Raw genomic sequence first — 270,717 nt, forward strand, 5'->3', positions numbered from 1 at the left:
TATTTATTTTAACACCCACCCGAGGATATTTTTTCCATTGATTTTTCAGAGAGAGTGGAAGCGGGACGGGGAGAGAGAGACAGACAGTCAGACATTGATTGGTTGCCTCCTGCTCATGCAACCGAGGTACATGCCCTTGGCCCTAATCGAACCCAGGACCCTTCTATCTGCATGGGCTGGCACTCTAACCATTGAGCCAAACCAGGTAGGGACATTTATGTTGTCTTAAGCCACTACGTTTGTGGTACTTTGTTACAGCCCCAATAGAAAATGAATACACTCAGATCCAGCTTTGGCCTGGAGAGAGGTCAGGCTCAGTGACCGACCGCTTTGTCCGGGGTCTTCTTTACCCCTCTCTCTCTGTCACTAAACCTGAAAGCCAGAGAAGGACAGACTCTTAACTTTCCATGTCCTGTTCCATCATAGAGCAGGACTTACTACTCTTTCCTTTTCATTTAGGCATTAAAGTTAAAAGATAAGCACAATAAACACTCATACACGCTTCACCCAGATTCACTATTTGTTATGTTGTCATATTTACTTTCCCTTTCTGTGTATGTTCATATATATGTATATATATTTGAACCATTTGACGGTAAGTTGCATTCATCTTGACACTTTATCCTTAAATACTTCAGCATATCCTAGAATAAGCAAATTCTCCTAACCACAATTCTTTTCTCACACCTAATATGAACAACAGTCCCATGACACCATCTAATATCCAGTGCACAACGCAGATTTGCCTAGTTCCCCCCAAAATATTCTATGCCTATTTTATACCAACTCTCCCTCCTTCTGCAGTCACATCTCATCAGATTACGTGCTTTGGAATTGGTTGTCTTTAGTCTTTTAGAGTCTGTAACAGCACACCTTTCAATTTCATGATATTTACTTTTTGATGAGTTCAGACCAGTTCTCTTGTAGAATATTCTGTATTCTCTATTTGGCTGATTATTTTCTCATTGATATAACTTGTTTCTCCAACCCCTGCCCTTTTTTAAAAACACACACACACACAAAAGACATCTAGAGAGGTTTGGTTAGATTCAGGTTAAACATTTTTAGAAAGAATATCAGTAATATTGGATAGGTCACATTGCTTCATATTAGGCACAAAATTTCAGGTTATCCCACTATTAGTGATGTTAAATTTGATCACATGGTTACGATCCCCCCCTTCCAGCTTCACCATTGAAGGATACATTTCCCTTTGCAGTTTGTAAATCTACAAACAACCTGTTCTTGACAGCTTGTCATCTGATGTTTTGAATACCCTTGTGGTCTTTGCCCAAATCACTCATTTCATTAGAGGCTGCAAAAATGGCATTCTAATTATTGTATTCTACATTCATTAGCTGACATACTTCTGTAAAGGAGAGCTTTCTTCTAAAAAAACTATTTTAATGAGTCAGTGAACAATTGGACAGTGGTTTACTTCTAGTTTTGTTTAAACCAATTGGAAAGATCCTGACTTTTTAAGGATTTGTTACCAATTGTTGGAACCATTCACCAGTATCTCAGTAGCATCCCCAATATTTCCAGTTGTTCCTTTGCTTGGTTCCCAGGAGCCTTTTAAATCCATGCAATACACATTGTAGGATTTGAGCTAAAGTGGGTGAGAGGTTCACCATTTTATGGCAAAATAGAAGAAAAACTAGTAGGTGGGAACCGAGAACCAGCATGACATCTCGACTGGCACCGTTTCTCAGGAAGATCAGTTTTGGGAGGCATGCTTGTGGAAATTGAGGATCGAGAAACTAGTTCCCATAAAACTGCATGCTCTGGGACCCCTTGGAAAGCTTTTACCTGCCCCAGTCTGAAGACTTTGCTCTATAGGACCGAACACTCTGAGCAACCCATGACAAGGGAAAGCAGAAATAAAGGAATTTCAGGGATGGCTTTCAAAACAGTGGCCTGGATTTAAAGTCTATTGTCTATTTTTTTAATTTTTTTTTTAGATTTTATTGATTTTTAGAGAGAGGGAGGGAGGGAAACACATCTATCTGCTGCCTCCTGCGTGCCCCATATGGAGGATTGAGCCCATAACCTGGGCGTGTGCCCTGATGGGGGATCTAACCTGTAACCTTTTGGTGCACAGGCTGATGCCCAACCAGCTGAGCCACACCAGCCAGAGCCAAAGCCTGTTGTCTTGATGCTCACTCCTATTTTGAATTTCAGAAGCTGAGTATTCGTTCTTTCCATTTGTTTTGTAAGTTCTAAATGGTGCCATACTTCCTATCCCTAGGGCAAGTCGATTCTGTAGGGAGAGGAATAAAAATCACACAGACCATGTTCAAGATACTACTCCAGCTGTGCAAGTATGATAGGGTTTTATGGGCGTGGCCAGGAGACAGCTGTCTCTCTTCTTCCAAATGCCTAGGAATACATTTGATGATTACAAACATAATATTTTTAACAGAATTTGTATTTATAGAACATGCATTCTAGTGATTTTTAATAATCTGATTCCTTGTAAAGTTGTTTTAATTATTTTATCATTAATCCATAACGTACGCATGCAGTCACCCTAAAAGGAATGAATAATTTGATCCTTTGTTGTCTCAAATAATTTAAAGCAATCTTGTTTTACTTATTCTGTCAAAGGGCCATAGTAGTGAATCCCATCACATTAAACTGACATGTTATTTCAGTCTAGTCTATGATGCAGACTAGTGTGGTATAGTCTGCCCGCCCTGGAGTCAAGGTTAGTTTCAAATCCCAGCTCCCACACTTAACTAGCTGTGCAGTTTGGTGCATTTCTTATCCTCTCTAAGCCCTCGTTTACTCATCTGTCTCATGGTTTGATAGGAAGATTAAATGACATATACTAAATACCTGGCATGTGATAAATATGAGCCTGTTTTTAGTGTTTTTGTTGTTATTGACTAAGAGATGATATCTAAGTCACCAGCGTGCTGGTTTTCTAACAGTTTCTTCGAACACATATGAGCTTTCCTGATAAGTGAGTTTTCTGAAAGTGGCAAGATTAGAATGAACACAGTTGAGTTTCTCTATGAGTCTTATATAGAAGAACTAGAGTTAACCAGACTCTTCTAAAATAAAAGGAGTAAATATGTCTTAAGCTCTGGATGTTGAGCTAGGAAGAAACTTCCATTTCTTCACTTGATCTTAGTCAAAAGGCAGACCTTCAGCTTCCTAAGTCATACTCCATGTGCTGCCTCTTTTCTCACAATTTACGTTTCTGCACACTGCAAGTCAGAACTTCTCTCCTTGTAAACATAAACATTCAGAATTGCCATAGTTAGGACTCTGAGTTAAAAATAATCAGTTACATGCCAGCCTTAGGAGACATATAATATATAGCTAGTTTAAATTTCTGATTTGGGGTAGTCCGAATGTTATCCAAGGAATTAACCTTATTAATCAAATTTATTTTTTTCGAAAATAATTTAGCAACTCAATTAAAAAATGTTTTTCTTTTCTCCTGTAAAATTGTGAAGCATTTTTCAATTGTTCCTAGTGTCAACCATCAGGTGTGGATCTAGAGCATCTCCCAGTAAAGGCTGTCGGACCTCGATCAATGGCTTCACACAAGTCAGAAGTCCCAGCCTGAGGAGAAGTACATTTCTCATGTTCTTTCCATGGCTTTCCACGGTCATTCCATGAAGCTGGCATTTTCCTCCAGTTGCACCTAAACAGACTTTAAAAAAAAAAGATTTTTAAAATTGATTTTCAGAGACAGAGGAAGGGAGAGAGAGACAGATATAAGAACAGAACATCCATCAGCTGCCTCCTGCATGCCCCCTACTGGAGGTGGAGCTGGTACCCAGACCAGGAATCAAGCCGGCCAACCTTCAGTTCACAGGACGATGCCCACCTACAGGGCCACACCGGCCAAGGCAGATCTAAACAGACTTTTAAGGAAAGAAGCTGTGGAGGATGGATGGAGTTACCATCGCAGTGTCCATATTAATTCCTAGAATCCTTTCAAGATTTAGAGTCAGCAACAATTCAGTAAGGGAAGGGCCCATTAAGTAAATTTGGCTCTGAAAATGCTGATTGAAAGACCTCCTCAGCGACTCAGCCCTTTCCCCTCTGCTTTTCTGTAGCCAGCTGGGTCCCATGGTGACTGGTTCTGAAAGAAATCATCCCCTTCAGTAGTTACCTAGCACCATGGCAACCGAGACGTCAGCAAAGCAAGATAGACCCCGGAACAAAACAGCTCCTGGAACAAAACGGCTCCTACCAGGCTGCCTCCCTGCCACTCATTCAGCCCTGCCTGAGGCCTAGGGATGGGGCTAAAGACACGCAGACATCCACCCTCAGAACAGGCTGTGTTTCTGTGTGTTTTCCATGAGCATAGAAATATGGGCATATAGTAAATTGTGTTATGAGAATTCCTCCAAAACTTAGAGCATATTTAAAGGATAGGGATGGGTGGTGGGTTGAGGACAGGGAGGTAGATATGGGATGCCCTCTGGGTTTTTAATGTTATATAAAAATTATATTTGTATTTATAAGGTATCAATAAATTGATAGACAAGGAAATTGGACCCCTAAATATATGGCTGGCCTGATTTCTGTTTAGACAAAAGAACTCAGGGAAATATTTTTTAAATGTTCTTATTTACCTGAGAGTTAAATGGACCAAAAAAATAAAAAATGGCTTTATTGAACACAGAAGAGGTTGTAATGCTGTCCGTGGTGCTGAATACTCCATTGTCCCAGATGTGCCAAGGGGGCTCCGGAGGCTGGTTAGGGAACAACTCGTCATGTGAGGGTGTTGAAGGAAAGGGGCTGGGGAGGGAGCATTACTCCCAACCCTACCAAGCAACTCTGAATGCCCAGGATAAAACATTCAGGTGAAAAATAAAACAAAAAATAAAGTGGAGAAGTCGAGGTCTGGAGGGTTGAATCTTCCCTTTCATATGGAGATTTTTGGTCATAGCCAATCAGGTCGGAGATTTCTGCTGCTTTGCTCCTGAAAAGAAAAGTGGGGGAAGGGAGAGAGAAGATGGCCACACTCTCCCCTTGAGCCACATGATCCATTTCCCATGTGACACATTCCAGAGCCTTGGAAAGGAGAAGGGAGGGGCACCAGGAGAGTGGGGCTGGGGGCGGGAAGATGGTTTAACAGTCAACCCTGCACAGCGTCATCTTGTCTCCTACCAGGAAGCGGGCTGTGAGCCAAGGGAGAGGCAGAGGACAGATATGAATGTGTTCCCAAGCTTTCCTGGTGGTCTGTGGCATTCTCTAAACTCCTATGCAAGGGCTATTCCTGACCAAGAAGACCCAAGGAGACTGGCTCTGAAATCAAGTCCGGATGGAGGTATGTGCTACAATTCCTGCGGTATTGTGGCTGAAATTTGGCTTAGAGAACATAATACCTTCTTTTTTTTCCGGGCAATTTGGAGATTTTGTCTTGGTGTATTGGCTGATTGATCAGGGGCTTTAGTTTTGTTATACGTCCCAAAAAGATGCCTAGGTAGTTCTGCAAAATGAATAATTCTCCAGAGTAAGTGCCTGTTGAAGAAAAATTATATGGAAATTCTGTATAGTGATAATTAATAAAACAAAGCAGTCATTGATGAAAATGATTTTTTTCTTTGACTCCTGGAAAGAGGAAAAAAAATATTACTGGAACCAACTAGATTTCATTGTCACTGCTAAAACCCTATTTTATCCCTTTGCAGCCGCTTGTTCTGTGCTCATGTTCCCAGAGGTTACTGGCAGTGGCTTGGGGAGCCTGACTGGGCAGGCGTGCTGTTTCTTTGTGCTGTGCAATCCTCTCCCTTCTGATGGTCCTGATACGAGCAGTGCTTGCGACTGTTTCCAGCTCTGGTTCAGGACAGTAGACTGCCACTGCATTTCAAACCTTACAGAATAGCTACCAAGAGGGCCCCCAGGAAGTTCTCAAAGGAATCTTCTAAAGTTACAGGCTAAAATGATCTGCCATGCACTCAAATCTTGGTATCTTTGACCATTTCTACCCAGCATAGAGAAGGAAGCTAGAAAATTTAAATTTTATTTTGTCTTTCTTTTACAAATACTTATAAAGTATTTGCTATATGTAAGGTGTCGGTCTAAGCACAAATAATCAGTCACTTAATCCTTATAATAACCCTCTGAAGGAGGTATTATTAGTACCCACATTTTGGTGATGAAGAAAATAAGGCACAGAGAGGTTAGGGAACTCTCTCATGGTCACACAGCTAGTAAATGGTAGGAACAGGATTTGGACACAAGAAACTTGACCCCGGGGTTCATGACCTTAACCACCGAACCATGCTGCTTCTCTGCTTGTGTTATTTCAAATGATGTCAACAGTTGATTTGGTTATAAATTTTGTTCAGCTCATGCTACTAGAAGATTGAATCAGCTTGCCTGGCTAAAACAGATCCCCAGTGAAATCTATATTTAATCTTGAATTACCCCAATAGTCACATTGTGTACCCCCAAATAACCCAATAAGTAATTGTCTGTTCCCTTCCCCTTGTGCTGTATAGCTATCTGGTAGTAAAACACTGTGTTACTATGGCGACCAAATGATGTCTGAAGGAAAAAAAGAAATCTAGAATTACATCATGGTTGATTTAAAAAAAAAAATCAAACCTAGAAACATTCTTCCATCCTTAGAACCTAGTAATAAGAACAGCCTAAGCATGTTCTCTTTAAAAGCACTTGGCTGGTTTTCAAAATAACAAATAGATTTAAAACTTCTAAAATTATGAACATAAACTGTGATATCAAACTGACTAGATATATTGCTTTAAAATAATATTATACTTTAAAACAAGGGAATAGATCTCTCTGTAAATTATTTTAGGTTTTTAAAGGGAAAAATGGAAGTTTGGTTTTTTTTTTAACTTACGGAAATTTCTGAGATATAAAGGATTTTCTTCCTTTGGTCTGTGTAGTTTCCCCCCGGTCCTTGACAATAATAAATGACTGATCTTACTCTTATATGCTGTGGGAAAACTAAGAGAATCTACAAGGTCAAAGATACAAAGAAGAAGATATGGGATGTGAGTCCAAAATTTGTGAAATTCTTTACTAAGTGAGGTGCTTCCCTTTAGAGTTTTGTTGAAGGACGCTTCGAAGAGTAATTGTGTCCCCCATAGTGTGGAACTTTAGTCCTTTAGATTAAGCCTTTCATCCCTGCTGAAACCTACGTTTCCCTGGGACCAGTAACGTGCACACTAATCCAGTCATTCGAAGGGCGCTTCTTGTGCCCTTCTGCCTTTGGATGGCTAGTGCTTGGCAGGCCTGGTTTGTGGCAAGCTCTCAGTGTATATTTGCTGATGAAGAATGGGAAGACTCAAGACCGACAGCCTTCTTGTGGAGCCAGTTTGGGGGCCCATGCCTGTGGTGTCTGCATGTGTTTATAGGGAGGACAGTGAGATCAATGGGAAGTAGGAGAAAACTTGGCAACAGTCACAGTCATGCCTGAAGTTTCTGTATGTTAGTCAGACTGACCCTGGAACTGTGGCAACTAGTGTTCAAGATGGAGCCATAAATTCTTTCTTGGGGGTTACCAACCCCCCTGGCATTTTATTTATATTTAGAATGAAGTTCTTGTAATATTTTATTTTAAATGTATTGGGATGACATTGGTTAATAAGATTATATAGGTTTCAAGTGTTCATTTCTGTGATACATGACCTGTATATTGCATTGTAGGCCCACCACCCAGTCAAATCATCTTCTATCACCATATATTTGGCCCCCTTTACCATTTACTATCCCCCACTCCCCTTCCCTCTGGCAACCACTATACTGTTGTCTGTGTCTGTGTCTTCTATTTTTATTTACATCTAGATGGAGGCACCATTTCCAAACATTGAAATAGTTCACTTTGGGCTGAGAGTTAATGTCTTGAGAAGGGCAGTTCCTTCCCGGGTAGTCCTGTCCTAATCCTCTGTGGCTCCCAGTGCCCAGAACACTGCCCCAAGAGCTCACAGAACTACAGGATTCCTCCCAGGAGAACCCTGGGATCCTCAGTGTCACAGTGGGCTGGAGCCAGACTGCCTTTCCCAAACTGTGGCAGTTAGGACCTGAGTCCAAAAGATTGTCTCTGAGCATTCAAAAGGTTGTTTAGGATTTTAATTCAAGTTAACAGACTAGTTAGGGTTAAAATAGCCACCCCTCTTGGTAATGTACAGAAATATAACCTATTATTTTTTCATCTAAATTCACTAAGGAGGGCAAGAGTGGGGTTTGTGAATAAGGTATGCGCCCCTGAACCCTCTTCATTCATCCGCCTCCCCTCCAGCGTTTACCTGCCGAGTGAGCTGCGCAAAAGAAACAGCCCTGCTGGAAGCAAGTACAGCACCCCCACCGCACTCACGCAGGACCTCAGATAAGCAGGAGGGCTAGTGCACACCAGAGGCTTCCACTGGAAGCCCAGCTGGGCTTCATACTCATCCCTCTCCAATCTGAAAGGGGGCTGTCTTTTCAACCAGGAGAGAGAGAGAAAGTGCAGAGGCTTCCCCTTGAGGGGGGGCTTTGCCAAGTACGCTTTCAGCTTGGAGTCTAGGAATGAAAGAGGAAATAAGAGGGTGAAGGATATGAGAAAGTGATGCCTCTGTCCTGCCTTTTGGTCACAGTCACCTGCCCACCACTGGTAAACCCTGCCCCATGAGTTATGCCCTGCCAGCCAGATTATCCAGTCTTTTCCTGAGGTAGATACATAGGGAGGAGGAAGGACCAGAGTGGTTCCGGATTGTCCTCTATGAACCAAAGCAAACATGGGATATGGATGAGAAGTAGACTCTCCAAGAGGATGGTTTTAAAAGCAAAAGGGGAATTACTGTCATGAATATCTATTCCTGCCCGGCCGGGCGTGGCTCAGCAGTTGAGCATCGATCTACGATCCAGGTGATCGGGGTTCGATTCCCAGTCAGGGCACATGCCCGGATTGCGGGCTCCATCCCCAGTCGGGGGCGTGCAGGAGGCAGCTGATCAATGACTCTCTCATCATTGATGTTTCTATCTCCCTCTCCTTTTCTCTCTCTAAAATCAACAAAGATATATTTTTAAATATATATATATATTTCTGTTTGTAGAGTCACTTTCCCTTGGCTAGACTTTTAAAGCATTCATCTCTGGAGCCTTTCGTTCAGCAGACCTTCCTAGGCACTGGGTGTCTCTTGTTTCTTCCTGATGGAAACTATGATGTGCATTCTTAGCCCCAATTTCTGGTCAGGAAGCTGAAGCTCTGAGAGATGAACTCATCTGCTCTAAGTGACACACAGCAAAGGGCCAGGACCTGAATGCAGGTTGTGCTAATTGTGTGCTCTTTCCCCTATAACACAAGTGAAGCTCTTTCTTCTACATTCTTTTAAAAAATATATGTTTTTGGATGTTAGATTAACACAAATACAGTTCTGGAAAAATTGGAAAAAATTGAGAAGTATAAAAGTATAACGAAAATAAAAATCAGTCATGAATCTCACCACCTAGAAACAACCACTATTAAAAACTTTTGGTGTATTTCTTCTCAGTTTTTTCCAACACATATAATGATAACAGAAGTAAATGTTTTCTTAGCACTTGCTTTGTTCCAGATGTGGTTCTTAGCTCCTTTCTCGTGTCGTTTCTTTTATTCTCACAACAGATCAATAAGGTAGGTACTGGTATTATCTTAATTTTACTGGTGAAGATGCTCAATGAGTACAAAGATGTAAAGTCACTTGCCAAGGCTACATAGGTAGTAAGTGATGTGAAGCCCAGGCGGCTGGCTCTAGGGCAGGGCTTCTCAAAACTCAACACTTTTGGCGTTTGGACTACATAATTCTTTGTTGGAGATGGGGGTGTTCTCTTTATTATCTATTGTTTAGCAGCATCCCTGACCTCTGCCTAGCAGATGTTAGTAACACCTTCCTCCCCCAGTTGTGATGACCAAGAATATGTCCAGACATTGCCCAATATCCTCCAGGAGGCACAATTACCTGTGAACCACTGCTCTAGAGCCAGTGCTCTCAAACAGTACAGTGTACAGCCTTTTTATATTTAAAATGTGCATGGAGTTATTTTCTCTACATCTAAAGGAAATACACCTTCAGATTTGGGTGCAGGCTATGAAACCTTCCTTGACTGTCAGTGGCTTTATAGATCATAGATAGGAGATTAGTTACATACAGAAAAATGCTCATTAGTAGACTCTTATAACAGGCTTACAGAATCAAACCATTGCCCATGATGAGGAGAATACCATGTTTCTCTTTTTTTTTTTTTCCTGGTTCTCTGTGCCAGGCACCCTTCAGCCTTCAAGGATTCAGATTTTAGGTGTACACCTGGAGTATAGCAGGGTGGTGCTTATCAACCAGAGTATCAACATAGGGAGCTGTGTCCCAGACAAAAGATGCCTGTTGCACATAATTGCTTGCTAATAAGTAAAGTACAAAAGTTTACCAGTAATTTATTTTAAAAAATTAATTATAAAATTAAGGATGTCTACATAATTATTTCCTTTTCAACGTGATTTCTTAGGTTGAAGATTAAGTGTTGGAGTTATAGGTTGAGCTTCTAGAGTTGCAGGTAAATCTGGACGTATCTGTGGGGGCGTGTCACACATATGAACATATTTGTCATACCTGTCTCTGAAGAAGAAAGGTTGAAAATTGTTGGTGTAGGTGATTAGGGGATAGACAGAGGATGAAAGTAAGCATTGAGAAATGACAGCAGTAGACTTAACCTATAAAATGTCTAAAAGTAGATGGCACTAAAATATACATTAACTGAAACTTATGCAAATATACATTCAAACATATTTTCCGTGATATACATATATATGCATAATTTGTCCATGGAAAATATACGTTAATGCAAATTTAAATCTAACTTTTGCGCCATGGACTTGAAGGTTGCTTTCTTGGAAAACCCTGATTGCAGACAGTGGTGCAGATCAAAATCTGCCCAGAGTATTGATGGGAATTTGATGTGAGGCAAATGTAAATGTTTCTGAAAAATAAGAGTTCTTAGTAACTCTCTGGTCAATGCTTACAATTGGTTCTTAACAAATCTTTCAGTTTGTTTTCCAATAGCTGTAAATCACATTTCTTGGTGCAGCTCTTTGCTTTGAGTGTAATGAGTCCGGTCTTTGCCTCCCCCACTTCTTTGCTATTTAAGTCCCACTGCTAGAGATGTGATACTGAAACCGGAGCTTGGAAATGAAACTGAACATTTACCTTCAAAACAACTGCTTGCCTCTACTTTAACTCAGTGAGCATGCAGCAGGTATTCAAAAAATGTTTGTTGTAGTGGGGGGGAGGTTCTAGTCAGTGTTTCTCCCCTCTAAAAATTCAGGTGTTAGATAGAATGGAAAGTAAACACAGGTGGCAAGGCTGACCAGACCACTTCCTGCAAAGAATCTGCAATAAGAGATTGTTGGCACAACCAGGATAATTATTGAGGAGGGCTTTGCTGGCCCCTGGTTAAAACTTGGCCCCTAGGTCTCTTTTGGAGACCCACCCTACTCTTCTTGGATGTCAAAGGCTCACAATGCTGGGCCCCAGCAGTCCCAAACAACTTTCCTCTCTTTCTATCAATATGCACTCTCAGTATTAAGCTCTCTGCTAGGTGAAGGCAGTGGGTTACAAGGCAAATGAATGTGTGTTGCTCATCACAATGTCTACCTATCAGTTTTAAGAGTTAAAATGACCTTAGAAACCATCCAGACCAACTCATTCATATGTAGACATGGAAACAGAGATTTGAAGAGATTGATTTACTTATGGTCCTTACACTGAAAAAGAGAGAGAGAAAGAAAGATAGACAGATTTGGATCTCTCAACTTGCTGTTCAGTGCTTATAATTGGAATCAAAACCCAGGTTTCTTGGCCCTCAGTCCAACATTTAAGGTAGAAAAGCACTCCACTCTTTAAGTCGTTCAGGATTTCTAATATTCTCATGCTGGTGGGGTAGTAGAAAGTGATAGTGTGGCTTCACACTCAATTATATAAGAAATGCTATATCGAATTAGTTTCTATGGCCACTATAACAAGCTATCCCAGATTTAGTGGCTTAAGAGAACAGTCACCTATTGTGTCACAGTTCTGCAGGTCCCAAGTCTGGGCTAGTTTCTCTGCTTGGTCTCACAGGCTGAAATCGAAGGGTTGGCAGAATGCAGCACCTCGTGGCTGTAGGACTAAGGGCATAACTTCTAGAGGCCTCTCCCTAGCTCTTGCATGTGGGCCCCTGCATCTCAGAGCCAGAAAAACCTGTCCATTCCTTCTCATGCTTGGACTCTGACTTCTGCTACATCTGCCTGCTACCAACCAGGGGAAGGGGTTTATTAGTTTGGGCTCACCTGGGTAATCCAAGATAATCTTCCCATTTTAAGTTCCATAACCTTAATTATATATGCAGTGTCCCTTTTGCTACATAACATATTAACAGGTCCTAGGGATTAGGGTGTGGACATCTTTCGAGAGCCGTTCTGCCTACTTCACACATTATTTCCTTTAAGTAATGTCCAGGCTCCATGTGGTCAATAATATTGTAAGAACTGTGTATGGTGCCCGGCCAGACATGGCTCAGTGGTTGAGCATCGACCTAGGATCCAGGCGATCGGGGTTCGATTCCCGGTCAGGGCACATGCCCAGGTTGCGGGCTCGATCAATGACTCTCTCATCGTTGATGTTTCTATCTCTCTCCCTCCCTCTCCTTTCCTCTCTCTGAAATCAATAAAGATATATTTAAAAAAAACAAAACAAAAAAAACAAAAAACTGTGTATGGTGCCAGATGTGGGTACTAGACTTATCAGGAGGATCACTTCATAAGGTATATAAATGTCTATGTTTTATGTTGTGCGCATAAAACTAATATAATATTGTATTTCAACTATAATTGAAAAATAAATTAAAAAAAGAGAAGACAAGCTGTTAAAAAAAAAAAGAAAAGAAAAAAAAAGGCAAGCCTTCATCCTACCAGGCTAATGGGAAAGTCATGACAAACACTGGTGCTCTTCCTGGTCCTGGTCCTGGGTTCTTATACAAAGCAAAATATGCGTGATGGTTCCTCTAGCCTTGGATCCCCTCTGATTATAGCAGAAATGTAATTACGGTCTGATCTGGTGTGGCTCCTTGCAGGCTGGTGGATCTGCTGCTTTGGGACCACACCTGGGGCTGTGCGTTCTCCCTAGCTGGGGAACTCTGTGCCTTGGACCGCTTCCCTAGCCGCCCTCCTGCGTTACCACCTGTCACTTACCTGGAGAACAGTGAGGAAGTGAGGCAGAGGTCCCAGAACTACCTTAAAAAATAGCATTATTGATTATTAATTATATACCATAGAAATACAGGGCACCATGTATGGAATATTGCATTGGAATACTTATGCTAAAAAATAATTTGTTATTTCTCTGAAATTCACATTTAACTGAGCATCCTGTATTTCATCTGGTGGACCTCTCTGGGTAGCACATGGTGAGAACATGTCTTACCCTCTCTGGCTTTGCTGTTCCCCCACCACAGTCATGCTGGTGCCTAGCTGGGCCTGATGTAGTTCTATAAAGCACTTAGCTCAGTGCCTGCACCAGAGCCACAGCTCAGGGCCAAAAAGTAAGACAGCCACTCAGGAAGCTTCCAAAGAGCCTGTGTGGCCTCTTTATCCATTTAGCATAAATTCAGGAATGTGTGTAAGTTCAGGGCTTCCAGATAGGTTGCCCAGTAAACCCTGCACTCCTGGAGGTGGTGGGCTGGTGAATGTTTAACTGCCTCTGCAGGAAGAAAAGCCCGATTTGCAGTGTTTGCCCATTTCTGTGGTGTGACTATTCCTACCGTGGCTGATTTGTGATACCAATGTGATGGCATTGAACTTGGGGCTGGGAAGAAATGTGCACAACTGGCTCTGGGGAGCCTGTGCAAGCCAGCCCGAGCCCACCACTGCTCCAGGCAGTTCTCAGTCTCATATATAGGCAGATCAAGCCTACATAACAATGAAAAATTTAAGAGAAGATGTCTTACCACTACGGTATTTTCTATAGTAAAACTATTACAATAAACACCAATTTCCTCTTCTAGTAATAGCAATTGATAAAAACTTTTTCCTCACTTCAATTCAGACTGATATATAGAGTTCTACTTTCATTCTGCGTTTAAAAGGCAACAGTTAATCATTTTTCATAAAGAAGTTCTAAAACTCCTATTTTTATTCTGAAGAAAGGCTCTATTTCCAGACCAATGTATCAACTGCACTTTTGATGCTGAGCCTCCGTCCAGTATATGGGGGCAGTGATTTCCCCCCAAATGTTCACTATTTCACATTTTCCTGAGCTAGCATGTTGAACAGATGTATCTGTGGGTAGTCAAGAGGCTGTGGGGGGAATAACTTTATATTCCTGTGTCTGATTGAGGAGTCAGGAAAGACCTATCCATGTATAGCTGATTCGACCTGAATTCAGATCCAGCCCTTTGTGGCCTCCCGGGGCATGAAGCCCCGGGGGTGGTTAAGAGTACGGGCTTTGGAGTGAGGCAGTCCTAGGGTGACCACTTTCCAACTGTATGTCCTTTGGGAACAACTTCAGGTTTTTTTCACTTGTAAAACAGGGCTAATAGTATTACCTACCTCCAAGGGCTACACATATAAAATATCTGATACATAGTAAGCACAAAATAAGTATCAACTCTTGGTAGTAGTGATGTATAACTACTGTCATCATTGTAATTCATCTTACTGCTCATTAGTAAAAACTTATGTATCTGTTTAGGTCTAGCAGATACTTTCCATTCTATAGAAAATGTTTCCCCCCTCAATCAAATCATTCAAAAATTCAATATTATACAAATTCTAGTTTGACATTAAATTTTTGAACAAATCTCAGAAATAAAAATGGTCTTCCTACATTGTGAGAATGTCTGTGAATCCTTATAATTTCAGGAGGGGAAAAAAAGAACAACTCATTAGGATTTTTTTAGTCTTAAGAAACCTAAGCAGCAGTTGATAAGTTTAGCCAGGAATAGCCCCTGGTAGAACTGCAGAGCGAACAAAGTTTGTCATCTCTGCCCCTCTGTTTCTCATTGTGGTCCTCTCATTCATCTATAGTCATCCATCTCCATCCATCCATCCACCCATCAATCAAAGTATGATTTCAGAAAGTTAAAATCATGACTCGTCTAAATATAGAATGAACACGTCAAAGATTTATTAACTTATTACCAAAGGAACCAATAGGCTGACTCCAAAAGCATTTGAAGAAATGGGTATTTATAGGGCTTTGTGTTTTTTGGATTTTTTTTTTTTAAAGAATGTCAGGATAAGATTGCTAAGTAGTCACAAAACTGATTAATGTCCTACAGGGCAATAAATCCATAACCTTTAGGATTATTTTCCCTGCTAGGCAGAAATCTGCATGTTCACATGTAACTTCACAGTAGCCATATAGTAAGTAGCAAAGTCAAGCACGGATATGTTCTCCCAGAGAAGTAGTCCTTGGAGAAGCCCATCTAACAGTGTCCTGGCATGACTTTAAAAAGATCTGCTATTCTCTTGTTTACTTGCTTTGAAGCATTGTATCATTTTCATTAACACATCTATCCATTTATTTGTTCAATAAACCTATATGTGCCAGGGATATACAGATAAAAACACAGTCTTTGTCCTCAAGGAATTTATAACCTAACGGGGAGACAAACATTCAAAAAAAAATTACAATATAAAGTAATAGGCATATTCCCCTCCCAAACTCCCCAGGATCCCATCATTACAGAGGTCCACCCAAACTGCAGTTCTATACAATGTCAACCTAGCTGCCATTTCCCCACTTATCTCTTAAAATACATAGTAGAGCCTGATGAGTGATTCCTCTCTTAGATAACATATAAAGATATTTTTTAATGGATTTTTAAAAAATATTTTTTCATTGATTTTTAGAGAAAGAGGGAGTGAGAGAAACATCAATCACCTGCCTCCCACACACACGCCCTGACTGGGACTCCAACTGGTGACCTTTTAGTGCGTGGGACAATGCTCAACCAGCTGAGCCCCACTGGCCAGGGCTATAGAGATATATTTAAACCCAGCGGAGTGTGCCACATGGCAGTCTTAGGACTGGTCGGGAAGAGAGAGGTTGAGGAGGAAAGGGGTGAAGAAGTCTTTCCTGTCACTCCTAAAATTATTGCATACAGATGACTTGGACATAATGACGAATTAAGCAGTCCTTGTATTTCCAAAACACTCCCTTGAAAATGTATTTATTTCAGAATTAATGGAGCAGGGGAAACCTTTCTGAAATTTGGTTTTGGGACCCTAGAATTTAGTTATAACATGGCAGACTCTTTTTCCCAGGGGTGGTGGTGCAGGAGCCTAACTGAGGACACCTCAACCATCTTCTCTCTCCCTCAAATGAGAGTTCTGTTTCATGTAGCAGTTGACCTGGGTGACTTCAGTTTCACTGGCCTTGCTCTTATGTTTTCCCCTATCTCCATGGTCACCAGTGTGTCAGCTCCCCGAGAATACACAATGATTTTCTCTCTCTGCTTGTAATTCTCTCCTCGCAGAGCCACCTAGAGTAGGAGTCATGTATTTCAGTTCTCTGTCCTTAGGGATTCGACTAAGTAAATATTTAATAAGCAATTATTAATGTAGAGAACTTCAGTGGAGGCTGTGAGGCATGGAGAAAGAATAACACCCTCCTTTCAGGAGCCACAGTTTAGCGGGGAGACAGAAACATGGACGTAATTCTAAAGCAGTGCTTAATCCTGGCTGCGTGTCAGGATCACCTGGGGAACTTCGAAACATCCCGATGCCCAGGCAGCGCTCCAGAGCAATTAGATTAGAGTCCCTGGGGTAGGACCCAGGCGTCAATATTTTTTTAAAGCTCCCTGGGAAAGTCCAATGTGTTGCTAAGTTAAAGAACCATGGGTCTAAAGCAAAAGAAATGGAAATGCTGTAGTAAACGACTAACAACGTGCTGTGTGGACAAGGGTACCTCAGCCATTCTGGATATGCTAATACTCCTATCCACGGTCTCACCACATTTCAGCCCACAAATGTGGAAAATAGAGCCTCTCATTGTAACCATGGGGGAAAATGTAGGTCAGTTTGCTTGTAGGGCATTTAGAAACTATACACTCCGGGAGGTACGGTCTGCAGGAATCTATGTCTCTAAGGGAAAAAGGGCCCCAAAAAGATCAACCCAGAAAGATGACCCCCAAATTCATTCCACACGCTCACTCTCTCCCTTGGAAATTTTTTGTTTTTTGTGTTTTTTACTCTTTTGTCTTCCCGAAGAAGTCCTAGTCATTCTCAAAGCCCCCACTTCAAACCTCACATCCTTTGTGAAGCTGTTCCTTTCCTTCCTCCTATCCCAAGCAAAATTGGGGCCCTATTTTTCTCTGGCACTTAGCTCCTAGTCTGCTTTTAGCAGTTAATTATAATTATTATAGAATTCAGTTATAATATGGCCGACAGTTTATTTATACATGACTCTTTTATGGGTCTCACTCATCTTTCCTTAGCATCCAGCACAGTTTCTTGTGTTTGTTTTGGCTGAATGGACGCACATTGCCCTCAGCTGTAGCAATTTTAGGTCGAGTCAGAAAGGCATGCCATCATCGGGGGTGACCTAGACTCAGGAATTCCCCAGGTTCCCTTGTCCCACTTCTGAGCATCCAGGTGGTAGGGCTGCAAAATTCGGCAGACATACTTAAAGTAGCTGGAGGAAATATGAAAGAAGGCCTGGCAGAACTGGAATTGTTAGGGGTGAGCTAGAGTTTCATCTCTCATAGCAGAGCTTTGCTTTGAGAGAAACAAAAGGGAGTCCACAGGTTTCTAAGTGAGTGTATTGACTGCAGAGAAGTGCCTATGCCACCGACTCCTGTTTTATTTAGGCCACAGGCATCCCCAGAACAGCTCTTTCTGTCTGAAAAAGTGCTTGTCTGTTTTATTTTTAAACTTGAAATATTTTTCAAAAATTGTTTTTCTTTCTTCCTTTTTGGCATCTTATAGGTCTTACATATATAAAGGTAAAAAGATTAGTTACATTTTATAAGTAGGAGGGCCATGCATTCTAGATTTTCCAGGACAGTGCTAATTTTAGATCTTATGTTCTGTTTTTAGACTGCGTATCCTGATTTTTTTATATGGAAAGAATGGTTGCTATTCTTACAACTGACTATCAACTGCCCAGCCGTGCTTAAAGGCCTTTTAGTAGTCAAAATGTCTAACTATGTAACATTTCTCTATGAGAAATTAAGTAGGGCTGCCTCATGGACAAAAATTTAAAAAGCCTGCAGGTAGCATGGAACAGGCACTTAGCACACTGCCTGAGCTTCACATTTTCGTTGAATGTGGTTTCTTGGTGAGGACAATATATATGAATGAACACTTCTCTCCCCCACCACAAATTAGTGCAAAAATCCTTTGAGGAAAAATGGTCATTAAGGACTGTTTTTAATCCCACCTCTAGAATCTGAGAAACGTTTCTTTGCGAGGTGTAGTCACAGGGGCCCACCAGGAGGGGCACTGGGCCAGTCGCTGGAGCCTGCTGCTGGAGCGCCTCCCTCCCCTGTGCCTCAGGCCGATGGAGTTGCTCTGGTTGTTATGGATTCAGCTGCTATGCTTTCTCTTTCCATTTAATAGATCCAGACCAAATTAAACATGAATGATCCCACTGTCACCAACGTCACCTCAATTTTAATCCAATGGCCCACAATTACACAATCTTTTTTACCTATTAAAAAGTATAACTTTTTTTCTCACTGAATAGTACAAAAAATAGTGCTAAACTTTATAATATTCTTTTATATCTAAGGATCATAAGCTTTTAAGAAGTTTCTGAGTAACAGTTATATTTGGTTGTTTTTAATCATCTGAATGCCGTAAGGTTTCTAGTAACCCAGTTATATTCTTTAGAAGACATCTTGTATGCTCTTCTTCAGTCTGTGTGTCATTTTATGAACCAATAACCAGAGAATGGCATCCACAAATGTCATCGATAGGGGTGACAAGCTATTAGTACGTGAGCCGCTTCATCTTTTGGAAAAGCAGGCTATTTTCGGATGTCACTGAATTAGGAGCTACTTCTGGCTCTCACAGAAGTGTGATGATTGCTCCACAGGCTTCCTAATGCTTCTGTAATGGAAATTCTGCAACGAGGACAGGATCCTTCCCAGTAGCTGGCCAGTCTGTATCCATAGATCCCTCTTAGCTGTTTCCATAGCTGACATCGGAGTGTTTCCATCAGCCTGAGTTGTCCGCTCTTGCAGCCTCGTTACTTTAGTGTTACAACATTCAGGAACTTCTCAGTTGCCCAGAATTCCAGCAGCTCTTCAGTTGGGGGTGACACCCTTACTGTTTGCTCCCTGACCCCCCGTTATCTCCGATGAGTGAAGGGAACAAGGCTATGTTGAGGAGTGGGTGAGCTCTACCACATTTGACTAAGGACCCAGAGAGGGTAAGGCCAAGGAGAGCCTGCGCTGGGATCTGCTAAAACAGCTCCTAAAATGAAAGATAAATGGGGCCAAAGGTGTTTTTTTTCTGGGCAGCAGTCATGTTTTCCTGCCAATGTACGAGTCCTACTCATTGACAAACGACCACCAACCTAAGTGTCAAATAAGACTGTTAGCCTTAGGAATCAATCCCTGTAACACCATTTTAACAGAAGGCTTCATTCTTCTCTTCTTATCCAGCACTAAGAGAAAAAAAATGAATCTGGTTTTTGCTCACAGAATGGAGAACAGCAAGCTGCCCTTGGTGACCCCGACACTCCTGGTGCCCCTCCAAAACCACAGCCGCCCCGACCCAGCCACACCTCTGCCGAGCCACGGCCTGGCCGACTCGTATGAGGAGCGTGGCTGGGTGAGCAACAGAACAGACCTGCAGTACGGACTGAGGCCCGGGGAAGTGGCCACGGCCAGCGTTTTCTTCGGGACCCTGTGGTTGTTTTCGGTCTTCGGCAATTCCCTGGTGTGTCTGGTCATCCACCGGAGCAGGAGGGCTCAGTCCACCACCAACTACTTCGTGGTCTCCATGGCGTGTGCCGACCTGCTCATCAGCGTCGCCAGCTCGCCCTTCGTCCTGCTGCAGTTCGCCGCGGGAAGGTGGACGCTGGGCAGCGCCATGTGCAAGGTCGTGCGGTACTTCCAGTATCTCACCCCCGGCGTCCAGATCTATGTTCTTCTCTCCATCTGCATAGACCGGTTCTACACCATCGTCTACCCTCTGAGCTTCAAGGTGTCCAGAGAAAAGGCCAAGAAGATGATCGCAGCGTCGTGGATCTTCGACGCAGCCTTTGTGACCCCGGTGTTGTTCTTCTACGGCTCCACCTGGGACAATCACTGTAACTATTTCCTCCCGCCCTCTTGGCAGGGAACCGCCTATACTGTCATCCATTTCTTGGTCGGCTTTGTGATTCCATCCGTCCTCATCATCTTATTTTACCAGAAGGTCGTGAAGTATATTTGGAGAATAGGCACCGATGGCCGGACTGTGAGGAGGACAATGAACATTGTGCCAAGGACAAAAGTGAAAACCGTCAAGATGTTCCTCATTTTGAACCTATTGTTCTTGCTCTCCTGGCTGCCTTTTCACGTAGCTCAGCTGTGGCACCCCCACGAACGGGACTATAAGAAAAGCTCCCTTGTGTTCACAGCCATCACATGGATCTCCTTTAGTTCCTCGGCCTCTAAACCTACTCTGTATTCAATTTATAATGCCAGTTTCAGGAGAGGAATGAAAGAGACCTTCTGCATGTCCTCGATGAAGTGTTACCGAAGCAATGCCTATACCATCACAACCAGTTCGAGGATGGCCAAAAAAAACTACGTGGGCATTTCAGAAATCCCTCCCGTGGCCAAAACGATAACCAAAGACTCCATCTACGATTCATTTGACAGAGAAGCCAAGGAAAAAAAGCTTGCCTGGCCCATTAACTCAAATCCACCAAACACTTTTGTCTAAAATCTCAGAATTCTTTCGATTATTGTTATGCGCCAGAGATTAAAAAGCTTTAACTATAAAAACAGAAGCTATTTATGTATTTTTTTCCAATCAACTTTCTGAGGGAAATGTTTCCTTTTGTAAAGTGTGTTCCTTTATCGATTATAGTGTTAATTTTAGCTACTTTTGGTTTTAGGGGAAGCATGCACCTTGAGGTCCTTTTACTATATCAGTGACACACAAAAAAGAGAATGGGCTCCTACTTTTAATTTCCCATTAGGTTCATAAAGGGTAAACCATACACGCAGTCTTTGATGAATGAATCAACCTAGTTTTATTGTTTCCTTTTTCTCTTTCCCACTGAAATGCTGTAACTGGGGGCTTCTGCTTTAAGTGGAATCCTCTCTGTCACACATTTCAGAGGCTTGTATTTCTTTTATTAAGGAACAATTAGGAAGTGTTAACAGTGTATGTTTTTACATTACCTTCTTCTAAGTAATCAATGTCCAGAAAGCACTCCATGTACAGTATTGGAAATATACTGGAACTGCTGGGCAGCCTTCTGTGATGGAATTTAATCAGGATTCTTAGGGGGAAAAAGCTTATAGAGTTGCCTAATCTCTCTGTCTCTCATTCATTTCCACTTTCCCTTCACTTAAGCAGCTGGTGATGCCTTAAGAAATGTGAAGTCAATGGGATGTTTCTCTCACACTTCTGTCCTATCCAGGCTGTGTCTAGGACACTTACTTTCCTTCTTTGAATTAAATTCAAGCACATGGGCAGGTGCCCTTGCTAGGCAACCCCATAAAATGCCAAAGGGAAAAATGACAGATGGCACTTCTCTGTGCTCTGCCCTTTGGCTGCCCAGCCCTAACTCTGTCCACTAGGGTAGCAAGGCCGAGGAGCACTTTCTTTCTCCTAGAGACCCAGATATGAAACCATTTCTCCAGCCAGCGCCCCCTCCCCTCATCTCTCGCCAGGACACACCCTCGTACCCTCCCAGACTCAACACTTCTTTGCCTGTGATAACTTGGGATTTTCTTCTCTGGTTGCCAGCTCTCCATTATTTCAAATCTAGGACCAGCACAATTTTAAACTGTTCTTATTAAAACAATAAAGGGCTTACAGACAAGACTAGCATGCATATTCACATCATTACCGAGGGCTGCAAATGATAATTCCAGTTTTTCAGTGATTTACCCACATTACCTCATTGGATCCTCTCAAGAATTCTCTGATGTACTTACCATCTCTGTCTTAACACTGAGGATACTGGAATTCAAAGTTATGTGACGTGTCCAAGTTGGAGCATGACAGAGCTGGTGTTCACACTCGGGTCCTCTAACTGCAGGTCTGTTGCTCTTTCCTTGACACTGCAGAAGTGCCTCTAGAGAACTCCTGAGTGGCCAAACCCATCCAGGCCTCCACAGGCTCCCTGGTGCTGCTTTGGTGGAAGTCTAAGGTCTAAGAACCTGGCCATTCTTTTTTTTTTCCTTTTTTTTTCTTCAAATTTTTCTTTATTGTTGAAAGTATTACAGATGTCCCTTTTTTCCCCATTGACCCCTTCCACCCCGCACCCAGGCTCCCGCCCCAGGCCTTCACCCTGTGTCCGTGGGTTATGCGTATATGCACATAAGTTCTTTGGTTAATCTCCTCCCACCCACCCACCCAGACCCTGCCTTCCCTCTGAGATTCCTCAGTCTGTTCCATGCTTCTGTCACTGGATCTATTTTGTTCATCAGTTTATTAAGTTCTTTAGATTCCACATATAAGTGAGATCATGTGATATTTGTCTTTCTCTGCCTGGCTTATTTTGCTTAGCATAATATTCTCCAGAACCTGGCCATTCTTAAAAAGAAAGTCTGGATGAAATTTAATGAGCTGGCCCTCACCTGTTGTGGTCCTCGCCTGCCCCTTGGCCATGGATAGGTTCTTGGACTTGTGGTGTTGAATTTCTGAGATACAGAAAGAACCCTGTACATCCCACCTCACAGACACGGGGAAACAAGACAAGATTGGGTTTGATATTTGGGGCAAGGAACAACAATAAGGCAATTCATCTTCAAACATCTACAGAGCTGGTGCTTTTAAGTGGCAGTGATTCCTTCAATCAGCACATTCAAAAGATAGAAATAATAGCTCATATTTTTCTTCCTTTTCTTTCTCCTCATGTTCTTACTTATCCCATGAGCAAATGGCACTCTAAAGTGACAAAATGAGCCCAGTGTTTATCTCACTTGACCCCTGAATTTTATGGTTCAAACTTGTTAAAAGAATCGAAGTGATTTTTATTTTCTGCCCTTTTAAATTGAATATTATTTTTTAAAGTTAGATTGTAAAACGTTAGACTTAATTCATTTTAAGTTATTTTTATGTATATTTTAGGTCTCAGTTGAAACTAAGAGACCAGAAGATTATTAAGCTCTAGCCTGTCTTTAATGTTCTATGAGTTTACCCCAGTTAGTAGAAATTCAGTGAGACCATCTCATAAAAACTCTTGTTATAGAGAGTACTAGTTTTTTTTAAATTCCCCCAAATAATGACATAGGGTTAGTCAAGTTACCATCAAGAGAGCCCCCAAACCTCATGACCCATGAAAATTCAGGTCTACTCTCTCAGCATGTTGATAATTCACTGTTTTCCTTTAGTTTAATATGGAGCATTCCTATTGCCTCACTCCATCCTGAAACTGGAGAAAATCAGATATAATGCCCACATTAATGAATATTTGCATAAGTCTCAGCAACACAAGAACATTAACCAGACCTCACATTGATCCAGCAAGAACTAGAATTAAGTCATGGGAGGCAGGCTTCTGGAGAGAAGGAGATTACTCCAGTCTCCTCGCCGGTACCCGATGGTGTGCACCACGCCCCCTGATTCACGGAGCCTCCCAACGGGAGTCCAAGAAAGGAACAGCGGGGGGCAGGTAAGGTTCAGAGTGGGGGCAGTTCTCCTACCTGGCTCCAGGTTTCCGAAGACTGGGAGGGGGGGACAGGGATGCTTCCTCTGAGGTGGAATTTGAGCTTCTCCCTTCCAGTCTTCAGAGAAAGCATGAGTGTAACCAGCCTGCACGCCCTGCTCAGATGCGCTTCCCTGTGGACCTGTCACAGGTTCACCCAGGACGCTGGAGCCGACCCCCTGGGCCAGAGTTCTTAGGAAGGACAATTTTACCACCCAGGCTTGGGAGCTGTCACTTGCCAGATAAGGTTGGCAGGTCTGCCTTTCCTGGTGGGCACAGTCCCTCCCTTTACCTCTCCAGCCTGGCTGCTACCTGCTGAGTTCCCTGTTTCAGAGCAACGTCACCAAGACCTGATGGAGTTACTTGACCACAGTCAGCTTTGAGGTTCCACCCCTCCGTCAGAACCACATGGAAAAGCAGCAAAGAATTAGAGATTTTTAGAATAGAAGGCATGTTGGCAGACCCTGGCACAAGCCCCTCGTTGTTTAGAAGAGGAAATTAGGACCAAGAGAGGTCAAATTAGGGGTAAAGTGCCTTCTACTACCAGCCCAATGCCCTCTTCACCATTCTGCTTGCCGTGGCCTGATTCATGTACTGGAGGGAAAATCCTCGCTGTGTGGAAGAATAGGAGGAGTACAAACAATTCCCCACCCTTCCGTTCACCTGCTAATTCACCTGGAGCAGAGGCCACTTGACGGTGCTGCGGTTAGTGGACATGCGAACGGGCTTTGTCGAACTGTTGTGCAGAATGACCGCTGGATGGCACTGTGGCCCGTAGGCAGGGCCCGCCACCTCCTCAGATGCCCGTCCCCGGCGATTCCAGCGAAGTCTTGTCTCCTAGCAACAAGCCAGGGAAAACTGAGCACCCGCAGCAGCTGGACATCAACGAAGCAATCAGTGTGTTCAAAACACAAAGCCTCTAAACATCGGAGGAAATTCCAAAATAATTAATACCTTTTACAGACTCGTGAAGTCACTAGTCAAAATATTATTTTAAACTCATTTTACAAATGGTATCATTTAAAAAACAAAAACATCAGACCACCAAACTGGTGGTAGTTTCACGGACACTTAAAGGGCCTCTCTCTCTTTTCTGCTCTTTTTTATCATTTGATTATGAGAATTCATGCTCCTTTTTATAGCAATGTAATCTAGGCTTTCCCTAAAAATTAATGCTCCTATGCTCCTGGTAAGTAGGCACTTAAATTTATTTTAGGCCCATTGCATTTCTTCAGGCCCTCTTTAACCTTTTGAGCCCCTACAATTTGGGCCACTCTAAACTTTTTGCTCAGCTGAGCACTTCTGTTCAAAAGCTCTATATTCTTTCTCAAAAAGGAGCCTCTTTAAAAATGTGTTGCTTCAAAAACTATCAGCCCTATACAGTTAGGGTTCACCTATCATTTGTAGAAAGTATGATTTTAGTTCTGCAGGAATATGACCCCCACACGCGCCGGGCTCTGCAGTGACGAGCCATGTGTGTCTGGTTTCAGGATCACGATGCAGGTCTGGAAGTTTGAAAACAATCTGGTTTTCAGCAGGCAGTCAATAAGGCAGTTCCAGCTGTTTGCCCATAACGGCTGGATAGAGATCAAAACTCCTTTAGGGGATTTCGAATGGATCTTCTCTATTCTGCTTGCCTTCTCTATCAGCAAAAGAACGACCTCTTTGAGAAGACTGTGTGTGTTCTGTTAGACAAGGCCATCGCACAGATACCGAGACAGCATAAAAGTAGATGTGGACAGCGCCGGCAGAGGCTGGGCGGCACAGCGCTGAAAAGAGTGGGCTTATACTCTGTGCCGCAGTCGATTCATTTAAACTTCTGGGCTGTCTGATGGACCCTTTTAGTAAAAATTGGGCACAAAGCTCCAATGATATATCCAGCCAGCAAAGTTTTTCTTTGTCCCAAATAGTATGATGGTTGCTTTCAAACCCCAGCTTCTTCATTTTTATAATGGGGGGAAGAACAGTGCCCACCTGTATGAGGGTTCTCCAGCAAAGCAGAACCAATGGGACATAGTTAGATGGCAGAAAGATGATAATACTTTCAGAAACTGGCTCATGCAATGGAGGGAGTTGGTTAGCTTAAAATCTATGGGGCAGGCCAGCAGTTTCTTCTTCTCTGGGTAACATCATTTTTGCTCTTATATTATCAAAACTAATCTCTTTAATACTTAAAGTCAACTGATTGTAGATGTTAACCACATCTATAAAATACCTTAATAGCAACACCTATATTAGTGTTTGATTAAATAACTAGGTACTGTAGCCTAGTTGACATGTAAGACTAGTTCCTGACACCAGTTCATAGGATTGTTGCAGTCATTAAATGAGCCCAGATCCATATAAATCATTTAGAGCATTACCAAATACCTGGGAAACCCTCACTAAAGGTTATCTATTGTTATTTTAATATAGTGCTAACCCAACAAATGTGTCACTGTCTTCCATCTTTAGCTTTTTTTTTCTTTTTTTTTAGTTTTGCTAAGATTTTGCAGACTCAAGGTGGAAGGAACAATTGGGAGCAGGAACTTGAATGGAAGGGAGGTAGGTGGCAGAGCAACTTCTATTCACTATTCACCCCAAAGGGAACTTCCCCCCACTTGAAATATTTCTTTAGAAGGAATGGTCTAAAATCAGGATACACAAAATACTTGAGAATTTACTTTTATTATCATTCTTCTGTTGGGATTTCCACTCATGCAATAGAGAGAACTGATGGGGGAAAACCAGTTTTGACTAACTGTTCATTCTAGAAGAACACAAGAACCAGCGCCATGGGACTTAAGTTGCTGCTCTTGGTCATAGTTCATTGTAGGCAACTATGTAGCTTAAACATATAATAATTGTATATTTTCAGTTAAACTATAAGTGAATTATACTAACTAGAAACAAATCTAAGTGAAATCAAGGGAAACTGAAGTCAAGATGTTAAAAGAAAAAGCTATTTGATAATTGGAGTAGAAGTGGAAAGAAACACAGTCAAAACCCAGACTCAAATTTATGAACACAAATATTGTAAGGAACTTTTAAATTTATTTTGAAGAAAAATTTAAACTACTAGAATGGTTTATGGCCTTTTTTTTTTTTTAAGAGAAAATATGAGTATACTGTTTAGAAGACAAAGGGAGGAATATACTTATATTTAGAAATTATTAGTTTTGTGGTTTAAAAAACCTGCAGCTGAAAAAGCCGCACATTGAAACTCAGTGTAATTTAAGGACTTAGGTAGAGATCTAGAACAGCACCTGTTTCCGTTTTGTTTGTTTGTTTCTATAAGCTATTACAGCTGTGGAAGGTGAAAGTGAGACCCTGTCCCATGGCAACTAAGGTTGCCAGCGGGATGGATGGGCAGGCATTCATCAGCCAACCTTGGGTGTACATTACAATTTGACGTTTGTGTACAAAAGTCTAGTTTCCTTCCATTAACCTATATTTCACTTAGCATAATACCCTCAAGATCCATTCATGTTGTCGCAAATGGCAATATTTCATCTTTTTATGGCTGAATATTCCGTTGTATATAATGTAGCACATATTCTTTATCCATTCATCCATCGATGGACACTTAGGTTGTTTCCAAATCTTGGCTATTGTAAATAATGCTGCAAATGAACACAGGGGTGCATGTATCTTTACGAATTAGTGTTTTCATATTCTTCAGATAAATACCCAGAAGAGGAATTGCCAGGTCATAAGGCAGTTCCATCCTTAAATTTTTAAAGGAATCCCCATACTATTTTCATTGTGGCTGCACCAATTTACAATCCCACCAACAGTGTACAAAGGTTCCCCTTTCTCCACATCCTCTCCAACATGTGTTATTTCTCATCTTTTTTTATAATAGTGGCTATTATATTATGTGGCATAATATTCTTTTTAATGGCTGCATAGTATTTCGTTATAAGGATGTACAATAATTTATTTAGTGAGTCATTTGTTTCCAGTGGCCATTTGTTTCCAGTCTCTTTCGACTTGTCTATGGTTTGCTCTGGTTTGCTTGTCCGGAACTGCAATTCCTCTGCCATTCCCTACTGTACTCATGTTGGCTAGCTGACCTTGTTACTTCAGGGTTGACAACCAGTGCAGTCATCCCTCTTTATCCGAGGGGGGTGCGTTCCAAGACACCTAGTGGATGCTTGAATTCATGGACAGTGCTGAACCCTATCCATTCTATGTTTTCTCTATACATACATACCTGTGATAAAGTTTAATTTATAAATTAGGTAATACAAGATTAACAATATCTAATAATAAAATAGAACAATTATAACAATATACTGTAATAAGAGTTATGTGAATGTGGTCACCTGTTTTAGGGGATCCCATGCTGTAGTCTTCGTATAGGCTCAGTGCTTTCTGGTGCAACACCTTGCTGTCGATCAGAGCACGTTTTAGGTTCCTATCCTTCACCCACAAATTTAATGCTTTTCCTGTCTTCACTATCACGCATCGTGGCTGTAACTTTTGATGAGATTCGACAGCAAAACTAGCATGATGATTTTTTCCTTTTTCACTATTTCACGGATAGATTTGTTTTCACTCAGCACACGGACTTTTTTCCTCTCCTTATCAAGCGGAGACCTTTCATCGTTCACTTAACGGAGGCGCTTCTCGTTGGCATTTCTGAACTGCCAGCCTCATTACTCTTGTGCTTGGAGGTCAGTATTAAAGGTTACTTGAACACAAGCACTGAGATACTCCAACAGTCCATCCGATAACTTTGATGCTACTAAAGTAACAGGCAGGGGGCATATACAGGTGGAAATGCTGCTAAAGGGACAATTCACTAAGGGAGCAGGATAGCATGGATATCAAGCTTCTCAGACTGGCAGGCAATTGAAAACTTATTATTTCTGCAATTCTCCATTTAATATTTTCAGGCTGTGGTTGACCAAGGGTAACTGAAACCTCGGAAAGTGAAAACACGGGTGAGGGGGACTACTGTATTACTAAAAAGAGCCTCCAACTATGTACCATTCTAGGGGTAGACATGATATAGCTAAAAGGTCTTCAGAAATATGATATCTACAACACTACATATTTAGATTTCAACTCATTAAATGTTAGTGATTAAATTACAGTGATTTAAAAGCTAACAATAGTCAAACCCAGACATATGTGAATATTTTAAATTTAATGTAATTCTCTACTATGTAAGAAACGGTTTCTCATAACTCGTATTCAGCTTACCACTTACTTACTCTATGAAAGTTACCCTCCCACTTTTTTTTATAGATGAGGAAACAGGCTGAAGATTAAATAATTCAAGGTAACTCAGAAAATGGATGCAAGAACCAGTTTCCTGCCTAAATCTCACTCTTTTTTACTACTCTGTTCTTACAGAGAGATAAGTCAGTGTCGTAAACAGACAATTTCAGATATTCCTGGTGAAGATATTTTATTTTTCATAAAAATATAATTGTACAATGCTCTTCAGAGAAAGAAAATCCCTTCAATGCCCCAAAATAACATGTGGTTTAACAGTAACCTTCCTCTCCCTTAAAACTAAGTATGTAATTGATAATAAGCAACCGATTTCTTGTGAAATACAGCATTTATATTTCCCTTTATTTTAACTAAAGGCAAGTCCAGTTTAAACCTACACTTTTTGTAATAAGCCAGATCAAGTCTATCATAATTCAAAGATGATAAGAGAAAATGCTAAATGGTGAAGCTGATAAATACTGTCAATTAGCTGGTAAACTGCTACATGAATTTACTGCAATAAGATAGATTCTGATTTAAATACAATAAAAAGATTTTAGGTAAAATAGAAAAAAAATTTAAGAACTTCAACCATATCCTAAAACTTGACCTGGTCAAACTTATTCCATATTATATTCAGTCGCTCTAATATATGGCAGGTCTATGCTAAATTAGTGACAGATTATGATTGGTCTAACTGTACAAACACATTTCCCCCCTTACCTTCCTTTCTTTGGGTTAAAAAGAAAAAAAACAACAACTCTGTGACTCAGAGAGCAAGGAGAACACCACTGCTCCAGAGGGACTGAGTTCACTGTCTCACCCTCTTCTGTGTCCTCTCGGCCAGCATTATAGGTAGGGGAGAGAGGCTAGATTTAAGTATGCTGCTCCCTAACTGAAATGGGGAAAGATATGCTCCAGCTGTTTTAATCAGTGACATTTATTAATGTGCTTCAAGTGGCCAAAGCATGCAGTGAGCTCAATACCCAAAGCAATCAAAACCTTCCTTTTCAAAACCAAGGAACAGTTCCTTGGTTTTGATCTACTCCAAAATACCGATAAGGTTTAGGAATAAACTCAAATAAATTGTAATTTACAGATAAGGTTTAGGAATAAACTCAAATAAATTATAATTTACTTTCCCCCAACGTTATACATCTTCTACCTGACCTGAGGACAAAGTCACTGCTCTTGTAAAGATACTGGGGTTGGAGGTGTATCTCAGATACCTGACCCTGTAATTTAAAATGATAGCCAGAGAAGAAATACTTCAAGCACAATGGAGACATTCCACTGAAGAGCCACATTCATTTTGGAATGTTTGCTTTGAAAACAACTCTTCCGGGGAATTCAAAAGGTACTGAACAAAGTAACATAGAGTACATCTTGGGTTGTTTTGCAAAATAAAAAATATACATTTGAGTAGGCTAGATGGCAAAACAGACCCATTACAACCTGAACACTATATTTGAAACACTTAAATTCTGAAGGCCTGAATATTAACAATCCTTTATCTATATTTATGATCCTAAAAAAAATTAAATACTCTTAACCATCCCCCCACCCCACCCCGTCCACCAAAACACAGAGAGACCCAGCAGTCTGGGCTAGTGGTTTATCAGTAGTCACACAGGACTGGACTAGAGATCCGAGTTTACAACCTAAGCACAAGAGACCTTTAGGAACTCAGGCTGAGGGGAGGCACTTTATTCAAATGCATAGCCTAAGAGAAGGGGTGGGGGAAGTACCTTGTTATCTGAAACTATGTGGTCCATCTCATGTTCCACCTCACAGACAAAGTAGAATATGATGCCTCCTCTTCAACTACCATTTCATAACAAAACATATTTTGTTTAGAAGCCAAATATTTGCTTCATTAGAGCCAAGGACAATTATAATTTAGCAGCAACAGGGAACATAACTCCTCATTTAACTAGGAGAAAGAGAAGAGAGAGGGTCTCAATGGGAAAATCAAAAGATTCCTAGGTCTATCTGAGTGTATGAGCTGGATTCCTCAACCATCCCTCCATTTGGTGGTCAGGAAGACAGTGTCACAGAGATGGGAACTGGAAAGGACTACTCTGCCCTTGGGCACCTCCTAGGTGTGGTGCTGTGCATAACTCTAGCTCCAGTGTTTCACTCCCGAGTGGAGGCATAGCAGGGGCTGAACCAGATGCACACCTACTGTGTTTCTTTCTGGCTCAGAACACATTCATAAGGAAACTCATATCAGGGAATAAACTAAGTGTTCTAGTTATGGCTATAGCAATTGATCTACCAGCAATTTTCCCCTCATTTTGTTCCAGATCTCTTGAGGCAGAAACTCAATCTCAGCAGCTAATTTTAGTCTATTCTCTTTAGGAAAACTTTCCAAGTTAGTTGTCTACACAAGGAAATGTGTGTGAACATTCACTCCTGCCTTCCCCACATACACATATACACATACAACAGAAACACATAAATACATATACACTCTGGGTTGTCAAGATGTTGTATACTGCTGAAATGCCTAAAAGGTTATTTCTTGTTCAAAAATAAAATTTGACTGATTACTCTCCAAGTATGGATTAGGCGCTAGCAAACTGTTATAAATACAGTTTGAGACGACAGCAACGAAAGTTTTAAATAGAGGCTGTCTTGAGGGCTTTCCTGATAGATGTTGTTAACATGTACACTATTTAAAACAGGCATATCATTATGGATTATAAAAATAGAAATGTATATATTGGTTAATATATATTCACAGCTTATGCTGGAATGGCTCACAGGAGAATTAATGGTTCATGCAGAAAACAGACGTTACTCAAGTACATATAAAGAGAAAAATTAGGTCCATAAAGGCTAAGAACTTAGTCAGTAATCAGCCTATTTGGTTTCTGTTTGCAGGGCAATCAAAAACATGAAAGGAAGTGACACCTAAACACACATACACATACAATTACAATGGAAAGAATATAAATTAACCAATAAAGCAATGTGGAGTTAAGGTGCAAAAATACAATCTTTACCCATTTTCTCTACTCCTGTGTTTTCAAGCATTGCAACATGTTAAATGCCATGGGTGGCAATACCAACCAGAACAGGTCTGAATGTTTGTAAATTTTCTAAGTGTTAAAAGTTAAAGCAAAATCCTTTGAGATCTATGATCACACATTTGGTAGAAACTGCAGATCTACAGAGATGACTATGGAGCAGTAGGTAGTAAATGGAGCCAAGTACAATCTTGCCCATTCATCCTTCATGGGAATCAGGATATTGACTCCAATCACTGACTCATCATTTTACATGATCTTCACCCTGAAAAATAAATCAAAGTTACCAATGTAAGAATGTTTTTAAGGTCAATGAAATTTAGTTAATCTGTTTTAAAATGCATGAAAAAATTTTTTTTAAAGTTTAGTATCTAGCCCTAGCTAGTGGTGTGGCTCAGTTGGTTGGAGCATAGTGCCATGCACTGGAAGGTCATAGGTTCAGTTCCCCACCAGGCAACATGCCTGAGTTGTGGGTTCGATCCCCGGTCAGGGTGTGTACGGCAGGCAACTGATCAATGTGTCTTTCTCAAACCAATGTTTGTTTGTTTGTTTGTTTGTTTCTCTCTCTCTCTCTCTCTCTCTCTTTCTTTCTTTCTCTCTCTCTGTCTCTCTCTCCTTTCTCTCTCTCCCCCCAAAAAAAAAATCAAAACAAATTTTTTTTAAAGTTTGGTATCTATAAGAAGGCTATTTTAAAATACAGATTGAAAGAAAACTGAGCTGATTTGCCTTTTTTCCCTCTTAATTCAATTTAGATTAAGCAAATGTTACCTCATCTAATAAAAGTTACCAACAAGCTAATCCTTCAATTTTGTAAAATTTTCTCAAAAGGTAAAAAGTTCATAACATTTCCTTATAACACTTTCAAGTGCTCCCAAAGCAATCACAATAATGAAGAAATCAATGACATGACACCTTCATTCTAAAATCTGAACAGTCTCCTTAACAAATGGTGCTGGGACAACTGGATATTCACATGCAAAAGAATTAATTTGGACCCCTACCTCATACCGTACAGAAAAATTCGCTCAAAATGGATCAATGACCTAAATATAAGAGCTAAAACTAAAAAACCCTTAGAAAAAAACATAACGGTAAATCTTCATGACCTTGGATTTAGCAATGAATTGTCAGATATGACATATAAGGCACGAACAACAAAAGGAAAATAGATAAACTGGACTTCCTTCAAGTTAAAACCTTTTGTGCACCCAAGACATTATCAAGAAAGAGAAAAGACAACCTACAGAATGGGAGCAACATCTGAAAATCATATGTTTGATAAAGGTATAGAATCCAGAATATATAACAAACTCTTACAACTGAACAACAAAATGAAAAAGAACTCAATTAAAACACAGGAAAGGGACTTAAAGAGACTTTTTTTTCCAAAGAACATATACAACTGGCCAACAAGCACATGGAAAGATGCTCGACATCATTAGTCAGAAGGGAAATGCAAATCAAAACCACAATCAGACACCACTTCACACCCATCAGGAAGGCTGTAGTTTTTTAAAATGGAAAATAAAAAGTGTTGACAAGATGCAGAGAAATGGGAAGATTCATATATTGCTGGTGGGAGTGTAAAATATTTCAGCCACTGTAGAAAACAGTTTGTGGTTCCTGTAAAAGTTAAATTAAAAGTTAAATATAGAATTACCATATGTCCCAGCAATCCCACTTCTAGGTATATACCCAAAAGAATTGAAAACAGTTACTCAAATGCATATTTGTACATGCATGTTCATAGCAGCACTGCTCACAACAGCCAAAAGGCAGAAGAAAACCCATCAATGAGTGAATGGATAAACAAGCTGTGGAATCCATATACAATGGTATGTTATGCAGCCATAAAACGGAATGAAGTACTGGTACATGCTACAATGTGGATAAACCTTGAAAACATTATGCTAACTGAAAGAAGCCAGACACAAAAAGTCACATACTGTAGATCCACTTATATGAAATATCCAGATTAGGTCAATCCATAGAGACACAAAGCAGATTCACAGTTGTCAGGGGCGGGAGGAAGGGGTAGTAGTGAGCAGCTGCTTAATGATGAGTTTAGGGTTTTCTTTTGGGGTGATGAAATGTTTTGCAACTAGAAAGAGGTTGTGGTTGTACAACATTTAAATGTAGTAAATACCTCTGAATTGTTACTTTAGAATGGTTAATTTTATGTTATGTGAATTTCACCTTAACAAGCAAATTCTTTAGTGATGGGCGACTATACAAGACAGAGCCTGGACTGGATGAGGGCCTGGCATACCTTACTTACCCCTCAGCCGGGGGTAAGTAAGGTATGCCTTACTTCGTCTACAAAATGAAGAGTGTAATTCCTTCACACAATTACTGGAGGAAATACTTAAGACACTTAATTTAAGTGAAAATACTTTGTAAGCTGTAAATCAAAATACGAATAAAAGGTATTATTATTAACAATAACTAGAATGGTACACTCCCATTTATGGACTAGGTAAACTTAATAAAAAAATTTTCCATTAGTTTATCAGTTGTTCTTTATAGACCCCATGTAAAATGCATTTCAATATTTAGAATCTAACCATTTCAATTGCCTATTAGTGTATTACAAACAACATCACCATTTTATTTATTTAAAGACATACAGAGGGAAAAAAGTCATAGAGAGGAAAGTGGTCAATAAAAATCCTACCTTAAGACACTCTTCTACATTTATATAAACTCTGCAAGTATTGTACTCACAGGAATTGCTGTTAGCGTCTGTTTTCCCAGCCTTCGCGTGCCTGCTTGAGTTCTGCTGAGATTTGCTCTGGTCTTCTCCAGTGAGTAGGGCCTTTATTTCAGAAGGGATTTTTCCTTGGTCCATTGCCATGCACCACTGCTTGTACTGAAATATAGAAAATATGTTTAAGTAAAATTTTACTAGTCAGAGTTCAGGAACCACTGGTAGAAATGCTTGATATAAGAACCCCTACACCGAGAGGTCAAATTGGCTGCTGGGAATCCCAGCCTCCATTGTATTTCCTATTTCTAACCCAGGACATGGATGAGCCTGCCATCTTTCACAAGAGGGTGCAAAACTGCTGCTGAATCTTCTGGTGATATACTGGAGTACTGCTCAGATTAAAAAGGCCCCTCTGGTTAAAAGAACATCTTCCCACAGTATGCCACTAATTAGAATTCATCTCTTTTGGCTAATGGTCACATTATTATTTCTACTGCTAAAATAAATACTTTTGTAATTCCTTTCTCTCTTTCATAAACATTCACTAAACATCTACTTTCTACCAGAGTGTTGAGTGTGTACTACAAGCTTTGGGGTATACAAAGATTACGCCTTAAAGTGGCTTATATTGTAGAGATGAGAAATAATTTATAGCATAAGTCAAATTCAATATACTAAAAAAAAAAATCTACTGACTAGTATATGTCTGAACTCTCTTTATGCTCCAACCTTATTTTCTTACCTTCTAAAAAGCAGAGGTAGCCTGCCCTAGTTTTGTAATTATCATGGTAGTATTATCTCTCTCTTCTCCAACCTGTCGCCTCCTCCCTTGAGCTCACACTAATGGGGTTTCAATTCTCTCTTACCTATTCTCTTTTACATTTCTATAGCCACCACCCAAAATCTGAATGAATAAGTGAAAGAATGAAATATGCTAAATAAATAAATGTTTAAAAAAATAGTATTATGTTACATACTGTCATATTGCTTTTTCCACTTACCAATATATTGTAAATGTTTTTCTACATCAATAAATATATAGGTGCACTGTGATTTTTACTGGGTGCAAAGTAGTCCAATATATGAATGTAGTATAATGTAGTATTTAACCAGTCCCCTATTGTTGTACATTTGGGTTATTTTCCATTTTTTTTCTATCATAAACAATCCCTCAGTGAAATAGTCATGTATATTCTCCTCCTACCAGTAGTGTATGAAAATGCTTATTTGCCTACATCCTGGCTGACCAATGAATATTCTTTCCCATGTTTGTCAACTAGATAGATAGGTGAAAACTGGTTTCTGCATGTTTTAATGTATATTTATTTGACTGCGAAGCTTAGGCTGATTTTTTTCATGCATTTATTGAAAGACTTTCTTACCATTTCCAGTTCCTCTCTGAGGGCACATATGGCTCTTTCCCGACTGGATACCAACTCTTCCAAGTACTGATACCTCAGTTTCTTTCTGGCCCGGCACTCTCTTGCACTCTGCCGGCTTCTCTCAAGTTTTGCCTTCAAGTCAATTTTAGCTGGCTTCCGACCACGTTTGCCAGGCTTCTTTACTTTGCCCCCAACCACCTTCAGCCAGAGAGAGAAGAAATAATTTTTTTCTCTTAGTTCTGTGTCTAGGAAAGTGACTATGACTGCATACTAGCAAAGAAAACACTTATAAATAATAAATTAATGAAGCCTATGGAACTAAAAAAGCATAATCCCATCAAATGCCTTACAAGGCTTTGCTGTGTAATTTTTTTCTGGTACTTTTGATACCATGAATGTGAGAGAAGAAATAATATAAGTTTTCATTATTTCTTCAATAATAAACTTTAAATAGTTTAACAGTAAACTTTATAAACCATATGTAGCTGGATAATAAAAACTAAAAGACTGCCGCATTTTTATTGACTTGAGGAAATAATAAGTAAAGAAAATCACTATTCAATATTGTAAGTTCAGCATGATCTCAATGTTATAAAACAACACAGAGGAAAGGATGTCAACAAAAGGTCAACGAGGATTTCTCTGATAGGTGTATTATAAACAGCTTTTTCTCACCTGTATTTTTTTATGATTTTTAAATGTTTCTTTTAGAAAAGATATAAAATTTATATGTAAAATTATGTGTATGTAAAAACAAATATGTATCCTAAGCAATTTGGCTGTAAATTCCCTCTCCAAATTTGTTGAGCTGAAAGGAACACACAGGAAGTCCCTGAAATCTTCAGGATACTGCTCTCCTGCCTTTAGAAGCCTATAATTATAACTCCAGGCTGTCTCAAGAGATTTCTCCTTGCATTCATTCACCTGCATACGCATAATTTTTTGGTGACTGGCAAAGTAACTTAATCTTCTTCATTGTTTAGCTTTAAAACCTCCCCAAGTTCTTAAACAAGATGTAACTATGAGGTAAAGATGATGAATCTTTACATACATGAACTTGAACTTACACATCAAATAAATTTTCTTTAAAGCAGTCCCCCTGAAAGGGGGGTACACTTATTCCAATGAACAAGTTTTTTTTGGAAAGTGCTTTAGGAGTCACTTTCTCACAAGCCACAATACATTATGCCTTTAGAGGCTATGTTATTTTAGAGCAACACATTTTTCTTTAGATTCCCAAACAACTGGGTTATCTGCTTTGTTTATCTGACGAGGTTCTGAATGACATTCAGTTCTTTCTGAAAGTTGCCCTCAGAGAATAAAAGTGTAGCTTCAGTACACTGAAAGGAATATTGCAGAGGCTTTAAAGACATTCTAAAAGAGAAGATGCAGATCAAACACTGGCAGATCATTAGAATACATGTAGAAACCTTTCCAGATAACAAAACTTAAAGGATCAATATTCATTTGGATATAAAAACTCTGATTTGTTTGTTTGTATGTTTGAAATCACTACTAATATCATATATCAACAATATCCAGTACCCTATAAAGATCAGATCATTACTAAGTGTAATGGTTAGGTTAAGCAAACCACACTTTAAATGTGGACCGGCCACATTTACCAGACCCTGTATCACAACATAATGTCCAACCAATGCATCTAGCATTTCATAGGATGGCTCTGAAATGAAATTGAATACTCCAAGGGGAAAAAATCTTTCCTTTCCAGCACCATTTTTAAAACTAGCTGCTTCAGTTCTACTCCCAAATTCAACTTCTCAAGAACTGGTCTTTTAAAGCTTTTCTATTCTGCATCAGCACGTTCTTATTCCAGTATAACAATATACGTCTCAGGAAATTTTCCCTCAGGGTCAAATATTTGATTAGCAATTCCAGGATGACTAGTTGATCCAAATATTACCATGGGCTAAATTTTAAATTATGCTCATATCACATCAATTGCACAATTTTAATAAAATATTCTGAAATCGTCCTACATTAAAGCAAACTGTATTTGCTTTGCTACAGTTATTTAAAAGCAATATATTTACAGCATAAACTCATATCTATAGTGAAATAAATGGTAATCACATCTATTGTTTATGTCATAAAATGAGTTATCAGACAGCACTATCTATATTGCTGTTTTTTTAAATTAATGCAGGAGTAGCCACCAAGAGAAGCCACCAAGAGAACACAGAGTACTTCACAGACGTCATTGATTTTTTGAAGCAAACCTAGCACAGTCATAAAAATCAAACAAAAGTTATAACCCTTTGTTTAGTTTTCATGGTAGTAAAATATTTAAATTGGAACTATTTTATTCCTTCTTTTTTTAATTAGAAAGGGTTCCTGTATTTTATGTCACCTCCTGTAAAATTACATTTAAAGCCACATAATACCACCTCTCTAGTTTAACTTTTCCTCAGGAATAGACCAACTCTTTGGCTTTGGGTGCCCGCTAAAATCTGACTAGTGTATCAGTTTTCAAGAAGGTCAAGTGCACCACAGGATTATTGTAAATTTTAAATATAATAATGTGTGGCAGCACTTTGTAAAGAAAAAGGTATTATACAAATGTAGGTCACTATACTAGTTGCCAACTACAGTATTTATATATTTCAGGAACTTAATATATTTCATAAGCCATAAAGATTGGGGGATGAATAGGGGAAGTTAATTAGAATCTAGGAACCAGAAACTAAAACTGAAATCAACTTCACAAATTCCTTAAATATGCTGGGCCAAAAATCATTCTTATCTATGTTTCACAAACTCAGTGATAACCACAATGTCCCCTCCCTCTCTCCTATTTCTTCTGTGAGGAAGTTTTTCTTCTCATCTGCATTTTTTATGATTTTTAAATGTTTCTAATTTATGTGTTCAAAAGGCTGGGAACTAAGATAAAACTACTGGATTCAGTTAAGAGAGAGTTCTGATAATTCTGAATGTAACCATTCTAGAGAGACAGAACAGTCTGCAAAGGCCAGAGTGTGGAGGGCACAGGCTTCCCAGTCAACAGGTTTAACTTCCGCAGGAGGAGGAGACATGATTGTGGCTGCATGCTCTTTAGGGGCTTATGAAAATGAGGAAGCCTGCAGGGTCCAGATTAAATCCTATTCCAAAGGTGCGTGAATCAGTTTAGAGAACAACAACATAAATTTAGGGCTAAGTCAGGGTGTGCAGGGAGGGAGCACTCACAGTGGACAAGGCCTTGAGTTATTTCACACCATTTCAGGTGAGGTAAACTATTATCCTCAGCTTTGTCAGATAAAGCAGGAAAATTAACTCCATTATTCAACAACCATTCATTGAACATCCACTATGCCCCAAACACTGTAAAACTCTAGAAATATTAATATAAGACAGGGTCCTTACTTTTAAAGTATTTAGACTTGTGAAACACAGCAGACATGACATAAACAATAACATTATAAAGGGAAAGATAATTATATATACAGGAGTGCTGGTAGTGGACACACACACACAGATATGCACAGCAATCTCTTTATTTCACAGATGACAAAATTTTAGTCCAGAGATTTTCCATGTCAGAGAAGGGTCTAGACTCAAGGGTTTGCATTATAGCAACGTGTCACAGGGTAACTCACTATCATCAAGCACGACTATTCCCCTCCAGGTTCTCAGGTAATACTCTTTAACTTGATCATACAATCCCCTTAAAGGGCTCTACCTAAAACCGACAGGCGTTTCATATGCATTGCTATATTAATGCTATGTAGTCATTCATTTAATCCAGCTCACTGTGGCATTAGCACTTGGGGAGGCAGTGGTGAGGTTAAGTAACAAACCTTTTCATTTTATGCTTCCTTGAAATTTTCTACCATTGTGACTCTCCGCACCCACCCACTGAAGTCATGCCAATTTACTCCTTTATAAAATCTCTGATTTAGCTCCTCCTTTCTATTCCTACCACCTACATTAGTCAGGGCCCCACTCACAGATTATTACAATAGGTTCCCAATGGGTCTCCCTACCATCTCTCCTTTTCTACTCCCACTTCCCTAGGTAATCCATCTTGCAAAAAGCTGCCAAATGAACCTTCTTTTCAGTTTATAACTACTGTATTTTTACTTAATTGTATTTTTTTCATTGTAAAAAAGTAGTACCTGATCATTATAGAAAGGATGAACTGTAATGGCCCTTTGGCCATGTCACTCTCCAACTCAAGAGAAGACTCAGTACTGCTTAGTAGGTCACCATATCCAGTATATGAGTTTCCTGTGGCTGTCGTAACAATTACCACAAACTTGGTGGCTTAAAACAACAAAATTTTGTTCTTTCTGTTCTGGAGGCCAGAAGTTTGGCAGGGCTGCACTCCCTCTGGAGGCTCCAGGGGAGAGAGAATCCATCCTTTACTTCTTCCAGGTTCTGGGGCTGTGAGCATTCCCTAATTTGTGACCACATTACTGAATCTCTGCCTCTGTGGTCATGCTGCCTCCACATCTGTCTGTCAGATCTCCCTCTGCTTCACTCTTATGATGACATTTGTCATTGGATTTAGGACCTGCCCAGATAATCCAGGATAAATTCTTCCTCTCAAAACCCTTATCACAGTATTTTGCCATATAAGGTAATGTTCACTTTTACCATATAGAGTGATAGTCACAGGTTCCTGCGATTAATATGGATATACACTTTTAGGAGCCACCATTCATCCTGTAACATCCAAGTTCCCTCTCACCAACCCAATCTTCTCTTTCTTTATTCCCAACAGGCAGCCTCCATATCAAGTCAAGCCAGTCTCCTTAGGGACCCCATCCCGTGCATTTCTACTTATTTCTCAACATTTCTCTAAATGTTCCTTCTCCATCCCCCCACCATCCCAAATGGCAAATATAATACCTTCTTTGGTTAGGATCAGCACTAGCCTTCTTTCTTTGAGGCCACCCCTGCCCATTATTTTTCTTTTCCAAATTTCTGTAACATATAGTTAATAACACGCTGAGTTTATGTTGTATTGTTTTTTAGTGGCTTCACAGATTTAAGTTCTATCTCTTCCAGTACTGAGAGCTCCTCAGGCACAGAAGCTATGTTTTCTAATACTTCTATAACCTCCACTGTATCCAGCCCAGAACCAGGCACTTATTAAAACATTGATAATTGCATAAGTAAATACAAAGAAAAATTAGCAATATTTAAAAATTGATTTAAATTGATATAACTACCAACAACTTATAGAAGTAGTTTTTTAAAAATCTCTCTCATAAGGGATACACAATCTAAAAACCAATTAAGGACTCTTATTATTTTACCATGCTTTTTATATTTATATACATCCTAAAGCTCTAATTCTTAAGACAACTCGCACAAGTTTCAAGTTGTTAAGTCTAAGAGAATTAGGGTATTTACATCAAGTGGTAGCATCAGCTCCAGCTGAAAAGGAAAACAGCAGGAGGGCTTGTTTCACTTTTCTTTTAAAAACATAAAGTGAAAAGTTATCTCCAGTTGATTAAAGAAAAATAAGATAGATATGAATGTGCCCCAACCACTGCTCTTTCCCACTTTAAAGAAAAAAAACAAGCAGCTGCGTTTTCATTTGGTGTTACCTATAACTTCCTCTCCAGCTGTGGGTTAGGCTTTTTATCAGATGTTTATCAGATCTTCAGAAAGAGAGAAAGTTTAATATCTTCCTGCTGCTAAGCTTTCTACCAGTTTTTCTAGTCCACAGAGAAACAATGAAGTAGGCATCTCTGAACTGAGAGTTAACTCCTGCCTCTCCCAATCCCTATACCCCTTCCCACTTCCAGCTATCACTGTTTGAAGCTAAATATACTAGTACATATATTGAGCAATGCCTGAAACTGCTAAGAACCGACTCCGTAAGAGTGGTCTATACTTAACTGCCTTTGCTTCTTTCCCATCCATCTTTTTCTCCACCACATTTCAGCTTCTGCCCTATTCACTTCATTGAAACTTCTCTTGCTAGGTTCATAAACAATCTATTTTCCAAGTCCTATGGTTACTGTTTCACTGCTTACGTGAACATTTTGGAGCATCTCATATTGTAGACTAAGTCCCCTCTTTAAAATTCTCTTTTCCCATAGATAGATGGCATAACAGCCCCTTTTTTTCTGGTTCTTCTGTATCACTAACCTCTCCTTTTCAGTTTACTTTGTGAGGCCCTATTCCTCAGCTTCTTCTGATGATTTTAGAACTTTCCAGGATTCTGTCCCTCTCTCCTGTCCACATTCTTCACACTTGAAGGGTTTTATGCATGCTGCCCAACCACAGCCTCCATTATAACAGGCTCTAATGTGGTCTTCAGTTCCAGACTTTCTTCTGAGCAATCTAACCAAGCTAGTAAAGAGTCAGAGAGCACTAGCATTTACAGAGAACCCATTATGTACTAAGTTCTTTTGATATGGGCTCACATATATAGTACATTTAATTTTCACAATAACTCAATAAGGTTTTTTTAACACACTCTATTTATAGATGAAAAAATTTCAGTTCTAAAGAGATGAAATAACCTGTCCAAAATCATAGCTTGAAAGTGGTAAAAATGAGATCTGAACTCTGGTTATACGTTCTTTCCTAATTGGACCATCTGCCTCTAGTCTTATCCCAGTTCCTACATCTTTACCCTCCTTAATCCATTCTCCATATAGCCATTAGCATTTTTCTTTGAAAACGCAAATCTGATACTGTCACCTGTGCTTTGAAATCCTTCAGTGGCTCCCCAATATCTATGGCCTCTGTTTTCAAACTTTAGTAAGCATATGAGCCACTCAGCTGTGGAGCCTATTAAAATTAAAATTCTCAGTCCCCAGTCCCAAAGAGTCTGATTCAGCCAGTGTCTTCTTTATTCCACTTTAAAAAATACTAACCCAAATTTCCTAGCTTAACTTGCCAGGCATATCACGATCCAGCCCGATTATCTTCCATCCATATTTCTGCCCACACCTCTACTTGTGCCTTATGCTCAGAAGTCAGCAAACTATAGCCTTGCTGGCAAGCCAAAACCAGCTTGTTGCTTGTTCTGGTAAATAAAGTTTTATTGAAACACATCCACATCCATTCATACATTCTGACTACGGTTGCTTTCGTGCTCTAATGGTAGAGTTGAGTAATTGCAACGGAGATCACATGGTCAACAAATATTTACTGTCTGGCCTTTTATAGAAGATGTTGTCAATTCCTGCTCTAGCTTGTAGCAAAAATACTTATTTGCCAGTGCAATATGCTTTAGTACAGGATATTCCCCCTTCCCCATTTCCTGGGGGACTCCTATTCTTCCTTACAGATTCATTCCTACTGTGTGAACCCATATCTGACATACCCAGACAGCGATCCATTCTAGTACCCCCAAAATCACTTTTGCCTCTAGTGCCCTCATTTCTTACCTCACTATATCGTAATTATTTTTCTATGTGTCTGCCTAGCCCACTGAAAGGTAAGTTCCTGAGAATAGTTATAAATTCTTACTGATCTTTGTACCTATACTATCTAGTACAATGCCTGGCACATATTAGGTGTCTAACAAATATCTGATGAATTAATGAATAAATAAACTTTTCTGAAAAGAAAGCAAAACATTATTTAAATTTCAATTGGTTTGTGTAGTATTAAAATTACCCCCTAGGGTTAAACTATCTGTAGAGGGACCCTAGTTAAAATGTGCATGTACCCTAGATGAGAAAGGAAGGCATATTAAAATATTAATATTTACTGTTGGATTTATTTAGTAGATGAGCTGGCTCTTTGTCTTAGTCTTGTGGAAAGTACCGGCAGGATAGAAAAAGCAGAAAATGTCTGAGCTTTGTGGTACTGTCCAAGGAGGGTAGCTCCAACTGCAGCAGAAGACAGCTAAGGGGCCAATAGAAGGGACTTCAGAGGCCAAAGGACAGGTCTGGGAATGCCAAAGAGATATTTTTGGCCAACTTAAAATTTTTGCGAGAACCAGCACTACTCAGAACAACTGAATAGAACAGAAGAACTTTCTTATTACCTAAGGAAGGTGTGAGAAATCTCATTTACAGATAACCATATGTCATATAGGTAAAAAGGAAGTACAATATGGAGAACAACAGCCCATAGAAGCATACTGTGACCAGCAGCTGGCCCACTCTTTCATCAGTCCCTCAGTTGGAACTTGATGCCCCAAACTGCCAGACTGGGCAATAAAGTATGGTGGCCTTTTACTAGTTCATAGTCTGTGGCAGGAACACATCTGGTCTAGGATATTTCAATTTACTCATTCATTCATTTCAATAAACATAAAAGTCAAATATAAAACAAGAACCTTCTGTCTATGATCAAAGCCTCTGAAAATAACACATTTCAATTATCTTTGTAACTGAATGCTGCCAATCCAGGAAAAAAGACTTTCATAAGAACAAGCACTTTTCCCTAGAAGTGAACATGCAGGTGGGCTTAGGAGACTACCTTTCTCACATAATCTGATAGTTAGGGCACAGTTTAAGTTCATTTCATGTCCCATCCCATTGCCCCTGCCCATTTGGGAGCACAGTTAGGAACAAAGGGTAGTAGTGCAGGAGTAAAGAACTGCAAATGTTACACAACAGTGCACACTTAAGAATTAGTAAAATGAACATGTTAGGTGCCTACTACACTGTGCTAAGGACCAAGGAAGTCACTGCTAATAATAACATTTTTTGAGTACCTACAATGTGTTAGACTCTGTACTCGAAGCATTTTATCTAATCTTTAACAAAGCCTGTGAAGAAGGCATAGACCACATAACAGATAGGATGGAAGTTCAGAAAGGTTAAATAACTTAGCCAAGATTGGTTCCTTCCCAACTAACCTAGTAGAGATCTACTGTTAGTATTTGGACTCTGCTACTTAGCACTTTCCCAAGCCCTCACTTTTAGATATCCCATATAGCTCTTGCTTTATTTTTCCCATTTGCTATCATCTGTATACTCTGGCTGGTTGGCTCAATGAAGCAGATTGACTAATAAAGCCCAAGTACATCGGGGCATTCTCCGTAATGCCACTCTGTTCCAATTCAATTTAGTCACTATTAACAACTAGTACTCGCCCAACTGGCATGGCTCAATGTTGAGCATCGACCTATCATCCAGGAGATCCCAGTTCGATTCCCGTCAGGGCACATGCCTGGGTTGCAGGCTCAATACCCAGCAGGAGGTGTGCAGCCGATCAATGATTCTCTCTCATCACTGATGTTTCTCTCTCTCTCCATCTCCCTTCCTCTCTCTGAAATCAACAAAAATATATTAAAAAACACACACACAAAAAAACAACTAGTACTCTATGCTGCACCAGGCACAATCCTAGACACTAGGGAGGCAAATCGTTCCTGCTCTTACTCCAGGAAACGAGATGGCAGAATGTGGAGAGCTCTTGGCAAACTCATTCATTGCCAGGATAAAGAATCTTTATAAAGGGAGGTCCTCACATTATCATCACCTGTTTCTTGACTGTTCATTCAAATACTGCCTATCACTGCTGCTCCTGCTCACTCCACCCTCTTCCTGCTGCCCTGGTCTGGCTGTCAGTGTTTGTCATCCTTTGTGCTCTCACCTGCACAGCTGCCATACTTCCAAGCCCCAACCCTCACCTTCCCTTATACAGGGGAAAGTGGAACCTGAGACTCCATCACCCATACATAATGTGAGGGAGAAGTGTGTTTTGCATGAGTATGTATGTATGTATGTACTAGGAAGTCAATACAATTTTGTAGGACTGTAACAACTGGAGCACAGAAAAAGGCAGGACTGGGAGCTGCCGAAGTCTTATTTAAGGGCTGTTTGACACTGCCTGACTGCTGAAAGCAGCCCAGTCTTTTTTTACATGGCATTTAAATATTACTCGCCCAAAACTATGACATGTAGTCCAAGTGAAAGTAGTGTATTCGCAGAGGCACTATTCATCCATAGACATTTGAAATGGGTTTTGCTTTCCACAATCATTAAAAGATTTAAGAAACTGCTGGTTTCCAAATTCTTTCATAAAAACAATGAATTAATAAAGAATGAAAACTGAATTTATTTTGAGTAACTATGGACCCTACAGGAAGTAAGCAATGAATAGTCTACCCCCAATTTTAAATTCACTCTTTTAGGCAAAACAATAAAATTGTATAACCCCCCATACAGTTTGCTAGCTCTAGAAATAACTCCTATGTGACTTTATAGGTAAGTAAAATAACTCAAAAGCCTATGTATTTTTCTTGGACTGTTTGAGATTATTGAAGACTTTGAGAGTGATTGTTTCAAAGGTGTGAAAAGGAAACAACTGAAAATTATGTAGACTATTCTGCGAGAGTCTCAAATTTTAAAAAAATTAAAGAACAATGTTATTTTGGCATTCTTAAACAGCCATAACATTATTTTCTGGGAAAGATAATGGATAAGTATGCAGATTTAAGTTCAAAATTAACAGAAAGATCAAGCTAGCAAAGGCTTTTTTGAAAAGTTATTTTCTGTTTTTTCTGGAAAACTTTCAGAACTCCCCCTTTCTGTCTTGGAAATACCACTCCCTATTACAAGGGGTTCGCTACTTCAGAAGCAGACTGTTTCTCTAGGTGAGCCTCAATTCCAGAATACTGCGCTGGGCTTTCCCTTCTGTCTATCGCTTTCTTCAGAGCCTTCTGCAGGAACAGGAAGAGGAGATAATGCAGACTAACACAAAGCAGTACAGAGAAGCTGGAAATCTTTTCAATCTCTCTGATGATAGGTGAAACAAAAGCTGGACAGCAGCAAAATGTTACTGGTTACCTGGAGGGGGGAAAGGGCACCCAAACAAAGAAAAAAGCTATCTCCAGCAGCATACTGGAGATTATGGAAAGTGAGACCTCTGGATAGCATAGGGAAGGAGCAATTTCCACTTCAAAAATTGGCAAATTCCGGAAAGTCTGATGATCAATAAGCTGACCGTCCCTATCTTCATGAAATAAAGCTAGAGAGCACTAATGTGGAAAGACATAAAGTAAAAAAGAGTAAGTTATACATACGAATTACCAATAACGAGCATTGTCTGAGATCTTATCATCATAAGGATAAGTGATTTAGAGAGAGAAAGGGCGTGGTGATGGGTTATTCAGATTAACAAGAAAGACTTCACTGCTTTTCTTAGAGAAGGCTTTCCAGAGGAGGTTAGATTCCAGACTCTGGACGAATAGCAACAGGAGCTTAGCAGAGTGTTCCAACCAACCACAGGAAAATAGCTCAGAGGGGGAGTGAACTGATTATATGAATGGGGCATTGAGTAAGGTAGCAGGAGAGAAGAAAGGGGAACAGTCAAGGGAAACAGGGCTGGTTCAGGGTATCCTACTTAAGATCTCCAAACTAAAGAGAGGCTGGGAGGGGGCAAGGGAAGGCAAAAAGGGAAAGCAAAGTAATTCCTTCAATTATCTCGGTAGGCAAGGCAAGGACTAGGGCTGGCACTACCTGGTAAAGCTGACAAACAGGCTTGCCCTGGGAGTGAAAATTTCCCAGAGGAGAGGGCCCGTTTTGGAACAACACAGCCCGCTGCTCCCTGAATTCCGGGCTGGGTACCCTGGGGTAATAACTGAAGGCGCGGGGATGTCTACGGCAGGTGTTTCTTGGTGGTGGCACGGACTACAGAGCTGAGGTTCAGCGGCGGGACCAGCACTTAGCGACAAGCAGGCGGCAGCTGCGCGTGCAAACCACAGGACTTACCTTACTGTCATCCATCTCGGCAGGCAGGCCAGCCTGGCCAGGCGCTCCCTCCCCCTGCCCTCCCCGGCTCCGCCGGCCTGGCCCGGCCCGGCCCCCGCCCCGGGGGAAGAAGGGGCTATGGTTCTGACTGCCTCCTCTCGCCTAACAGTTCTCTTCCCTGATGCCACAGTCACGGGGACGAGGGACCAGTTCAGGAATGGCAGAGCGGACCCTGGAGGAGGTCCAAAACGCCTCCTTTCGCAGCCACCGCCCCCTCCTCCCCCTCCATGACAGTCTGGGTGTGTTTACAGACGCCCTGGAGAGCTGCCCGGACGAGAGGGCGGGCGGGAGTGCTGCGCGTGGAATGGCCCCTTCGGCCGCGGTAGCGCCGCGGCATTCTGGGAATTGTAGTTTTCCTTACCGCAGTCTGTACGTGTATGACTGGGAAGAAAACTACAATGTCCACAGAGCCTCAGCCCAGCGGCTGTTTTCCTCCGGCCGCCATCGCTGCGAGGGCGGGGCCAGGCGGGAGGCCAAAACCGCGTTTCCCACACAGCGCTCCCTGGGAGGTTTTTGTCCCTGGATTCCAGCGGCTTAGGCTGCGGGAGTCAGGCGTTTGGGGCCCGGCGGAGGCAGCCCTGAGGTAGGGACCCTGGGAGCAGGCCCTCCTCAGGGACACCGAGAGTATCCTAAAGGTTTCTTATTGAAAAGGCGCAGCTTCTTCGGGAAGCAGTTTGGCGGTCCCTCCCGATATTAATTACCATATGGCCCGCCATTCCACGAGACATGGGAACATGTGTCCACATGAAAACTTGCACACGACTGTTCTGTCCTAAAAGCTTTATTCGTAATAGTCAGAAAGTGGAAACAGCCCAAATGTCCATCAATGGATGAATAAATAGGCCAGTTGTGGAATATTATTAGACCATAAAAAGGAATGAAGCACTAATACATGCTGCAAGGTGGATAAGCCTGGAAAACATGCTGAAAGAAAGAAGCCAGACAGGAAAGCCACATATTGTAGATTACATTTATAAAGAAATGTCCAAAAGAGGTAAGTTTGAAGAAACAAAAAGTGGATGAGTGTTTGGAGGGGGAGGGGATGCGAGGGTTGGGGAACAACAGGGAGGGAGGGGAGCTGGGAATGGGGAGTGATTGTTATTGGGTACTGGGTTTGTACTGGGTTTCTTTTCGAGGCGATGAAATGCTGTCAAGTTGATTTGATGATGGCTGCACAGCTCTGTGAATATACTAAAACCCGCGTAATTGTACATTTTAAATAAGTTTTATGGTATGTGAATTATATGTCAATAAAGCCATTAAAAAAATAACTATCTTTGTGTCCTGATTTAATGAAGTCAGTGAACTTGTTGTTTTAGCCTATATTAGGCCAATGAGAACGTGACAAAGGTTGTGTGTTCATTAATGTAATTCTAGAGAGCCTTTTAACTCCTTTCAAACCTTTCTAAAATTCAATAGAGGTAGCCCAGCCGGGCGTAGCTCTGTGGTTGAGCCTCGACCTAGGATCCAGGTGATCGAGGTTCAATTCCGGGTCAGGGCACATGCCCGGGTTGCGGGCTGCAGCCTATCAATGACTCTCTCATCACTGATGTTTCTCTCTCTCTCTCTCCTTCTCCCTTCCTCTCACTGAAATCAATAAAGATATATTTAAAAATTTTTTTTTAAAAATTCAACAGAGGTAGAGTTCCCAAATTCAGCAATAAGCATACAGGACATTCACTTACAGTTGAATTTCAGATAAATACCTTTTGTAGTATAAGTATGTCCCATGCAATGTTTGAGACACACTCTTACTGAAAAAAGCATTCATTCTTTATCTGAAAATGAAAATTAACTGGGTGTCTTCTATTTGGCAACTCTAAATTGAGGGAGAGTAGTAATAGGCAAGTTGAGTCATCTCTGTCTGATCTATATAAGCCTTCAGAGGCACTATAAAGAAGGTCACTTCTTCCAAGTAAATGCAGCCTAGGCAGGTCAATGGGTTGCTAAATAGGTCTGGTATGCTGGGTTTGTGGCTGTTGGATCCAGCCAGGGGCGCACTCTTAGCCCCCAAAACTACATACCTGGCAATCAGAGTTGCCTAGCCACCTCCTTTCTGAGGATCAAGGGGGCAAAAGTCTGTGCTAGTGCAGACTCTCTTCCTCTTCTTCATCTAATACCCCTTTTGTTCAATGCCTCCATGAGTCCCTTTCCACTTCCTAGCCTCCTCATTCTGTGCCCAGCCTGCCCTCAGTTTGCCTCCTCAGGTATGCCTTTGCCGGTGCTAAGCTCTGTTCTTCAGGGTGGAACTGTTTTTCTCCTGGGTTAGTTCTCTGGCACTTTTTCTTACTGTGACAAAAGTGCACTCACATGGATGGACCTGGAGAGCATTATGCTAAGTGAAATAAGTCAGAGAAAGAGAAGTATCATATAATTTCACTTGTGAAATCTAATGAACAAAATAAAAACAAACTCATAGATAGAGAAGAGACTGACAGCTCTCAGGGGGCATTGTGGGGCTGGGTGAAAAAGGTGACCGGATTAAGAAAAAAGAACACTTTCATAGACACATAACAGTATAGTGATTACCAGAGAGAAAGGGGGGTGGGAGGAGGTAAAAGGGTATAGTGGGGGTAAATGGTGATGGAAGGAGACGACTTGGGGTGGTGAACACGCAATACAATATACAGATGATGTATTATAGAATTGTACATCTGAAACCTATGTAATTTTATTAACGTCACTCCAATAAATTCAGTTAAAAAAATAAGTGTACCCAGCCCTCTGTGATGGTGCTTGTCCACTTTGCCCTTCCATGGATGGCCATGCATGTCAGCAGCTCACAGTCCCAATTGCCAGCCCCTCGGGAGGAGGGCTAAGATCGTTGGAATCATGTAGTGGAAATCTAAAAACTTGCAGGGGCAGTATGTACACCAGCTTCAGGAGAGTGGTTTCTGTAGGGAGAGAGGGGGGACTGGGATGGGGAAGGTCTTGGGTGGCTGGTTGTATGTTTAACTTTTAAAGAGATGAAGCAAATATGTTAAATCTGGTGGTGGAATGTATGTTGTATTGTTCTCTTTGTATTTCTGTACATTTGAAACATTACACAACTAAAATAGGAATTAAATTTAAAAAACTAAAAACACTTTAGAAAGTGTAGAAATTCTTTTTTAAAAAGTTTAATTTATAAAAGTAAACCTTAATCATAGCATAAAATAAGACATTGTAAGTGGAAGAAAATCTTATGAACTATTGTGTAGTCATCCGTTCAACATTTGCAGAGAAATACCCAGAACTGGTAACAAATAGCTGAGGAAGAACAAGAGGGAGTAATAGCTTCTATAAGTATAAATCCTCAAGAACTTTATAGTCCAGGAAGGAGAAATTCACATATACAGGAGACTATGAACAATCACTAAACAAGGCACCCAATGAAAAAATGATACAGATCAAGTTTAATATCTACGTGCTATGTGGGTAGGGAGAGCCAAGCATCAGACTGATTCCTACAAAAGGAAAAGTGAACACAGCAAATATATTTCCTTTTTTTTTTCTTTTTTCTTAATTTTATTTTTGTTTAAAATATTACAGACGTCCCTTTTTCTCCCTAATGATCCATTCCACCCGTCCCCTCCCCCTCCCCAGTCCCTCTCCCCACCATTGTCCGTGTCCTTGGGTTGTGCATATATGCGCAAATGTATTTTCTTTAAAGAGTGGGAGGCAGTTTCGATGACAAATATGTTCTAGTCCTAGGCATACTTTATATTCACGTTTTTAAATCTTTTCCCCTATATCGCCTTCTCAAAAAGAACCTCCGAGGCATGCAGTTCCTTTTAAAAATGCACATAATTTTCTCCTCTCCCACTCCTCCCTCCCCAACATACACACAAACACATTTCATGTACTCTCAGACACCCCACACAGAGGCACTGTTGGCCTATGATGCTTCAAGCCTCTGCTGCTGCTGTGGGGTTTCTTATAGTGAATTCCTAAGCAGCATGGCACACACCCACACCCACTAGGCCTGCATGCCTTCCATGCCCTCATCCCTCTCTCTTCTGTTCTTACCACTAGGCTAAAAGAGCACAGGTGTCTAAACAGAGCCAAGATGATCATGTTACTCCCTGAGCCACATGGGTCCTCTTGGCACATATCCCTTGGGGAACATCAGAGAAAAAGGAAGCTCATTAAAATAGTTCGGCTCCAGCTGGTTTTTCATTAAATTTGACACATAAGAGTATACAAATTTAAAAATTATCTAGCCTTTTCCAAACTTTCATTGGAAATGAAAATTGCTTGATTCAATTCTGGCATGGAAGTTTTTGCCAGACCCATCTCCAATCTAGAAATAATTAAAAACAAAGCCTACCAAGAAAGAAACAAAAGTGGCCATGAAATCTACCATGGTAGCTTCTGACCCACCTTAACATGCACCATACATTTGGGGAAGAAGGTATCCCAGAGTCATCCCAGAAGCAACCAGCTGTTACTTCTCTGACCCTGGCTTGTCTTTTCAAAGAGTTGATCATCTGTGACTGAGTAATAAAAATTTTGAAATCAGGACGGTTGTACAGTGAATTTGTGGATAGTTCAAATTTTAACAGAGACTGAGAAAGGAAAAGAGGAAAACTATTCAAAGAAAAAAACAAACCTCTGATTGAAGAGAGGTAGGGGGTGGCATGAGATTAAGTGAGGAGGGTAAGGGAACAAAAATTAACCTTCTTATAGAAACCACAAACAAGGGGAACAGTACAATATTCTACATTCAGGAATGCCATGGCTACGTTGATATGTAAATCTGGCACGCAAACAACAGAGTATTATTGCTGCTGATATGGTAATCTTGAGAGGTACAGAGAAAAAGTGGGTGGGTCATGTGAAATTCATGAAATGCTTGAGGTGAGCTCACTGCTGAAGTATTAGTCATGTCTTGCTTCGTGTGTGGTTTTTCTCCAATTTATTGTATAGATAAGTATTTCTCTGTACTTTTTGTTCCCGAAAAGTTTAGTTTATTTCCATGAGGCTATAACATATTTCATCTCAAAAGTTTGTTTCTGTTCGAAAGGCATTTTGCAAAATGCCTCCCTTCCTTTGGCCTACTCAGACAAATATGCCTACATTTGCATACAGCACAGTACCTATTTACTCTGCAGTGGCTAGAAAATTCAGAGGCAAGAGCCTAAAGGAACATTTTCAGACTGAGCACATAATTCAACCTCCAGCTTGTCAGCAGGAGCAAAAGAAATAATTCCAAGAAGGTCTGAAACCGTCTGTTGACAAGGAAGGAAAAAAGAGACATAATCAGCATAAAAATAAGGAAGAGAAAATGAAGCTCAAGGAACCAAAACCTTCCATGTTCAAACTTTGCCTTACTTCTTCCCCTTCACCGATATACTGAAGCCTCCTCAACCTCAATGGCTTTTCTTAATATTGTCCTAACTACCATAGCTCACCCAGTAGAAAAGAATAAAGTGTGCCCTTATTTGAGGAAATAATAGGAAATTTATTTATTTGGCCTGTGAGCAACTGTTTAAAACCGAGCTACCCTTTGTAAGAGATGGGTTGCTAAGCACCATATTAGTCATTCACACTTCAGTATGAATGCGCGTCTCCCCCCACTTACTTGTTACCAAGAGATTAGTTTAATATGGGACTTAGGTGTAAAAGGAAAGAGAATTCTATGGTTCTGAAGAACAGGTATTATAAAAAGGGGGATAGAGTTGGGTAGACATGATTGCTGTGGTGGAACTTTGAGCATTTAAAGAACAGCAAGTAGACACTAGATACCCACAGGGTTAGGGTGGGGAAGATAGGAGATGAAGAACCAACAAGTAGCCAGGCATCTTCTTTCACAATTCTCCTGGGAGTTTACCCAACAGAAACACATTAGACTAGAACATCTTATTCTATTGACTCAGAACTGAAGAAGGTTAACTTACTATGGTGTCAGAGAGTAAGTAAAACAACAGCCTGTATTTATTGCTCAGAAAACTTTTTATAAAAGTACCTTCCTTCCATCAAAGTTCACTTTTGAGGTTGTTTCCAGTGTAAGATTTGATAAACCCAGAGTTTTTTTGCTGAATAAAAATCTGATAGTGCTCCTCTTCCGGAGCTTGCATTTTTAAGAAGCAAAAGACTAGAATCCTAGGTTATCCAGGAGGATGTGTGGTTTTGGTACCTGGAGACTTCAGGAAAGCAGCAGGGGAACCGTTTCTTATATTGTGAATAACCTTAACTGCTTCAAATTCAGTCTTCCCTGTTTCTAAGGGGGGGGGGGATCAACCTAAAATTTACTATTGGGATCTTATCAGATGTACTTATGACCCTAAAGATATTTTCAAACAGCCACAAATAATATTTATGAGAATTTAAGTGTTAATATTTCCTGCCTCTTGTTAGGTGCTATGAATTGCTAGATGAAAATAACTTCAACTCTCTTTCTGGCATTAATTTTTAATATTATGGATATTCTGATTTTTCTTTTTGGTAACACATATCTCCATTTATTTTTGACTCATTTACAAATTTAGGTTAAGAATTCTTTTAAAGCATATTTTCAAGTCCTTTGACTTTAAAGGCTTCCTGCAACTACTTAAGAAGACTTCCATTCCAGGATATATCTTTAAACCTTTTTGCTTATACATAGAGCTGTTTCCAGAAACCTTTAAGTCTGAAGGTGGTTAATGTCAGTCTTCTTTGGTTAATAAAATGTACTTGGATGGTGCAGCACCTAACATTCTGTGTGATAAAATATAATATTAGTAGTAGTAGTACCACTTGACAGTTTCTAAAAAATGTTTGCATAAATATTAGCTAATAGGAATGAAGGTATTGCTACATGGAAGCTCACAGTACAGGGTGTGGCAAAAGTAGGTTTACTGTTGTGAGTATGCAAAACACAGAGTTTATTCTTGTATTGTTATTTATTCATTATTGTTTTATTTTCCACACAAACAACTACAAACCTACTTTTTCCCTGCCCTGTATTTCTGTCACCAACAAGCAGTCTCTGGTACAATGGCATGGTTGTTCTAGCTAACATTATCCTTAAGAGTTAGATAGCATGGTTCTGCTGAGCAGCCATCTCTGTCTCTGCCATTCATAAATGTGTCCAAATCATTGCGTGCTATGTGAAACAGTCCTAAAACTATCTATTCCAAGTTTATCTCAAACAGGTTTCAAAGGACACCCTTCCTTTGATTCCTATTTTGTAAACAAAACCTATGTTGCTTCTGCCCTCACTGTTTATGATTTTTATAGATTCACACCATGCTATTTCTCAGCCTTTACCCAAGATGAAATGTACTGTTTTAAAAAGTCTTTCTCCACACTTGACCCCTGTGAAGTTCTGAGTGGCCTTTGCTGAGCAGTTTCTGACACTGACACCTCTCTTTCCAGAGGCCAGTCATCAGAACTGCCTCAGTAACACCTCCCATTGTGTGTGGATGTGTGTGGAAGAATCATACTTCTGCTCACTTCTCTTTTAATCGGAATGAAATCATTATTCTGTTTCCATTTCCGTTCTGGACTTGGTGCTGCCGGACATTTCCTGGTACCTTCTGCTAGAACTTACGGGGCATGTAACCACAGTGACCCACAGGAACCTTGTATAGGCATATACATGTTTTTCACGCAAATACTAAGCTCTTTGTTCATTTTTTCTTTTTAAATTAGATCAGCCACCTTGTTTTCCCCAAAAGACAGTATTATCAGAACTTACAGTTTATACAGCTAGTCATTACAGGACTCATTTTATAATGATCGTAGGAATGTAAAAGTCTTAAGAGTCTGTTGCCACATCCTCTCCTGACGCTCCTGCTGCCCTCACGATGATAAGATTCAACACACAAAAGATTCAACACCCTCCTTCCACTTTTATCAGGAGTACAAATTTCCCATTGGACATTTTATAGATTGACTTTACCTTTAAGCTCTGGCCTCTAGATATTTTCTAAAGTAGAATAGAAAGTAATTTTATCTTAAGTCATGCTGCCTTGCTCAAAGAAGCTACTTGTGTTGGTGCCAGTTCAAGATAGCCTCTCTGCTGGCTGGCGCACGGAGTCAGGGATTGTGCAAGAAATGCTGATCTTTTGCTGGAGTGTTTGGCACCTTGGTCATCAGCCTGGACTCTTTTTTACCTGCTCCTCACACTTCACCCTTTCCCTTTTTTCCATGTGGTTCTTGTGTTGTGCTCTGTTGTTTTTGTTGTTTTGTGTTATCAGATAGCAGGTCCTGGGGGGAGGGGGGTTCTTTCCCTAATCTTGTAAGATTTTGTCGTTTGGTTTCTCTTGGAAAGCTTCAGGCCTTCTGGTGAGTTTCCATTAGACAGCCTCCTTTCCCACTTGGCACGGAACTTGTCTGTTGATCTGCTCTGTTCTGACTGTTGCAGGTGAGGCCCAAATACATGCTTGCTCCCTTCCAGCCTAGATATAGCTTCCAGAGAAAAATATCATACCTCCTCTTCATGGTAATCCCCATCCTCCTGACCCCCTTACCCCACACACACTGTAGGATCTCTGATGTAAGTAGTACCAGCTACACTTGCTCAGTTTCCTGCTCTCCGGTTGTGTTTCCTCACAACTTCCCTTATCTCATTCAGGCTTCTTTTCTCCCTTGTTTCTACTCCTAAATCAAGATCTACTTCTCTCCTTGCCACTGATGCAGCTCTTGATAGCTGCCTGGGCTTTGCCCTCCTTTAGGCTTGGGAAGAGCTACTTCTGCAGTTTCTCCAGGTGCCTGCAGGGCAGCTCAGTCCCCAGCCAACCAAAGTGCTAAGGTACCCAGCACAGCTGTTCCCTGTTTCCACAGGTGCTACTGCTAAGTTTGGAGGGGACAGTTTGTTTTGGGGAGGCTGGCAGTGGAATCAGACCCCCTTCAGCATTCTTCAAGGGAGCTGCCTCCCCAGATTTCTCTCTTTAACGTTTCCAGCAAACAGGTGGTCACTCCACTGGTAATAAATTCCTGGATATTTTTACCCAACACCCCAGAAACAAAATGACAATGTTATTGGACATGTCATACAACCAGGCATATGAGTAATGTCCTCATTAATCAATTTGCCAAAGAAAATAGGTTGCTATCTGAGCTTCTTTGGAGAGAAGCTAGCTATGTGAAGGAAGAAAAACTCAGCCATCTGCTTAAAAGTACACTGTCAAGATTAAAATGATATATACTTGGTGACTTGGTGTGTTTTCAAGTTAATTTTTCCCTGTGCAAGACTGCACAAACTGTACAGTTGACACTCAAGTAACTGTTACAAGAACCTCACTGTAATGCCTTAGGTAGTGCCTGTTGCGTGGGGACTGAGGTAGAGATAAGATGGAATCCAAGAGAGATGCAAGTTTTACCAGATTTGTCACTCTGTTAAGAAATGTCATACTACAAAGAAAACCTTCTGCTGTAGTATGATTGATTAATTTTTTTATCCATCCATTCATTTATAAGATGGATTGAGTGCTCCTTCTCACCAGGCATGTGCTATACACTAGGCACACAAAGATTAATGAGACAGGGTCTCTGCTTACATACTAATGGGGGATTCATTTGCATACTTTTCTAAGTACTTAAATAACCAAAGGACAAATAAATTTTGGGGAAGTCAAAGGTTATACACAGATTTCTGACTGTACCCTTAACCCTCACTTTGTTCAAGGGTCAACTATAATTATATTTATAAATCTTTATGACTTCTGGATTTTATGTCATACTTAGGAAAAGCCTTCTCCATGACAAGATTATACAAAAATTCATTATTTTATTCTAGTACTTTATGATCTCATAACCACTTATCCCAACACCATTTATTGAATATTTTCCCTATTGATTTGGAATGCTCCTTTTATCTAAACTTAGTTTGCACCTGGGTCCATATCTGGACTATCTACCTTTCTCCATCAAGCTACCTGTCTATTTCAACACTACACCAACTGTTTTAATTAGTGTAGCTTTGGGATATATTTAAAAATATATTGGCTTTAGATTTTTATCATACCATGACAATATTCCTAATGATATTACAATGGTGGGTACATGTCATTATACCTTTGTCCAAACTCAGAACATGCACCACCAAGAGTGAATGCTAAGGTAAAGTATGGAGGTGGAGCGATTATGATGTGTCAATGTAGGTTCATCCTTGGTAAAAAAATGTACCATTCTGGATAGTGATGTTGATAATGGGGAAACTATGCCTAAGTGGGGGTGGGAATATATGGGAAATCCTTGTATTTCCCTATCAATTTTATTATAAATCTAAAACCACTCTAGAAAAATAAAGTCTTTAAAAAATAAAATTTAAATTTAAAAAATCTAATGGAACTAATTCTTTCATCACTCTATTCTCATGTTTATATTTCCAGATGATCCAAACTCAAGTGCCAATAAAAAATGTAATTGTGTGCTTTGTTTGCACAGAGTAACAATGGATGGGAAGATAAGTTAATGATCCTTAATAGCCAGTATGATTTTTATTGTTTTCATTTCCAATATTGTGGTATAAATGACATTGATTCATAACTATTTTTCATGTAAACTTTTGGCTGCGCACTGCTTGACAGTGTCCTGGTGCTTAGCCACCTTACTGAACCTTCTGAAATGCAAAAACCAGGCAGAGTCTATTAAAAACTGGAAGCACTACATCTGTTAAGAAAGAATACTGATGTTCCTCATGCTTCTCATCCAGAATGAGGTTAAATGTAGAGTCCCAGAATCAGAATACACTATCTTTTTCTCCGTACTAGGTATCTCCCATTTATGTATTTAGTTAGAGATGCAACTTTTCAGTCTTGGGAAAAAAGACATTTACCAAAAAGTGCTAAGGAAACCTTTGGAATCTTAGTAACTGTAGTCACTGTGGCCAAATTCTAACCCTTATGTGGTTTACCATAGGCTATGTTCTCCCTCTACCCATGCCTTCTGCTTCTTGAAGTTCACAGACATTCTGAAGGCCTCTTTATCTGTGAGTCACAGGTAGGGAGTTCAGAAATTACAACCAGAGGGAAATAATCAATGGCTTGTTGGTAATCTCTGTCCTTCCTCATCATCATTTCCACCACCATCCTGCCCACCCCAAAAGCCCCCAAGATCTGAAAGTTCAAAGCTAAGACATCACCACTCTAGGACCTGCCAAGGGAATTTCTCAGTGAGGCTCCCAACTTCTAACTCTCCATTCATCTTGAAGCTTTAGATAGGTACTATTTTAACCACCATCCACAGAAAATCTGGGGAAACAGGAAGCGATAGACTCAAAATAAGAAGTGGCTTTGACTGGTGTACGTGACCCTGAGCACAGTCCAAAGCCAGTTGCCTTGTGAAACCATGAGCTCTTCCCTTGATGACTTTCTGCCTGGGTGCCTTAGATAGACTCCCTGACTTGGGCTAGAGTTTGGATGAAGTGATCTTTGAATTGGGGTGTGTATGAGTCATGGAAAGCTTCTTCAAGGAGGTGGCAGCCAAGCCAATCTAGAATGGGCTTCAAATAGACAAAAGGGAGAGGAGGAAAAGAGAAAATTATATTCCAAATAGAGGGAAGAGTAGAAACAAAGACATGGAGATGTGATACAGCATAGCAAGAGCTACAAATAATTCAGTGCTGTATTTTCAGAGTATTAATTGCCAGGTAAGGAGTAGTAGGGATGGTGTTGGAGAAGTAGGGAGTGGCTGGGACCTGATATACCATGATTAAAAGCTTTGGTTTTACCTTATAAATGTTTGAAAGGTTTTTTAAGCAAATGAATGACATATAGTCACTGAAATAGCCCCATATATACATATCATAATGATGACCTCACCAAAAAGAATATAAGGCAATTTTGAAATTAACCTGATTAATGGAAGCTGGTGAAATTCTTGTCATTTATATGACAAGAGGATCATTATACCTTTTCTAAGATTGACAAAATGAAGTCTCCACCTAGCTTCTTACACTGGGTTAACACATAGCTGGATTTATTTATTTATTTATTTATTTATTTATTTATTTATTTATTTATTTATTATTTTTATTGAATTTATTGGGGTGACATTGGTTAATAAAATGATATAGGTTTTAGGTGTACAATTCTATAATACATCATCTGTATATTGTATTGTGTGTTCACCAACCCAAGTCAAATCTCCTTCCATGACCATTTATCTCCCCTTTACCTTCTCCTACCTGCCCCCATCCCTCTTTCCCTCTGGTAGTCACCATACTCTTATCTGTCTGTGAGTTTTGTTTTTTTCCCCCTTAACCCCCTCACCTTTTCCACCAATCCCCCCAATCTTCTCCTCTCTGACAGCTGTATCCATGAATCTGTTCTTGTTTTTTAGTTTAATTCGTTCATTAGATTCCACATATAATATGTGAAATCATGGTATTTGTCTTTCTCTGACTGGCTTATTTCACTTAGCATAATACTCTCCAGGTCCATCCATGCTGTCACAAAAGGAAAGATTTCTTTCTTTTTTACAGCTGAGTGGTACTCCATTGTGTAAATGCACCACAGCCTTTTTATCCACTTATCTGCTGATGGGCACTTGGGCTGCTTCCAAATCTTGGCTATTGTAAATAACACTGCAATGAACATAGGGGTGTAGATATTCTTTTGAATTAGTGTTTTGGGCTTCTTCGAATACATTCATAGCTGGATTTATATATTGGAAAGATTATCCTGGTGGTGTTGCAGGAAATTGTTTTAAGGGTATTGAGACTGGAAATAGGGAAGTAAGTTAAAGCATTATTGGAACTGTCTAGGTGAGCAGTGACAGAGGCTTGAACTAGGACAGTAAGTAGAGATATCTGTTGAAGAAAATAATCAGCAGATTTGTTTGAAGAGATGGTGTAGCATATGTGCCAGCCATGAAAATGTACCTCTCAGAAAGGATCACAACTGACTGCTAATGCATCGCTGCTTCTTGCTAAGGTCATATTTCCTGCAGGCTGTTTCATGACTGAGTGTGGAAAGGATACTAAGGCAAGCCCATCCCTGGGAAATGTGAGACTTCTCTGATGGGCAAATTTAGTTCTAAGATGTTTCATCAGCTTTGTGAACTTTCTTAGAACTGTACTATAGTCTAAGACTCTTCCATTCAACCTCCCTCCCTCCCTCCCTCCCTCCTTCCTTCCTTCCTTCCTTCCTTCCTTCCTTCCTTCCTTCCTTCCTTCCTTCCTTCCTTCCTTCCTTCCTTCCTTCCTTCCTTCCTTCCTTCCTTCCTTCCTTCCTTCCGTGATTCATAAGGGTCTGAGGGCTCTCCCAGAGAACCTGGACTAAACTTATGGTAGGTAAGCTTGTGGGCTCTGGGGTCATAATAACCTGGGTGTGGATCTGGCCCCACCATTCCTAGATACATGAGTTCAAGTAAGTAATAATTTAATCTCTTAAAAGTACCAGTCTTCTCATCTGTTAAAATCATGACAATTCTTGAGAGTATTAAATTAGGCTTATAAAGTTCACAGCACAGTGTCTGGTACATAATAGGTACCTGATAAATGTTAGCCATTCTCATTATTAGATCTGGGAAATAAAGGAGATGAAGAAGTCAGGGGTAATGCCCAGGTTTCTGGCTATTTACAATATATAAAGTCATCACAAATATTATTCAAGCTGATTCTCCTTTTGCACATAGTATATATCCTTTTGAATACAAAGAGATTAGGAAATCCTTCCCTTTTTTCCTCCCCACTCTTAAAATGTTCAGCTCCTCCAGCTCTCATGGCTAATGGAAGATAAACTTTTTTAAAAAATTTAAGTAAAGTTAGTATACAATCTTAAATTGTTTATATGTTTCAGGTGTACAATATGGTGATTCAACATTTTTATACCTTACAATGTGATCACCCTGCTAATCCTAGAATCATCTGTCATCATGTAAACTTATCATGATGTTATTGACTATATTCCCTTTCCCCTTTTCATCCATTGCTCCACCCCCTCCCTTTTGGTAACCATCCCTTTGGTCTCTGTTTCTATGAGTCTATTTTTGTTTTATTTAGATTGCACATGTAAGTGAAACCATATAGTATTTGTCTTTCTCTCCTTGACTTATTTCACTTAGCGTAATACCCTCTAGATCCATCCATGTTGTTGCAAATGGCAATATGAGAATATTCTTTTGCCCTGTGGAGGGAAAGCTCATTCCAGAGCTCCTTCATGTAACAAGGGAGAAAAGTTATCCACCTTCATTGAGGATCTGAAAAACTAGGTGGGGGAGTTCCAAATTAAATGCTTTTTATAGTTTTATTTAGAACAGTTTAGCTATTAAATGAGCTAGGAAGCATACTGCAAAGTGCAAATTAGCAAATGATCTTCCCCTTTTCCAAACACACTAAAAAGCTTCACACAGAACAAAATTTAAATTGTAGACTGGAATATGGAGTTAAAGCTAGCAAAATGGAATGGAAAGGGAAAATGTAAATGCCTAAAAAATTTTAGGAAATTAATGGTATAAACCTAGTAGGGGGAAAAATCTAGCTGAGCAGTGGTTTACATGAAAAATACCATGGGTTTTAGGTTAACCGCCAGCTCCATGGAGCCAACAGTACCATTTTGGCTTGTAAAGAAATGAGTATAATCTTTGGCTGGATAGTAGAAGTATAATATCTGAATAATGGGAAACTTCAGTTTCCTCATCTGCAAGATTAGGGGCTGGATTAGATGATTTCCAAGTCCCATACAGCTCTACGATTCCCTAAGTACATGTCTCTATGACTTTAAAGTTCTAAACCTGAATTGCTACATTTTCAGGAAATTACCATAGAAAAGATATATAGGCTTGATGAAAACAGGTAATTCATTTTAATCTGGTTGATTTTATAGCTTGACTGATCTCGGGGGGCTGGGTGTGTGTATCTTTCTGTGTGCTGAAGTGACCCACAGATAACTCCGAAAACAAGTGTGGCAATGAGACAAACTTGTGTACATCTCTTTCACACCATATCAAGCTTTACACAAAACTCTTTTTCTTGAGGTGGCAAGCTTGAGCAACCAGTTTTTCCTGAAGTTTGCCTGATACATATGTTTATGGTGAGCTGTACTGTCATTCCTCTATCTTGCCTTGGAGGGCCCCTCCCAAGCCAACTAACTGCCTGTTGACAATGGTAATCAAGGATTTCAGAGGCAGAAATCAAGGTCAACATGAGGCAATGATAGAAAGCACTGGAGAGCCCTAGTTCACAGGGCCCCCTTACGCAGCTCTGCTGTATACGGGCTGAGGGAGGGCATGGATCCAAGTTTTAGCCACAGTGTAATAGGCAGTCTGTGATGGTTTTGTGGGTAACCAGTGAGCTTCCTCCCTCCATCAGTGCTGTTACCATTCTCTTCTGGACCCCTAACCTGGCATTTTCAGGCATTTTAAACATCTTTTGAGAAAAATGCAGCAAAAGAGACCAATCATGGGGAAAGAAAAGCTTTAATAAAAATAGAATTCCAAATATTTCCACTGGAATCTGTTTGTCTAGCTAAGAGATTTAGAGAGTGGATTGGAGAGCCTGTATTTCCTTCTTGTCCTGCAATTAACCAGGTGTATGCCCTTGGGCAAGCCATGCAACAACCCTGGGTGCCATTTCCTCACTTGTAAAATGAGGAGGAACCCCATCTAGCTACTTCCAAGAGTGTCGGAGTCCCTTTAGGCTGCCCTGGTTTATGGAGGACCCTTGATGTAGGAACATTATATACTGAGCAGAAAAGGAATTATATATAGACTTGTAGGTGATCTCTGTGAAACCAGTTAGAAGAAGGACCCTAGAACCTTAAAAGGATGGTTATGAAGGGCAATAAGCAAGAACTGAAATTACAGGACTCCCAGGTTCCTGCCCCAGGTAAGTCCCTCCCAGGTACTGACTGAGTTCTATGTCTCACTTTCTTAACTCAGTCAGGCAGAAGAGGTCATAGAGGGTGGGGCTATGACCAATGGATACCATTCTCAAAGTTCTGGAAAGAGGACAGAAGTAGCAGAAAGGCCAGAAGAGGAGTTTCCACTACACATTAGCCTTAATTGACTGTCCCATTCTCTTTCCAGATTGGAAGGGACATGGGAGCCAGGTAGCTTCTTAAATATCTTCATCACCTCAACAGCAGTCACCAGCTTAGGCAAGGAAATCAAGATCTTGAACCAAAAGAGGTAAGTCCAGGAGACATTAAATTAGATGGGCTTTTAGAGATTTTTGTGGGATCAATAGGGGAGAGGTTTTTCTTTTGTTTATTGTGGTATAATATACATAACATGAATTTTACTAAGCATTTTAAAATATACAATTCAGTGGAGAGGCCTTTTCTGATTAGTAAGTTCTCTCCCTATGTTGATGTAGATTTTGTGCTCCCTTCTAGCAAAGTCCTTGATTATTCTGCAAGGCCAGACTGCAGGGCCCCATCAGTTAAGCTGGGCTTCATTCCTGCTGTAGGGGAACACCCCAAAATACCAGAAACAGGACAGGAACTTATTCAGTGGTCATTTCTCCTTGATACAGGGTGAGATTGTATTTGCTGCCGTGTCCCTTTAATTTTTATCTCTGCCTTGGCCCTAACCACTTGTCCAGACCTGTAGCTTGCCCTTGGGCCTGCTTTCTTTTATTACACTGCATTTTTGTTCTCTGACTCCTGGCTTATTCTAACAATGAAAAACCTATTTTTCCTGGGATCAAACTTGTCTTCCCCTTCAGTGTTCCTGCAGAGCTTATTTGTCAGATATGATTGACAGTGCTTCTCTCTATCTGAGCTCCAGTCCCACATCCCTGACTGCATACTGGTCATTTCCTCCAGAATGTGCCAGTCATGGTCCTGCCAAGCATATGGCAACATGTCCAAAAACAACCTTAATTTTGTGCTACAAAGCAGCAGTTCTTATAACCTCTGAGTCCCTGTCAATAGTTCATTAAGTCACTTAGACAAGAAGGAAAGTCCTCTTTGATTTAATCTCCTTTCATTGCCATTCAGTCCCTAAGAACAATCAGTTTTTCCTTCAAATACCAACCATTGTATTTGTCCTGCCCTCCCTACCTTGCATGCCCATTTCTAGATCCTTACCACCTCTAATATCATCTAGTGCTGTGTCCACTCTTGCTCCGATTGCATTTCCAGTGTCAGGCTGATGCCAGACCTAGACCTATCTTCATTAATCAAGTCATGTCTGTTCAAAACCCTGAAGTTCTTCCCTGGTCCTATCATGTAGGTTTTTCACCCTTATCAGGCTGTTCAAGTAAGTTCCTCTAATTTGATCCCATTCTGGCAAATCCTTCTGCCAGGCAGTTATATTGTAATGGAAAGTTTAATGGACTTGGAATTAGTGTACCTGCTTTCAGATCCGAGCTTTGTACTCATCAGAACCACCTTGGCCTGTTCACCCTCTCTTAGAGTCTTGGATCCCTATTTGCAAAATGGGGATAATAATACATACATCATAGGGTATTTTATGAGGATTCAATGAAATAAATACATGTGGAGGCAGGTTAGCACTGTGCTCAGAACCCACATTTGAGCTGACTCTCTTGGTTCAAATCCAGGCTTTTCTACTCAGTAACCATGTGACCTGGAACAAGTTCCTTAACCTCTCTTGGCTTCGTGTTTTTCATCTGTAAAATAGAGATACAGCAGTGCTTACCTCCTAGGTCTCTACAGACAATCAAATGAGATAATATATGTAAAGTACTTAATCCATGCCTGGCACACTGTAAGCTGTAATAGACATAAGCTATTACTACTATTATGTGCAAGAGTTGGTCGACACCTAATCAGCACTTAATAAATGTTTGCTAAGTTTGTTGATGAATTCATCTTATCCATATGATCTCATTTCCCACTAATTGTTGCTATGCACATTCCTGTGCCACCCTTCCTCCAGATAGGCTGTCCACCTTGACTTTCCACCTTAAAACATCTTCCACTTTCCTTGCCTTTGGTCATGGTACTTCTCTTTTCCAGAATGTCATAATTTCTCTTCCCTGCCTATCCAAATTCTTCCCATTCTTTAAGGTCTGTCCTAAACCCTGCCTCCATGAAACTTTCCCTCATTATTTCTGTACTTACTGATTTCTCATTTTTCCAAACCAGTTACCCTTGTTTCAGCACGTGGTACACGCAGATACTGTTTCCTGTGTGTTCGTTTTATGTTTTCATCTAGTTTAGAAGATGCTCCCCAGTCTAGCACTGTTTCAGAATACATAGTAAACACGGTGCCTATTTAATCTACTAGCCTATCTTATCAACCTAGACTATCTCTTGGGATCACATTCCCTGATTATATTTAGGGTGGAATTTGGAAAAAGGGAAACACTTCTTTTGATGCTTGAGAGTGAGGAAGGATCCAGAATTCTGAAACGTTTTTTCAGAACTAGAGTCTCTTATCAATAGAGTGGCACCTGCAGGTGGGCAGATGAGGGGGTGGGGGATAAGGAGTTCCTGCTCCATGGGAGAGGATCCTATGGCCTCTGGGCCAAAGTGTTGGAGAAATGCTTAAGGGTGGGGTCTCTACAGTTGAGGGGCTGGAGGCAGACCATAGCTGACACGGATAGAAAAGTGTCCCCATTCAAATCTGGTTCTTGCTGTGACAGGCTTTGCCTTTAACTAGTTTCTCAAGCTTCTTGCACCTTTACACAACATTTGCCCTATTGAGAAACTGGTTTTGCATGAAACTCCCCATGGCTTGAAGCAAGTATCCATGACGGCGTTTGCATACCATTGGGGTTTTACCCCTCCCAAATGTACCAATAAAGATGAAGTGGCATTCAGATGACGTGATATGAAGGGCATCACTGCAGCCTCCAAAACTGAAAATGTCATAACTATGTGAAAGGTTCATACCAAGATTTCGCAATTACAGTGATGGCCAAGAAAGACCAGTCCAGATGCAAGGTAAGGAATGCTGTCTTTGCCCCAGTTCTCACAAAGCTTCCTTTGAGTGAGCACTATAGCCTACATTGAACTCCCATCTCTGAACTCCTGTAGTACCTATTGTCTAGGCTACACAGTTCAGTCCTGCATTAGACAGTGTCTTCTAAAAATTCTCTCTGTGTTAGTTGTGTACCCCTAGCCAGCTGTAAATTCCTGAGAAGACAGGCTATCTCTCATATGCCTTTGCTGTCTCCCATGGAGCTTCTCAATACAGTTTAGCTCAGTGTTGGGCACAATAATATTCTCAATAATAAGTGTTGATGATTTGTTTTTGGAAATGTAAATTCATAAAAAGTGGCCCCACAAAGGAGAAATGGAAGACCTGTTTCTTGGTTAAAGTGGTGGGCATTGGGAGTCCCATCATCATTTATGGTGCTGTCAGCAGCACTAGCCTCCTTTCATAAGTCAGGGAGTCAAGATAGTACAGACAGGACCCTAAAGCGCTTTCCCACTTAGGAGAGAATGACATTTGCCCTAGTGCCTGAGATCCCTTCCCAGTTCCCCTATCTCCCCCCAGCCACAAAGGTCATACTGTAAGAGCTTTAAGCAGCATCAAAGATTGTCTGACTTAACTCCTTTATTTTGTAGATAAGGAAACCTGGGGTTCAGGAAAGAGAGCAGGTAAGGGTGGTGGAGGGAGGACCTGAGGGAGGATCTGAAGTCAGGTAGAACTGAGCCCTCATCCCAGTGCTGCCACTTTTTAGCTGGGTGATTGGAGGAGTCTCTTCACATCTTAGAGCCTCAGTTTCTTCCTATTTAAAGTGGGGTAACAATGCCTACCTATTGGGGTTGTAGTGAGAATTAAGTGAGATAATGGTGTGCAAACACAGTGCTTGGCAATGAGGGAGGCTGTTGTTTCTCTCTCCTTTCCTTTTCTTGAGTATCCTGCCCAAAGTTATAAAAAAATTAAGTGCTAGCCTCTCTTGTTTTTTCAAGCTACATAGTCTTTCAATTGCATACTAAAGCTAGCCTTTTACCCATTAGAAAACTAGAATGAACCATTAAAATTTGAAAAAATTACCTTCACTGGGGATTTGGACCAATTTATTTTGAGCACATTTATATGCCTTAGAGATAAAAGAAATTAAAAGACAGGAAAACTGAATTTCAGAGTGAAATTCAGAGGTATTGAGGTTTACCCATTTCCAACTACAGTGTTTGAACTCCTGGTACTCCTAAAATAGTACTGATGGCCTTTTACCCCTTAAAAAAAATCCAGTCTCTGATATATTTACATGCCTTGCCTTTCAACCTGATATTTTTCACCTGTTTTTCTTAAGACATACTCTTCTGCCCATTAATCATCAATTGGAACTAAAGACTGCTGTTGAGGTTCTGTTAAAGAAGTAAGAAATATGTATTGCTAATGATCACTGTGGATTGGAGGGGTGGTTTAGTCTCAGAAATGAAATGGACATTCATATCATTCGTAAAAATTAATGCTTGATAGTAAACCTTTCTTTCCCATACTGGAGAAGATTTGCTGGGATCATAGTTTTTTCTAAAAATTTTTAACTAGGTAATATTCATTGTGTTTGTCTGTGAATATATCTTTAAGCATGGAGCAGAGCCAGGATTAGACCAGAAGAACAATCTCAGCATGAAATACCTCCGAATTGTGACTATTACAATGATCAGATTGTTGCTGATGGTTCATCATTTGGTGAATCTGGTCGGTCTTACAAGGAAGAGGGATAAAGCAGGAACAAACCTCCCTGAAGTTTTCTTTGTAGGTGTGGCAGACAGAATAATGGTCCCTCAAAGCCCTTGTCCTAATCCTCAGGACCCGTGAATGTCCGGCTATATGGCAAGGGAGCATTAAAAGTGCAAAGGCAATTAAAAGTTGCTAATTAGCAGATCACAATGGGGGATTATTCTGGATTATCCAGGTGGGCACAATGTCATCTCAAGGGTCCTTTATAGGGGGAGAGGTGGGCAGAGGAGAACCAGAGAGAGGGTTAGTGCTGTGAGAAGAACTCTATCTACTGTTGCTAGCTTTGAAGATGGAAGAAGAGGCCATGAGCCAAGGAATGTGGCAGCCTCTAGAAGCTAGAAAGGGCCAGAAAATGGATTTTCCCCTAGAGCTTCCAGAGAGGAACAGAGCCCTGCTGACACCTTGACTTTACCCCAGCAAGACCCATTTTAGATGTCTGAATTCCAGAACTATAAGATAATAAATCTGTGTTGTTTCAGCCACTAAGTTTGTGGTAATTTATTTACATCAGCAATAGAAAACTAACACAAAGGGTTTCTCCAAACAAAGGCTGTCAGGCCATTTTGCCCATAAGATACTGTCTGACATTCTAGGATTTCACACAATCATGGGCAACCTTTGAAGTTCCCAAAGGAACTGAGACAGAAAGAGGCTGAAGGTCAATGCCAAGGGGGCAAAGTGGTCGGCAGTTAGTAGAGAGTGCTTCTCATGTCTACCCCAGACAGGGTGGAAAAGAAATATAGCTATAACTCATAACCTCCAGGAGAGACAGGATTAAGAGCCATACTTGGTGTTTGTATTACATCCTTTATTTCATAAATAAAAGATGTGATATACTTAAAGGATGTCACTTAAATAGTCTCATTTAATCATCCCATCCACCCTGTAAGTTGGCAATTTTTACTATTCCATTTTGTAAACAAGAAAACTGAAGCTTAGTTGATTTTCCTGAAATCAGATAATAGTAAGAAGAGTTGGGATTCAAGCAGATCTGGTTCCAAAACCTAGGTGCTTCATTGCCTGGATATCTGTCCTGTCTGGAGAGCCACTCAGCCAGGAAGTCAGTACATGGGGAGACTGCTCATCAATCAGGGTGATTTCTACTAATAAATGGAGGCTGCGGGGAGAGGTGTACATAATACTTTGTGGTGGATATCCACTCTCCATATGTCTGCTTCTTATGAACCTGGAGTCTTCTTAGAATGTACCTATTGTCAAAAGCCTCACTGGCCAGTGGTGGCTTCCTGAAGAATGTTTTTAATTCAGTATCTACCATAACCTTAAATTTGACATAAAGCTAAAATATAAGTCAATCCCATCTCCCTCACCTCAATCAGACCCCCATCCTGCTTCCTACTTCTTTTAAGAATTTTGTTGCTAATCAAGTCATCTAGACTCAATGGCTCTAAAAACGACAACAGCTAACACACTTACTAAGAATACATTCCAGTTATTGTGTGAAGCATTTTAGGCATCATGAGTTTAATCCTTCCAACAACGCTATGAGGAAGGTGCAATTATTATTATTATTATTTTTTAATTTTATTATTGTTTAAAATATTACAGATGTCCCTTTTTCTCCCCAATGACCCGTTCCACCCCGTTCAGGAAGGTGCAATTATTAACCCCACTTTATAAATGAGGAAATTGAAGCTTATATAAACGGCCAAAGGCGACACCTTAGCATCATCTTCCGTTACTCAACTTCTTCACCCTCCATAGCTCATGAATAACCACGTCCTCTCAGTTCTCCCTCTGCGCTATTTCTTGCATCTGTTGCTTTCTTTCCATGTTCATTGCCATTGTACCAGTCTTGGTCCTTTCTGACTTATGCCTGAATTGTTGCCATAACCCAGTATGTTTTATCTTACTCCATGATCCCCTTTCTTAGATCTTTCTAGTATGCTTTGGTCAGACTAAGCCACCTAAAGTCTCACTTTTATCCAATTCATTTCTAAGTCCAAAACTTTAAACTGGAGAAGGTACAACCAAATGTCCCCAGAGGTTTATCCTTGGACAGTGTGATGGTAGCAATTTTTTTTGAAAAATTAGATAATTTCATTATATTAAAATTAAAAGGAAAAAAATGTTACAACTATAGGTTGAAATTATAGGACAAGATACATAATAAAGACAAGCAAACACTGGCTCTGGCTGCATGGCTCAGTTTGTTGGAGCATCGCCCCCTACACCAAAATGTTGGGGGTTTGATCCCTGGTCAGGGTGCTTATGGGAGGCAACCAATTGATGTCTCTCACATCGATGTTTTTCTCTCTCTCCTCCTTCCTCTCGTTCTAAAAAAAAAAAAAAATCAATAAAAACATATCCTTGGGTGAGGATTAAAAAAAAGAAGCACCCGGCTGGGCGTGGCTCAGTGGTAGAGCATCGACCTAGGATCCAGGCAATCGGGGTTCGATTCCCAGTCAGGGCACATGCCCGGGTTGCAGGCTCGATCCCCAGTCGGGGGCATGCAGGAGGCAGCCAATCAATGACTCTCATCATTGATGTTTCTATCTCTCTCTCCCTCTCCTTTCCTCTCTCTGTAATCAATAAAGACATATTTAAAAAAAAAAAAAAAGAAGCAAACACTGTACTGTATAAATGTGAAGCTCAAACTTCATTTGTTCTGGCATTGGGGAGGTCTCACTGGTCATTTGACCAACGCAAATATGCAAATTTAGAGGCAAACCTTTGCATAAAAAAACAGTTATGTAAATGTGCTTAGTGTTTCCTATGTATTTATAAACTTCATTATTAGTATTAAAATAAATGTACACGGTAAAAGAAAAATGGAATCAAAATACCACCGAAGGATTTAGCAATAAAAAAATTTTCTCTCTCTCCCAAGAGTAACCATTGAATAAGGTGATTTGTATTTTCTTCTTTACGCTTTTCTGTAATTTAGAGACTTTTAGCAATGTACATGTGTTTTATAATAGAAATTAAGGTCAATAAATAATAATTTTTAAAAGAAACCACATTTTCCACCATTCTCTGCTACTTATAATATAAAAGCTAAATTCTTTGGCTAAGGCCCTATGTAATCTGGCCCCAAGCTGCTTTCCAGGCTTATTATATACTATTCAATACAAATGTTCTGCTTCAGTTAAACTATTTTAAACACTCTTTCCCTGCTGTGTCTCCGACTGTGTTTTCTCTTCCAGGACTGAACTTCCCCATTCTCTCTTAATATCCCAATTGAATCTATTGTTCAAGATCTAAGTCAGCTCTGCGTAGAGCCTTCCTAAAGATGAAGGAATCAGTATGTAGTGTACAGTGTGGGCTATATACTCTAGTTGGTGCTTTACTTGGTATTTATTTGAATCTCACAACAGCTCTGGATAGACTGTGTTAATTACCTCCATTTTACAGATGAGAAACTAAGTGTACCTCAAGTCACACAGCCAGTGTGTGGCAGAGCTGGAATTTGTCCCTGGCTGACTGTCCTGTCTCAGTTCAGTGAGCTCTCATTTTTTTTCCAGCTTTTGTAGCACATATCTGAGTAAGTTGGACCAATAATCACAGAACTGCATCCTAAGATTGCTTATAATGTTATTTTGAATGCCTTATATTTTGTATTTTTGTTTACCTTAACAAAACCTCCGGTGGGAAAACCAATGTTTGAGTTCTAACTTGCTATTTCCTAGCTATGTGACTTTGAGGTAACTCTTTAACCTATCTTAGCCTCAACTTCCTCCACTGTAAATTAGGAAGATACTAATAATACCTAATTTTTAGGGTTGTTATGAGAGTTAAAAACCCAGTGTGTACCTTGTACAAAAGAGCTGATTGTTGTGTATTGGATTTAATATGGCAATTGTTAGTTTATTTTCAAATTCTGTTTAATTTCTAGTTTTTTATATAGTAGTGTTTTAAGATATTCCTAAAACTCAGTGACCTAAGGAAGACTAGACCTTTATCTTCAATACATTAAAAAACTGATTTGCCTGGCTGGGCATGGCTCAGTGGTTGAGCATCGACATAGGATCCAGGAGATCGCTGTTGGATTCCCAGTCAGGGTACCTTCCTGGGTTGTGGGCTTGATCCCCAGTAGGAGGCGTGAAGGAGGCAGCTAATCAATGACTCTCTCTCATCATTGAGGTTTCTATCTCTCTCTCTCTTTCTCCCTTCCTCTCTCTGAAATCAATAAAGATATATTTAAAAAGCAAAACAGAACTGATTTTACACAAAATTAAACTACTTTTTTTTGCTATTTGGTCACAATATCCTATCTTACTGCTTAACCAACATTGAACAAAAGGTTCAGTTACTTGTAAAAGACTGTTCCTAAAGGCAAATGTTTACTTACATTTATAAACATGAATGTTGTAATTGAATGTTGTCATTGTTAGCCCAGAAAGCCTCTGTGGATTTTAAAACGGAGCACATTGAAACTTATATTTACTTGGAAAATGGAAAAATTACTTAAAAATCCCTGACCTTCAAAAACAGACATCATTTTTTTCACATCCTTTTATCAGAGAAAAAAGGAATCATTGTGTTCATTCCAATTATTTTCCTTTAGGATCAGATGAAAAGAAGCAAAATTCACAAAAATTTTTTAGCCTTTCATTTGTTTACTTTCCCTCCTACTACCACTATCATTTTTTTCTGATTATAAAAGAATTTTTTAGCCTTTTGAAAGATGAATACAACTGATGTTAGAAATGATCATTCTTTTATCCTTAATAATTTATTTCACAGTTATTAAAAGACTTGTCAAAACAACCTTGACATAAACCCCAAATGTGTGTTCTACATAATATTGAAAATAAAGTTGGGGCTGTAGATAGCAAATGTCCATCTGCAACGTTCCTGAGATTTCTACTGAGAAATTCTCACTTCTCAGGGTACTTCTCTAATACATGTCTGTTATGAATTGTTTGATTAAAACAAACAGTCTGGTTATCAGGACATTAGGATCCCTGTAGGGTTTAAACGTCCCACATCTGCCTGTAGCTAGGCATGATCCTTTTTTTCTCCCAACAGTCAAGCTTCTTGAAAGATTAGTTTCTATTCTACTGTTTCCATTTTCTTCATTCTTATTCCCTTTCCAACTTACTGAAATCTTGCAGAAGCAAGATTGCTTTCGGTTAAACTATTCACTCCACAGTCACTATTGCCAAATCAAAGAAAGTCTTTTTAGACCTATCTAGCAGGGCTTCTCTGAGCATTAACTCACTGGAAATACACTCTTTCCTGCTTGAAACTCTCTTTGCTTGGCTTTCTGTAACAGCCATGTCCACTGCTTTACTTTTTGCTTTTCTAGTTTCTCCTTCTCAGCCTCCCTATAAACTTCTGCTGGATTGCCTCTTCCTGAAACATCAGTATTCCCCTGATTCCCAACACCTTTCTTCTCTTACTCTCCCTGCATGATCTCATCCCCTGACCAGGACTGCAACTAAATATGCCAAACGGATCCCAAATCTTTATCTCCTGCCCAGATACGGCCTGTGAGCTTCAGACCCATAGATGCAACAGTCTACTCCTCCAGAGGTTCCATAGGCACCTTGCTTAACATTCACCTTCCCCCCTTTCCACAGTAAGTAGCACCATTATTCACCTGTTTGCTCAAGTGAGAAGCCTAGGAGTCATCCTTGACACTGCCTTCCCCCTTAGCTCAGATCTAACTGGTCACTAGGTCCTATTGAGTATAGTATTTTAATATCTCTTGAATCTGTCTACATTTGTATTTAATTCTCTAACTTTTACATATGTCTCTTATCTTGCTTTATGCCCTCCCCACCAAATGATTTTTTTTTTTTTTAAATCTTCATCTGAGGAGTGAGGACATTTTTTCCGTTGATTTTTACAGAAAGTGGAAGGGAAGGGGGTGGTGGGGAGAGACAGAGAAACATCGATGTGAAAGAGACACATTGATTGGTTGCCTCCCATAGGGATCTAACCTGCAACCCAGGTACATGCCATTGACCTGGAATTGAACCCAAGACCCTCCAGTGCGCAGGCCCATGCTCTAACTACTGAACCACGCTGGCCAGGGCCAAACCATTCTTTATATAGCAAAATGCAGATCCGATCCTGTCATTTCTCCTGCTTAAAATCTCTTACCTGAGTCTTACCTGAATGGCTCCCCCATCGCTTACCTGAGTCTTTAAAGCCTGAACCCTTTGGCATAGCTTATAAGGCCTCTATGATCTTGATTTTGCTTATGTGTCATACAGGATACTCAGATCCCAGCTCTTCAATTTACTGTGTGACCTTGAGTATGTTAACTGTAAAATGGAGGTAATAATAGTTGTGAGGGTTGATATAATTTTCAATAAATGTTAGCTACTATTTTAAATTATGATTGTCATTTTTTATGTCTTTGAAAAATAGTACTGTTACTTCCTTAAGATGAATTCTCAAAGCAGGAATGCTGAGTATACATTTTTAAATACTTTTGAAAACATATTGCCAAACTGCCCTGCAGAATAGTTACACCAATTCATACTCTCACCTGTGGCATTAAGAAGGCCCATTTCTCCACACTCTTGACCCAGTCCTGGGATTAACCATTTAATCAATTTTTGCCAAATTGATAAGTTATTGTGTTTATAACATCGTGTTTATAACTTATTGTGTCTATTTACATATTTGCCACAGAAAGATCAGATATACGCGAACAGAAAGTGTTATTGTTATTTACTCTTTCTTGGTTGTATGTCTTAATTTGACACTGAGGTTTTTTCGTTTTTCTGAGCTGGGATTTCATGTATTTGAACCCCTTTACGTCTCTCTTTCCTTCCATTTCCTTAGAAATGAGCATGTCTTTATTTGAACTGAATGAATTGAATACTTAGTTCCTATTAGAATTTTAGCACTATATCTGGTCCAGTTTCTTTGTAACCTTTAGATGAGCACAAATGAGAGTTGGGAGACCTGTTTCTAATCCCAGTTTAGTCTTTAACTAGCTGTGCATCCTTGGGCAAGCCACTTAACCTCTCTGGACCTTCACTTTTGTACATGTAAAGTGAATGAGATGGTACCAGGTAATGTCTTAGGGGTCACATTACATAAGTAAAATTTTTCTTCCATGAAGTTCCTGTGGAGGCAAGCTCTTGGAATATTTCCTCCTACTCTGCTGCAAATATGTACTGCTCTCCTCCAACACAGTATCACCTCTTTGAGGCAGAACTTGCCTCTTTCCAGAAGTGTGATTCGTTTGTATGGCGCCATGAGCACTAGGACAATACAATAGCAGCAACTACCATCAAAAAGCACAGCTAAGACTTAAATGTGACGTGGCTCATAATTACCTTGTGTGTAACAAAACCCTTTGAAAATTTATTAAAAGCCAGGGATCTACTTACAGAAAAACACACATAAGCATATATGCACAAAATTTTAGGGAGTCCCTAGACCCTCTGAAGCCTATTATGTATTCCCTAGGGGTTCATGAATCCTAGGCTAAGAACACTTGATTTGGGGATATTAAAGGGATCCCTGGAGATAAACTAAATTATCAAAAATGCTTCTAAATTAAATAAATATTTATGGAATATTAAAACTCTTTTTTAAACTACAATAATTGTGCTTACATGCTTAAATCTTAGAATAGAATGCAAACTCCTTACCATGCATTATGAGGTCCTACATAATCTGGTTCTTGCCCACCCTCATTTTATACTTGTGAGCTCCACTGGTTTCTCTTTTGCTCTGGGAACACACCAACTCTGTCCAAGTCACTTTCTGCTGAAGAGTCCAGAGTCACCTGTTTCCTCTACCCAGATCACTTCCCTGGTTGCTGTCCTTCAGGCCTCAGTTCAAATATACCCTCCTCATGAATGTGTTCCCCAACCACTTTTGCACCTATCCTCAGTCATCTGCTAGCACATCGACCAGTTTTCCCCCTGGATAGTCAGTCTTGTCACAGAAATGCCCATGGTTTTTGTTTATTTGCTCATTGTTTTCTCTCCCCAGTAGGATGTTAGTTCCATGAGGGAAGGGGCCTTGCCTCTCTTACTTATAATGGTATTTCCAGAGCCAGGCACAGTGCCTGCACATACGGGGCATGGGTACTCAATTATCAATTGTTGAATAAATGATTAAACTTCAGCTAGGGATGGATTAAAACCCTTAGAAGGTCTGAGCACAAAAGATTATGGTGCTCCTCTTACACTTAATTCTAATAAAAATTTTGGTGCCCCTCTCCCATATTTAACTCTAAGTAAAAACAATACTAACTCAACCATACACTTACATGTTCTGAAGTGAAAATAGCTTCTTTGTAGATTAATTATCTGATTTAAGACTTGGAGCCCCTGCTCTGCTGATGCCCTAAGTACATGAACTTTGTCTACCTTTGGAGAATCTAGCACTCACTCCTCCCTTTAAACATGCTGGAAACAGTTTTAGATTAAGCAAGCTTGTCTATGCCTAGAAAAAAACCTTGCTGGGATTTTGATAGGGATCATGTTGGTCTGTAGATCAGTTTGGGAAGAATTGACATTATTTACTATATTGCTTCTTCCAATCCATGAAAATAGTAAGTTGCTTCAGTTATTTAGGTCTTGTTTAATTTCTTTCATCAGCATTTCATAATTTTCAGCATATAGATCTTGTACATGGCCTGTTAGATTTATACCCACGTACTTAATATTCTTTGGAGCAATTATAAATGGTATTGTGTTTTTAATTTGTTTCCACATGTTTGTAGTTAGCATATATAGGAGCTCTTTTAGCAGAACCAGAAAAAATGTCCTCTTTAGTGAATTGAACTTGTTCATTGTTAACCTGGGGACTAGTAACAATCTATCCTAACATTCAAGGACCTCCATAATGTGCCCCTAAATCTCTTAAATTTAACCCAATTCTTAATTGCTACACACAAATCTCTACTGCTTTGAGAAGGGTCTACTTGTCCCTCATCTGAATACACCTTATTCAGTCCACCTCATGTCTTTGCTCTGCCATTTCCCCTCTAGAACAGTCCCTCCACTGAGCCCTTTCACCCCAAGTTAAATCTTAACTATACTTCAGGTATGAGGTCAAAACGTTCTTCAGCAGCTGCCTTCCCTGGCAAGCCCTACATTGCTTCTTTTCCTCGTTGGATTCTTTTAACCAATATTGTATGTCACTCATTCATTTAGTTTTATATTAGTTTTAATACATATCTAGTTTCCCTAATTAGATGATATACATCAGGAAGCCTCCCATAATAGCTATTGTGGCATCGCAGTACAAGGAAAGCACTCCAATTTAATTGTTTTATAGATGTAGAAAGGGGAGAGAGGTTTCAACATGTGTCAGGTAGAGCAAGGCTTCTGAAGCTGCAGCATGTTAAGTGTACTCCATAAATTCCCACAGAGGCTTTCACCCAGGCGAGGTCCATGCTCTCTACCTCTAGGACAAGGATTCCCTCCCTTTTCCTTCCTTCCTTCCCTCCCCCAAATCCCAGCTCCTACAACTAAGCCGACTTGAGATGCAGATTCTTTTCAACTACCCCCTCAAAGCTGTTCTAAAACCAGCGGGTCTATGGTTAAATTTTCAGAGGCTTACTTGAGCTCAGATAATCCCACGGAAGCTGCAGTAACATCTCCTGGCCACCAGAGGACAGGGGGCCGCGGAGAGATCGCTTCCCCTCAGCAGGAGTCTTAGAGGTCAAAGGCAGCAGAACCTGGGCTCTCCATCCACAGCCTTCATTCGGGCTTTTTTACTGTGTGAAGTGCTCAGCGGCCTCCCACCTCCAGGTGGGCTCCTTTTCTTCTTCTCGAAGATGAGCCGGAAGCTCCCAGAGGCTTACCCCAACACTAACCTTAAACGATTATCAATCATAGCCAGTGCACTTTAGTTGCAGGGTTTAAAGGCAGAAAAGAAATATGGAGATGTTTTATCTTTCTAACGCATCCCAAACCTGCTTCTCTGTTCTTGAGCCAACTAAAAAAAAAAAAAGTCCCTTAGGCAATGTCCAAATGGACATTCCACAAGAAAGATGCCTTTAGGGACCAATGTCCCAAATGTAGTACATTGCAAATGGAATATTTTAGGAACTAGATTATTCCTCCACATAAATTCTGGCTCCGGCAGTCCATTCGCAGTGTGCTTTTCCGTCATTAATCACATCTTTGTTATGTGATATCCACGTGAGTACTTCTCAGTAGAAGCAGCTTCATGCTCAAATGCTCAAAGAACACTAGAATAAAGCTCCAATTGTCCTATTCAGTGATTCCAGGTCCTGGTTTGTCACCACCTCAGGTCTCTAGTTTTTCAAAGTGCGTAATGTGTCTCAAAACAAAGCTATTGTAATTAATCCAAATTTTAAAACGCACAGACTGTATAGAGTTAAATCACAGGGTCCGGCACCTCTCAAGAGGCAGGGAACCTCGAGTCGGATTTAAAGACGATTCTGCACTGTTCGATGTAGAAAACATTTTTAAAGAGAACTTTTGGCTGCTCATACTCATTAAATTTGTAAATATAAATAAGTATAAGAAAATGTAAGCCAAGTAAAATAATGAATGTTAGGAACATTCATGTGGGGGCTTTCAACGACAAACATAACAGACGGCTGAAAGCCTGACAACCCTAGCATGATTTTTCCGAAAGTACCTGCAACTTCTTTTTCATAACAGAGGGCAGTGCCCTGCATTTTGGATTCGTCAGACTTTTTAAAAGAGTGACTGTAATTCTCTCAAATCATTGTTTGCGTTTCTTCACGCTGGTGAGGCCTCTGGAAACAGCCCAAGGAGAAGAAAAAGGCTCCGGGTGTTCGTGCGGGGGAAACCCTTAAAATACCTGCTGGGGCGCAGCGCTGGAGGCGCGCGGCCCGGGCGCGGACCCGGGGGTCGCGGGCCGGGAGCTCGGGGCCGCGGGCACGCGGGCGCGGAAGGAGGAGGCCGCGCGGCCGCCTCCTCGGGCTGCCCGGCTCCTCCCAGCGGCGCCAGCGGAACCTGCCTCGGAGTCGCCGAACTCGGGAGCGGAACGTGACCCGACCCCTCCCCGCGCTGCCGGAACGAGGCGCGGAACCGCGCTCGGGGCTCGGGCGGCCGCGGGATGGATGGGCGGGCGGGCGCGCGGCTCCGCCCGGCGCCCACCGCCCTGCCCTCGCCTGTCTCCTCCTTTCCCCGGGGCTCCGCTGAGTTCATTCACTGGGATTGGTTTCAAGTGACGCCATCTCTTTATTTTTAAACCAATGACCTCATCCGCGCTTGAAGTTTCCTGACCAGCGACTCTTTCTCTTTTCCCCCAACCCCCCACCCCACCCCCCGCCTTTCCCCCTCTTTTCTGTGTATCACTGTTTGGGGGGCTTTAGACAGTTTTTAAACGATTATTATCACCTCTCCCTCCCCCCTCCCTCCACGTTCCCCACGCGGCCCCCCACCTTCACCTCCCCAACTTCTTCACCCCTTTCAACATTGTTTTTTCAAGGCTGACTTGGGGGGGGGGGGTGAAGAAAATTTGCAAACGTCTCCTTTCTTCCTAAGCCTCTCGCCCCCGCCCACCCCTCAGAGAAGAAGATAATATAGTGAAAAGAAGACGAGGAGAGCGCGACGGGACGGACGCGAGCCGGAGCGCTGCCGCCCTCCCGGCTCCGCGCCGGCGCCTCGCAGGTCCGGGAGGCGAGGGGGGACCGAGGGGAGACGCCGTGACAACTTTCGTTTCCCTCAGAGGGAGTCGGGAGGTCGGCGGCCCCAAAAGTAAGTGGCCTCGGGCCGGCCGCGCGGACTGTGCGGGCGGGAGGGTGCGGGGCTCGGGGCGCCCTCCGCGCGGGCAGCGTGGACGCTCCGCAGCCCGCCCGACTCCGGGCGCCGGGCGCCGCGCTCTCGCCGCGCTCTCGCCGCGCCGGCTCTGCCCGCCCGGGCGTCCGGGCCACCTTCTTCGGAAGGCAGGGAGGGAGCGACCGCGGCCCGGAGCCACGAGCGTTTGAAGCGGGGGTGTAGGCCTGGCTGGGGGCCGGCCGGAGCGGGAGGGGGCGGGCGGCCGGGCGCGGGGTCTCGCTCGGTGCTGGCCCGGCGGCCGCGTCCCGCCGCGAGGAGCCGCCGCCGCGGGACGCGGGACTTTCGCGGGCGAAGCTGCTCACTTCCAGGCGCGTCTGTTACACAACACGCCTGCCAAGTGGGGCCCCGGCCTGACTGTTCCCATTATCCCAAATTCGCCTTTGGTGTAAGCAGCGAGGCCACCTGGGTGGTGACGGCGCTGCTTTCTTAAACCAAACCTACCAACAACTCAACTTCTCCTACTGGGGCCCGAGTCGTGATGTTGGGGGGACCCATCGCGCCAGCGACTTCTTTAATCACGTTAGTTGTAAAACGTGAGGAAAAAAAAAAAAAAAAGCCCGGGGAGACAACCGAGGATCTGTTTATCATGTGTGGTTCCATGTAATAAAACACCAGGGAGGAAAATAGGCAAAACTGGGGTTTATTTCCTAAACACACACACTCCCACACACCCCGGTAATTAACTTGGAAATATAAGTAGATCTTAAAATGAATGGAATTGTAAAAAAGATTATTAATCGTTAGCTGCAAAGATCCTCAAGTCATGGGCGTCACAAACGGTTCGGCGAAAGCACACCGCTCCCCAGCCTGTGATGAATGAAGTGGAGAGGAAAAACCTGTTGCATAATCTCGTTTGCCGTGGGGTTTGCTGCGCCGGCCCCCTTGAACGAAGGGGAAGTGAGTTAAGATGCAGGGTTTTAAAAACTCTCTCAAGTTTTTATTTACCCAGTGCTCTGGCTGCCACTTCTGCTTTAAAAGACTATAAGTAAACACTCAGCTCCTACAAGTGAACCAAACCTATCAAACCTGTTTAGAAAATGACCAGGTATGTTTCTTTTCTTTCGTGTGTGAGTGTGTGTGTGTGTGTGTGTGTGTGTGTGTGTGTGTGAAATTTACCATCCAGGAAAGACCTTATGACTACTGTTTGGGAACTTAGACTGTCAGAAAAATACCTCTTGATGTCCCTCATTTTATGGGGCTACTCGAGAGTGCACATAGGTGACAACTGTTTCTTCAAAGGATTTATACTATTTTGAACTGCATCAAGAAAAGAGATGTTTTAAGCTAAGGTAAATTTTTAAAAGAAGACAGTAATTCTTACCCGTTGAGTTACTTTTTAATTTACTCTTCCTTGAGAATCATTTACATCCGTAGACACAGCTTGGGAGACCGTAATTAATTAATTGAGACTTGTGGAGTTCTGTGTTTGGTGAAGGCAGCAACCTGGAGAAGTAAATTGAAAAAACTGAGATCTTATGGTTCTGTGTAGGTATTTCAGTCAAAATGTGACTAGGCACTATGAAGAAGGAAAAAAAAGCTGTAGAATTGACTGAATTTGAGGACTGTGTGGAAGATTGCTGTTAAAAATTGGGGAGGAGAGAGGGTGTTATTATTTAACATCTTATATAAAAATGTGGGCTAAATTACACCAGCCAAAAGTTGGTTTTAGGTAAAATAATTTTTACTTATCAAGGTTCCACATGAAGGAAAATTAAAAATGAGTTAATTCTGCTGGTAATGTGGTGGCTAGTATATGAAAAAAATCAGTTCAAGCACTATAAACCTATATTCAGATATAAAATAATCGAGTACCTATAAAGTAAAAATAGTCATGTAAAATTTGAGGATTAGGGGTCTCTGGCCAAAAGCTTAATGGAAGTAACTGAAAGGGGGCAAAATAGAAGATCCTGTTAACCCAGGTCTTTTTCTTATACATTTAAAATTTATTTGTGGAAGCGCAGCAGTGATAAGGTCTGAGGTGAGTGCAGAGTTTAGGCTGGGATCAGAAGGGCTAGGGGTTGATTTGTGAGTTTGTTTTGATGTTATTTTCTGTAAGTGTCTGTATTGGGAATTTAATTCCATAGAGCTTTTGGTGTATGGAATTATGTATTGATGAAGCTGATTTACATAGCTGCCCAATATTCATTTTTTTGACCAATCATATCCTACTAAATATAATTTGTAGTCACCAGTGTAATTTATCCTAGAAACCCAACGTTTCCTGGAATTTAAAAAAAAAAAGTGGTGTTTTCTATCTTAAAAAAAAAGTGACATTTTCTATCCTATGTTATTTGGAATAAAAATTTCCCTGGATGTTTAATGTTTTTAAAAAGCTTTTCATTTTCAAGCAAATAGTACTTTAAATTGAAGAAGTAAATTAATATAGGAAAGCTGATTTGGATCAGAATCCCAAGAAAAGGGAAAAATAAATCAGGGAAACAGAAACCAGATTTTATGACAGATTTTAACAGACTGAAAAAACTAGTTAAAAGGGCTTCATTGAAAAAAATCACAGTTGATGGCTTGATGGGCTTTTTTTTTTTAACTACATCAAAATTTAAAACCAAAACAGATATCCACCATCATAAAAGAAAATGTTACTAATGTTGGCTTAAGTAAAAACATAATTAAGAAATTAAATCTTGCCCAAAGCCACATATGATATATTCCAAAGCCAGATGTCATTTTTTTCTTGATTTTCTTATGTTGTAGGTAATCTGATATTTTTGTACATTTCATTAGCCCTGGTGATCAAGGGTTGGCCATGTGAAGGGATGAGGTTCATAGAAGGTTGCCAGATTTAAAGAAGCAGGCTCAGGCTTTAAAAAGAGGCCATTCTCATGCACAGACTAAGAGGGACTTTGAAATTTAATCAAATAAATGATTGGAGGAAGTAGGAGTGGCTCAAAAAGAAGTATCTAAGGCAGATTACCCAAGACAGGTACAAAGGAAAAAAACTTGCCAGGGGTAGGGCCAGGAAAGAAGGAAGTGGAATATATCTTGGCATGAAAGGAAAAAGATATAAAGGGAAAAAATACCCTCTTTTACCTCAGCTACAAGAAGAGGGTAATGAAACTTCACCTCTTTCTTAACTGAGGTTAGATAGGTATCACCAAAAAGTCACAAATAAAAATTTTAATCTTGGGGGAGGGAGGATGGATAAAATTATGAGTATAAGTTATAATTATATGAGTATGTAAAACTTGAAATTGCCAAACACAAATTTAAAATAGACAGGGGCCCACTGCAATTTTAATTGAGTTATTGGAAAGGGAGGGATAGGTTATAAAAAGATGAAACTATTAATTTATTTCTAAGTTAACTATGGATATAAATCGATCAAGCAAAACACTTATTAATGGTGTACTATTTACATGAACTGAGGTGAATACCAGAAGTTGGGGACATGGTTCCATGCCTTTAATAAGGAGAGGATTATAAGAATTTTAAGGGAGGTATGTTCATATGCAAAGATAAAACAATTATCAGACAACAGGGAAGTGCCAGATTCACGTATAAAGAAGGAGCTTGGAGGATTAGGGGAGGAAATCTTCATAGAGAGAATAGAATTTGACCCTGGCTTTACAGGATCTTTAACATGTGTATGGAGGAAAGGAAGTGGGGAGGTCAAAGAAGGAGGCCATTCATTCATCTCTTCATTCAGCAGATTTGGATTCTCCCTAATGTGCCAGACACTGTTCTAGGAACTGGGCATAGAGTAGAAAATAATTTTTTTTGCCCTTATGGAACTTAACATTCTGGTAGGAGAAGATGGAAGGAGAGTAAACAAGTAAACATTACATGGAGATCCTGATGTCAAGTGGTGAAGTTTTGTGAAGATCATGACCAGGGTCAGGAAATTATAGAGGGCTAGTTGCAGTCCCACTTACTCTGCAAATAACCTATTTGTCCACGATATCCTGATAAATAATGATATAACTTAATATTTATTGCAGTCCAAACCAATTTGAAAAAAAGTCTACACATTAACTTTAACCAATTTTAAAAAAAGAAACCTACATAATGTCTATTTTAGATTGAAGCATGTAAGCTTTGAGTTTTTAACCCCTCATCAACAATTTATCTACTTTTTTGCCCCTGCCATTTGCTACAGATCTCATGTTTTTGCAGTGAAGTTACTGCCATTATAGTTTACTTAGGGTTGTGATGTCTTGGGCTGTATACTTAGGTTAGATTCTCTATTAGGAGCAATGTTGCAATAGTGCCACAAAGTAAAGCTAAATTCCAAGGACAGGTTGTTTTGATGGTACCTTGTATGAGAGCACAGGAAACAAAAGATGTACAGACAGTATAAAAGGTATTCGGTTTTATTACCGGATGGGTAAAATAGATTAAAGGATGACCCCTCTGTGGGTCCTTACCACATGGTATAGGAATGGAAAAGTAAATTTGGACTGTGTTGTGTTTCGTGTGCTTAATTAGGTCTCCTCAAAGATTTGTAGGAGAGTTAGTGGCCTCACTGGAAATACTGTCTTAAACTTGGGATTTTTACTCTCTTTCTACAAATAGTAGAAACCTAAAGCAGTGTCAGTTTTGAAATGGGGAAGTCTGGATTCTTACTGCAGGTATCTTACTGCCAGGTTTTGTTGTTGAGAAGACGTCCTTTACAGTGCCAACTAAAAATTTCTTGATTACTATTTCTTGTTTTTGGATACTTGTATGAAGTACTTCTCAAGCATTCTTGAAGAAATATGTTCCCTCCGTTCTCCACTCTTTCTGCAATTTTAAACATAAAAAAATTATAGGTGAAACTGAAGTAAAGGGTTCATATTAAGTGTGTGTATCTATAGAACCAAATCTTTTGAAAAATTTTCTATATGCACCTTAACCAATTTTCATTCTGACACCCTTAGGTAAGCCTATGGAAAAGAAAATTTTCAGAGGAGGTAGGAAATTCTTCAGCATTCCTCTGATTTTCTTCTAAAGTAAATACTCCATTTAGAGAAGGATTGGAGATAATCAGTGCTGGGGGTCTGCGGTGTGTGTGATAAAAGCTAATGTGACAGCTACTCTTCAAAAATATTTGGAAAGGACAGCAAAACTCAGATTTGTTTCAGTGTCTGGTGAGAAGTAGGGCAAACTGATTTTCAGAAGAAAAGATGCACTATAATTATAATGGTATATGGCAAGGTAATTAATATTAAATATCTTCATTCTTCCCCTTAAAATTAATGTGGAAGGACATATAGAGAAGTATATGCTGTTTATTGTTTGCATTGTATAAATGAGAAAAAAAAACAGCCCTGACCTGGTGGCTCGGTTGGAGCGCCATCCTGTACACCAAAAGGTTGCAGGTTCAATCCCCGGTCAGGGCACATATGGGAGGCAACCAATCGATGTTTCTCTCTCATATCTATGTTTCTCTCTCTCTCTTCCTCTCTAAGATCAGTAAACATATCCTGGGTGAAGATTTTTTAAAAACCCAGTTCATTCTAGGATAATCTGGTAGAGTCAGCTTTTGATGAATGTTTGCTGAATAAATAAAATTAATACAACTGTTACTTTTGATTGTGGTCCCATTACAACTCTAGCTTAAAGCATTGGCTTTTGAGTTTTGAGTTGAAACCTGAAGGGGGTTGGTTGCCTTACAGCCTCAGGCACCTACCTGACTTGTTAGAGCAGTATGCTTGCTCTGGAACATGGACCCTGACCTCCAGCTTGCCTGACCTTGTGGCTGACCTGACCTCATCTTTTCCGAGATGGCAGGTGGTTGTTTCCTATCAACGACTTCTCTTCCTGAGCAGCTGCGCTGTGTTCTCTTCTTGTTACTTCTCAGAATGCTGAAGTGTCACCAGTCTGGCCTATTTTGTAGTGGGTTTCTTTTGTTATTACTGTCTGTTGTTTGGTTGAGGGAGAAGCACATTCTTCAGGAAGATAGTTCTTGACTTCGTTTTGTAAACTGCGCATGGCATATTAAGCATGGAGTTGTTTCTTCTTTCTTCCTAGCTTCTACTAAAAATCTTGTGTTTCTTGAAAATGAACTGGTAAGAATCGTATTTTGATGATACAAACCAACTAAAAACTAACAAAGACTTTTTTGGGGAGACAGTCAGGAACTTAGAACATGGAGTGTGTATTAGGTAGTATTTACAAATTATAACCATAAAGTTTTTGTCTGTATTAATATTTTAGTGATGTTAAAAAATTCTCATACGTTAAAGGTACATATGGAAGTATGTATAGGTAAAATGAAATAATAACTAATACTTGTTTTAAGAAACTTCAGGATAGGCACAGACACAGAAATGGGAAATAAAACATTGACAAGTTTTTGATTATTGTTGAAGCTGGGTAATGGGTACATTGGGTTTTGTTACTATTTTCTGTACTTTGTGTATATTTGGAAATAATCATAATTAGTTACACCATATACTTAAACTATATATTGCCAATTATAATTATAGGGGAAGAAATTTAATACAGTAAAATTACGTGGTTGGACATTTGAGCTAATTGGCTAATCAAAAATCTGCATTTTTTCTATGTTATGCTTTTAGTAATACTTTTTTAAGAAGGGTGAATTTTGTAAAAATGTGGTCAGAAGAAGCGTTTAAAACTCTTTAACTTTGAGACCCTATAATAATATATACCTGTACTTTATTAATTGCTTTTTCATATTTTGTCTGTATTCATTTTACAGATGAGGAAACTAAGACCTTAGAGAGACTAAGTGATTTATCCAAATCTCAAAGCAAGTAAGAAGTGCTAGAACTGGAGCCAAGATCTTCTGATTCATTTTCAGGTACCCATTCTCTAATATACACTTATTTATAAGTGCTCTTCTTTAACCAATGGTTTTCAAACATTTTGGTACTCTTGAAAATTATTGAGGACCCCAAAGATGTTTTGTTTATGTGGACTGTGTCTATCAATATATGACACACTGAGAAATGTTTAAAATGTTTATTCATTTAAAAAGAATAAACTCATTAAAGGTTAACATAAAGAACATACTTTTATGAAAAGTGGATTTCAAAACAAAAAATACAATGAGAAGTGTGACATTGTTTTACATTTTGCCTCTCTCTTTAATGTATAGCTTAATAGAACACAGATGGATTTTCAGTACTGCTTTTATATTCAATCTGTTGTGATATGTTGCTTGTTAACGAACATAAAGAAAACCCAGCTATACACAGATACATAGTTGAAAAGGGGTGGATGGAATATTTCAATGTCTTTTCATGTAATTGTAAATATTCTTTATTACATCAAAATTCAAAAAGTGATAGATTCTTAAAGGTTAGTTGCAGTGTTAACTTTGAAACCATATCAGTGACTTTTTTGTGATCTGTAACATAAAGAATCTATTGATCCATCTTGCAGTTTGAACGGATCTTTGATGTGTTTGTGATTCTATAGCATCCATCATACATTGGTCATTTGAAAACATAATGGTTTAGTGAATTGTGTAAAATCTTTCAAATGTTGACATATTTGCTTATATAATATTTAACAAATCACATTCATTAATATGACCATTAACCTCATCAAAAATGTCTTTAAGAATTGGGAAGCAGTCAAGATTTTGGTGTTGAGTTCAAGTTTTCCAAAACACTATTTTTTGCTCAAGAGCTCAAATTTTATCATGGGCAACAGGTATTGTCAGTTTTTCCTTGAAGTATCAGGCTTACTTTATTCATTTTAGAGAAAATGTTTGCCAGATACCTGAGTTTGAATAAACTATAAGTTGTCTGCCAGTCATTCTTTTAAACAAAAATTGTATTGTATGAAAAAAGTGTGTAGTTTAGCTCAAACAATTTGCATACATGCTTTTCCTTAAAATTGTATTAGGTATGTAGCAGAGGAGATTTTTATGTGTACCTTCCATTTCATTACACAGAATGTTAAAAAGACCAGGTTTTCAAGAGTGAGATTTAATAAAACTAATTGCTTTTATTGAAAACATTAAGAGAAACTGGCTTTTAAAAAATGATTGATAGCGAGAAATCAAATTATTACCGGTGCAGTTTTGTACCCCTGCCTTGATTCACACTAAAGCACCTACATTTTGTCCATCATTGCTTTTGTACCATCAGAGCAGATAGCAACATGGTTGTTTCAGGGTAAGTCATAAGATTCAAAAAGTTATTTAATACTTTGAGTAATTCAGCAGCACTTGTATTTGTTGCCAAGCATTCACATAAAAGAAGACCTTCTTCAATGGTTAGTTGGCTTGGATACTGGAATAATGAAAACAAAACAGTAAGTCCACTCACATCTACAGATTTGTCCACTTATAAAGTAAAAGTACCATCCTTAAGGCGAGATACTAACTTGTCGTTTATGTTAGCAGTAAAATATTTAATTTGATGCGATACTGCATCATTGATAAGTGGCATTGCCATGATTTCTTTTACTGACTTTTCATCCAGCAGACATTCAGCAATGTCAGCCATATAAAGCTTTATTAGTTTCTCAGCTGTTGTGTGTACTGCTCCAACCAATTTAGTCTGATCATTTACCCTGTATGATGATTCAGTGACTTTATCATTTCTAATTTGAAAACAACCTTTTGCTTTTAAAGAGCTCATCATGTCAATGTTTAAAACATTCAATTTCTTTATTTTTATTTTCTTTAATCCTTACCTGAGGACATGCTTATTGGTTTTAGAGAGAAGGGAAGGAGGGGGTAGGGGGAAAAGAACATTTATCAGTTGACTTCCTGTATGTGCCCCGACGGGGGATCGAACACAAAACCTAGGTATGTGCCCTGACCGGGAATCAAACCAGCAACCTTTTGGTGTACGGAGTGCCTCTCCAATCAACTGAGCCACACTGGCCAGAGCTCAATTTCTTTTTCTTTAATCTCAGTGAATTCATTTGATGATAATGAGTAATGAAGGTATAGCAGATATAATCAAAGAAGTACCCAGAACACACTGAGTTAATGTCTTTAAAAAATGCATATTTATACCTTAAATTTGCTACCTTGGGAAATTCTAAAAAAACACAAAACTATATAAGCATATGTTTCATTAACTGCCAGAGGGCTACATTATCATCACACACCATGTATCCTCTGGAGTCACTGTTGTACCTTCAGGAGAGACTGAGAGTGAAAAAGGCAAATAACATCTTGTATTATTAAAACTAATTTTGACATTGTGGATTCCCTGAAATGGTCTCAGGGGCCTCCCACCAGGGGTGTCTGGATAACACTGAAAATGATGATATAAACTAGTGTGGTGTTCTAATATATTTTTAGAGCAGTCTAATACAGACATCTATATCAATACAGTAATGTTTCCATTTTAACTGATTAATTTGCAAGGAAAATGGGAATATGCGAGTGTGTGGGTGGAGCCATGTGACCCAGAGACCATAATGGGTGGAAGGTCATATAGCATCAGTGGGTGGTGGGGATAAAGCGTAGACAGGAGGAGTCGGTAAAAGCACTTTATACTACAACTTAACAAAAAAAATGAGCATTTGCTGTCCCTCTGTTTTTCTTTTTAAACTGAAAAAGCACTGAGCCTACATATATGTACAAAATACAGTGTTCATTATATCAGGATTACACAGCTATTTATTTTCCTTGAATGACAACAGGGGAGAGATGCTAACATACTTGAGAGGAGAACAGATGCTCATTGCAGTTGTTTGTTCTAACTAGGGAGGCTGTTGACCTTTTTCCCTGAGGAAGCTGAGGGGTGACAAGACACATGAGGTTAGAAAGAAGAAATTGTGAAAGGGGAAAATGGAGTACACTAGTGGTCATGGGAACAGCTATAGGCAGAACGGGGTTGTGGACAGATGTAGATAAGCATTGAGGGCAGAGAGGAAGACGAGTGAACTGGGCTGTCCTGTGCACTAGACATAGGAAGAATGGAGCCCGGGGAAGTTCAGAGATGGGTGTAGCAGGAGTCATGGAGATGAACATTATTTGAAAGATTTCCATCAAAATATGGTTAAGATAACTATTTTAATAATGGTACTGGATAACCTGACTTTCAATGTCTTACCAGTATTCAAATTGTTATTCTAACCAATGGGAGAAGATAGCAGTGCCATGAGTTTGGTGTAGTGCTGATAAATCTCTAAGCTTTGTTTATAAGCATCAATATAGAAAAATATTGACTGGGCCAGGTTTAGGGATATAAATTCAAGAATGAAATTTTAACACCTTATTTTTTACTAACACATAGTTATGATTAAAGGAGACAGAAGAGTTTAGTTCAAAAAGACATCATTTATCAATTTGTTATTTATGTACTACTTAATTCCAAAAAGGAATTGAGATGGCAGAAGGAATGATCAAAGTCAATAATCAAAAACAAACATGATTGTAAATGATGTTTTTTCCCTAATGTTTTCCCTACTGATGACATTTATGTTAATAGGGTCATATAGTTGAGGTACTGTAACTATAAAGCATTGAAACTGGTCTCTGTCAGCTATGCAGGAGGACTATAATCCTGTAACTCTTTAGTTGCATGTTGTATAAACAGTGTATGTGTGTAATGGGAGTGAGATTGGGCAGGACAATCATAGCATGCCACAGACAATTTTTTTTTGAAATTCAGGACTGCTTTCAACTGTAGTCAACAGAAAACCAACAGCAGGGCCTTAAACTATGAACTATTTGTTTATGCAGTTCAGAGACGGTTAGGGGTAGGTGGTCTCATGGTTGGCCCAGTTGCTCGGCAGTCCCCCCAGGTTCTCTCCAGCCTTTGATTCTGCCGTCCTTTGTGTGTCTACTTATTGCCACCAGGTCCCAAAATGGCTGTCTTAGCCTTAGGTATCACATCCCTTTTCAAGGCAAGGGGGAGGTAGAGGACAGACAGGTCAAGCAATCCTTCCTCCTGTGCTTGCCTAAAAGAGAACAGTCTTTCTCCAAAGTGTCCATTCAATTTCTCTTCAGTATCATTTGCTTGAATTGTCTCACAGGGCTGCCCCCACCCACAGGAGAGACCAGGGAAGCGAGTGTGTGGCCAAGGGGACTGGGGTTACCGTGGTTGGTGTAACGCTCATCACGTATCATTTCCTGGGCTTGCATTGCTTGTTGCCCAGGAAAAACCGATTCTGTTAGCAAGTTAGAAGTTTCTTCAAACGTCTGTTGGGATAGCTGGCTAAGTGTGTGCCTGTCACAAATACGCAGAAAGGGAAGCACAAAGGGTACTAAGTAATTGGCTAAAACAACTTTTCTTTAGCCTGGAGACTGTTTTAAGTGTTCCCCCACAAACAAGGCCATAGCCATTTTCTTTCTTATTTTGGTGGAAGATTATACAGCCCTGTATCCCAGTTGGTTGTAGAGCTAATTTAGAGACAGTTAGATCTCAGTTTTCTCAACTGTGAAATAATATTATGTTAGATGATCTCTGAGGTAACTTCCAGTTCTAAAACTCTTGTCTCTTTTTTTTCCCGTCTATTGACCATTTTGCATTTTACTAGAGAGAGGATATGAAAATGTATGGTGTTTTTAGTCCTATTTTTAATTTTTTTTAAATTTTATGTGCCCCAGGCGTGAAACAGCTCTGGCCACCAACACAGGTGTCAAGCCAGGATGAACTAAGGACTTGTTTTTTAGTCATCTTGATAGCTGGGTAGTATCTTTAATAAAGATCTTGGTGGTATAGAAGGTTAAAGCTAGAATTAGGTTTTGGCTTTTTGGCAGTTACTCATATTCTGCCCCAAATTTCCATTGAAAATGGAAAACTAATTGCATTTTTATTTTAATAGGGGATCATATACATATAAGCGTATAATGAAAATACCCATAGTACCCATTGATCTCCTGAGAAAATGCCTCCTGTCCCAACAGAGGAGACATTTTAAGCACTGTTGTTAAAAACCTGGCCAAACTTTCCCTTTTGGCATTTGTTCTTATTTGTTAATAGTGTTCATACTGCATATTTGCTTGAGATAAAGTTAAAGGACAGCTAAAGGAAAATGATTCCCTTCGTGCATTGTAGCAACTAAACTTTACTTGAATGAGGCAGTACCTTAATATGGGATTCTCCTTGTGTTACAGAGAGAGCAATGATCTGGTTCCTCATACAGAATCCTGTCAAGATTATATGAATTTAGATATACAGTGAGTTGAAAATTGTATTTCCACTTTAACAAATTACAAAGCAATTACACTGCTTATAAAAGAGATTGTGAAAACATTAACCTAAAAAGTGCTACCTTCTCTTCAACAAAAATCTTATAGAAGGATCACACTGCATTTTATTTGTGGTTTATCAGTATTGGGAGGTCCAATAGTTAAACATTATTAACTATGGCTCTTAAGGGGCCAAAGGGCATCTGCAATTTGGGGTATATTTTTAAGAATAAAATGTGTGTATGTATATGTATTTAACGGGCAGTGTCTAATTTCATTACCAAAGAATATCCAAATATCAGTTAGAAAGTTTCCTTCTACTGAAACCCTTTTAAGTATGTAACTAAAACAATTGTTTTCATTTTTCATTATGTGAATGACTAAGAGTCTTGTTAATGTAAATATTCAGGAAGCTTGATTTTATAGCTTTTGGGTTTATAGCCAACAGTAAAAATCATGTATGGTGGAAAACCCCTTCTTCTCTTGTCTATAGCTCTTACCTTTAGTCCCAACTGAAAGACAGACTCAAGTGGTTTTTTCTGGCAAATGAATGACCTGTGTGTCAGGATTTCAGATGCTGTCAGTGGGCTATCTCATTATAGAATGTAATTAATGTGATGTTAGTTTAAAGAGATACAGTATTTGGGGGAGAGGGGGATTTCCAAGTACCAACCATTTGACAGGAAAATGTAGTTTTATATAAGTTTTAAATAAAAGTTATTGTGAAATCAGTAGAGATTTTTCATTATAGAAATGACCTTAATTCAGTCATTAAAGTAAGCACTTTGGCTTCTGTGTCTTGTAAGCTTTTTTCTGGGCCAAAGATTCATTCTTTTTGCCAGTGGTCATCAGCGTGTCATTGTAATCAGCACGAGCAAGTATTTACTGAGTGACTTCTAAGAGTGAGGTATTAGCAGGGTTGCAAAGAAGTAAAGCATGGCACCTTGGTCATGAGGAGTTTATTGTTGCCTGCATCTCCTTATTGGTTTAAGCAAATTACCACAAAAGACTCCTTATTCTTTACCCTCAGGGTTCTTCAACCGGTGGTCCAGTATACCATTCTCTGCTCTCCTAGGCTGAGGGTCAAGCCCTCTCTTGCCATTTCACCTTCTCTCCTGTGATTGCAGGCCTGCGTTGCTTATTCTCAGCAGTGTGCTAGCTGGCTGCTTCCGTAGGGTAGTTTGGGAGAAGGAAGACAGTGTCCTGGAGCAGTTAAATGGTATGAAAGGTTGGGAGGGACACAGCAAGAAAAACTAAGAGACCTGTTGCTGTTTTCTTTAATTTTTTTCCAAAAAATTTTATTGTGGTAAAAACAAATAACATAAAATTTACCATTTTAATAATTTTTAAGTGTACAGTTCTTTAACTATATTCTCATTGTGAAACAGGTTTTTCAAGTCTTTTCATCTTGTAAATCTGAAGCTCGGAACGTATTAAACAACAAAATCCCCTTTTCTCCCTCCCCCCAGCCCGTTAACCACCATTCTACGTTCTGTTTCTATGAATTTGACTGTTTCAGATACCTTATGTAAGTGGAATCATGTAAGTGTCTTTTTGTCATCTATTTTACTTAGTATAATGTCCTCAAGATTCATCCATGTTGTATCATGTGACAGGAATTTTTTCCTTTTTAGCTGAATAATACTGTATTATAGTTGTATGTGTAATCACATTTTGTTTGTTCATCTATCAGTGAACATTTGGGTTGCTTTTGGCTGTTGTGAATAATGCTGCTGTGAACATTGGTGTACAGATATCTCTTGGAGACCCTGCTCTCAATTCTTTTGGGTGTATACCCAGAAGTGGGATAGCTGGGTCATATGGTAGTTCTATTTTTAATTTTTTGAGGAACCAACATACTGTTTTGCATAGTGGTTGCACCATTTTATATTCCCACCAATAGTACACAAAGGTTCCAATTTCCCCACATCCTTGCCAACATTTGTTATTGTCTAGGTTGTGTTTTATTTGTTTGTTTATAGTAATAACCATTCTAACAGGTATGAGGTGATACCTCATTGTGGTTTTGATTTGCATTTCTCTGATGATTAGTGATGATGAGCATCTTTTCATATACTTGTTGGCCATTTGTATATGATCTTTGGAGAAATGTCCCGTTAAGCCTTTTGCCCATTTTTTTAACCGGCTTATTTGATTTTTTGTTGTTGAGTTATAAGATGCCTTTTTTTTTTTAATGTGAATGACAACTTAGAACTAGTCACAGATCAGGTGTAATATAGTGCAGGGATAAAAAATGGAGTGACTGGATCTACTACCTGCAGAGTAGCCACTCCCATCTCGTCATGGCCAGTGCAGCTTGCTTCATTGAGGGCTTTGTACTCCAAAGAGGATTTGAGACCTCAGATCCATCCTCCTCTTCCTCTTTCTTCTCCTCCTCATTACCTATAAAACCAGGAGGGGTGGACAAGATGATAACCAAGCTGTCTTTCAGCCCAAAAATTCTGAATTTTGAGAGTATTACCTTTTACCAACTGACTTCTAGCATCTAGAATTTCTTTGGAACTGTGGTAATATCTGGCCCCTAGACTGAGAAATCTTTGTGTGGCTAGTAAGAAGCAGTCCACGAAAGCTCTGATGGACCATTGGTTTTATAACTTTTAATTTTACTTATTTTTCTCTTGATATCACCTTCGGACCCTGGGCTGAAAGGCTAATTCTGTTACTGCTGCTATACACAAGTCCTTCAGTGGGTATGTCATGGAGTAGTAGAGCTTGTACTTTGCTCTGGAGATACACTGCAGTGTTTTGTTTTTAACCTACTTACGGTCATGAGGAATAGAAGCCAAAGTTCATTGGACAGTGTATTTGTTGTTTTAAATACATAGAGCAAACTGAACAGCCAGTTTAAATTCAGTGCATTTTTATTTCTGAAAAACCAGCTATATTTTTGTGTTAAATGCCAGCTTTAAAGAAATATTACCCTGAAACAGACTCATAGATACAGAGAACAAACTGATGGTTGCCAGATACGAGGGGGATTGGTGAGGGTGGCGAGGGGGGGAGGGCTGGGTGAAAAAGGTGAAGGTATTGAGAAATACAAATTGGTAGTTACAAAATAGTCATGGGGATATAAAGTACAACATAGGGAATATAGTAAATAATATTGTAATAACTATGTATGGTGCCATATGGGTACTAGACTTATGGGAGGGATGACTTTGTATAAATGTCTAACCACCATGCTATATACCTGACACTAATATAAAATAATATTGAATGGTGCCCTAGCTGGGTGGCTCCGTCGGTTGCAGTGTTGTCCATACACCAATAAAGGTTGCTGGTTCGATTCCCAGGCAGGGCACTTACCCAGGTTTTGGCTTGGACCCGCAGTTGGGGTGTGCACAGGAAGCAACCAGTTGATGTTTTGCTCTCACATTGATATTTCTCTTTCTCTCTCTTCCTCTCTTTCTCAAATTAATAAAAACAGACCCTAGAGTGAGGATTAAAACAATAATAATAATTGACAACTGTAATTGACAAGAAAATAAAAGAAATATTGTTCATCTGATGTGTTTATTCCTTTTCCATGGCTTTCATAGTGATGTGTGTTGTAGTAATTAAAGGAAAACAGTAATGTGATTGTGGTGGTTGAGGCTGAAGGATACTGTGGACTCTGCTATGGTATGCTTAGAATTACGTTTAAGTTTCATGTATTTAATGTTCTAAAATTTTTTGCAGCTTATAGATACTGTTTGACAGGTAACAATCTTTCTGGAGCTTGTCTTAATTACGGAGTTTTATGTTACCGCCACAGGTGCTGTGACTTAAAATGCTCTAACGCTAACAGCACTCTATGAGACAATAAGGTAAACAAAGAAAAATCTGGTAAACTAAGTAGGAATGGGTGAGGAATATGCATGGTGACTCAGAAAATGAGCTATTGGTAGTTCTTGCAACAGAGCCCAATATGTCTAGTCGAGTTTTGTCTTTGTGCTTGGCCACCTGTGGCATCTACATTGCTTTCTGGCCTATTGCCAGTTCTCAGTGGAACATTACCAAATACTAAATACTTTTGCCAAAATATTAAATGTAGCTGGGTGTGTGTGAACAGGGGAGGTAATGCAGGGAACTAAGGCAGCTTTAGGAAGCTACATTGTGGGAAGGTGCCATAATGTTAAGAGCCACCCTAGGTCATTCTTAACCTAGAGTATACAGTCAGGTCAAGGATTGAAATGCTTTTAGTGACACTATGATGATTTCATTGCAAAAGGTTATCCAGGCCCTGAGGGGGCTCCTCATCACTATCCATCTGATCATAGGTTTGTAATTTAATTGTGAAAAAAAAAAACACAGCCGCCAGAACACTGGGAAAGCGAAAAAATAAAACTAACGTGTGGTCGATAAGTACAGGCCATAATTCATTAATGTCATCCTTCTTAAGTGGGTGTTAAGATTCCCCTCCAAATATAGCATTGCAGAAATTTATGATATATAAAACAATCAGATGTTTTCATTATTTATCCATTTATTTATGGTACATGGGAAATATAACTTGTTTCAATACTCTAATTTCACTTGTGGTTTCTAAAAGTATCTAATGTTACTGTGATGACAACATCAATATCATTTGTAATAGAAGTTATTTTTCCTTTTGGATGCTTCAGAATCCACATATTAAACATTAGAGTAGCACATATGGCTCTAGGACCGTGGTTTGATCACCATTTCTCAGATCTGCTTTGTATCTGGTGGAGAAAGATTTGTTAGGAAATGTGACCGAAGTGATCATAGAATTCTGGCTTAATGGTAGCTTTTAGAATATCATTAGACTTGATTTATCCATGTACCTTCTTATCTATTGTTAGAGTAACTTAAGATTTGATCATAATTTGTGTAATAAGTAAATAAGCTTTGCTGATTAAGTAGAGCATATATGTATAAAAATGTGATAGTATTCAGAAATCAATTAATATAATTCACTGTAGAAAAGTAGGAAAACCATATGACTATCTCAGTGGATTCAGATAAAGATTTGTTAAAATCTAATATCTGTTTATGATAAATAGCTCCTAACAAACTAGGGGCCTCCCAAATATGATACCAATATCTGGTGAGGAAGCAGAGCAAGTGGAACTTCCATATGGTGTTGGCAGGAATGCAAAATGGTACAACTACTTTGGAAAACAGTTTGACAGTTTCTCATAAAGATAAATGTACACTCACACATGACTCATTATTCCTGCTCCTCTTAAGGTACTTACTTAAGAAAAATGGAAACTAAAGTTCACACAGAAACCTGTACTCAAATGTTTATGCAGTTTTATACATAATCACCAAAAAACAAAACCCAAATGTCCCACAGTGATGAATATACAAACTGTGGTACATCTCCATAAACTATTGATGCATGCAACAACATGGAGGAATCCTAAAGGCATTATGTTGAATGAAAGAAGCCACTCTCAAAAGGTTGTGCACTGTGTGATTCAATTTAAGTCCTATTCTAGAGAGGCAAACTATTGGTATGGAGAACAGGTCAGTGCTTGTCAGGGTTTGAGGGTGGGGAGAACGTGTTGATTACAAAGGAGTGGCATGAGGGAATTTTTTGGCATGATGGGGAACTTTACATCAAAAAAACATTAATTTTACTTTATGTAAATTAAAAATAATTTTTAAAAAGTAAGCTTAGTAATATTTCTAGATACCAGGTCAATATAAAAAAATCTGTACTTCTGTATAAAAGTAATAACCAGGAAATGAAATTTTAAGATGACATTTATAATAGCATCAAAAAACATCAATACCTAAGACTAAATCTAATGAAAGATATCCAGAATCATTACAGGAGCTGATTCCAAAATTTATATGGAAATACTAATGGCAAGAATATACAAGGTAGTAATATGTGGACTTTTGTGTCTGGCTTCCTTTCTTAGCATAATGTTTTCAAAGTTTACGGATGCCGTAGCAGGTATTAGTATTTATTCCTTTTTATGGCTGAATAATATTCCATTTCATGGATCTATACCACATTTTGCATATCCATTCATCAGTTGATGGTCTTTTTGACCATTATAAATAGTGCTGCTACAAACATTCTTATTCAGGCTTTTGTGTGTCCATGGTTCCAGCACTCTTGTATCTAAATCGATCTCACTGTCTTACTGCAGCACTCTGCAGAACTTTTCTTGGCCATTGCTTCCTCCAAGGTTTGTAGTGGATCATTAATAGTAGTCAGAGGAATAATTGTTAGGAACAAGTGGACCAGTTTTATCACTGAAGTGGTCTGTAGACTAAAAAGCTTGAGGACCATGGGTCTAGACACCCAACTTCTGTCTACAACTGTTATAGATTGTCCATCTCCTGAGAGCTCATACCTTTTGCCTACCTTCCTGGGCTTTCCAGTAAAATGGACTAATTTTAATAAAGCTTCCTCTCATTTTTCTTGCTTACACTTTGTGGGAGATGCTCTCGGGCAGAAATGATGTCAGTGTAGTCTTGTCAGATAACTGTCAGACTTGTAAAGCAGGTGCCTCCCTTTTATTCTCTTTCTTCTGTTTGTGTTTGTTTTGGGGAGAGGGGACTGTATGTACCTGGGGTCTGAAGGAAGATGAACTATCTTCCCCCTCCCTGCTTTCTTCTGCTAAATCAGTGCCTCCAGGAGAATCAGCAATCTATCTGCCTCCTGAAGATGAATCTACTGTTTCCTGGCAGGAGGCAGCCAACCTTCGGGGACTGGCTGTAAAGATGTTGACTTCAGAATCAGTAGAGTTTGCTGGCTAATGATGTCCCCATTCCTTCCAAACTTCCCTTGCCAGAGGTTATTTGTGAACACAAAGGGATTGTATAGCAGCACCCTAAGGAGTTACGGTAGCAGAGCATTCAGAGTAAATATGTGTTGGTGAGATTTCTCACTTCTTCCTTGTTGACTTCCAGACATCACCCCTAGAAATTCTTTCCCTTTCCCACTCTTAAGAGCACTCACATACTGAGCCTTGCAGATGTCTGTGTACAAATTTTATTTCTATGGTATTATCTTAAATTGTGTCCTCCAAAGGTGTCTGAGCAAAAAGGCTTACACAACAGAATAGATGTTCAAAAACTGTTGTATAAGTGAATGAGTCACAAGTTAGACACACTATTCAGGGAGACAGCCAAATGAGCATTTTCTAGTCTCGTTTTTCTTTTGTTGTATGTTAATAAGGTATATTATGAGTGAAAACTCTTGACTCTGGTTGAATGCCACCTTTTTAAAAAAAAAAAAGTAATTGCAGATACAACCTTGAGAAGGGTGAGGGTGTCCTTTATTTAAGGTAATGTAGAATGTTTGGCTGGAAGCCCGAATCTTGGTTTCCATCAGCATTTTATTAAATGAAATTTTACAGGACTGGATTAGAGGGAGGGATTACAAAAGATTGTCTGCCCTTGTACTGGTGATTTGCCCTTAGTAATGGGAAATTCCTGGGTGGAGATGTTTAACTTGCACTCATACACAGGTGAACACTGAGTTCTATCTTGTCTCCTGCCAACCTTTAAAGATCTTTTCTTGATACATCTACATCTTAAAAACAGTGAAGAAAGATTACAAACTAGATTGTTTCAACTATAAACTGTTTTATTGAGCTGGAATGAGGTTCCCTGCCCCAGCATATCCTTGTGGTCTTTGTTGGGTGTCATAAGCAAATTGTTGTGCACCTCCATTATTACTGGAATTAAAGAAACTGTGACATTGAGAATGTGGTCTATTACCCGACCATGTATTCAGAACCCCAGACTTCCAGCAGACTATATAAAACACACATCAGAATATAGGTCAGATGAATCACAGTATTGTGTGTGTCGCCAAATTTCTCCTTTCCTTCCTCTTAAACTTTGCCTTCCAAGTGGCCTGTCCTTTGTGACCCTTCCTTGGGAGGAGAGAAAGAATCCATCTCTGCCTGTTTGTGTAAAAAGATACTGATGCCTGGGCCCCACTTCCCAGAGAGTCCGATTTATTGGTCTGAGGGTACATCAGGATATTTAAGAGTTCCCCAGGTGATTTTAATGTGCAGTTAAGGTCCAGAACTACTGCATTAGCCAACATACTCCTCGATTAGCCCTGTATCGAGTTATTTTCTTTTTAGTGAATGTTACAGCTTCACAGAGTACTCTTCTGCACACTGTTCTCAGTGACCCAGTGAAGCAAACAAGCTTCTGCTTCCAGGGTTCCTGATTCTTCACAAGTGTCCTGGGAGGGCTTGTCTCAGCATTTTGCCCTCCACTTCACACATGGCTGTTCACCTCTGACTTCGTGGCAGGCTGGCGTTTCGGCGAGGGCACCTCTCCATAGCCACTCACATCGAGTGCTTAAAGGGTGCATTTTTCCTCACTTTTTGAAATCTTTTGCTTTCTGTGCCTTTCATGAGCCTATTAAAATTTGCAGAATGTTTGGTAAGCCCTTTACGGTTGTGGACAGCACTGTTCTGTAGAAGCTTTGGTTTCTGTTCCACCAGTGACAAGTTGTGTAACTGGGCAAACACCAAACATTTTGTAAGGGGGGTCTTATTAACCTGCCAGAAGGCATGCACTAGACCAAATGGGAAGTCCTCCTGCTCAGTGAGGAGATTTCAGTTGCTCATGGCTGACTTCCCATTTCTCTCATGATTGGTAGTAGCCATGGTCATTACTTTTAGTTCAAACATAAAACTTTTGCACCTTTTGTCCCCCAAAGTGAGAGAGACTGAAGAATCAGTAGGTCTTGAGGACTGATCGGTTGTAAGCATTGAGAAAAACAAATGTGTTCTTCAAACTTGTCTGATCCTAAGACCTCCTGGGATATTGGTTAAAAATGCAGATTCACAGTCTACACTCAAGACCCTAAGTATCAGTCTCGAAGGGTGGGGTCTGGATGATCATTTTTATCATTTAAAATTTTTTTTAAATTAAATTAAAAATTGTCTTCAACAGAAGGAAGTTTGCATTGAGTGTCAGAAATAACCCAGACTGGAGTAAGTGCCTTATTGCCTAACCACTTTGAAGTTTGTTACTCAAATGTCACTTCTCGATGGGGCTTTTACTGGTTATCCTATTTAAATTTATAAACCCCCCTTCCCTACATACATCTGTTTACTGCTGCCTTCTCTTTATTCTTTACATGTTTCTTTCATTTGAATCTTTTAAACAGAATGTATTTACAAATTACTTTACTGAAAATTCTAAGATATAAAATAAAATTAGGACATTAAATGATATATTAAATTCTAAGTAAAAAGAATAGAGAATAGAAAATTTAAAAATTAAACTTGGGGCGACATTGGTTAATTGCATTATGTAAGTTTCAAATGTACAGTCTATAGTATATCATCTGTATATTGCATTGTGTGCTCATCACCCCAAATCTGGTCTCCTTCTGTCACCATATATTTGATCCCTTTTACCCTCTTCGTCCTCCCTTGTGCTCTGGTACCCGCCATACTGTTATCTGTGTCTGTGAGCTTCTTTATTTTGTTTGTTCATTTGTTGCTTTCTGTTACATGTCCCCAATATGAGTGAAATCATATGGTTCTTGCCCTTTTCTGTCTGACTTCTTTTGCTTGGCATGATGCTCTCAAGATCCATGCATGTTGTAGCAAATGACTGTATTCCATCCTTTTTTATGGCTGAGTAGTATTCCATTTTATCACATTTGTTTATCAAGTTCTTGAACGATTCTTGTGATTAGACAAAAGTGGGAAGTTGCTCATAGGAAACTGAATATAGTAGGTTCTCAATAAGTGAACACATGTGTATTCCACTACTCCATTTAATTTTTCTTCCTAGAGTTTTACAGATTAGCTAAGGTCCACAACCCCAGAATTCAGAGAACAAACACTATTCACAGGAGAGAGAATTGAACATTTACTGCATTATACTTAGAGGACCTTTTAGTCTCTGATACTTAGTGCTGTGTGATGCTTAAATGTGTTAATAGCAAATGTTAATAGGTTTCTTTTGAACCTATTTGAGAATCTATGCAGTGGGATAAAACAGTAGAATTTTGTGAACGTTATTCTTAGGGTCTGTGCCATGGACTACATTTTAGATGAGATGGTGAAATTAGATATTTTGATATTTCAGTCATTGAGTTTCTTAATACTCCACTATGCCGTGGCCTGCTTTATACTGAATTTCATTTGTGGCAAGCGTATTGTATTTGTAATGATTTTGCTTTGAATTTTAATTTGGAATATTTGGTCTTTGTTACTGAAGGTTACATTTGGAAAAGAAACATTGCCTCGTATTAGACCATATAAACTTATACTGCTTTGTACGGGATACATGTAAAATGTTTTGGAGCTTGGCTGTCATAGGGATATGTAATTACATTTTTTAAATCTCTTTAATTTTCTCACTACAATACTGAGTCACTGTTGGATGAATGATTCTGTATTAAAGCTTATTTTGGTTAATGATTCATAGAAAATAGCTTTTACTTAGCTCATGCAGAGAATAGGCCTGAGCAAATTGACTTCCAAATCTTTCTTCCTCTGAACAACATGAGCATGACTTGAGTTGTGACTGATTAAAACACTATATGTGTGTGTATTTTTTTTCTGTTGCAAGTGTTTTGTGTATATAATGGAAAATGTGGAACTTACTGGAAAATATATGGGAGAAAGTCACCCGTAATGCCAACATTCAGAGTTCACCTCTGTTTACTTTCTGCTTTCCTTTATTTTGGCCTTTTAATATGCCTAATTCTTCTGGTTTATAAACAATGACCTGACTGGTAAAACTTTTACCTGTGCATATTGCTCATTTTGCTCTGTACTGGTTCATTTTAAGCAGGGACAGAATAGGATACTGAGATATTTTCTGATGTTTTATGGTAGATTGACTTAATAATTAATCGAATAGCCATTTCCATGGGCACGTTCAGTCAGGAGGTCACTTATTTGATAAGGGCATATTTTGTGCCAGGCACACTACTTTGGATTTTAACCATCACCAGTCTCTTGTGTCTTTCCTTTCCTGTCTGATTTATAGTTGCCATTCTAGGCAGAGCCCATCCTGAGGGTACTAAAACTGTATGGTTGTAACTAGTCAGCCTCCTTACTTCCGTTTTCTCCTCATTTCAATCTATAGAAAGTTGCCAGAGTGAAACTCTTGCAGTCGTGTTGCATGCTTTGTTCATAAAGCTCACAGTGGCCTAGCGGCTTTTGGCTTTCAGGAAACCTCACCAATGTATTGTTTCTCGCTGATAGAATCTGTGCTTTAGCCAGGAAAATTTGCACAACCTATTCTTCTACCTTAGCTCACACGTTTTCCTCATCTGGAATTTTGTTCCCTCTTTTCTCTGGCAGTTCATGTCCTTAAAACCCTAGGATGCCTTCCTCTTTGATTTGCTGTACATCTGCTAGCACGTTATCTTTTTATATTTTTTCCAAATGTCATTTTTTTCAACTAATTAATACCAGGGACCTGCCATCCATTCTGTTTTTCCCACAGGGCCCTGTGTTGGTTTAGAAACCTGCATTAATTTAACTTACACCAGTACAGACATGGGCATTTTTCAGGGTGGGAAACAGACTGACATCACATTGGAATTTATAGAGGGAGCAAAGTGTGATACCATCCAAAGCGACAGAATAGCCTCTTTAAAAAGAAAAACAACAACAACAAACAACCAAACCAAACAAACAACAAATAGAAACACCATTCTCACAAACTTTCTTTGCAGAGCAAGTGCTTTGTGGTAAATTGTTTTGTGGGTTTTTTTTACTCATGGGTATTTATTTTATTCTGTGGGTTATAAGCCATTATTATTTATTTTGTTATTCAAATTGTGTGGGAAATCCTTTTTAAAAAATTAGCCAATAGAGCTACTGGGAGCTGAGATAAATGGCCTGTGATTATTTAGTATTCCACTATGCCTTTTCTTATTTCTCGTTGAAGACCGTCTGGGTGGGGTGTGTGCTCAAACGAGAAGAGAACCGATGGCTCACCTGAAGTTGGTGGTGGGGGGAGAAGAGCAGGGCAGGCAGGGCAGCTGCTGGCACCAGTGTCAGTCAGACTCTAGATGAAGACAGTTTTGTCCACACGTGCAGAGGTTACTTTCTGTTCTAAGAACTTGAGCAATAGATTATAAAATAATTCAGACCTTGTTAGTTTTCTTAGTATCTACTGTGAAAACATTGAAGATTTGTGTCTTCTTAGAGTTTAGATAGGGGTTTAACCTTTGGTGTCTAGATTATCAGGACATTTGAGGGCTAATACAAATGTAAGATACTGAGTTAATCATCTCTACTCAGCGTAACCATGGATGAAATACCAAACTGGGGAAATTTTGCCTCTCTCCTCTGAAATAAAAATTTTTGTTTTACACTAACAAGCAATCAGAAGATTTTCAAGGTTGATAAGACACCTGAATCCATGGATGACTGTCACAAAACAGTCTGGAGCAGTTAGGATTGCTCATCATAATAGTGACACATCAAGGGCCTCAGCAGCCCCCTCCCCCCCCAAAACACACACACCAAAAATGGATTAATGATGAGGGCTTAATCTTAGAAAGGAAGAGACTTCATTATAATCATGAAGAGAGAAATGAAGATGAACATGAAGAGGAGAGGAAGAGAGAGGGAAACAGCAGAACCTTTAGGAACAAATAAGGGCACGGAAACTGCAGTTAGATGATGTGATGGAGCTAAATTAGGGGGAAAGACAGAAAGTGGAAAGGACAAGGTGGAAAAGTATGGGCTGAGGACCGGGAACATTCCGATTGCCCATGTTGGGCTGCTCTGTGGACCTTGGTCTCCTTGCTGTCCTGTGCTGCGGTGGTGGTTCTGCTCAGGTCCTGGCCCTGTGACCTACTTTGCCCTGTGGTGCAGCTTCCTGATGTCATTAACTCCCAGGGCCCCAGAAGGGGGACAGATGTAGTGACTTAAATTAGCACAACCTAGGAAGGAGCCTGGAGTGAACATAGATACTGCCGACCCCAGCCTCCCTCCCTTTCTTCCTTACCTGGTAGAGTAACAAGTTCTGGTGGAGTTTCCTGCAGAGAAGTGGAAGTCATTGGCTCCAAGCAAACCTTGGAAATCCTCCACAAAAGAAAGTACCTGAAGCAGGTGCCATGCTGTTTGTGGAGCCGTTGCTGAGGAGTCATCCGTTTTGTGTGCTGTTGGATATAAACTCGAACTCCTCAATGTGACTGCTTAATAATCAAATCTGCCCTGCTACTCTGACCCTGTTAGGCACCCTTACTAAGGAAGACCTGAGATGCACTGACAGCGACATCATATTCCCTGGGAAGTCATCCTTAGGTATTAAGTGATTGCAGGATTCCTCCTCCCACAAGAGAAAAAACAGGCTTAGGGATGTCATGTGACTCTTGATACACATTTTAGCTCTTTGTAGAGGAACTTAAATTAGGAACAAGGTTGCTTGAGTCCGGGTCCCGTTTGTTGTTTTTTTAAAACAATGCACCATAAAACCTCACTGTTTCTAAGATCCTGGGATTAGTTTTGGTGTCAAGGGGCAAAGAAACTGAGTAGGCCTAGGATGGAGGTACAAAGAGATAGAGAAGCCTGTGAAGTTTTTGTGACTGTAGAGTTTTGTAGCCCCTGCTTTTACTGTTAGTGGAGCTGAGCACTGGCTCTGCAGCTACCCTTGGGCCTGGCTGGTGTCCCGTTTTTTGAGGCCCCAGAGTTATTTTTAGCTCAGGGCCTTGGAAGCAGGTGTGGTCCAGGCTTGAAGGCCATGCCTGGAATGTGTTCAAGTCTTGTTGTGCATGTCTGTTTGGGAGCTGAGAATAGTGACCAGGCCACTCTATATACAGGGTTGGGCAAAAGTAGGTTCACAGTTGTTGGTATGGAAAATAATACAATAATTAATAAATAACACAAGAATAAACTCTTCTGCATACTCACAACTGTAAACCTACCTTTGCTCCACCCTTTACTTCGTCAAAAGAATTTGTGCTTTTGCAGTGAGAGGAATGAAAGTCGTACTATGTTTCATTTGCAATGCTTTAAGCAGGTTTATTTTTGAAACTTTATCAAATGGAATACATTTTAAGAGTGTTAGGGAGTATATTGATTTTTAAAAAGAAAACTATCTGTAAGTTTTTTGTGTACAGAAGAAACCTTTTGTATTATGAGTTATATCCGAGCTGACCTGTTTTAAAAGCCCAGGTGTATAGTCACAAATATGTGATTTAAAATTTAATTTTTCTTGTTTTCCTTCCCCTCTCAAATGTTATTGTTATTGAAAGTAATTCTTTTTAAGTCGTTTTGTGAAGCAGAAATTCAACTTTTACCTTGAGGGTAAACATAAATTTTCCTATGTTGTATTTTTTCATCTTCTTACCTCGCCTGAACCCACACTTTTCTTAACAGTACTGATGGGCAGGACTGCTACAGACACTAAGACCTGGCTCTAGGTGTATGTCATGCCCTTTTTCTAATTTTTTCCCCCCACTTTCCATGATTACGGAAAAGAATATATTATTACCTTTAATTACCCAAGCAGAGCTATTAAGTATTTGTATCTGGGTGTTTTGAGGTCCTACTTTACCTCTGTAACTTGATTTTATTCTCTTAACATATCATGACCATCTTTCAGTGTTAAAAATTATACTTTTATCCCAGCCAAGCGTGGCTCAGCAGTTGAGCGTCGACCTAGGATCCAGGCGATCAGGGTTCAATTCCCAGTCGGGGCACATGCCCAGGTTACGGGCTCGATCCCCAGTCGGGGGCGTGCAGGAGGCAGCCGATCAATGACTCTCATCATTGATGTTTCTATCTCTCTCTCTCTCTTTCTCTCCTCCTCCCTCTCCTTTCCTCTCTCTGAAATCAATAAAGATATTAAAAAAAAAAAAATTATGCTTTTACACCATCCGTTTAAAATGTTTCATGATGCTGTGCTGTAGGATTTTCCATAATTTGTAAGTTACTTAGCCAGTCCCCTTCTGTTGCCCATGTAGGCCTTTTCTAATATTTTTTACATGTGTTAAACCTGAAAGGTGAGACAGATTCTTGTGAGTCACTTTGAAAATATTCTTGTAAGCCATTTTTATATTGTCTTCAGGAGAATGTAGTTTGGTGTCCTAGAATATTACTGTCATAAACTTGGGCTCCAGGGAGGTGGTGGAGGTTTGGTGTTGATGATTTTTGATTGTTTTTCTTGCTTGTTCCTAGAGCCTTCTGATCTTTGGAAAAATTAAATTGGAACCCCTCTCCCATTAGACTGTGTTCTAAAATGTTCAGGTGTTTACTGTGGTCATAATATCTTTAGTAATTTAGCTCTTTGTCAGGAAAGTATACTTTACCCTTCATGCTGTGGGATTTTGTTGTTTTGGGGGTGGGTTGGGCTGAAGGTGGTGCATCGATTAAGATTATAAACTTATATTAGTGTTACCAACCCCTCAAATACAGTACTCTAACTTATAAAGTCCTGTAGTATTTAATACACCTTCTGACAGGGAGAGCTCCTTGAAAGCATTTTTCTTTATTTTAATGGATTGATTCTCTAAACTGCTTCTTTTATAGGAATTACTTTCTTGTTTAACATGTCCTTGATATTTTACTATATTCTATGCTATAAAACCAAGAGTCTCTTTATTAGGTACAAAATGTTCGTGGAGTTGGAATAATTGTATTAACATTAATCTTTTTTATTATAGTATTTCTTTTCATTTCTTTGGCAAATAATGCACTGATATAGGAATGAGTTTCTCCTTGTGAGTTTTATGGAAGAAATTGTACTAAACTTTCTTGTATATATATTTATTTTATTATTTTTTTAATCATCACCCAAGGATATTTTTTTCCATTGCTTTTCAGAGAGAATGGAAGGGAGAGAGAGAGAGAGACATTGATGTGAGAGATACATTGATTAGTTGCCTCCCGTATGTGCCCCTACCACCGGGGCTGGGGATCGAGCCTGCAACCAAGGCACGTGCCCCTTGGCTGGAATCAAACCTGGGACACTTTAGCCTGTGGGCTGATGTTCTAAGCACGGAGCAGAATCGGCTAGGGCTGTATATATATTTTAAAAGTTCAAGTATCTAGAGATGCTTTAAAGATAAAACCATAGTTCTGAAGAAAAACTAAACACCTGCCACATCTTTTATTGGCATTTGCCCAATTCGACATTACCTTGGCCAATATAGTGGCCAGTATCCTCACTGGCCTCAAGCCTTTGACACAGATGGAAAGCTGGAGTCTCCCAGGTATCCACATAGCTCACTCTCTCACCTCTCTTATGCTTTTGACTTAACCATTAGAGTAAGGCTTTCTCTGACTACTCTATTTAACATTTTAACCACCCACCCCAGCTCCCCTTCTTCCATAGCACTTAGCACCATCTGTCACACAACGCTTTGCTTTTGTTGTTGCTGTTTGTTATGTGTCTCCCATCACTAAATTAGGAACTCCAAGAGGACAGGAATTTTTGCGCAGTTCGTTTTTGCTGCATTCCCCACAGCAGTGACTGGCCTTTCTTAGGCGCCCAATAACTATTTGTTAGTTGGCTGAGTGAGTTACAGTAGGCCTGGCAGGTGCTCAAGAAAACCAAGATGCACAAATTAGCCCCCGTCTGACCTCTGTTTGGTTTGTTCTGAATCTCTCCTCTTCGGCCTCAAACCCATCTTTATTGTAAATATCCATCCAAAACATTTACTCCTCAACTCTTAGATTAAACCAATCCCCTGGCCACATTTTCTCTTGCCCAGTGACTCCATCCAGGGATCCTTCCATTCGCACTCCCTCAGGACCACCTCATCTCCAGGCCCCTGTTCTAGTGGGGGAGAATCCTTAGTTCTCAGGCAGGATGCCAGGAGGAAGCATTAAATGGAGAGGGAGCCATGGAGGGTAAGAGCTGTGTCTAGGATAGATACATGGTCTCGTAGAAGGAAGAGGAGAGCTCAGGTGGATTAGGGAAGGAGAAGCCGGTCAAATAGGTGAGCATAAATAGGAGGCATTGCTAAGAAGGAAAGATGGGGGCTCCACCTGAGCCAGTTCCAAGAGTGCGGTGCTCTCACTTCTCTCAGACCTGGCCTCTGCCTGGGCTGGCCTGTGTCTGCGGCAAAGGCATTATATTTAGTCTTTGCTGGATGGCAGCTCTTCCAGCCTTTATCTGTGGATTCTTGAGATGTACATAAACAGCCTGAGCCTCTGATAGGAGTGGTTCTTTCAACAGTGCTGTTGGGTTAGTGCGAGGTGGCTGGATATTACTGAGCTAACAGGTGTTGTTGCCATGTCTAGTGCTATATAGCAGTTGTGCTTCAAAGCAGTCTGTCCCATTGTTGCCACCACTTGTCAGAATATGTGTCCTCTATTTGGGGGTAAGAAAATACAGTCAAGACATTATTAAGCACCTGAAAAGCATATGAAGCTCATATAGCCTTCTTGGCTTTGGTGAATATGGTGGAGTTTTTTAAAATTTGAATATCTTTTACCAAATATCAGACCTCAGAATTTCTGCCAGGGTTAACCCTCAGCCTATGAGGCAGAGTTGCTTTAGTCGATGTAGAACGAAGACAGTCAACGTGCAGGCTGTTCTTGCTTCCAGACATTGTAGCCTGCTTTGTCCCCTTGTGATTTGTTCAGTTTTTCTGTAATTGGAAGTCTATGCTTAAGGCTCTGCTGAAAAGCTGTTTGGTGTATCTTGTTGCCTATTTCTTCAGTTTTATTGAAGGGAAAAAAATTTAAGACTAGCGTGTAGTTTAATAAAAGTAAACTTCTCACCTGATTATATCCTTCCCATAAATTTTCTGAGAATTTGAACTTGAGCTTGAGCCCAACCAAATAAGGCTCAGTTGCTCTCCTCACTGAACAGGCCTTTTAAGCACCCCATAACCATAGGATCCTTTTCCTTCTCCTGAGAATTTCTTTGTAAAAGGAAGTGCTTAAAATGGAAATGTGCCTCTGGGAGGAGTAACCCTTGCCTTCTCACAGGTCCCACTTTTCAGACCAGTGGGCATGTTCATGGAGCTTTACCCTGACCCTCCCTGCTGTGGGCCTTATGTGGAACGTGGGGTGGGTATGTTAGGGCAGCAGTGCCTGGTGACAGAAGAACTCCCGGCTGTTGACAGAAAATAACCTGATGGGGAAACAGAATGTGAGAAAGGTGCTCTCGCGCGCGCGCGCGCGCGCGTGTGTGTGTGTGTGTGTGTGTGTGTGTGTCTGTGTGTCTGTTATACCTAGTGTCAGTATGCCTGACCTAGTGTGTGTGTGTGTGTGTGTGTCTGTGTGTCTGTGTGTCTGTTATACCTAGTGTCAGTATGCCTGACCTAGTGTGTGTGTGTGTGTGTGTGTCTGTGTGTCTGTTATACCTAGTGTCAGTATGCCTGACCTAGAAGCCAGGACTGGGTCTGGTAAGTTGAAAAGACTGATGCCCCATCTGCAAAGACTAGAGAGATACTTAATAGAATCATTTAAAAGAACCTTAGTCTTTTTAAAATTTTCTGGTTGGCACCAGCTTTAAAGGTGCAAGTATTGAAGAAAATCAAAATAAAACATTTTTCCTCTTAGCTAATTAATAGCAAATATTGGTTTTTATACTTTTGGACTTTATATTGTTCCTTCCACAAGTTTACCTTATCATCAAAATAGTCCTGACTTGTGATTCTCTGACATAACTAATTCAGTAGTGTACTTTATTTCACTGATATTTCTGCAAAGTAGGAGGCAGAATGAATTTCAATAAATACAACTACTGATTTCCATTATAAAATCAAGGATACATTTCTATATGTCACCAAGTGAAATCTAAAACATAAAATAAGTGACACAGAAAAACTTTAACAATTATATATTAAAGGGGGAGGTTCTTATGCAACTCATGTTAATATTAAATGTTATAAAATATGAAACATAAATTGTTTGCTGGAATGTAAGTTGTACCCAAATTGGCATTGTTTTAGGGGATTTGCCCATTTTGTTCCCTGATTTGTATAGTCATTTTGTTATACTAAAATGTTGCCTCAGCCTATCTCTAAACCTTTGTAAATAGTCTTTTGGAACCTTTATTTATGAGATACTTTGCAAATATTTGTTTAGTGGCCTTGGTTAAGGCTACTGGTCTTCAGTATGATAAATACTAGTTTATTGACTTTTTTATTTTAGAGAAATAGAAAGCTTTATTGTATGTATAGAAAAGGATTATGTAGTTTTCTTTTGAAGGAAGATGACAGCTAACATGCCTCTCACATAATCGATTTGGGAAAAATTAGATGTTGGGCATAAAGGCATAAGAGGTGGGCTCCAGCTGGCAAGGATCCTCATTGCACTTCCACTTCTTTGCTTCACTTTCTCATATTAGGGACACTATGATCAGACTGTTGCTTGGTCAGGAAAGGGTGTTTTTGTATCTGGAACTACTGGCTCTGATTCTCTGGGTAAGAATGACCATTTTCTGCCCAGTAAAACTGTTTGCGGTAGCCTATCTTTGGTTTCATTGATTTGGGCTTATGAGATTTGGCTGAAGAGAAGCAAAGACTAGAACTTTCTAATTCAGCTTTTGCATGTTTGCTGTCATCTCCCTCCTTTTGTCCTTCGATCTGCTAACCCAGATAACTGCTTTGTCCCAACTGGATTTTATCATTTCGAGGAGCCAATCAGACTCGGAGACTCAGTGCCATTGTTGGAGTCGCCTTGCTCTTGTTCTCGGATTTCCATTTTCTGTGCCACCCGGGCATCCTCATGGACAAGTCGCGTCATTCTTTCTCAGTTCAGTTTCATTATGGGACGGGTACTTAGGGAAAACAGGGTAACCCAGTAGTAGGAGCCCTGGTTTGGGAATCAGACTATCTGAGTACAGGACCTTACATCGCTGTGAACTGAGTCGCTGAGCAGTCAGGACTTGATTCAGTGCTATATCCTTGGCAGGTACTTTGCAAATGCATTAGTTGATTGGCTAGGACAAATTCTCCACTCTAGTTTCTTCATTTGAAAATACAGATGACTTTTGTACCTCATTGCCATTAAGCTATACTAAAAATAAGTACCTTAATATAATGAAGACAAGAAATGGACAAACAATGTAGTCTGTGGAGCTGATGTGTAAAATGTGGGGGTGGGTGAGATGATGTCTCAGATGCCTTCTGTGTGTCTGGCTCTGTATGAAGTATACAGCTTGGTTGAAGCTGGACTGTGGGAAGATGGAATTGCTTCTGGTTTTATCCGCCTAGTGGTCTCTTCTAGATTCCAGATGCAGGTCAGCTCTGTTCACCACTTCCCCTCCTTTCTCTGTATGATGTGCAGTTGCTTTTTCACTAACTCACTTTTAGAGAACTTAGATAATTTTGCCCTCAAAACAGACTTTGTGGACTTTGTGAGGAGACAAGGCCAATATTACATCCACATGTTCTAGCTGAGGAAACTGTGGTTCGGAGAGATTACATGATTTGTCCAGAGTCATGTAACATGTAAATAGCAAGGCCACTTCTCTCTGTGTTCTGCTACCTCTTCTCCATGCCTCAGCTTCTAATTTGTAAGTTTAAAATTAGGAAGTGGGACCCAGTGATCTTTGAGGGCTCTTCCATCCTGATCTGAAATCAGGTAATCAGATATTCATTCACTATCTTAAACTGTTTTTGGAGCAAGGAGGATTTTACTTACAACAGTGCAAATTATCTTAAGTGTAAAACACTGTGGCGGTAAGAAAGGCATTACAAAACCTCTGCCTTCAAGTGGTTTATCCCTAGAAGTTGAATGCCCATAGACATCTGGTTTCATGGAGTAGAGAATTTCATATAAGCAGAGATGGACCAGGGGAGATAGGAATCTGAGAATATTGAAGGTTGGGGGTGAGGTCCAAGCTATGGACACAAAACTCCAACTAGTGTTAATTAGGAAATGGTGGATTATAGGAGTTTGGCAAGAGCAGAGAAGCACTGGGTCTAGTATGAAGGGCTCTGTATGTGTAGGTTGCTGTCCTGGAGTCCCAGGCTAAGGTGTGAGATATTCTAAGGTAGGAGTCAGGGATTCTCTCAAGAATGAGGCACAGGAAAGTGAGGGGTGAGTCTGTGAAGGGTCAGGGAACTCCAGAGTAGAGGAGGTTTGGGGGGACTGGCTGGGGTTATAGCTGAGACTGTCTTGGATGGAGCTGGGTCCATCACAGGCCCTGGGTACATCACAGGCCCTGGGTACATCACAGTTAGCTCAGCAGTTGGGATGGCAAGGATATCAGCCATTTTCATCCCTCTTCCTTAAAAGGCAGCTGAAATTTATAGAACCTCCTGTTTTTGCTGCCTCTCCTCTCCTCCCTGAGGGCAATTTAAAGGGGTGTGTGCTATTTGCGCCTTGGTGTGTTTGCGTGTGTATGCTTAAATGCGTGCACGCTCATACTATTACAGTAATTCTCAAGCCACCAGAAAAGGGTTTTTTTGTTGTTCTGAAAATAAGGGATGGCTCCCTGGCTTTTGGCTATTGTTCTTTGTGTTATTTTTAAAGAAATAAGCAAGGAAAATGGAGAATACCCATTTGGAATAATAATACTTCAGGCAGCTTTATATAGCTCTTACAGTGTCATGCTGTCACTCATTTAGTTCCAGGCCCCCAGGGATTATAACTCAAGAATATGTCTTGTTTTGTCTTCTCTGCATTTTTATATGTTGAGGTGAAACTGAATGATCATTAGTATGCTTTTCTGAAGCCATACCCAATTGTCCTTTGTTTGTTCAAATGAAACAGTGCATCAAGTACCGAATTAGATTAATGGAGTAAATATTGTGAATCATACACTCTCTCTGATCCGATGCTCTTTCCCTTTTTGACCCCTTGTTTTGTTTTCTGTCTGTCTCTCTCTCTTCGTGTAGGCTTTTCAGTCCAGTGTGTCAGGCTGTTGGAGCGAGGGAGCAAAGGTAAAGAATGATGTAATGCACCGGCTGCCCCAAAGCATCTTTTGTTGTGGGATGGTTATTTCAGTCATCTCTTTATGAATCAAATGTAAGGGGCTGCTTTGTGGAAGGAGTCCCTTGCAAGAGCACATCAACGGGAAAGAGAAAGAGACATTCACTTGGAGGACTCTTGCTGAAAATGGGTTTAACTCTCCTTTTGCCAGTCACCACCAGCCTGACCTCATACGTGTTAGTACAATGGAGTGGCTGAGCCGTTGAGCACACCGTTACATCATCGTGGCAAATTAAAGGAGGAGGTGGGAAAAGAAGACTTACTGTTGTCATGGCCCATGAGATGATTGGGACTCAGATTGTTACTGAGAGGTTGGTGGCTCTGCTGGAAAGTGGAACAGAAAAAGTGCTGCTAATTGATAGCCGGCCATTTGTGGAATATAATACATCCCACATTTTGGAAGCCATTAATATCAACTGCTCCAAGCTTATGAAGCGAAGGTTGCAACAGGACAAAGTGTTGATTACAGAACTCATCCAGCATTCAGCGAAACATAAGGTAAATGCTCTTTTTTCCCTTTTTACAATAAATGGACACGCTTGAGTGGGGAATAATTTTAAATGAAGCCTCCTTTTATAAGGGGAGAAAATAATTTGAATAAGTTTGGTTGCTTTTTAAACTTTGGTACCTTATGATACCTCAAAAGAATTTGTTAGCCATATTGTCACATTTAAGAATATTTCTAAACTATACAGAGAGGTTAGCTTATTTTAATTTGGTCAGGTGCTGTTTTTCCATTAATGGCTTGCTAAAATTGTTTTATTAATTTAAACACTAATACAAAGTTACGGTTAATAATTATATTATTGATAATTACTTTGATAATTGTGTATTAATATATAATAGTATATGTATTGATAATATGTTAATACATTATTTTGTATTATCTGCAAATTTACTGAAAGGAAATCATCCTTTTCAATTGCCTTGAAAGTACACTAGAAAAAATTATATTAGAAAGTGCTTTTGATTTGCAGGAAGGTAAAGTAACATCGGTCAAGACTTATGGATATTATTTTCAGGGAATTATTCCTAGGATACAAAATGTCATCTTTGTGATAGATAAGGTGATTTCTTCAGGAATAAAAATGAGTTCATGTTTTAATTTTATTAAACAACTGATTTCTTTGTTGTTGTATAGAAAACATTTTTTAAAATTTTTTTGTTTATTTCAAGGATTGTTATGCTTTACCCTTTTGTAGTGTTAAGGATTTAAAACCAAGTAGTTTTGAGCACATCTACACAGAAATAGTATCAAGTCGACTTTTAAAAGTTGATTTTTTTTTCCAAGCATTTAAGCCATATGTATGCTAGGTTTATCCAGTAAGTTGACTGTATCTCATTTTTATTCAAATTATTAATTGGAAACAGAAAGCACTATTTGCTTCAGCATCAGTAGTTTATGGGATTGTTTTTCTCACCTTCCTTCCTAACAGCTTCACATTTGTATTTTAGGTCGACATTGATTGCAGTCAGAAGGTTGTAGTTTACGATCAGAGCTCCCAGGATGTTGACTCTCTGTCTTCAGACTGTTTTCTCACTGTACTTCTGGGTAAACTGGAGAAGAGCTTCAGCTCCGTTCACCTGCTTGCAGGTAAGGCCTGTGGTAGAAATGAAAGGACTTGGAACCTCGTTGAGCTCTGATAGTAGGCAGTCTGTCACTGAGCTCAAAGTACAGCAGATCGTCACAACTTAGAGGTTATTGTGTACAGTGATTGGTTTTATGGCTGTAACTATTCTGATGGATTCGAATACTGTCATACTTCCACAATGGCCAATGAATTTTTGACTTAGTTCAAATGCCTCTTCACTTGGTATTTATTAACTAGAAATGCCACATGGATAGATCTTTGTGCCTACGTAGATAGCTCAAAGCCAGCTGCTTCTGTCTGGGGATTTTTCCATTCACCTGTGATCTAAGAACACCAGGTGCTCTACATCTCAGCTCCTGCTCTGGTATTAGTTGCAACCCCCTGTAACAAGAACCATGCCAGTATTCTTATTAAACATTTATAGTTAAAGCAGACTCCAGCAATCAGATCACAATTCTTGAGCATTGTGAACAATGAGGAAGGGAGAGAATGTTTGTAGACTATTTCTTCTGATAATTAAGGGGAATATTTTAAAACTTACTTATTTGCTTTGTTTTTACAACTGAAAGGAAGTCTCTTGCAAATGCTAAACCTCCAGATGATTTTATAAAGTGCATGGGAAGACTAAATATTTCATATCTGCCCTAAAGGAAGGTGGTGTGGGAGTTCTGTCTCGTAGAATTCCAAAGCAGAATGTTCATCTTTTGCTTCCCTGATAAAGCCCTTTCACTCACACTGGCTGGCAGAACTGGTGATACAGTTTGACAATGCACAGTAACCTTTAACACAAAGTTGCTGTGTCTGGCAGATTCTGCCACAGTGATAGGCAAGCGCTCTTTTAAAAATGTGATCTAAGAAAAACAAAGTGTTGATACCATCATTTTCACACCTTTAGTCTTTTGTCGCAAGGAGGGTAAAGTGAACTTGATGTTATTGGCAATTTGTTGTTAGAAGTATAAACATTTCAGTTATAGGAGAGTAAGAGTAATCAGTTGTTGGTATGTGAACACTGTTAAACTCTGTGCAGGTCTAGATAAGATTTCTGTTTCTCCAGTTCTCTCTCATCAGCCTTTGCTTCAGTTCCCAAAGAACAAAGGTAGTTTCTTGTCTCTTTCAGATCATCTATTGCCACACCTTTTGTTTATGCTGTGATTCTGTCTCATCTCTCTGTTAGTTCCTTTAAGTAAAGACAGTTTTCCTTAGAATGTAGTTTTCAGAATTTTGTGACTGAGAATTACAGTATTAGGTTTGGGCTCTTGTTGATAGGTGCATTCTTTTACTGGGGGGGTATTACTATGTTAAATAGGATGACTTTCAGTAGAATTCCACCAAACCAGGTTGGTGAGTTTGAGAACTCATTTCATGTTTCTTGTAGCCACTGTGAAGGACTTTGCTTTGGAATCCTGTTATTGTGACCAGAGTTTTTCCCAAAGACGGTACACCAAGATGTACTTCATGGCAAAGTGATTATCTCTGTCGTCCCCCCCCCCCCTTCTTTGAGACAGTTTTCCTTTTGTGTGGTGGTGCTCTGGCTTGACCCTTGGCCAAGCAGACACTCCCATGGAGGAATGAGCTCATGTTGAATTTATAGTTTAGGTGTTTTAGTCACCTATATACCTGTTTTCCCCTTTACCAAAGAGCACACCTTTATTACCTGGGAAGGTTCTTATCAGTCATATGTAGCTTTGGGAGTGGCATTTATTGGGCAAGGAGAAAAAGCACTCAGTCTGATCAGCTAGATCAACCCTAGGGGACATATGGAATAACACGCTGAGTCAGAACTCCCGACATCTCCACTTCATACAGGAAAGTTTCCTAGGCCTAAATGCAAGCCCTTTGAGGCAGCACCAAGAGCCACACTGAATATATTGATAGCATGGTATCATCACACTCTACAGTCCTGTATTTCTTTTAGCTTGGGAGGTGACTTTAAGGACTGAACTGCCTTGTTTGAGAGTTTCTGAGCAGCCATATCTCTAATGATACCTAAGAGAGGGTTCTTGATGGTTAAAAGGCTCCCCAAACATTCAAAAGGTTCAGACCAATTGTTCCACAGAGCAGACAGAAAGTGGGGTAAGTGGAAGAGAATGTGGGAAGGTATGGCCATCGCTACTTGGTTCTGGTTTTTGCCAAGGTTCAGCAGGTCAGAGGACGTTCCAGGGATATGAGAAAGAGGGACGTATCCACAAATGTTTGGTGGGGGTTGGGGGAGTAATTGTGGAAAAACACACTAGCTTCTCACAGGTGCTACAGGATATTAAAAGGGATATTAGAGACAATTTTCACCACAAAATACCGCTGTTGTTTTCAGCAGTTAGAGATGCTTGTCAACCTCGTGGGTGTGGTAAGAGAAAGACAAAGTGGTTTCTTGGAGTAATTTTTCCATCAGTTTAGAACTTTCAGCTACTCTGAGATTACTCAAGAAGAGAGTTTCCGGTTTGTGAGATGGGTTTTGTGGTCAGTATGTATGGAAGTGAAGAATTGTGGCCTGATGTCCATTCCCATTCCCGGGATTTCTTTACCTAGAAAAAATGACTTTGGAGAAGGCAAACAAGAGGACCTCCCCAAGAAACTGATAGAAGCATCATAATGAGCCCTTTCCCTCAAACATCAGGAGACCCAAACTTACCTATAGGACATAGTTACATGGGCACAAAAAATGAAGGCTTACTGAAGAGTGGGGCAATTGGATTAGGGGAAGTTGAACTGGAATGCAGTGGGCTTAATTCAGTAATATGGACCAGCTCACTGGGGATGGGATTAGCCTATCACAGTTGATTATCAGGAGACTGGATTCCCAAGCCTAGTCCTGAAACTTAGAACCTGGTTCTGTAATGAACTCTTAGTATATGGGCCACACCTGTGGTCCCCCTCAGCCAGGACCTTGACCCCTGCCTGAACAACTTCCCCTTTTTCTGAGCCCAGTCAATATTCTAAACAAAATGATTGATTTGATAGTCATATACTATCCTGTCATAAGTCTTTCATTATCTTAAAATCTTATTTAACTTTATGTTGTCATTTATCTTTTTCATTTGTTAGCTTAACTCCCCACTGGATTCTCTTTCAATTGAGGACAATGTCTTGTTCATCTTGTGTTCCCTACAGGGCCTAGCACTTAAATTTTTATTTTTTTATTGATTTGAGAGCGAGCAAGCGCGGGAGAAACATAGATTTTTACACCATTTACTTATGCATTCATTGTTTGATTCTTGTATGTGCCCTAACCGGAGATTGAACCCCAAACCTTGGCACATCAGGATGGCTCTCTAACATCTGAGCTTCCTGGCCAGGGCACTTCTTAAGTTTTTAATAAATATTTGATATATAAATTAGTTTGCATGTAGGTTTATATCATTTATATTCATGATTCATTTTATTAGTTTAGAACATAAATGACTCTATTAAACGGTAATGGAACTAATCTGAAAGTGGAACAAAATTTGAGATTGTATTGAAATAAACAGTTTCCAAAGTGTATTTGTTCAGATAGAGCAAGCATCTAATATGAAAGTGTTTCCATCTGTGAAAGTAGATTTAAACATGATTTAAAGATTTAATTAAAGTACTCTTGCAATTAAACAGTGCTAATTTTGGTGATCCTTAAATACTGAACTTTGATAAGAGCTAACAGCTCTGAAGCCTAGCTCCACTCATAGGAGAATACAAGTTCTTGAATCCACTGAATTGAGAACGGTCTAAGAATTTATATATCTACTTACATGTAAATTGATTCAATTTAGCCGTAAGTCTCCCATGTTTCCACTTTTTAAAAATTTCGAAGTCAGTTATTGAATAAGCACAGTTAAAGGCATACATCCTCTCACAACCATCTTTAAAAACGAGACTTAAAAATTCTAAGCCCTAGAATGACAGAATGGGTATGACATAAACATTTGTTTCACAAAAATGACTTTAGAACTAAGGATCCTATTGTGAGGATCCTGTTAGATAATGCACGTGAAATCTCTATATCAATAGTCTTTTTTTAAAAAGAAACTATTATTATGAGTTAGAAAACAAAATAGCTCCCATCATTGACTTATTGATAACTTTTTTGGTCTTGTTAACTTTCAGAAAACTAGTTCTCTTTAAAAAAATAATTTTGCTTCTTTGCCTTTACTTTTTATCTGTCACTTTATTCTACTTGCCTTTGTCTGTTATACTTCTAAGGGTGCCAGATTTCAAATAAAAATAGAAGAAAAGCCCTGGCCAGTTTGGCTCAGTGGTTAGAGCATTGGCCTGCAGACTGAGGGTATCAGGGTTGATTCTAGTCAAGGGCATGTACCTGGGTTGCAGGTTCGATTCCCAGCCCCAGTTGGGTCTTGTGCAGGAGGCAACTGATTGATGTGTCTCTCTCACATCGATGTTTCTCTCTCAACTTCCCTTCCATGCTCTCTAAGAAGCAAGGGAACGAATATCCTCGGGCGAGGATTAACCAAAAAAAAAAAAAAAAGAAGAGAGGAAAAAAAAAACCCAACTGAATTTGCTAACAGAAAAAAGAGAATAAACGGGTTTAATTTAGTAAAAATAAAGACCAACCTACAAATGAAAAATGCTATTCTATTATTTCTTTTTTTCTCTTTCCTTACTATTATAACTCTGAGTAAAAGCAGAAGGGACCCACAACAGTTTTTTTTTTTAAATTCTACAGCATGCATTTCTGCTCTGTGATGAGGCACAGGATAACCCTACAGCAAAAAGCCATAAATGAATCACAGACTTCAGCCCTTTCATTTACAAATGAGGAAAATAACAGAGCTCTTGAGTTACTCTCCCCAGCCCTGCTGTCCTCACTGTGTGCCCAGGGCCCATATCCACAGCAATTCAGGGTCTCTGGAATGCCATCAGGAGCCGGACTGGGGATCAAGGGTGCCCATTTCAGACCAGGCTTGTCCTGAAAGGCTCTTTCTGTGGTGGCTCTCTCAGCTTCTGGATTTCAGTCATAGTCTTGCTTCACATTTTATGGAATGAGCAACATATAAAAATATACTGTATGTAGAAATTTTTAAAGCATTGAGTTATTTTAGCCAGAGGGGATCATCAAATAAAAGCCTGCGTACTCTGTTCTGCAGTATAGAGGAACAGAAGATACCATTTATTAAGCACTTACTATTAGGTACAGTGTTAGGTACAGTGCGAAGGGCTTTTATAAAATTTAGTCTCTGAGCATAGCTATGGTCTTAGATTAATGGTTGCTGTGGTTAAAGGCCAAAAACACATTTTGTTTTGAGTTAGATTTGCTAGGGTAGTTAGAGCTAGGAGTGAATAAAAACGTATCTGACTCTTTACACACTTTTAATTTAACGGGGATCTGGATTCAGTCAGCAGTTCTAGCTTTGGCTTAATGGAATCAATTTCTATTCTTCCTAATGGAAATACTGTAAAGCTTGACCATTCTGGTTATAGATTTTGCTGTACGTGCTATTGTTACCATCAGTTCTGTTGTCTGGTGTGGCATTTCTTCTGTCCCTGCACCTGCAGAAGGGAAATCTTCAATCGTTCCATTTCAAATCCTGTTGGTAAAAGAGGGTAATATTAATGGATTTCAGTAAAAGTACTAAAGTTACTCAGAAATTGGCAGTTCTCATGTTTAAAGAGCCACAGTGACTGAGACCCACTGAAAACAGACTAAAAACAGGTGCTGTTTTCCTACTGGTTGCCGTGGTGTATTTGCTGGCTCTGCTCTGAGCTTCCGTTTGCATGAGGTTATCCAAATTGGATCATCTTTTCTCCAATTGCTACCTGCCAGTGTGTGGTAAGCCAGTTTATGTCATTTCCCTGCTACCAGGCTGACATAATGCCTGAGGCTGTGTCTTTTTAAAAAATGGACTACAGACCAGACTAAAGATAGTTCCCCAGTTCCTCATCCTGATATTTTGCACAAGGCAAACAAAAGCTACCTCGATGACAGTGGTGACATCAGTTTTCCTTTGCTCCAGTCGTGTCATCTGTGTGCTCTGGAGAAACGCCAGGTTCAGATGTTTTCCGTCAGTCAGCCTCTCAGTGTTCGATGGGCACTCTTGTAGTTGGGCCCAGGGCTGGGCTCAGGGGGTGGGAGGGATGCCAGAAAAGCAGAAGGCTTGCCCCTGCCCTTGAGCACCTAGCAGTTAATTTGGGGAAACAGGCCTAAGTGGATGAAACAGAGAAGCATGTGATCATGTGCTGACCTGTGGGATGTAGTGATAAAGGATTACCCGGACCTGGCGTAGTCTGTGGAAGTCAGGGAAGACTCGATTACGGCAGTGAAATTTTAATCGGAACTCAAAAGAAGAGTAAGATTTGGGTGGGCAGGGTCCTTGGCATTCTAACCGAGAGGAGAAACATGATTAAAAATGGATTGAAGTACTAGAGTAGATTTTTTTGTGTGAAGGGGAGAAATGGGAATTGAGAGGAAATGAAATAAAATTATGCAAGCCCTTTAAACCAGAAGAATGGATTTGTACTTTTGTTGTGGTGGGCATTAGCCGTTGGTGATTTGGCTTCAAGGTCTGTCACCTCTCAGTGGCCACATCTTTCTTCTGACTTTTCTTCTTCGGGTACCAACTAAGTCAAGCTAACATCACCCCTCCTGCAGATTGCTCCAAGAGCCTTTTAACTGGTCTTCTCATTTCCTCTGTCTTGCCACCTTTCAATCCATTACTCACACTGTGGTCAGTTATATTTATATGTATATATTTAATATGTTTTTACTGATTTTTGGAGAGAAAGGAAGGGAGGGGGGAGAAAGAGAAACAATGATCAGCTGCCTCCTGCCCACCCCCTACGGGGCCTCGAGCCCACACCTGGGCATGTGCCCTGACTGGGAATCAAACCAGCGACCTCTTGGTGCACAGGACAACGCTCAACCAACTGAGCCACACCAGCCAAGGTTTATTTATATTTTTAATGTAATCCTGGTTATATCACTCTCCAGTTTAAAATGCATCAGTGCTTCTAGTATAAATTCTAAAATCCTTAACTGACTCCCAAGGCCCTGCAGCAGCTGGCTCCTGCCTAACTTCTTCATCTAATGATGCTTTAAGCCCTCAGTTTGTGTGTGTTTGTTCTAGCTGTGTAGGCCTATCTCAGTGGCTCTAAGCCTGCAGCATCAATCTCTCTGGGCCTCTCCCCCACTCACCTTGGTGTCTCCTGCTGGGTTCATTGAGGTGAGTTCACTGAGGTGGTCAAGTCTTCCCTAGCTACCAGGCAAAGTTGGTTTCCACTGTTATATACACTCCTTTTGCCACCTAGCATAATTAGTTAATTATCCATCTTATTATTTGTTTAACATGAATCCCACTAAACTGTCATTCCAGAAAGGGCCTCTGTTTTGGTCACCAAAGTCCCCTTCACCTAGCACTGTCCAGCTCACAGTAGGTACCATTAAATGTCTCTTTGAACTTAGGTGTGGAGACCATGTGGACAGGTACAGTCAACTCCCTCGATGCTCTATGAAGTCACCAGGGAAGTGTGCAGCTGGCCAAAACAGAGAACTGTTGATCAAGTGGAGTACATGAAAGTGGTCTTATGGGAGAGCCCACTATGGGTAGATTAGAAAGCCTTGAGCTTCCCGTAGGCAGGCTTGAGAAATGAGTTGTACGGTGATTCAAGGGCAGCTTACAAGTTAGTCAGATTTGATTCATAAGAGTCATTTTCCAGAGACCAGACTCATACTCCTTTTTCCTCTTGACTCAGCACTCTCTCCTGATTGACAGTCTCATTTCCCTGTGCTCTCGATGGCCGCTGAGGACAGATCCAGCAGCCCCTTCCTCCTCATCTTAGGTGACTGTAATGGGTCTGCTAGCTTCTTCAAGGATGTGCCCCTGATTCCCTGAGCCATGGAGGTGTTAACTGGACTTTAGACATAGGGGCATCAGAGAAACATTTTCTCTCTTCACCTCTCATGGAAAGTGCACCGAGGATGTGTATGCAGAAAAATGTTTTTCTTGCCCCGCGCCACCTCACCTCTCTCACTCTGAGCGTCTCCTCAGGCATTGTGGTCTAGGAATAGGAAGCAGATTCTGGGCCCCCACCCTTGCCCACATAGCTTTCGGCTTTGAATGGAATCAGGAAATCCTTTGGAACACCAAAAATATACAAGACTTATATCTATCAACAGCTATTCATTGTAACAAGGAAGGATTCAATAAACACTTATTGAATTCTAATTATGTGCCAAGCACTGTGCTAAATGCTGAGGTGATTACAAACAAAGGAGTGTGAGCCCATGATTCTTATCCACAAGGAATTCCAGTGTATTATAGCTGGAGAAATAAGAGGTCACAGCACACACTCAAAGGTAATTCACAGTACCAGGTCAGTGGTAAATACTCACTGCCGGGTGATTGCTGTACATTTTATGGAAGTTCTAAGTTGGCAAGGCCACATCTAGATACGCTCACTGGTCGGGAGATTTTTAAAAAATGCAACAGAATAGAATTGAAACTATCTTAGAGCAACTCTCATAGTAAGGAAAGATTATATCGTGAAACTTGTTTCATTGGTGAGTTTATGGAGGTATTCAGAAGGTTTTACTGAAAAATGTATTTTATTGGTCAAAGTAAGAGAAATGGAATATACTGCTGTAGAATAGGTGTGACTTGTGCTTGCCTATGCTTTGGAAGGAAACATAAAATGAATTGGAAGGACTGAATGCCAAAGGCAAGGGAAAATTAGGTTGGACAGTAAATTCAGAATAGATTGTGAAGGGTCGGTCTTAAATATCTGACCAAGAATTTTGGACTTTATTCTAGTTGGGAGCAGATACTACATCAAAACTTTATTTTAGGATTCTTAATCTGGCAGCAGAGTGGAAACAGGTTGGAAAAAGGACAAGTGGGTCAGAGAAAGCTATTACTACATTTATCTAATAATGAGATACAAAGGCCAAGGACTAGGGTGGTTGCCCAAACATGCAAAGGAAGGGACAGGTAGAAGAGACTGGGAGTATGGCGCTGACGTGAAAGGGATGCAGAATGAAAGAGAGGGAGATGTGGCTTTGTATTTATTTTAAAAGCGTCAATAAGTCTTGGAGTGAAAATGACCAAAGGGGGTTGAAAATGTTAGATTGGAATTTGGGACATGAAACCCAAAAATACAGACTTGGAAATCTTTGATTTTCAGGTGAAAATGAGCAAGTATGATCTTCATAACCTTCTCCTCCCATGCTGAGGCCTTCTAAATCCTTCCTTCTCAGGAAGGAAGGAGTGCTGCCAAAGTTACTGAGAAAAACATGCAATGATCTCTGCCTTTCTAGAAATGATTCATCAAACCTGTGTGGCTTGGCTTACCCAGACCAACCTATGTGCATTGGAATATTAGTTATATATTTTTGTTTGCTTTCTTTGGGGGTACAAAATTATGTTGCCTTTATTTTTGTTTTCATTTTATTTAACTAGTTTCAACTCTCCATGTCTACAGTCTGCGGACCCTGGAAGAATTGTAACCACATGCTTTAGTCTGTTTTTAAGTAGCTAGAGAACAAAGTTGCCTGAATTAGTCACTTCAGACTAAAGCAGAAAATAATTGCTCTTAATAGCAATTGAAACACCTTATTGTGAGATGTACGTTTCAGCGTTTCAATTTTTAATATTAGGGTTGTCTCCTTTGTGCAGTAGCAAAGCAGTAGATTTTTATTTTCAGTATGGAGAGAACTATACTTTTCTCTGCAGGTGCAGGTATACTCCACTTAAATCCTCCATACATTCTAGAATCAGTAAATGAATGGGTTATATTTATGTCACAAAAAAGGAATCCTTATTTTATAAATGATTAAACTACGTGAGAGCTATATTTAAAAGTTATGAAACTATATAAATTATGTGAACATTATTTAATGTACAGAAATTTGCGTGTGACTTTAAAAAAATGTCTTTCATAACATAGAGCTTTGCATAAATACTATTTTTGTATAGCGTTGTGGAGCCCATTCAGAAAATGGGAGGAAGTTTCCTCTAATTTTTCCTTCCCACTTTGGGCAGCTGATACCTGTTTCTCCCTGCAGGGAACCATCTCTAAAGCAATAGAATTAACTTTTATCTTTAGTTTAACTAAAAGGATAGAGGTCCATTTTTAGAATTTGGGACTTAAATTTTTAATGCCACTAAGCTGTAGTAAAGTGCTACTTTTGTTTATTATGCAAATATTTTTTCATTTTAAGAAGAAACATTGTGATTTATAATGATTGCTGTAAGGGTCAGAGGAAAGATAAGAGAGTGACTAAGGAATTGTTTAGTAGAGTTGTGATATGTATTTTATTTTACTTGGCAGATTTTTTTTCCCCTCTGAAAATTAAATGGTGTTCACATTGGCTTTTACAGAAAATGGTGTTTATGATTGGAATTGTAAAGTAGGCACACTTAAAGGAAGGAGTTTTTCTTGGCTGAATTAGAATAAAGTGATATATAAATTATGAATGCCTTAAAGCTATATGAAATGCTTTCTCTGTCCAAAGTAATATATGTTTTTATTTATAAACTTGCATGCTACTGGTTGGATTTGTGGAAGACTAACAAACAGAAGTATGGATTTTAACATTGCAGTTTGTCTGCCTGTCCACCCAAAATCTGTAGAGGCCAAATGTGTGTGCACGTTTCTGTCTGACAGGCCCTATCCCCATTTCTCCTCAGGCCTGGGTGTCTGCGTTTGTGTCTTTCTTCCTCTTAAGAGCAGTTACTTCTAGCGTAATGGGCAGTAGCAGCTTCAGCCGTTCCCAGGTTCAGGTCTCTCTTAGGGGAGCATGTGTGGGTCATATGACTTTTTATTTTCTACATTCCCAGATAAGCAGCGTAAAATCTAGGGATAGGAGAAACTTGGCAAGATTGGATGGCGAAGCAAGTCCTTGAATGACTTTAAAATAATATTTTTAAACTTTTTCAAGAAGCTTATCAGTGTTTCGGTACTGCTTTTCACAGTACACAAAGGAGGGTACTGAGCTGATGTCATGTCTTCCTGTAGTGTAACCAACGTGGCGTGCGTGGGACAGCCCAGAGCTATGACAGGCGTGGATAAGGTGACTGTTTATTGTGTCAGCCATTTGTAACAAAAAGTTCACATAAACGAATTGGACTCTCCTTCTTAGATTTAGTTGGTAAGAGGAAAAGGAACATTTTAGACATATTTCAAAACTGAGTTGCTGATGAGGCCACAGATAGTTTTTCAAGGGTTTGAGGAAATCAGGCAGTGTCTCATCTGTTGTTAATTAATGAAACGAAACTGGGGTCACTAGAGTACAACAATGAATGAAAGGTCAGTGAATGGAAAAAGCTGTCAATGAAGGAGGATGTCAGCAGAGTGGAACATTGTCCTAGATAAAGATCAGGGGAAATGTGCCCTTTGGCTGAGGTCGAGTTTTCTGCAAGTGACTGGGAGCTGTGGTTGGGGACATTTCAAGACGGACTGAACACTAAGCGAATGCTCTGGTTTCAGCGGAATCTGTTAAATATTTTAAGGCTGTGCCAGTTTATGCTGGAGATTAGTTGAAAAGATTTGTAAAAAAATAAGGTTTCTTTTTTGTTTTATAATGTGTTTAACAGTGTGTTATTGCTCTTTTGTTTGCCTTTGGGGTTTTGTTTAGGGGCTGAATACGGGTTTCTTTCACTTATTTCTGTTCTCTTAGAATTTTCTAGAGCCACACTCACGTTTGAGGCCCACTGAAGTTACAGTGACTTAGGATCACTGTACTGATTAATTAATGGTGGAGCTGGGCCTGGGACAGCCGCAGCTGGCTGACTCTCAGGTTATGACTGTTGCAGAATTGCATCCTCTCTGAAAGTTTTCCTGAGGGTGGCCCGAAGCCATCAATACACAGCTTCAGCTTTACTACCAGCTTGCAAACGGTGATCTTGAATCAACCAGTGACTCTGTTTATGTTTCAGCTAGTTCATGTGTCTCTGGTCATGTCAGACCTCCTTCCCCTTTTCCTCTGTCATTGGAGCTTTGGAACCATACGGCTTTGGGGAAGCAAGGCTCTTCCATCAGTTTGGGAGAGGCCCATGTCATTTTTAGCCTGGTATTGAGACTTGGTAGGGCCTGGTATGTGAGGGGAGGACTCTGTGGGTGTCAGCAAGGCTGTCTCACATCCTAGAGAGAGTGATTCGTAATATTTAGTATTGCTATATAGCACAGCAATTGAGGGTACAGTCTCGAGCCAGACTGCTGAGGCTCGTGTCCTAGCTCTGCCAGCTAGTGTCCTCTGTCTTTCTGGAACTCTTTTTTAAATCTGTAAAATGGGAATAACTACAGCACCTACCGCTTGTAAAGACTGAATAAATACTTGTAAGATGCTTAGAGCAATGCTTGTCACATAGTAAATGTCCGATAATTCTTTGGTAACCTACATTACTTATAAGTATGATTTCTTATACATTTAAAATGGAATTCAGGCCAAGTTTCCTTGGATTGTCTGGTTTTTCTTTTCTCTGAGACCATTTATTGGAATATTGTCTTGCTGGATTTAAATGAGAGAGACCATCCCATGAACTGTTTGGAGCCAGAATTTAAGAAAGAAAGAAAGAAAGAGAGAGAGAGAAAGAGAGAATGAAAGAGAAAGAAAGAAAACTTTTTTAGAGAAATACCAGACCCACAGAAGTTAAAAGAAGTTAAAATTTAAACTCACTGTTAAATTATAATCTAAATAGTGCCGTCAGTTATTTTGCTGGGGAGCTGTAAGGTAAGCAAAGAATGATGAGACTCTTTAACATTTGTTACAAGAACTACTTTGGGGGTGGGGAACCTCACGTTAAATAACTATATTATGCAATTAGGCTGAAAAGGAACAAAACAGTAATAGGGAAACAAAATTATAAATCCTAAACAGTGACACTCATCTATGCCAGTGTTGGCTGTCCCTTTTTTTTGAGATTGTCTGTGGGTTATACTTGCAGGTATAGGAATTCTAGTTGACTCTATTTCAGTAATTGCAATGGCCCTAGTATGGTGTTTCCTTAAGTATGAGTTCCATTAGTTTTTTATTCATTTTAGGAGGGGGAATGAGTGGGAGAATTCCATGACCAAATAAGTTTGGGAAACTATTTGAGTTCAATGAAATTAAACTAGTTTCTTTGGAGATACTTTTTGCAGCCTTTAATATGCTAATGTGTGCTGTGACACTCCCAGGGACATGTGATATGCTGTATTTTTCTTTCTTTTTGGACCAATATCTCGTTTGTCGACTTCCTGCAGGACACTAGTGCTCTGGAGCACACTTTGGGAAATGTAACCTTAGAAGCACTGCTTTTTCTCCACCTTGTGTCTCTGGTGAATCCTAACAAGGTGAAGCTAAACAACTAGCTGTACATAAAGGTTGGAGGAAGGCCTTGCGGATGAGGCTTGGTCCTTAAATGTATGATTATTATATTGAAATAATCATCACTGATACCTGTAGGGTGCTTACTATGTGCCAAGCACTACGTCCTTAAATGTGTTAACTAATTTAATGTTTTCAACACTCTGTGAGATAGGTATGGTCATCATCCCTGTTTACAGTTGAGGAGGCTAATAGCCAGAGGGCTTCAATCACTTGCCCAAGTCAGGCAACAAGAAAGGGGTGAAGCCAGGATATGAACTTGGGTATAAGAGCCTGCTGGTCTTACTTTCTCTGCTTCACAATCGTATATATGGTTTTTTGAGGCTTGTACGTGTGGTTTGTATGCTGTGTATACCTGCATGGGGTGGGGTGGTGGCCGTGGTACTCTTGGATGAAAGAAGAGTATGAAAGTGTGGAAGAATGAGTTTTGTGTAGCTGGAGGTCATGGTTGGAAATGGTAAGAAATGAAACCATGAAACTGTACAGGTACAGATCCTGAGGGCCTCGTCTGTCACACAAAGGAATCTGGGATTTCTATAACGGAGCCCTTTACTCTTTGCGTCAGGTTGCCTTAACAACTGGTAAGCAAACTGCTAGGAGCAAAACAGTCCAGACAGTCAGGTGGGAGGCTAGGAATGCACACTTTCACATTTTCCAGGTGGCCTCGTTGTCACTGACTCCTGCCACCCTACCTTGCTGTGCTGTGGAACCTATACCTAACACAGACGATAGACACAGGAGTCTAGCAGATTATTCTTGAGTTGAACATAGTATAGGATATAATGAGGGGTGGCGCTCTCTCCCTCTCCCTGGACTTCTGAGTTTTGAGAGCATATTTTGTATGCCTTCTAGAAGCGGACTAAACACTAAGAATGTAACTGAAGGAGACGGGTTTATGAATCTTATAAATATTTAATGAGAATTTAAGATCTTGTTTAAGGCTTGATTGAAGAGGTAAAAGTGAGGCTGCCCTGTCTTCTAATAAGACTTAACATGTTGATTGTTTTTAATTAAATAGTATTAAAATATACAAGCCTTCTCTATGATCCAGATATCTTCAGTTCCTGAGTCTGAACTTAGTATTGAGGGTTTGGATAGCAAGAAATTTATCTGAAAATTTATCGGAATCTATTTGGTTCCTGGATTTGGCTTTGGACAGCAAGGAATCATTAGATTGGAAAACCCAGCGAAGATCTTATACATTCTTTCTTTTCCCAGAGGAGGTGAGGGTGCCGCCTATGGCTGGACAGATTTCTCTTCATTAGGAATTGGCAAGATTGTGGCTTAATGAAGGTCACAGAGCAGATAATTAATTATAAGAACAGGACTAGGAAAAAAATGAATTCATCTGAGTCCAGGCATAGTGCCACAAGGCCGCCCTGTGCCCTAGCCAGTTAGGGTCTGTCAGCACTTCTTTATAGTGCTCAGCAAAATGAACAGGAGACCCCAGGAATCAGTGGTAACTATGAAAACCTTGACTAAGTGCCCAGGGAATCCCAAGGATTTGACATAGACAGTATTTGTAAGAATAGAGCTGAGGATGTGTCTGATACCTTTGCAATAAAAAACCTGTACAGTAGGAAGATTTAAACTTAATTCCAGAAATAATTTTTAACTTGATCAATTTTATTTTGAAGAAATGTCATCTGGCCCCAGTTCACATTTTGTTCCTGTGAATAATTGTCTTGCCTTGGTTATTTGCTACTTACTTTAAGTCCTCTTTACACTGCACAAAAAGCATCCACATGGAGAGTGGGAAGTGGGGAGAAAATGCTGCGGGATATGTGGAAGTGGAGAGAGTGAGGAAGCTAAGTCATCTTCAGTGCCTTTGAGGCTTGCGTATTCCTGCTGTTGCCCCACAAGCCAAGACTTGGCGCTGGATGGTGTGTCAGACCTAACAGTTAGCCATGCAGAGGAATAGGTGCGAGTGTTTCCACCTGTGTCGATGGGATTTGATTTTTCTTTTTTTTTTTTTAAATTTACTGCCCGGCTAGTGTGGCTCAGTGGTTGAGCATCGACCTATGATCCAGGCATTTGCAATTCGATTCCCAGTCAGGGCACATGCCAGGGTTGCAGGCTTGACCCCCAGTAGGAGGCATGCAGGAGGCAGCCAATCAGTGACACTCTCTCTCTTCCTCTCCCTTCCTCTCTCTGAAATCAATAAAGACATATTTTTTAAAAAATTACTTATTTATAAATTACATGTACTGCTATACTTATATATTATGAAAATTATAAAACATAAGATTTGAAATCAGAAATGACAAGATAAAAATATCTTTTTCCTAATACTTTCTCCTTTTTTATTTTTAAATTACAGTTTACATTCAGTATTATTTTGCATTAGTTTCAGTTGTGCAGCATTTGATTTTTCTTTTTAAACAGTTTTGTTTGAGTAGTTTGCAGAGGCTGATTTCTGTCTTTGTGCATGGCATAATTTTATACTGTTTATCCTTAGGTGGGTTTGCTGAGTTCTCCCGTTGTTTCCCTGGCCTCTGTGAAGGAAAATCCACTCTAGTTCCTACCTGCATTTCTCAGCCTTGCTTACCGGTTGCCAACACTGGGCCAACCCGAATTCTTCCCAATCTTTACCTTGGCTGCCAGCGAGATGTCCTCAACAAGGTGGGTGCTTTGAAAATGTCCTCATTGCAGGGTTTATTGTTAGCAGCTGGAGAAACAGTGGTTTCCCATTCGCTGTTGTTTCAGACACACCTGGCTTCCAGAAAGGAAGTACACCCTTCTCAGGGTGACTCCCGGCGGCAAGCACTTACATCATCTTTTGGAGTGCTGCTTTGTGTGATGTAAATGATTGCCATAGGAAATGCAAACTGTTGTCATATTTGTTTGTTCCTCATAGGTCCAAGAGACCTGGAATAGGACAAGATTTTTCACAAATTTAGCTTTTTTTTCTCAGTGTATTCGTTTTTCTATTTTAATAGTTGGGCACACTGGGAAAGGCTAGTACTTCCTAACGTCACATTCAGAAATGTACTTGTTTACTGCAGCATACTAGAAAGGGGCTTGGGGTGGGCTTGGATTGAGGAAGGACACTATGGTGATCGCTGGCTGGAGGAGCAAGAGAGGTGGTAGATAGATGGCGAGGATAGGGACAAGAGTGTGCACTGCAGGCCGCACTGTCTGAGGCCCATTGGAGTAGTTTGGCTGAGAAAGAAGAGGGAACTGCATGCATGGATTCTTGCTGGAAAGGATGTGGGCTGTACTGAACAAGGCATGCCCAACAGAGGAGCCCAAGTTGAGGCTGTTGTATGCAATGGTACAAACATAACGGTAGTAGAAAATTGGTCTCCACAGCTTATATCTTCTTAACCAGTAGTGGTAGAAAACAGTGCTCCAGGTGCCCAGGTAAATGATTTTTCTCTAAAACCTCTAAGTTACATCACCGTTAATTGAAAAAGCAATTAAAGATATTCATTCAGATGTTAGCTATTTACAAGTGCTGCTTTCTTACATGAAGGCAGAACCTTAACGTCTCCTTGAGGAACTGAAAGAATCCAGCCAACTGTAAAAGAAGCGTCCAGGTTGGCTTCCTTTAGCATGGGGAAAAATACTGTCATGGGCAGCAATGTGGCATTCCATTGTTGATTTCATTTTTTGTTCTCAAAACTCCTGCCTCTTTAAAATTTTACCTCGCCACTGTTGCTAATCTGTCAGCTCTTACTGTGAGATCTGCCTGCTTGAAATTTAATAGCTTCTGCTTGTACTAAGCCTTTCTGGTGAGGTCACAATGCTTTTGAGCATGTGATGCTTATTAATTCTCTTAGAGATAAGCAAACTATGTCACGGAAAGCAAAATTAATTTCCTAAAGTCACATACCTCCCTAGGGCAGAGCTGGAGATGCTTTATTTAATCTTCAGATCGGAAAATAAACTAACAGAAAATTCCTAGTTAGGGATCCTGTCCACAAGCACCCCAGTAAAACTCAACCAGCCAGCCAGCAGGTAATTTCACAAATAATTGTGTTGCCGATCATTTTAGTTGCCTTTGACCCTTTAGTTACCTTTGACTCTAAATTAAATGTCACTTCCATTTTGCTACATACCTTTTCTGGGTTTAACAAATGTGTAAATTATGTGAGTGCCCCCAAAGTGAGGACAGGAGTTGAGGACAGGGAAGCAGTTTTCTCACTTTAACTGGCTTCTAAATATATGCTGAAGTGGATACATACGTAGATCCACTGAGAGGAAGTGGCTGTAGGAAGTTCATGGTTAAAACTGCTTGGGCAGGGAGCTATTAGCTGCTTTATTAAAACACGTGTGACTAGGGAGTGGTGAGAAATAAGAATGCACTGTAGGCTGGACAGCTTTGAAAGTGGTGCATAGAAATTTATATCTAACTTCGAGATTCATTGTTGAGAAGAATCTTAGTGCCGAAGGGGATTTCAGAGATCATTTAGTTGTTATCCTTCACTCAATAAATGAGTAAATTGATATTCCACAAATGTCAAATGAATTCCCCATGATGAGTTTTAGAACCAGATTTGTCTCTATTTCACAGACAGCATAAACTGATTTTCTTCTCAACTCTCTGATTTAAACTTTCCAGGAGAAATAGTATATGCTTCTTGAAGTTCTTAAGATGAAGATTTTATAATCTTTCCTAATATAGTACATTCCTTTTGATTAAAATTTAAAGTCTTTAAAAACAGCACCCGAAAGGCCACTAATTAGTCTTTAAAAAAAAAAAAGTGACAACAAAATATGTTAAAAGCATGGCAGAGATTGAACTCAAACCCAGGCTACTGTGGCTTTAAGTCCTGTGTTTATAGAAGAACACCAGCAGTACCCATCTTCTGGAAGATGGAATTTTCTATAATAGGCTGTTATGGAGGACTGACAGATTTTCTTTCCTGCTTTTTCTGTATCATGTTTTATACCAGCATTGCTCAGGAGAAATGTAATGCAAGCCACATACATAACTTAAAGTTTTCCAGTAGCCTTATTAAAAAAGGAAACAGGTGAAATTAATTTTAATAACATTTTGATCACAACATATTTAGAATGTTGTTTAAACACGTAATCTAAGAATTATTGAGATATTTTGCATTCTTTTGGTATTAAGTCTTTGAAATCGGGTGTGTATTTTATGGTTACCGCACATCTCAATGTCGACGAGCCGCATCTCAGGTGCTCAGTAGCCGTGTGTGGCTTGTGGCTGCCATACTGGACAGTGCAGGTCAATGCTCTCAGCCGTATTAATTTTACTTACGTTTCAAAGACATGGCTCTGTGTAAAAGGCCATAAGAAGTCATTGGTAGCAAAAAGAATACGTGTATTTTCCTTTGCCCTCACAATTGTCCTTTTGTTTCTCACAATCTGTTCTTTACCCTCTAGTCTTTGTACTGGAGTTGGAACAGGAACAGCTGATTGTACTAAAAGTAGTTTGCTGATGTCCAGTTCACATCTGAACTGAGTGGGATCTGAGCAAGAAACTCTAGTTACTATGTGAAAGACAAAAGATCTTAATCGTTTTTCTCCCTTATCACGTAAAATTTCAAATAGGGACTTTTGTTTCACACATAAATACACAAAATGTATGACGGAATTACCTATTTCGAGTGGTTACTGAGCCAGAGCTATACCTGTGGTGAGCCACTCAGCCTCTTCTGCTGCCCCCTCATTCCGTTTTAAACTACCTGCTACCAGCATTCTTTGTGTAGCCTCTGATTTCAGTCCTTCGCCGTGCAAAACTGGTGTCACTATGCTACTTATTCTGCCTGCCACAAGGACTACTGCTATTTTCTCTGTTGTTTTCTTATAAGGGTTAGGTAATAGCCTAGACACAGTATAGCCAAATGCTGCTTTTCTGGTTTCCGTATGATGTAGGAAAACAAAGGTCTTCAGAATTTTCAGTAAAGATGCAGTTTTCATTCAGTGTCCACTAATATATAGAACACCACACAGTGTGCAAGTGGGTTAGACAAGACCTGTTCACAAAACAATAATTCATGAGACAAGGTGATTGACAGTGTAATTCCCGACACTGAGGCAGTGAGACAGTGACTGGGAGCCAGCTTTGGAGGTGAGCATTTTGTCATCCCAGGTCTCCACCTTACCAGCCACATCACTTTAGCTAAGTTATGAAACCTTGGTTTCTTCACCTACGAACCGTAGTGGTTCCTGCCTCTTACTGTCCATGTGAGGTTCAAATGAAATGACACAAGCTAAGTACAGTGCCTGGTTTATAGGGATACTCATTATTGTCATCACGAGGTCATTATACCAGATGCCAGGGTGAGTGGTACACACAGTGGGTATGGTTAGTTAAGGAAGGCTAGATGGAAAAGTAGGAGTTAAGGTCAATCTTGAAGGCAAAAGGAGTGGCTAATGCAAAGTTATTCATTGAATTGACTTCCAAAAGAAAAATTACAATTCCATTATCTAGAATTGCAGTGCCCATGGTGATTTAGTGGGGTCTCTGTTTCCAGCCTAGCTGAACATGGGAGACCTGACCAAATAGAACAGTTCTATTAAGACTATATATTAATTTGTATTCTTCATATTACTCCACAGTCTATCAACAGATCATAGAGCCCATATTTAAAAATTAGTTCAACTACAGGGGAAAGTTTATTTCATGGTTTAGGAGAAAGAAACTTTTAATGGGGAAAAAATAGTGCATGAAAATCATAATAATAAAATTTAGGTTTATTTTTGACTCACAAATATTATTTTTAGAAGTTTTCTTAATTTTATATTGAGACAAGAATCCATTTTTTAAAATTCTTAGGGGGTAATCTCTTCTACTTTACCCCACAGACCCTTTTTTATATCCAGCCTGCTACATTCAGTGTAATTTCCTTCTTAAGGCCAATTAGGAGAAAGGTCAGTTTGAATTAGTGAAAAATATACATTATAGGCTCTCTGGGGGAGGAAGGCAACAGCTTTATTGAGATATAATTCATATGCCATATGATTTATAAGCTTTTTTTATCAAGATATAATTGACATATAGCATTGTATGATCACCTGTTTTACAGGTGAGAAACTAAAGCCAAGGGAGGTTAGGTAACCTACACAAGATCATCCAGGTAATGAAGAGTAACGTGCTAAGCTGTGCTCTGGTTTTCCTGGGGCCAGTAGCCATGTATTTTTCATTATTCCACACTACACTGAGTTCATCCACAGTAACAGATGGGAAAATGGAGTATATCGGTACATGTGCTGGTGGAAGGGTAAATGTGGTAGCAGAAGTTTATTGAAATTTGCTTCTGATTGTTTCCATTTTTTCAGTGTAGTAGAAAACAAGTTCAGCTGTCAGCTGAGAGGGCCTATAGAGAGTTTGGAAAGAAAGGGAAAGGGTGGAATGGCGTCTGGGAGAGGGAGAAAGTGAACAAACTAGGGAAATAGAATGGTTGCTGAGGAGCAATGAGTTCAAAGTGAGATCCGGCAGTGTAGCTGAGCATTTTCCTCCGGCCATGTCCAGCACGTGGATTTGCAGGTGTAGACAGGAGGAGAATTAGATTTAACCAGGGTTGTAATCTTGCCATGTGCATGTGAAGAAGCAACAGTGGGACAAAGGAATTGAAGGTGAAAGCAACAGAGCAATTGTAATGATTGACCACAGAATTTAAGCTGGGCAAGAAAGGAAGCAGAAACACATGAGGATGAAGTTACAGAGAAAAAAGGGGTAGAATCAACAGATGTAAGTCTTGGGGAGATTGAAAGATTCCAGGGGTAGTGGGAGAGAGTAAGCTGGGAGGAGGGAGGACTCCAAGAGTGGGTTTTGTGAGGTTGAGATTGGGGGGGGTTAATGGTTATTGGTAATGGCAGAGACCACACTAGGTCTCCTGGGAGTGAGTGGTTAAGGGGAGGAGTTCAAAGGACTGAGAGGCCATGGTGTTGAAAGGATATTTGAAGACCAGAGAAGAGATTATTTTATCAGTAGAAACTGTGTATTAGCAGACTTCACACAAAGTTGAGCTAAATATTAGTATAAGATGACTGCTCTCTGAGAGCTTCAAGATTATGATGCTTAATTATGAAACACAGTAATATTCAGTTGTGTATGTTTTACACAATATACTGAAACAAAGCTGAATGAATAACATAAATATCTTTATAATTTAGGAAGAAGTCATTGTCCTCCGCCTATGAATAAAAACAATCATTATTTTATAACAGACTCATTCTTCATAACTGTGGTTGCATCGCAGTTCCGTTGTCAGAAACATTGACACGGATGCCCTCGCAGCCGCTCATATGCAATAAGAATGATCAGGGGAGCAGGTTAATAAATAGTTATGTGAAACTTCAGCAGAAACCTGAACCGACTTCAGAGATGCACTGACATCACCTGGTGCCCTCAGCAGGTGAATGCCTGCCTCCTGGCCTGCGGTGGGCCCTGGCTGCAGCACATCTTCTTCCACCACTACCAGGAGGCAGTTGTGTCTGCTCATAAACCTGTTTAGGCCAGTGTGCTTGTTACTATAATTATGTACATTAATTAAAACATTACATACACCAATGAAGTATGAATGAGGGAAGAGAATTGTTTTCCTGTGACCAGAGTGAAATGCCTTCGAAAGATTCAGGAAAGACAAATTGCTCTACATTTTTTTTGTCTAACTAGGTGGGAGGAAGGCAACTGTAAAATGTTTAGGGGACAGTCATAATCTAGAAGGATGCTGTTCTGATAATGTTTCACAAGTTCTTGCCCATTAAGGAAGTAGAAACATAAGTGGTAGATGCATTTGGTTCTGATTTGCTCAAGAGCTCCATTAAGCTAACCTATAGAAATAAGTGCCATGGTCCTGCACCAGAAGTTGGCAAATTAATTCACATTTATTTGTTCTGAGTTAAAATGTTTCAAGTCCATATATATCATTTTAACAATATTCTCCTTTAAGTGAATTTTTCACAGAAGTAGTAACTACCAAGCCAGATTGAGAGGATACTTATTTATGGTATTTAATTCAGTAGCCAAATCATGTTTAAATTTAATATGGTGTGACATTTTAGGATTTTTGCTTGCTTTTTGTTTTTAAAATGGACCATGTTTAATTTATTAAGTCCAATCTTATTACAGAAAGAATTTCAGGTAGCAGCTGGGTAATTGATTTAATAAACAGATTTTCTATAAGTAAAATTTTTATAAATCAAGTGAAATTATTCCATTTTTTCTCATTTTGTGTTTAAATTATCACTCAATTTCAACATATTAATGTCTTTCCCTTCCCCCTTGGTCAGTTATCTAAAACAAAGCTACTGTTTAAATGCACCTTCTATGGTACATTGTTTTGTAAGTGAAGAATACTTTTGAGATATAAACAGTGTTGTAAGCCTGGATTATTGATGTTTCCTAAATGAGGTCAGAACCACCCCCTTTCCGTGTTTCCTTTCTTTCTGCCATAGCAGCACATTTGTGGTTTGGTGATGGCATCCATCAGGGGGAACGGGACAGTGAACGTGCATGGTGATAACCAGTCACCCACCCACCACAGCAGATCCCAGTGTTAACATGGCAGAAAGACCAGCACTATGATGCCTGCTAACTGCTCTTGAGGCGACAGTAGTGAGGAGAGAGGGCAAATAAGACTTGGATAAGTCTTCCCAAATAGCCATCTGTTCTTACATGGGAGATATGGTAGAAGGGGATCTCAGTGTAGAAAAACAGCTGTGACCTTTGCTAATGTACCAAAGTGTAAAGGCTGTAGTAGTAAACGCCACTAAGGTCCTCACAGCCTCACAGAAGCATGCGAGACCGTCACAAGACTGGCTCAACCCGGCGGAAGGCTGGTCTCTGTAAGAAGCTCGCCTCATCTCACAGCTGAGATAGGGTTGCATACATGATCTGGAGTTGTTAAGTCCTTTTATGTAAAATAAAATACATTTATTGTGCCAAATATGGTAAAGGAAGGGATCAGGGAATTGGGTAAAAAAGGAAGAAAACTACCAATTGTCTTTCAGGTCGTTGGAAAAGATTTGTAGAGGAGGTAGCATTACAAGGAAAGGCAGAAGTGACCAGAATTGCTTGTGAGAGAATGACTTCAGGCTTAGAGCATTTCCTGAGGCAGCAGCGGATGACTAAATGAAGCGGGTTGTAGAGGCTTGCCTGGAAAATGGTAGACAGGTGTCAGTTGAAGAAACACGTATTGAATGCAGCTCTGTACCTGGTGCTGAGGGTAGAAAAACAAGCAAGAATCAGTCCAAGATCCCACTACTTCACTACTTAATAGGAGAGACAAGAATTATCTGCTAATTATAACATAGTATGCTTTACTAATGATGTGGGCAAAGTACTTTGGAAGGACAGAGAATGTAATGGTTAATTATGCAGCATGGGAAAGAGTTCATAGCAAGGTTAATTTGAACGAAGTAGGGAGAGTGGAAGAGAGTCATCAGGAAGAGGAACATGGCCTGCTGAGCACAGGAGCAGTGTGAGCACAGCATGGAAGGGTGGGTGTGTGTGTGATGGTGGGGGACTCGGAGGTTGTGCAGGCCCTGGAACGGCCAGTCTAGAGACACAATGAAATTAAAAATGTGGATAAAGCACTAAGCCCATGGTAATTATAAGAAAGATTACTCTGGTGTTTGTTCAGTTTCTGGTTTGGAGAGGAAAACACTGTAAACTTCAAGAGCTCCCTGGTGGCTTTTACGTGATCATGATGAGGACTGACCACTGAGCAGTAGTGACTGAGAATAGAGAAGATAAACGGGAGGTGACACCAAACGGATCTAGCACTGTTTATTTGGATGTGAGCGTTGTGAGAAAGAAGAGGAATGAAATGATCCTGTTTTCTAGCTCAAGTATCTGGGTGCATTTGATTACCATAAACCAATTTTAGATTACAGAGGAAACGGGAACTTGGGGCAGAGAAGGGAAGAGATAATGTGTTGAACTTCTGACATTTTGGGTTTGAAGAGCCCAAGGAACATCCAAACAGAGATATCCAGTAGATGGTTGGAAATATGGGTTAGAAATTGAAGAGGGTGTGTATACTTAAGAATCATCAGGATGTACAGTTGAAAATTAAACCTATGAAAATAGATTCAGCCTTTAAAATGAATATTTAGAGTGAGAAGACTGCCTAGAACTCTATCTTAGAGAACAACCAGCATGTTCAGTTTGGGAAGAAAATATTCTTCTTGTATGTACATATATTCTAAATTGTTGTGGTTTTATTTTGTATTCTTTGTTCTAGTTCTCTCTATAGTAACGAAGTAATTGAGAGTTGACTATGTTAATGATGAATGATCTTCAAGCATACTATTTTAAACAGCCATTTTTGTCCTTGAAAGAAAATTCTATTTTTAGCTTAAGTCTATAAATGTCACTGTGTTGGTTTTTGGGTTTCACCTATTGAATGAACTCTGACCAGTTCTAATAAACTAGTATTAAACAAATTCTGATTATTTCAAAGAAACTAGTAATTTTTATTATTAGTTATACTTTACTCTTTGAAGATGATTGTGCTAGTATGTTATTAGTCATTTTAATTGCTCTTTCCTTCCATAGGAGCTGATGCAACAGAATGGGATAGGTTATGTGTTAAACGCCAGCAATACCTGCCCAAAGCCTGACTTCATCCCTGAGTCTCACTTCCTGCGAGTGCCTGTGAATGATAGCTTTTGTGAGAAAATTTTGCCCTGGTTGGACAGATCCGTAGATTTCATTGGTAAGTAGCTCAAGTAATATTACAGTCCTTTGGATTATAGTTCTCATGTATAGTGTAACCCCTCCCTCTATCCCCTTTTTTTTTTTTTTAGAGAAAATAAGCCTGTTTCAGAGATTTCAAAAGTCTGAAAACAACACATGATGCTGCTTATCTCACTTAGTGGACAGGGTGACGTGTGGGTGCCATGCTCTCCCCAAGGGACTGGCCTTGTGACATTCTAGCTAACTGAACAGTCCCATGGGAAGCCTGATAGGATCTGTGTGTATTTGCAAGTGTTTGAAAATCAATTAAACTTTTGGGGTTACATTTCTTACCCACTTTTTCAAAACCTGTAAAATACTGTTGGAAACTTTGGTGGCTTTCCTTGAACTGTTTTTGCCTTGCTACTATGTTTTTTCTTAGAGAAAAGTCAAATCCTGTAAAGATAAATCCCTTTACATTTAAAGTCTTTATGTCACAAGATTTCTAAGCCTCATTCTCTGTGCCAGTAATTTCAAGTAGTGTTGGAGCTAATAAATCCCCCCCCCACACACACACACACTGTTGCTCATTTCTTTGGCATTAGTTGTGACAGGATCTCATCTGTCCCATATTGTCAGTCCTGGAGCTGCCCCTCCCACCCCACCCCAACTCCTAGCTTCAGGTGCTATGGTGCCATTTTGTTCTGAGGGATCAAGTCTGCTGGTAGTCCGTTGGAGATGTGTATTTTCAGTGGGGTTCTAGTGGAGAGGTGAGCAGAGGAGAAACATTGCCAGCGCTCGAGCAGCATAGCAGGGTTGACTCTTGGTGTTCCAGATGAGGAGTGTTTGTTGTTGTTTTTCCCCAAAGTACATAAATTTGAGCACTCTAATCCATAATTAAATATTCTGAATTGGTTACTGTAATTTAAAAAAATAGTTTCCCTTTAAAAAGTGAAATTATGTAAATTAAGCCTCTATTATATACTTTCATCTGTGAGAGAAATTTTCAAGAACTTTGGTTAATTCTGAAACAGTTCTCTCTTTTTTTTAAGATTCTAGATTGCCAAGAGTTTTCATCTTTAATTAGGATACATTAATATAACCAGAAACAAAACTCCCAAAATTAATCCCCCCCATTATACTTCTAAGAAATATTCAGCATATCATTTAGGTTTTGCCTCTTTAAAAGATAACTATAGGTAATGTGCTCATTGCCTGTCACATTGATCCAGAGACATTTGGTTCTAATTTCAGCTAAAAGTACAATTTCAGAACCTGATTCTGTTAAGTCATGACAATGTCTAAGCTTTAGGAGGGCTAATGGAAAAGAGAATATGAATAGCTTGCCCTCAACTTATTTCCATCTTTCATGGGATATATCGGTGTCATCCTGCCACTTTTAATTCATACAAAAGGAACTTCACCATGTTCCAAGCTGGATAAATACACACACACATACATAATGTAATTTATTTGTAGTACCTAAAAATATTTTCACTTGTTTGACCCTATACTAGGGCCACCATCCTATCCCATCCAGTAATTCAGGGCAAACTCTCCAGCCCAGCTCTGGAATCTGGCCCTCGTTCACTGTGGTTGCTAGTCTTCTCCGTGGTATTTTTAAGCCATGGTCAGTCATGGCAAGTATATAACAACACACCCTTATACCAGGAGTTAATAACTTACAGGCTCCTCGGTATTTTTTTTTCTTTTTATTATTTAAATTTCAGTAAGTTTCTGGGCTTCTTGGGAGGCCTCAGGTTTTCATGGAATTTAATCTGTATTTTTAGTTAACGTAGGCAGCATAAGCACGGTTTGCCTATTTGTGCTATGGGACACTCATGAGGTGCCCCTGTTCCCAGCTGGCTGCTTACACTGTCTCCTTGGCTCCACCCCACTTCACCCACATCAAACTCGTGACTTTGCGTGGAGGTAATTAAGAGCATATACTTTGGAGCCAAACTGTATTTGAGTCCTGCCTCCCTTGGTTATTAGTTAAGTGATTTGGGGTAAGTTACTTAAAACTTCTCTGTTCCTCAGTTTCCTGAGCTGGAAACTGAAGATAATGTATCTACCTCATAGGGATAGTGTGAGGATTTAAGTAGGTAATATATGTAGAATATATTTTGCAAAGAGCCTAGCTAATAAATAGTAGCTGTTTTAAAAATTATGAGGTGTTTGTTTTTCTTAGAGCTTTACTCTGTAGCCTCAGTTATAACTACCTTCGTGTTAGCCTTTGGAACTTGATGTCCTCACTGGTTCCCCCTTACCCTTTACATCTGTTATTTTCTCACCCTTTTTTAACCTAGATTTTATCCCTGAACTGCTATGGTGGAAACCTTTTTTTTTTTAAATTCCCAGTTTTCACCATCAGAGCCTCTTGTCCCTCATTCAGGAAACTGCAGAGGCTCCTTAATTGGCGACAAATTTTTAGCCAGACATGCCCAGACCCTCCAGCACCTGCTCCTCACCTCTGAAACCTTCTCTCTAGTTACTTCCTGCATAGCTCACGAGCACCAGCCAAGGCGGACGGTCTTCTGAGCAGTCTGTCCCCACAGAGCTTTCTTGTACACATTTCCCTTCTCTCTGCCAGGACTGTGTATATTACGTCCTTTGCTTTAAGACTCGGTTTAGCACTCACTTCTGCCAAGAAATAGGTTCTAATGAACCCCACTCTGGTAAAATCACTTTTTCATAAAATTTTTTAAATACATGATCAAAAAAGTTGTAATTGTAAAAACAGTTAAAGTGAAATGCAGAAAATTTATAATACCGAGAAAAGGAAATCTATAACCTCAACATCCTAACACATCTGTTATCATGATTGTTTTTTTATCTTATCCAATCTTTTCAAATTTTTTATAAAGATTGCTTTTTAAAATATGTATCAGTCAGCCAGCCAGTATTTACTGTGTGACCAGTGTTAAACCCTTTGAGGGGAATTTTAGAAGCAAGGCCCTTCTAGGTCCTTATAATCTAGTTTTGAGATAATTATTTAAAATAATGAGAGAATATTGTCAACATTAAAAAAAATTTAAACCCAGGCTACTTCCAATAAGAATTTTTTAAGTAGATTTTTTTAAAAATTGATTTTAGAGAGAGGGAGAGAGAGAGAGAGACATCCATGTGAGAGAGAAACATTGATTAGTTGTCTCCTGCACACACCCCCCCCAACCGGGATTCTAAACCCACAGTCTTTTGGTGTATGGGGTGATGCTCCAACCACCTGAGCCACACCAGCCAGGACTCCAATAAGAATTTGAAGCAGCTTACAGTAAGAGTTTGGGATCGAAAGACACATAATCACACACATACACATGAAAATGGGATAAAAGGGCAAGAAACAAGTAATATGAAGCTAGCAAAGGTACAATAAAATCTGAATTATAGTTGCCTATTGAAATAAAGTGAAAACCTTAGCTTTGAGCTTCTTGGCAGCCAAAGCAAAGGGGAAATACTAAGAGTAGGATAGGCTAAATACTGTACAGCTGAGAGAAGTAAGAGAACTATGTAGGCCCAGGAAAGCATGGGACTTAGTACATGGGTTTGTATAAAATTATGTTATATAGTATTTATTTGATCAATGTTGCTTTGTATTCATTTGTTTTATTATGTCTGACTTCCCTATCTAAAGGGAAGCTATTCAAAAGCCCTGTGGTGTTTTGTACATAATGAATAATTAATCATACTAATAGAAATTTGTAATATTTATAACATTGGAGCAGCCTTGTATTATTCAGCTGCCAGAGCAGATTCCTTGGATGTCTGTTAATTACAAGAATTTTAGTATAAGGTTTGGTAAGCTTTGGTAATATCAACTAAGACAAGAATGAAAAGAGAAGAATTTACCTCCATGGCAGCAGCTCATGGTAAGCACACATGTAATTGTTTAGAATTGAGGCAGTCCTAGTACTTGTTAAAATGTTAGTTGCCTCCAGGCTTTGTGGGATAACTTCATCCACTCCCACAAGAAAGCTATTAAAGCTCCTCAACAGTGAGAGATGGCAGCACTGTGCATTTAATTGCCTTGATTCTTAGTTCTAACAGTGTCCACGAGTCCTTCTACCATGTTATAGGGAGTTAAGATGATGGATGATGTAATCAGACAGTAACTCCTGGATAGCAAGGGAGAGATTACAGTTCTTTTGGTCCTCATTAAAGTGACCTGCTAAACCTGATTTATAGTATGTTTTGGTTTTCTTTTTAAATTCAGCAAATAAAGTTGAGCCGCTTTATGACATATAGAAAAATCTCCTAACAAAAAATGGGGATACTATAGGTTCCATGAATCAGCATTTTAAAAGTAGCTTGACCTGGCATCTTTTTATGTTGATGTGATCCCATTATGATTAAGTCGTCTGTCGTCTCCCTGCCTCCCTGCTAATATTTAAATAGTAATGTAACATGTTTGGAATGAAAAATATTTTGAAAATTTTAATGTCTCTTATATATCAAATTATTATATTTACAATGTTATATGCCAATTATATCTCAAAACTGGAAAAAAATTTAATATCTTTTAACTAGAAAAAAATTGAAGTGACAGACAACATAGGGAAACAAAATGTTAGCTAAATCTTAAGATTTTGGTTATTATTTTCTTTATACTTTTTAGTATTTCTGAAATTTTCTACACTAAACAAGTAGAATCATATAATCCTTATGTATGATTTATACTCTGGGAAAGTTATTAAAATAAAAAATAATACGAAAAATACATGGTGAAAAGTAGTGAATAAGAGTCTGTCAACCTGAGTCAGGGACAAACTGCTTATTAGTACGGCCGGACCTTCACCATCCTATATGTAAATGGTGGGGAAATTATCTTCCTCGATCTCCCTAAAAGACTATTGAAAGGAAATGTCTCTAACTGGATGAGATGTACTTTGAGTTGTCAGATAAAGGACACTGACCCTTCTTGGATTTCACTCATACAGAAAAAGCAAAAGCCTCCAACGGCTGTGTCCTGGTGCACTGCCTGGCCGGCATCTCTCGCTCCGCCACCATCGCCATTGCCTACATCATGAAGAGGATGGACATGTCCTTGGATGAAGCTTACAGGTGAGGACAGGACGTGTCCTGTGCGCTGGCTTTCCATGTTCCTCCAGACATGGAAAGAGGAGGGTGGGTAACCACAGTAAAGTGGATTATGATTACTTTATACTCTTTACAGGTGGCTGGGTCTTCAGTGGTCTTTTCAAAGACTGGAGAACACAGTTCTGTAATTTAGCGTGAATTCTACCCTAATGTGTCAGATGTATCCTGAGCTACTTTTTATGTTCAAGGAACAACAAATCCAAGCAGACCTCTATCCTGTTATATGAATTTATATCTTTTCCTAATTGGGGAAATACCATTTATTCTAATTTAAATGTGAGGGATAAAGCTCCAGGAGACTAATCATAGAATTTCTACTCTGCTTCAGGCTTTGTCTCTTTCACTGTGAGGAAAAAGCCTGATGATACATGCGAGTACTGTCAGACTAATAATTGTCAGGTTCTGTTCACTGAGTAACATCTCCTACATTCTAGAGCTGCCCAGGTTGTGTAGAGTATGATTTTGACTGGGTCCCCCCTTCCCCCTTTCTCAAAACGGAGGGCAGGCAGTGACCCCAGCACACCGAGGACTGGGGCTTTCTTCAGTAGCTGGAGACTCTCAGTTCTTTGCATGTCTTACTGGATTGAGGTGGTTAGTTTTCATGTGATTAAGAATCAGTCAATACAGACACATGAAGCTGGCCTGTTTGGGGACTTTTTTTTTTTTTTCCAAATTGGGAAAAAATAGATGAGCTGCATGAACAAGCTTCCATTTGAGGAAGGAGATGGGGGGGCTGGGTCCTCCATTTGTCTGCATTAGCTCTTCACCCTTCATTCAGGCTTTCCTCCCCAAGTTCCTCCTGCACCAGGCAGAAGAAAAGGCACCCACACATCACATACAAAGTCTTATTATGAGGTCGCTAAATTTATACTTGTTATGGTTGAGCCAGTTGTTTCTGGCTGTGTTAATTGGCTTTAGGTTACTTGAGTTCCAAGGAGTTTATTTTTTATTTTTCTCTCTCCTTATTAAAATATAAATTTTCAGTGTTGTTTCACTCCTACGTCTTCTGAGGAGCGTCCATGAGGTCCAGGGGCCACTAAAGGGTTTATCTGCTATCTCTTAAGAGTCTATTTCCGCAATGAAACATAACAGCTATTTATTATTGGTTTTGATCCCTCGATGAATCTTCTTTAACGTGGTTGTGACAAAAATGGACCTTAGACCTGGTTTTGAATCTCAGTGCCATCACTTAGTAGCTGTGTGATTTAGGCAAGTCACTTAAGGACTTTAGGTACCTATATGACGGGGATAATTATACCCACCTGACGAAGGGTGGTTTGGAGGACTGGATAACACTGTTAACACATCAGCACAGTGCTGGGCACACACAGACCACTGTAGCTGTCCGATTGAGAACAAAAAAGGAACTCAGAAATGTGTGCTTCGGTGCTCTGTCCATCTGATAACCTCTTTTTTGGTCATTAATTTATATTGTGAACTGTCTTGAGGAAGTGACTTTGGGGACTCTGAGGAGGCATGATATTAGGAAACAGAAGATGGAAAGTACAGTTGTTACCGTACTACTTTCTGATGGTAGTGCCTGGGGGAGGGGTCTTGGTGGTGAGGAAGGAACCATCTCATCAATTGCATTGGAAGCTTTGGGTCCTTGAAAATAAAGAAGCTAAAACTAGAGCTTTTGGGGACCTGGCACCTCCCTTTCTAGCATGCTCTGGGGACATGTTAAAAATGTCCCCCAATGCAGAGGCTTTCTGTTCTCTACCTTGAGGTGTCTGCCTGATTAAAACAATCATCTTCCAAAGGCATTTGGGAGGGTGTGTCTGATAACTCCCTATCTCATTTATTCACTTAATATTCCTAAGATAAAGTGTAGTAATAAAATTCAAAGGTTTGTTTTTTTTTTCCTTCATAGATTTGTGAAAGAAAAAAGACCTACTATATCTCCAAACTTCAATTTTCTGGGCCAACTCCTGGACTATGAGAAGAAGATTAAGAACCAGACTGGAGCATCAGGGCCAAAGAGCAAACTCAAGCTGCTGCACCTGGAGAAGCCAAATGAACCTGTCCCTGCAGTCTCAGAGGGTGGACAGAGAAGCGAGACATCCCTCAGTCCACCCTGTGCCGACTCTGCTACCTCAGAGGCAGCAGGGCAGAGGCCTGTGCATCCTGCCAGTGTGCCCAGCATACAGCCATCACTGCTAGAGGACAGCCCACTGGTACAGGCGCTCAACGGGCTCCACCTGTCCTCAGACAAGCTGGAAGACAGCAATAAGCTCAAGCGTTCCTTCTCTCTGGATATCAAATCCGTTTCGTACTCGGCCAGTATGGCAGCATCCTTGCATGGTTTCCCCTCGTCAGAAGACTCTCTGGACTACTACAAACCTTCCACCACTCTGGATGGGGCCAGCAAGCTATGCCAGTTCTCCCCAGTTGAGGAAGTGTCAGAGCAGACTCCAGAAACCAGCCCCGATAAGGAGGAAGCCAACATCCCTAAGAAGCCACAGACTACCAGGCCTTCAGACAGCCAGAGCAAGCGGTTACATTCAGTAAGAACCAGCAGTAGTGGTGCCACCCAGAGGTCCTTCTTATCTCCATTGCATCGAAGTGGGAGCGTGGAAGACAACTACCACACCAACTTTCTCTTTGGCCTTTCCACCAGCCAGCAACACCTCGCGAAGTCTGCCGCTGGACTGGGCCTCAAGGGCTGGCACTCAGATATCTTGGCTCCCCAGACCTCCACCCCTTCTTTGACCAACAGCTGGTATTTTGCCACGGAGTCCTCTCACTTCTACTCTGCCTCAGCCATCTACGGAGGCAGTGCCAGTTACTCTGCCTACAGCTGCAGCCAGCTGCCCACGTGCAGTGACCAAGTCTATTCCGTGCGCAGGCGGCAGAAGCCAAGTGACAGAGCTGACTCCCGGCGGAGCTGGCATGAAGAGAGCCCCTTTGAAAAGCAGTTTAAACGCAGAAGCTGCCAGATGGAATTTGGAGAGAGCATCATGTCTGAGAATAGGTCACGGGAAGAACTAGGGAAAGTGGGCAGCCAGTCTAGCTTCTCAGGCAGCATGGAAATCATTGAGGTCTCCTGAGAAGGAGGACACTCGTGACTCTGTTGACAGTTTTTTTCTCATTCACACAAAAAAATATTCCCTGTAAATCTGAAATATATATATATATGTACATACATATATATTTTTGGAAAATGGAGCTATGGTGTAAAAGCAAAAGATGGATCAACACAGTTGTTCTCAACATCTGCATCTGAGAGACCAGCTAATATTTCTCTCGACAAAAGTGGAGGGCAGATGCTAGAGTTCCCCGTAGACAGAACAGTTACACGCAGTGAATTGCACATCCTCTCGTTCTTACCGAGTCACGTTTTATTTGGTGTTGGAGGGTAAAATCCCCTCCCGTTTTCATGTGCTACAGAGATCTCAAGTTCTAGTCTGTGTCCCGTCCTTCCGTAGTGCACCTTAGCGCTGAGACTGAGCCAGCTTGTGGGTCGGGTGGGTAGACCCTCCTAGGGACAGAACCTAATGGCAAATCCAAGAGAAATGATCACGTCCAAAGCTGATTCAGATCCAAGCTCACCGCACAGCCGAGTGACTCACGCATCACTCTCCTGCTCAGACCATTAGGGGCCTTGCCAAGATCTACTTTAGAGCAAACCCAGTACCTCAGACAGAGTCGGGGCTTTCACCACTACCATGTCTGGGAGCCCATTTTCTCGGCATTGTGAATAGGTAGGTAGCTAGTCACACTCTTCAGACCAATTCAAACTGTCTATGCACAGACTTCCAGTCGGGCCTGGATGGAGGCGGTTAGTATTTTCTTTCTTTCTCAGCTTTATGAAGAGAGAGAAGGGAAGCCCTCTAGGATTCAGTGCGACAGCCAGGAATCTGGCAGCATAATGATTTAAGCTAAGTTGGGAGGCTGAACAAGTCTGCCTCCCTCTTTATAAATCAAAGAGTTGTTCAAAACGGGGTTGGTAATCCTTTAAATAAAGATTAACTTGGTTTAAAGCCAGATGTGAATTTATTTGGGTTGTAGCAGAGCAGCAGCACCTTCAGATTCTCAGCTGGAGTAGATGTTTTCCACTTGTTTCATTGCACAGGTACATTTTGTGAAAGTGTAACAGGTAGACTTTTAAGGGAAACTATCAAGAGGGAGAAAAGCTATGATAAGATTAAAGAAGTTTGTACAGTTGCTGAGGAGAAGCAGGAAACATATTTCTCAGTGTTTTTTCCCCTTAGCATGTGAGGAGGGTGGTAGTATTTCTATAATTTCCTTAGACTTTCAGATTTACTAATCGGGCTGAGAGAGGCTTTAGTAAGCAAGGAATGTTCAGAATAAAACTGTAAGGAGGTGAGGAGAAGGTGGTTGGATTTTGTTTCGTTGTGAGCAGAGTGGAAAGCCACAGCCAAGCTATTCTCAGAAATTATCCCCAGCATTTCTTTAGTAGACAGGACCTATCGAAATGGGGTGGGACCAAGGTGGCCTCTCAGTCTGTGACCTACAATCACTATGGAATCAATCCTGGCAGCTGAAAATAGGAGGTGCTTAGGACAAGTACACACGTGATCATACATCCCTGCTTTTAAACTCCGTGGCTTGGGTTTTGTTAGCTACAGTATGGTCCTCTTTTGAAGCCTTAATTCATGTCAGCAGCTTTTTTGGGGGGGGGGGAGATTGTTCTTTACTGTAAGTGTAGCTAGTTGCTGACTCATATCTCAGGTTTTTCTGTGTTTGAGAAATGGACAGTCTTTTGACTAGGATGTGACTTAATGTTTCCTATGGTGACTGCTAAAACCAGCATAGAATGACATGATTCAAAACTGACTTGATCGTAACAATTAACACGACTGGTTGTGCACAGATAACGTGCTATGATGTGGGTTTACAGTGAAGGCAGAGAGTGAACTGCACAGGGAGTACACTGTTACCATATTGAAAAAGTTCTGTTGAATCATCTGAGTTAGTGTTTCTTATACTTTTACATTTTGGATGTAATCAGACATTCTCAAGGTTTCACACAGTAATTTTTGATGTGTTATGTATGCACACACAAATGTGTAATAGCTCACTGCTTTCAGAGTTTGTCCACAACTGTTGAACATTTTTAAGAAATGAAAGCAGTAGCTCCAATGTTAAGTATGTTTCAGGAGGGTTTGGGGACTTGGTTTAGATATTTGGGCAGAAATTTGCCGTCCATCACTTAGGATTTCCCTTGACCATGGTCCCCTTCCTTCTTGTGACTGTGATGTCGTCATACTCTACAACCTTTAGTCCTTGACCGTTAATGTCAAATACTCAGTTCTTGGAATCAAGACTACCATGCTGAGGGGGCAGCTGGGAGGCAGGGTCTGGATCTGCTTGGGCATCTGCAGGCTGTACGGTGGCCTGCTCTCCTCAGCATGTGATCCTAGGGAAGCCCTGGAATCTGCTGGGATGATACAGAACGATGATTTTAAAGAGCAAAACTAAATTTCCATGTGAGAAATCCTGGGAAATGGTTTGGGATATTTGTAAAGTTTGGTGGAAAGACTGTATAAATGTTTAATATGAATATAGTATTCTTTTGGAGTAAGGCAAGCTGTTGAATGGTTAAATTGTGCATTTCTCATGTTGATGTGTCATGTGTGTTAATACGATGAAATAAAATCAAAACTGGTACCTGTTTATACATAAATATGAGAAAGGACCTCTCTTTGCAGCTGTAAACTTGGTGGGAACAGTAACGTCCCCGTTGTGAAAGGAGCGGTGGTGGAACCTATCCTGCTCTTATGTCAAAGAGGAAGTAGCTCAAAATAAAATGGTGAAGTCATCAGATACATCATGTGCTCTGTCATCCACATGAAACAATGGATCGTTAGCAGTTTCATGCCAGCCTTCATTCAGGTCTGTACCAAATGCACACTAGAGTGTAGAAACCTGAGGCGCATGGTTAAGTATTTGCTGACTGATTGCATCCAGCACAAGTACAAGGTAGGATGAAAAAAGGTCAGATACACATCTGGGGTACATTTTAATATACATAAATGGTGTTATAATTCTTGTAGGAAAAACCGAGGAGGAATAATTATTAAAGACCTGGTCTCCGTTCTTGCCACGTACTTCTTAATGACCTCTCTGCTTATAAATGACACTGGACATGATGACTTAAGAGAATAGAAGCTTAGTCTCATCAGTTTGTTAGTAAAGAATTATGCACAGAAGGAATACAGCATTTACCTTCTGTGCAAGCAGACAGAAGAATGACAAGAATCCCAGGTGATGCCATTTAAGCTGGTTGTGAAAGGTTTCTGAGTTAAAGTTAGATTTAAGAAATTTTAAGAAGAATTGGACTGGGTGAGTGAAGACTAGAAGTGCTGTGTTGGCTAGGACCTTGCAGAAAAATTGGAGGTGGGTGTGTGACAAGAATAAAGGGAGAGGAATAAATATGCCTCGAGATGGAAGGTGGCAGGGGGAGCAGTTTCAGTGAGAGGCTCAGGTGAGAAAGTGTAGATGTTGGAAAGGCCTGAAGGTCAGCCAGTTCCTAGTTTAAACGCAGACAGATTTGGGGAGCTGAGTAGGCTGGTGTTGGGGAACTAGTTTGGGTTTTGACAACTATAATGTGACCAGGGCTTAGACTAAGGGGAAGTAAGGTATAGATGTAAAGTGGGACTAGTTGACAAAACCTTTTTACCCTTAAAACCTTCACTGCCATTTTGTTTTAAATACTCCTGTCTGCTTTTGTTTTTCTGACACTAAGTAGGAATGTTTCAGGTCCAGTAAACAAAATTTGTCTAGGTGCTTTTCTTTGACTATTACTCTTCTGAGCCTATAAATAAGAGGGAAGTAAGTTATTTCCAGCACTCTGTGGGGCCCATTCATCCCCGTACAACATAACTATGCTGGTTATATCTTTAAAGTGTTGCGAAATCAACTGGAAAATTACAGCACCTTCTTGGAAGATGTTTACAAGTCAATCATATTGTTGCAGTTTATGCACATAGACATCAAATCGGGTTTATGTAAAAACAGGAGTTTCATTCCTTTGGTTCTAGCTAACACACTAGAGTTGTTTTGAAATGCTGTCCCACAGGAAATGCAGAATGTAACCTTGTAGGAGCAGTGTCACCAGCAAAGGCAGCTTAGAGAGGGGTAGTGCAGCTGTGGTCTGGGTCCCCTCTGGGCAAGGGAATTGTGACAGTTTGAAAGACTGAATGAAAAGCACTTGGTTCACAAAAGCCTTCAGTATCAGTGATGCCTCACTATAGAATAAAAGGTAGGAGGAATATGCCTTGATTGGTGAAGAAAACTTGAGTCATCAGTAAATGCCAACAGCTCTTACAGTGACACAGATGCCCCAGAACAAATCCCTAAGAGTGGTGGATGCAGACACACTTCAATCCCACAGGAGACACTGGTTATACTAGGAGCCACCCAGATTTAGTTACTAAAAACGTTTTGATTTTTTGGTTTGAAACTTGAACAGTTTATCTGGTTACCCTTCCCCTCTGTAGCCGTGACATTTGAATGCCTTGCACATTCGCAAGAAGTTAAATGTGATTTGTTATAAAAGGGAAGAGTGATGTCTCCTCTGGAGCACTATGTAATGAAAGTCAGGATAGGGGAAAGAAAAGCAAAAGTACTTCTCTCATTATTTAAAAAAAAATTACACCTGAAAAGTCCACAAGAAGAAAAATGTTTACCCACAATCTTTAGTATCAACATATTAAGTAATTTCCTACTGAGTACTATATATCTGGGTTTAGCTGAGGTGTAAACAAGTTGGGGAGAGGAAATTTTCAATCTAGAATTTAATAGTGTTTCTCACAGCCATCAATTTCTGAAGATTCCTGGTTTTGCTTTGGGACCAGGGGAAACGCCAAAGCTAAATAAATTCTACAAATCCCAGAACCAGTGGCACATGTCAGTCCCCCAGGGCCACTGCTTTACATAACCTTGGAAACAGCATGGTTGTAACTCCTATAGTGAACCTTTTTCATGTATCAGGAAAAAGGAAAGAAATACCTAGAGAATACTTTACGCACACACAAATACCCCACCTCATTTCCTGAGTGCATGCCTATCTCAGGGTATGTAGGAAGTACTCAAAACTCATTTCATCAAATATTTTCTCCGGCAGACAATATAATTTACTACAAATGAGAAAACTCTGAGGGAAACAAAGACATGCACTCTATATAAAGGTGCTCTTGAAATCTACATTATCACAATGCATTTGTTGTAAATTTATATACACATAATACAAGGAGAGAAGGCCAGCTTCTGCTGACCTGCTTCAACCAGTCAAACGAGGAGGCTGCATTATAGGGCCCTGTTTGATGGTGTTCATAGATACACATGAGTAAACTGACAAACAAAGCAGATACTTAAAAGAAGGGAGCCACTAGACACCCAATTTATAATTGACAAAAAGAAGGAAAGCAGCATTTCCTTGGGAACTCAGAATTTAAGTCACTACACTAAGACGGAGGGCCACTGCTCAGAGACGACAGGCAAAGACGGTCCTCACCATCCCTACAGAGTAAAGCATCAGAATTGCAGGCTTGAACTCTTAAGAGTCAGAAGGGGCTTGACAACCCATCCAGACCAGCTCATGCTGTTGGGAGGTGGAAATTGAGGCTCAGGGAAGTTTAAATGACTTACTGAAGATCAAGATTGGAAACTTCCAGCCAGGGCTCTTCCACAACTCCGGCCGCCTCCTCTCCTGAAACGTCCTACAGTGGCCAGATAGGTCATCGAGTATTAACCAACAGACATCTAGCACAACTTTCTTGAAATAAATCACTCCGATTGCTGGAATCCACTGGGAAAAGTAAAATACTAAGGAGAGAAGGGACAGGTAACACCAAGTTATTAGAGAAGAACCACTAGGAATGATGTAGAATAAGGGGGTGTTAAAGGGACTGACCTTAAGCAATTAATTTCAGCAGCTGGTACCACAGTCCCGGCTCTGTTGTTTTTTCTTCACCTGAAGTCACAGAACAGGTGGCTGGGCAAGAAGCTGGATGTGCAGTGGGGGAGCTAGTACAACTGAAGCTTGCAAGCAACAAGGTAGACCCAGCATCCGTCTCTCACCGGAACCTGCACTGGCCGCTCTGAGCCTTCGTCTTCCCTGCTGATGACCTGAAGGAGTGAGTGTCACACTTGGCCCCAGACCTGGCAGAGCAGCAGGCAGAGTTCTCTGGGAGCTGGAGAAGCTGTGAGCCCAGCTACTGCCCACAAGATTCATGAAGTGTGCATGAAATGCAACATGGTCGTGGCATTACTTCCACACAAATCTCATGCACACTTCTCGTGTAGCCCAACCCTAGCCAGAAATAAGCAGGGAAGGGAATTCTGGGAAACACAGTACCAGTTAGCCAAGTGGACAACATTGCAAAACCACCACACACCATAAATATCTAACTAGAATCCTTTCAAAAAACATTGAATTTACCTATTGTACTCTGCTGCCCCCCAGTAATAAGTAGCCTTCAAGGCTCAAATCTAAGTTAATGCCATGCTTTGTCTCATTTGTTTTACTATGTAAATTGCATTAAGTGCAGTGAGGGTAATGGTACCTGAGTTGTTTTTACAGCCCTGTAGACAACCAGCCCTGCCTTCTTTGACAGCTACAAGCATGTCCTTGTGTTCAGAGCTGGATTCTGTTTCTCCAGGAACTCAGAGAGACAATGACAGTCACTTACTGTTAGGTAAAGGGAATGTGAGTATTCCTTGTATTATTTTTTCCCCACTTTTCTGCCAGTTTGAAGATTTAAAAAATGAAGAAAAGAAACAGTAATGAGAGTAGGTGGAATCTAGTATAGCCGTATTAGATATTAAAATGTATTGTGAAATTACAGTATTAAAACAATATAAAAAACAGCATGAAACAGTACAAAGGGAAAGATCATTGGATTAGGATATAGTCCAGAACTAGATCCTCAATCATATGGAAATTTAATACATGAAAGAAGGGGTGCTACACATCAATGGGGGGAAGATATGTTATTTAGTCAATGTTGTCGTCTTCTCCATGACATTTCCTGGAATAACCTTAGCTATTCAACAGGTTTCTAAGTTACAGAACATCTTTTTAAAAAAGATATATTTTTATTGATTTCAGAGAGGAACAGAGGGAGCAAGAGGTAGAAACATCAATGATGAGAGAGAGTCATTGATCGGCTTCCTCCTGTACACCCCAGCTGGGGATCGAGCCCGCAACCCGGGCATGTGCCCTGACCAGGAATCGAATGGCTGAATCATAGGTCAGTGCTCAGCCACCTTGCTACACCAGCCGAGCCAGAACATCTTTCTTGATTTGACCTCTCTAGTGAATTGCTCAGGAAATGGTTTGCAGCCCCACTAAAATCCTGACCATCAAAAGGTGTTATAAAGACAAACTTCTTTCACCAGTGTGGCCCAGCAAAGGTTAAAAGCACAGCTCCCACTCCCAGCTCATTGCCTCCAATTCCTCCATGGCTCCCTCAGACCCTTTATCTCCACAGGCCCCATGTCTTCACCCCACCTCACCTCACCAATGGGGAAGCAAAGGCACCAGGGCCCAAGAAGGCAGAAATGGGAGCTGGGCTGACCTGGCGAAAAGGTAGATATGACCTTGGCCTGTTCCCTGGGCTCTGGTTTCCAACTTGTCTTTCCAGCTCAGAGGGAATGAACAATCTTGATATTATTTTTGTCCTTAGAAAATCCTACACGCTGTTGTTTTTTCCCTATGTCTGAATTAAAAAAAATTTTTTTCCCCATTTAGCTTAGAATGTTCATGTTTCTCTGTCATTCAGAATACAGTCCAGAACACAGTCCATTCTGTACTATATTCTACTCTGCTGATCTTTCTCTGCATACTGTTTCATGCTGTTTATGTCCTACATTTTATTCTGGGTTTTAAGAACCTTGCAAGATAGTATCTGATAAAAATCCAAGACTTTAAAAATTTAAAACTCCAAGAAGTAGATAAAGTTTACCTGAGATATGCTAAGTGAGATCTATTTTAATCTTATAAATATACCAAAGGCTGTTTCTGACATCGAAGAAACCCCTCTGAGGTTTGGAGGAGTAAAGGGAGCCCGTTGAGACCTGCATGACATCCTGGCCCCAGGGGCTTCCCTTCCTCCCCAGCTCTCAGTCTCAATTTCCCCACAAGGGTCTGTTCCTACATCCCATTTCTTTGCTTATTCTGTCTTTTCGTCCATTAGAACATTTACGATATGCAAAGTACTGCACTAAGTACCTCTATGGTTACCCAAATTACTTCATTTCCTAAACTAACTCCCAGAGAAATTCAGCAACATTTTGAGTTTACTGTCCTCAGAAAAGAAGGGCAGGGAGGCTGTGGCTGTTTCTGCCTCCCGGCACCATGAACGCCTGCTGGGTGAGTGCTATCTGGTGTCCCATCAATGCCGAGCCACAACCAGCCGAGTGAAACAAATGCTGCCTGAAACCTGCCTGAAAAACAGGAGTCCTGCCAGGGTTGATGTAATAAAGGGAAACTGAACTATGCATCAGGAAGCCAGTCGTCAGTGGGAGATGAGCCGATGAGGGTGTAGAAAGGGAGTCGCCAGTTTCTGATGACGACACATGAGCAACACCATAACCTGGCCCATAACACCACCAGTGTTTCACCGGGGCAGGAGAGGGTGCCCAGAGAAAGGCCTGCTAGGATGGAAACGGTAGGAACAGACAACACACAGACCTGGGTTAAATTAGTTCTTTATGTTTACAACCCATAACCCAGAGCCTTGAGCAAAATTTCAGGGAGGCATCAAGAACACAGAGCTCCTTAAAATATTTCTCCCTTCTCTCCATATTTTCACTCCACAAGCCAGACTAGATAATATATACACTCAATTTAAAAAAAAAATCTAAAAATAAAAATAATTTCCAATGCAGAGTTCTGTAAAGAATTCCTAATAAAACCGTTCCAACTTCAGGTATCACTGAGAATTCGTTTGGTTCACTTTGCAAAGGGAACTGCATCAAGGAAAGGCGGAGGTAGGGCAGAGTAAGATGTTCAGGCAGTGGGGCTGCTTCACATCACCTTCAACCAGCTTCGAGCCCTGGCCACACCATCTGACTTGGGTTCCGAATGTCCTCAGGGTACTGGCGGTGCCGGGGAACACTGGCCCCGCAGGAGGGGAGACTTACAGCTTGAGCTCGCGGTCGGGCTTCATGCTGAAGGGCTCCAGCCGCTCGCCCTCAGGCAGCATGCTGTTGAGCCGCTCCAGCAGGGGCACGGTCTGGTCGATGCCCATCTGTATGCGGCGGAGGATGGCGGACATTTCATTGACTTTCTGGATCTGCTCTGCATATTTGGCATACCTTTTCTGGCGCTCCTGCATGAAGCTAAAGAGAGTTTCTACAGAAAGATCCATCTGTGGAAGGAGAGGAAAGGAAATGCATTAATCGAGTTCAAGTCCTCTCAGGAGCGTCAGGTGATCAGCACAGAGTCCCACGGGTCAGGTGGAAGCCAGCTCGCCTTCGGGGAAGCACTGGGGAATTAAAAAACCCTCCTGACAAAACTTTATCAGCCACAGCCCCAGAACCATCATTAGAGGGAGACTGAGAGATGACGGTCTGGCTCTGTGTTCTGAGAATGCGAGCCATTTATACCTTGTTGATATCCTAGGATTCTATCTCGACCTCTCTACATGAATGAATCCTGGGCTCAGAAATCAGACAGACCAGGTTTGAATCTGGCTCTGCCACTAAGGTTGATAATAATTATGTTTTCTATCTCAAGGGCTTCATCTGCAAAAAACCCCAACAAATTCAGGAGCTGCCAGGTTGCTGTGAAGATGAAACAACACGTGCAAACACACCCAGCACAGGACTTGGGGTGGCACAGGTGCTTTAAACCGCGTTCTTAATTCCCCTGAATGGCTGCAGGTGGGCAAAACCACAGGAAAGAAGTGGCTCTCCCTGCCAGGACCGAAATGCCAACCACGGCTCAAGTCCATACCCTGTAAGGCAAACTGTGAGGACTGCTTCATAGACCCTCTCCCTCATTTGAACAAACTTCAGGCTCTGGACTTCTCTTCTGTGATCTCTGTTTTTCCCCTGGTGAAGTTCTTTGGAACCTACTATCTGGGTAAAATAGGGGGAGGGAACCTCCAGCATGTTGGATGCCTGTACCCCCTCCTGTGAGTAGACCCCACATCCACTCCCTTCCTGTTTCCTCCCCTGACCAGTGCAGAAACAAATTCCCAAGACTCACACTGCTATCCCAAAGTGCAAATGCCCCTTCTGCCCTCTTCCCATCTATCCCAGGAGCATGCCCCTTCCTAACCCAGAATCATGCGAAGTGCTGGCACTCACCATGCTACCACCGAGCCTCTGAAAATGGTGTGATCAAAACAAACAAAACTAACACAGAAGAGACCAAAGCTAACCCTAGGAAAAGAGAAAAACTGGTTCTCTTTTCTGTGTGGTTCTCTATACTGTGTCTGTGTGGACAGAGGGAAGGTGAGGAGGGAGGCATTAGAACTTGGTGCTTGAGTTTTGGGTTGGTTCTGCCCCCCTCGTTCTGGAATAAATGCCTAGGGGACAAAAAGACAGCTAGTGGGAGGGGGTGCGGGGAGAAAAAAATCTCAGTATGAAACTCCAAATAATGTGGAAACAGTTTATACTTTCAGAGGGTTTTCTGCAACCCTGTTCAGTCGCTCGGCACTTCCGAGGTAGTGAGCTGGTAAATTATTGCATTCATAACAGTCAACCACCAGGCCTTTCCAGGGGGTCAATTCAGTCCAGCACCTAGAAACACCCGGCCTCTGAGAGGCAGAGGGAGATGTGGGAGCCAGATGCAATCCTCATAAGAACCAGCACGGCTCATGGAACAGCCTGCTCCAGAATTCAGAACCCTCTTAGGTTATCACCTTTCTCTTGGCAGGGGCATTCCCATCCCCCAACCCCCAACTCTACCAGGCTAGACAGGGACCTGAGTTTATCTGAAATGGCCTCTAAGGCTCTAACTTAACATGTCTAAGTCTAAGGTCCTTGGTAATCAACCCATTCCCTGATTTATACCTGATCAGTTGTTACAACCATCTTAGCAAGGTATTCGGTGGCATACACTTCCCTACGCATTGCCGCACCCAGCTGGGGCCCATGTTTAATGTAGACAGAGTTTTTGTTCAAAGCCACGTAATGTTTCATGCTTAGGTAAGAATACATCATTCAAGCATGCTGTTCATACATCCTTATAGTATGTCTTTCAAGAGCCAATTGCATAACAGTCCATGAAAGAAAAGAAAAGCCACAGAAGAGGTAACTTAAGGTTGAGTCATCTCCAAGGTCTCAGAGCGACAGAACCAAGACTAGAACCCAGATCTCCTCAGTTCAGCATTTTCCATTTACATGTATTTCCTAAGCAACAGAGTGTACCATTAGTGGTACATGAGATTCTAGTTGGTACATGGCTTGGCATTAAAGAACATCAAAGTACACGATGGAAAAGTCATTGTCTCTTAAATATTTCCCCATCCTTTCTGATTGCTGCAAGAAAGTCTCAATTTGGTGCAAGTAAGACTTTAATACCTGCAAGAGTGTAATAAAATTGGTGACATCTATTTCTCATGTCCTTTGCTCTCTGAGGCAACACTGTTCCTGATCCCTAATCCCTATCTCAGTCTCTGTATGGTCAATGAACCCCAGTGCACACTTATTCTAGAACATCCAACACAACTTTAGGCAGTAAAGTCAGTATCTAATGCAGTTCTGGATCTTACCGTTTTAGCAATCTAGAACTTATTCACCTTTCCTATTTCTATTTTTGGCACAAAAATTCTAGAAGCATAAATATAATATACATGGTCAACAAACGTGTGTTGAGTACTATAGGGTGCACCATGCAAGCTCATAGGGCTATAGATACTGAGAACCAAAACTTTTCACACCCACACAGCTTACTGTGTACATTAATATGACTTTACTTTTCCACTGTCTTTGTTAACATAACTTTACTATTCCAGGAAACCCAGGCCCAGAAAGAGAAATGTTGTGAATAGCTTTGTTTTAGGAACTTCCAGAAACACCATTTAAATGTTAAAAAAAAAAAAAAAGATTTTCCAATACAGAGAGTGACTGTTTATTCTCCACAGCTCTTGCCTTAAAACCCTTGCTTTGTGGTGACTAGGTTCTAGTTAGTGGATGTGGATGTGGAAGTCGCCCGTGGCAGCTGTTAGCTGGCACTCTCCCTTTGCTCTCCCTCCTCCTCTTCCTCTCCTCCTTCATTCTGCTGTTGCTAGAATGTGGATACAGCCCCCTTAGGCCACAAGAATTACTAAGGTCACATCACTGGTTTGGCAGGGCAGTAAGCTAGAGAAGTCTGGGTCCATGAGGACTTTTGTGGCTGAGAGCAGTACCAGGCATGGGAAAGAAGAAGGAACTTCCATTCTGTATAAGCCATTGTAATTTCAGGTCTCTGTAATAGCAGTTGAATTTAATCTTTTACTGGTAGAAATGAATGAGATAAAGTACCTGCCATCAAGGAACCAAATATTTACTCTCAAACTCATACTTCAAACCCTGTCCTACATATTCATATATTGTCTTTTGTGGCAGTACATTCCAAAGGACAGATGAAAAAGGAAGTGAGATTATTTCTGGGTATATCTGGGGGCTTCATTAAAATATTAGATCTCTGTAGAATGTGCTCAAACTTGTTCCAAATACCCTATATGGATGGTGCAGACTATTTGCCCACCTGGTCAGTCTACTGCTGGATATGGATCCTAAATATTAGCAAATCAAATCCAATATACAAAAGGGTAACACATCCTAACCAAGTGAGGTTTATCTCAAGGATGCATGCTTTTTTAGCATCTGAAAATCAAAGTAATTTGCCATTTCAACAGAATAAAGGTTAAAAATCATATAATCATTTCAATAGATGCAAAAAAAGGATTCAACAAATTCAATTATGAATACTTTCAGCAAACTAGAAACGGAAGAACAACAGTTCTCACTCGATAAAGGGCATCTATGGAAAACCTACAGCTAACATCACAGTCAGTGGTGAAAGACACTTGTATTCCTAAGATCAGGAACAAGGCAAGGATGTTCACTCTCATCACTTCTGTTCAACATGGTACTAGAAGTCCCAGCCAGTGCAATAAATCAACAAAAGGAAATAAAAAGCATAGGAAGTGGAGAGGATAAATAAAAGGGCCCTTATCTACAGATGATGTGATAGTGTATTTAGAAAATCTTAAGGAATCTACAAAAAACTAATAATAACTAACAAGTGAATTTTGCAAGGTTTCAAGATACATGGTCAGGATACAAAAATCAACTGTATTTCTATATACTGGCAATGAACACCTGAACAATGGAATAAAAAAATACTATTTAGAATTGTATCAACAACACAAAATACTTAGGGGAAAATTCAACACAACAAAGACCTGTATACTAATATTGCAAAACCCTGCTGTGGAAAATTAAAGGCGATCTCAAAAAATGGAGAAATATACCATGTTCATGAATTGGAAGACTCAATACCATTAAGATGTCAATTCTTCCCAAATTAATTTATTGATTCATTTGCGATCTGAATCAAAATTCTAGAAAGCATTTTTGTAGGTATTTGATTAAGCTGATTCTAAGCACAAAGACTGGCCAAAAGAATTTTGAAAAAGAAAGTAGTTTGAAGATTTATAGTACTTGATTTCAAGACTTACTATAAAGCTACAGTAATCAGAATAGTGTAGTATTGGCACAGAGACAGACATATAGATCAATGAAACTAAACAGAGTGTAGAAATAGATTTAAACATATGTCATCAATTGATTTTTGTTTTTTTACAAAGGTTCCAAGGTAATTCTATGGAGAAAAGAAACTTTTCAACTATTAGTGCTAGAATAAACAGATATCTATACAGGAAAAAAATAAACCTGGGTCCCCTACACCTCACCCCATACACAAAAATGAACATGAAATGGATCACAGACCTAAACATAGAAGCTAAAACTATAAAACCTCTAGAAAGAAACAATGGAGAAAAACCATTGCTACCTGAGGTAAGACTTTCTTAGGTTCAAGCATTAACCATAAAAGAAAAAAATCATTAAATTGATCTTCATCAAAACTCTAAAGTTCTATTTGAAAGACACCATTAAGAAAAAGATAAGACAAGCCACATTCTATGAGAAAATATTCATAATATATATATATGTGATAATAGACATATCCAGAATGTACAATGAATGCAATATTAAGAAAAAATCCAAGTTTGGGATCCTTTCAAGAGAACCACCCTGGAGCCTCCGTCACTAAAACATTAATTGAATTTCTAAGGAAAAACATCAGCTTTTAAGATCTTTAAAAAAAGAGGATCAAGATCCCTTACGGGAAGATGAGCCTCCAACGGACCAGCTGAATATCAACTCAGTTTATTAAAAAGAAAAGTAGGGGGAGGGGCCAATGCAGAGCCACTCGAAATGAGGGGGAGCACAGGGGAAAGTCTCAAAGGCCATCACCCATAGGGGGATCTGGCCCTCTTGGGACAAAGGTTCCAAGGAGGTATGAGTGAAACATGCTTGATGAGTGTATCCAAGGGCACTGTTAAGTAAATTGAACTACAAATCAGGAAAAAAAGAGTAGCCAGATGTTAACCAGACATCATCTGAATAGAACGCCCTTGCTGAAGCCTGATACAGTGTGGAATGGAAAAAAATTCTGTTCTTACACCACTCTGAGGATTCTAGAGGCTTCCAACTCATGACCAAGATCATCCTGAATCCAATCCTTAGTCTCTGGATACTTACTGCTGTCAAATGAAAAGTGGCTATCCTGACACACTGAGGGGTCTGGTTCGTGGAAGCTCTCACCTTGACTGAGCTGGAGTGGCAGAATGGGACTCCACTGCTTTCAAACCCACTGGCTTAAGTTCTCACTGGTTCACATTCCAAGGTTTAGCCAGAGCTTTTACCTCAGGTGTAAAGTGATCATGCTGACTCTGGGAGTGACTTGTTTAGATACTGAAGACATTGCTGAGCTCAAGCTGAGTGACTCAGTCACTCAGAAAGGAATGGGCTTCTTGCAGAAGAGGAGAGGACTTCTACAGAAGCAACAAAATAAAGAACTGATGTGAGGCTAAGTAACCATTCCAGCTTCATGACCAAGTATATATAGCTTGCAGATGAAGAGAGTAGTGTCAGACAGAACTGGGTCAAAATATTGGCATAATCCATGGACACAGACATGGTGAAGCCCTGGGGCGGGGGGTGGGGGCAGGGTAGAAGGAGTCAATGGGGAAAACAAGGGGACATCTGTAATTCTTTCAACAATAAAGATAATTTTGCATATGATTTATTACCTGTGACCTTGAATCAGTTACTTCTTTGAGCCTCAGCTTCTTCACGGTTAAACTGGGGATAATAATAGTACCTACCTCACAGGGTAGATGTGAGGACTAATAACATGTACAAAACACCTAAAAGAGCCCCCAGAAAAACAGAGCTCCATAAATAATAAAATTCATATAAACTGAAACAGAAACTATGTCTAAAAACCTCTTTTACATGAAGAATGGAAAAGCAAGGTAAGAAATTTAATAAACAAGGACAGAAAAAAGATCTTTTTTGGCACTTTGAGGTACCCAAATAGACGAAATATACCTTTGTTGTAAAGGTGGGGAGCTTATTGTTATGACTCATCTCTGTTACACTGACTGTCTTCAAGGCTTTCACAGTCACTCAGATGACAGTTTAACATTGTGTTTCTGCTGACAAGTTTTATTTTTGTCCTAAATTTCTGCTACTGAAAATCTTACAACAGAGTCACATTACTCATCCCAAAGTTTCCTGAGAGGAACACTTCACACTACATAATAACTGAAATCATTATTTGCCTACGGGTCCTCCCTTGTGCTTTTTACGGTCAGCCATGACAATGAGTGAGTACTCCCACTGTTTGATGTTACCCAACATGGTAAAATAAAAATATTTAAGTGTACGTGCATGTATTTTTCCCCCAAAAAATATTCTGAAAGCAGAAGAGTTTTAGTAACTATCTTCTCCAATGAGAGTACACAGCTTAAAAACTTCTGTTGCATAAAATTTCCTGACAAAGTAAGCTTTGATGCTGGTTTGGGACAAGTGGGTCATCCTGTGGAAGATGTCTAAGTGCTTAATGTGATTTCCTTTTCAAAGTAAAGGTAATCTTTTCAAGGTAGTGATTCATATTACAAGGGCCTATGGCTTTAAGTTCAAAAAGAGGCATGACACAACAATAAATAGGAGCCTCATATAGATATTGTACAAGATGGCCAAAAACAAGTGTAATAACTTTTTTATGGGTCAAAAGAAAAACGAGCAGGCAAACTGTGTTCCACAGTCAACAAAATTCAAGTCTATATAATCAACAGACCGTTGCTTTCCCTATCCCTAAGTTACTTACATTTACAAGAAATGTTAAAAACAAAAAAGACTCTTGAGGACTTCAGGAGACTACGTCAAAAAGTTACCTTTCCATCCTTTAAAAGTAATGTTCAGCTTTTAATGTGATGTCTCTCAGTTAACTTAAGCCTCGGGGTCCATTTTTATTTGATCTCAGTAGATGGTTCACTTTCTCTGTACTCATTCTACACTTAAACTCCTGTTTCCCAAGGAGGTCAATTTAGGAATATGGAGATGGGGAGGAGGAGGCCATGATGGGCCAAGGCCAGCTAACCAAGGGGGGCCTGTCCCACTTCTCACATTCTGAATCCAGTCCAGCTTTGTTCCTCCCTTACACAGGCATCCTCTGTGCTCCAAAATATAATAAATATACAGTGATAGACAATTATTTTCTTTTATTGTAAGATTTTTCTAGCTAAGGGGGCTAAAAGGAAAAAATGACAATTCATCCTGTTTTATAGCAATTCAAATAATAAATTCTGAGATCAGTAACAATCTGTAGGGACTTGGCCATGCTTCAAATGTCTATTTGGAGGTGGATCTATTACTGATTTTTAGCAATGTAGGCTCACCCCTACCCTAAATCCTTGACATGGCTAATAATTCATTACCACAAAAAGACAGAAGGCTAATAGAAACAGAGGCATGGATACATGGAACAGACTGACAGCTGGCAGTGGGAAACTAGGTAAAAGAACGTGAAGGAATTAGCTGAAGAATATATATGCATAACCCATACACAGTGTGGCATTGGCCAGAGGGAGGGGGGGAGGAGGTTGAGTAGAGGTAAGCAGATGGGGGGGTATAGAGACATCTGAAATAGTATCAACAATAAAAATAAAGTTTAAAAAGAAGACGGAAGACTTGGATTTAAATCCTACTAATTGTGTGACAAATCACAAACTGAGTATCAGTTTGTACTTTTAAAGTGGTAATAATAATACAGTACCTGTCACCTGTCCTTCCTGTCTCACAGTAGTGTTATGAAGATTGTAACTGAGAGGATATATACAAGAGTGGTCTAGAAATAGAACAGAGCTATAAAAATGAAAGTTTATATTATAACAAATTCCACTGAATGGTCAAATATGCTTAGAGATTTGTTTTTCATAATGCTAAAATGAAACTAAGAAATTCTCAGATTATATGACCACATTCAAAGAAAAATGCTTCAGTATTTTTACATAAAGCTTCACCCTTTCACATGTTCTGAATCTCAGAACTACCAATGCTCCTGGTTAGAAAGCAGTTAGTATAACTATGTAAATTAGTACTGTCCAAAGGGCAAAGTCTGGTGTTGCAAATATAGCTCATTTCTCCAAAGAAGATCTACAAATAGCAAATAAGTGGATGAAACGATGTTCAACATCATTAGTCATTAGGGAAAGGAAAGTCTAAAACACAAGCAGATACTCCTTCACACTCACTAGGATGGCTAAAATAAAAAGACAGACAATAACAAGTGTTAGTGAGGATGTGGAGAAATTAGAACACTCACGCACTGCTAAAGGGAATGTAAAGTGGTGCAGTGCTTTGGAAAACAGTTTGGCAATTTCTCCAGAAACTAAACATAGTTTCCATATGACCCAGCAATTTCACTCCTAAGTATATACCCAAAAGAACTGAAACATATATTCACACAAAAATTTGTACAGAAATGTTCATGAAAACATCATTCATAATAACTCCAAAATGGAAATAACCCAAACATCCATCAACTGATGAATGGATAAATAAAATGTGGTATATTCATACAATGGAATATTATTCAACCATAATAAGGAATGTAACTGACAACACTTGCAATAAATGCAAGGCTACAACATGGATGAGCCTTGATAACATCATGCTAAGTGAAAGAAGCCAAACACAAATGGCCACATACGATTCCATTTATATGAAATGACAGAATAGGTAATCCATTGACATAGACAAGAGATTAGTTGTGGCCAGGGGATAGGAGGACAGGAGATGGGGAGTGACAGCTAATTTATACATGGCTTCTTTTTGGGGTGATGAAAATGTTCTGGAATTAGTGGTGTTAGTTGCACAACTGTGTGACTACTAAGAACCACTGAACTGTACACTATAGAAAGATGAGAGGTACCTCAAGACTGAGTTCTTAGCAATCTCTTGGAACCTTCTTTGCTTCTTCTTAAACTGACCCCATAATGGCCACATTTTTAATCTCACTTGATAGGAGGTGCCTTCTTCTCAAGATCCTTCTTCCACTCTATGAACCTGGTGCTTGGGCTTAGTCGCTCTAGCTTTCATACATCAGCTACCTCCTGATTTTGTCTTTGACTCATATTATTAGCTACCTCTACTTCAGAGAGTGGAATGTTCCTTGCCTCCAATCATAAATTTGGCACGTGCTAGCCCACCCTCCACCATCTATCCCCACCATACCTTCACTTGACCTCTACTGGGGATTCAGACAGATGATAAAAGTTAGGGTATGCTAGGCTGCAACACAAACTTTTCCCAATCAAATATGTGTGTTCTGGCTATCTGTCCCTCCTCCAGATCACCATTCCTACAGAGGAATTGGGAGTCCTCTGTGAGAATGTTCTCTGGGGTGCCTCTCTCTTACACAATCGACAAACAATGGTCAGATGTTTTCATTAATTACATCACAGGCCAAATGTCACCAATTACCACATAATGTACATGTTGAAGTTACCCTGTTTCTGAAGACAGTAGTTTACAGTAACAGCTTGTAAGAGTAAACTCTTGCCATTTATTCTCATATCACGCCTTTGATCTATAAATCAGACAAGAAGAGAAACTCTTCTCTGGCAAATCTTAATTCACATGGTCTCAAAAACAAAAACTAAAATCCATACTAGGGGGACTGTGTCTTTTAGCAATCTATGTACATCATATTAGGATGACAGTAGGTAGAACACAGTATACAGTAGTCGGTAATTCCCTACTTATTTTAATTAATGTAATAAAATAATGTATAGCAGTTACAATTACTATTAATTATCTGTGAAATGTCGGGCATTGTACTCTGTATTATACTGATACTATCTTTATTCCTTACAACAGTCCTATAAGGAAAATATCAGTCTCTTAGTAGAGATGAGAAATTGGGACTCAGAGGTCACAGAATGTGCCCAGGGTAACACAGCTAGTACTAGCAGTGAAATCAGAATTTAAACCCAGGCTTCTCCACCGAATCTTCGCCTATCTTTTCTACAGAGCTCATTAATTCAAATGTCAATTCATTTCACTGAAATACATACCATGTTGAGCAATGTGTTCAATACATTTTCAAAATCTTTAACAGATGAATTTAAATGGCAATTTTTAGTTTTCAAGTGCAGTGAAAGAATACTTTTGTTTTTAATTTAACCACTAGTATTTATTTTTTAATAACGAAGTATTAGACATAACATGTACATTTATAAACACAAAACCTGAGAGGAGACCAAAGGGAAAAACTATTTGTCAGCAGATTAACTTGAATGACATTTTCACTGGCAAAGTCTGTTTGCAGCACACTCTGTACTCTGACATTTTGCTTGTACAAGCATTTCGCAATCCTCGACTTCACCGAGGGGGCTTAGAACATAGAATTTTAGAGCCACAAGGGTCCTGAGAGAACATTTGATCCCATCCCCCTCACTTTACTAGACGACTCCAGAGTGGGTAAGCAATTTGCCTAAGTCTACACAGCCAGTGCTGCCAGAGCCAGGCCTGGACTCCACATCTCCTGCGTCCAAGGGCCACTACATGACATTACTGCCAGCTGTCCCAAGCAACTAAGTCTGCCAGTGCCATTTCCTTTTCCACAGTTAGTTCCACCTTGTCAGATGAATTATAACTGTGTGTGAACTAAAACTGTGACCTAAAACAGTTTTTCAGTACACCATTTCTGGCCATAAGGATAACAAAAAATCTACCGCAAAGTAATGTCAAAATCAAATAACAAGGTCAAAACAAACATCTCCATACCCATTAGGAACAGAACCTGCTCAGGTGGACCTAGATCTGCAACTAGGAGCTATCAGTTTAAGCTGTGTGCAGTTTCTGCTTCCTCTGGAATGACATAAGCCTTCCCCAGCTCCTTATTAGTCTGCCATTTCCTGTTGCTCAATGGCAAACAATGGGCAGACTGTCGCCAGTGTTTTCATTAATTACACCAGGGCTGAATGGCATGGATTACCACATAGTGGACATTTTGAAGTGACCCTGTTTCCTTTGTTCAAACAATGTATTTAAATGTCTCTGCAAAGGAACAAATTTTATTTGGGTCTTCAAGAGAATTGAGAGAGACCAGGACCTCAGGAATTTGAATTGCATCACTTTGTTCCAATTGTTATTTTATGACTTGCCCAACTTCCCCTGAGGCCTTCTTACCCTCAGCAGTTACGGGCCAGGCGGGAAGGTAGGCAAGAAACCTGAAAACCTTTAAGCAGGTCCCAAAGCTAAATATGTTAGTTGGGCAGACACCCCCCCCCCCCACACACACACACACACACCGGGAAAAGGGCTGGCAAGGGACACGAAAGGCATCAAATCTGGGAAAGAAAAAAGATCAGCATAAAGGGAAAGCTTGAGGACACAAAGCCCACTCCGCCCTCTGCCTTGAGAGGGCTTTCCCTGGACTCTATGAAGACGTTAGTCCAGGGCACACAGACACCTTAGATCGCTTGCCTCCTGAGAAGTCGCTGTTCTGCTTTCTCTCTAATTAAAGCCCTCCTCTCTCTGCATTCCTTCTGGAGTGGGACTGGGGAGGTAAGAGCCTCTCGTCAAAGCCCGCTCTCTGGCTTCCCTGACTGTGCCCCTCTCGGTCCACCTTCATGACTGCCTAGTCCTCGGAGATCCTTTCTCAAGAAAGCAATCGATGGGGAGTGTAGAAAAGTTAGCCTCAGAGTAGGGAGAGCTGGCATTTTAAGCTATAAATGTAGGGTCTTCAGGGCTTTTTAAAGTGTCCCCTAAGGATTGCTTTTGAAATATAAAAACATAAAGGAAATATGATAAAAGGGACACTGAGTCAGGGGAAGTTAGCATTAGGTACAGACATGGACAGAAGCTAGAAGTAAAAATCCTTGCATAAAGAAATGAAGAGAAAGACAAAAGAACCGTAGAAAGCATCTGGAGTTTCAAATGCGGGTTTTAGATCTGGGTTTGAGTCCCAGCTCCACTATTTAACAACTGTGTCACCTTGAATGGTTTACCTTTCAGGCCTCTGAGCCTCGGTTTCTTTATCTGTCACACACAGATGATAATGCATGCAAAGTGCCTATTCCAGGCCTGACGCGTAGTAAACGTGAAAAATGACGGCTGTGTTATTACTGCTGCTGCTACTACTACTGCTTCCTTAAGAGAGGAGCGGAGAAGCCACGTTGGCAGATGGAGAGGGTGGGCGATGAAGAAAACCTGGGAGCCACGTCAGTGACCTGGACTCCCCTTCCTAATGCCAGGATCACAGGGAAATAAAAAAGTTTGTATGACCTAAGTGACACATTCAATAGTTTAAAACCTGAGCTGAGGTGATTACACAACGTAAAACTGGGTTAATTATTTGCTCTACAAGTCCCTTATTTAGGCATCCAACTATCCATGAACACAACCCCTTTTCTGACTCGGAGGAGAGAACAGGCCTTGCAGGTGGTGAGGAGGTAAATATTTTACAGCTGAAATCCTCTAACTTATGCTAAAAAACAAACAGGTGGCACCTCCTGTGAGGAGAAGATGATGATGATGACAATGACACTAAGATACTATTTTGGTATCCTGTATCTCAGTTGACGCCAGAGTCTGCGCCCTCAACACTATGCCAGATGACCTCTCCTGACATGCGAGAGCCTGGTCTCTAGAGTCCAGAGGCTCCTATCCTCAGCCAAGCACAGAGCTGAGGTGACAGCTCATCATCACTACACAAACTCATCCAGCAAACACTTCCTGAGCACTGGGGGAGAAATGAGGCAGGAGACCCCTTCTGACCAAGGGGAACCAGGAATGATTTATAGGTAGGCTGCTGGCAAGACCGATGGGAGCACAGGACTCATCAGGCAGAGATGAGCAGAGTCTAGCAGGAGGGAGCACAGTAGAAGGCATGGGGCAGAAGTGGAGACCAGGGAGCAGTCTGACTTTAGTGGATTCTGGAGACTACAACTATGATCATGACAAGATGGAAAGTCAGGAGAGTGACTGGTCACAGAAACGCTGGTCTCAGCAAGGGTGAAGGAGAGAATCGCTAAGGTACCTTAAGACAGAGGAAGAAATCATTGCCGAATCTACACTTAATTGTGCCACGAATACTTCTACAGGTTAACATCACCTCCTCCTTGGTCTTGCTGCATTTAAAATAAATGACTTTTACTCCCTAAAACAATCCTCTCATTCACATAGCTCCTAGTCCTGCAGAGTACGTGCACATTCATTAACCCATTTGCTCTGGGCTGCACACCAGCTGTCACCTAACTTTCTGCATGAAACCATTCTAGTATAACCTTAGACGAGTGACAAGCTCCCTGATCACGTGTAGAATAAGAACTGTGGAGTACATGTGAAGTCTTATAATATTAAAATCTATCCTGTCAATATGGGCAGAAAAAAGTTAACTCTTGCCTCAAGCTCTAGGAACACATCCTAGAGAAACCCTTGGAACCTGAAAGAACTAGAGATTTTTTTTTAAAAGAGTATCAATCTGCAAGTGTCCTTCCAATTAACAACAGAGAGAGCAAATAAGTCTCCAGTCCAGAATATGCAGATAAGTATGAGAATAACTAGATTGTAAATAATGCATAGAATCTTGGGTACCATGACTGTCACTGGTCCAAGATTTGAAAGATTTTAGGTAGAGACAGAGTTTTGAGGAAGAGTCTCCGGGCTTGCTCTTTATAGTGAAAGTTCCTTTCTCGTAAGGCCTTCCCAGCCCACTCTACCTAAAATTTGCACCCCATTGACATTTCAAATCCCCTTTCTTGCTTTACACTTTTACCCTCAGCACTCATCTCACATGCTACTTATTTTACCTTTTTACCTTGTTTATTGCCTGTTTCCCAGTGAAATGGAAGGTGTATGAGGAAAGGATCCGTTTTGTTCAATGACACATCCTCACACCTAGAACAGAGCTTGGCACAGCACTGAATGGGTTCACCAATGACATAGGCAGGTCAAGGCACATGCAAACAAGGTTCTCAAAGGCCTATTCTTATCTGAGTGAGCCAAAAATTATAATGCTATGTCATGGTTTTTTCACTTAAGGTTAAAAGCGTAAGGGTTTCCTTAATATCACTTGGTTTTCATTGATGAGAGGACCTAAACCAAGTGAAACTTACCATGGGACCCTGCACCAGCTATTCTTAATCCCAACGCTGGGCTATAGATGCATTTTAGGAATGTAAGCTCAAATATAACAAAGATACTCAAAATATAGCCTAACTCTGGACACACATATAGACTATATCTCCCAGCCTCCTTTGTCGTTAGCCATGTGACTGAGTTCTAGCCAAAGTGATGTATAACACTTACAGGTTTGGCCCCTAAGAACCTCCCATCTGTGCTATTCCACTCTCTTTCCCCTTCCAACAACTGGATGCTATCAGCAATGTGGTCTTTGGGTATATATGGCAGAACACAGATGGGAGGAATCCCTGAGCTCAGTTGAGGACAGTCACCTAGTAACCAGAAGCATCTACCTTCAACACGAGCAAGAAAGAAACTTCTGCTGTATTTGAGCCTCATACATCTTTGAGCCTACTTATAGATGCGGTCTAGCCTACCCTCCCTAAAACAACTCTCATAGCCTTTACTTTCTCTAATAGAATGAGAAAGCTTATACTGAAATCATGGAAGAATATGTTAACTTGTTCATTCAACAAACATTTATTAAATGTTACTATGTGCCAGGCATTGTTCTCAGCATTGCGGCAATGCTCAAGTTTGCTAAAATTCCTTGTTTTGCTTCATTGAAAGAGATATAGGACAGGGAGTATCTTTCCCCAGCCCTGCTTCTGGTTCTATAACCCACGTGCCCTTAATACTGCTTACTAGCTGGCTTACGGGTACTAGTTGCTCTGCCATTCCTCACAAGAGAGGCAGCTGCATGGAGCTTCTCACGCTGCCCACTGCGGCAGACTGGAAATGAGCTGGGGGAGGGACCGGAGCAGGGGTTCCTGTACCTGGCACCTGTGGCCAGTACCAGGAAAGCTGGCAGCACCAGCTGTCCCGGGGCACGTCTAGGGCAGACAAACTGGGGGGAAATGGGGCTGCTGTTCACACATACTCATGTGTCAGCATCCAGAATCTAAATGGAGTAAAATCTCGGAGCAGTCAAATAACTAGGTTTTGCTCAGGCCTCGCCAAAAAACACAAGCCTACGATTCCAAAAGGCTAGTAATAAACCTGAGTGGGCCCTTGTCCAGGATCTCTGCCTTTTGGCAGGGCAGTGCTGGTGTGAAGGAAGTGTGGGGCCAGGCCGAAGGAAGTAGTGTGTGCAGACCTTACAGCCAGACAAACCAGAAGCAGCCCAATCCCCCATCTCTACTTCCTGCCACTCGAGGCACCAGTTGTATTTCCTACTGAGAAGAAAGGTTGCCCAAAGGACAAGAAGGGGGGACACTGTAATGGTAAGGTCTCAACATGAAATTTACACCAGAGTCACATGTAAGATAGAAAGGGAACACCGAACTTTCTTGAAACGCCTTGCCCTCAGTATTTCAGCAAAAAAAAGCCCAACATCTCAATGCTCTTATCAAAATTTGTGGTTTTAATTAAACACTCCTAGTCCATTTTATAATCTGAGTCAAACAAGCAGCAACCAATGCCAGGACACGTTTAAAAGCAGCAATAAGAATCTAACAATGTTGTCATTTAAAGGAGACTCACAATTCAAGGTGGTAGGCTAAGAGCAACAACCTGGCCCTGGTGGGTGTGGCTCAGGTGGTTGGAGCGTCATCCTGTGCCCCGAACAGCCTCACCCAGTTGGGGTGCATACTGGGGGCAACCAATCGGTGTTTTTCTCTCTCTCTCTCTCTCTTCCCTCTTCCTTCCTCTCTCTCTAAAAATCAATAAAAACATCCTCAGGTGGGAATTAAAAAAAAAAAAAAAAAAGAATAGGCTCATCTAACCAATGGTTCACAAGAACCAGGCTTTTACTGGGAGATCGGAGTGGATGCTGATGCCAATTCAGACACTGATTCTCTGCAACACTGTGAGTGCTGGATTTAACCTTGATCAATCTCTCCCCCAGTCTCATGGGAGGAAACATGGTACAGGAAATCAGGTCAAAAACTTGGAAAATGGTGCCAGCTAGGTCTTAAATATTACAGTACTGTCAACAGAAAGAATTCCTGCCTGCCTCTGTGTACAGACCCCTTCAAACACAAGTTGAATGTTTACTGCATGAACAGGAATGACTAAAAATGAAAGATCCCAGAGAAGTAGACATAAGTAGTATGGTAAAGCAGAAAAGAGCACTGGAATCCGGGAGACTCATCTAATACCATCTTAATCATTAGCTAAGAGAAAAACATTGGGCAAGTCACAAATAAACTCCAAAGACCTTGGCTTCTTTATTTGTGCAATGAAAGAACTAAATGAGAGAAACTTTAGGGTCTCTTTATAATACTATGTAATCGTGGCTTTCCAAGGGCTGTAACTCTTTCTTACCTGTTCACCTGAACCTTCCCTTCAATGCATCACATCAGTTTATGCTAAAGTAGCCTGCTTATCAACGCACCTAAGAATGAAAGACACCGAGGCTACTGGAATCACATCATGAATTTAGTTTCAAGACCTTTAAGCATGCACATAAAAACTGTAACAAAACAAACCTAGTGGCTTTATCTTAGTTAAAAGGTATTCTAATTTATTTACACATTGATAGTTGCTAGAGTGAGGCAGAAACACCATCTAGGTCAGTGACAAGAACTGCTCCAAATGGCTCACCTATGTCTTCCTGGGGCTGTGGACTTGCCACCAGCCTTCCCACCACCTTCCCCTCCCCACCCCTGGGGAAAAGCACATTAGGAAGACACATGCTTCTTTACCTTTCATTTAGCCCACATTTCAATGACAGATGTGACCTCAAACTGAAACTGTCTGCCTGTCAACCTGAATCCTTAAGTAGAAATGAGGAGCTGTCACAGAAAATCACTGAAATGGTAAGTGATACATCCACAGCCTAGAAGCCAAGGACTAATCATTCACGGTCATCCAGTCTCACGTTTCTAGAGACCCGTGTTCCCTAGGCACCATTTCCTACTCACAAAGCACAGTAAACAGTTAAATTCACTACAAAAATTCCCCAAATCGCATATTCGTGGCATGAAAGGAATCACTCAGGGTTTGAAGGAAACCAGATTGGGCTCCTTATTTAGTTCTGTATCACACTTGGGTACTGAGTGAACTGCTTCAAATGAGCCACTATTTAGGCTGCTGCTGGTAACAAGAAATTTCATATAGGCCAATTCAAGGCAATAAGGTTAGGCTTTTCTCTTTTAGTCATTTATTTATATTTGAAACAATAAGAGCTAACACTCCAGTGTTTACTATATGGCAGACATGGTCCTAGGCACTTAACACAGAGAAACTTGTTCAACCTCACAAAAACCTTACTGAGGTCGATACTATTCTTATCCCCATTTAACAGGAGAGGGAACCGAGGCTCAGAAGGATTAAGTAACTTGGCCAAGATCACAGAGCTAGTTAGAGGCAGTGCCAGGACTTGAACCCAGACAATGAGGCTCTGGAGTCTGCACTCTGGGCCACAATGCTAAATCACCCACAAATACAAGGTGGGGCTTTCCTCGCTCAGCGGAGCCTTCAGGGACTCCCAGGGCTCACAGCTATACTACTCCCCAGTGTCACTCCCAACAAATGACCTCCCCTCCTCCTCAGAGAGAAAACATAGCCTCTGCAGGTGTGATGATCTGTGCCAGGTAGCCTCTTTTTATAAGCTTACCCACATCCTTCCTTTTCTCTCAAAATAAGTAGCCCATGGCTCTAATCCTGCCCTCTCTTGTCCCCACAGGGGTCTTGCTCTCTGAATCCCCCTTACCCTTCATCTTTGACCTCTTCCATCTCTTCTCCCGAAATCTGTAAGCACGTTCAAGCATACCACCTGCCAAAAAACAAAGAAACTAACAAAAACCACCCTCCCTCAATCTTCATCCACTTTTAATTCCGTAACTTTGGCAGCTCTCTCACTCTGTGACCCTGGATAAACTGCTCACTTTCTCTACAAGGCTTCGATTTCTGCATCTAAATAATGACCGCACTGGTCTCTAAGGTCCTTCCAACTCCAACGTTCTGTGGTTCTTAATGTAGAGAAGATTTCTTGGACCAAGTTTAGTTTCTTTACAGTCCCCTGAAGCCCCAAAGTTAATTTTCTTCTAAGGCTGTCAAGCTGTTCCTCCCTCCAGCAATGCTCTGCTCTTTCTTTCCATTTGTTTCCTGAATCCTGGTTAAGACCTAGCTGAAACCTCACCTGCTCCAGGAGCCTGATCTTTAACTCTTAGAGAACTTCAACCATACTCCATAATCGAGCACTCTCCTTATCTTTCACTCTCCTTTCCTTTATTATGACAGTGCCTTATCTTCTATATTACAGTCTGTGTCTCTTCGTTCCCTCAGCTAGACAGCTCTCAATGAGCAAGGACTATGTCGCATTTCTCTGTAACCCCTAAAGGACCTCACACCAAGTAAATCTACAATAGCTGCTCAGACTGAGCTGGCCAACTGAGGGGCCACCCTGCAGCCATTAAGGAAACTAGTGGTCCGCATACATTACAAGATCCCCTGGCTGTGAAGGAAGACCCCCTCTATCTTCCACTTCTCTCTCATACACACATTTATAAACATAAACTTGTCATTCAAGAGCATCAACCAAACTTAGCAACAGGAAAGCTTAGCTAAGTCCTTGATTTCCTTTTATCTGAATCAGACACAGTTATAGTCATGTTTCCCTTTGACCCGAACTTAAGTGATCCCAAGCCCTGTAACTTTATAGGCCTCTGGGTGATCCGGGTTCCACACTTCCACTAATACATATTCTCCATGCTTATTAAGTTCCCTTACTTCTGAACACATATAGCATTATGTTACTTCCTCACTCTGGCAACCAAATTTCCAGGAAACATCTGGAATAATATCAAGAGAGTTGGAGTTTGATCAAAACTACATCCTCAGCTTTACTCATTTGGAAATGACTAATTTCAACCCTTAGGTTTGAATTGAGTACAGATGGATGTGTGTTTCAGGGGTTTGCCAGCACTTTCCAACAGAGATGACAAGTCACCAAGGAAAGCCCTGAAACAGTGCTCACTCCTTCCACCCCAGGAGAACTACGGAGGTGCTGCGCAGTACTGTGAATACTGTTCCAGCTTTTCCAGCAATCCTGGGTAACTCCTGATGACTCAACGTGAACCCCAAAGTTCCTCAAACAGAATTAACTCAGCTTGTTTTACATGAATGCTCCAGAACACTGGTTCTCAACGTTACGGGTTCTAGAGCACTTTCTTTTTTAAAAAATTATTGATTTTTTTTATTTTGAGAGAGAGAGAGAAACATCAATTTGTTGTTCCACTTATTTATGCATTCATTGGTTGCTTCATCTATGTGCCCTGACCAGAGATAGAACCCACAACCTAGGTGTATCAGGGGTTAGCCACCGGGCCAGGGCCCCTAGAGCACTTTCATAAATACCAGGGCTCGGTTTCCTCCCTTCCCCACCCACCACGCTTCAAAGATTTCAATCTAACTGCTTTAGAGTGAGACTTATACATCAGTACTTTCTTAAAAGCAGCTCAGCTATACTGAATGAATTAAGGTATTATTGTTAAATATTTTAGGTATGATAACAGCATTGTGGCTTGTTTTCGAAAAGGAGTTCTTCATTGGTGGAAAAACTGGTGAAATTCAAATAAGGTCTTCATGTAGTTAACAGTATTGTAGCAGTGTGAATTTCCTGCTTTGATCACTGTACTCAGGATTCTGTGAGATGCTCACTTTAGAGGAAGCTGTGTGAGGGGTATACAGGAACTCTCTTAATTATTGTTGTGACTCTTTTCCAAGTCTAAGTTTCATTCAGATTTAAAACTTTCAAAAAAAGAGTCCTTCACTTTTAAAGATACATAAATATTTATGAATGAATAAATATTTATGAATGAAAGAATATGCTTGAGATTTACTGCAAAATAGACCAGTCGAGGAGGTGACAGGGAGTGGATGGAGGTATGGATGAAACAGGAGTGTTGACATGCTGATGTCTGCAGTAGGTGGGCACTGAGTACATGAAGGTCCACAGTATTTGTCAATACTTCAGTGTGTGTGTAAAACTTTCCATCATATAGACTGAAGGAAAATTCCCCGGTGATCCTGACACATCCTCGGGGCCAAGAAACACTGCTTTGAGTCTTGAAAACATATAATGAGGAGCTCTGTCTTATACCTCCAGCTGCAAAATACCTCACCTCACTCTTTAAAAATGAGCTAGTCAACCTTTCTGTCCTACACTGTCCTAAACTACAAAACAACAGACATGGATTAGAGGACCTTTCAAAAACAAGACAAGAAGCATTAAAAGTTGATTTTTTCTAAAATCTTCTCTCTGAAAGTTAATGTTGTAGTTTCTAGAATAATAGTAAAAAATGGTAAAGTCTTACTTATGTCTACAAGAACATTTCCCAAGAGGTTTCTTTAAAAATGCTACTTCTGTAAGATGTTAATAGATGTTACCTGATATAAGGGTTCTGAGGTCAAAAAGTTGAAAAGTGCTGGTTTTCTTTACTGTAAGATTCCTAAGAACCTTTAACACGATCATGTGCATTGAGGCTTTCCAAGGTGATAATGGAATATGCAGAAAGTTTTGTCTTCCCTACATGGACTAGTTTCACAGAACTTATTTTAGAAAATAGTTCTGTAGATCAGTGGTTTCAAATCCCAGGTAATGGAGAATGGCTTCAGAATCATTTGGTAAACTTATTAAAATAATGATTCACACCCAGCTGGCATTGCTCAGTGGTTGAGCACCGACCTATGAACCTGGAGGTTATGGGTCAATTCCCCATCAGGGCCCATGCCCGGGTTGTGCGCTCGATCCCCAGTAAAGGGGAGTGTGCAGGAGGCAGCCGATCAATGACTCTCTCATTATTGATGTTTCTATCTCTCTTTCCCTCTCCCTTCCTCTTTCTGAAATCAATAAAAACAAATAAAGAAATAAAAATAATGATTCACAAATCATAACCTAGACTATTGCAGGGACAGGAGGACTCAATATTAAAACAAACAAAAACCCAAGTGATTCTAATACATAATCATGTGTGGGACTTAAAGCGATGCAGATCATAATGTAGTAAAACATATTATACCATTTGAAAGGACACACCAATGCCAACAAATATGAAAGGTTATATTTAATAGTCTTCCAAATAAAAGACTTCCATGAGAGAAGCTTATATACATAAAACAGTTTGTGAAAGATATGTTCTAATATGCTGCAGGTGGTAGCAAATTTAAATCTATCAATATAACTGATGACTACTTTATAATTTCAAGGATGTACTGCGTCCATTACTGATAATGAATTTGCAGTGATTCTCAACCTTTCCTTGTGTGTTGCCTCACAAGGAAAGGTTGAGGCCTGAGTCATTGGCCAGAACTATTCTGTTAAACAACTCCAGAGGGTGCCATTCACATAAGCGGTTTCTCCGAGATAGAGCTCCTGATCTTTTCTTTATATGACACTACTTCAAGGTATCAGGAATATAAAGCCCTTCTTGAGTGAAAACATTGGAAATGTATTTACTTGCACCTTGGTACTCCCAGAGCTGTGCCATGCAGTGGCCCGGTCAATGATATATTTCAGTGCTTCAAAGAAGTACCTACTTACTGTTATTAACAATTACTCAACACCCTACCACGCTCCTTAGTTTACTAGGTACTTTCACATAAATTATTTTGTTTCTTTCCTTACAAAACCTTGTGGGTTAAATAGGCATAATGTTTCCAACCAACCAATAAGAATCACTGAGTTTTTCATGTGCTAACACAGTGAAAAATATAATTTTTAGGGAGATGTCAAGACTCCTGCTCTCAAAGAACTGATACCCTACTTGAAAATAAAATACAAATTACATATAGGAACCAGCTAAAGTCAGTTTGAAGGTGTAATATTAACTAGAGCAAATTAGTATGGCAGGGCTTTACACACACTAATAAGAGCTAACACTTACTTGAAATAAGTCAGTTGGAGAAATACAAATACCATATGATTTCACTTATACATGGAATCTAAAGAATAAAATAAATGAACAAACAAAATAGAAACTGGCTCATAGATACAGAGAACAGACTGGTGGTTGCCAGAGGGGAGGGGAGTTGGGGGAATGGGTGAAAAGGGTGAAGAGATTAAGAAGTACAGATTAGTAGATGTAAAGTACAGTACAGGGAATATAGTCAGTAATATTGTAATAACTATGGTGCCAGGTGGGTACTGGAACTATCAGGGGGAACTCTATATAAAGTATATTATTGGCTATCCACTAAGCTGTACACCTAAAAATGATACAAAATAATACTGAATGTAAACTGTAATTGAAAAATAAAATTTAAATTAAAAAAAAAGAGCTAACACTTAACTGAGCAATTTAATCTTCATGAAACCCTCAGGGTAGGTTACTACTTATTAGCCCCATTTTTCAAATGAGAAAACTGAGACCAAGAGGAGGTAAGTAACTTGCCCAAGCAAACAAGTGTCACCAGGATTCAAACTCCAAATTGGTCTAGCTCCATGAACCACTCTTTTCACCATCACATTTTACTGCTAAGAAAGACAATCCTCCAAAGCAACAAGGACAAATGTAGAAAATTATATGGAAAAATGACTGCTTTCCATAAAACTGCAATCACTGGCTCTACTGCCCAGTAGAGGACTCAGAGACTCACACTAATAAGTCAGCAATGTTATTTTCACACAGTACTTACCTCTTTGATTCGTTTAACCAAAGCATTCTGATCAAAAGCAACGGCCTCTGCACACTGATGGAGGTGATCCTGATATCGGAGGCAGAGCTGCAACACCTGTTGAGAATCCAGTTTCTCCAATTTGGTATTTGTTGGGGAAGTCTGGCCACTCAACAGCCCTTCAAAGCAGAAAAGAAAAAAAAATGAAATCAAATGAAATGGCAATCACTATCAGGAAACTTATGAATAAAGTAGCTTAATAAGTTTACTAAAGACTGGATAAGAGACCTAGATTTAATCTTGCATCTTTTGTTATATGCTAATAACAATCATAGCAACTATCATTTATGAGGCATCTATTACGTGCCAAGCACTGGCAAAGTGTTTTCTGTGCATTATTATATGCTCATAATCACCATGGAAAGTAAGGTGGTATTAGCCCCATTTTACAGATAAGGAATCCAAGACACAGAGAAGTTAAGTAATTTCCCTAAAGTCACATAGCTAGTAAGTGGCTTCTCCAAGATAGAACTCTTGACCTTATGATACTACTCCAAGTATCAGGGATATAAATTACTTCTTGATTGAAAACTTTAGAAGATGTATTTACTTAACTCCTTTTAATAATCAAAATGGTTGTCTGAGAAACTGCGAAAAAGAAAAAATGTATAAGGAAACTGTTAGGAGGAGATGCAAACATGAAAAGTTTAAAAAGCGAACAGAGTATCAGCTGACACACCATAAATCTCACTAGTCACATTTTCTTCCAACAGAAGTTTAGTTGTCTAACTATTAAGTTCCCTTACATTTGCATAGGACATTCTATTTTGAAAGCCTTTCCTACAGACTTATCTCACTTTTCTTTAAGGTATATAGAACAGGATAGTTATTAGCATTTACAGAAGAAATCAAGAGGCTAAATGACTTGCCCATGGTCACACAGCAAAGTCCTGACTGTAACACAAGTCCCCCAACTTTTGGCCAAGTGCATTCTGCCAACCCAAAGGTTCATACCTTTTGGGGGGTTAGGGCTCCTTTACCTTCTCAAACATTACTGAGGACCTCAAAGAGCTTTGGCTTATGTAGTTTATAAAAATATTCACCCATTAAAAATTAAACAGAGAAAATTCTTAAATATTTATTAAATCATTTAAAAATAACAATAACACCATTAAATGTTAACAAATAACATATTTTAAGAAAAAAGAATTATATTTTCCAAAACAAAAAAGTCAGAAGAGTGGCACTTGTTTACATTTGTCTAAGTCTTTTTCATGTCTGGCTTAATAGAAAACAGCTGGAGTTTCGTATCCACTGCTATGTTTAATCTGTCACTCTTTCACATCATGGAACCTCTGAAAAACTCTATTGTACACTTGTAAGAGAATGGGAGTAATGAGCAAATGTCTAAGTATTATTGTGAAAACGGTTTTGACCTGAGAGAATCCCAAGCAGGGTCCTGGGGCCCTCACGGGTTCCCCACCACCATACTAGTGATGCAGCAGGAGGAACACCAAAGTAAACATGACAAAGGGGCACACACTGGGCATGATGGGGGGACCTACCCACATCAAAAGTCATCTTAGGAACCCTTCCCCATTCCTGTCCCTGCCCACCAATGTCAAGCCCTTGCTGGTTCTGAGGTATTGGAGCCTAAGCCAGGGTACTTTTCTCCCCCAGACAGGCTGTGAAATGAGCTACCCAGCTGGGCAGCCCCAGAGAATCCTTGGAAGTACCAGTCACTGCTCTCAGATCTTCATCTGGCCTCACAGAGCAGAGCACAGGGTTGAACCCGAGGCACTGCCTCGCTCCCCCATTCCACTGCCAGCACTGGGTCCCTCGGCTGTTTTGCTGCTGATCCTAAACAAAGAGCCCCGTTACTCCAGCGACCTGCAGCTTTCGGTGCAGCTGGTATTTGCAGAAATGGGGATTTATTTTTTAACTGAAATTTTTATTGAGATCCTGTGTACAGGATCTTGTGTATCTCTTTACCCAGTTTCCCCCAAAGGTAACATCTTGCAAAACTACGCTGCAATATCACAACCAGGATATCGACATTGATACAGTTCACGGATCTTACTCAGATGTCCCCATTTTACTTACATTCACTTGTGTGTGTGTGTGTGTGTGTGTGTGTGCACGCACACAAGTTTGCGCACCAGTGTATGTAATTCTATGTGTAGGGTCCTGTGTCCTCCATCACCGTCACACACTGAGCCATCCCGCCGCACAAGGCTTCCATGTGCTGCTGCTTATAACCACATCCCCCTCTCATCCTTGCGAGGGAGCATCCTTAACCCCTAGCAAACACTAACCTGTGCACCATTTGTCACTTGAAAAATGTTTTATAAGTGGAATAATACAATATGCAACCTGTGGGGACTGACTTTTTCCACCAAACAAAATACATTAGAGATTTACCTAAGTTGTTGCATATTGTCAACAGTTGGTGCCTTTTTATTTCTGAGGAGTATTCCATAGCATGTATGTACCAGAGTCTGTTCAACCATTCACCTACTGAAGGACATTTAAGTGTTTCCAGTTTAGGGCTGTTACAAAACTTCTGTGAACAGTCGTGTGCAGGTTTATGTGTAAACATAAGTTTTTGTATCTCTGGTATAAATGCTCAAGAGAGCAATTTCTGAATCATATGGTAACTGCATGTTTAGTTTTATAAGAAACTGCTAGGTTTCTAGAGTGCCTCTAATCGAGATGGTGTTTTTTTTCAGACCACTGAAATTTCATAACATAATTATCAAGGGCTACCCTACCACTGACAAAGAGCACAGTCCCAGAAGCAGATCTGGGAGGGAAGATACCAAAAGCTTTTGCTGTAAATCCAAGACTGAAGTAGGAAAAGAGTGAGGACGCACCATGGAAAGAGGAACAATTTTGTGCCATCAATAGGGGGCCAGGATAATGCAGAAGTCATAAAGGAAACAATCATAAATTCGACAATATAAAAACCAAGATTCTCTAAGGCAAAAAAAACCCACACCAAACCTGGGAAAAATATTTGCAGCTCAAATCACAAAGGGTAAGTGTCCTATTATATAAAGAGCTCCTAGAAATTGGCAAGTTAAACATCAGCCAAAGACAGAGAGACAAAGGATCTGAAAGGGCATTTCACAGAAAAGGAAATACCAATGCCTCAGCTACAAAAAAAGATGCACAACCTCATTCATCATAAGAAAATTAAAACTTTACTGCTAGCCCATTTTTCACCTACCAAATTGGTAAAAGTCCAAAAGTATGATAAAAACTCCGTAGGTGGAACTATGAGGAAACAGGCATTGCTGATTCGTGTGTAAGTCATTACCACCTCCATAGAGGGCAACTTGGCATGGATATCAAAATTATAAATGCATAAAGCCTTTGATAGAGTAATTTCACTCCTAGGAATTTACATGTACATTAGCACATGTGTTAAATGATGTAAAATATATCTAAGATTATTCATTGCAGCAGTTATTATAATAGTAAAATATGAACAAACACCTCAAGGTCCATCAAGAGGGAGCTTGCTAATTAAACCATGGTGCAGCCATAAGTAGTAGAATACATAGAAAAGAATGGGGAAGCTCTGTAAGTAGTCACATAGAAAAATCTCCAAAAGATATTAAGTAATAAAAGAAAGGTATATATAATAACGTATGGAGTATGCTACCATTGTATAAAAGGGGAGGGACAAGTAAACAAAAATATATACTCACATTCTCTTATATTTACATAAAGAAACTGAAATGGCAAGAATTGGTTGGAGAACAAGGGTAGGGAGACTTTCATACATACTTTTAACATTTTTTAACCATATGAATGTATTTCCCTTTCAAATATTTTTAAACACTCATTTTAACAAAACGTGACCAAAGTATTTTCTACTTATTAGAATGGCTTCTTGGGCAGCTTTCCCTTCTTCCCTCACCCCAAGTATCATCAACTCTGTAAGTCAAAGCCAGTTCCTATCTTCCAAGGTTTGTGTGGATGAATATACCTTAAAACAGTGTCTTCTCCAAAGCCATTAAAAGTCTCATAACAAACTGTGAGCTGGTAGAACAGGAGCCATGCTTTACGTACCATTTTATCTCCTGTACTTGAAAGGTTCTCAAGTTAGGTTATGAGGATGCAGTTTTATTGCTGGGATTCCAAGAAAGAGTGAGTTGAGGAAGACTTTGGGAGGAAAAAAGGCTTTTTAGGGTCCCTACTCTGCATTCTCCATATATGCTTAAGAGTGAGGCTGGTCTCAGTCTGAACCTGCTCCTCCAAAGTGCGTAAGGGAAGTTTCCAGTGCTTGAGATGGCGCCTAGGAGCCCGTATTGCAGAACAGCAGGGGAAAAGCCACAGGGCCAGCCCCAGCTTCCTGAGGGCTGAAGCAGAGGACCCAGACCCAACTTCAGCTCCCAACATAAAACCCTTCCTCTTCCTCTTTTAAATAATCGGGGGAGGGTGGATTTCAAGAAAGCTACCAAGTCCAGAAGGCACCCTAAGGTGTTAAAGTGAAGTTGCCCAGCCAACTTCAAAGTAAAAGAAATTACACTTTAAATCACCCTTATAAATGACAATTGTACCCTCTAAATCATCTTTAAAAAAAAAAAAAAGAGCCCAGTTTCATGGGTCTATTGTCAGAATATGCTTCTCTGACTCACAGGAATCTCAGAAAATCTGCCACAAATCCTGCTCCAGATAACAGAAGGAACAAGAAGAGAAAAAACGATGGGCCCCTTTTTTCACAAGTCACAAAGCAGTGGCAACCCAGGCAAATTCTGGAGGCAATGGATACAGTGCTCCCATCGCTCTCACGTGTCAAGAACTCACCTGCCTCATTTTGATGAATGAACTACCCCTATATCTCCTGATAAAAGGAGGAGGGAGAACAGAAAGCTGGGTTAATTTAGAGATGGCAAATTCTGTCATTTTTACGAGACCGCAACCCACCAGACCTCAGAACTGTTTTTACTCTGAATGCACATTAAGAGTTTTACAAATTGTTGATGCTTTTGATGAGGTATGTACTCTCCTGCTCTCTCAATCCCCACCCAACCTCCCTCATTCACCTTCCCTACCTAACCTCTGAGGGCCCCTAGCTTTACCCCTGTTTTAATTCTTACTTACCAACTCTAATAATAACCTACACTCTTAAGTAATAGAGAGTGAACCATATATCACCTTGAAATTATTTTTTTATAATTTTATAAGTGTTCTTTATGGTTAAAATTTTATCATTTTTAAAATTTTTTATATAAATTTTCCAACATATAGAAACAGAAAAATATATACCCAAATATTCACCATATAGATTCAAAAACTAAGATTTTATCATATCTGCCCTGGCCAGTGGCTCAGTTGGTTGGAGCGTTGTCACATATACCAAAAGGGTTGTAGGTTCATACCTAAGTTGCAGGTCCCCGGTCAGGGTGTCTATGGGAGGCAACTGATCAATGTTTCTCTCTCACATCAATGTATCTCTCTCTCACTCTCTCTCCCCTCCCTCTTTCTCAAAAAAAAAAAAAAAAATCAATAAAAACATATCCTAGAGTGAAGATTTAAAAAATTTTTTAAAGACTTTATCATATCTATTTCACCTTTCTCTATTTTTTCTTTTCCCGAGCCCATTAAAAATCATGATATTTCACTCCTAATACACTGTTGTTCCACATATTAAATTAAAGTTTCTAAATTATGTCTTCCTTACTGAGCTAGGGAACAGGGCCATTACCCTCCGTTTTCTAATTCTTCTTTAGCTTAAAGCAGTGATGTACACAAAGTAGATGTTTATTGAGTTAAAAACCTGATCTAATAGATTCCATATATTAAGAGCTGGGTTTGCAGATGGTAAATGCTGGAGACATTTCCTAAGGCCCTGTTGAAACCACTTTGTTTGTACAGGAATGGAGAGCAGGCTCCAGGGAAGGCGAGGACCAAGGCTGACTATTACACAGATCAGCAAGCTGCCGTGTGCACCTACCTCTTTGTGTAAAGTGTTGAGTGGAAAAATCACCACGGTTAGAAATTTGGAAAATATTTTGCTGAGCAATCTTTTTCTTTCTGAAATGACAGGTAGGGGGGAAAATGTTTTTCTGAAATATAATAAAGAGCCATATGGGTATTAACCTGGGTTATTACCCAGCTGAATTCCTTGACTTTTAGAGGCTTAGTCACTTACAGGACTAGAAATGAATGTCATGAGTAGTGGGGCCCATATTTGAGAAACAGTATTAAAAGCTCCATTTCCTACCACAGAACCCAGAAAGCAGAATCTATGTAATTTTGGCAAAAGTTATTGTGAAGGTACAATTAAGCAACAACAGATTATGAGGAGAAAAAAATTCCCCTAAAACTAAGAAGGGATTTTTTGACTCAATTGGTTATGGTATATTTCAAAGACAAAAAAAAAAAAGCACAGAAACCATGTGTATTCTTTATGTAAATAAACTCTAGTTCTCAAAGGCACTCCTTCCCCTTATCTTAAAGAAAGGGGAAAGTCTAAAAACCTTTGTCCAACTTGAACAGGACCTTATGATGTGTGTTAGAGCTCAGTTCCTTTGCGGCATGTAGAAAAAGGGTGCCCTCCGCAACTGGTTCCCTTAGGAACTTGCATCTCCACTCAGTCACATCAGAGGAGCACCAGTCTCACCCAGAAGGAGCCGCTCAGAACGCCTATCATCGTTGTTTCGGTTAAACCATGTGGCTCAAGAAACTGCAAGTACAGACAAGCCCAATATAACATGCCAACTCACCACAATGCTCAGTGTGGATAAAAACATTGCTCCCAGGATCTCCCTCCTAACAGTTTCCTAAAAACACCAGAGGGCCAAAAAAAACCTGTCTCACTGAGGTAGTGCTATAGACTGAATGTCTGTGTTCCCCTCCAAACTCATATATTGAAACCTAGTCCCCAATGGCACGATCTGAGGAGGTGGAGCTTTTGGGGGGTTATCAGGTTATTAGGGTGGAGCCCTCATGCATGGAATTAGTACTATTCTAAAAGAGACCCCAGAGCCCTGGCCAGTGTGGCTCAGTTGGTTAAGCATCATCCTGTGCACTGAAAAATCACCAATTAGATTCCGGGTCAGGGCATATGCCCAGGTTGTGGCCTCAGTTCTTGGTGAGGGTACCTGCAGCTGATAGATGTTTCTTCTCATACCAATGTTTCTCTCTCTCTTCCTCTCCCTTCCTTTCTCTCTAAAAAAATCAATAAAAATACATTTTTTTTAAAAAGAGACCCCAGAGTGCTCACTTGCCCCTTCTAGCATGTGAGGACACAGCAAAAAGAAGGCTATGAATCAGGAAGCAAGCCCTCACCAGACACTGAATCAGCCACCACCTTGATCTTGAACTTTCTAGCCTCTAGAACTGTGAGAAACAAATTTCTGTTGTTTATAAGTCATCCATTCTATGGTATTTCGTTACAGCAGCCTGAACAGACTAAGACAGGAAAAGCTGAATTCAGCCCCATTATTTATTAGCTGTGTGAATTTGGACTATGTACCTTTATCTCTGAGCTTCAATTTTCTCATATGTAAAACGTGTAAAATGAAAACTCTAAAACATTGCTGAAAGAGACTGAAGAAGGCATAATAAATGGAAAGAGAGCTCATGTTTCATGAATTGGAAGACAATACTGTTAAGATGTCAATACTACCCAAAGAGATCTACAGATTCAATGCAACCCCTGTCAAAATTCTAATGACTTCTTTTTTTGGCAGAAATAGAAAAACCCATTTTAAAATTCATATGGGATATCAAAGGACTCCCAATAACCAAAACAATGAACAAAGCTGGAAGACTCACACTTCCTGATTTTGAAACTTACTACAAAGCTACAATAATCAAAATAATGTGGTACTGGCATAAAGAAAGACATAAGTCAATGGAATAGAATAGAGAGCCAGAAAGAAGTCCTCAAATATATGGTCAAATGATTTCCTACAAGGGATGATTCAAAAGCAGAAAGGACAGTCTTTCAAATAAATGGTGCTAAGAAAACTTGATATCCACATGCAAGAGAATGAAACAACTCTTATCTAATACCACATACAAAAATTAACTCAAAACGGACCAAAGACCTAAAACTATAAATCTCTTAGAAGAAAACATAGGGCAAAAGCTTCATGACGTTGAGTTTGGCAGTGATTTCTTAGCTATGACACCAAAGATACAGGCAACCAAAAGGAAAAAATAGACAAATTAGACTTCATGAAAATTTAAAGTTTTTACATCAAAAGGTACTATCAACAGAGTAAAAAAGGCAACCCACAAAACAGAAGAAAATGTTTGCAAATCATGTACCTGATAAGGGATTGATATTCAGAATAATATATAGAGAACTATCAAAACGCAACATAAGACAAACAAACAACCTGATTCAAAAGTAATCAAAAGACTTGAATAGACATTTCTCCAAAGAAGATATAAAATGGCCAATAAGCACATGAAAAGATGCTCAACAATACTAATTATAAGGGAGATGCAAATCAAAACTACAATGAGATACCACCCCATACTCATTAGAATGGCTACTATCAAAAACAATCAAAATGACAAGTGCTGGAGAGGACATGGATAAATTGAAACCCTTGTACACTGTTGATGGAAATATAAAATGGTACAGTCACTGTGGAAAACAGCATGTCAGTTTCTTGAAAAATTAAACATAGAACTAACATATGATTACTAGCAACTCAGCTTCTGAAAGTAATCATACTTTAATTCCATGTTAAATTTTTTCTCATTTATCCTTGTATTATTATTATTTTCCATATGAACTGTAAAAAGACTTTTGCCCCACCCTGTATGTTAAAGCCCTCTGTAAACAATAAGCTACATATTATTATAATTTACTAAAATTTAAGTAATGTCAGTAACTATATAAAGCATTTTACATTTCATGAGTACGAAAAACCATAGCTAGCATTAAAAATGGCACTCTCTTAGCCAAGCACTGCGCTAAGCATATTTTATAGTTTATCTTATTTGTCAGGATGACCTTAGGTGGCATTTTCTTGTCCCCTAGACTTAGTAAGTAAAGTCATATGGTAGTAATAATAATCTTGACAACAAATCACAGTAATGGGAATAAGTACTGGAATTAATGAAAGGAAAAATACTATAAATTAATGATTTTGGGTAACAGAAATATTACTGTAATTGAAGGGAGATCATACAGTAGCCAAAGCATGAGAGCTCTGGATTGCCAATTCTTGAAATTCCAGTGTGCATAATTTGGCAACTAACTTGAGGAATTAATTTAAAATACCACTTTCTTCTTAATTTATGCTTAAGATAGCTTTGCTTATTTGAGATATGGTTTGCAATCTAAATGTTTTCAGTAGCAACATAGCTCATTTATAACTAAATCTTACTCTTCGTGGGCTGTATCTCTGGAGCACAGTTGGTTAAAGGTTCATTTTTGGGATTTACCAGAGCATCGTTTTTGTGTATTATTATTGACATTCTTGCTCTCTCCCCAGTTACCCTGTAAGGTCCTTGAGGGAAGAAATCATGTATTTTTATCTCTGAAAGATCCAAGGCACATACAAGTGCCTTATGGACATATACAAAATAGTTCTGCATAGATGTTTGCTATTTCTAATACTGAGGAATGCCCGTATTTTAATGGGTTCTGCAACATACAGTTGGTGCGCCCTTGGACCTTGGCTAAAGATCTCTTAACTTCTGAAGGCTCGAGTGCCTGGTTACTCCACTCCATTTCCTCCAAGCAAAGTTCTGATTTAAATTTATTTCTCACCAGAGCAAGAGACACACATTCTGTTCATAGCTCTCCAAATAAATGAACTCATTCCCGCCTCTAAAGTAAACTTACGTCACCCATATATGAAGATATGGGCTCTTCTTGTTCGAGTAGTGAATGAGACTTTATCTATAAATCACTTGACTGCAGCCTTTTGAAAATTCAGCAAAGGCAGTTATGTGGAACTACAAGATAAAAGTGATATCAAAGGTCAACAAAACGGATTAAACTTTGCTCCTTTCCCCTAGCAACTATGTAAAAATACACACATCATATATCCATCCCATCATCACTCGGTCAAAATTTGATTGATCTAGAGTAATTAAATCATATATTCAGGAGGTCCACTCCTTGGTTCCTTGACCCTTGGTGTCAAGTTCACTGAGATAACATATCTGAATCCCAACGTAGCCATAAACACAAAGATTCCTATCACAGGGCTAACAGAGCTGGTTTCCACATTCCAAGTCCATCAAGCTTGTGCGTCACTGCCTTTGTTGTAGAAGATACTCAGGTTGTAAAAATTCAAACTTTTCCCACTATCCCTAAAGCACACAGCTGTGAAAACATCCTCCTTTATGAAACACATCAGTTGATAATATTCAGAAAACAATTATGTAATTATTTGTTACTCTTTTCTCATTCTGTGCTTTAGTTTCCCCAGAAACAGGAAGCAACACCATAGGGAACTGGGGAGAGATGGGCAACCGTAGGAAAGAAATCCTTGGTGTCCCAAACCAAGGGAGAGGAGCTGGGATTATTAAAGAGAAACAAGCAGAAGCAATACGCCTCCGATAATGATACACACACACAGCCAATGTGATACGCTAACCGAATAATAACCCAGCGATTTTCAACTGGTGGGGCACAAAAATTTTAAAACATGTACTACCTGACTATTTAGTTAGGGGCACTGACCTCTTTTCCCTTATACTGTCATATAAAAAAATGACAACAGCCAACACAACAAAAGCCGTCTGCCGTGAATGCCGTCTTGAACCATAAATATATAGGTCATATACCAGAGCTGCATATTATTGGTCACATACATAATAAGGTTGTGTCTGACTGGTTAATGCTTCATGCCAGAAATCCTTTATACAAGTATAGGCACCTGATTTTTTTTAAAGTCTTCTTTGGAGTAAAAAGGGTAGGTACTTACCAGTATTATTCCTTTTTGTAAATCAATCAAAATTTTACCTCTTTTTTTGTGAGATCAGCCAAAAATGTGCTTTTTGGTGTGCCACCGAATTTTAGTAATTAATTTATATGCGCCATGAGATGAAAAAGGTTGAAAATCTCTGGAGTAACCCAAAGACACGAACATCTTTAGAACAAATACATCTTATTTGATGATACTAATGTAAGTAAGTTAGGGAGACAAACTTGCAAACTGGTTTTAGAATTAGACCTGGGTTTAAATATTGGCTCTACCTTTAAAAGCTGTGTGACAGGAAAGGTCTTCAAACCTCTCTGAACCTCAGCATCTTCATCTGCCAAATGAGGATAATTTATACAAGGATTAAAGGAGATAATGTAACACCTTTGTTCAAAGAAGAAAGAAGAAAGGAAAAAGAAGGGGAAGAAAAGACAGGAAGAAAGAAAGAAGGCCACAGGTTGTTGGTATGTATTACTAGTGGAAAGGTGGGACTGTGTATACTAAAACCACTGCTCACCTGCAACTTCTAAGAAAAAAATAATAAAATGAGTAGTGCATAAAAGCACTCTGGAACTTTTCTGTCCACCAAGTATAAAAATATGTGGAAAGTTTTTCCATCCAACCTATGTTCACATATATAATTTTCACTATAAAGATAAGACAAAGCTAAATTATACCTTGGAAGGAAACAAAAACTAAAAAAAAAGTAAGTCAAACATGTTTGTTTTTATGTTAAGTATAGTTGAAACTAGTAGATAAATATATAAAGGTGAAATATTTCCAGACTTATTTTTAGGGAGCCTTCAATAAAAACAAATTAAACAATAAGTGAAAGTTATAGGAAATCAAATTTGGGCTTAAGTGAAGGCACCACATTGAACTAATCAAAGCTGTCCAATAAAGGAGCAGATTGCCTTGTATGACAATGAACTGCTTGGGATTAGATATTCAGCAAGTCATGGCCAGAAGTCTATCTACTTCGATGAGATATTCTACAAAATATACTCAATTCAGGGACTGTGCAAGAAGTAGGTTGTGTGATAAAACATTAAAAATCTCTTCCAATTCTAAGATTCTGTAATATTTTAATACTATAGAGTGTGATGCACAGCCAACTCTCCGGTATCAATGTCAGGGTAGAGTTCACCTAACTTTTCCCTAATTAAAGAAGGGTATGACATTCCTCTAAGAAACAGATTTGTCATTCAATTCAACATGTGAGAAGCTGGGTTAATGGCTCTCATGACCCTCAAAACCATACTGTTTTCCTCTCTCCTGGCCACTTTTTTCCCTCACTGGTTGCCTTGCTTATAATCTATTCAATCTAATTCCATAAATATTTACTGACCTCTACTAGAAATCTATCCAAAAGAAACAAACTGCAACTCAAAAGAAGATTTATATACCAAGGTTGTTTACTCCAGTATTATTTTAATATCAAAAATGTCCTCCAAAAGGAAAATGGTTATATAACTATACAACTATAATACATTTATACAAAGAAACGTTATACAGCTATTAACATGGTGTTTTCAAATAATATTCGATAATAGAGGAAATGCCACAATATAATCTTAAGTGAAATGTGATACAAAGACAAATTCAGCATGATTCTAATCACAAAGTACATGTATTTCATATATGTGCTTAACCTACAAGGAAATACAGAGCAAAATGTTAATAATATCTATGTTTAGGAGGTGGGATTTTTAATATTCTTTTTTAAAACCCTGTTTTCCAAATTATCTAAAATAATCGTATTGTCATTTTAAAAAAAGAAACATTTAAAAAATATATATATGAGCAAAAAAAGCTATGCTATAGATATACTGGATTTGTAACTCTGAAAGTGAAAACAATTCCTTTAAAAGGAGGAAGCCTGGTATAAAAAAATTAGTTTGTGTCTGACCCTGCATTTGAGATAGTTGCTAAGCACAGTGCTGTCTTTAAATTAATCAGTAAACAGGGAACAGCTGGGACAATATCCAGTTTTATTGAGGATGTAGAACAACAGGAACTCTCATGCGCAGCTAGTAAGGGTATAAATCAGCATGACCACTCTGAAGAGTAATTTGACTGCATCTAGTAAAATTGAAAATACGAGGGCCTTACTACACAGCAATTTATTCCTAGTTACACACCCTAGAGAAAACTCTCAATCATGTGCATGAGAAGACATGTATAAGGATGCCCACTGCAAACTGTTTAATAGTGAAAAAACTTGAAACAACTCAAACATTTAATAGGACACCGATTAAATAAACTGTCAAATATTCATTCAATGGAATACTATACAACAGTGAAAATGAGACATATATCAACATGGATAAATTTCAAAACTAATAGCCAAAAAAGAAAGTTATAAAATATATGAAAAATTGATACAGTAAAATACAACTTATAGTAAGTCAAACACATGAAAGAATATTAGGTATTGTTTAGAAATACAAAAATATGTGGTAAAAAGTAAAGCCATGAAAAAAATTCATGGGCCTGATGAACATCAGTAAGATCAACAATTCCCTGCAGAAAGGAAGGGAAAAGAAAGATTAAGAAAGGCTACAGAGAGGAAGGGAAAAGAAATATTAAGGAAGGGTGGTAAGGGGGGCTTTAAGTGTATCTGAAATGTTTTTCTTCTGTGGAAAGCGAAACCATAGTTTCCATCAGGTTTGCAAAGAGGTCTCAGACCCAAAAGAATTTAAGAATTACTGCTGTGGATAGAGCCTTGCCCTCAATAGCAATTGCCAGCTGCTACCTAAAATTCCATTTTTCATTTCCAGTATCTCAGCACATAGCAAAAATAACAAATACCTGAGTCTTCATTTACCAAGTCTGTCAGATTTTAATATTTTGCCATATTTGCTTCAGAGCTGTTTTGGTTTTTGTGGGGTTTTTTTCAGGAAAACTTATACTCTCTCTTTAGCTACATGGTTGACCAACATGATTTCTACAGATGCTAAGATTTAGCAAAACTAGACAATTAGGGAAGAAGCCATGCACTGGCTGCTCAGAAAGATAGCCTGACAAGAACAAGACTTTCACTGAAGACTGCCAAGGTGTTTGACAACTAGCGAGACAGCTAAAACAAACACCAGGGATATGCATGCAACTGAAGGTCTTCAAAACTAATTAAAAAGGTTTGGGAAACATTAAAAGAAATGTTCTTATGCTTAACTAATTAAGCCTTTGTGTAAACCTAAGGTATACAATAAGCTGTGACTGATAATGAAGATGATGAGGTTTTTTGTTCCTATTTCTAAAAACTTTCCTCTATTGGTACATTTTATTTAATAACATGGAGTTTAGCTAATTTTATGCTAATATTTGGCTAAAGTTTATGCTTAGTTTTTCCAATAAAGCAATGTATTATTTTCAGAAATTCCAGATGAACAGAAAAATATGACACTTTTGGTGAGTGACTCAGTTAACGAAGTCTAAGGAAAATGGCTGTTAGACCAAGAAGCCAGAATGAAAGTAACAGCTGACACTGCACCTAAACTGCTGCCTAAGTATCTAGAAGGACACAGTCTTTTGAAGGCAAGGCTTTAAAATATCAAACCTATAAAAGTACAGTAAATATTGTAATTCAACATTCCATGTGAAGGTCTTTAACTGATTTAGTTACCTCACACAAGGCTTTCCCCTGAAAGTTCTAGATCTGTGACACACTAAATTGTCCCCGAAATACTAACACTGTAAGCTTAACAATGACATGGAAAATTTCCCGTTTCTTTGCTATCGCCTTTCATTACCTCCATGTCTGCTATCTTTGTATACCAATCCCAATCTTCTTCCCCCTTATCCTGTCCGATTATTCCCCCTACCTTATCTCCTACCTGTCTCTACCCTGGAGTATATATTTGCTGCCTCTCAGAAAACAAGGAACCACCCACAGCACTGGAGATCTGGGGGAACAGTAACGGGCTAGTTAAGAAGCCATTTCCACCTCACCCCTTTCTTTCCTGGCAAGGTCCTTCCCTGCTATCCATCTTTCCAAACTGCTTTTCCCAACAGTGTTTTTTATGAAGTCTATTCTGAATGAAAGCTATATATAAATACACAACTTCCCAAGACTTCCCAAGACCTTTATGCAAAACAAACAGTAAAGAAAACGGTGCTGCTTCGTAATACTGTAAAGCACACATTGGTTTTAGTTCTGCCCTCTTTGGGGAGGACTTGGAAAAATGGGGGCCTCTCTGGCTGTCAGAAACTGAGACACTAGTGATATGCAGAGGAAAAAGATGCTAATCATCCGCCAATATACAGGGCAGTCCCATGCAGTGAAAACTGTCTGTCTAAAATGCTCCCAACGCACTTCCACAACTCTTGTTATATAACACTGTACCATAGACATTCACTGAGCCAGATAACTCCAGCTCATTTCAATAAATAACTGGCTAACCTCAACATTTCCTGGCTTTTAGGAATATGTGAAATCAGCCATCAGGTTGCCCAAATTCCCATGTTGCACAGAATTTGGGGGTGGGGGGAGCCGGTAGTGGCATTCCCCCCACACACAGTCTGCAGTATTACCTTCTGGTGTTTGGAAATCCTGAATTAAAATGACTAGGTTTTGAGTTTGGTATCACTGTGTTTTAGAAACTTCACTCACACTTGATGCAGCACTCAGTTGAGCCAAGACAGCTACAGGGGCCATTCTTCCCTGAAAACGTGTCAAGGCGGTTACATAACCCTCCACAGGGATCAGTGCACAGGGCCTGGGAGGGAGTGTGGGAGGAGTCCCGTAAACATCTCCCCCCTCATCAGTCCATGTTCCAACTCAGATTCCTCCTGACAAAACAAACATGGCTTTATATCATAGTAATTCTTTTGTAGCAAGCAACTCTTTCTCACATTCCTTCTCCTGCTTATTTTTCCCCATAATTCTTTACCCTTTGCCCGCAATCCCTCCTCCCCGCCATGTTGTACTATTTGTATGGAAAAAAAAAAATTGAGTTGTTTCTTGCCAAGTGTGACATCAACTCATTCTTATTTAGTGATGTCCAGCAAAAACTTGCTCTCCCGAAACGTTTGCTAGTTTGAAGCAACAAGATTAGGAACTGCATTTTGCTTCCCGTCTCTTGTTTTTGATGCGTTAGTGTGTCTTCTGAAACAAATGATGTAACACCTCATTTCTATGACCCAAGGCACTACACATGTATGTATAAAAGGTCTTTTCAAACAGCTTCAGGAAGATAAAGTACTGCCTGTTACTAAAGGGAAAAAGAGAACATGACAATGAGCTAACTTGACAATTTAAAGCTCCCTGAAAAGGATACCTCTCAGAAACAAGAAAGAGTTATCAATATTACAGAAAATGCAAGCCCGAAATTCTAGTCTAGGGGAAGAACTTCTGTTACTTGGGGGGGAAAGGGAAGGAGAAATATGAATGACCTTTAAAATAGTAAGACAGGCATATTACACTACTTCATGCTTAGCATCACTTTGGCAAAGTGCTACTTTATGAATAATTTTAGAAAGCCAACAACTTTACTGTACACATAAAATAAGCCAAATTCAGAATTATTTTCGGTTGGCTTATTGGAAAATTTGGTGCTGGTGTTCTTAGTATGTGTCCAACTATGATGGAACTACTGCACTATGTCAGGTACGAATCCTCCCTCCTGAAGACTTCTGTAAAATGATTTCCATTCCTTACTCTGTTAATCAAAAGGCGCAAATGGAAACAATGTTATTCCCTAGCTCTCCTTCCTTCAGGGGATATTACCAGCAAACTACACTTAATTATCAGAATGCACTAGTTACAACAACAAAGAATTATTATAAAGCTATAAAATGAAAATAGTGTGTAATAAAAGAAAGGATGGGCCGTGGCCAGGTAGCTCAGTTGGTTAGAGCATCATCCTGATACACCAAGGTTGCAGGTTCGACCTCCAAGTCAGGGCACATACAAGAATCAAGCAATGAATGCATAAATAAGTGGAACAACAAACTGATGTTTCTCTCTCTCCTTGCTTCTCTCTAAAATCAGTTTTTTAAAAAAGAAAGGATTGTGTATATAAAAACATAAAATATCACATATAATCAATTTTTAAATTTAATACGTAAATATCTACTAATTACTATGATTTTCATATCAAACATCCATCCCATTCCCAGAGGTAACCACTTTTATTTGTTGGGTATCTTTTCAGAAGTTTTTAGAATGCATATTCAATTAAGATGAACATATACTTTTACTTTTATCTCTTTGCTACCTTCGTGCTTGTTAAACTTAATATATCTTGGAAAATTTTCCATATTATACACTTTCTCTTATTGTTTATATTTGCATAAGGTATGGCTGTAGCTCTGTTAAAAATTTTTGAGTTGTGTCCAACCTTTTATTCCTAACAATGTTGCAACAAATAAGTTTGTGTGCATCTGTGTGTGTGTATACATATATAGCAAAAGTAGGTTTACAGTTGTAATATAAGTAAATAATACAATAATTAATAAATAATACAAAAATAAAGTTTCGCATAACTCACAACTGTAAACCTACTTTTGCCCACCCCTGTATACAGCATGCGTTAGTCAGTGCCCAGCGTGGGTTGGTCCTAGGCATGAGTGCCAATTCTGTCACGTTCCAGTATTTGCTGACCAGGATGACACTGTGGAAGCCAATCCATGTAGAAAATGCTGTGTGATGACTCTCACATTTCACTGGTTCATTTTCTAGAGTGTCGAGGCCCTCTGCGGTTACAGGTGCTCAACATACTTTCAGAGGTGCCACTCAGAGCTCAGAAGTCTTTAGGGAGACAGCTAGTTCTGTTGAGGGGGTTCCAAAGTCCTCAGAGATGCAAAGTTTAAAATAAACTGGGAGAGGAAGAAGAAAGCACATGGCTTCCTGGGAACTGCAACTACTGAACAAAAACAAGTGTAGAAAGTCTACAGAAAAAAGAAAGAAAATCACAGGTTTGTGTCTCTGTGTGTGTGAAGTCAGCCTGAAAGGACAAAGGAAAAGGCCTTGAAAGTTGTAATTATAGGAAACTGCTCAGGTGACTTCATCCCACCCACATGCTTTTGATTTTCAGAAAGTACGATGAGCGCTTTCTAAGCCAGTGTTCCGGAAAGGCTGCAGCTGTTCAGCGCAGATCCTACATGCTCAGTTAAGAGCACTATTTTATCAACATAAAGGTTAATGGCTTCTAAATGAGGGTAGCAATTTCCAGCATGAGTACCGTAAATTCATATTAGCATCCTCTCTGTTTAAAGATACAGACCCAGGGGGACGAACTGGTCCTTGGAATGAACAGTGAAACAATAATACGAAGATTCATAATTCCCTTCAACTCCCACCCAAGATTTTCAGCTGGCCCTTGATAAAACATTACATCTGTGTTTAAGCACATCGGCAAGGAGGTATTTGCCATGACTGTGATACCGCATTCAATGGGCCCACCGCAAACCAAGTCAGGAAAACAGAGCAAACTTCTAAGGACACCTGCCCCTCCCATTCCCTACCACACTCCCCACCCCCCCACGCACCGCACCACCTTCAAGTCCTCCAGGACCAGAGGGGCACTATGCTGGTGCCAGGCCAGGGAACGTTCAGTGTGCAGCGCCGAAACCGCTCCTACTAGCTGTGGGTTTGCAGGGCATTTTCAAAAACTAATCTCCCCTTTCCCATTCTGCTATCAGTCTGCTCCCCGAGCAAGCAATCCTATAGCTGTTGCCATTTCCTTTAGTTCCCATGCCCGATTTGTCAATTCTGTCATCTCTTCCTTGAAAATGTCTCTGAAATTTGCTGTTCCTCCCGCCATCCTCACCTCAGTCCAGCTTTCATCAGCTCATCACTAGAAAACTACAACCACCTCCTAACTGGTGTGCCCATCTCTGGCTTCTGTCCTACCCATCATTCAAAATCCACAGCTACCCACTTGCCGATACCCTGCTCCCTGCTGCAACATAAAACTACAATCTATTCTTACAGCAGCACCTCCGAACTCCTTTCCTTGGCGTTCGAGAGCATCCATGATCTGGCCACAGTTTAGGTCTCTGACCTACTTGTTACTCCTCCCCAAGGTGCACCCTTCTCTTGGTCAAGCGGTTATCTCACTGTCTCCACCCACGTCCCCAACAGCAGTGCACTCAAGCCCACTCCGCCCATCCTATCCTCCCGCCTAGGAATTCCTTCCTGCACCCCTCCCGGCCCAAGCCAGCACATCCCACCAAAATCCTGCCTGTTCCTCAAGGCTCTGCACAGTTACTATTCCTCTACGCAGTTGTTTTCTATGACTATGGTCCACCTCTTCCAGCGTGATGAAAAGAACTGGGTCTTTGGAATATGACAGACCCGAGTTTAAATCTCTGTGGAGGTTGAACAAGTTGTGTAATCTCTCTCATTCTCATAGTTCCGCATTCTTACATAATGAGGATGATGTTAATACTGCCTTCGTAGGATTGTTCTGAAGATTAAAAAGGATTCTGCGTTGAGAGTAGCTGGTGTAGCATTTGGTGTATGGTAAACAGGCTTTCAACAAATGGTAGGTATGACAGCATCATATAATATTACACAAGCACCATGCTTCTAAAACTCCAGGCTTTAAATCCATTATGATGTTTTGTTCTGTTTTCTACTAGGTTGTAAAACTCACGAGCAAAAATAGTGTCACATTGAGTTGCATCTCACTTATTTAATAATTTCAACTCACTGAACAGCCAAGAAACAGGGAAAAACAAATCCAAATGGCCTACAGGTCACCCAAATAGTTTATTATGAATTCCATGCTTTAATGCTGATGTATTTTAGTAACAGGAAGCTCTTCGGACTGCCCCTAAAGGCCTATTGATTTTTATTTTAGTTTCCAAGCCAACAGTAACAAATTACAAGGTGACTGCAACTTGCTATCAGCAAGGGAGACGACAGAATAGCTATAAAAAGCAAACATACAAGCTGATCTGTACAAAACTGTAAGTGAAATCAAGTCTAGCAACCAAAACTTCTGTGCTAATTGGAGTATTAGCAAGTATAGTTTCAGAGATAAAGTAGCCCTAATGTTATATACACATACAGAGAGAAACATACAAAATAACGACGATGGTTTAAGTCTAATGATCATAACTGTTAAAGTTAGAAGGAATTCCTGCACAATTACAGCAATTATTTGTTGAGTCCCCAATATGTACCAAATACATACTACACATAAGTTATGCTGCTCACATAAATTAATCTTCTCATTAACTCCCTGAGGTAGGTATCACTATCCTTACTTTACAGATGAGGGAAATGAGGCTTAGAGAGGCTAAGCAATTAGCCCAAGATCATATGGCCAATGCAGGACACTTTCCATCCCTGAACTAACTCCAAAGTCTGTGCTGTTTTCCAATTATGCCACACTGTCCCTCCACATGCTTATGAATTGCAACAATTGATTCTACATATGAAAGAGGATCCTTCCAGTTCTGCTTGCACATATTTAGTAATGGAGAGTTCATTGCTTTGCAAGACAGCATAGTAGTTACAAGCATAGGCTTTTTTCTTTCTTTTTTTTTTTAACAGAGCATAGGCTTTTGAGACCAGTCAAATCTAGGTTAAGAACAGCTGTTTAGCAACTTTCTAGCTGCACGACATTGAACAAATCAATGTCTCTGAACAGGTTTCCTTATCTTGGGACTTAAAATGGGGCTAAAAAGTACCCATGTGACAAGGCTGCCATAAGGACTGAACGTGAGATGTTGCATGAAAAGTGCCTGGCACATTGCCTGACATGTTATAATTACTCAATAAATATTATCATTAAAATTATTATTATGGAAAGTTCTTTGTATCAAACTAAACTCAAGCTCCTAATAATTTCTCCCCATTGGCCTCAGTTCACTAGGACTTCACAAAAGTAGATCTAACCCTAATCCTGCCAAAGAAATAAAGACCCTAAAAAAAATTAAAACAGAGATGTGTTCCCCTAAGCCATCTCTTCTCCAACCTCAAAACTCTTATCTGCTTCAAGACTTCTTTACATGGCAAGGTTTCCAGACAATGACCTTCTCGTCAGGCAATTCAGCAAATGCCCTAGTTTATAAATATTTTCTTAAGCATGACACCTCAGAAAACTCTCTCAGGTATAGAGTGACCAGTGCCAAGTAGTGTGCCTGAAGCTCCCAATCTTCCTCTTTCTGATCTTGATAACAATAAAAGCCCCCAATGAATTGCCACTGAGTCAATTTTCTCAGATCCTATCCTTATGCAATTGATTGGGGGTTTTTAAATTATTGCTTTTAGAGAGAGAGGAAAGGGGAGAGAGAGAAACACTGATGTGACTGACATATATCCATTGGTTGCCTCCCATATGGGCACCTACCAAACCTGCAATGCAGGTATGTGCCCTGACCAGGAACTGAGCCATGACCTTCCAGTGCATGGGATGACACTCCAACCGAGCCACATTGGCCAGCGTGCAACTGATTGCTTTTCATCTAAATGCAGGACTTGATATGTATTGCTTTTAAATGGCAGTGTGGTTTCAGCCCATTTCAAATCTACTGAGATCATTTTGAACCCTGGATATGTCATCCATCATGTTTGAATTCCTTCTAACATTTCATCATCTGCAAATCTGATTAATATGCCTCCAACTCTTTATTTAAGGTCAATCAAAAAATCTTTAATGAATATCAAGTATGTCCAGGGTCCTTTGGCAGGAGCTGAGTCAACTGACATAATGTTGAATAAGACAGAGGTCAAGGTCAGAACCCTATAGCATCTTACTTGTGATCTCCTTGTGGGCTTATCTTGAAAAATTTTTGTTTGTAAAAGACAAGACTGATGGGGGCACAAGACAGTCTATAAATATTTTAAAAGGGAGTAAACTAGCCCTGGCTGGTGTTGCTAAGTGGTTAGAGCATCAGTGTGCACACAGAAGTGTCCCAGGTTCAATTCTCAGCCCCAGTTGGGGAGCATGTGGGAGGGAACCAATCAATGTATCTCTCTCATATTGATGTTTCTCTCTCTCTCTCTTTCTCTCTCTCTCCCTCCCCTTCCTCCCTCCTTCACTTCCACTTTCTCTAAAAATCAATGAAAAAAATATACTCTGGGGAGGATTAGCAACAACAAAAAGGAGCAATCTCTATAGGTACAAAGAGTTGGAACCAATGGATGGAATGGTACAGTGGTGCACATTTTGGAATCATCTCCTGTCCTTCAACTGCCCCTTCTCCCGGAATTGCTCCCCTTTTTCATGGGGATAATTTTTTCTGTGCCTAAGCTTCTGGCACCCCTTTTGTTCTCCACAATTCATTAAAGGTGGCAGTTCAGTAACTACAAGTTCCTTCAGTTCCCTGGGCTGGAGGAGTGAGGACCGAGTGGAAGGATAGATTGGGAGTGAGGAGACAAGCGCCAGAAAACAATGTATTTTCATCAGCTAACTGCATTACGATGCATTCTATCTGGGATTTCAACTATTCTTTTGTTCTATCATTTCCAGTTAATTATCTTTCCTTCTGACAGAAAATATGGAAGCAAAAGAGGTGTCAAACAGTTCTGCTCTGTCATACTTTAGCATGACCTCAGCTGGCACAAGAGGCTGATGACATCTACTTATTGCTACCTTTGCTCTGACCATAACTTCCGGTATTTCTATGTATTCTTTATGCCCCTCACCTCTGTTTACCCTAGCTTTCACATATCCTGATCCACTCAGGTCCATACCACCCTTTTATATCTTTGGTTACATTTGCTTCTTTCTACACTTTAAAAATCAGAGCGTTTTGGAGTGTTCTCTGCCCAGCCGCAATGATCACTTCAAGTATCTTACCTTTTTCTTTCTCATCATAATGATTTGTGTCAAGGTGTGCCATATCCATTTAGAGAAAGTAAAAAAGATGATGGAGGCAAACTTACACTTTAGTGGGTGAACTACTAAAACGCAAGCTCTAAGAGAGCAAAGGTTTTATATTTTGCTAGAGACTCATCTACTAGAACACAGCCTAGAGCTCACAGCAGACACTCAAATATTTGTAAAACGAATGAACCATCAAAATCTTAAAGATTGGTAAGGTTTTAGCAGACACACAGAAGACAGCTTTCAGATGGAAAAGTGTGAGCAAAGGCAGGGAGGCGGTAAAGCAAGGGAAACAGTCCGATTTGGCCTGGAGCTCAAGACACAGGCAAGCAGTGAGAGACAAGACTATAAAGACTGCCTGAGATAATCATGTCAAGCTGAGGAGCTCGACCTGGATGTGTCAGGAGAATGGAGCAACCAAACATTCTGGCAGGAACCACATAACTTGAGCTAGGTTTAAGAACAATTCTGGCAGAGGTGTGTGCAAAATTAATTAGAATTATCACTGTTTGGACCTAGGGGGAAAAAACTCTGGCTAGGGATAGTTAATACCTTTCTATATACTTTCTATTTGAACTCAGAGCATTTGTTTCAACAACCTGTGTCCTGTCCTCATGTTGGAAAGAGTTAGAGTCAATGAGTGTTACCAAAGCAAAAGTAGGGATAAGATGAAGCCAAAATAAAGAGGCCCCAGAACTGCAGCTTCTTGCCAGAATCTATGCAAGTTGGAGGAGAATTGGCTTCAACTTGCTAAAAGAATGGCTTAGTTGTCTAATCAAAAGGAGTTACGCTAATATCTGGGAACATTTTTTTCATTGCCATCTAGCACTTTTAATGTGTGGGGCTGCCTTGATATTGTTTCAATCTCTTTTAGTGTATTAGCAGGAAATGGAAAGAACAGCAGAAAGATAAAGCCCATCTGGCCACAGTGTTAAGGTCAGCCTTCCTCTCGTCCTCGGATCAGACTTCCAAATGACTTACCTTTTCTTATATGTGCCCCTCGTGAGTCTGGTTTCCTTTCCGTAATTATTCATCCCTTGTCCTATTTTTCCTTATTGCATTAAGGTGGAACATTCCCTGATACAGTGGTTTTAATAATATTCTTATCTACTACCGCTCAGTGACCATGATGAAATTTACTTCTCTATTTACAGATATATTTCTTTTGCTTTTGGATATTAACTATTCCTGGCTAGCAGTTCCTCTTTGTTGACTTGATGCAGTCTGAATTAGCAGCAGCCATGATACTGCTACCCTACTTAGGTTTGGAGCAGGTCTTAAAATAGAATTTTTACTCTCTCTTCAATGGTATGATTTTTATCTCCCTGGTTACGGTCACCATATGTTTGGAAAGTGTGGTCCACAATGTGGTTTCAATCTCAGAAAAAAACACCTTAACATTTTAAATAAGTATGGTAGGAATAATAAATATAACTAGTGGAAATACATAGGACCATAATAAATAGTGCATTAATGATGTATATTTTAAAAATGGTGTTAATAAAAATATACCAAAAGGAGTCTCAATAAATTTTACAATATTGAACATTACCTCTCACTGATTACATATAAGATGGCCATCTCCACATCTCAAAAAGTACTAAATAGAAATTAGAAATAAAAAATATTCTTAACCCATGGCAAGAATTCTGTATCTGTTGACTGTGATATGGCATGAGCTCTCCTCTAGCTCTCTGATCTGATTCTGTACTGTTAAATAGTTTTCAATGACCTCACAGCTCACTCATACTACGTAAATCATGGGGCTTCACACACACACACACACACACACACACACACACACACACACACACAATCATCAAGCTGAAAACATAGGCTACATCTGACACTGAATTACAGAGGATTGTAAAGTCTTCACTGAAGGTCCAAAAAACTATCTGGAGAAGCACAGAATAAAGGAGGTGTGGCTTAACAGCAGCACACGTGAAAAAGACTTTAGGGTTTTACATGATTCAATTCTGGCAGCCACAACTGCATGTGGCTGCCAAAAAAGCTACTCCCAACTTGGGCTGTATTAAAAGAAATACAGCATGTAGAGCAAGGCAGAAATCCAGCTCACACCTGGAATACTCTGTTCAGTGCTAGGGGTCATGCTCTAAAAGGGCCAAAATGGAGTACATTTAGGTTTTAGATCAGAAGGCCAAGTGACACAAAATCATGTTATATGAGGGAGTGAAACTGTTAGCTTAGAGAGGAGACAATTCTATAGTTTTTAATGAGTACATATTACTTTTATGATCAGAATAAATGGCATTTCCATTTTGGAGGGGGGGAAAACATTTAAATAATGCCCAGTGCTGAAGAGGATATTATGAATCTGATATGTTCAGAGGCTGCTGGTTTTACTATAAATTGGTTCATTAAACCTTTTAGAGAAGAGTCTTTCCATGCATTGTTACAGTCACAAAACTGTTGTTATAGTGTATTTATAGACAAACTATGGTAGATTCGTTAGATGGAATACTGATCGGCAGTAAAAAAGAACAAACTCCTAATACAAGCACATGGGTGAATCTCAAATGCATTATTCTAAGTGAAAGAAGCCAGATCAAAAGGCTACATTGCCATAGGATTTCATTTAAATGACATTCTGGAAAAGGCAACACTATAGGGACAGAAAACAGATCAATGGTAGTCAGAGGTTGAGGTGAGGAGTGAAACTGACTACAGAGGGACAAAGGAATAGTTTTGGGGAATGATGGAACTATTTCATACCTTGATTGCTAGAATGGTTAAACAACTGCACAGATGCATCGACATTCAAAGAACTGTATATTAAAAAAGATAAATTTTACTTCGTTTAAATTATATCTTAATTTTAAAAAAAGAAAAAGGGGGGGAAAAGAGAAAAATCTTCAAGACAGCCAGAGAAAAGTTAAGAATTACCTTTTTTTCTTTCAACCCTCACCAAGAATATGTTTCTGTTGATTCCAGAGAGAGAGGAAGGAAGAGAGAGAGAAACATCGATCAGTTGCCTCCCCTACACACCCAACCAGGGATCAAACCTGCAACCTGGGTATGTGCCCTGACCAGTAATCAAACCTGTTACCTTTGGTGTAGGGGATGACACTCCAACCAACTGAGGCACACTGGCCAGGGACAGAATTACCGTTTAAAAATGAAGGCGAAATAAAGACTTTTCTAGAACAACAAAAACTGAAAGAATTCATTACCAACAGATCCATATACTACAAGAGATGTCAAAGGAAGCTCTTCAGGCAAAAGGAACCTGAAATCAGATAGTGACTTGAATCTAAATTAAAAAATTAGGATCTCCAGAAATGACTGAAATGAATGTAAATACGAAATACCTTTTTCCTATTTTTAATAGCTCTAAATAATTGATTGTCTAAAGCAGGGGTCAACAAAGCATGTGTAGCTCAAGGGCCAAACTTCATCCACTTCCTGTTTTTGTAAGTGAAGCTATATTGGAACACAGTAACACCCATGCTTTCATGTATTGTCTATGGCTGCTTTCACGCTACAACGACAAAACTGAGTAGCTGAGACAAAGACCAGATGGCCTACCATGCCTAAAATACTTACTATCAGGCCCTTTACAGAAAAAAGTTTGCCGCCCCTGTTCTACAGCAAAAATAGCAATGTATTGTGGGTTTACAGCATATGTAAAAGAAAAATGTATAACAACAATGGCACAAAATATGATGAGGAAATCGGAGTATAAATACCTTCCTGTGATAAAAACCCTATACTATATATGAAATGGTGATTAATCAAAGATGTGTACTATAAACCCTAGGGCAACCACACAAAAATGTTTTTATGATTTAAATAATAAGTCAAGAGTGGAGATAAAAATTGGATCATAAAAGGGGTTGATTAGTGCTAAAGTAGACACGAAAAAGAGGGAAAAGGGAATAAAGAGCACATGGAGCATATAGAAAACAGCAAGTTGGAAGAGTTTAATCCAACCACACAGAAATTACGTTGACTATAAGAAGGCTAAACATATTGTTTAAAAGACAGAGAATTCAACATGACTAAACTACAGGGTAGGGAAAAAGTAGTTTTACAGTTTATATAAAAAATAATACAATAATTAATAAATAATAATACAAGAATAAACTCTGTTTCACATACTCACAAGTGTAAACCTCCTTTTGCACCACCCTGTATATGCTGGCAGATATTGTGCCAAAACAGGGGTAGGTTATGAGAATAAGAAGCTTTTTTTGCTGCAGTAGGAGGAGGCTCACTTAATTTGGAGCAGTACATAACACCCGCGCCCAGTGGTGGTGTCAGTGGAACTAACTATCTCAGAGATGGGCAAGTGGGAATGGCCAGATGCTCAGTTAGCACAAGGTTGTGGTCATGGTTGCGCCAAGTTTATTCCTGGTTGAGGCTATGTGCTTTTACAGAAAAATCCGAGAGGGTCCAACCAGTTACACTATCCTGGCTGACACTGAGGCTGTGTGCACGCCAAGAGAAGAGGTGAGAGGGCCCAGTGGAATGTAAAGGACAAGAGACTTGAAAACACCCTGCACTTTGAATGTACCACTTACCCACACACAAATCCACTGACAAATGACAGAAACGTTCATGTATCAAGGTGGTTCAGTATAATCTCTATTCAATCACTGGATGACTAGTAAGGTATGTAGATATAGGGGCAACCCCTGGGAAAGCAGACTGAAAAGAAAATCCAGTTCAAAAAATGAGGGGAGACATCAATGGCCACAAATCACAGTAAAGAGATTTCATGGGTTTAATAAGCATGTTACCAAACAAAGAAACAATGAACAAACAAAAAAAGGTAACAACAGGATACATTAATCAGATTGTGGTGATTATTTCACAATGCATATTCATACCAAATCATCAAATTTATACTTTACATATATACAATTTTTAATTGACAAATATTTCTCAATTAAAGAAAATAAAAATCTTGGGGAGATCAGAATCCATAGCTCCTTTATTATCTAAAATGTCCAGTTCGCAACAAAAAATTAAAAGACATACAAAGAAACAGAGAAGTGTGATTCACACTCAAGGAAAGAAGTAGCCAATAGAAACTCTTTGAGTATCCCAGATACTGAATACAGTAGATAAAAACTTCAAAGCACTGCCCTGGCCGGAGGCTCAGTTGGTTGGCACATCACCCCGAACTCCAAAAAGGTGGCAGGTTTGATTCCTGGTCAAGGCACATAACTAGGTTGCAGGTTCCATCCCCAGCCCAGATGCATATGGGACACAATGGATGGATGTTTCTCTCTCACATCGATGTCTGTTTGTCTGTCTCTTTCTCTCTCTCCACCCTCTCCCTCTCTTCCTCTCTCTCTAAAATCAATGAAAACATATTCTCGGGTGAGGATTTTTGGAAAAAAAAGGAGAGAATGCTTAAAAAAAAATTCAAAGCACTTATTACATATAAATTTACAGAACTAAAAAAAGTTATAATGAAAGAAAGAAAAGCATGGCAATAATGAATGTACAAACAGAGATTCTCAATGACAAGACTGAAATCCTAGAGTTAAAAAGTACAATAACTGAAATGAAAAATTCACCAGAGCAATTCAATAGCAGTTTTGAGATGGCAAGAGAAAGATTCAGTGAACCTAACAGAAATTATCCAATCTTAATAACAGAGAAAGAAGACTGAAGAAAAACAAACAGAGCTTCACAAATCTGTGCAACAACATCAAGCACTCCAACACATACAAGATGAAAATCCCAGAAGGAGAGAAAAGAGAAGCTTAACAACTGTGATTAAAAATATTAATCCACACATTCAAGAAGCTCAATAAAGTCCAAGTAGGATAAGTATAAAAAGTTCAGCACCTACATAAATAACAAACTCTGTAAGCCAGAATCAAAAAGAAAATCTTGAAAACAAAAAGAGAAAAGTGATTTATCTGAAACAATGGAGGCTAGAAGAGAGTTGAATAACATACAGAAAGTACTGGGGGAAAACTTTTGTCCACTAAGAATTCCATATCCAGAAAATTTATCCTTCAAAAATAAAAATAAGAGACATTTTCCAGATAAATAAAAACTGAGTCAATTTATTGCTAGTAGACCTATAGTACAAGAAATACTGAAGAAAGTCTCTTTAGGCTAAAAGAAAGTGACACCAATTGGTGACTCAAAGCCACAAGAAGAAATAAGGAACACCAAAAATAATAAATATTTGAGTTAATATAAAATATTATATAAATGTGTTTTTACTCATTTCTTCCCTCAACATCCTTGAAAGATGTAAACATTTGTAAAGCAATAACTATGACACCATATTTTGGGGTTTATAACATATACAAATATATTTATAATAAGTATAAATATATTTACATTTTAATATATCATATGTCAATTTATATATAATAATGGCACAAAGGAAGAAAAAAATAGAGCTATATTGGAGCAAAGCTTACATGTTTTACAAGAAGTTAGTATTCATCTGGATACTGGAAAAGATGCATATTGTAATCCCTAGAGCAAGTACTGAGAAAACAATTCCAAAAAATATATAGTTTTTTAAAAATCAACAGAGGAGTTAAAACAGTCCATTAAAAATATTTATTTAGTACAAAGGCAACAGTCAAGGAGGAAACAGAAGAACAAAATAGAGTACATGGAAAAGAAATAGCAAAAAGGCAAATGCAAGTCCAAATTCAGAGTGCGTCAAACTGTAGAAAACAGCAAGATCCAACTACATGCTTCCTGTAAGAGACATACTTTAGATTTGGTGACACAAATAGGGTTAAAGTAGACCAACAACAACTACATATGTAGTTGTACATTATACTAAAGTAAAAGTTCTCAACAACTATACAGAGAACTTTATATGTAATATATATGTTACAGAGAACCAGAAGAGAACAGCTATGTTAGTATCAGATAAAATAGACTAAGGCAAAGAGTTTTATTTGCAACAGAACATTTCATCATGATAAAGGGTAACTACATCAGGAAGATACAAGAATGATAAATGTATACACACCTAACAATATTACCTCAAAAAAAATGAAGGAATAACTCACAGAATTAAAAGGAGCAAGAGACAATTCAACAGTAACAGGTGAATAATTATTTGGCTCACTCTCAATAACTGATAAAACTAAATAGAAAATCAGTAGGGATATAGATGAGTTGAACACTATCAACCAACTTGACATAACTGGCACATATAGAACACTCCAGCCAATGACTGCACAGTATACCATCTTTAGAAGTACACATGGATTACATTTTTCACAAAAAATTAACTCAAAATGGATCAAAGACCTGAATGTAAAACTCAGAACTATAAAACTCCTAGAAAATAGTAAAAGACATTTTTAAAAATTCTAAGTGACCTTCGGTTTGGATATGACTTGTAGATACACCATCAAAAGCACATAGCATGAAAGAAATCGTTGGACTTCATAAATTAGATTTCATTAAAATTAAAAACATGTTCTGCAAAACACACTGTCAAGAGAATGAAAAGGCACAAAATAACACATATTTGATAAAGAACTGGTATCCAAACTATACAAAGAGTCCTTAAAACTCAACAATAACAAAACAAACAACCCAATTAAAAAATAGGTAAGCTCTGCCTGGCCGGTGTGGTTCAGTGGTTGAGCATCGACCCATGTACCAAGGGGTCACCGGTTCGATTCCCAGTGAGAGCACATGCCTGGGCTGCGGGCTTGATCCCTGGCAGGAGACATGCAGAGGCAGCCGATCAATGTTGATGTTTCTCTCTCATCAATGTCTCTTTCTCTCTATCTCTCCCTCTCCCTCCCTTCCACTCTCTAAAATCAATTAAAAAATAATAATAAATAAAAATTTTAAAATAGGCAAAGGATCTGAATAGAAACGTTACCAAAGACCTACAGAAAGCAAATAACCATATGAAAAACATCATATGTCGTTGGGAAATTGCAAATTAAAACAGTAAGATACCACTATAAGCTTATTAGAATGGATAACATCCAAAACAATGACACCACCGTGGCAAGGATGTGGAGCAACAGGAACTCTCATTCATTGCTGGTAGGAATGCAAAATGGTACATATAGCCTCTTTGGAAGATAGTCTGGCAATTTCTTACCAAACTAAACATACTCTTGCCATATGATCGGCAATCATGCTCCTTGGTATTTACCCATATGAATCAAAAACTTAATGTCCACATAAGAACCTGTATATGGATGTTTCCAGAACCTTTATTATAACTGCCAAAACTTAAAAGCAACCAAGATGTCCTTCAAAAAGTGAATGGACAGCCCAGACAGTGTGACTCAGTGGCTGAACCATGAACCAGGAGGTCACGGTTTGATTCCCAATCAGGGCACATGCCTGGGTTGCAGGCTCAATCCCCTGTAGGGGGCATGCAGAAGGCAGCCGGTCAATGGTTCTCTCTCACTGATGTCTCTTTCTCTCTCTCCCTCTCCCTTCCTCTCTCTGAAATCAATAAAAAAAAATTTTAAAATTAAAAAAAAGAAATAAGCTGTCAAGCAACAATATGTATAGAGGTGTTAAAATGGACTCCAGGGCCCTCAGAAGTTCTACTTTCCTGCCTTCAAGGGAACTCACTCTTGTCTTAAGCCATCCTAGCAAATGTCTATCATAAAAAATTCCACAATGTATGAGATTCTAAAACCTTTCTTATAGCATCTGGCCTCTCAGTAAAAAAGTTAGTCCAAATATGGAACTGCAATCTTTTCCAAGACAAGATTATATTTTTAAACATTTAAAAAATAATAATATAAGTAAAGTTACATAAAGTATAGGGTTCCCATATGCCCTTTACCAGCTTCCCCTAATATTAATACAGTACATAACCATAGTGACACACAGTTATCAAAACCAGTAAATTACCATTGGGACAATACAATCAATTAAACCACATACCTTATTCAAATGACCATTTTTACCACTAATATCCTTTCCATTCTAGCAGCCAGTTCAGGAGCCCACACTGCACATCTCCTTTGACTCTTCCAATCTATGACAGTTCAGTCATTCCTTGTCTTTCATGATTTTGACTTTTTTTTTTTAATCCTCACCTGGGGATATGTTTATTGATTTTAGAGAGAGGGAGAGGGAGAAAGAGGTACATCGATGTGAGAGAGAAACATCTATCTGCCGCCTTCTACATAAGCCCCGATCAGAGATGGAACCCACAACCTGGGCATGTGCCCCAATGGGGAATGGAACCCGCAACCTCCTGGTGTACAGGACAACACCCAACTGAGCTACCCCAGCCAGGGCATGACTTTGACTCTTACGAAGAACAGAGGTCAGTTATTTTGTAGAATGTCCTTAATATTTTTTTCTGTTTTACTAATACTATTAACAACAAGAATCATTTACTGAGGGTTTACTAAGTTCCAGGCACTATGCTAAGCCGTCTATCTACATTATCTCTTTTAAATAGAAGTGTTTTTAATAGACTTTAGAGCAGAAGCATTTTAAAATCAAAGAGTAATCATCTTTAATTCACCCTTCTCCAAGTGCTAGTGTTTTGTCAATTACAAAGCATTACCAAGTATATTATTATTATTATTATTTACCCACCCCAATGTTCTTTAATGTCTCCTCCTAAACTAAAAAATATTAGGTCTACATATAAGCCTTAAATTCCAGGCCCTTGGCTTCTTAGTTTCTGAATATTTACTGATCATAATTTCCTACCCTTGACCTTGGCTCACCACTTTCTTCACTTGTACCTGTACTCCCTTTTCATCTCTAAATACCTTTTCTTGAAGACACCTCTAATCCCTGCCCTTAACTCCCAAGAGCTACTGATCCTCTGAAATACCACAGAATTTAATGACTGCAGTACTCATTTGGTACATAGATACCACCCTGAGCTGTTGGCATATGCTTTTGTAGATGCTTGTCTCCCAATTGAGACTATCTTGGCCTATCTTTTTTCCCCTATCACTTCCAGTATACTACCCTAATGCTTAATAACACATACTGAATACCTACCAAGTGCCAAACTTTGTGCTAGGCCCTGAGAAATTAGAGATGATTAAGATACAATCCCAACTCTTGAGAAATTTATGATGTAATAAAGATTTTTTTGAGTGCAGTGATAGCCTGAAAATAGTTTTCTCTTTAAAAAATTAAGGTCACTGAAAGTTTCCTGTGGCAGTAAAGTTTTTCCTTTTCTGTTCTGATTAAACACTAAAACAACTAATTCTAGATTACTAATGTGTCACAGAACATGCATATTTTCCAACTAGCTTGTGCTTGAAGCTATGACCTGGTTTTATGAGAAATCCAGATGCTACAGAGTAAACTTAATTAGCCAAAGGCCTTGGCAAATATTGCCACAAGTTATAGCAGTTGCAACCAGTTTACTAATTGTTTTATTCTAGTGACATCTAGTGGCAAAGTGGTAAAAACAGTACTGCTGTAAATTAACATTAAAGGGAGGCCATCTTATTGGAAAAAAGACAAAATATGAATGAACTCTGATATTTATTAGCATTAAAGAATGTTTCAATGTCTCTTTGGCCTCTATAACTGTTAACTCCTCTTAGTGGGATTTATCATTTCTTTCCTTATATTGTAGCTGGCATATATTAATCTTGATATAACATAAGATTTACTGAAATAAAAGATGCTATATTTTAACTGTAAGTTAGAGAAAAACCCTCAGTTAAAAAGACTGGATGTAGAACAAAACTCTCCCCAATTGTGATATGCCTGCTACAACAATCTTTCAATTCAAAACTGCATTGTATTTACATATATTTGCTTACTGACACTTTCATATGTTGATAAACATGTTTAGAAACCTGTTTAGAAACTTTTCTTAATGATTTTATTCGTCTCTTATGAGGCAAATAATTTATTGAAACTCATTCTTTACAATGTCACTTTGCACTTCATTGGCTTTCTGTGAAACTGAATTTTGATAGAATATTTAAACATTATGAAAACCTATGACTTCTAAAAAATTCTTCCTCAAACAATGAATTCTCAATGAGTCCAAAATTTATTGTACATGCATTCAATGTAAGTCAGTTTTAATATGAGAGTTCATCCAAAAATAGTAAAAACCTAGTAACATATTAAAAATACTCTTGATAATCATTTTTTTAAAATATCTAAAATTTAGTTAAATGATCTAACAGCTCTGTGATCTCAAGTAGGAGACTCAAGTTTTAGCTCAATGTTTTCCCAAGTGTGATCCATGGGCCCATTTCACAATCGCCTAGAATACTAGTTAAACATACCTATGCCTTAAACCTCAGCCTACTGAATCAGACTTTCTCTCTGAGTTTGGGGCTCTATAACTAGCATTTTTTTTAAAGTTTCTCCAGGTGGCCTGGCCGGGCGTGGCTCAGCGGTTGAGCATCGACCTAGGATCCAGGCGATCAGGGTTCCATTCCCGGTCAGGGCACATGCCCGGGTTGCGGGCTGCAGCGGATCAATGACTCTCTCATCATTGATGTTTCTATCTCTCTCTCTCCCTCTCCTTTCCTCTCTCTGAAATCAATAAAGATATTTTTTTTTTTAAAAAAAGAAAAAGAAAAAAAGTTTCTCCAGGTGGTTTCTTATGCATAATAAAGTTTTGAAAATAATTACTATCAAGGCCACAAATATAAATTCTTCTAAGTTGTTCTGGTTCTAGTCAATCTTTCCTGCCTCTCAGAGTAAGTTGTTCCATCCTTTACGTTCTCCAAAGGGTTACTTTATTTATAGCCATTATCATGTTGAATCACAATTTATCTGTTAACAACATACGTAGCTCCCCTCACTAGACAGTGAGCTTCTCATGAGAAGGAACAGTGGTTTTGATTTTTGTATCTCTAAGCCTAACAATATCTGACAAACAGCAAGCATTCAATGAATATGTTTAAATAAATACATGAACCATCATGGTTCTAAAAAAAGAGTATGTGACTTTCACTTGTGTCCAGTTCCAACTACACAATTAGCATCAAATTAATCTGTCCAATAGCCAGTTAAAATTTAGGGGTAGGGGAATAGAATTTTTTAAAAATTCTAGGATACCTCTAAAATTCTGCTTTCCTAAACATTTCAGTCTCAAATGCTAGTGTGTTTAAAAATAGAATTTTTATATGTGATTTTTGGAAAAGTAGAAAAACAGAAGATGACTAACAGAATTTTATACTGTTCAGCCTTAGAAGGTTTCTAGGCTGTCATTTAGTAGAAACTCCTGACAAACAAGAGCCATAAAAGGAAATATACACATCTGTCTTTATTGTCATATTCCAGGAGTAATCGGCTAGCCCAGGCAGGAAATGATATTGCTTAGAAAGATATATCCTTGCGTACTAGCTAAAGTAAACCATGTATATTTTGTTTAAATTCATAATATAACACAAATTAAAAGTTTAAAGAAACAAAAAAGAATGAATAATCAGTATATAAACTATCTGACAGTTAATTATTCCAATAAGTTCATGTTTAATATGGCTTGGTGTCTGATAGACTTTCTACCTTCATATTATTTGTCAGATATGAAGAAACTGCTCATTAGAAATCCAGCTCCCTCATGTTCTCCTTAGCACCCTTTTCTATCGAGTTATTCTTACCCAGCTTCAACCTCAAGCACTAATTTTCAATATTCCATGTGACTTGGGAGGCTTTATTGCTGTTCCATGAGATTTTGCTTCACCAAGAAAAGCCCCTAGCTCTTTGTAATTGTCAAAATCTGCTTCACATATATCATGTTCTTCATGACCAAACACAAAATTCCCAACAAAGCTGTTTAGTATCACTGAAGCATCTACACTGTATATGTTTGCCCTTCCTTGTTGGTAACAAGGACAGTCTCTCCCTTAGGCAGCAAGACAATTTTATATTATATCCAGGGTCAACAGCAAAAATGATAGGTCAGTTGCAAAGGATGTCACATGTGTGCCTGTGCATGGGTGTGTGGATGCATGCATATAGTCACCACCAGGAGTGTACAGAATAATTATTTTCATAACTTATGTATATATAAAACATCAATATTGCATTCATCTTGTGAATATCTCATTTCTACAGAATGACATAAAATAATGGGATTCATTAAAAAATATGAGTGGTTAAGTTGCAAGTAAGAAATCTATAGAGCTTGTTTGATCCCCCGGAATCTAACTAATTTGCATCAAATCTACATTTTGATTTTGTGATCTGTCATGACCACTTATTGCTACTTTCTAATCTTTTACTTTTAATTTTCTACTAAATGCTTTACATTTCAAAATAAATTGGTAATTTGGACACTGCTATGAAAAACAGAAATTCTTTTGACTTAAAAAAAAAGAGGAACAGATATCTGGCATTCATATGGAGCATAAATTATACTCTGGTATAATTATCCAAAAGGGTTAAGACCAAAGAAAGAATCTGCTTGCTTATTAAAAATGCAAACATTACCTCAGTCATAGAAATAGCCCCAAACTCGCCTGGCCACTGCCTCTGCAGATCACCCACCAGCATTAGCATTACATCATATGACATTATGGAACAATGGTGAACTCTGTGTAATACTTGAATATATTGTTTTGGAAGAATAAACTGTCATTAACTTGAATAAAAGCTTTCTGAAATCAAACCTGGGGGGTAGAGCCCTCACTGTGTGGCCCTTTTACTACTTTTGAGAAATAGCGTCGTCCTGAAAGCAGTGAGGGGGAAAAAGGAGATTAGAGTATAAAGGCAACAGTGATGAGGGGCCCTGCAGCCGTCCAGCAGGCGGCGGGCAGGGCTTTAAATTACCAGGCAGAACAATGTCAAAGCCGGAGGTGCCATAACAAATGCTGCACCTAAAACTCCAAACAACCTCACACCCATCACTCTATTTCCTATTATAGCCTAGTGATTTGAACAGCGAGTTTTGCTAGAATTGGGAACTGAGCCTTACTCTAGGTACAAAATTGTTAAACACTTGATGACCTGATGCCATCGCAAGATGGGCTATCACTTATAGGCATGCGACTTTAGGCACTGTATTTAAGCTCTGAGCACCAATGTTTCAACCTATAAAAGGGAAAGAATAATAGCTATCATTCAGAGGTATGGTGAGTGGAGGGAATTAGCTACTATTATTATCATTATTATATTTATTATTTCCACTCAACTGTCCTCTTTGCCCATCTTTTCTAATCACTGTCCAAGATGTTTGTACTTCAGAAGTGAAACATGAGCATCAACTTCAATGCTCACTGGCTTTTTTGTTTGTGTGTGTGTTTCCTGCAGTCTGGCCATTGTCACATGTTGCCATTTCTACTTTCATGCCACTCTCCTCAAGTGATTTCTTTACCTTACAAATCCTAGATCATCTGTTAGTTACAACCTGCTACTCACCAGCTTTCCTCTCTCCTGTACCTATTCTCAATGTTCTCAACTACTAAGGTTTAAAAATGTAAAAAACAAAGCCAGAGCAACACAGCTAGTTGGTGACCAAGTCCCAGTTAAAAGCTAGGTATCAATGCAACCAAGTCCAGCAGCACTGCATGGACTGTACCACATTAATTATTCACTTTCAGGTTCCCAGTGATGATTTTAAATCTGAGGTCAGCTTCCCTTAACACCAAGCCTTTTCCCAGATGCTTCTCCTAATAGTCAATTTATTATCATAAAATATGAATTATTTCAGCCTTGGCCAGTATGGCTCGGTTGAGCATCATTCTATGTATGGAAAGGTTGCAAGTTCGATTCCCAGTCAGGGCATATGCCCAGATTTCAGGCTCCATCCCTAGTGGGCGTGTGGGAGGCAGCCGATCTATGTTTCTCTTTCATGTCGGTGTGTCTTTCCCCCCTCTAAAAATCAATAAAAACATGTTTTTAAAAAATGAATTATTTCAAATGCTTAAAAAAGCAACATTAATCTCAGAAAATTATTAAATATATCTCAATGTTCTGGGGAAGTTTTTGTTGTTTGTTTTTAGTATTTCCCTAAAGTGGGGACAAAAATTGGTCACATAAGGCCTTACCCTGGACTAAAAGACTTTAGGAGGAGAAAGGATACAGTTAACAGGAAGTAGAGCCATGAAAATTCTGTGAGAAGTACTGCATGCAATTCCAGAAGGGATGGAGTAGAGAATACTAATTTCCACCTCTAAGTTTCTAAAGATAAAGGCTATATCTTTTAATATTATTGTACAAGGATATGTGGAGATGGAAATTTCACCAATGTTGGCATCTTTGGAGAATCAGATCATTTCTCCAGATCATGAAAATAAGAAGATGGGGAAACAAGAGGTAATGTGTCGTTTTATATAAGAGCCAGAAGAGTTTACCAAAGTCTAACTCTAAGGACTGTGGGGAACAGACTGAAAGCTTGTATTGCCTCATCAGCAAAGCAGATGAAGTGCTAGGAAGAAAGAGTTGATATGTGGGTCATCTATAAAGCACTATTTGTTTTCATATTTGTTTTTTAAGTACAGTGTGGAATAGTGTAATTAGTTCAGTGATGAAGGTTCAAGTTCAGCCTCTCTATCGTCCAGCTATCTGATCTGGCACAAATCATTCAAACATATTTAATGATATAAGAATTAAAGAAATGATATGTGTATGGTAGGGGCTTTTAAAATAGATATATAAATGTAAGGTCATTTATATTACTGTACATTGTAGCAGGTTAATAAACCAGGACCTTATGTTCATTTCTAAGGCCTAATCTTTTGGGTGAGAGGAAGACATAAAGAGAGATTCTTATAGTAGAAAACCCACTCCATTAATAGAAAATCATCACTACTACTTAATGGAGACATGAAAATAACAAAATAAATTAATACATTTACTAATTTAAAATTAACAAAAATATATAATAAAATTATTAAATGAATAATAAAATTCATATTAAAAGGTAACTACCTCAATATACACTAATCAGGAAGGCTGATGGTCTGTTACACTTTCCCTCCTCAATATACACCATCTCCATTCTCCTCTCATACAATACGGTTGCCAGAATTAATTAAAAGTGTGTCAGTGGTCATGGAGATTTCCTCTAAGGATCCGAACTAGTCAACCCATAGTCTAGACCACAAATAAGAATAAAAATATTTTCATGGAAATATAACAGGTAAGGGCCAACTCCAATATCATTCATTCATTCATTTATTCAGACCCTACTTTATACCAGGCTCTATTCCAAGTGCTGAGGATTCAACACTTGGAATCAATGCCATCACACATTCTAGTAGAAAAATAGAGACAGTAACCAAATAAACAATGCAATAGGTCAATGACGATTAAGTGCTACAGAGAAAAACAGGCAGAGAAAAAGGCTGCAATTCTAAATAGGGCAGTCAAGGAAGGCTTCACAGAGAAGATGCCATTTAAGGAAAGACCTAAAGGAGTTGAGTAAGGCACACAGATATCTGGGGAGAGTAGTGGGGCTGTGCAAACCTTTCCATCAAATTCAGAGAAGTCACAATGCAAGCACTTACCTTTCAAAAGTGGTTGGAAGGTTGGAATCTCTTGCAGCTTGATGACATCAGGATCATTGCTGACATTCCGTGAGGCCTGGGAGCCCTGAGCTACAACCACGATATCATCCATCTTGGCTCTATGCTTAGCTGGAGAAGGAGTCACTGAAAATAAAGTTATACTGCTCAGGAATTGCATGTTCATTAGCCACCTCTGTCTCACCAAAGCTGTTTCATTATAGTTATGAAAAAGAATGTTTGTATACCAAGAAAAATGCTAACTGGATTTGTCCTGTGGTGGGGGCTTGGGAAAGAGAAATGAATCATGGAGGACCTCATTTTTCCACAATAGTTTTAAAAATCTCAAACATTACAGGAATATATATGAAACTGTTTTTGTAACTTAAAGTATTTTATTATTCTGCACACAAAAGAACAGGCAGATTGTGTTTTTAATTTTTACTTCTTTGATCTTAACGTCTGTCCTTATTTTACCAATGAGGAAATAAAGGTACAAAATTTGGCTGTGACTTGCCCAAGGTGGACAGTGCTAGAAAAAGTTAGGAAAGGAATTGAAGGTCTACAGGTCGTTGGTATACATGACCCATCCCTGTGATGCAGGGGTTGCAAAGCTGTCTAGCCACCCATCACAGCAAACCAAGTATTTTTGACAGGTCCTTCTCATGAGAAAACACACACACACCCTGAAATGCAACTCTTGGGGCACCAGCCCGTTCAGCCTTAAAGTTACAGGTATTAGTCCAAGCAGGTCAAAATAATCAGTAGGTCCCGTCTAGGCTCAGGCAACATTCAGAAACATGGAGGATTGCTGGAGAGGCAGGTCAATTTCAGGTGTCTTAGGAAAATGTAATCTACTATGAGGGAAGTGATTCAAACTATCAAAGGCTTCCTGGCCCAAGACATCCTCCTCTCCCCAGATATGTTCCTGGCTGGGGCCAGAATAAACCTTTACAGTACTTTACACTCTATAAGGGTAGTGTTTGCAAGCTCATCACCGGTTCTCAAAGGTTGATCCAGGGATGCCGCAGACCTGCCCTGCCTCCTAGAGGCTAGAGTGTCCTATGGCAAGGCATTCACTCGTCCAGAATCTCTCATTGATCTTTATTAAGAAATGTCTCCTAATCTCTTGGTAATTTACCTAAGGCACCCAAGGCTTAAAAGATTGTACACCTGTCACACAGCCTTTCTGAAAAGGAACCTCTAAGACCCATTTTTAAAAACGGAATCTGTTCTTAGAGGTCCTGTCTATGACCCGTCCACTGCGAGAACCAAATCTCACTGTCAGTCACGAGTAAGAAAGCCAACAAATAGCTGGGTGATCTTTTAAATAGGCTGTAGCTAGGAGAAACAGCTGTTCTGAAAATAAATAATGGGTCTGCGCGCCCACTCTGGCTTAGCTTGCATCACTCACTCACTTCATCAGGGGATTCAAGGCTAGGACAGGTGGTGGCTTTTTTTTTTTTTTTTTTTTTTTTTTGAAGAAAAAAGCATGGGGAGGGCTCCCCGCGCGTTCCTGCCCGCGGGTCCCAGACCCCGCTAAGCCGGGAGGCAGCACGCTCCGCAGGCCGACGCGGCTGCGCGGAGAGGTGGAAGTTGGGGCACCGACCTGAGGAGTTCAGATCGCTGGGTCGGCTCTCGGCCTCGGAGCTCTGCTCACTGCCCATGGTGCCGGCAGCGAGGGCAGCGGAGGAACGGCTCCCGCAGCAGGGCGACAGGGCAAGGGCAGGGACCGGGGCGGGGATGCTACAACGGGTCTGGACGCCGCCGCGGGCCGCCGCGAGCGGACGCTGTGGCAGCCCACGGAGGGGCGCAGGCGGCGGGGAACCGGGAGCCTCTCTTTGGGAACCGACGCGCAATGAGGCGAGGCCCGGTGGCGCGCCGCACGCCCGCCTTTTCTGGAGGAATCCCAAGGCGAGGGAGACGGGGCACGCCAGGCTCCAGCCGCGCCTGCCGCCTGCGGGCGGCGCAGCTCTCACTCGCCGGCGGCGGACGGGCTCCTTCCGGGACGCGGAGCGGCGGCGCCGGCAGTTCGCGGCCGTCAGTTCCGGGTTAGGGGCCGCCGCCTCTCGCAGCGGGACAGGCCGGGAGACTCCGGCAGGAAACTAGGGCGACGCCTCCTTAAAGGGCCCGACCGCCTGAAAACCGGACCCGCCCCAAAGGATAAGCTCTTCGCTGTCGTACTGAAGCGTCACCTTTAAGCATCATTCGCACATTAGGCGCTTTATCCGTAGCGTTAGAACTTTACAAAATAGATGGTTTTTTTAAAATTTTGTTTTACAGATAAGGAGAGATGCTAGGTAGACTTAGGACCCGAATCCACAATTGTCTGGATGGAAGGCTCTTGTTTCAGGTCTGAAAGCTGGGTGGGAGAATGGCAGTAGACGACCATACAGAAAATACTAGGTGGTTAAAGAAGGAGCTGGAAATGAGACAAAAGTGGTACGTGTGAATCTCCAAAGGAAAGTGGATGCCGCTACAGTCCAGGCACTTTCTGGGGACGCGGACAATCATCGGCAAGCTGCCATTCTGAAACAAGCAGAGGTGATAAAGGAGTACAGGTAATGCAGGACCAAAAATGCCAGTTTGGGCAGGTCAAGGATATTGACCTAGCAAGGCAATGCCATCAAAGGGTTGGGAGGCTCTGGGGTTCTCAGAACTTTGCAACTCATTTTATACTGTTTGCTTCAAGAAATTTCAAGCAAATGCCCTGAGATTTTATATATGTAAATATCATCTCAGAAGGAGGCCAAATTCACAAAATGATTAAGTCCCTTCCTATATCACAGACATGTCCCCTATTTTATGTTATTTAATTTTCACAACTCTGAGGCCTATAAACAGGAAACTTCCTCATGGTCACCAGGCAGAATTAGTATTTAATACTGTCTGATTTCAAACTTCAGGCTCTTTCCTCTAGTCAGCATTACTGGGCGGGGGAGTGCAAGTGAATGCAAGTTCAGTATTCTTTGTGAGTATGAGGTTAGAACTAAAAACTGCCTGAGAGATCAGAGTAAGCTCCTAGACGGTGGTGGTTGGCTATAGTTGAGGTTTACACAAATCACCAGGCTGATAAGACTGCAAAAGGCCCACTAAGCAATGTGACCTTGCACTCCTAAACAGCCCTTCTGCCCCTTCCCCTGCATATCTGCCCTCATTTGAGGTGGGTAAGAGAGGAGGCAAAAGTGGGGAGCGTAACTCATATTCTGGCTCTTCTTCTTCCACATCAAAATACATTTATCCTGTGTTCCACACCCTACTCCATGCTGATGTGATGGTGTTTTTCATGCTTCCTTTTAGATGAACATTTCATTCTAAAAGGGATATTCTGTCCATCAACTGACAAATGGATAAACATATCATCCCATTCTCTACTGATCTGCAAGGTCTCTGGCTGAGACATCGACTGAAGCCTTATGAAGCTTCTCTTGTATAAGAAAAAATTTTTTCTTGCTCCTTTTAAAATTCTTTGTCTTTGATTAAGACACTTTTATTATAATTTGTCTTGGAGAAGAATGTTTTGCATTGAAATTTTGGGATGACCTATTGGCTTCATAAACTTGGATATCCAAATCTTTCCCCAGAACTTTGGGAAGTTCTCAGCCATTATTTCTTTAAGTTAGCTTTCTACCCCATCTCCCTCTTTTTTCCTTCTGGAACTCCAATGGTGCATACATTGTTTCTCTTAATGGTGTCCCATATGTCCCACAGGCTTTATTCCTTCTCATTCTTTTTTCTCTTTGCTCCTCCGACTGGATAATTTCAGTTGATCTATCTTCTAGCTCGCTGATTTTTTTTCCTGCTTAGTCAAGTCTGCTGTTGAAGCCCTCTGTTGAATTCTTCAGTTCAATCGTTGTATTCTGCTTCAAAATTTCTTTTAATTCTTTTTATCTCTTCCTTTTTTTAAATTCTCACCCAAGGATATTTTCTCCATTGCTTTTCAGAGAGAGTGGAAGGGAGAGACAGAGAAAGAGAGAGGCGTCAGTGTGAGAGAATACATCGATTGGTTGTCTCCCAAACCCCCACCAGGGCTGGGGATGGAGCCTGCAGTTGAAGTACGTGCCCTTTACCGCCATGGAACCTGAGACCCTGCAGTCAGCGGGCTGACACTAACCACTGAGTCAAACTGGCTAGGGCGATTTTTATCTCTTTGTTGAACTTCTCATGTTGTTCTTGTGTTGTTTTACTGAGACCATTAAGTTATTTATCTTTCTCTTGTAACTTCTGAACATCTTTGGAACATTTATTTTGAATTCTTTGTCAGGCAATTCCTGGATCTCCATTTCTTTGGGGCCTGTTACTGGAAGTTTACTGTATTCCTTTAGTGGAGACATATTTCCCTGATTCTTCATGATCCCTGTAGCCTTGTATAGGTGTCTGCACATTTGAAGGAGCAGTTACCTCCTCCAGACTTTATGGACTGAATTCAGTAAGGGAAAATTTTCACCTTCAAGTAGAGGCACATTGGAGCATGCTGTGTACCCAGTGGTACAGGGCGACAAGTGCAGGTACATGTGGTAGCACAGGGCCCAGGGGAGCATGATGTCTTTTTGGCTCAGGCCACAGGAGTCCACAGAACCAACAACTCTGTGGGCCTTGGCAAGCACTGCAGGGTGTTGTCAGTGACTGGAAAGGCTGTTGGAACCTTCAGTGGCACCTCCAGTTTCAGTGGCTAGGGGCCAGGGCAGGCAGCAGTGGTGGCCAAAGCCAGTGGTAGTTCTACACTAGCTGTAGAGGGCCAGCTGTAGGTGCCTACGTAGGGGAGGGGCTAGTTGCAGACACAGTAGTGGAGGGAGCCGGGGAATTGGGCAAGGGCTGGTGCCAGCTGCATGCTCACTGGCAGTTGCAGGGGCTCTAGTTAGTGTGCACTACCACGGTTTCTGGTCTTCCTAAGGGCAAAGTGGAGGCCAGTGACAAGGGTCTCTCCAGAGGTATGCAGGTGCACAGTTGGAGGGGCTAGCTGCAGGTGAGTGCAGTGGTGCAGGCCAGTGATGGAAGACACAGCCAGATCCAGGCCCACAGGCAGCTGTTAGGGGTCGGGGAGAGTGGCTATTGGTATGCTCTCTTGCGACTGTACAATCTCCCCCAGGTGCATGTCCTATAGTGGAGGTCGCTGATGGGTGTCAGGCCTATAGTACGCAAATGCACCGCCGGAGGAGCTAGCCTCAAGCGTGTGCACAGCAGTGGAGGTCAACTGCAGCGGTCTAGGCTGGTGTCTTGTAGTTGTGCAGCCCCAGAAGCCTGCACTGGTTGCCGGTGTGGTTCTGAGTGTTGGAGCAGGGGAGAAAGCAGGTAAGGAATCAGACAGCAGGCAGCAGCAAGCAGGGATACCTGTGGAGTGAAAGCTGGTAAAATCTGTAGGGCATTTATGACACCTGTGCTAGCCATTGGTTTCTTCAATTGCAAGTTGCTGGCCTTGTCTATAGAGCAGGTCACCAGGCACCTCAATCATTCCTGCTATGTGGCTGCTGTTGTAGCCCCTGATTTTCTTCCGTATTTCTAGCCATGTCTGTATGTCTCAGCTTTGCCAGTCTGGTTGGGATGAAACCAAAGTGAGACCTGTGTGCAGTGCCCCAAAAAGCTGGTGCCTCACCCTGCTCTTCCTTTCCCAGCAAGGGAACTCTCTCTAGCTGGGAAGTTCCTTCTTGGCATTAAGCAATGCTGGTTTGTCCCCAACGATGTAGGACGATGCAGAGAAAATGAAGCTGTCTTCCTTCTCTTCTTGTGCTATTATTCTCAGGGTTATTGTTCTATTGTGTTGCTGGTCTCTTAAGTGGACTCCAGAGCTCTCCCAGAACTTCTGTTCATAAATAGCTTTCTAATTGTTGATCTTTGTGGGGGGACAGAGGCTGAGGGTTCCTATGCCACTGTTGAGTTTTTGTTTTAGATAAATGGATAAATAAAATGTAGTGTATCCATATAATAAAGTATTATTTCCCCCCCAAAAAAAGAAATTAAGTACATTATGATACACGCTACAACATGGATAAACTTTGAAAACATACAATGTGAAAAAAGTCCACGACTAGGTATTATAGATTCCATTTACACAAACTGTCCAGAAGAGGCACTATAGAGACAGAAACAGATTAGGGTTACCTAAGGCTGAAGAGGAAGAGGGTACAGAAAAAATGGGGAGTGACTGTTAATGGGTCTAGGCTGATGAAAATATTCTGGGGCTGATGAAAATGGTCTAAAATTTATTGTGGTGGTATTTGCACAACTCTGTGAATATATTAAAAACCACTGAATTGTACACTTTAAATAGGCGAATTGTATGGTACTGTGAATTATATCTCAATAAAGCTATTATTCAGAAAAAGGATCTTGGAAGATAAAATGCTTTCATTTCTTGGCTCAACACGTATTGGGAGCCTATAATGTGCCAAGCACTTGCTAGCAGGCAGGGATAAAAGTTCCAACAAGATCCAGTCCCTATTCTTGGGCAGCTTACAGTGTAGTGGCAAGAAAATTAAATGGGCATTCATAATACAAGGATTCTGCTGGCGGGACTTCAGAGGTAGGAGATATTTGAGGTTGATGCCTTTTGGTACCCTTAAAATCACTTCCATGAGCAACAACTTATGTGACTTATATAATGTGATAACTAACAATTGAACAGCCTTTTTGAGTTATAAATACTTCCATACATATTGCCCTGTATGAACTGCCTCTAAAGTAAATAACACTTTCCTAATTTTACATAGAAGTTTCGGGGTTTATTCTTGACCACACAGCTAATAAGGAATAAAACCAGGAGTCAAGTATTCTAAAACTCATTATGTCTCTAATCCACTCCCGACTGGCTCCACTTCCCATGTCTTTATATTGCCTGGCAACCATCCACTCAGTCTTCAAGTCAGGAATCTGCTTACCTTTATCCCCACATCAACCAGTCACAAGTCTACAGAGCCTCTTGCCTTAATTTCTTTTCTATCTCTATGCCCTGTTCAGGGTCTCCTCATTTCTTCCATTTCTTGGAAAGCAGGACTCTGGCTTCATCTCCTTCAATCCATCCTACATGTGGCTGGCAGAGAGAAGTTTCTAGAATATTAATTAGGTCACTGGACCTGTCATTGCCCTACTGAAAACCTTCAATAGCTCACCATGTCTTCAGGATAAAGTTTAAAATTTAGCATGAGAACATTCATGCTCTGACCCCAGCCTCTCTGTTCCTCTATGGACACTGGGAACCTTCATGCCAGTCAGAATGAAATTCCCTGAATCCTGAATAGTTGTGCTACTTAATGTCTGGAATATTCAGCCTTCTAGCTAACTGAACTTCATCCTTCAAGATTTAATATTGAAAGTTTATACCCACACTAAACCAGCACATTGATGTTTATAGCAGCTTTATTCATAATTGCCAAAACTTGGAAGCAAACAAAATGTCCTTCAGTGGTGATGGATAAACTATGATACATCCAGACAATGGACTACTATCCAGTGATAAAAAGAAATGAGCTATCAAACTATGAAAAGACATGGAGGAAACTTAACTGCATAGTATTAAGTAAAAGAAGCAAATCTAAAAAGGCTAAATACTGTGTGATTCCAACCATATGACATTCTGGAAAAGGCAAAACTATGGAGACAATGAAATGATCAGTGATTGCCAGTGATTGGCAGAGGGGTACGAATAAGCTGAGGGGGAAGATTTTTAGAGCAGCAAAAATACTCTGTATGATACTTTAATGGTGGACACGTGTCATTATACAGTCGTCCAAACCCATAGAATGTTCAACACCAAGTAAACATAAGATAAAATATGGACTTTACATTTGTACGATTGTAATAAGTACACCTCTCTGGTGTTGATGATGGGGAAGGCTATGCTTGTGTGAGGGCAGGGGGTATATGGGAATCTCTTTACCTTCCCTTCAATTTTGCTGTGCTCTAAAAATTTGTCTTTAAAAACAAAACAAAAAATGGTTGAACTCATGCACCTCCTCTAAGGAGTCCACATTAGATGCCCCTCTTTTGAGCTTCCTTAGATAGCATCTTCTACCATGATGTTTATTCTTTACACAACCATTGATTTACCTGTCTCCCCACCAAACTATAAGCATCCTGAAGGTAGATTCTGTTCCTTACTGGTCTTTAATTTCCCCTGCAGGTGCTTAATACATGTTTTCTGGATAAAACTCTTAAAAAAATATGTCTCCACAGAAATGGGGCTCCTAAGTCCCAGAAGAGGATCCGTAATTTCTTCAGGCAATGAGGAGACAATGACTATAATTTCTAATTTAAACACCTGGTTCATGTTAATGGAAAAGTTCCTTAATCATTATTTTCATCCTTAATCATTACTGTAATTATGTTCACTGTCATAACTGAAAAAATGATATACCACTTCAGTGATTGCAGGTTCACTGTATCAAAACACTGAATCTGAAGTCTCTGAAGTCACTTAGTGCCTAATATGGACTACTCCTTACAGGGAGATTCAAAGAATGTGACCCTGGACCCTCAAGTATATCATCTGCAGATATACTTGATGATACGTAGTCTGTACATCAGTCTTGTTGCATCAGGAAAATCACCCCAATGGGAGATTACTGTGGAATTTCCTTGTCTTTAAAACCAAGTTTTTGAAATGTTATTGTAATTCAAGAGTAGTTCATCCTCTGTGTACAGCTAGTAAGTAAGTTTTACACAATGGACCATTACTCATAGTCAGTCTTTGTCAACATATGCTTCCTGTAGCTGTTGGTTAAAACTAGATAGAGCTGTTGTCTTTATCGGGGCTAGAATAATAATCTACAATTGCAAAGTGTTATAGCTTTGAAAGTTCTTTCACACCCACCAAGGTGGAGACACTGTCAAAGGTTAGATTTCTTGGCAAGTTGTCAGTGGTTTAATGTTGCATTTGTTTGCATGTATATGGGGGTGGGGGTGGAGTCACCATGGATGAAAAACACTTCTAGGACCTATGCCCTAGTAGTTCTTTTCCATTCATTTAATCTACAAATATACTTTAGATAAATATTTACTGAATATCTATTAAGTACCAGCCACTGTGCTAAATGTTAGGGATACAATTTTAATAACTATAATAAACACCATTTTATTTTTAATCATTATCCATACCTATAAACAATAAATCCTGCAAAATCCAAAACGTCTTCCCTGAAGCTTGACTTGCACATAATATTTAACTCAAGAATGGACAATTCTCAGGATGAGCTAAGTAGAAACAAATGCATAATGTGAATCTTGAATCTTTACATTAAACTTTTTTCCTTTGGAAAAAAATACTGCCAGCTCTAATTGAGGGTCCCCCATGCCTCCAGCTATCGAAATAGCTTCTCATAACCATGCCCCAGATAGGATGCACTGTAAGCTCTTGAACGCGGCGAAACTGTGCTAAGTGGTGGCCTCTGGGGACGGGAGCGAGACTGGGACGCAGGGCGTGAGAACCAGACTGTTCACCGCGCACGCACTTCGGTAGTCTGCCGTCCATCGCGCGTGTGCGCGCTCTCTCCCCCCAGAGAAACAAGCGGGGGCAGCCGCGAGGGTCGCGCCCGCGCCCCGCCCCCTCGCCGAGCCCTGGGCCTCGGGCGCGCGCGTGGCTGAGCGGGGCGCGGGCGGCGGGGAAGGGGGCTCCCTCCCCGGCTCGGCGCGGCCACCGCGAGCTCGAGCCGCCGCCCGGAGACGCTCGCGTCCCTGGCGGGTGCCCAGAGGACCCCGCCTGCAGTCGCTGGGAAGCAGCTCCGGGTTGCAGGGCAGGAATGTGCCCTTCCCCCTCCCCTGCAAACTTTCGGCGGCTGCGACGGAAGCAGGAACTTGCGAACCAAAACCCAGCTGGGCCGGGAGGAGCCGCGGAGCATCCCCCGCGGGCCTCATCCAGATCCTCGCGCCGAGTCGCCGCTGCTCCCCCAGAGCGCGCCGGGGCCGTCCTTGCACGAGTGGGCCCGAGGGGCTCCGGGGTCCCCTCTCCGCCAGGTAAAGGGGTCCCAGCCTCCCCTGCCGACCCTGCCCAGCGGCGCCGCGGCCACCTGCAGACAGGGTGGATCCCCTCCTAGCGTGGGCGAGGCTCGGGCGCCCGTCCCGGGCCTGCGGAGGAGCGGGCTGGGGCGACGGAGGGCGCCCGACCCCCGGCGCCGCGGTCGCCCCGCGCTGGCCGGGCGCGCGGGGGCACCTGTCGTGAATGGCCCTGGCCCCGCGTCGTCCTCAGCGCAGGGAGAATAGTTTAGCGAGCGACACGCATTTCCTCAAAGGAAGGAAACATCTCCCCCTTTTCTTTCTTGCATGATTTGTGTCCTATATTCATTACCAAACCTACTAATTACCGACTGCTCTGTGGTGTGTGTGCGTGTGGATGTTGGTGGATTCGGTCATGCTGTGAGTACAATGATTCCCAACATTGGACTTAGTTATGTAGCCGGTGTTTGACTGTAGTGAGCGGGCATTGAAGCTCAGGGGCTTCCTCTCCCGCCCACCCGTATCCTTTCCCCTCCCTCTTTCTGCAAGATTCAGCTTCACTTTAGACCTTTAAGGCCTAAATAATAATGGCGTAGAAGATTAATTTACCTAATAGTTGTTGAGTATTTTATATAAAATAACCCCTCAGTGATTCTCGCTGAGCTACAAAGATGTTGCAAACTGAGAACACAGCACCTACCCCATCCCCTTGGCATAGTTCAGGTTTCCTTGCAAGAGTTTCAGGAGAAATTCTTCCAGAATCCATTCAAAGTAAAGTGTTGGCCTGGTTTTTCTCTTTTGTTCCTGTTTTGTTTTCTTTAGGACTCGAAAAAAGACTTGTAAAAACGTGGCAGCATAAAAGGTAACTTGTGCCAGCCAGGATTCTTAACCTAGGGAGACCGCGATCGTTTTCAGAGCCTGTGAACTTTGGTGGAAAATTTTATTACTTTACTACTGTCTAATTGAAATGTAACATTTCCTTTAGGAGGCATGTAGGCAAAAGCCATCATAGTGGTGAAGGTAGCTGTTTTGCCACCAGTAGAAATCACAGATATTTTCATATCAAATACTTATTGCACATAGCTGAAAATACCATTTACATTCAGCACTGTTTTGAAATGATGGCAGTTATTAGACGTACCACTTATTATTTAATAGGTAAAACAGCACATATAATACACAGTTGTTTTTATTTTAACTAAAAATGAGGATAATAATGGGATCTGTCTCATTAGGATTCTTGTAAGGATTAAATGACAGTGTAAAGTGCTTGTTTAGGATAGAGACTTGAATGTGAGAAATATAAACATTGTTATTTTATTGTTTCAAAAGTTGAACATAATAGTTAGCAAAGTAGCAGTTGGTTTGATTTCTGGATTTTTAAAAACTATTTTGTTGTTTTTTACTTACTAAAGTATCTGTTTATGTTAGAGTTCACTCTTTGTGTTGTACAGTTCTATGGGTTTTGACAAATATAATGATATGTACCCATCATTACAGTATCACTGCCCTAAAATTCCCCTGAGCTCCACGGATTTTTTCACTGTCAGTGTAGTTTTACTTTCTCCAAAATGTCATATAGTTGGAATTATACCTTTCAGAATGGCTTCTTTCACTCAGCAATATAAAATTAATGTTCCTCTATGTATTTTTTGTGGCTTGATAGTTCATTTCTTTTAATTGCTGAATAATATTTCATTGTATGGATGTACCACAGTTTGTTTATCCACTCATCAATTGAGAGACATGTTGGTTGCTTCCAATTTTGGGCAATTATGAGTAAAGTTACTATAAATATTTGTATGCAGGTTTTTGTCTTTTCTCCATTTTTAATTGTGGTGTTTTTTTTTTCTGATTATTAAGTTTTAAGAGGGTTTTTTTGGTTTATTTTGACTGCCAGCCCTTCATCAGATATGTTTTGCAAATATTTTCTCGCAGCCTGTGGTTTGTCTTTTCATTTTCTTAACAGTGTCTTGCACAGAGAAGTTTTTCATTTTAATGAAATCCAACTTATCAATTTTCTCTTTCATGGATTGTGCTTTTAGTGTTGTATATAAAAACTCATTGCCTATTCTAAGTTCACAACGGTATTCTCCTGTGTTATAATCTAGGAGTGTGATAGTTTTGCATTTTACATTTAGATATATGATCTATTTTGAGTTAATTTTTGTGAAGGGTGGAAGATCTGTGTCTAGATTTTTTTTTTAATTTTATTTATTTATTATTATTATTATTTTAGTATATCTTTATTGATTACAGAGAGGGGAAAGGAGATGGAGAGAGAGAGATGGAAACATCAATGATGAGAGTCATTGATTGGCTGCAGCCCGCAACCCGGGCATGTGCCCTGACCGGGAATCGAACCCTGGTCGCCTGGATCCTAGGTTGATGCTCAACCGCTGAGCCACTCCCGGCCGGGCACTAGATTTTTTTTTTTTTTTTTTTTGCATGTGGATGCCCAGTTAGTCCAGCACCATTTTTGAGAAGACTTCCTTTCTCCATCGAATTGCCTTTGCTCCTTTGTCAAAGATCAATTGATTTTATTTGTGGGGATCTATTTCTGGGCTCTCTTCTGTTCCACTGATCTGTATTCTTTCACCAACACCACACTGTCTTGATTATTGAAGTTGGGTAGTGTCAGTTCCCCAACTTGAATCTTCAGTGTTGAGTTGGCTCTTCTGGGCCTTTTTGCATTTCCATGTAAACTACAGAATCAGTTTGTTGAGACCCACAAAATAACTTGCCGGGATTTTGATTGGGATTGTGTTGAATCCATAGATCCAATAGGGAAGAACTGACATGTTAACAATATTGATGAACATGAAATAGCTCTCCGTTTACTTAGATCTTTTTTGATTTCTTTCACCAGAGTTTTGTAGGCTATTGAACAAACTACTTTGATAATTATATTTCAATATAACTGGCTTCCTTTGTAATCTTCTGTATTTCGTTTTATGTATTTTAAAACATGCCTCTCAGAAGTTATCCAAAACTTCACTAGGCTTCCAAAGGGTTCATTAACAACCCCCCCCCCCCAAAAAAAGAAATTAAAGAAGCAGTAATTCTGCTCTAAGCTATCATTCAGTGAATAATTTGTATTCTGAGGAGTGGGTGAGGGTAGTTCATGGTATTGCATTGCCAGGTTAACATTTATTTTTATTTTTCGTAGAAGAACCAGCTTACCAGTGGAGTTGGCATTATACATAGTGTGACTTTTGCGTTTTTAGAAGTGTCTAAAAGAACACGTGTCCCTAAACTTTCCTTCAGTTGAGCCACAATCTTCCCCCTGCTGAGTTGCTTTTCCTAGGATTAGATTATTAGGGTCACTGGCCTCTGGTGTGATACTTAAGAAGAAGCAACAAGAAAGGCAGCCTCATTTCCCTCATCTATAAAATGAGGAAAATAATAGCTTTTGTGCAGAGCTGGTATTAGGATTAAGTAGGACAATATTTGTAAATTTCTTGGCACATTGCCTACCACCCAGGTGATTTCAAAATGCTAATTGTTACTACTGAGAAAGGAAATATGCCCAAACCTATGATCACTGCTTTATCAGTGACGAGAGATTTCGTGTCCTTTCTCCTTCCAGTTAGGAGAGGCAAGAAGAAGACAGATTCTAGAACTCAGAGGCAGGTCTCCCATTTATACCTTTCTTCACAGACCCATCTTTAAGCAGTGACAGGATAGTATACGTGTTTGTGCTTATTAGTTCTTTGCCAAGTTGTTAACAGAAGGCTGTCTCAAATCTATTAAAAGTGAAATGAGCCCTGGCAGGTGTGTCTCAGTGGTTAGAGCTTTGGCCTGCACAGCGGAAGGTTGTGGGTTCAATTCCTGGTCAAGGGCACTTACCTGGGTTTCAGGTCTAATCCCCGCCCCCAGTCCGGGCACATGTGGGAGGCAACCAATCCATGTATGTCTGTCAACATCAATGTTTCTCTCCCTCTCTTTCTCTTCCCCTCCCCCTCCCCCTCCCCTCCACTCTCTGTAAAATCGATGGAACAAATATCCTCACTCCTCAGGTGAGGATTAAAAAAAAGTGAAATGAATGAAAATAGTTGTTTATTTCTACCCTATAAATTGTGAATCATTTGCATCGACTTAAAGGAAATAAAATGTACCTTTTCTAGATTTGCTAAAAGAAACAAAACTCACTGATGACTTTCTTTTTGTTCTAGAGAGATATTCCATCTCCTTGATACAAACTAAGACCAGAGGGAGTGTTATCCTTGACCTTTGAAGATTTAAACTATGCAGAAATTTAAAATGTTCTTCGGGGAAGAACGGAGCTTGACCTACACTTTTATCATCATTGGTTTCCTGACAGTCCGGCTGTCCTCCAGTCATAATTGTCCTACCCAGAGTCTAGAAGATGTTGTCATTGACATCCAGTCATCTCTTACTAAGGGAATCAGAGGCAATGAGCCCATACATACATTAACTCAAGAAGACTGCATTAATTCTTGCTGTTCAACAAAAAACATATCAGGTAAGTAATAGCTCCTTGACCATCCTTTGTTCCATGTGTTTTGTGATATAAGTAGCTGGTTGACATGGCTCAATAGTTTATACTAATGATTCTCAGTGGGGTAGAAAGGTAGGTGACAGAATCACCCAGGAAATGTTCCACAAGTGTCCCCTCCTCTCCCCTGGGCTGAGTCAAAGTTACTGATAAGTGTGTGTGTGTGTGTGTATCACTCAGGTGTTTGGGTATAAAAAGGTTGAGAACCACTGGTATTAGGTTCTAACAGGCATCTAGGATATTGAAACAGAAATGGTATTTAAATGCTTAGCTGCCATCATCATGGAGTATTGCAATACAGTGTAATATTACAAAGAACATTTCAACAGAGAAAGGGAGTTGAGACAAAAAAAAATTCTTAACTCATCATAGGAAAATCAGCATTTGATTTTTTAAGTGGAAGCACAAAAATCTCCATTTTGCCTCCCTTCTGTGGAGCTGGTGACATAAGGTGCATCAGGAAGCCGCTGACCACTAACTGAAGCTTTTAGGACTGTACGGGGCATGGGAAGTCATTTAGTCTGACCCATTCATATGACACTGAAGGAGAGTAAGGCCACAGGTGTAAACCATGCCTTTGCATATTTCAGGTTCCAAACCTATTACCTGAAAAAAGAAGTATATATCTAAGTGAAACAGTGGTGGTTTTTCAGTTGTTTGTGAACCTGCCCTAATTCCCTAAATGAAAAAACAAAACAACTGAATTTATTGAGCAGTCGATTCCTTGCTGGAGATAAAACAATGAGTAAGATGGACAAGGCCTTGCCCTCAGAGCCTAGAAGAGCTAGTGAACGCTGGACTAGTGATTCTTACTTGATTTATTAGCCAACAAAACCCTGTTTTCTCTTAGATCTTTACTTCCTTTTCTCTCTATAATGGCTGTGGTATAAGAAGGAACGGAGAGAAAAATATCCTTCCGTCACCATATATTTGATCCCCTTTACCATCTGTCCCCACCCCCTGCTCCCCTCTGGTAACCACCATTCTGGTTTTTTTATCTGTGAATTTGTTGCTCTTGTTTGGGGGGAGGGTTGTTTGTTTTGTTTGTTGCTTTTTGTATTGTATCCCATATATGAGTGATATCATCCGGTTCTTATTCTTTTCCGCCTGACTTATTTCACTTAGCATAATACTCTCAAGATCCTTGTTGTCAAGTACATGCATTTTTAATAATTAGCCTACATGCCTCTTACCCTTCAGCTCGGCCCAGGGTCTACTGATCTCAAGGGTCACAGGCCAAGGTGTGAAACTGCACCAGACTGAGGTCAAAGCCAACTCTAGACCATGATATTTAGAGAGAATAATTTCTATTGGACATGAGAGAAAGAGAAGCCAGAAATGAAAGTTAAGAGAGAAAAGTGAGGAAAGAAGGAAAAGAGAAAAGCAAAAAATGATAAGGAACGGGAGAAATATTAAGAAAGAACCAAAAGAAGGCTGGCACTGATAAAAATAGAAAAGTAGACTTTGTATTCCATACACTACTCAGACTCTTTGTGGAAGGAGGCATATTATGTAAGATGCTGAATTTACTGACTCCACCCAAGAAAGCCAGGTTCCTGGCTTCATAGGTGTGCGAGATGCCTTCAGGATGCAAGGGATTTATGAAATCATTAGGGTAAGATCCATTTCTTAAGGCCCAACTCAACTGTGAGTTGTGTAAAGATTGCAAAATCAGTATTTCTATATACATTTTGGTGGATAGTTTAGCAAATGGAAGGCTTATTTCTAAAGAATTAAATGTGCTATTAAAATTTGGTTTTGCCAAAATTACCTTAAGTCAAATTTCTAAACCCAATATCTTTAAACATTGCTTCAAGTGACTAAGGAAAAGGAAATGATTCAGCAGTCAGCAAACAAGTGAACAAAAGTGTTTGTGTTGGACACCAGAGTAAATGAAGTTCTTCATGCTTACCATGCTCTTTAGAAAATCCTATTTCAAAATAATGCTTATGAAACCTTTCGTTACAGGGGACAAAGCATGTAACTTGATGATCTTCGACACTCGAAAAACAACTAGACAACCCAACTGCTACCTGTTTTTCTGTCCCAGTGAGGAAGCCTGTCCACTGAAACCAGCAAAGGGACTTATGAGTTACAGGATAATTAGAGGTAATGATTCCTTTTGTGATTGGAATTATTTAAGGATATAGTTCACGTGAAAGATTTTCTACAAAAGAGCCTAAATAAAACTGCCAATAGGGCTCACAAATATAGAGGCACACCAGAAAATCTCATGATGTAAGGCTAAATTTTTATTTTTTAATTTAATTTTTTCCATCACCATTTATCCCCTCTATGCCCTCTTCTACCTCCATCACCCCCCAACCCTCCTGCAATCACCATATTAAAGTTCAACTTTTAAACCACATCCATCCCAGCAGCAATTCCCCTCAACTCTTCCTCTGGAAAAAAGCTGATCTGTGTGGCTCCTTCACTTCTCCTGCCTGTATGTATGTAGTCTTGGCTAAAAACACAGGGGACCTGCAGTGTGGTGTGGATATGGCTTCTCACTGTTCCTCCTTGATTGCCTGGAACATTGCAGAGCCTGTTAAACACCCAGGGGAGGAGTCCAACAGGAACTGGATATGCCAGCCCAAGTTTCCAAAGAGGTCAGGGCTCACGACATGGATTAAAATGTTTGCTCTTCTCCTTCAGGAGCTCCCATCATGTGGAACTTGGACCATCACATTTCGCCTCTCATATCCCTTCCTCATGCTGTCCTTAATTCCACTATCAGTGTGTGTTCTCTATGTCTATCATCTATTCCACAATTAAAGCAGAGTATTAAAAAATACAGATAATATTAATCCAGTAATTCTACTTCATAAAATCTACACTAAAGAAACAATACCAAAATAGGAAAAAAACTATCAGTGTGAAGCTGTTTACTGTATAACTAGTCTAAAAAAAAAACTAAAAGCAACATAAATGTCCAATTGCCAGAGCATGGTTGGGTGTAAAGTATTATGGGTCCACTTGAGGGAATATGATGCAGACACTAAAACATAAGTTTGAAGTGTAGAAACAAGCAAAGTCACCTACATTTCTGGTGAAAAACATTGTTGTTTTATAATCACATGGAAAAAAAATTTAACTTAAGGGTATACAGACATGTTAAAAGGACAGGTAGAAATTATAGTTGAATTTATTTTGTTTCATAATACTTTGGTAATGTTGCTTTTATAATGCATGTATACAAGAGGGAGCATGCTGTAAAGATTCTCTCCAATGGCATGTGCAAAAACCTTTGAAGGGCTTGTGTAAAGGTAATGAAGTGGAATTAAAATCAAACCGTTCCTCTGGCAGCCACCAGGGGGTGCCATCAGCCCAGAGCAGGTTGATTAATAGCTAGGTGCAAAGGGGCTCCAACCCTGGACGTAGTGTGCCGCAGACTGTTTATATCTACAGGATGTTTACAAGTTATTTGTGTAATTCTATTTATGAATCTGCCCATGTTGATGGATTAATATTACCCATAAAAGTAAATTATCTGCCTCCTGTTCGGAGCGAAATTAAATACCTGTTTGGTGGTGTGTTTCTGATGAACACTATTTCCTGTAAATGATTGGCTAATATTTGCAGACTGAAAGTTTGAAAGATGGCAGAGTGTTCTGTTCATCCTATAATACCATTGCAACTTGGCATCATTAAATTTTTTTTTCAGCTTGTGGGATATCATTTCTACCAAGGACTAGAATAGGGGAATCCTGAAGTAGAATGAATTGGGAGTCTGTTTGCTCAGCTGATTTCAAGTAATAGTCACTTAAAAATGAAACTCAAAAGAGGGGTTGAGGGCACAGAGCTGTTTCCCAGCTGCCTCTGTGGCTCGCCTCTCTGAGACAGAGAGCACCACGCCCCAGTGGCAAACTTCAGTGGGTGAGGTCAGTGGAGCAGGTGTGCACTGCCCCTGTGTGGTTCTAGGATCTTTGCCGATAGATTAATCTTATTATCTTATTGGGAAATGGGACTAGCCTGTTCTTTGCTTTATTTATGAGCTTGCGTTCTTGATAAAGGAATAGTTGTTTTGGTCATTCTTGTCAATGGCTTTATTTAAGTTCTGAGTTCACACATATCACAGAGCACTTCCTTAGTCTTTTTTTTTTTTTTTTTTTACTTTAAAATGAAATATGTTGAGTTCTGCCCTTTTAAAAAATATTTTACCTAAACATAGAGATGCTGTTTATCTCATGGTGGTGCTATGTCTATGAATGTGATTTCACCAGCAGCAGAAACTCTTTTCTTCAGCATTGTTGGAGAAAAGAAGGCATCTAAATTCTATTTTAGAGTAAAGTACTATATCCTGGGCAGGTGTCTGCAAACTTTTTCAGTCAAGGGTCAAATAAAAAGTATCTTACACTTTTCAGGCCAGTATTTTAGGCTTTGTGGGTCATATTCAGTCTGTCACACTTAATTACCTCTGACCTTGTAGTATGAAAGCAGTGATAGACAATATGTAAACATATAAGCCTGATGTGTGCCAATAAAACTTTATGGACACTGAAATTTGAATTTCATGTCATTTTCATGTGTCACAAAATATTATTTTTTATTTAACCACTTAAAAAAATGTAGAAACCGCCTGGCCAGCGTCGCTCAGCAGTTGAGCATCAACCTATGATCCAGGTGATTGCAGTTCGATTCCCAGTCAAGGCACATGCCTAGAATTCAGGCTCGATCCCCAGTAGGGGGCGTGCAGGAGGCAGCCAATCAGTGACTCATCATTGGTGTCTCTCTCTCTCTCTCTCTCACCCTCTCCCTCTCTCTTCCTCTCCCTGAAATCAATAAAGACAATTTTTTTTTAAAATATACAGCCCGGCTGGGCGTGGCTTAGCGGTTGAGCACCGACCTAGGATCCAGGCGATTGGGGTTCAGGCTCAATCAACGACTGTCATCATGAATGTTTCTCTCTCTCTCTCCCCCTCTCCTTTCCTCTCTCTCTAAAATCAACAAAGATATATTTTTAAAGAAAAATTTTTTTAAATGTAGAAACCATTCTTAGCACACAGGCCATATAAAGAGAAGTGACGGGCCAGATTTGTTTTCTGCAGTTCTCACCAAAGTGAAATGATTAGTTAAAGAGCAGAGTAGTTCAAACAATCCCTCCCTGTCCTGATCGCTTTAACAAACCTTTGCGGTTTGCGCTGTGATAAATGGGGTGTGTGACTGAGGGCACAGTTCTAAACCTTCTCGCGCATGAGGAGCACCTGAGGCTGGCTCCTCTTCAGTAGGAATCAGGACTGTGTGATTTTCTGCCCTTTATGTCAGCAACGTGGCCATCGTGATTTCAAATATTGCTCCCATCGTCCTCCGAACCTAAGACATTGGCTCTAAAATTGTAATCTCTGGGAGTCAAAATTAAATCTCCTAGGTTGCCTCTCTCCCCTGAGTGTGGTGCTGAAACTTTGTGTGTTTTTTTTTAATTGAAAAATGTCATCAGCTGCCTTGGCCCCCATGCCTTCTGAGGAGACCAGAACCCCCCAGCCTCCTCCCCCTCCCCTCCTGTCAGAGCAAATCACCAGGATGCCTTGCTTGCCTGCCCCTGCGCCCACTGTTAACCTCCCCAGGATCGCCTGCTCCCCAGCCGTCATCACAGCCCAGCCGCCCCAGCCTGCAGGAGCTCTGGCCTCGCGTGGGGTCCCTCTCCCCGTCCCCTGCCGCGTCCCCCGGCCCAGCCTTCTTCCGTGGCCTTGCCGCCGGGCGTCTCCATCTTCCTAAACTCTCGCTGCCCGTGCTGAGGTCCTTTCGAGTCCCTGCTCGTCTCTCCTCTTCCTCAGGCTGCCTGGTCCTCCTCACATTTCTCTTCTCCTCGGCCCCTCCCTCAGTAAACCACAGTGTCTGGTGGAGAGGCCCTGTCCCCAGGTCCTGATTCAGCAATTTGTATTTTTCCATTTGGCACAAGTTTCAATGAAATGTCAAGTACCAACAGTGTGGGGAACTTATTGAACAAGCTGATACGTATGTCTTTTTTAACTACCTTATAAATGTAATTCTCCCTTTTATTTTCTTTACATTTTCAGATTTTCAGTCAACGGACAAACCTGATTTGCCAAGCCAAACGGTCACTCCCACACCCCCTCGTCCGACAGGTCACTCAAAGCCCGGTGATATCTTATGGAGAGAGACATTTTCTCAGAAGTCCAGGGCCTCAGATCACTTGGAGAAACTATTCAAGATCGGTCCAGTGAGTACACCGTTCCCTGTTTATAAAGAAAAAGGCCATTTTCAGAGTTTACAGTTTTCCTCAGAACAAAAAATAGGTCATCTGCTGCCTGAAAATGTGACAACATTCGCCACTACAGCAGCTGCTGCATCTCTACACACCGTCTCTACCACTCCAGAGCCCAGGGTTCTCTTCCCCACCAGTGCTCCGGCGACTCCGTCTGTGACTTCTCAACCACAGGTGGCCACTACAGCTCTGCCTGCAGCGACAGTCACTTCTCAGCGTCCCACAGTCATTTCTACAATTTTGACACATGCTGTGGCTACACCTCAAGCTAACATGACTACAGAATCAGTTCCAACTGCCATCTTTCAGGCAACTACAGGCCTGCAAGGCCCACCAGAAACAGTGCCCTTTAAAGAAATTTCCAACCTAACTCTGACCACCAAGGAAGCCCGCAACCCTGCTACAGGCCTTTTGCCAAATGTGGATTCTTCCCCTACGAATATAACTACTTCCCAGGAAAATGGGAAGACCAGCTCAGGCGGCTCCTCCCAGCGCGGTGTTCCAGAAAGTCAACACAGCCTTCCATCTGAAAAGTGGCTCCTCATTGGGACCCTGCTCTTTGGTGTTCTGTTCCTCACCATAGGCCTTGTCCTCCTGGGCAGAATGCTCTTGGAATCCCTCCGCAGGAAACGTTACTCGAGACTTGATTATTTGATCAATGGGATCTATGTTGACATCTAAGGACAAAACTTAATGTCTCTTAATTCATATAGTTCCTGGTAGCCCAAATGTAGTGAGTTTCTGGTAACTCACTGATCTTAGGGTTTTTGAAGTATTTTGAAGACAGGCAAATGCCCCCTACCACTTTCTTTCCTTTCCTTTTTTTTTGGAAGGGGGGAAAGAAAACAAATTAGGTAATTTGTGTGATCTGTCTCTAAATTATTAGCTGAAAACAAAGCTCTACCTAAAGTAATAAGGTATAATTGCCATATAAACTTGGAAAATGACAGGCTTTTTGCAAAAAAAAAAAAAAAAAAGTGGTTAAGACTTCTAGGCTCCAATTTGTTAACATTTCTAGTTCCAGATAAAGTCCAGATAAGTTAATTCTAATGGACTTACTTTCCTTTACATATGTATTACAATGAAACTTATTCCAGATGTACTTCCTTCCAATTAAATATTTGAATAAATCTTTTGTTACTCAGTAATGTTCTTGTAAGTCACATGCCAAGCTGGATACCTTTCCATTTATTCCCACCAGCAAAATGATTAAATGATGAAAATATGTGTTCTAAGTTAAAATGACAATCCCTTCTCCCCCTTTTCCCAACAATGAGCAAAGAGGTTCCTTTGGGAGAATTCTAGCAGAATATAAGCCTACGTGGAGACAATGACAAATCAGTTCTGATAAGTGACCAAATCTACTTTGGATCTATTCTAATTAATAATATAGGCATTTTCTAAAATTTACTAAGCTTAAAATGTAACCATATTACTTATAAATTCTTATCTAAACTTGACCAACATTTATTTTTTGGCTTTATTTGGAATAACATTGGAAATAATGGATAGCACTTAAAATTATTATTCAATGACTAGTGTGTTGTAACTTTCATCGATTAGTTATTCAAATGTCTGAGAAATGCTTTTAATATCCAGAGTTTGCCAGACAAGTTACAGTGGGTAACTAAGAAGCCAGGAGGCCACCTAGGTCAGTTTGACACCTCACCTCTCTGGACTTCAAGTTGCTTATCTGCAAAACAAGAGGTTTGGTCCCTTCCTGGTGATAAAATGGAATTCAGGTGAGAACTTTATACAGCGAACACTAGAGGGCAGTAGATGGTTAATAAGTATAGCAAGGAAGACCAGTGTAGGAAATGATATAAACAGGCTTTTCTCGTCTTTCCTCCTCACCTCTCCCTTCCTGTCCCCTCTCCTGGAACCCTTCCCTCTTCCCCCTGGTTTATACTAAGCTCATAAAGCTCATTAAGAGGAAAGCTGGTCCACTGAAAATAGTACTTTTCACATATTTTCCAATTTAACAGCTTGACACAAATCTCCAAGTTTACATAAGCTTAAGTAGATTGAATAAATAAAACCTTGAATCAGTTTAATTTAACAAGTATTCATTGAACAGCCACCTGTAGGCCAGAATCAGATTAATAACTAAGTGCCTCAGAATTTTAAAATTTCTCCCCTCTTTGTTAAGGGAATTGAATTGTGGAAATAAGGCTTTCAGTAGATGTTTATAAGAGCTTTCTCCTGGTTCCCTTGGAGCTCTCCATCCACCTTGCTGCATGCAGTCTTTCTTGAGATGGAAACTTGAAGGGGAGCTCAGATCGGAGACCATAGCAGTAGTCCAGGTGAGATATGCATGGGCCCAAACTTTGGCAGTGACTGTGGGGATGGGTGTAGATTGTAGAGGAACTGTTGGATTTAAGACCTGCGTCTAAGAGGTAGAGTAGCTCTTCTGAGATTGCCCTTTCTGCTGATTATCCCTGCCACAGTGAGTGAGACTGCTGCAAGGGGGCATCCGAGGGCAAAGAAGCCCGCATTTGCTTTCTTTTAAATAACTGTAACAGTGATTCGCCTAGCTGACCTTTTAGACAAGAGTTATGAGCTCTTGCCTTTGGTTTGTGGGAAGGGAAGGTGACAGCCTAGTATGAGCGAGAAGACTGCAATTGTTCCCCCTGCTCAAAAATATCCTCCCTCCATTTTTCACCAAGATAGTCACTTGGATTAAAAGGCTGTTCTTAAAAAGAATGACCCCTGAAGAATACAGCCTATGGCTCATTCCCTCTGGATAAATACTGCTACATTCTTTTCCGTTCTTTTTAAAAAATTTTTTATTGACTTGAGAAAGAGAGAGAAACATTGATTTGTTGTTTTAGTTATTTGTGCATTAATTGGCTGATTGTTATATGTGCCCTGACTGGGGATCGAACCTGCAACCTTGGCATATCAGAGCAATGCTCTAACCAACTGAGCTACCTGGCCAGGGCCTGCTACATTCTTTTTTCTCAATTATCCTGGCCTGAATGAGGCATCCTTGAAACTCTTTGGTGTCCAGATTGCAGTGGGCACTACAGGTTATCCACTCAACAGCCACCTCCAGCTCCACTTTGACTTATTTGTGATAGGTTGGAAGTGTCAGATTCTTTCCCAGCCTCTCTTACAGTTTGGGATGGGCCTGTGACCCATTTCTAGCTGAAAGGAAAACTACTGAGGGCTTTCAGCAAAGATTCTCCTCCTTGGTAAGTGAGGGTTACACAAATTAGAAAGCTCTTTTTGTACCAAACCCCTTTTTCCTGCTTGGAATGCTGGTCATATAAGATGTAAGGACTTGATAACTTGGAGCTACTGCATGCAGCCTTTCTGGCACCATGAGGGGAGAAATCACTAACAAGCTAAGCATGGCAAGGTGGGATATAGGAAGAGTCTGGTCCTTAACTTGCTTAAGCAACATCACCAACCCAGGAATTGCCCAGTTCCAAACTTATTCTGTGATAATGTTTTATTTTGTACCACTTTTAGTCAAGTATTCTATTACTTATTGCTAATGATAGCAAAAACCTACAAGGTACTTATACTATGTTTCAGGCACACTTTTACATATACAAACTAATTCCTACAACAACCTCATGAATAATTTTTATACTTATTTGCAGATGAGCAAACTGAGGCACAGAGAGGTAGAGTGACTTGCTTGAGGTCACTTGCCCAGATAATCTGGCTCTAGAGTTCCCACTCTTTGCATTCTTATAACTGGAATGATATACACTATAGCCAAAAAAGAGGTTTGCAGTAGATAAGACATATCCTAGACAGCAGGTTTTAAATGTTGAATTGAATGATACCTTGAGCCAAAAGCATGGAAATGAAGAGATCAGTGGTCTCATTCTGCGATAAGCTTCCTGTACTTTTTCAGCTGCTGACATCCTGTCTTCTTGTTCGGTCACTGACCACCTGTGCCAAAGTTAATGGCCACTCATTAGTAGGAGGCACACCAAAGTAGAGAACCTATCCTGATCCTGGCTTCTCACCCTTCAATTAACAGTGCTACCAGCCCTCCAGTTTCCCTTGTACTGAGCAACTTCAGAGTCATACTCTACTCTGTCCCCTTCAGCTTCCACATTCAGGGTTTACTATATATTATCTATTCCCTTTCAAAAGTGCTTCTCAAAGTCAACCTTCCCACTGCCACCTCCTCTTTAGTCTCCCTAACTTGTTTCTCCTTACTCCCAAGTTACATACTCCCTCTATGTGGCCTCCAGTTACTTGAAAAGCACAACACACATGATGCATCATGCATGACACCTCTGTGCCCCCCATACCTGCAGGGATGGTTACCTATTGAGTGTTGCACAACACTGTCCTCCCATCTGCCTGCCCTCCCACAAAACCTGGGCTATAGCTCTACACCCCTGTTCTCTGTTTCTCAAACGCACCAGGCACCTCCACGAGCCATGCTATTCCCTCTGCTTGTAAATGCCCTTCCCCTTGTTCACCTGGCCAATTTCCACTCACCTCTCAAGACTCCACTCAAACATCACCTCCACCACTGTCTTCCCAGAGGCTCCCTGGAGAGGTATAATTCGTCCCGGATTTCTGGCATGACTCTTGATTTGCACCATTAGCAAGACACTTCCATGGTTTCTTCTATCAGTTTATATGTTACACCAATAGACTGTGATATGTTAGAGAGCAATATTTCTCTGATTCTCCCATACTTAATAGTGCATCTGGCACATAGCAGACACTCCATAAATGATCAGGAGTGAATTTTAAAACCTGTTTGTTGAAGTTCATTCCTTTCAGCAATGAGCCGTAATGTGATCGGCTGTACATGCAACAGCTTCTATATCATGCAGAGAAAATCCAGTTAAGACCTTCACTTATATGCATTTTTTAAGAGTGGGATACGATCCAAGTGCACAGGGATGAAGTATATACACTTAACTAAGACCATGTGCTGAGGAACCAGTAGATAAGTATTTGATTTTGTTTATTTCTTTCCTTAGAGTTGAGGTAGCACAATTTACTTAGCCTAAAGAGAGGGTGAGTTGACAGAATGTTTTTGCTTGTGTTCTTATATTTTTGGTTAATTTTTTTTAAATTTACTTTTATTGTTGAGAGTATTACAGATGGCCTCTATTTTTGGTTAATTTTTTAAGGTAACTTTTAGAGCACTCTTATAGCCAAAGTGACGCTCAGATTCTAAGTTATCTGTCCCTAAATTAGGATGTTGGTTAGCAAAAGAGTCAAAGCTGAAACCTAGAGCTCCAGCCTTTCGATTCAACATTCTTTCCACCACACTACAATACCGTGGAAATAATGCACCTAGTAAGACACACCCCCAGACTTTGGGGGGGTGTCCAATTTTGATTTTCAGTCTTGTATATATATAACATAATTTATAATGTCTTTAGTAATCATTTGTTTTTCATCTTTTTTAAATGAGAAACACCCATTTACATTTAAATAATAGAAAATGAGGACATAAGACTTACTGAAGACTAAATTCTGTTTTAATAATTATATGCAAATACTGTCCTTATCAAGGACCAGCAGAATTACCTATGCAACTTTATACTTGTTTTCACCTTTCCGTGTAGATAACCTGTCTCCCCAGCAATACTGGAAGTGCCTGGAAGAGTAGCACTTCATCTTACATTTCCTTTGACTTGTTGCTGTCACTTATTGTGTGCCGCCCGTGGTTACTGTGCAGGAAAAGAATAAGAAAAATACAGCTCAGAGAATTGATGGACTTGCCCGACGTCGTCCCAGCCTCTCCCCCCTTGCTTTCTGGCTGTTGACAGCTTCCGCAGGCCCTTGCATTGAATCGGTGAGCAGTAAACATCTGTTCGTTTTAACATTTTCTAGACGGCTAAGCCCTAAGATTTTTGGCCTTTTTTTCATGGGATGAACGGAAGCCCAAATGCAGTCAGATAAGAATTATATAAGGTAGGAGCGGTGGGCCCTTCATAGGTCTGGCCTATGTACGCCACTCTCTTCCCAACACCACCCTCGACTCCTCAGGCCTCCAGACCTGTGTTTCCCTCCAGCATTCCCTCTGCCTTCAAAGGCTTGGCTCCAACGGGAGATGGGGAGACAGAAGAAGGGGCACGCTCTGCTTTTGAGATGCTGTCTCCTCAGAGACTTGGCTTGTTCTCTGAATCGCTGACAGCCACTCACTCTCACCATCAGAGAAAAAAAGGAAATCTTACCAGCTCTCGCCAACACATACCAGATTACACACATTTGTAGGCCTTTTTAATAGGCATATGCATAATAAGCTTTAAAAAACAAAACAACAGCCCGGCTGGTGTGACTCAGGGGATTGCGTGTGGCCCCAAGCACTGAAAGGTCCCTGGTTCGATTCCTGGGCAGGGCACATGCCAGGGTTTTGGGCTCCATTCCCAGTAGGGGGCGTGCAGGAGGTAGTCAATCAATGTTTCTATCTCCCTCTCCCTTCATCTCTCTCTCTAAAAATCAATGAAAAACATATTTAGCCCGGCTGGGCGTGGCTCAGTGGTTGAGTGTTGACCTGGGATCCAGGCGATCTGGGTTCGATTCCCGGTCAGGGCACATGCCCAGGTTGTGGGCTTGATCAATGACTCTCTCATCATTGATGTTTCTCTCTCTCTCTCTCCCTCTCCTTTCCTCTCTCTGAAATCAATAAAGATATATTTTATTTAAAAGAACACAAAAACATATTTAAAAAAAATTTAAAACAAAACAACAAAATATGAAAGGACAGTACAGAAGAAATAAAATTTGGAGTTGATGCATAAATTTATAAGTGAGTGAATGAAGGGAGAAGGTAAATGAGGGGACTGGGCAGCTGAAGCATTAGCCAGCAAATGAATGTTATTGTTTAATATTTAATAAACCTATACATGGTTCTAAATTTATCAACTTTGGCCAGTGTCCCCTAACAAACCACTGGAGTGTTCCACACTGGTGGAACAGTGGTACACAGGCCAAGTCCTGCTGTCACACAGCCTTCTTTTCCGATGCTCCAAGGCAGAGAGGAACCAGGACAGCTGCAGTTCTGCAGACTGCCAGGAGCTATGAAAAATCATTTTTTCCCACCTGCCCTTCCTTCCAGGCAGCCATTCTCACACTCAAGTCAGGTTCTGCATATCTCAGTTTTTCTTCCCACCCCCTTCAGTCAACATCAGCAGCCCTCTTAAGGCTTGGCTTCTTATCTTTTAAAAAAAGGAAAGCTCTTGTATTCAGAGGACTTTGTCCACTGTAGGCACTGGTGACATTCACACACACACACACACACACACCCAGCCACTAAAACAAAACATACCTCTGGCTGGATTTCTCCCCTCCTCCCCTCTGCAGTGGCGAGGAAAAGGGCACAACGCTTGAGAAAAACAAGTATCGAGGGTGGATGGTGTGTGCTGAACTTTAAAATGTTAAATTATGGTGAAAAATATTTTGGAAAAGAAACCATCTTTGAAATTGTGCTACATAGTGAAGTTAATGGAGCCCATATGTCGTCTACTAAAACTTAGAAAAACAAACTAAAAACAATACTTTAGCGCCTGCCAGGCTGAAATGGGATAGACTTCTTAATATTCGCTCAACCCAGAGTAAAATGCTTTAAAATGGTAATGGTTCCAAAGTGCAGCCGAGCTGGGCGGATAAACAAGAGACCTCAAACACAGGGGGCTTATGTTCTGATCCCAGATCTGGGCAAATCACTTAATCTCCTTCTCAATTTTCTCAGCTCTAAAATGGGGATGTCGGTATTTCACAAGGTGTTTACAAGGCATACTAAAGTGATTGTAAAGCACTTGACAAATGTTCGGTAACTGGTGCTTTTTTCATAACTTGGCTCTACCGTGCCCTTCATTACTCATTCAGTGGTGTGGAAATAAACGAAGACAAGCCAAAGGAGCACAGAGGCTATTCATTCAGAGCTTGCTTTAGTGAGGGAGTCAGCCATCACTTGCATTGGGCAGGGACTCAAGCCAAGCAGAGGAGCAGGGAAGCTTTATAGTGAAAAAGAGTCGTGTGCAGGGGCTAGTTTCAGGTACACCCCGATTGGAGGTTGCTGGCCTGGGGAAGGTGGAGACGGGCTACCTAGAAGTGGGCATCTTATGTAGTCGGTTTGGGGACCGTATTTGGCTTTCCCAGGTTCATCCCGGGTGGAAAGGGGATGGAGATCCTGAATTGGAAGCCAAGTGGTTAGACTTCTTGGGCTGATTGCGGCAGAGGTTGTGGGTCAGAGTTCTGTTGTCAGATACGGGTTGGCCACTGTCTGTTTCAGTATTCAGTCTCTCATTCAAAAATAAAAGCTGGAGGGGTCCTGCCCAAGTAGCCTTGGGAGTGGCTTTTACTTTTTATACCTTTGAATCACTTTTAGAAGCAGTGAATTTAGAAGATAGACGGCTGAACCAACCATTTTCACTCTCCAAAATCAATGGGCCTACCAGTAGTCTAGCCATCAGGACACCCCCACCTCTCCCTCACCCCACTGCTACCCCCATTTCGGTTTCCTCGTGAATAAGCTGAGGATTCCTCTCTGTCTAGCCTACCTCATTCTGTGTTTTGAGGATAAGTAGCTTAATGTTTGCAAAAGGGCCAGTTAAAGCAGGTACCTCAGAAGGCATTTCAGAAGTGTGAGAAAGAAGATAGTGGCATACACCTTTGAACTTCCACCTAGTGAACTGGGGTTTTGAAAGTGCTGAGTGTCCTGTGGGGAGACTGGCTGACTGTCCCTTGGACTATCTTTCCCACCTGTACTTCCATTAGAGGCTGCCTTGTCTGCACACCCTGGCTCCTCTGTCTTCCATTTCAGTGAAAGGGATCATGAGAAACTTGACAATTTTTCATTTTTCATTTCTAATATAGTAAATATTGATAGCTGTAATTACATAAACAAAATCTCTTTAAGTCTTCAACAATAGTTAAGAGTGTAAAGGGGTCTGAGACTAAAAAATCCATTAACTACTGCCTTAGATAATTTTACCTTTTGTCCCAGTAATTCTACATCTACAATTCCATTCTCAGAACACAAAATTGCACTTAAAAATTAAAGCAAAATATATCCATTGCAGCACATTTATTAATAGAATCAACCTAAATCCCTGAATAGAGGTAGTTAAGTAATTCATAGTACATTCATAAGGTAGACTATTATACAGTTAGTGAATATATTTTCAAAGAATTTTAATGAATACGGAAAACTAATTTTCAACGGTGCCACAAATACACAATGGGGGAAGGATAGTCTCTTCAGTAAATGGCTTTGAAAAACTGGATATTCACATGCAAAGAAATAAAATTGGATCCTTATCTTACATCATACACAAAAATCAACTCAAAATGGATTAAAAACTTAAATTCAAGACCTGAAATCATAAAACTCCTAAAAGAAAAATAACATAGGGAAAAAGTTCCTGGACATTGATTTTTGCAATGACTTTTTTTTTTTAATCCTCACCTGAGGATATTTTTGCATTGTTTTTCCAGGAGAGTGGGAGGGAGAAAGAGAGGGAAAAACATTGATGTGAGAGAGGCACATTGACTGGTTGCCTCCCACACGCACCCTGACCCAGGGCCAGGGATCGAGCTTGCAACCGAGATACGTGCCCTTGGCTGGATTCGAACCCAGGACCCTTCAGTACACAGGTTGGCGCTCTAACCATTGAGCAAACCGGCTAGGGCTGCAGTGACCTTTTTAAGCTATGACACCAAATGCTCAGAAAATAAAGCAAAAATAAACAAGTAGGACTACATCAAACTAAAAGCTCTGCATAGCAGAAGAAATGATCAAAATGAAAAAGCAACGTATGGAATGGAAAGAAATATCATGATTGCAAATATATTTGTAATCTGGTAAGGGATTAATATCCAAAAAATATAAGGAACTTTTATAACTCAATAGCAAAAAGTAAATAACCCAATTTAAAAATGGGCAAAGGACCTAAATAGACATTTTCCCCAAGAAGGCATATAAATGTTCAACAGTTACATTAAAAGGTGCTCAACATCACTCATCATCAAAACCACAACGATATATCACCTCACACTTGTTAGAATGACTATTATCAAAAAGACAAGACAGAAATGCTGGCGGGATGTGGAGATAAGGAGCCCTTGTACACAGTTGTTGGGAATGTAAACTGGTGCAGCCACTATGGAAAGCAGTGTGGAGGTTCCTCAAAAAATTAAAAATAGAACTACCATATGATCTAGCAATCCCAGTTCTGGGTATCTATCCAAAGGTAAATGAAATCACTATCTTGAAGAGCTATTTGTACTCTCATCTTCATTGCAGCATTATTTGCAATAGCCAAGATATGAAAACAAACCTAAGTGTTCATCCATAGATGAATAGCTAAATAAGAGGTGTCTCTGTCTCTCTCTGTCCCTCTCTCTCTACTGAAATATTGTATAGCCATAAAAAGAAAGAAATCCTGTTATTTGCAAGCACATGGATGAACTTGTAGGGCATTATGCTAAGTAAAATGAGTCAGATAGAGAAAGACAAATATTGTATGATATCTCTTATAGGTGGAGACTGAAAAAAAGAAAAGAAAAGGTAAAACTCATAGAAACAGAGTAGAATGCTGGTTGCCAGGAGCTGGGGGAAGGGAGGTGGGGGAAGTGGGAGATGCTGGTCAAAGGGTATAAACTTTCAGGCATAAGATGATTAAGTTCCGAGGATCTAATGTACAGACAGTGACTATAGTTAATAATACTGTATACTTGAAATTTGCTGAAAGAGTTAATTTTAGCGTTTTGACCGACACAGAAAGGTAACTATGAGGTGATGGATGTGTTAATGAACTTGATTGTGGTATCATTTCACAATGTATATGTATATCAAACCATCACATTGTACATTTTAAATATATTACAACTTTATTTCTCAGTTATACCTCAATAAAGCTAGGGGAAAAAATTGTAATGATATGGGAAATAACTAGCAGAATAATATTAAATAAAATATGAGACCATATTAGGTATAATTCTAAATTTGTATATATGTGTGTTTATGTGTGTGTAAAGGCTTAAAGAAAATTTACCAAATACACCAAACAGTTCACAGAGATTATCCATATTTGCATCATTGGACTTTGGGTGATTTTGTTTCTTTATATTTATCTGTATTTTACATGTTACCTGTAAAAACTCAAATATCATTTTGATATTAGAAAAACAAGTTATTTTTTAAAAAACACATAACACTATATATTGTTTACACAGAAGCTTCTAGCTCCTCCAAAGGACAAAGATCCACAATTTACTTTTTTTTTATTTTGAGAAGGAGCATTTGCTACAGTACGTGCAGCGTGAACATTTGTGTAACCACTGTTTAAATATCCAATCATGATTCTGGAGTCTGGAAAGTCCTCTCCTTCACAAACACAGAGTCCAGACTACAAGCGGGAGAGGCCAGAAATCAGGCATATCTGTGGGAACAGGCAGAGGCCACTGGCCTGGACATAGGTGCATGGCTAAGGACATAAGCCTTGGAGAATATGCCAAGGCCAAAAGATAAGCCTAAGGGGGAAAGGCAGGTGGATGCTCACTCCCATAAACCAAGTCACAGTCGATCCTGAGGGTCAGTTCAGGCTGGAGTGGGGCAGGCAATTGGCAGGTGCTAATTTCTACCTCACAGGGTTATGATGGGAATTAAACAAAATATCGCAGATGAAATATCCAGCATAGAGCCTACAAGTACAAAGAAATCAAAGTCACGATTTAGTAGTATTTTTGTTATTGCTTTCTCTATTGATAAAATAGAGAGTTGGGTGTATGTAGGTAAGAATCAGTGTTCCTCAAGGAACATTGCCTAATGGACCAAGTCCAGAAATTCTTCAGTAAAGACCTGGACGCACATTTCCCCCAGACCTGCAGGAGCCTAGGGCAAGGGGAACTCACAGTGACATACTGGTTATTTGGTCTCCGGGCAAGGCTTTCTCACCTGGAGCAGCAACGCCTTCTCTGCACCACACCTACATATGCAGCCTGTAAAAATGAGACTTTACTGCTTTTATTGGTTTGTCTCTGTTGGAGGAGGGAGCCAAAGCAGAGGTCACTTTCTTCTCTTAAGCCTTAAATCATTAACAAACATCATGCATTTTATGACTAAGAAACAATTACACATATAGATTATGAATCATATATTAATCCAATTGGCTATACATTACGTAACACATTCGAAACTTACAGGGGGATTTTAAATGTTTACCTTCAAATTTCCAACATTATAAGGTATTAACCTTAACAAGAAAAAAAAAAAAGGGAATTTCCCTTCTGATTCTTACGCCCTTTATTCAAAGCTGAGAAAATATGCCCGCACTTTTCGCTGCCATCTATATTGGATCCTGCATCCCAGCTGTGTTTACTTATAGGTCCGAGCTCAACTCCACCCAGGTCCTGAACTAAAATAAGACTTAGGCAGCTAGTAATTGCTGTTTAGGTCCACTGTATGAACTTTAAGCCCTAGGCACAATTATACCAACTATAGTAATTATTTTTCACTTTTTCCCAGCCAAGCATCCCTCCTGCCTCTTCTCATAACAGAATCCTAATTTCTTGGTGGGCGTGGGGCATTGGCATGGGCAAAGGGGTGGGAACAGTGTACTCAGGGTGAACTCTCACAGTGCTGTGCTTCCCTCACATGGGGTGGGCACCGTGTTTCTGAATCAGAAGACTTGTCAGACTCCAGATGTATCATTGGATATTTAAGCAGTGACTGTACTGACCATCCCTTGAGATTCTAATTTAGTTGGAACAAGGGCATCAGTATTTTAATATATATATATTTTTATATTCTTTTTTAAAAAAATTAAATGTATTGGGGTAACATTGGTTAATAACATCATGCAAGTTTCAGGTGTACAACTTTATACTTTTTCAAGTTCCCCAGGGGGTCCTAGTGTGCAGACAGGGTTGAAATCCAGTGGAGCAGGGCAGCAAGCCTGAGAGCTCCTCTCTCTCACCAACTCAGGGGACTCTCTTTCCACCTGCACTTTCTCTAGCTTTCTAGCTCTTAAACTTCCGTCTGGTTGATCCATGTTATAAAGTGGATATTTGTGCTGTAAAGTTAATACAGAATTAAGGTTTTTTTAGACTGAAAAAAACCCCACCAGAGTTGGTGGATCATTTGTGGCATTTTTATTAATCTCAGACCCAGTTGCAGGGCTTGTGTTACCCTAAAAAGACTCTGCCATCTCCAAGTATGACACTTTTGTGTTAACAGAAAGGTTATTCTGTCAGTCTTGTGAGAAGAAGACTAGTGAAGAGAAGCAGCTAAGGAGGTTTGGAGGCTGTTTCTAGGGTGTTGTGGGCATATTCTGGTAGGAGTACCCTAAGTGGAGAGAGACATGTGGACTGATGAGATGAAAATGAGCCTTGTAATTCTGTGAAAGAACATACTCTTCTAATTTTTGTGCTATCTGGATGCCAGAATTTTGATTCCAGTACTCATGTAGGACTCAGAGGGTCCAGGTATTTTTTAAGACATATATTTTTTAAATTATTTAAATCAAGACTTTACAGATAACAGACAAACGGATTTGTCTGAAAAGACTGAGTCCACGTACTGGGATGCAGAGCATGGGCAGTTGGCCCTCACAGAAGTTCATGTTTAACAAATGATAACGTGATACTATCTGTGGAATATCATTCAATAGCTCCCTGGCAGCAGCAGCTGGCAATTGCTGCTTAAACGCTTCATGCTCACTGATGAATGGGTACCAAGCACGTGCTCAAAGTACTTAATTCCATTCCTGAAGTTCGCCTTCCACCTGCTTTCCCGGCCAGCAACAAAGACACCTGTTGTGAAAGCAGTCTGACTTAATAATAACCAAGGATCTCTGGCCAAACTTCAATTTTTATTGGTAAAAGTTGAAGTGTGACAGTTTTGCTCACTTCACTCATCCATTTAACAAGCAGTGACTGGGCAACTTCTCTGTGTCAGGCATTGTGTTAGGAACAGGGGATTCAAAGGCAATTAATACACAAACAATGACAACAAATTGTGCCAGGGATGACCCTAGAAATATGAACAAAGTAGTGTGGAGAAACAAAGTTTTCTTAAAAAATTTAAGGTCTTTTTTTTTTTTTTAAATAGGGTAAGTCACATTTAAGCTGGGTCATAAAGAGTATATGGGCGTTTCCCTAAAAGAAAAATGAAGATGGTACTCCAGGCAGAAAGAATAGTATGTACAAAAACATATGACTAATCTCAGAGGGAAGGAGGGGGGCGGGTGGGTGGAGGGGGAGAGATTAACCAAAGAATTTATATGCATATATACATAACCCATGGACACAGACAATAGTGTGGGGTGAGGTGGAATGGGTCAATGGGGAGAAAAAGGGACATCTGTAATATTTTGAACAATAAAACAATAAAAAGAAAACAAACAAACAAACAAAAAGTATGAGTAAACAATCATGGCAACTTTGGAATGGTGAGAAATGCAGTATCATTAAACAATGGGATCATGGGAATAGGACTGTTCATGAGACTATCAAGGTAGATTTCTGTGAAGGGCTTTTGTAAGCCTTGCTTGAGAGTTTAGATTTTACCCTATGAATGTGCAGAATAAAGCCATTATTTCCAAGCATGCCATATTTTTGTTTCAAAAGAAAATCTACCAGCCAAGTGAGAAAAAGACTAGAAGTGAGAGTCAGGAAAGGTAGCTTCAAGGTTCTTTCTAGAGCAGTGGTTCTCAACCAGGGGAGATGTTTGCCCCCAGGGGATGTTTGGCAATGTCTGGAGACATTTTTTTACACCATGATGGGGAGCCTATAGTGTGTGGAGACCAAGGATGCTGCTAACATCCTACAATGTACAGGATACCCTCTCTCAACCCCAACAAAGAATTATCCAGCCCCAAATGACAATACAGTCGGCCCTTGTATCTGCAGGTTCTATGTCCATGGATTCAACCAACCGCAGATTGAAAATATTCCAAAAACAAAAAAAAGTTCCATTCTTGCTAGCATGTACTGTGCAGCCAGGCCTATGATGGCTGTGTCTGTTCTGAACACATACACACTTTTCTTCTTGTCATCACTATCCAAAATATATAACAACTATCTACATAGCATTTACATTGTATTAGGTACCATAAGAAATCTAGAGATGATTTAAAGCATATAGGAGGGTGTGTGTAGGTTATATGAGAATACTATGCCACTTTACATAAGGGACTTGAGTGTCTGCAGATTTTCATATCCTTCTGGGGGATCCTGGAACCCATACTGAGGGATGACTGTGGTGCCAAAGTCAAGCACTCCTGTCCCAGGGTTTAGTGGACAGTTTCTGCTTTTGGTTGCTCAGTGTTCATCCCCTCTTCTTCTTTTCTTCAAGAAAAAACACCTTGATTTTTATTCAGGTGTTCACTTTCACCCAGGTGGGCAGGGCTCAGAAGTTGAGCGTCGACCTAGGATCCAGGAGATGGTGGTTCGATTCCCAGTCAGGGCACATGCCCGGGTTGCGGGCTCGATCCCCACTCGTGGGCATGCAGGAGGCAGCTGATCAATGACTCTCATCATTGATGTTTCCCTCTCCCTCTCCCTCTCCCTCTCCCTCTCCCTCTCCCTCTCCCCCTCCCTCTCCCTCTCCCTCTCCCTCTCCCTCTCCCTCTCCCTCTCCCTCTCCCTCTCCCTTCCTCTCTCTGAAATCAATAAAGATATATTTAAAAAAAAAAAAAAGGGATGTTCACTTTTGTCTCTAAAATCCATATACTTCAGGGGAAACTGACCCACCCCCACCCCCTGGAGGTGGGCCCTGATTGGATCAAACCAATCAGCTCATCCCATTCCCTTAGTGTATTAATTTGAGTACAGGCCAAGTTATGGTAACAAAGAAACCAAAAAATAGTGCTTCAAATAAGATAGAAATTCACCTCTAACTCTCATGAAAGTCGGTGCTCAGAGGTCCAGGACCAGCTGGGTAACTGTTCGACCTCTGTCTCAGAACACAGGTTACTTCCACTTCACTGTCCCTCCACCTCCTGAGGCACAGTCCTCAGGAGGCTGAGGCTGGCTCAGCTCCAGGTCCACATTCCAGTCTGCAGGAACTGCAAGGAGAGATCTCCCTGCTAGCAGTCTTTCTGTCTTTAAGAAGCCGATGGAGAAATTACACATGTCACTTTCCCTCCCATCCTTTGACTTGTAGAGTTCTTAGAAACTAGGGAGTGGCATGTTCTGAGCTAAAACTGGGGAGAGTGGTGCTTCTTGAGCTAAAGGGAAAATGAAAGTATGGAAACTGAGGAATAGTGAGCATCTCTGCCACACCTAGATTGATTCAGTGTTTGGTCCAGGACCATGATTTAATATAGGCCCACGAGATAGGAAAAATAAACAAAAAAGACATTTTTCTGGGAACTTCTGGGAAAGAAGTTGTAAAATTCAAATTAATCTAAAAATAACTGACAGTGCCCTGCTATATTTCCTTAACCTTATTTGATTTCTTTCTCCAAACCGCATTTTTATTTTTTCAGTTTCTACAATGCCCCATTTCCATCAGTGGAAATCACCATCACATTCTTCCAACCATAGGGAACTGAATACTTGGCACTCTCTTCCTGTCCTTTGTCTTTCCAGCCCCATAATCAGGCACTCACCAAGTCCATGCTACCCTTTCTTAGGTACCACCCTACTTTTTCTTCTCCCTGTTCCCCACCCACCTTACCACCCAGCCCTGCCAGACCTGGTCTCTGCCTAACGCTCTGAGCTCCTTCTCTCTCCCTCCCCTTTGCTTACTGCCCTCCATCCACACCGGCCTGGCACTTGAACAGGCCAAACTTGCTGCCCTCAGCGTTTGCACTTGCTGTTCCCTCGACCTGGAGTACTAGTGCCCCAGACACTCAACTGCTTTACTCTCCCTTCATTTGGGCCTCTGCTCTCATGTGACTTCCCCAAAAGGACCTTTTGCAATCACTCTATCTAAATTTTAAATATTATCCACCATCATTCTCTATCTCCTTCCTCTGCCTGTCTCCCTTTTATAGCACTTACCACTAGCCTTGACATAGTTGCTTCAGATCTTCAAAATTAAAGAATACAGTTGAGCCCTGGCTGGTGTAGGCTGCTGGTTCGATTCCGGGTCAGGGCACATGCCTGGGTTGTGGGCTCAATCCCTGGAAGGGGTCGTGCAGGAGGCAGCTGATTAATGCTTTGCTCTCACACTCATGTTTCTCTCTTTCTCGCTCCTTCTCCCTTCCTCTCTCTAAATGTCAATTAAAAAAAAGAAAAAAGAAAAGTGTACAGTTGAAGGTTCCTTTTCCCATCTTCCCCAATATCATTCCACTTTCCTCCTTGACCAGAGGAAACTACTGTCAGTTTTTCTCTCTTAAACTTCCTGTATTCCGCTCACGTTTCTATACTTCTACTACATATAGGTATATGTAAACAATTGTTTTTCCTGTTTAAGTATTTTTTTTTTAAAAATATCTTTATTGATTTCAGAGAGAGGAAGGGAGAGGGAGAGAAAGAGTTGAAACGTCAATGATGAGAGTCATTGATGGGCTGTTTCCTGCATGCCCCCGACTGGGGATCAAGCCTGGAACCCAGGCATGTGCCCTGACTGGGACTCGAACCTCGATCTCCTGGGTCATAGGTCGATGCTCAACTGCAGAGTGAGGGCGGCCGGGTTGTTTAAGTATTCTTTATGCAGTTATCTATTATACTGCATGTATCTGCAACACACACACACACACACACACACACACACACACACACTTACATATATCCAGTTCAATCATTTTAATGGCTACCTTGTATTCTAAAAAATGAATATACTTTAATTTAGCCCCTTATTGATGATCATTCAGGCCTCCCCACCCCCCAATTTATGGTTACCACTAACAATATAGCAAGACAATACTTGTGCTTGTGGTTTTGTACACGTGTGGAAGAGTTTCTGTAGGGCGTAAGCCTGGAAGTAGATATGTGGGTCATGTGGCCTGCCCAATGTTTTTCTAGTGGCCCCTCAGGTCCACTCTCTCCTCCACTCTGCTCTGGTGGGGAAGCTAACCTTTATGGACTGCATCAGTGAATTTCCTTTCTCTCTGCCTTCTTGTTGGATTAAGCCAGGGGGAAGAAAGGGGCAGGCATGGGGGTGGGGGTGGGGGTGGAGGAGAGTGAGATCAGAGCATTTCTGCTCTTGCTGGATCTTGGAGGGTTGGCTACATTCCTCTCTCTCCCAAAGGCTGCTGCTTCTTGGGTTCTGTGGATCTGGTGACCACTCCTTCTTTTAATCCTTTCAGGGGTAGCAGTGAAGTTCTGCAAGCTCCCTGGTTATGGCTATCTTTGTTGCTTTTTAAATTTTCCATGAACCCTACCGTGTTTTTGTAAATAGTCTTTTTATTAAACTGTCCTCAATGACATAGGGTGAGAGCACATTCTGTTTCTTGGAAGATGCTCACCAGCGCATATATATGTGCATGTTCAACTTCACTAGATGCTCATCAATCAAACTAACCTTCCAATCTTGATTTCTCCCAGGGGACTTGTTAACAAAATCTTAGATATGTTGTAACGCTACTAAAATAAGACTTAACTTTTCACCATCTGAAATCTCTGCTCCAGTTAGATTGGCCTAGTCACTGGTCCCTGGACATGCGTTTGCTCTTAGGTCTTCCTTGAGTAGAATATCATTCTCCCCTCTGTTTCCCCCCTTTTCATATGATGGTCACCTGAGCCCTTCCACTTCTTTCCCTCTCCGAACTTCCTATGAGGGAATCTTCTTGCTTCATGAATTCAAACTGCGCAGGGAACTAATGCCTACGAACTCCTAGCATTGACTGTCCCCACTACTCAGTTGGCATTGTGCTTCTTAAAAATCTTTTCTTTGGTTATTGTCCAGTATTAACTAGTTTTTTCTATGTATATGTCTATAGTGTCTTCAGTGATACTATACTTCTCTTAAATGTTACTGATTTTGAGCTCCATTTTTCAGTATTTACCCCTGTCAGAAAAGGTCTCCTACTTTGTTCTTCATTGTTCACTCCAGCTAGGTACACCTGCGGGCTCAAGTACACTCATGCTCTGAGGCACTTATGGCCCTGAGGCGGGTGTCTAGAACTCTAGGTAGACTAAAAGGTCTTTCATGTGTCATCTGTGTTTCTTGGCTGGGCTGGTTACCTACACTTCTTTTTTTCCTGCCCAGGCTCTTCTTGAGGTCACAGAAAAAGTTCCATTTAATAGCTCTCCATTGCTAAACCGTGAAAGTCTGCATCCCTTATCATGGAAGGCCAAGCCTTCTGTGACCTCACCTCTGCCCACTTCTTGAGCCTTCTACCATGCTGCCCTGAGGGGACCTCTTCTCTCTGGCAAGAAGTCTGTGGAAGGGAATGCAGAAAAATTCTGACAGAATTCTGGCTCACAGAATTTTATTACCTAACTACTATATGCCAGGAATTCTTCTAGGGACTAGGTTAAAAAGATGGTTTGCAAAAGAGTATAACATATTCTGGAAGAGACAGACAAACAAATGATTTCAATACAGTGAAGTTAAAAGCTGTAACAAAGGCTTTTGTGGGGTGATGTGGAAGCACAAAGAAAGGACATTTAAGTCAGGGAAAGTGTCCTGGAGAAATTGGAACCTGTACTTCAGAACCTAGTCTCAAAGAAAAAGTAGGAAGTATCTGAGAGGGAGATAGAGGCTTTCTCCCCAGAAGTGTCCCAGTTTTAGCATTGGAAGTCCCCTGTCCCACAGTTCTGGTCACACTAGGATAGAAGGTCATATGTGTCATGAGAAGAAGTACACACTGACCCATCAGGATGTAAGAATCTTACTAAAAGCAACAGGACACACAGTCAGTAGTCCTTCCCTATGTCCTTCCACAGGGGATACGTTCCAAGACCCCAGTGGATACCTGAAATCACAGATAGTACTGAACCCTATATATATTATGTTTTTTCCTACATATACCCATGGTAAAGTTTAATTTATAAATTAGGCACAGTAAGAGATTAACAATAACTAGTAGTGAAATAGAACAATTGTAACAATAGACTCAAATAAAAGTGATGTGAGTGTGGTCTCTCTCAAAATTACCTTATTCTGTCATCATCCTTCCTCTCGTGACGACGTGAGATGGTACAATGCCTACATGCTGAGATTCGGTGAGGCGAATGAGGCATTATTAAGTAAAATAAGGGTTACTTGAACATAAGCACTGTGATACTGCATAATTGATCTGATAATCAATACCGATCCTAAGTGACAAATGAGCAGGGAGTATATACAGTGTGGCTACTCGGGACAAAGGCTGGGCAGAGCAGGGCATCGGGGAAATTTCATTGTGTGACTCAGAACTGTGTGACATTTAAAACTTATGAATTTTTTCTTTCTGGAATTTTTCGTTTCATATTTTTAGACCCCAGTTGACCACAGGTAACTGATGCTGCAGATAAGGGGTGGGGGCTACTGTATTTGGGAAAATCTTGCAGGGCTGTATTAACAAGTAAAGGTGCCCAAGTGGGCTAACCACCGCACCCCACCAAGAGAAGAAAAGGCATACTCAAGTCTCCTGGCTTTTGCTGTTCCACACAAGTGGGAAAATTAAAACATATATAAAGAAACCTTTTTAAAGAGGGAGGTAGGAAAGGCAAGAAGCCAAGGAGGGAGGCTAAGGCTTGAAGTCTGGAGCTCTGTGTTCATTGTTTCCACTTACTCACACACTCTCTGTAAGCTTCAGCTTCCACGTCTGTGAAATGGGATAATACCTACCTCCTTGGTGTGTTTTGATGATCAAACAACACAGTGCATATGAAGGAGCTTGGGAAGCTATAAAGCACTAGATGACTATTACTAATAGGACCACGGTCACACAAAATGTATGCAACCACATCAATCTAGAGAGTGTAATTTTGGTTATAATTGCATCACATTGCTTCCTGCTTTTCACCAGCACTGCCGTCACCAACAACGCCTGTGTGTCAGCTGGCTTGAGTGAGGCTGAGAGCTGCTGGGGAGACTTGCTAGGGGAGAGGCAGTCCAGAGTCTTCTCACTTCCCCCCACACCATAAACATTTAAACCAGTTAAACTGGGATTGAAATGAAGAACAGGGGGCTGGGACAGAAAGGAATGAGAGACTTGTTCTAGCTCCCCAAATGTCATTCTAAAGGTTGATGTCAAGTCAGATCACCCTGCTTATGGCCTTTTAATTCCTTTTTGCCTATGGGACAAATCTCAAACTTCCTGATCTTGCCCCTACTTACTTCTCCAGGTTCCGCCATATACTACATTTAAACCACTGCTAGCCACAATGGAAGGTGTCCTGCTCTCTTCTTGCCTGTGCTGTCCCTTTCCATGACTTTTCTCTGTAGACTTCCAATATGGGTTCAGATGCTACCTTCAGAGTGAATTCTGTTTTGTCTTCCCCAAAGTCAGGCATCGGTGAGCCTGTAGCACCTGGGGCCCTTTCCTGGTCCAGGGGAGAATAGATGATGCTGTGTGGCAGATGAGAGCAGTGCTTTTTCAGCCATGCTCTGGCTTTTACACCCACATCAGCCATTTACTTTATTTTTTTTTAATTTTCTTTTTCAACCACAGTTGACATTCAACACTATTTCATATTAGTTTCAAATGTACAGCATAGTGATTAGATAATCATATACTTTACACAGCGATCTCCCAATATTTCCAGTACCCACCTAGGACCATATATAGTTACTACGATGTCATTGACTGTGCTCCCGATGCTCTACTCCACATGCCTGTGATTATTCGGTAACTGCCAATGAGTACTTCTTAACCTCTTCACCCTTTCCACCTGTCCTCCCAGCCCCCTCCCCTCTGGCAACCACCAGTCTGTTCTCTGTATCTATGAGCCTGTTTCTGTTTTGTTTGTTCAGCTATGTTGTTCTTTAGATTCTACATATAAGTGATGTCATATGGTATTTGCTTTTGTCCATCTGACTTATTTTGCTCAGCATAATACCTTCTAGGTCCAACCATGTTGTGGCAAATGGTAAGATTCCCATTTATTTATTTATTTATTTTTAAATTTTTATTCCCTTCTTTTTTAAGCATTTCCTTCTTTAGGTGAGGCATAAGAGAGCCCCTGGGGTAGATTGTGAAGAGCGCAGATGCTGGAGCCAGACAGTCTGGCTGTGAGACCTTGGACTGAAGGAACTCTTGGTGCCTCAGTATGCACATATGTAAAATGGGGGTGATGATATTAGCACTTGCCCCACAGGGTAGTCATGAGGATAAAATGACTTAACATACAGGGGTGGGAAAAACTAGGGTTATAGCTGTTCATATGGAAAAAGAAGACAAATAATGCAAATAAATAGTAATACAAGAATAACAACTATAAACCTACTTTTGCCCACCCCTATAATAGAAACACTGCCAACAGTACCTGACATCTTCTTGTTAGCACCCATCAATGATCTCGCAGTTTCTTTTTGTGTGAAATGGAAATAACATTCGCTGGAGAGAGCTGTGTGAGAATTGCTCAAGATAAGCACAAGTGCTTGGCTTAGGGAAGATCCATGATAAATCTTCTACCTGCCCTTTTCGCTCTTGCCCTTTGTATCATAATTCTTTATTTAAAGGTATCTCCACCACCAAAAACTCTTAGCCCCTCTAGGAAAGAGAGATCCATTCATCTTTGTCCCCAGTAGGTCATGGGAAAACTCAAAATAGCCTTAATTGCCTCTCAGTAATATCCTAAAAGGCCACGAAATAGGAATTTAATCCCTAAAAATCTGTATCTTTATAAACCTGAGCAAAAGTCATAGTTTGATTTAGTTTTTTTTAATTTAAATTATGTGCTTTGTGTTTGTGCTCCCTGTTTCTCTCTCCTCTATGTTTCCATCTTGGGCAGGGATTTTCCATCCAGGTACTAACAACCCCTTGTGGTGGGGACTGTCCTGGGATTGTAGGGTGTTTAGCAACATCCCTGGCCTCTACCTATGATCCAGATGCCAGTAGCATCTCCCACCCCTAGTTCTAACAACCTCAAATGTCTCTAGACACTGCCAAAAGTCTGGGAGAGGGGACCAAATCTGCCCCCACTTACTCCACCATTGAGAAACACTACTCTAGGAAATCTGCCTAAACATTTTGAGACAAAGTAAATTTTGGTAGGATTATTTTTTTTTCTCTTTTATCTCCAAGGCAAAAATTTGGTGCATATGCCTCCAAATGGAATAGATTCTGACAATGGTGAAGGAAAAGGAGTTTATCCCTCCCTGACAATAATATTCCTTTCTGGCCCCTCAGAAACAGCATGGAGGGGAGCGGGGAGGAAGACAGGACCATGTTTTATTTATCTGGACATATGCCTCCAAAATAGCAATTGCATACTTCTTTCATTTCATTCTGTGGGGAAACTGAAAGAATGCAGTGTTTTACAATTCAGATTAAAGATAAAAAGATTAAAGCTGTCTGATTTTCTGGGAGTGAGAAGTGGGGCAGGGGCTTTATTATGGCATAGCAGCATGCTAACTTTCCAACATCAGAAAACCTTTACAGCATGAAAGAAAAATGTGTATGTTGAGAGAGAACATGAGTGCTAAAAACACATTGTTACTATAAATCCTGAACCTGAGACAATTCACAATGCGGCTTAACTAACAGTGCAATTTTAAACCTACTTAAGCTGGGAAATTTGTTATCAGGTGACTCATACGAGTGGGGAAATCCAGTTCATTTGTGCCAAAGATGAAATAAAGCGATTAGGTGTTTAAATGTTCAGATTCCACTCAGCCTTGTGAATGAACTGCCGTAATCTTGGATGGGGAGAAAAGAGAGAGGGTAGTTACTTATCAAGTTAAAAAATGTTAAAAAGGCTCTCTGGATTCAAATAATAAAACCTTATATTTATAATACATTTATATTTAAATGGCATAAGTACTTTATTTTTTTATTTTGAAACGTTCAAAAAGTTCAAAAAAAGTTAAGTTCAGTACCAAGAACTTTTTGTCCTTAACTATTTGCGAGTAAGTACAGACCTGAAGTTCCTTCACTCCCAAATCCTTTTTAGTGTTATTTCCTACACAGAAGGACTCTCTCCTACAATCACAATTAAAACAAGAAAATTTACATTGATACGTCACTGCTATCTAATCCTCAGACTCCTCCACTCAAGTTCTGTCAATTAACTCAATAAAATGTTTTGTAGCAACAGGATCTAGTTAGAATCTAACATTGCACTGAGTTATGTCTCTCTAGTCTCCCTTAGCCTGGGCCAATTCCTTGGTCTTTCCTTGACTTTTGTGACCTTGATACTTTTGAAGAAGACAGGTTATTTTGTGACTTGTCTCTTAATTTGGGGTTTACTGGCATTTTCTTATGATTAGATTCAGGTTGTACAACTTTGGTAGCAAGAATATCATAGAAGTGATGCTGCTTTCTTCTTTACTATATCCTGCCAGGTGGCTCATGATTTCAGTTTGCCCCATTACTAACGACGTTCCCTTTGATTCCTTAATTAAGGTGATATCTGCCAGGCATATCCTCTGGGAAAATACTCTTTCTCCTCCTCAAACCATGCTAACACCCCATTCCTCATCAAATTTTTGATGTGCTCATTTATTTATGTCTGTTTGCACTCATAATTTCCTATTTTATTCAGTGGGGCATGGTATTTTGTACTCATTTTTAATTTTCATGCTCACCTTGCTCCTGATTGGGCCAGTGGCAGTCCCTTCAGGCTGGCTTCTATGTTCTTTGCACATTTCCCCACCATTCCTTGAGCCCTTTGCTCTCTGCCACAAGGTGTTCCAGACTCATCTTATACTTTCCCTACCCCAGATGCGGTATCAGCCATTTCTATAGGGGACCCTAGTTTTTTCCCAAAGGAAAATGTATTTAAAAGCCAAGATCTCAACAATAGCTGTGCTCATTACGACTAGACTGTCACACTCTCAGACCTGCTGTGGTAGCTGTAAAAATGTGTCACTCAGATCCCCTCCTACAGGGAGCATAATTGACTGACAGTGCCGAGGACTGCCCCCTGGATCTATTACCCTGTTTCCAAGGGCTATTCCCAGTCAATGTGAGAGCACAGCGGGGGTACTAATGCAGGCCCATTCTGGGAAGACACAGGAATTCTTCAATGGGTAAATCTGGCTTGGGAACTCCCCATCCACCTGGTAAATCCATTCTTGGAACTGCGCGGTCCAAGACTGTTCCTACTCCAACCCTTCCTTATCTCCCTCCACAAAGGGCAGACTACATCTCAGTCTGAAGGATCTCTTTCCCTTCTCTTGTTACCTATCACTGTGTAGCAGTTACCCCCTCTACGTAGTGGCTTAAAACAAAATGAATATTGGTTCTCTCACAGTTTCTGTGGGTCAGGAATTGGGGAGCAGATCAGCTGGTCTGGAATCTGTGGTGATGTTGCTGTTAAGATGTTAGCCCAGCGCAGTCATCTGATGGCTTGACTTACTTGATCTTGGAGGATCTGCTTCCAAGATGGTTCTACTTGGCTGTTGGCAGGACATCTTAGTCCTTAAAATGTGGACCACTCCATAGGTTTACTTGAATGTCCTTGAGACCATGGCAGAGGATTTTTCCCTATAGGAAGTGCTCCAAGACAACAAGCCAGAAGCGATTATGTCTTTTATTGTCTAATCTTTTTTTTTTTTTTAAATATATCTTTATTGATTTCAGAGAGAGGAAAGGAGGAAGAGAGAGAGATGGAAACATCAATGATGAGAGAGTCATTGATCAAGCCCTCAGCCCAAGCATGTGCCCTGACCAGGAATTGAACCCCATCGCCTGGATCCCAGATCCACGCTCAACCGCTGAGCCACACCCGGCCGGGCTATTGTCTAATCTTAAAGTCACACTCAGTCATTGCAGCAACAGATCAACTCTATTCAGTATGAGAGGATTTCACAGGGGGGTGACTACCATGAATTGAGAATCATTGGGGGCTATCACCTCAGAGCCTATCATACTCACCCAACAAATCTCTTGCACATTTAATATGACCTTATTAAATCACTGCCAGGGGCCCTCCTAGAGCCTCTGGAAGAAGCTGTGAAAGGAAGTGTGGGAGGAAGGGAGCTGAAACTCCAGCAGCCTTTGATAAGTACCCTTATTCTCCTCTCATCCAGAAGCAGCGAGTGTCCTCCTCCTCCCATCCAAGGCCAGCCCATCCTGCTGAACCCCAGATCTTCTGGGAAGTCCCGATTCACTTCTCTTTCTGCATTCATTATTAGGTCACTCACTTCAGGTTATAAATACGATCATGTTCCTTTTAAACTTAAGAAGAAAGTGATCAATCAACGCTAACCAAGTCAACCCCCAATTCCTCCACCTCCAAATTCTTTTCCAGCCACCCAATTGTTCTCTTGCCTTTAACAATAAAATTCTGGAAAAACAACTGTTCTATCTCCGTTTCCCATTAATCTCTCAATTCACTGCATTCTTGCTTTAAGTCTCATAACTCTGCTGAAATTGCTTTGCGTAAAGTTACCAATGACTATTTTGTTCACTTTAATTTCATTAGCAATTTTTAAAGACCCAGTCATTTGAATTAAAAAATAATAGTCCTCATAGTATCTCAAATAATAAGATGTCTAAAGTAGAATTAAGTTTCCTTCTACCTCCTGTAAGTACACTCCTGAGTGTCCACTTTGAACAACTTCATGTTTACCATTCATACTTTCTGCTTACCCATCCAAATCCAAAACAGACATATATGTAACTACATAGGATTTCTTTTTCTTTTCTTCTTTCCCTTTCTCCTTCCCTTCATTGCTTCTTTTCTCTAAATAAAAATCCCCTCACACCAAACATACTATTCTCTAACTTGCTCTTCAGTTAACAATATATCAAGCCTATACTTCCAAAGCAATACATATAAATCTATATGACAGTGGAATCTTGGTTCTCAAACTTAATTCATTCTGGAAGCTGTTCTAAAACAGAACAATTTTTTCTCATTAGAAATGATGTAAATTGAATTAATCCAGTCAATATCCTCAAATGATTCCGTTTTAACCTTTCTTATACACAGTACATGTCCAATGTACTATTTAACCTATAAATAAACACTTTAAAAACCAAAAGTAGGTGAAACATAAATGAAAATTTAACAAAAAAGAAACAGAATGTACAGTAAAAAATGAAAATTCAATAATAATAAGCAGCAACAAAAGCAGAAAAACATGAAAATATTCACGGCACAATCTCCTGAGATGTTAACAACATGAGGGTTAGCCTGTAAATTGACTCATACTCATGCATTCTCTCCTTTGTCACCTGAGAGGTGCATGACTGATCATATGGGTATCAGCATGAAAGGGTTGTCAGGTTGAGAAGCGAATCGTTCAAGATGGAAGATGTTTGAGAACCTAGGTTTGACTATTTTTAACAGCTGTATAGTACTCCACAACAAGGATATACCATTCTCATTCAACTATTCCCTATTAAAGTACATTCAGGTTCTTCTGATTAGGTTGAACCATATAAAACTGTCATATTTGTAGGCTTATTTTTTGTTGTGTTTATTAGAGAGAAAGAAAAAGGAAGAGAGAGAGATCGATTTGTTGCTCCATGTATTTATGCATTCTTTGGTTGATTCTCATATGTGCCCCGATGGGGATCAAACCCACAACCTTGGCATATTGGGACAACACTCTAGCCAACTGAGCTATCCAGCCAGGGCTATTGGGTTTATTTTCTATTATAAACAATATTATAACAAATATCTGTATACATGTTTTTATAAACTTTGGTTTTGTGGATAAGAAGGTGTGGGATTCTTATTTAAAAGGTATGTATGCTGAAAGTAGATTGCCTTCCTAAAATACTGGTATAATGTATGGTTGAATCAATGACCTTTTGGGAAGTTACTCCACAATGCCTTTTTTCAGTGCTTTTCTTAGCAGACTTCTCCATTGTATATGTCATCACTGAGCACACCTTCTCTCTTGCCACACTTTAAACCAATTTTCCACCTGCCTCTTTTTGGTCTCTTTCCATAGCTTCTCTCCTGTTTGTTTCTAGATACTTGTATACTACATGGTTCTTCCCTAGCTCACTTTTCTAGTCACACTAAACGCTTTGTTCTCCTGTTAGGTTAAGCTTATGGTTTCAACTATAATATCTATCTACCCTCAGCCCGCCAACAAGGTGGCCCAAAGGTGACTTCCCCTGAATTAGAATAGGGTTTCCCTTACTGAAGATGTTTTCCTGTCATTGTGCAGAAAATTGTGGTAATTACTATTCAGGCATACTATTCAATATTCTACAATATGTCCCCTGGGTTGTGCGGTGTCCAAACTCCACGATCATCCTTGATAGCTGTGTTTTCCATTACTCTCCTGAGTTCAAACTCCCATATCCTAATCTCCAGCTGGACATTTTACAGGCACTGCCAATATAGAAGACCCATTGTTTAACTTATCATCACCCCCTCTTGAAATACTGCTTATGCATTTCTTCTCTTAGTAAATGAGGCTCCATTCATTGGGGTGCATAATGCAGAAAATTGGAAATTCATTCTAGACTCTCTCTCTCTCAATTCACATCTGATAGGTCGCCCAGTGCTGCTGTTTCGATTTCATATTCCTGAAATCCATTATTTCTTTTCAGTCCCCAGTGCTGCTGTCCTCACCTTTCTTTTCATAGACTGAAAATAACTTCCCACTGCTCTTCCTACTTTTTCCTTTGCCTCCCTTCCATTATCCACACTGCTGCCAGCGAATTTGTTTAACATGCAAATCAAGGAGAAAAACCTTTAATGTCCACACTGTTAGTAAGCTAAAATCTAAACGTCTCAGCACAACTTTACACAGCATTCTCTTATCCAATACCTACTTAATGGTCTTGACTCGTTTCCTGACATCCTCTAAAAGCAACCTGTGCTTCAGCTACATGGGTCTACTTTCAGATCCCGAACATGCTGAAAACTCTCTAAACTCTGTGCCTCTGCCATGCTATCCTTCTGCTTGGAATTTCTTGCCAGTCTTGTTGGCCTGACAAAATCCTACTTACATTTCAAGGCTCAGCTTTAGGGTTACTTTTCCTTCTGTAAATTCTTCAGGCAGACTTAAGCACTTCTGTACTTGAGTTCCTTGTTAATATGGTACACTCCCGCACTATAGCAATTTTAATTATTTGTTGCATTAATTAATGTTTTCAAACTAGGTTATAAGCTCTTTGAGGGTAGGGACTATGATTAATCTCATCTTTGCATCCCCAGCACTTAACACAGTGACTGGCATTGAATATTTAATAGGTACTTGAATGAATGCAAAACCAAATTAGTTAAGTGTAGTGAGAAGAATAGTGTCTAGGCTATAGTTTAAGCTTAAGCTATAGGTTTGCACTTAAGTGCCCTTAAAAAATTGTAAAAGAATATATAATACATTAAAGGAAATTTAAGAACAAAAGTAAATATATTATTTCACTATTCTAATGCCTGTTTTAGTGCATTTACTTTCAGTCTTTGCTCAATTATGTGATATTTATATATCTATATATGTTATATATATAACATGTGTGTTTGTTTATATATGTATATATATATATTTATATTTTACATAGCTGTAATTAAAACGTATATGTACTTTTACATGCTTTTAAGTTTAGCTAAGTATAAACATTTCCCAACACTGTTGCATTGTCCTTCTAAGTATTATTTTTCAGCATTGTATATCTCATTTCCTTAAATAGGTTGATAGCCTAAAATTTAAAAAAACTTAGGTTGCACTAGTTGGTGTGGCTCAGTTGGTTGAGTGTTGTCCTGTGCACTGAAAGGTCTCCAGTTTGATTCCTGGTCAGGGCCCATACCCAGGTTGTGGGTTCAATCCCCAGTCAGGGTGTGTGCAAGAGGCAACTGATCAATGTTTCTCTCTCATATTGATGTTTCTCTCTCTTTCCCTCTCCCTTCCTCTATCTCTAAAATTAATAAAAACATTTGAAAAAATAAAAAAAACTTAGGTTTTACTCACTTTTCTATTATAAATAGGAAGAGATTCAGGTTTTGTGAAACATGAAATTGATACAATTTTGAGGGGTGTTAAAAAAAAAGAATACAAATTATTTTACTTTTGCAAATAGGACCATGTGACCACTTTGCCAAGGTCCCTCCACGGGCTCAGAGGGAGCTTGGGAAAGTGAGAGGTCCCATTGGCTTCACTATTAACTATCTTCAATGATAAATAATTCTGCATGTAATTTTTGTCTCTCTTCCATTATTTCCCAAGGTTCCAAGTTACTATGACACCGTTCAC

At 40.2% G+C, this 270,717-nt stretch overlaps 5 protein-coding genes and 1 long non-coding RNA gene across 11 annotated transcripts; 3 read left to right on the forward strand and 3 right to left on the reverse strand.

The window, feature by feature from the left end:
- Window positions 1-5,203: 5,203 nt before the first annotated feature.
- GPR19 (G protein-coupled receptor 19) lies at window positions 5,204-20,974 on the forward strand. Its single transcript, XM_016197457.2, has 2 exons — window positions 5,204-5,293; window positions 19,594-20,974. The coding sequence occupies exon 2, from the start codon at window positions 19,610-19,612 to the stop codon at window positions 20,861-20,863; it is 1,254 nt and encodes a 417-aa protein (XP_016052943.2). The 5' UTR covers window positions 5,204-5,293; window positions 19,594-19,609; the 3' UTR covers window positions 20,864-20,974.
- On the forward strand, window positions 5,207-151,325 carry DUSP16 (dual specificity phosphatase 16). Of its 5 annotated transcripts, none has more exons than XM_087814784.1 (9): window positions 79,575-79,979; window positions 86,722-86,823; window positions 113,870-113,914; window positions 114,005-114,461; window positions 115,419-115,557; window positions 131,302-131,465; window positions 140,320-140,479; window positions 145,377-145,500; window positions 147,407-151,325. In XM_087814784.1, the coding sequence occupies exons 4-9, from the start codon at window positions 114,234-114,236 to the stop codon at window positions 148,581-148,583; spliced, it is 1,992 nt and encodes a 663-aa protein (XP_087670910.1). In that variant the 5' UTR covers window positions 79,575-79,979; window positions 86,722-86,823; window positions 113,870-113,914; window positions 114,005-114,233; the 3' UTR covers window positions 148,584-151,325. The 5 variants fall into 5 exon arrangements, with proteins under 5 accessions (XP_016052937.1, XP_087670910.1, XP_087670911.1 ...); XM_087814785.1 differs by having other exon boundaries at window positions 114,115-114,461; XM_016197454.2 differs by lacking the exon at window positions 79,575-79,979 and adding exons at window positions 80,624-81,105; window positions 84,935-84,967 and having other exon boundaries at window positions 113,870-114,461.
- CREBL2 (cAMP responsive element binding protein like 2) lies at window positions 30,030-47,818 on the reverse strand. Its single transcript, XM_016197460.2, has 4 exons — window positions 47,785-47,818; window positions 36,131-36,328; window positions 34,766-34,910; window positions 30,030-32,306 (listed from the first exon to the last, which is right to left on the reverse strand). The coding sequence occupies exons 1-4, from the start codon at window positions 47,797-47,799 to the stop codon at window positions 32,302-32,304; spliced, it is 363 nt and encodes a 120-aa protein (XP_016052946.1). The 5' UTR covers window positions 47,800-47,818; the 3' UTR covers window positions 30,030-32,301.
- On the reverse strand, window positions 131,626-154,741 carry LOC107525307 (uncharacterized). The gene is made up of 3 exons (XR_001602048.2): window positions 154,415-154,741; window positions 154,150-154,326; window positions 131,626-131,711 (listed from the first exon to the last, which is right to left on the reverse strand). It is a non-coding gene; the product is annotated as an uncharacterized LOC107525307 (long non-coding RNA).
- A 2,455-nt stretch (window positions 154,742-157,196) lies between these two features.
- BORCS5 (BLOC-1 related complex subunit 5) lies at window positions 157,197-221,890 on the reverse strand. The gene is made up of 4 exons (XM_016197459.2): window positions 221,519-221,890; window positions 219,913-220,056; window positions 180,844-181,001; window positions 157,197-157,874 (listed from the first exon to the last, which is right to left on the reverse strand). The coding sequence occupies exons 1-4, from the start codon at window positions 221,574-221,576 to the stop codon at window positions 157,644-157,646; spliced, it is 591 nt and encodes a 196-aa protein (XP_016052945.1). The 5' UTR covers window positions 221,577-221,890; the 3' UTR covers window positions 157,197-157,643.
- A 188-nt stretch (window positions 221,891-222,078) lies between these two features.
- Window positions 222,079-241,726, forward strand: MANSC1 (MANSC domain containing 1). Of its 2 annotated transcripts, none has more exons than XM_016197461.2 (4): window positions 222,079-222,470; window positions 234,009-234,319; window positions 236,321-236,461; window positions 240,370-241,726. In XM_016197461.2, exons 2-4 carry the CDS (start codon window positions 234,082-234,084, stop codon window positions 241,257-241,259), a joined length of 1,269 nt encoding a protein of 422 aa, XP_016052947.2. In that variant the 5' UTR covers window positions 222,079-222,470; window positions 234,009-234,081; the 3' UTR covers window positions 241,260-241,726. The 2 variants fall into 2 exon arrangements, with proteins under 2 accessions (XP_016052947.2, XP_087670912.1); XM_087814786.1 differs by lacking the exon at window positions 222,079-222,470 and adding an exon at window positions 229,512-229,854.
- The last annotated feature ends 28,991 nt before the right edge of the window (window positions 241,727-270,717 follow it).

This window comes from Miniopterus natalensis, chromosome 2 (assembly GCF_054644295.1).
Source record: "Miniopterus natalensis isolate mMinNat1 chromosome 2, mMinNat1.hap1, whole genome shotgun sequence".
In the NCBI taxonomy this organism is placed as follows: domain Eukaryota; kingdom Metazoa; phylum Chordata; class Mammalia; order Chiroptera; family Miniopteridae; genus Miniopterus; species Miniopterus natalensis.

What these genes read in the sequence shown, in the direction of transcription:
- DUSP16 (XM_016197451.2), top strand. Translation starts at nt 114,234, where the DNA reads ATGGCCCATGAGATGATTGGGACTCAGATTGTTACTGAGAGGTTGGTG. An exon ending in AGCATTCAGCGAAACATAAG is followed by an intron (nt 114,462 to 115,418) that starts GTAAATGCTCTT and finishes TTTGTATTTTAG; the next exon opens with GTCGACATTGATTGCAGTCA. An exon ending in TCCTTGGATGAAGCTTACAG is followed by an intron (nt 145,501 to 147,406) that starts GTGAGGACAGGA and finishes TTTCCTTCATAG; the next exon opens with ATTTGTGAAAGAAAAAAGAC.
- GPR19 (XM_016197457.2), top strand. Translation starts at nt 19,610, where the DNA reads ATGAATCTGGTTTTTGCTCACAGAATGGAGAACAGCAAGCTGCCCTTG.
- CREBL2 (XM_016197460.2), bottom strand. An exon ending in TCAGAGAGGAACTGGAAATG is followed by an intron (nt 34,911 to 36,130) that starts GTAAGAAAGTCT and finishes TCTATATTTCAG; the next exon opens with TACAAGCAGTGGTGCATGGC.
- MANSC1 (XM_016197461.2), top strand. Translation starts at nt 234,082, where the DNA reads ATGCAGAAATTTAAAATGTTCTTCGGGGAAGAACGGAGCTTGACCTAC. An exon ending in TTCAACAAAAAACATATCAG is followed by an intron (nt 234,320 to 236,320) that starts GTAAGTAATAGC and finishes CTTTCGTTACAG; the next exon opens with GGGACAAAGCATGTAACTTG. An exon ending in GAGTTACAGGATAATTAGAG is followed by an intron (nt 236,462 to 240,369) that starts GTAATGATTCCT and finishes TTACATTTTCAG; the next exon opens with ATTTTCAGTCAACGGACAAA.
- BORCS5 (XM_016197459.2), bottom strand. Translation starts at nt 221,576, where the DNA reads ATGGGCAGTGAGCAGAGCTCCGAGGCCGAGAGCCGACCCAGCGATCTG. An exon ending in CAGCGATCTGAACTCCTCAG is followed by an intron (nt 220,057 to 221,518) that starts GTCGGTGCCCCA and finishes CTTTATTTTCAG; the next exon opens with TGACTCCTTCTCCAGCTAAG. An exon ending in TGGTTAAACGAATCAAAGAG is followed by an intron (nt 157,875 to 180,843) that starts GTAAGTACTGTG and finishes CTCCTTCCACAG; the next exon opens with ATGGATCTTTCTGTAGAAAC.